The sequence below is a fragment of the Idiotropiscis lumnitzeri genome, chromosome 11 (assembly GCF_059441095.1).
Source record: "Idiotropiscis lumnitzeri isolate Australia: NSW breed Sydney's pygmy pipehorse chromosome 11, RoL_Ilum_1.0, whole genome shotgun sequence".
Classification (NCBI taxonomy): Eukaryota; Metazoa; Chordata; class Actinopteri; order Syngnathiformes; family Syngnathidae; genus Idiotropiscis; species Idiotropiscis lumnitzeri.
The window spans coordinates 11,134,195-11,379,112 of NC_142401.1; the positions used below are offsets into that span (position 1 = coordinate 11,134,195).

Here is a 244,918-nt window from a genome sequence, read left to right on the forward strand (position 1 = left end):
GGAGTTGTTTGGACAAGTAGCTGTAAACGTCTGCCCATAGGGAGGACTAGTCGAAATTAACGGCGCTGTTTAAAGTCAACAGCTCCCATTGCCTTTCTGCCTTTCTCCTTATATAGCCTCAAATTGTGCGTTTTGTTTGGCCGCAGCATCACATTTCCTGTCGGGGTGGTGGACAGTGGTTGAACCCCTCCGAGAGGACATCTCTGGAGGCACATGAGGGTCAGCGGCTGCAGGCACCTTTTAGCACTAATGGATCCCTTTGTCTTGTGAGAGGGCCTTTGTTTTTCACTCCCCATATTGTCACACTCCTCTCTGAAATTTTTTAGCAGCTCAAGCCCCTGACGGTCACATTATAGGCGACAGAGGAGCGGTCTGTCACCGGTGACCCTTATTGATCTTATGCCAACTACCGTGACATCTGCTCAGTACTAATTGAGAAGTTTCATGTACAAATGTCGGCCGTCATTGTGCGAGGCTGTTGTAAAACTAATTCTTTCACTGGTGTTAACAAGGCTGCTTTGTTTAATGGCAGGCTTTGGGCGAGCACATGTTACCATAAACACCGTGAATGTTCCACGGCATTCGCTGTTTGGCAAATATGGCAGCTGTATTGTTTAATTCAGTTTACAATGGCGATTATAGTTTGCAGTGCAACGTTCTGAGTGACGTGTTATGTTTTCCAACTCAAGAGAAAAATGGGCCAAGCAAATTATTAGGAACAGCTCTCCACTGCAAACTACAACTACAACAAACAACATTTGAAGTCGAAACATTAATGGCATTGCTCATCAAGTAGTTTTTTTCTTGCAAAAAAAAAAAAAAAACACTTTACACAATCATGACCCATCTCATTATTACAAACTTGCAGTCATTTAAAGTTAATTGATAACCTTGGCTAATAAGCCACATGCTGCTTCACCATTTCTAAAGTCAGACAAAAATGATCTGAAAACATGTATAGGAAATGCCTGTTCTGTAAATTGCCTTTGCACTTCAAGAGATATTTTTCACAATGAAAAATGCATCGTTTGTTTACATAATAGGTATGTAAACATTTTCAGAGTGGAGTGTGTCAATTTATAATATTTACGTTATAATTTTTCAGGAACGCGTCACCAAAACTGTTCTGGCGTTCTTAATTCAGTATTTGTTGTTTTTAGGGTACGTGTGAACAAGAATCATTTTCACAATGTTGTCTTCCGAATGGAAATGAAATAAATTTTGTTTTTTGTTTTTACGAGGTAATTGGCATCCATCCGGTTTTCTGTTGCACGTGGGTGTCACACCGTGTGAGCGGAGGGCGCAATTCGCCCAGGGGTCTAAAGGGTCAAGAGGAGCCACGCTTCCTGTGCCGCGGCTGTGGGAAACCCTGCCGAGTTTTTTACTGGTTCTCTCCTTGTTCAGATTTATCATCTCTGCCACTGATGTGGCCTCTCGCAGAGACCATTAAAGACCAAAGAGTATCACCCCAAACCAGATGTTTCACCTAACCAAGTGCAGAGTGGCAGCCAAGCATACAAAGTGCATGACAGACTGATGAGCTGATCATAAAGCACTCTACCTCTGAGACGGCTGCTTTTAATTTGAACAAGTCAAACATCGCACGGGATACTGTACATTAGAAACTGAAATATGATGAGTGATTTAAGGCCTCTACATCTCCATTCCACTTTTGTGCATGATGGAATGCACCCAAAAGACTTAGAAATTCACAATTGATAATAAAAATACATTGAAACATCTAAAGTCCAACAGTTCACCTGTCAAACGACATGGCATTGACACACTGTTTTTTTTTTTTTTTTTTTCAGAAAATACGGCCCAAAAATCAATAAATAAATCATGCACTCTAACCACTGTTACGAATTACATCTTGCAAAACTTCATCTCAAGTGGCATCACAGAACAATGCCATTTCTGGCAAGCCAATGAGGAAAAGCACATCTAACCACATCCATCACATGTCAACCAAGTCAAAGGTTTATTGTTTTTTTTTTACATATTTTTATTTGTCTTACGCACAGTGAAAAAAAATGATAGCACTGAGCTATGAAAGTCTCACTACGTGGTGGCGGTTGAGGAGGACCGAAACACAGGGACGCAAGGCGGGGGTAACTTAAATGCTATTTAATTAATGAAAACAAAAGACAAACAAGGAGCTTGGAAAAACTAAAATATCAAAAGATGCAAAACAACAGCGACGAACAAAACACAACGACTTGACTTAACTAAACTTGACTGGATTGTGCGAGACAGGTATGAAGACGTGAACATGAACAGCTGACACGGACGGTGACGATGTACCAACAAGAACTGAAACAACCAGGGAACTAAATACAAACAAAGTAACGAGACAACGAGGAACACCTGGACAAGACACAAAGGGTTTGAGGGAGCTGATCGGTTCACACGAGGGAGTGAGACAACAAGCACAGGTGAACACAATCAGATAGAGCACAAGACACACACTAAATAAGGAAAAACATGAAACTAAATACTAAATCAGAAACAACAAACACAGACTATCACACAAAAAAGTATTCAAAAGATTTTTTAAAAGACCAATTTTAAATCATAAAAGATGAAGGAAAACTGGGTGATAGCCAATGTACATAAGAATAATTTCAAAACTATGACAAGTTTAAAAGGGACACTTTATGCAAGTTCGGTAATAGTAATAGTCTAGCTAAAGTAAAACACAAATATGTATATAATGTCGAAAGATACAGGCATTTAAGTATTGCATGTTGCGGAGGTATTGCACAGTGTGAACATTCAAGTGAGGAGGATTACAAAATAAAAGAAAAATATTGCCCTTTTAGTCATGACAGTTAACTTTTTCTTACACTTGTATGCAAGTAATGTAGGAAACATCACGTTATGACATGATAAGCTTCATTCTTTTTACATAACATGTGATACATACCTTGGAGGATCTTTCCATGACAGTCCATCTGGCTCCTTCTCCTTACTGGGCGTGTGTTGCCTGCGGCATTCACTTAGCAGGTTGTCCTGAGGGGGGGCATCTTGGTGATTTTCCTCCTTGATAGTCCCTGTGACACTCTGTAATATATTTTTAAAATGCAATTTTGTGTTGTAGCCATTATTATGTGTAGTTGCAGGTTTGCATTGCTGGATAAACATTCAGCTATAAATGTATTCAATGTGTTTGGATTTCTTTTGTGTGAATGCATCGTAAAGGCACTCTACAACCATCAGCATCCCTGCCAAAATTCATTTTAAATCTCAAATATATCATCCATAGGCCACTGCCAGGCATTTGAGGACAATGGCAGCGTAAATCATATAGTTCATACGGAATGTAATTTACTGTCGCTGTCAGAGGACAGAATGCATAGGCCATTTAGAGTTATTTTAAGGCCTAGTGAGATTTTCTTGCAGGCAGCTTTGTGTGTGTTGTGGGTGTGATGGTCCCTAGAGGAAATGCAAGCTAAGTGTGGCGTCTGCTGCGGCCAGATGGAGCTACTGCACGACCTGGATGAAGAATGTTGGGGTGTAGACGTGATCGCTTAAGCTTACTGAAAAAACATGTGATGGCAAGTTTCTGTTACTGATCTGATTCGGAAAATAACTACAATTTAGTTCCAAATCAAATTTTACATCAGTGTCAAGGGAGGAAATATTTTCATGACTCAACATTAAGAGAAAAAATATAGCAATACTGTGATGATAAGCAATATTACATTAGAGCTGGAAAGTGAATGCAACGTGTGAATGTTTCCTCGGAATGGAATCGTAAGATTTCAGACAAAGTGACTTCATGATTTCAACTCACGTCAAACATCCCAGAGGTCCAAGGGGAAAAAAATATCTTGGGGAAAAAAAAACTCTTCTAATGTTGCACAAATACTTGAAAGTAATGTCTGATGCCACACGAGATGTCAGCATATTGCACACATTTTTAATTCAACGAGTATCAACAAGTATTAACGTGCGCGTTTTACTCACCCCTGCAAGCTAGCAAGCTAGCAAGCATACATTATTGTGGGACATAATAAGCCCCCTTCTGTCTTAATACTCGCTAAAAGCAGACATAACGCCAGTTACTGAAAGCTTCTGAAGGCAGACAAGGCGAATTACTATCATATGATTTCTCTCTTAATGTCTTCATTGAGCTATAGCCATAGCTTGACTAAAGTGCGCACGTAATCATATTTAGCATAGCACAGTGCGTCATCACGGTTAGGTTGGAATAACCAGCTATCTTTTCTCTCCTTTTAAAAAGGACTCGTCCCTCTTTGATGTGGCATCTGTCAACCACATTGGTTTAACTTGAGGTTTTCCTGTTTGCATCTCTGCGCTGTTCCCACCAGTAGATCCATCCAGACACCATAAATCAATTATATATAGCCGCGTGCAAATTGTAAATCTCAAGTATGGCGTTCGTGGGGGTTAATTTCTAGTCCGTTTGAATGCGCCAAAAGTTTAATTTTATCATGTTAAAGTATGCACTGCTTTGCCATGTTCGGCGTTCTCTATATTATGTTGAGCTTCATTAAATCCAACCTTAGATCGAACTTTTAGTCTAACATATTTGTTGATTTGATAAGTATAACATCCAGAAGCTTCTATCATTCTACTTTCAATGGCTTTAACCGATCGGATAAATTCATACCGATAAATACCCAGCCGCAATATTAAGTACCGATACGTGGGACTTCAAACAATTTTTCCAAAAAATGCAGTGTCGTTCGGTTTGTCAGAGAGACTTGGGCCTCATGCTCTCTCACAACTCAGTGTCACCAATCCAGCAGAACCATTCACAAGGTTTGACTCCATCCGACCAATCGTATGGAGCCGGGCAGTTATATGATCACGCACCAAGTTCCTCCAAACCCACACAGACCAGACGCAAAGATTTGTAAGTGACACAAAATGCAGTCAGAAGTGGCAGAACACTCTTGGACTCAAATTCAATCTCTGTTTACTGTATTTTATACACTATGAAAAAACAGCTATGGCATGCGCCGTCATCTGCGTCTACCTAAAAATAAAGACATTTGACAATCATCCATCAGTATGTTTAGTATTGCTTGTCATTCGACAGCAAGTGTAGCTAATGCTGCAGTCTGTAACTTGTACCATATAATTTGTCTATGTTAAGACATCTGCTTGACACCAGCGGCGCTATTGTGTTCGGGGGGAGGGCAGACGGGTGAATGCTGACTCGTCACAAGGGTCCAACGGGGTGACAGAACTCCACAACAAAGTAACTACACACAGCATGGGGAGCTTGTGATATAACATGTAAAAGTTGCGGTGACAATATGGCAACACAAGCAGGTCACCACAGCAACCACACTAATTTACATCCCGAGCATACATCAGTGTTATGTAAAATGCAATAAGGCATGGACTTGTTTGGTGGCTTTATCCCGTTGGATTACAATGCATGTAAAATTACGACCAATCACTGTTATAATTAATCGACAAATAATGTTGAGAGTCGCTGTAAAGTGAAACTGTAAAGCACTACCGTAATTTACAAACAAAAAACTCATTGCAACCTTAAAGGTGTATTGTATACTATAATGTCGTCTACAGCAGGACCAGATTTGATTTTTTCTTTTTTTTTTTATTACTACAAGATGCCGTCTCCAACTTGTCATGGGACAGGCATAGTCATGTCAGGCGCCATTAAATTAAGCGGCAACTTAGATCAGTTAATTTAGTCAGTTGAGACCAATCAGGAGACAAAAGTCACTTTGTGCTTCTTCCCATTGACTTCAGCCCTGACAGCCAAGCATATAACCGGAGACGGAACATGCCCGCTCTTTGCAAGTAGCTGCCGATCCAAACAATGTGCAAAATCAGACTGTTTGTTCGCTCACTTTTAATACCACCATCACAACTGAAAGTGTGTCAGAGCAGATTCAGAGGGCAGATACGTAAGAATATAACATCCATAGATCATTTCATTATGAAAAATAATGTACATGCATATCTACAGAGCATATAAAAAAAAAAGTCTACACATGACCAAGATAAATCCGTTCTAAATTTGTTCCGGCATTAATGTTATATAACCTGTAAATTTTTTTTATTATTTTTTATTTTATTTTTTTTTTTGTGTTGAGGCGATAAAAAACTAAGCAACCAAAGTGGTGATGCACAAATGTGAACACGCCCTGGCTGTGTTTTGAACCGTACCAAAATGTTCCAAACACGTGAGAAAATGTGTTATGGTCCAAAGAAGCCAAGGTTGACCTGTTAGGTCATTTCTCTTACAAACTCCACATTGGCGGGGCTGCAGCAATATTTGAAAGTCAGCCGTGTCACCTACTCAAATTGACTTCAACTTCAGTATTCAAAACTATCCGAAATGGTGATCAACTTAACCTCTTCAGATCACCGTAATCCAACCTTCAACCTTGGGTAAAGTTTTTTTTTTTTTTTGTTCTATCCTTTGTCTGGTCCCATAAACTAAAAATGAGGTCTGGTAGCACTCGAGACGAGACAAAGTGCAGACTGTTCTGTGCGTTGAGGTCGGGTGCGACACTCAACATTTAATATTTGACCCAATCAGCGGTGGTCAACCAGTCATGCATGCAACATTTAGGACATCACATCTGTGCTTAAAATCAATAGTTGTCCAGGTGTTGGAGAGCAGACCATCTGCTGCTTGCTCGCCCACCTCCACTGGGCCTTGTTGACACAGGAGCAGGATGCACCTCGCTAAATCCAGAAGCTTTCACCTCCCCTAAAGTCACATGCTTTGGTTGCTGATGGTGATCTTTTCGGACGTCCGATAGCGTCACTCAGCATTGGAAAGATGAATATATATTTTTTAAGCAATATTGGTGAGACAAATTTTGCTTGATGTGATCAGGAAGTTGAACCTAATGTTGACTATTCATTTTTATTTTTTTTCATTTTTAATTATGACTACGGTATGATATTTTTAGCTCTGTGGAGTAGTTTCTTCCTCAGATCATCGTCCAATGTTGGTCACATGACATAAAAAAATAATCTGTTTAGACAATTGTATTTTGTCAACGTTATCACTTTGAAGTTATGAACGCGTTGCCACACAATGGCGGAAGCATTTCAGAAGAAGCTTAATCACTCTGACTCATGAACATCTGCTTTTAATATCTGGACTGAGACGACATGGGTGAAACTGATCCAAGATCCTTTAAACAAGGTTAACAGTGGGGTTAATTTTTTAGAATCACACCACACGCTGTTCATTTCTGTCTTTTTTTGCAGATGAATCTCAGGGAGGGCACACACACGATCTGTGGGGTATCATGAGATGGATTCGAACGTGCGTGACCCTCACTCTTTTTTAGCATTTTTGTATTTACACTCAGCCGGCTCTGGCATTCATCACGTCGGTCAAACATGCTTACAAATGATCCATGGACACACACAGCGTGAGAACATCGCATCAAGCAGACGAACCAATAGTGTGCTCGTCTTCACTGACAAATATCCGTGGGGGTGAGGGACACACTTCATTAATAGCGTGTGATCGAGAGGAAAAGACGGGGGGATGGGTACAGGAAGTGAGGCTGAGAAAAAAAAAGGGAGGATGCAGGAGACAGAGATCTTTGAGAGCGTCTTCCAGAGGAGAAGGACTCCATTGTCCCCGGGGTCTCGTGTGTGGCGTTGCGACGTTGCGACGGGGACGGCATGCTGAGGAGCCCCCCACAGGAAGTGGGCTTATCAAGGTCGCCTCAGTGACCTCGCGCTTCCTGCCTGACAGAATGAGCGACTGTGCGAGCTCACCAGCGATGCCGTGAGGCGTGAGGCGCTCTCACGTCCCCAAATTCCTGCTTGGTCACTCGCATGTGCGTCCAATATCCGTCCTCTCCTCCATTGCATCATCTCATCCACAACAGATGTTTTCCTAACTTCTCGCCTTCTCCTCACTCACGCTGCTAACGACAATATACGTCAGCGGCCATCGTTTTAGCTCAACACTTGGGTAGAAACTACACAACCACATCCTGACATTTTGCATAATTCTCCATGAAGCAGCCTGCAAATATTTTTTTCCGCTTTTGATTACAGGAATTTTTTTTACTTTCTGAGTAATGATGCTAATTCCTCCCTGCCCAAAAGTTTTGTCCTTTCGGTTTTCCACACAACATTCTCCAGCTCACACCAACTGTAACTTTCCGAAACTGATTATCATGAGCATAACCCAGAAATTTCTTATCTGATTTCCCTTTTTTTTTTTTTTTCTTTTAAGCCTCCTACTTGCCCGCTTGGCCATGCACAATGGATGATCTGTATGTTTTTTTATGCCAGAAGAGTTTTTTTTCCGTGCAGTAGGGGAGTATGATCTTCTCCCACTGATTGTAGTTATTTTTCTCGTGATGGATATTCATTGGAAATGCAGTCAAGCATAACAAGATTTGAAAGGGGAAGGACACATTTCCAGCAATTAGAATTTGGGATGCAGATCCGGGAAATATTTATTACCTCTGTACACTTCAATTTAATTAACATTTGGATAAAATTGATTTACGATTATTCTTACAATAAAAAAGGGCTATTTACATACCGGTAATTTATCATTTGGATGTTTATGTTTACAGGAAGTAATATGTTGATCGTTCCTCTGTGTGTGGCGAATGAAAAATTAAGGCAAAAGGATCCGTGAGGCCACTTTTGAGTGATGCGGTCCGGCAATGTGGCGTGGAGCCAGCCGCACATTTTTTTTTTTTACCTTTCTTTATCTCTCAATTTCATTCGCTATCACTTGTTTGGTTTCTACACACCTCATTCTTCATTTTTACCATTTTGGACTTATTTCGGACCATCACTGTAGAATCCTATCATCATAATTCAGCACACACACGCTGGTTGCACCTTCTCGTAAGTGTTTTTAGCATGAGTGTTACTCTGGAACTATTTTTAACAGATTTCTTTTAAGGTTTGTGGAGGAGTGCGGGCAAGGAAGAAGCCATTACATTTTGGGATGCGGATCCAGGAAATGTACCTTATCTCTGACAACGAGGGCAAAATGTAGAATGGGAGAGTCCAAGTTCATTCATATTACATCATTCCCAAAGAACCTTCAAGCAGCTTTCTACCTCACAAACAGCAATTTTTTTTTTTTTTACCTCGGAATTATTCCAGCCATAAATGCAGTTTGCTACCAAGCGTAACAGAATAGGTGACACATTCATTAAATTTATTTACCTTAAAAAAAAGAAATACATGAATTAAAAAGTATGAGGGGCCGACGAGTGAGAATAGAAGCATTTGGCTGAAAACGAGGAGATAATATAGCCTGATAAACTTCAGAATTCATCCTGTCATCTTTGTTAGCAGTCACACAATCAATAAATACAAACTAACTACAAATTGTACTTTCCGGACTATAAGGTGCACATGTGTAGAAGCCGCAGCAACTCTTTTTGTTAAAAAAAAAAAAAAACGATATACAAGCCGCATCAGGCTACTAGCCGCAGTTTTCTATGTTGAAAAACATGAGTTGTTTGCTGCATGTACAGAACGATTTTGTGCTGCGAATGCACATAAAGGTACATGAACAGATTGTTAAAACAGCGCCTTTTAACACTGCAACAACTTTTCTAATTAAAACGGAACAGACCCAAGAGAAAAAAAAAAAAAGATTTATTTAGCGTATTTTCTGAACTATAGAGCGCCCCTACCCGTGAAAGAAAAACCCCCAGAAAAGCTGCACCAATGTATTAGCCGCATGGTTCAAAATCTAGGAAAAAAGAAGCGTCTTATAGTCCGGAAAATACGGTTGTTCCACTGGCAGCCATATATGCGCACCTGCCGCTGGAACAGAACTAGTCCATCATTTTTGGTCCCATAAAAAGTGGGAGGCACGTCATAAAAGCTGTTGTATTTCCTGTTCACCAGATTTAAAGTAAATATTGTAAAACTAAAGCTGAAAGTCTGAAATAAATGTTTATTTCATTTCAAATCCATTTTGGAAGTGTTTGAACCAAAAATTGTGCCAATGTCCCAATATGCATGGACCTGAGCGTATGAGGAAGGACGAGAATGAAGTTTTGCCAGAAAGACAAAAGTCGATACTGTTCGGTTGCTCAGAACGAGGCACGACTTACATTACTGCCACCTATAGGACTGGAGTGGAACATCAACTGTAACGTTCAACTGTTTAACGTCACAACTGGAATTTTTTTCTTTAAATGAAGAACAGTGCAAGCGATTTGCTTCCCCATTGTTTCCTGTTCCAGTATTCCACCAGGGGAAAACCTCCCTCTATCTGCCGCGCTTGTGTTCGGCCTTGGTGGAGGTCTCTGGTTTATCTCTGGCACACGAGCCAAGCGAGCACTCGCTCCCACACTTACAGAGTGCGTGATGCATCCTCCGAGTGCAGCATTTGCACAGGAAAAAGCTTACGTAGCTCTAGCTCGGAGGTGCAGTGAAGGTCAGCATTGTGAGCGAAGCCGCAGAGTGGAGAGCAACTTTTTATGAGGACACTTGGGAGAAAGTTGCGACCGCTTGTGTCTATTTGAGTCAATGTAAACTAGGTGACTATGTTTACGTGCATGAGGCGGTGAATATTTGCGCTTGCTAAAGAGAGTGTGTGTTTGACTTAGCTGGGCTGCTGGCTGGGCTCCTCCGACTGCAGAAGCACGAAGGAATGTGTTTTGTCTCCACATGTGGCTTTGGCTCCTTGCGTTGTTTGGGAACTTCTCTTCGTGGTTGTTTGTTGTAAACATCGCCATGTTCCGCATTGCCTTTTTTAAATTTTAACTGGAGCCTTGTTATGATAAAGCACAGACCTTGAATACAATACCTGCGGAGACACAACATCTTATTTTTAGACAGCAAAAGAAAATTGGCATTTTTATGGAAAAATCTCATTCGTGAAACTGGGAGGAAAATAGCCTGAGGACAACAATAGTTTTGTTTTTCCATCCTCTTTTCTGTGGTTTTTCTTCACTGTTAGCCAACAGAGAGGCGGAGCCGTGTCAGTGATGAGGCTGTGCGCAGGCCTGCGACACAGAGTGACCCCCATGTGGGTGCATTGTGCTCACAGAATAAACAGATGACAAATAATGGGATCACATTCCACAGATGGATGTTTTCAGATCTGTAACTGATACAATATGACTGAACTTGCTTAAGAAACTCATGCAGAAATGGAAATCTACAGAGTGATGGAGAAGGGGCGATAAGGTAGATCTATATAAGTTGCACGTGTACAAACTACATGACAAACAGTAAATACTATGACTCGGTTATAGAGCATCTGAAGTTGTACAATTTGACCAAAATTAGCTGATAACGGCCATCTTACCTGACTGCACGTGAGACCTCAACTCAGGAAGCAGCAAATGATAAATTCTGGATGTGAAAGCTCGAAAGCTGAGTGACTGTTTGATGGAGCTGCACGTATGGTGTTGCTCTTCCGGGTCCTTTATCAGGTGTGCTTGAAGCTATTTTCACGCCAATGTATGATGACATCATCAACAAACATTATTGCGACTGGTCAATAGAAATCTACACTCTAGGCCAAATTTATATCGCATTTACTACATTTACCGCATGTATCTGCGCAATAACTCAGTTCAGAGCATGTCAGCAGTTTAATTTGGCCCACGTTTACGGCATGTTTTGGCCACACATATGCTATAAAACAAGAAGCAGCCTGAACAAGATTTGTTAAGACACAAAGAACTAAATAAAGAAAACACTTCGAAACCACTGCCAACCACAGCCACGGTAATTAACATAATTTAATCAAAACTGAGCATCGACTCCACAATTTGACATGTACTTCAAGTTTAGTCATCCATCCTTTTATTATCTCCAAAATGTTTACACGGCCAAACCATAAAGAGGAAGTGTGTTGTGACCCCGAAGCCTCCGTTTGACCATGAGAACCAAAGCAAAGAAAAATGTCCTGGGATGTTTGTGGTGTGTCATGCGCCGCTGTTATCCTTCCCATGAAGCCTGAGCTCCGCTTTATAGTTGGGAGCAGCTGCTTTGTTTATATCTCAGGCAGTCACAAGAACCATAAAACACAAACAAATTAATAATCACAAGAAACGCTTCATTAGTTGTGTTTGTTTCAGTGAAATTTTAACATGCATTCACACGAATTGGGTATACTTTGTGCTTATGCCATCGACTTGTTTTGCTTCCAAGTTCTGGTATTGAGCTCACAGGAAAAAAAAGGTAAATACAAAATCTTTGTGTCAGCCAGCAGGTCTTAACAACCCCGGCAGTTCACTTCCTGTCTCAGCTTCTGCTAGCTGCTAGGCTAATAGCTGCTAAGCTAATGTTTGGATGTTTTTGTGCCTTCATCATAATGCGTTCCTGTGGTCATATAAATATATTTAACATATTTTTTTTGGTTTAACGAGCACCTGTATATTCAAAATACCATTCACAAGCACCTTTTGCTCCGTACATTTGCTAGAATGGACACTCAAATCTTTAGCCTCACTTCCGCTCAAAAGCTGCGATCGATTACACAATTCATTGATTAACCTCAAGGGTGCGCTGTGGCAGTTAGGAATTTCAAACACTTTGGTTTAGAACAATTCAGTCAATCCCACCACGTTGATGTTTGTTAAGAACAAGTCTTATGTCACGAGTCTTGTTGGATAATACATCTCATGATTCTCCTTCATCGTGATGTCATTTGAAATATCATTCCGCAATTCATTCAATATGGTTGGAAGATAATTATCATCCCTTTCTCACCAACACTGTTGTGTAATGTTTATGCAGAGTTGAACTCACAGAACTTTTTTTGTGGTCAACAAGTAATAGTACTTCTAAGGACATTCACCCTTCTTAAACTGCGACGTTGTGTTTGTTAAGGCCAAAGAGGGAGTGACATAATCGTGAACATGACTGTGTGGCATGGTTGCTGTTGTAATGAGTTTGAAGAAACAGCGAGCATTGCTTACAGCAAATACCCTGAAAGCTCTCAATTAACAGATTTGCCTAAATAAATTTGCCATTTTGGGAAAAAAAAATTGTTGGCATTTGTTCGCGTCTGCAGTTATTCAGCGCAATTGCGGCCCGCAGTTAGCTAGCTAAAATACATCTTCCCTACGGCTAATCCAACAGCGTGGCAGCTTTAAAGCGTCTCGTTGTCAACCATAAGTGCGTGCGCGTTCTGCAGAGAACGGTGAAAGAGTGAGAAAGGGACAGCCAGCATTGAATGTGCGTGTGAGTGCGATTGTGGAAAATAATGTTACGAAATCTGACAATCTCAGAAATAAGCAGCTCAAAAAGTTTACTTGGTTGTTTAATTTCACGCGTGATGGACGTGCGGGAACTCCAGAAACTTGATTATTCTATAATATGTCCCGTTTAATGAAATGAGCTTTCTGAATAATTATACTCGAGATTAAAAGTGTCCTGATAAGATCTTGTTATATTCCTCTGTGACATTCCAGACCGTAACAAGAGACTATCATCCCTCCTCTTTGTTTTCATGTGATGAAATGATGAGATGATGTGTGAGGTCGGGAGCGTGGGAATAATCTCCCTTTATCCCCATCTTGTCTACTGTGATTTCTCCCGTGGATTAATGTGAATACGGCAAAGGCAAAGTGATCATTAGCTTATCTCGCCGTGTATATAAGTCACCCCCTTGTCTCAGCGCCTCGTCACGCGCCGCTCCCATTAGGCCATGTGTGTGTGCATGTACGACACGAAGCCACCAAGTCAAATAAAGCGCGAATTAAATGAGGCGGAGTGACATCCATAAAGTGAGCGTGATGCATGCCTTTCTTGGCCGTTCACCTCCCGGAGCATACACACAAGGGAGATGACCTCAGCCAGCCTGGAGAACTCTGTAAATAGACTCATTGTCAGCGGAGAGAAAAAAAAGTTGCGCTAAATGATTTGGTTGAATAAAAACTGAAATTCCCAATGCATACAAGAAATGAGGCACACCCCTAATTGTATTACATCACCAATTAGGTCGTCTCAGACCATTAAAAGTTGTACTCACGTAAGAGTACTATTACTTTGGAATAATATGACTCAAGTAAGAGAAAAAAAATGCTTAATAGCAACAGTAAGAACATATTCCGCTGAAAAGATTACTTACGTGCTGAGAAAATGGTGAGTAACTCCTGATTTATTTACTTTATTTATCAAATAGCACACGAACGTCAAATATTTGAAATCAGAATATGCCAATTCAAAGTAGAGTGCTGTAATTTTAGAATAATATGACTCAAGTATAAGTAGTCCTCTGAGAAATACTTGAGTTTAAATAAGTATTCAAAAAACTACTCAAGTATTGAGTAACTGCGCATTGCAGAAAAAAAATATGTTTAGTTGGGCAATTCGACTAAACTTTTGCCGTTTTGGAAATTGGCTTTCTTGCCTTCAAACGCAGGTTTTGGGAATGTGGGAGGCAATAGAATGTGGAAACTCCACAGACTCCAAACCAAAACCTTAGAAGTGCAGTGCGGACGAGCTAACCACTCCACCGCAAAAAGTGCCCTGTGGAAAATGCCATAATTGAAAAATTGTGATAAAGTTAGAAAATAACTGAAAAGTTATGGAATAACAACTTTGCACGATTGATGCTTAAGATCAGTTTCTTTTTATTTGCAGTGTAACAATACAGTGCGTTCCTTCAACTCCCCTTACACACCCTTGACTTACAATCCTTCACATTCGAATATTCAATGTCGATATGACCGAGCATTTAAATAGGTCTTCACTTTTTTAAAGTCAAGTATATAAACGTAAGAAACATGAAAACAAATAGAAATAAAGTGACTGTGTGTGTCAGATGTAGCCAATGATGTCCTTGCATATGATGGGCTGCCTGCTCCCCGACTTCATGAGAGCGGCAAAGTGGTAAAAGTCTGTGTCCAGCTCGTGAATGGCCGAGTGAGACTGGTGGAAAAAGGGGACCTTCGGCTCAGATGACACGACGGGACACGAGAGACGCTTGGGGGCGTTGGCGGTTCTGCTGAGGTGAGCGTCGGCGGACCTCATCCTCACTCTCTCCTCCATGCTCTTTGACAAGCCGGCTAGTTTCCTCCGCATGTTGCCCAAGAGGCTTCGTCCCAGTCTGCGTCGGGGTTTGGGGATGGGCGCGGGGGGCTCGGGACAATCGGGTAGGTCCATCCAGTTCTGTATGAGGTCCGCAAAGCTGTTGTCTCCCAGAACCAGAGGTTGGCGGCTGCGCCCTCTGGTCAGCAAAGCGTTGGCCCAGTCCTCCGGGTCGCCTGCCTCGAAGGACGTCCAACTCTCCAGACAAGCGTCTGACGTCGATTTAGGCCGAACGCGTCCGCTCGCCGCCCTGTTGGTGCGGAGGCAGGCCGAGGATGACACGCGCACGTTCCTTGTCCTCCTGAGGACGACCCCCTCGTCCTGCCACGACGCCTCAGAGTACCCGGAGTCAAAGTCCAAACTCTTGTGGCTGCTAGGTGAGTTGAGGCCAAGACGACTGCTGCGGCCGTCATCCTCGTCGTCATCCTCCTCCTCCTCCTCCAGAGGGGTAGCCAGGCAGCAGGCCGAGTCGTAGGTGCTTGCCGTGCTTGCGCTGGATATCCTGAGACGGGCGCGCTGATCTCGAGGCCGGCAGGTCAGAGGCACTGCAGACGGGCCGCTGGCGGCAAAGGTGGGGAGCACGGTGTTGCTGGGGGAGCGAGCGTGTCTGCAGGCTGCAGGACACGTCCTCCTCAGATGCTTCAGGTCCTGAAGGGATCTCATCATGTAGTGCATGTGCTCCCTCAAACACTCGCCGGACTCTCGGAGGCACAGCTAAAGAGTCGGAAAAAGCATGGTTAGGCAGTGCTCACAATGACATTATGCATTTTTTATTTGGGTCACGGGGAACTAAAGTGAGCCAAATCAATTTTTGTCATGTTCTAGTAAGATTACCAACCGATTACTCTGTCAGTTTTTCCACATTAAACTGATAAAGTGCTACCTGCATGAAAGAAATAGGCGCAAAGTGCAGTAAATAATATATGCAACGTTTTTTCAAAATTATAATGGACTCTTTGGTTATTTTAGCAGTAATTACTTTTGCACTGAAAATGTGAATTGGTGACAGTCTGCCTCTGCAACAGATTATTTTTATTAAAACCACATGAGACCGAGACAGTACTTTACCAAGTTCTGAGTGCCCCACGATTTTTAGTTCTACATATGGTCAATAGCATTGAGGCTTAAATTGACCTATTGAAGCAGTCTGGAAGGTTTTAACATTTTCAACTGAAAGGCTGCACAGGGTAACACAGTCTGTCGTCTGCAAATAATTGCTCATCTTCTCTACTTATGTGAAGGTCAGTATCATTCAAGGCAAAGCCAACGTCCGTTCATTGACTTTGAAACTGGAATGATTCAAGGGGAAATCCAGACACATATACAAGCTTTTCTAACCAGTGTGCATGTCTCCAAAGTAAAAACATCTGCAGCGTATCAAACGTGACTCTAGTGGATCTTAATTTAGCTCCCCCCCAAAAAAAGGGCTGCTGTCTCTTTAAGAAAGTCGCCAGCGACAAACTAGGGCAATTTAATACCAAAGTTTTCTCTCTGGGACACATCACTGATTGGTTGGAATGTTTTGGGTGCCTCATACTTGAAATGTGTGAGGTATCATGTGATGCTGTGTGTGTGAGGGAGAATTGGAGGCTGACTGGGGGATGCAGTACTGTGCCAAAAAAGTTTGGAAGACTATTTGGCAGTGTGTGATGATGTCATGAAAATGAGATATGAAACTTACAGAGGAAAAAAAACGTTACAAATGGAACAATATATATAAACAACCGATAAAGCACATTAGTGATAGCATTGCATTTGCACAACTCAGCATTTTGATGTAAAGTGATGAGGAAAACTTACCATATCGTTTCTTAGGAGAAAAAAACCGACGCAGCAGTTTAAAACGAGAGCACCTCCTTCCGCTGGAGTCCAAGTGGAGCAAAAAATATTGCCATGTAGCAATGGAGAGGAAGAGTACCGAATGCCGGTGTCGCCTCCAGCTGCTCGGCCGAGTGCAGATGTGCTGATCTGTGGTAAGTTTTCACGCACTGTTTTGGGTCTTTGCGTCTCGGCGCGACAAGCAGCCAATCGGAAGCTACCAAAGTCCGAGCAGCCAATCAGCGAAACCCGCTTGCATTACAGCCAATCAGTGAGCAGCGGGCGCGAAGCTCTTCGTATTGTCGGACCAAACATTCTGAAACGGATTCAGCAAGAATTCAAAATATCAGATTTAACCGGAAAACTGTAAATCCATGACAGATATGAAGCAGGGAAACAATTGGATTTGATTTTCGCCCCTAGTGGCGCGAGTGGACGCTGTGCAACACCACTTATGTTTTTCATCGTGACACAATTCACCAACCATAAAGTTATAAGTGACCATATTTTTTTCAAGTTGGCCTCATTGGCAATTTATAAATAAGTATGATTAACAATGGTATACTGCATATTCTGTTTATATTTTTAAATAGTGAAACTGTATGCCTCCAATGTGGTCCAACCTGTTCTTACTGTGTATACTTTGTACTTTGATATTGATATAGCACATGTAACTTGGAGTCAATCGTATAAAATCCTTTAATATTATATATATATATATATATATATATATATATATATATAATATATATATATAAGTCAATTCAGACAAGACGTATGGTACACTCGGGACTGGTCACTGACCAATCACAGGACATATCATTCACACTCACATTCACACCTATGTGCAATTTTAAGTCTTAAATGAATCTAAAAGAACAGAATGTGGGATGTGTACCATGAGAAAAACACACAAGAACACAGGAAGCAAGAGATGAACTCCACTGTGGGTTGTCTAATGCAAAACTTTCCAACCTTAATTGAGCAAAAATATTTTTTAAATATTTTGGAAAGTCTCAGAGTGGCTGTCTATTCTCTTGTATGAATGGCACCAGGAGGATGCACGGTTTAATTGGAATTCCAGCTATCTAGTGGAAAAGCATTTAATCACCTTTTTTAATTGATTGTTGTATTTCCAACTCATTGTGGTGGCATCTAACGGCAACATAACACTTGTGTACCTAAGTATTGCTGCAGACTGCAATTTTATCGATGTTTCCATTAGATTGCAATAAAATGTGCATAATCTGCCCCCATTTTTTTTTTTTTTTCAAAATGCTTCCTAAATGAAGTGCTGGTGACGGTTCATTGTCATTCAAGTGTAAATAAATACTTCAATCTGCATCTTAATGGTCTGTTGTTCCCTAACTGTGGTCCACATGCTATTCAGCGCTTTTCTGTTTATGCTGATGTGATGGGAGCACTCCGGCCGCAGTTCGAGTGCAGCATTAGCATGAAGCCGGAGATAATGGCCACATATCCTAACCTGTAACACTACATCTACATCACCTTTGCCCCTCACTAAATGAACATAATCACGTAGGCAGCGAGTCCCTTTGTGTTGCATTTGCCTGCAAATTGTACCATTTCACCTCCATAACAGCCGACATTTACATTGCAAGGACTGTCCCCAAATTGAAGCCATCGGCATTCTTACCTTCACAAGGCCTCCGTTTTTCAACAGACCACAACTTGGACACTTTATGCGATAATCACCTCCTAAAGCAACGGTCTATTCATTTTTGTAAAACATAATTTGATGCATTCAATCCATGTAAACAAATAATTATTCATACCAAATTAAAAGAAAAACTCTTTTGCATCATATAAAATATCTTTTCACATAATCTCATTCAGGGGTATCCTGATTTTTCCACCGAGATGGGAAACTTGGATGTTCTTGACGCCTAAAAGCGATCCAATGTAGGTCAAGCTAGAATAAGCAGTTTAAGATATTTTAAAAGAGAAAACAGACAACTTCTCAGTTTTGTGTCACAGCATGTGACAAAGCAAATACCAGGAGGATAAGTGTGATTGCTTATCACATTTCAACTGTTCATAATCTTTTAGGTTTTTACTTTTCAAAACTAAACAAGCAATGGTCTGGACTTTGGACACCTGTAATTGAGAGCATTCTTCCGTCCCTGTGATCTTGTTAAATGTCATCAGTTGCAGCCCCAGTCCCGTTCCGCATGAAAGTACATACGCATAAACCAAGATCACGCAGATTAAATAGATGCTGTTCTTTTCTGCTATTTTAAATCGAGGATGCATTGTTGGTTAATTGTACAGAACTGGCTGTGAAACTATCCCAAGATGCACTTTGTGCTGCTATCAAAATGGCCGAGGAGAGGGCTCACATTTGTATTATGTTTTCCTTTGCATCATTTTACTGAAATATGTTTGGGGAACTTTACAAGTACACAGTCGTTCCAATTACAAAGAGACAAGCATTTTTTGCAAGTGCATTCTTAAGTATTTTCTTAGGAAGCTCGTACTCTGTATTCTTGATATTGAGAAACGACTATTGCCTTTGACCCAAAAAATAAATAAACTTAAAAAAAAAGATTAAAAAAAAACATCGCCACTTCCACATTGCTGCAAAACATTCACGCTTTATCCTGCTTTAGTCTACTACAAATCTGTTTATCTATGACTCGAGCACGTGACCAGTGTCTGTTGATGACAACACAGCGCCGTTTAATGGTGAATTGTGGCCAATTGTGGAACTAACAAACTTAAGATGCTACTTTAGTGTACACTTGACACTAGTTGAAGATGAAAACTCTGCCATAATTACGGAAATCTTTATTAACATGTAGTCTCACTGATATATAAATAAAGTTGCTGTCCGTTGAGTCAAGGTCAGTTAAATTGCGGTTTCACTGTATACGTTTGGCTTTTCAACTTATAACAATGTTGTCATTTCAAAATAAAAGAGATACAAAATGAAAATGAAAAAGTCTACTGAAGAATTTCGGTCAGCATGGCGGAATAGTAGCACATTCTAAAAACATGAGGATCAATCGTTCAGAAAATGAATGGATGGATGAATACATTGGGATTTAACTGTACATCCTGAACTCGCAGTGCGAGGTTGAGCCAATAACAACTAAACTCACCTCATCGGACGTTTCAGCGACATATTCTACTAAATCATATTGTACCAGTAAACTCACTACTTGCTTCGCCGGAAAGGTTTAAATTTACGATAGGAAGCCTGTTTCGGTCCAAGTTAAAGATGATCAATGTTAACTGTTGAGCTGTAGCGCCCTCTGTAGACAATACAAGCTCACTGCAATTCATAGAATTTAACGCGATCAAGGATATGGGGATAATTACATTGTTTTTGTGCGTAGAGTGTTTTAACAAATTAGTTTTTTTTTAAATCCCCTTATTAAGACGAATTTCTTCGATTATTAAACCTCGGAAATAAATTCTCAATCATGATTTTTCAAACCTAAAAAATATATATTTCTTCTTGCAAAGATTACAACTTGGGGGAGGGACCTTAACACACATTGATTTGTTCGTAAAACTTTAAATTCTCAGTATAGTTAATGTTTTAATTGCAATGATGTTTAGGAATTCACATCTAATTTAATGCTAGGTGGTATAATGATTTATTTGGACTCATTAAAAAAAATTCTACCTCTGGCGTCATAGCATTGACAGAGATAACTCGTCCTACTCATGTCCACAAGATGGCGCTCCAGGAAAGCTTTTGTAATGTCTACAAGAGGATTAGCGGTGTGTTCGTTTTCGTTCGGTGTTCCAGTCTATTAAACAAAATAGACAAACACTTAATTGAACACGTCACAATGAGGTGTATCGAGCACGCACAACTGCAAAACTGTGGGCGTGTTTGGTTTTTTTTGTACCCTAATTATGACATATGGGTGTGTCTCAAACTAGAATAGCATGGAAAATCCAACTCAAACAGTCGAACGTCTAGTAAGGGATCTTTCTGTAGTGGATACTGAATCAACACATTCCTGTTCTAATGACATTTCTCTGATAAAAAAAAAAACTTCGGAAAAATATTTGAGAGAGGACGTAAAAAAAAAAAGTGGTTGCAAAAGTTTGCACATCCTCGCACAACGGAGTCAATTGTTTAGTTGTCAACCAGTTAAACAGTCAGAGTTATAGTAACACTTGAGCAACCACATTATTTCATATGTTTATAATCACATCTACATTTTTAATCAATCGAGTTGCCACTTATTATAAGTCACATAAATGGAAAAGGTTTTGAAATGATTCATGATGGTCTATTTTTTTTTCACAGCACAAAAACCTGCATCTGAACTGGGATGTGTAAACTTTCTATGTCCTTATCAGCTCAACCCACTCTTCTCATAGAATTCCATATTCAATTCAAAATAGCCTGAAACGGCTAGAATATTTATTCTTAACTGTTATCCTCATCAATCTATCAATCCCTTTACACACACGCACGCACGGACACACACACAGTATAGACAGTACAACGGAGGGGCAAGAATACGTGAGGGTCAAGTGATCTCTACTTTTATTTAAATTAAACCATATTGACTTTAAAGCACTTAATAATAAGCAAAAGGGAAAAAAAACACTAACCTTTTTCCGGAATTAGATTTTTGTCTCTCATTAATAATCACTATATCTTCGTAGATGCAAGGCAGAAAAATGGGAGAGAATGGGGAAGAAAAAAAAGAAGTTGTAAACAAAAGGTCAAGGCAAACACACACAGCGACACACGATGGAGCGGCTACTACAGTATAAAAAAGTTATTTAGCTACACAAGTTTAAATATCAGTAAGAAAGTTGCTGTCACATCTGCCTTTTATTAATACTTTTTATTCAGAAGGAATGTTAGATCATTTGTGCAGATAACTAATAAGAGTTAATAGCCATCATGTTGAGTCATGCAGAACAATACAAGCTATGAATGATGATGATGAACCTATGTAAACGTTATCAACAACAAAAAAACAATTCCGATACAAATCATATCTGGAGTCCATGCGTGTGCTTCATCTCTTTTTAAAAATAAGCTCGATGTGATTAAAAACTGAATAACGGGACTCGCTAAAAGTAAAATGAAAGCAATTATATATATATATATAAAAAAAAAAAGTTGGAGAAAAAAAATAGAAGATAGACACGAGAATAAATGCAGATTTTTTTTGTGGTCATAGCCCAAAGATAGTTAACATCAAGTGGACGCGCTGCAAGGCTGCTGGGCTTGGCAGTCTCTTGCAGGAGGAAAGCGAGATGGTGGCTGGCCAGTGCAGTCGTTCAGGATGCGCGTTTAGTTGCACGGGAGATCCTCTGATAAGACACACAAACACCAAGTGGCGTCAATACGCAGACTCGGCACACGGCCACCTCTTCCTCCTGACGCTCACCTGCTCTTAGAAGAGGCCGCAGTCCTTCAGGTTGTTCTTGATGATGACGTCGGTGACGGCGTCGAACACAAACTGCACGTTCTTGGTGTCGGTGGCGCACGTGAAGTGGGGGTAGATCTCCTTGGTGTCCTTCTTCTTGTTCAGGTCCTCAAATTTAGTCTGGATGTACGCCTGCGCCTCCTCGTACTTGTTGGGGCCTGTAGGGGGCGACGATGAGACGGACGTTTAAACGTCACACAATTGGAGGACTTCGATCGTAAAAATATGTTGTGGTTGTACTTTGCAGTGGTGTACAGTTGCACTGCCTCACCCCGAAAGCGGCTTCTAATCATTTGTGCCTGTCATGTAGCTAACCCAAATATTAGGAACACCTCTATGCAGGCGCTCTTGTGTTGCCATACCAATGTACTCCGGGAAGCAGATGGTCAGCGGACTCTGGGTGATCTTCTCCTGAAACAGGTCCTTCTTGTTGAGGAAGAGGATGATGGACGTCTCGGTGAACCACTTGTTGTTGCAGATGGAGTCAAACAGCTTCATGCTCTCGTGCATGCGATTCTGGGAGGGAGGCACACATGTTACTGGAGAGCCAAGTTTCAAAGGCATCAGATCAAACTATTTTTTTTATATTATTATACATATTTTCGGGAAGAATATGCCTCAAGTTGCACAAAATCGGTGGGAATACTTTTATTAGATGGGAGCTTTGTCCTGAGCACAAAATCCAATAAGAGGTGAATTTGCGAGCAGCAAATCACACATATGCAGCGGGAAATTGTAACCTGAGCCCATTATTGGATCCTACCAAATAACATAATTTTCCGTATTATTGTTTTTATAACATCATTTGGACAGTTCCTACTGTTACACCTGTGCACTCGGAAAGTTGTTCTTTACCTAATAAACGCTGGATGCCGCACTTTCCTAACAATAAAGGATTTAAATGGCGGCTGTTTCATTTGAAATGTCATTCAATCTTTTTCTGTTTACACAAAACATAAGCAGTTTGTTTTGCATTTTGTTCCCTTACTGCACCATGAACTGAAAAACAAGATCTGTACTCAACCGTGAATTTTGGCATGCAGGTATTCCGCCAATGATCGCTACTTTTGATGCCAAAAATGTAAATTAATACAATGACATAACTGTTCAAAAGATCTTTACTAATTTTTGACACACATGATGATGAGCTAAGGTGTCAAAATTGCAGCGGTGAGCAGACTCGATACCGAAAAATAAGGCCGATGCCGGGCATGGATACTCGATCGTCCCTAAAAATATGCATTGTCTGACCTCTGAAGTTCCATTGGAATTGTATTTCCATGATTACCTTCAGGAAAGAAGTAAAACTCAAGTGTAGGAGCTTTCGTCGAGCATTACATCAAGGTGGGAATGATGGCAACTCACCATCTCTTCATCCTCAGCCAGGACCAGGTCATAAGCGCTCATGGCCACACAGAAGATGATGGCTGTCACGCCCTCAAAACAGTGGATCCACTTCTTTCTTTCGGAGCGCTGGCCTCCGACATCAAACATCCTGCAAACACACAATACAGGCGTGCAACCATGACATGTTTTGTCGGGGGAAACAGGATGTCAGGAGTGCAGGAGCCACACAGCACAGCTTCCGCGTTATCCCTCAGCAGACTTGTCAACATGTTCTGGTCCTCTCTGCGGCTTCTGTGAGCAGCTGCTTTGGAAAAACAAGCCGAAAACAGGCTGCGGCGGTACGTTTTTTTTTTTTTTTTTCAACCCATTTGACTTATTCATGGAGGTGTGTGCGTGCAGGCTTGCTCATGTGGAGCTTTTCCAGCTGCTAAAGGTGGAGTGAGGACAGCGATGGTCTTTGATGACACCACGCTGAAAGTAAGCAGTTTTCTCGGGCGCAATTGGGTTCGTTAGAGATGAGCTCCAGGCTGAGTAAGCGCACCACATTATAACACTGACACACTTTAGAAGGCTTTATAGTTGCTCGGCTTCTGCACGGCCGCGTGTTCTCGTGTGCTTGTGTACTCGCGGCACCTCAGCCAAGATAAACAGTATCATTTCGTGGAACTGCTTTATGTCCTCAGTCCAAAATGAGACATCCTGACAGAATTATGAGGTTTAATTATTACACACAGGCGCTCAGACTTAAAATATTCACTGGTGCTTTCCACCTTGCTCTGTGTGCTGCTGTTATGCACCCACCGGTCACAACATTAGGGACAGTAGCATATTCTTGTGAGATCTACTCCATCAAAAAGATTGCAGTTTTGATTGACAGTTTTAATTGAGCAATATTTCTTTTTTTTTTTTTAATTGCAGTTGGCAGCACTGAATCACACTGACAGGAGTTTATTGCAGTTCTAAATAAAGTTGTATTGTATTATTGCCTTATTTAGATCAGTTGGTTCTTATCCCTGAACTAATAGGGTCTGCGAGCCATATCTTGGGGCCTCATTTGAATACCCTTTCTAACGTTCCGGTAACTGCAACACCAGACGCACACCTATTCTTTGTTATATAAACCCTGTATGGGTGTGAGAAGAACCATTTCAAAATGAGTCTGGCCAAGTCCAACCTTTAGCATAGGGGAAATCTTTGCTGAAGGCAATACTGTATTGGAAGCAAGGTGACACGCCGTTGCATTTTGTTGCTGGGGTCATCCTCTTGAGTGACTGACTGACTCGGGAGCATTATGTAGATTAAAAGGTCTGAGCTTACTTGAAGTGCAGGTCTTTAAAGGTGAAATGGGTTTCCACGATGCCCGTGGTCTTGACTCGGGTTCGCAGCACATCTTGCTGTGTGGGGATGTAATCTGGTTTGGCTATCCTCTCCAAGTCGTTCAAATAGCTGTGGTAACAGAGTGCAAAAAAAAAATACATATATTAATAATAATAATTAAATCGCATAAAGCCGATTCAATATTCATCATACGGAGAGTGGGGTGCACTTCGTTGGATGGAAAGATTAAAGTTAAAATCCCCACACGCTCCCTAACACAGGCTCGAGACAGACAGAAAGTTGCTCAAACTGGCTGGGCAACAACATTGGCAGAACGCTGACGACCAGTCAGGTTCAAATTTATGACCCAATTGAGGGAGTGCATATTTATCTGTACCGATTACACAACAGAGAGCGAAATATGAAGCTGCGCTGGGCAAACATTAGACCTCAAGGGCCACATTTGATTTTGAGAACAGACAAGTGGGGAAGGAAGGAAGGAAGGTCGGGCGCACAGACAGACCTTTATCTATCTATCTATGTAATTAATTAATAAAGAATTAACTTTTAATTAAAAAAATCAACTAATAAAGTAAATGTGGATAAATAATTTTAATAAAAATAATTATTGCTTTTTGAAAAATTTATTTAACAATTAATGTCATTATGAATCAATAACCAGTTATTAAAAGATAATACAGCATATATTGTTGATTGTATGCAGTATTGTTATATACAGTTTAATGTTAAAATTATTTTTTACTTTATCATTTATAAGAAAACAAATTATACCGGTCAACAATTTTTTTAATGTATTTTTTTAAGCGACGATGCAAGTAAAACTTTCTAGATATTTTTTGCACTGATTCAGAATATGCACTGATTTTTTTTTTCCTCGAGCACATCAGGTTTTAATAATAATAATAATGAATGTTTTAAGCAACAAATATTTGAACTTAAACGTCGCAGCAGCATGTAGACTGACATTATACTTGTAGGCATATATTCGTTATCCTCTGCAAGAACGACTAATATTCCTGCAGCTAAGTCACTTAATAGTAAAACTCTTCTCCATTTGTGTCTGCATGGCTATTATACTGCCACCCGGTGGCCAAGGCGTGCACACCAGAAGGAGCACAGGTGCTGTAATGGATTAACAGCATTTCAAGCGTGACCACATGTCAGATCTCAGCTTTGGTCTAATGGTGCCATAATACTGTCACTGTCCTTGTGTATTAAACAGAGATGAGTGTACTAATCCCCGTTGAAGGGCAAGCAGACCAAGATGGCTTCCTTTTATTGCCGTTCTTTTTCCCCCTATTTCAGACAGCGGCGCATCCCTCATCAGCAGCAACCTCTCAGTTTTATTACCCTGGGTGCTCTCTTATTACGCTTCCACTAATGGAGTGCTAAGAGACGAGGGTCACGGAGGTAATTCAGATATGAGGATGGCCGTGTTGTTGAACATGATAGTGCAAGCAAAATATAAATGTTCTTAAAGCCTCGCAATCAATGTTCCCTCCACTCTTCCGTGCGTCTGAGCATTCACACAAACTAAACGAGCAACATCAGACATGCACACACGTCATCATATGTTGGTGTGGGTGTACTCCAGCTTCCTCCCAGATTCGACGCGAGGAACGGGTTATTTCATTATATGTGTCCTGCGACTGAACGGCGACCAATCCAGGGTGTACGCTGCCTCTCGCAAAGTTAACTGGGACTGCCACAGCTGACGAAACGGAACGGTCACTCACTAGGAAGCAGAGTCATTAAGCTGATACTCGCGAGCACGCGTGAAGCAGCTCTGGACGCCGCCGTCGGCCCACAGTCGCTGAATGACGTTTGACAGGTCGTCCGGCAAGATGCCCTGCTCCTCCGCGGCTGCAGACAGGGCAAAGAGTTGGCGGGCGTCGTCCTGACAAGACAAAACAAACACAGCGCGTTATCGCTGAGGACTTGCTGGATGAGGTTCGGTGGGATGACGAGAGGCTATATTAACCTTAATGAAGCAATACAAGCACACATTCAGAACTAATGACGGCACTAATTACTTTTCTTCCTCATGAATTCAAAAGGAAGCTTGAACAGCGAGCAGTCCTCAGACACTGGACCGGGCTGCAGAGTGTCAGGATAAAGTTTTATTTTCAAAAGTCGACGTATCTGCCTGTGCGTTTGTCGAGGTGCTCACCTCAATCTAAAACTGCTTCAGAACATGGAGTCCATGTATGCGGCTTTTAAAGGGAAGAGTTTGTAGATTTTTTGGAAAGAAGGGAAAGAAAGATGACACCAGATGGGAACGAAAAGAAAAAAGTGTAGGACTCACACTACATTCAGTGCAATGGTATGGATCATAATCAATATATTTTTTTTTTAATTGTTTCAACTGGTGAAAAAAAAACATCTTCAGGACTGCCGGACTAAGCACGTAAGTCATTGATTTATTTATTTTTTTTTTTTAACTAAACAGTTAAAAAAAAAAAAGAGGATGCTTCTAACTGATGCGATCAAGTGTTCATTTGAACAAAAAGAGAAGCACTGATAAAAATCTGAGGAAAGCTAATGTTTACTATGCATGCCTAACTTTTATCGTGTCTAAATATGTTATATCGTACAAAAAAAAATGTATTGAATGTATTAAATAAATTTGTGACTGGTGATCGATGAACATGAAGGATATTACGGTATTTTTAATTTCCTTTTAAAATCAATTTACTTGTCAAGTTGCATATTTGACACACTAACTTAAGTGAAGATTTAAATCCCATCGCGTTCTTAGTTCACCGACTTCCATCCTTAAGCGTTGACAAGCATCAACTATTAAAAACATTGAGCAACATTGTTTGTGATTTGTTGTGATGAAATTTGTCAAATCAGCCATGACCGCTATGTCGCTGGCAAATTTGTGAATAGTTTTTGTGAAAATGTCAATTCTGATCAATTAAGATGACAAGGTTGAATAAATGGAAGAAAGTCTTTTTTTTTTTCTCCCCCATTTACAAAGTTAAATTGTGACATCACAGCAGCATTCAATCACGTTCAAACTACTTTACTTCGCCTTTCTTTATCGTTGAGAGTCATTCACGTATTGCCCACATCCGTCTTCCATTTTGTCGCCTGTTAAAAAGTTGTTCTTTTCCTTTCGTCTCTCGAAGCGCTACAGGAACACGTGCAGTGACAGAACATGCGGCACTCGGCAGGACTCCGTCGAAAGAATGTACAGCTCACACTTGATTTCCTGGTGGGGACTGTCACGTTTCCCTTGAGAGACCCTCACTGCTGCGCAGCGCAAAATCCTCGACGCACGATACGGGTGGTCAAGATGAAGGCGAGAGAGCGGCTTTGATGGCGATTAGAAGAGATTATATTGCTGGATAGAAAAGATGAGTTACACTGCACTCGAGCATTCCCTGAAGATTTATTTAACGGATCAGGTCAGCGTCACATTGCTCCGGTCTCTGGTACTTACATTAGGTAGTCATATTCCAGATCGCAAATGATACTTTATAAGCATGCAAGGCGAAATCATGATTGGCCCTACCGCCCTTCCAGCATCCTCGTAGTCAATCTTGAGGTTGGCCATGGCTTTGATGATGGCCATGATGGACTGGATGGTGTTGCTGTACACAACTGCTCTGTACTGCTTGCACTCCTCTTCTGAGTAGCCATCCTCGTGGATAATCCTGGAAACAAACACCAGCAAAGAGATGACGAAACCAACGCGGCATTTCATCGAATGTTAAAATTAATACTGGAAATTCATTGCAAAACCACTTGACAATGATTTTAACATTAAACAATCAGAGTCACGGTAAAAGCAACAAGGCCAAAGCAATCAGTAACATCATGTTTTATAAATCTGTTTTGTCATGTTATCATAAATCATATCATGAGTTCATCAATGTTTTAATAGATCAAGCCAACAAACATATGGATTTTAAACCAAATGTTTGGAGGAGGATTGGGCGAGTACAGGAATTGGTATCGGGTACTCGTGGATGCTGCCGATGACAGCCACAAAAATTCTGACATCAAACAAGTCTGCCGAGGTCAGTGCTTCTGGGGTGGGCACGGGGCAACGCTGAGGGGGGCGCGTGTGACTGGAGGGAACATACTTTTCTTCCGCTGCATTGCAATAAAGTGTAATTGCACATCTACTCCAGTAGTTGGCAGTAGCACTCTCATTGCCTATTCTGCGCAGCGACCATTAACTACGCGAATTGTTTTCGTCTTGCTAGGGGTGGGGGGGGGCCTTAACAGAAAATAATCGAGAAGCAGAAAGTAGGTCTCGGCTCACAATTTTAGATTTCATAACATACTAAAAGGTATCGCTACTCAGTTTTGACGAGTACTCAAAGAGTGTGGCACTCGTATCAATCTGAACAAAAGGTGATGATGAACATTCCTAGTTTTGAGCGTGTTTGACGTTTGCAACACAGTCAAAGGACCATTAAAATATTACTTTTATGCTGAGGTCAATATGAAATGTGAATTCAAAACTGAGGATGTTGCGAGTTAGTGTTAGTGTCAGCGCTTTCTTTGTCTTAATTAGAAGTTGGAACATGAGCAAGAGATGTTTATGTTCCAACTAATCATTTGACATTGGGTATTTGAGCGCGACATTTCATTGAATGCCGATAACGTAACGTGCGGCAAAGTCTCGGGCTCAATCTTATGAATTACGGTTTATGTGCCAGTGTTGTGTTAAGCAAAACATATTCCTGCTTGGCAGAGTTCTCGCAACATCTCATCTGCTGGTTAAAGCCGAGTCACGCACTCCATTTTGCCTCAATAACCTGAAGATTCAACAATCCATTTAATGGAATCAACAGAATTCTTACGGGACAATTTAAAAAGTGACAGCGTCATACGAAGCTACAGAACAAAGCAAAATAAAAAGCCTCATGACAGACACGGAAAATGAAACTTGTTTTTGGAGTGTTAGCCTTGAAAAAAATAAATAAATAAATTAACGAACCACCTCACGGAATACAGCAGCAATCACAATGTGATTATCGTTTGCAAATGCACATTTTCAATTACAATGTCAAATGAACAAAATTAAAGATTTTTAAGATCCCACCCATAACTGTGTGATTTATTATTTTTTTTTTTTATAAAGTACACTACCATAGAGGCTGCAACAGATTAAGCGCGTCCTTCACTGGGGTGGCCATCGCACAAATCAAAGTCGTATCTCAAGCCACCATTGGATCGAAAAACAATAACTCAACACCATCATACGGTTGATATGCTGCAGGTGTCCCGACACGCCAGCCCGAAATAAACATGAAGCTGCTTTCCTAGCACAGGTGTGTCTCCTGACTGACGGGAAGAGGAGCTGCAGAGCTGCACACTAAAATAAGCATCCGCTCTGGTTTGTCATCGTCCAGAGACCCGTGGCACATCCAGAATGCTCAATAGTAAGCCGCGCACTAAATGAAACCTCATTAAAATGCAAGCGAGGTAGCTTAGAAGATTGAAAGCCCCCCGCTGTTTCCTCTTCAACAAAACGATACTTAGAAAACTGTAGCTTTGATTGGCTTGATTATGACACATGCTGCAAACCCAACGTCATGTCATTAACGCAAGCGGCACACCGAGGATTAAGTGTCACATGATTGCCATCGTCGGAATATATTACTTTGACATCCTCGTGGAGCGGCGGCAAACGCGCTTCGTTATTGATTGGCCGAAAAGTTGCAAGCCCAAAAGAAAATGAAGTGCTTTGTCAAAAATGTAAGGAGTTACAATTCATCACAAGTGCTTGATCAATAAACGCTGCAGCATATCTTTAGAAAAGCATATGGCAAAATTTTGGGGGTTAAAAGATCTGGATTTTATCACATTCACGCAAAAAGCAGTTGTATTTGTTCAGTTTGCCTTCACAATCGCCTTGATTTTAACTTATAAGAGCAAAACTTTTATTTACTGTATAACAAATCTGTAATGTAATACATCGTATTGCTTGTGTTTGTAAAAAAAAAAAAAAAAAAAAAAAAAACCTTGGGAAGGGGACCTTGATAATCGCTGAGTATATTGCAATAAGATTATTTTTCAAAATCATCCAGAGATCGTTTATAATCCACCAAAAATAAAGTCAGTCATCTCAGTTTTACTCTAAACCAATCGCAATCCTGAAAGATCAAGTTATCTCATAGAGAAGGTATTATTTGTTTTTATCAATTTATTCTGGTGTTGATCAAACTGGTTAAGTGTTTGAATCTGGACTTCGGCCTTACTGTGCAAAGTTTGCATTTTCTCCTCATGTTGTGAGTTGTTTTATGGCCAAACTAGTTTTGGATCAAGTTGAAAGCAAAAGGAGCACGGTAAACATTGGGCGATATATCTATTTTATTAAAGAATTAAAAAAAATAATTCTGTTGTGGACGAAATAAATAAATAAATAGATAAATAAATAGATAGATAAATAAATAAAAATAAAAGTTAAAGGCACTCACTTCATCTGCTTCACAATGGTGCTCTTTCCAGACTCCCCAGCACCTGCAAAGAGAACAAAAACAGGCAAAGATTAAAAATAAACTCCTGTTAAGACGCCATATGTAAACAGTCGACCCAAGAGGCCGTCTCACATCTGCAACATCTGTCCAGCTACCCTCCTTCTACCTCCCTGCTCTCAATGACATCCTGCTCACTGGATTCCACCCAATGGACACTGAAGAAGGAATTTAAAACACAATTTTTACCGCTTTTAAGTTCACAATGGAAAGTCCCCGGCCAGGCTGAGGGTCACAGAGTAGCAACAACGTCGTGCTCTTTTCATTCCGACAAGCCACTTCATCATTTTTATTTAATGGTGCCGTCTTAGACTGACGGGGGCTTTTCTTACCCTCTGCTATGTTTACTCTCACAGCTCGAGGCGACCGGAGAGAGCTCATCTGCCACAAGGAATCCAACACTACGCACGCACGCGCACACGCACGAGGGGTGCCTGTCTGTGCACTAGCCCAGGGTAAAGTCCCTCATTGTAACCTACTAGGCAGCAAGTAGCGAGCACATCCATAGCAAAGCCTCTGGGTAGGAATGGGCCAAGATGGTTTCCACATGCAGCTGTCATCTCTAACATATATATGGAAAAGGAGCTCACACTCCTCTAAAGGAAATACATTTTCTACCAACGTCACATGAAATTTATTGTAAATGTGTGTGTGTCAAACGGAATTATGTGACAGACTAAAGGGAATCAGAGATCCAGTAGAAGAGTAGTAACGCTATCAATGCATAAGTGAATGAGTTGAGTTAATACGATGTTCGATATTTTTCAATGTCGTGGTAATAGAACAACTTGAACAATTCATACAAAAAAAAAAAAAAAAAAACTGAATCAGAATGCCCTTTTTTGTCATTGTATTCAGTGGAACAACGAGATTGGAGAGCTCCCCTCTGCAGCACATTATAACAAATAATTTAATTAAATATATCAACTAAATAAATTAAAGATTAAATTAAAAAATAAATGTGAAATTAAATCAATTAAAAAAACATAATAAATATGAAATTAAATGAATAAAATATGCTACAGTTCTACAAACAAACAAACAAAAATAAATTAAATCATGTATCATTCCTGCTGATATCGTATCGGACATTACTCGAGGCTGCAATATCGGTATCAGGCCATCCCAAGTTGTGGTTGTTGTAGAATTGCACTGAATCATCTAGAAGTCAATATTTTGCCATTCAGACGACAACCAAATTACATGCAACACTACATCCGAAACAAATTTTGTAAAATTGTGCCAATCAAAATTGACCCCTTTCACCATTAATAGCATATTCATAATAATATATACAACAATAATTATAGATGTAATTCTCATGGTGCTCATTCGGTACATGTGCAGGTGTCGCAAATGTTGCGGCCACCAAATGTAGACATACGGTCCACATGCTGATATTTTTGCAAATGACAAGCAGAATGACGCACTCATGCATTTTCAGAACAAAGAGACGACCATATTGTTCAGCAGGTGAGGAAGAGACCAAAGAAACGTTCCATGCGAGTGGCAGCGTCGCTTCAGTGCCAATGGAAACTGTCAATTAATTCCTTAACGATGAAAATGAGTAATAAATACAATGCCGAGTGGGCGAATGGAAATATGAAGTTTATTATTTAGTCTGATGGGAGATGGACAAGAAGCCAAGCGTTTTGTGTTATTGTGTGCACAGGAAATGAGCTAGCTCGCTCGAGCGCAACCTTCTACAATTAGTTTTTTTTTTAATTAATTGATTAGTTTTTTTGAGGGGCGAATAGAAGAGTATTCTCCTAAATACGTCTGCATGCATGCGTGCCAAGAAATACTGAAAAATAAAAAGTTGGCAAAATATCAAAAGTCTAATGAGTGTCGAAATTTGGTGCGTCCGGTAACATTGTTTGAATGCATCACATTGGTAAAGAATTTTTTTTATTTTTATTTATTTTGAATCAGAAATGGCTTTACGTGTGCCTCGTCATTTTTTATGCTGATTTACAAAATGTCAACTTCTGTCATGTTTTTCTGTTATTTCCATGCGCATATAGATTTGACCATGTGTTGCAATTCAGCGCCCTGACATTTCAGAAAGAAGTTTTTTTATTTGCGGTACAATCTGAGACTCGGAATATTGAATAATTAATAAAAAGTAAAAATGATTGATAGCAATTTCCTAATCAGGTTTTGAAGTAATTGAAGCGCAAAAGAGAGCACAACTTGGCTGCATTGAGTAGACACACTGATGATTCAGCCTCAACCAGCTTCCTGATTGAAGAAGACCGCACGCACATCATGATTACTGTTGCATAACATTTCATGTGAAAAATGTTCAAAAAAAAAAAGAAGAAAATAGTATAGTAATATTTCTCCATAGCCGATTCAGGAAATGTAGTCTAATGCCCAATTCCAATAATGGACTTTAATTTGCGGTGACTTTTTCAGTAACTGTGTATTTATAGAGTACAAGTCCGTTGCTGATGTGTATGGTTTAAATATTTCCTTCCAACTAAAGGACTGGGCTCATTTATTAATGGAGCCATAACTGAAGGAAACAGACATTGGTAAGAGGGCTGGCACTTGATTTAAAAAAAAAAAAATAATAAAGAAAAAATGAGGAGCGTTTAATGTGATAAGACGTTGCAACTCCACTCAAGGATCAGGGCGATGAGCAGATGCTTGGGGATCTGTGCCAAAAGTCTGTGATGGGCCGTGTGACATCAGGACCAATAGCGTAGGCTTTGGATCACAGCTGCATGGATGAGGAAAAATGCTTCCAAAAAAAACGACATTAAGTTGCTTATTACTGGATGTGACCAACACAATTATTTTTGAAAACAGGCCAGTTGAAATTAAAAAAACAATTGTGGTAAAAAAATACCAGCTTTGGGGTTGTTTGAGTGACAAGAGTCAGATGGTTTGCATTATTCATTAGATTTAGCATTTGCTGTGGTGCGAATGGTAAAGTTGCACTTAACTTATTTAATATGCCACCGGAAAAATTGATGTGCTCAATTTTGATAAAAAATACACAAGTGGCTTAGATAATGGATGGATGGATAAAATAAAAAAAGCCAATTTGGATGCGGTTTTTTTTTTCTTACTTATTACATTGACAATACATCGGATCAAGACTCTATCGGCCGTTCAAAATCAGGTGACTCGGATTCAGACAAATATTGTTTATCGCACCAGATAGTGTTTGTCTATTTCTATAAATCGTACGTACCTGAAGAGTTGTTCTACAAAGCCAACCGGTTCCAATAATAAAGCAAGCGCAAATAAAATTAAAGCGTTAAGCAGCAATAAACAGGTCCTCGCACACTTTTTCGTGATGGACTCTCAAAATGATGTCAGAATCTGCACAGATTAAACTGCATATGTAAAAATTATTTTTTTATTTGTTTCTAACGTTCCAGGGGGGCGCCACTGCGTACGTTTTAGGGGGTAAGGGACTCTTTAAAAATGTACTTTTTCCACCAGGAGCTCTGGCATAAAAGAGTTTTGAGCAAAGCTGAAAATATATAATTAGCTGAGCCAAACTCTGAAAAGAGATGCACACCCCCCGTGGACTCCAAAACTACAGTAAGACATTTACCAGACACTCATTGCCAAATGAAAGAAACGAGGTCACCATTCCACTGGTGTGTGCCAAAGCCATTTGTCATTCGCTTTAAATAATCATTTTATTCTTTTATCTTTCAGCAATGCCCGCTAATTGCATCAGCGTCCTCCGACCCCAACTTCATGCGAAATTAGGGGCCGGGATGAAATAAGCGCGCAAGTTGTTTTGAGCAAGCTTCGCCCCATCCCGGTGGGGCTTGGGAGCCCGGAAACAAAGGCAGCAGTGTGGGCCCCTGCGAGCGGAGAACACAGGCCCGCTGTTGGTGTTGTGGCCTTCATCATTCCAGACGGCGCAACGGCTCACACGGGTTACTCACACTTTTCAAGATCATTCATTGGCTACTAGAAAAGCATTCAGATGACATGATGAGAAGTATAAGGAGACGCTGGAGTGGAGAAGATAAATGATTAAGTACTTGCTCGGACTAAAGCGAGGGTGGATTGTCAAGTTGGATGACAAGAAGAAAGAAATTGTAGAAAATATTCAGACGTATCTATTATAGGAAACTGTGACAAAACATCCCTATAGTGTGATGAGTGAAATTTCAATACATATTCTTGTTTAGATTTTTAGCAATGGAACAGTGGCAACTTGGTGCGTCATGCAAAAAAATAAAATAAAAAGTGAAATCAAGACCAGTAATTTCTTTCCTTGGAATAGAAAATTGAAAAAAATAACGATATCAATATACAAATTCATAAGGCAAACCTGATGTTGAGGTTGATCTGGGATTCATAAATAAATGGATACTAACGTTCTTAACTATTAGCGCGTATGAATAGGTTAACCTTGGGTTCATTGGAAAACAAATTGTAAAATATTTATCTTGCCTGTGATGAGTTGATGTCATTGATTTTATCAACACAATATGTAAAGTAGAAAAAAAGAATATATTGTAGCCTCAATGAAAATGAAGCAGAGACAAATGTTGCAATGTTAGCGCGTGTTGTGTCTCGCAACTTCTACGATGAATCAAGTTATTTTTAACACACGTTTTTTTTTTGTCTGTGAATTTTTAGACATAATTACGCAAACCACACAGAACTGCTCTGCTCTTCCACAAGCAGATTATTTTTGACGGCGACTGTCTGCCGATCTTGTTTAACATCATACATTACACCAGGCAAAACGCAGAATTTTTGCGCAACTTCACAGCTTGGTGAGTGTTACTGAGAGCTTCCACTCATCTCTTTCCAAAATACAAAGGCTCCAACAACGATGTGACAAAAATTCACTTCTCTTCCTCAAAACCTTCCGTCACTCATCGCTTCTGTTCCCGCATGAAAAGCGATGACTCAGCGAGTACGCATCGGCTTTTTGCATTGTGAAAGTTGCATGCGTCGACACGTCCTTAAATGAACAACTAATCGCCTGATAAGATAAGCCATCATGATGTGAACGCCAGTCTGAATGACGAGCAAGGCGGCCGCTTGACCTCTGCTTTGTCAAGTTCATATCTTTCCAGCGTGTTAATGTTCGGCAATTTGCAACATGTACGAATGAAGACGTGCTATCACTACACAGGACTTTAAATCACTGCTTTACAACCAATTAGCTTGAATCATCTCTAGAACAGCACTCTTAATTTCGCCAATGAGCTAGACAGACTTTATATCAGAAGCCCTCCAAAAGACAAAAGCGCCATCTGAAATCCTATCAAGGAAGAAATAGACCCAGCCGGCGCAGACGACTTATGAGCATATAGACAACATAACTGTGGTTTTGATAGACGGGCACCAAGAAATTCAGTCAACAGATGGCTCTGATGCCTGGGGCGAAAGAGCAAGTCTGGACATCTCACTGACAACTGCTGCCAAGGAGCCAAGATCATATCTACGGTACGCTGGATGACACAAAGGCAAACTTGATGAAGACTGGAAGATTAAATGAACGTTTGATGCTTTTCAGTGATGGCATTTCTGCTGTTCCGGATTTCACCAGAAACGATTTAAAAAAACAACAACAAAAAAAAAAAACAAGAGCCGTCAGTTGTGGACAGTAATGGCAAATTGTTGTTGAGAAACCAACACACACCAACACTGCACAAGCTATCCTAAATGAAAAGAATGCAAAACTGCACGGAAAAGATGGGGAAAAAAAAGACCTGTAAATCACTGAACTGAACTGAGTTGTATAAATATCATTTCTGAGAACTGCTTCATGACATCTGTATTGCACTGAGGCAGCAAATATCTGGCACCTGTGTGCTGCCCTCGACTCCATAATCCAAATATTGGTTTCTTTTTATCACTTCTATTTGTCAAATTCATTCATGTTTGGTTTCGGATTCGAATATGCAATGCGCACCCGATTCAGAAGGCAACTTGAATGGAGTTCATTAAAGAGAAACGGTCAAATGTGTGCAGTTGCTCTGCTGTTCATAATAGCTCGTCTTGGGTTCATAATGTTCCACTGCCGTTTTTTAAAAAGTTTCAGAAACGCTTACTTAGTAGGAATGTGACGACTAGGTAAAGACCCGATTCAATTAGATTTTTTTTTTTTATTTTCAGTTCCCTTTTTTGATTCGATTTTTTCCCCAGAATGAATAACTAATTCAACCAACCTGTGTTTTTTATTTTTAACGTAATAATCAATAATTTAGATTGTTTCACTACATTTCGTCTCCGTGTTTTGTTAGTTCCAGAATTAAACATAAAAATAAATAAATGTAAAATAGATTTGACTGTTATCATTACAAGTCCTTTTGTGATCCAAATTTCCATATCGCTTCTTTGATTTTTTTTTTTTTACATCAATGCATATTTTAAGCAACTTAAATAAATTTTTGATTAACTTACAATTAGTGCTGAAATGTACTTTTTGAAAACAAAGGTCATTAAATTGGGAAACCGGACACATTTTGTGCGGTTTAAAAAAAAAATCGTCCTCAAAACTTACCTCGTAAAAACTGCTATAAATTAGTGAGAGGAATTTGGAAGGAGTTGAAATGACATGCATCGTTATCTTCCCAACAAAGCATGAAAGCGAAGGTAGGACAGTGATGAATGTCGAGCAAATCGTCACGAGTAGCTTTTTCAGTCCTGGGAGAAGTTGGTGACGGGCTGTTGTGTTGAGTGAGGCTGCAAGCTATTAATCTTGGCAGACAGTGGTGAGAATGAGGAGGCTGAAAGGTGAAGGAGACAGAGAAAGGTACGGCCTTTGGAGACCCTGATGGGACACTTGAGTGAGCTCCCTCGCTGAAGCGGCCAAATCAATGGGCCGAGTTCCAGCCTTGGACGCCGGCGGATGAGAAAAAGTTTGAAAAGCACAGCACACTAGAGTTTAACACCGAAGGTGGTGTCAAACAATTGTTTAAGCACGGGTCTGTAAAGGGCTAATTTGATTATTGCTAAGTTCTGAATGTTCTCCGACAGCGCTGTCAACACGAATGTCTCGCGGGTCCCACCAGATGGAGCAAATCCATATTGAATGAAAGGCCATCAAACAGAAGGCTGCTGAAGGTCTGCCGCCATCTCAGCTAATATATTTAAACATCGAGAGCCGTAAATTGCCTGATTTTGAACAAAATCGGTTTTGACAAGTCGTGTTTTTATATGTGCAACAAAACAAGCAAAATCGCCTGCTTCAAGCCCAAGAAATGCTGTGCTCGTTTATGTTGGAGAGGCCCATGGCCTTGCGTCTCCATCGCCTTGACCTTGCTTCACTTTAACACCTTCGCCGTTATAATTGAATCAGGCCTTGGGCTTGCAAGCATCTGGCAGGGTCAGGGTTGTAATTTAGGGTGGATTATAAAGACGGAAAGAGTGTTAAAAGCAATAAGAAATATTTCAGAGACTTTGCATCTCTACGGAGAAAAACAGATGATCAGTAGTCTTGTACTAAAGATGACTAAAGAAATACAAGACCACCACCCGGTGTGTTTAATTCAAAATAAATCAAGTCACATTGCATTTGGAATTCATCCCCCCGTTCCTCCTCAATCATATTAGGAATTCATTAGGAGGAGGGAGATTTTAATGCCCCCCAGCCTGGCTATGGTTTTAAAGCTTTAGGTTCAATTTGAGATATTGTTCTCTGAAGAAGAATAAAGTTGGCAACAGGTTGTCTGATGATGTGGCTACACCGAAAAGATCAATAAAACATGATCCATCTTAAGAAGCAACTTCTATGTTGCGCTGTGTAGGGAGCAGGCGGATAGAGGTAATGGTTGTTCCTTGCTGCATCATGAACTATGGAAAACTGCAAATGTATTGCTGATGCATAATATATATAGCCATTTGCTGCCATATACGCCCCCCCCCCCCACCCCCCGATTCCCACCCCCCACCCACGACCCCGACACGCCTCCAACGCAGCCACCATTGTACTCAGGCGTGCACACTGACATGTTCAGGCATAAAGGATCAGGCAAATGCATCATGAATAATGGATAACGCTGTCAAAAAAAGAAGCAATGAGTCGTGGAGGAACCGTGGTGAAAATGTTTACTTAATAAGCAAACGCAAAAACTGTCAAGTTCATTCATATTTTAACCAGAGACAGTCAGTGAGTCGACCGCTCATCAGTCAGGAAGAATTGATGAGAGAATATGGACTCTTAAATTGAATTCTAATTTCTTTACTGAAATGAATGGAAATGCCATTATTAGGTTTTGGTGTGTGCCCTTTGGCCACTAGGGGGCAGTATAATTCAGAAACACAGATGCATACGAGGAGTTTCATAACTAAGTGCTATAAGATGCATAATAGCTGTTTTTAACAGAAAATACCCTCCCCCCCAAAAAATCTGAGTATATTTAAAGAAGTTGAATTTGATCGTATACTTCAAGAGCTGGCAGTCAAGAGCTAGACACGTCTTGAGGAATTGTTCGCTAGCTGCCAAACCTCTGCTTGTTGTGAAGTGAGTTGAGTTTTTCGTCATTCGTATTTCAAAAATTTTGCTCATGTCGAGACGAAAAGGAAAAAAAAAGAAAAGCAATGGCTTATACATTGAAAAGTCACGTGACTCGCAAGTCACTGTACCACTCTATTAGACAATGACTTTACAGGAAATGTAACTATGCTTTATTAAAAAAAATAAAATAAAATAATAGCATATATTGCATATGACGAAAAGTGAAAATGACAACGCACAGGCGAAAAAACATGCGTAGATTAAGAAAAATAATCAAATATTTAGCCCTGTCGTCTTCACAGACACACTGATTTAAGACACAACTTGAGACGTTTAAGGTCTATACACCTTTGCGGCAATCCACCTCGTCTCCAGCCTGCCAGTCCCGTCTGGTATAATTACTGAGAGTGAAAGGCCATCGATCAAAGGTGGGGCCGAGGCGACCAAGGCTGCTTGTGATGACTGGCCTTTTGACGGCGCCCCCCCCCAAAAAAAAGAAATTCAGATGCTGTTCTGGCCTTGAAGTCTACGGACATTAAAGGACCCGATAGCCCATTGCAAGGCCGAAGCAAACATCATTCAGCGCTTTTGCACATCTTTCTGTTGAAAGGATGGTGACTTTGAATTTAATATCACCTGAAACCTTTCAAATCTAATTTAAAGGCCTAAAGACATGACATTTAACGAACGTGCTTTGACTGGACTCTATGTTGAGTTGGTGGTGCGGTCCGCAGCAAATTGCAGCACGCATTTCTCCAAAAAATAAAACAATCATGATTGGACATCTTTCCATTGGTATCAACTGCAGTGCAGTCACTAAAGTGTGGTGGGTGAGGAAAAAAAAAGGGAGCGACATTTTGTTCTTTCCATCGTGCAATGGAACCATCACAAAAAAATTGTGTAAAAGTCAAATTAGGCATTGACGACGTATTGTAGATAATGAGTCATGAAGATGAATGAAGGGGAACATGTGGGGAAGACATTGAAGTGAGCGAGAAAAGAAGAATGAAGAAAGAAGCCACACTTAACCACAGGAAACCAGTTAAGTCTTCCTCTTTGTAACTATGGCAACTTTGACATGTACGCTAGCAAAAAAAAAAAAAAAAAAGGCACAGGAAATGAAAAAAAGGGGAGGAGTAAAATTGGAGGTTACTCAACACTTCACACTTTTTCCCCCTCAACGCTTACAAGCCAAAACTTGCATTCAGGAGTTCACATTTCTCTCTGTAATTTTCGCTTGCGCCACCATTTAGCGAGCACACAAACAATTAGAAAGCAGATTGCACATCACAAGTGTTTGTCAACGTTGAGTGGAGAGATGGCAAATGCTGACAGCGGGACGCAAATACAGTCATTGAATTACAGCCTCACATTAAAACGTCATTTAAGACCCTCGAACAAGAGAAACGACTTCATTCATCCCCAACAAAGTGATCGTTCATTCCTTTAATTAGATCAGCGGTTCTCAAATGGGGGTGCGCGTTCCCTTGGGGGTACTTGAAGGACCTCCAAGGGGTATGTGAGATTTGAAATAAAACAAACAAACATGCAAAAATCCTTTTAAAATAATTACGGAATTAATTCAATGTTTCAGGAAAACCTAAGCTCATAAAACTCCTGTTATATTCTGTAACTTATTCAATTTCATTATTTTAAAAACAGAGATTCCCCGCATGCTAGAACGGTTACCTGTCAATCAATTGAAGGCGCAAACAAGAGAGTTGTGGTTAAAGCGAAGCCTTCGGGAAAAAAAACTCAGGCACAAGTGCAAAAAAAGGCCAAACCAGAGTCAATAAAATTCCGGTTGTATGTTGAAGATTATGTTTTATCTGGATTTATGCCTACTAGTTGCAGATCTCATCTATTATCCAAAAGAGGACACTTTATGCTGATTATTACATTTTTTTTTTTTTTTGTGGACCGAGACAAATTAAGTTTAATAAATCACACAAGGATGGCATGTTTTAACTATGATTATTTATTTATTTATTTTTACACAAAAATGCTTCGCGCTGGTTAAGGGGGACTTGGCTAAAAAAAATAATTCACAGGGGGGTACATCGCTGAATAAAGGTTGCAAATCACTTATTTTGATAATGTCGTGCTGCGTAGCGCAAAGATATTTCTGCACGTGCACAAGCTAGGAGAACACCCTGACATGATCACACGATCAGACCAGTTATGTCAGATGACGAACACGAAGATAACGGCAGCGTGGTTTGCTTTGTGCCGACAAATTACAGTGACAGTTGTGGTTGTAGTTTGCTTGCGGGTAGAATGGACACAAAGACGGGTTTATAATATTCATGTCAAGTCGATGAACACATTTTGATGAAAAAGACCCGTCACATAAAAATAGAGCGTGGTCAGTGTTGCCGCTTCTGTAGATTAAAATAGAATAATTTTTCTTCTATGTTGTTTTCGGGGGAACTACCATGCAGCGTGAGCTCACTCTACGGAGCTCCTCGGAACTGTCCGTTCAATTCATGTCACGCTGACAAGACTTGCTACCTGAAGCAAAAGACAGATGGTTCCCTGAGGGAAAAGCCTCACAACACTGATAGCAGTCCAACGACAACCTTGGCTTGACCTCACAAGTCGGTGGAGACATTAACTGAGCGATGAAGTCCATCAAAATGACTGCATGACACCACAAAAGACCAGACCAAAAAACGGAGAGGCTTGCTTTTAGATTCTGTTGTGGTGTGAAAAGAATCACTTCTGGTGGCAAACTTGTTTGAATTGGTCATTAATTTAAACCAGGGGGGAGGGGCAATTCTTTTTGACTGGCAGGCCGCAATGGGTTCTAAAATTTGACAGAGGGGCCGGACCAGGAGCGGATGGACGGAGTGTTTTGGTAACCTCACCTCATCGGAGGAAAAAAAAAATACATTTAATTTTAAATGAAAGTGAACAAAAGCATGACAACAATATATACATCTTTGAAAAACCACAGTATTTAGAAAATAAAACATCAACAAGGTTCATTAATTTTATTTTTTTCAAGTTCGGCGGGCCGGATTAAAACGTTTAACGGGCCGCATGTGGCCCCCGGGCCGTAGTTTGCCAACAGCTGATCGAAACAGTTTTAAAGAATAAAAGCAGAGTATGTTAACAAGTCTCATTATGTTAAAAAGTGAACTCATCATAAAAATGATGCCTTGGTCAATGAAGCGTGGCTTTAACCGACTCCCCGATGCGTAATTATTTGGATTGGACGGCGTTTTTTTTTGGGGGGGGGGGGTAGAGCACTACCCCTGAAGACATTAGAGGCAGGTTGGCTTTATTTCGCTTTTGTGCCTGTCCCAAATCTCGCAACCATGCTTTGGGCGTGTGACTCGGTACGTACTCGACAGGAATACAGAGCATTAGCACTCTCACAGAGAGCTCTTTGTGGGAGCGCACTGCGACCAAACTCGTGGAGCTCGCAGAGGCCTGTTGCAGCTTTGTTTGGCTTGCTCTTCCTTTGTTTATTCCGCTTCCTTTTAGGCTGCTCCCCGCAGCTGACCACAGCGATGGTCAGGGGTGAGCAATCAAGTGAGGCTGGGCAGACAGACGGAAATAAAAGCAGTCGCTGTGTGTGACATGACTGACTCCCAAAAAGTGATTATAAACGCTGACGTCATTTATTTGTGTGCAACCGCCACTGTGTTGTAATAACTGGCAATAATCTTCGAGGAATGGCTCTTACTCATCTTGTCAGCAGGGCACGACATGTCACAAGGTTTGAGCGGCTTAGCCAAGTTTGATTTTTCACACCTTTTAGCATTTGGAAACCTGCCTTTTTTCATACACCTCAGCTGCCGGTTTGTGTCAAAAGAGCCCTGTTTGCTTTCCAAACATGCTCAGTCCCAGCGATAATCACTATAGAAACCACAAATCTGAAACCGTAAACTATCAGGGCCCTGAATGTCACAGTGAGCTGAAGCTGTCATAGTGATAACGGAGAACACTGCTATCGAACATGAGGGCAAAGATGACGCATTGACTTGTTACAAAGCCGGAGTGGCCAAAACTGTCATTTCCTCGGCGACAGACTTCATCCAGTTTACGGGCGAAAAGAAAAGATGTAGCTATGCTTTCAGTGCCCAGCGCGTTTTGTCTCTTGTTTGTCCAGGCTTGATTCACTCAGCATGAAGGCTCTCCACGCAAAAGCAGGAGCGATTCACCCCGTGCATGTGCAGCCACGCTCGGATCGATTGATCGCTTGGAAGCGCCGGCGGAGCACTAAAGGGATCGAGTATCTAGCTCAAGGACACCTCAGAAGATCGCTTGAATGCATGAGCAATTTTTCTTTTTTTTTATTGACCATATGTAGTGTAACCTTTCCATCGGGCATCTGCGGCTTTGCAAATATTGCAAATTTTGGACGCTTTGGGCAAAATCGGCTTCACAAATGGTTTGGAAATAATCGTGAGACAATTTCAAGATGGTGTCAGATGGCACGTATGGGTCCTTTTCTTTGTGACGGCGACGGCGCTGAAGCAGAAGAGCTAATAATAGGTCAATTTGCCTACTTTCAATCCAGAGTTAATAAGCAACGCTCCGAGGCAAAAACTGGGGCACAGTGAACCCAGCTGTCACAGTTTGAAGTCTTGATCTGAATATGTGGTTTGCCATTCACCGCTTTGCTGAACTCTCAGAAGATCAAGTGGTGAGGGGGGGGCGGGGTGGTTTGGGCCACTATGCTGTACTACTACTTTATGAATGTACATCATGTTAATGTTTAAATCTGTCACCATCAACACCGGCTTGTTTCAGTCAGTCAGAAATCGGCAGTATATTTAAAAATCAGCGTAATGCTTCCGCTTAGTCATTAACAAAAGTGTGAAGGATGTCGGTACACCGACAGCGCTTTCTTTGCTGATATAGTCGCCACCGACAAAATTACAGTTATTCTATCTGTCAAATGACACACATTTAGTATAGTTAACATTGCCTTTATAAAGTCAGAGCCATGTGGGTGCAAAAAAAAAAAAAAAAAAAAAAAAAATCACTAAATCCTCAAAAAATCCATTTTTAAATTAATAGAAAACTATTTTAATAGAGTTATTGCGTAAAGCCAATGTTTATCTTGAAATTGTCCAAATCAAAATAAGACATGCAAACATCTGCATTTTCTTTGGGAAACAATGATAATTGTTGTTATTAATAACTAAAAAAAAATCAAACTTATTGAACAAACCACTACACCAAATTGGTTAATAAATACTAACGGGAGAAAAAAAGGTTTGTTATTGACTTAAATGCAAAATAGAACAATCCGATAATTCAATTAATCAATAGTCGTATACTTCATATAATTACTTTTTCGGTTATGTAAAGGTCACAGTTTGATGCTCGAGTAAAGGTTGTCACCCTCCCCCATGCTGTACCAACACCTGTCTCTTTCCGTCTGGCAAAAAAACATGAGAAGGCGACCAGCAGGAAAGCTGGAAAAATCATATCCATCTAGTAAATGAATGTAATAGTCTAATCAGAGTCATGTTATGAAATCACACGGGGAAGTCAGGGTCCACTGAACTGTTTATTTTGGATTTTGGCAGCAGCACCAGCAGCTCAGAGCAATAACTCACACCGCTTCTGTAGAGTGAGCCGGTTCACTTCCTGCCTTACAGGAAACGCGCTGCATAGCCCCGAGCCCCGCCCTTCCTGTTCGCTACGCCGGTCTTCACATATGCGCTCACAGTATTGCCACCACTGCTTCAGAATTAAGAATTACCGTCCTGATCTTAATTTGGCATTCCGAAGGAAAATTGTTCTCAATCGCCTTCCTTGCCCGATTCATCGTGGAGTTACTCACTCCTTTGCAGCAACAAGCAGAGTTAATTGTGTCGAAACTCATTTGCTGTCTAAAGACTTGGATTGTGGTGGCAGCTGTGGAAAGTTTAGCAACATTCAACAAACAGCCATACTTAAGACTACAGTTTATCATTATTTTAGTTAGAGGTGCAACGATTAATCGACACCTAAACGAACAAAAGAGTTGACAATCGATAAATCATTTGGAATTTTTTTTTTAATTATTTCAAAATGCCCAAAGGCTCAAAATGTCATCTTATCAACAGTAAGTGTTATCCTCTTTCTAATGTCCTCCATGAAAGCGGACTTATCTTGGTGTTGAATCAAAATAAAATCATTGATTTTGCTTTGGAAAACAATGTTCAGCATTTTTGCCTATTTTCCGACATATTGCAAACCAAAATAGGAACTGAATCATAATTGATTTATGTCAGTGTGAAAGAATGTCATGTTTTCAAAGATTAAAAAAAAAGAGAACTTAAAAACATGCGCTTAACTGTTTAATTGATTAATTGACAAAATCTTCAACAGTTCAATTAAGTGTGAAAATAATTTTTAGTTGCAACCCTAATCGTAATATAAAAACGTGTCAATGCTGCAACTGAGGCATTAGGTAACCATTTTTGCGATAAAGACAACAAAACTACATTTAGGGAGAGCGATGCCAACTCTCACCATTTTCGTTAACACAAGACTTCCCCCAAGCTAGTTTAATGAGCAGAAATCAGAAATCAGAGTGGCTTGAAGAGTGACACACTATTTTAAGCGTGACTTAAAAGAAATGTGATCGCCATAACAAGAGCCGACATCTCCCAACCTGTGGATACGCTGAATGTTGCGCTCGTACATGTGTGCGGTGTTTCACCGGCGCATGGGGGGGGGGGAAACAAGAGGAAAAACAGGAAATCAAGCAGCTGCAACTGGCAGTCCATGTGGGCAGGTTTGAATCGATACGCAGTCCTCCGCATTTGGCTCGGCACGCTTTAAAGGGCAGACTAAGAGGGCTGATCAATAAGGGCGCACACAAGAGTGAGGACCAAAAAGCTTAAAATGGCGTTTTGTTCAAAACCGTCAGCTTTAGCAGACTCGATATTAAATCATGGGAAACTTCTTTGTCTCTTTTAGACGTAGTCTCTAACTATTAATGCCCGTAATTAAAGCGAGAGGCATGAGGGAGGAGAGGCTTTCGAAGAGTGCTCTCAGCTGGCGTCTCCAGTCAACTTAAGAGACACATCTCAGACACTAACTGATGGCAATCCATGAAAGATGGCAACAATCTATGCAACGCTCCAACGCTTTACCAACAGATCCATTTGTCACACCGATCGCGCACATTTTGAAACCAGTAAATAGATACATCCAAGAGAGCTATTGGTCCATTTCAGCTCCTGAAGTGGAGACTGACGGGAGAAACTTGCAGTAAGAGGCCGTAGTAGAGGCCTGGAAAATCATTTCAAAAGAAGAATGCATGAATGAATGTTGTTGCAAGTAATCTAATAATGTCACCATTTATTACGTATTTTAAGTTGATTTAATGATGGCTGTTCTGATACTTATGCTCACTTGAAATATGGGTAGGTTCAAACAAAAGATCCAAAACATCCTGAGTTGTTTGCCAACACATCTAGATGTAAATGCCATGAAATAAAAGCTGGTCTCATATTTATCTTTTGATCTCAAACCCAAATGTCCTCAGTACACACCAAAAACAAGAAATCTATCATTTCAGCTCAAACCCAAATGTCCTCATTACACACCAAAAACAAGATATTGACCTTGCCGTTCCAATACATACATAGAGGACTGTACATTGTCAAAACATTATACTACTTCTCGGCTGATATATTTAAGTGAAAAGTTGTCGTTGCTTCGGAGTGCAACAACTAATCGAATCAATCAAATAATTCAACTACAAAAAAGGTCAAAGCAAAATATCTGCCTCAGACCCATGCAGGAATAGCATGTAGCACTGTGTAAAAATAAGTTGAAGAAATGAAACAAAGACATAATTCCCAATGTTGGGGCGCATTCCACTTTGTCTTTCTGTGTGAAATGTGTAGCACAACAACACAGACGAATGGCAACACAAGATAAAGGATCGATGTTAGCCAAGTTATACTTAGTCGCTAATTATAACGTACTGTAAAGTCCCCACAAGAGGTCAATGATAGATATCCGCCGGTGGACTTTCAATCAGTGTCTTGAACAAATAAAAAGGCAACTCTAAACTCTCATTCATTGGCACCCATGTCACTCACCAGGCCAGGTCCTGTCTTTAACTCATTCACTGCCAATGACGGCTATAGACGTAAAAAAAAAATTTTTTTTTTTAAATTTGGCTGGCAGTGAATGAGTTAAAAGCAAACACTCAAATACTCAATTAGAAACATGCGTACGGTTACCAGTAATTGCCACAAGTACATTCAGAGTAACGTGAGTTGGGTTTTTAATCATTTGTTTGTTTTTGTGTCCATGCCAGTCCATCAAAATCTTGCTTTACATGTGTCGATCACGTTTTCTAGAAAAGTTAAGTACGACATTCAATTCTTTATGTTGGGCAGACTGGACGCTACTACCGAATGGTACAGCAATAAGACCGACTAACTTGGCAGCAAAGTAAAGTTAGAATTATCCCTCTTCCATTTCCTGCCCCTGCCATGCCCACTTCTTGCGGTCTAACTGAAATAGTTAACAGGGACCCTGGCTCCGCCCTCTCTCTGTTCTCCTACTCAGTACTCCCCAACTAAAAAGAGCCTCAGTGTGGGAGCGCACCAAGCTGAGGCCCCACGGCAAACCACATAATTACAAATCACAATAAAGCCCTCAGTGCTGAGTGGCTGCCAGAAACTCAGCTGCATCCAGACCTGGTTCAACTCCGTTGCTGTGCTGACTGCTACAAAGTACCCCCCCCCCCTCCTCGTGCTCCTCCTCACTCCCCCGCCCCTCCTTCCTTCACCACTTTCTTTCAGTCTGCTCACCCATGCCCTCTTTCACTTGTCCCTTCTGTACATCTATTCTCCTCACACGTTTGCTTTTGTTCATGTCTCCCACAGCTTGCCTTCAACTGCAAACAACGCGCCTCACAGGCAAAAACACCAATCAAGTGTGGACCCTGAGAGAAAAAGATAATGCTTTCAAGGGATGGTTGTTATAGATTAATTGATCGTCAAGCATTTGGTCCATTGGCATTGATTGTTCTTGTTGGGCCAGCGTGGTTGCATAAGGGTACAGAGTTTAAATCTTTGTTCTGGCCGTCTTGTGTGGAGTTTGCCACTTGTCCAAAATAAGCACGGAGAGGGTCCAGCTCACTTAAGACCCTAAGGCATGGTGCCCAAGAGATTTTTTGTTTTTAAATGTCATGAGATTTCTTTTTAACTGTTACAGACCCCACATGGAATGATTAAAATAAATAAAATTACAGTTTTGATCATACTGTGTATGGTGAGGACTTGACAGCACACACACACACACACACACACACACAAACAAACACAAAGAGTTTGACCGAAAATATTGAGTACATTTAAGATTGTCAGCCACGATCCGTTTGAGACGATTATCAAAATTCAGACTCAACACACATGAAAATCGTATGAAACAAAAAAAAAAAAACCTCCCGGGCAAATTTGTGACAAAAACAGCATAATTATATTTGTGTGTGTACCACTCCTAATGAGCATTAACTGTATTGAAAATTGATTAATTGACTTGTGCCCATTTTTTTAAGCAATTCAGGCAAAATGGAGTGCATTCTTTATTTGCTCTTAATTCCATTTCCTTTGACTCTTTCCACTCTCTTCTTACTGGTCAGCAATAAATGCAAGAATGTAAACAGGAAAAAGTTTTGCTGTCTCTGTGAGTGAGTGAATCAAGAATACGAAATAAAACAGGACAACTGGCGTGTACTGATTATCTGGAATACTTTATATTACAAGTACTTTTATCAGGCTGAAGTACCTGTTATTCTTGTCAAGTGCACCAATTGTAGTAAACGAATGCCTGTAAAATGATTTCTCAAGTGAGCGATGACGAGAAACACCTCAGTGCGCTTTTTATGGTTGGTGCTCAGGCACTACGGTCTAATACAGAGGTTAAGCTTTGAGCAAACTCGCATAAGCCACTGTTTAAGCTTCATTCAAGTTGAAGGGCTAAATCACTCGGGTATATTAAAGGATAATCAGAGCCAATTACTCCAGTGGTGTTCTGACTCCACGATAACCCGGGAAGAAAAGCCGCTTTTATCAACGGCAACGCTTCTTATGCAAGAGGAAGGCAAACGGAAATTCACTCACATTGAATATAGTTGATGTTAACGGACTACAATTGTGGTTGTTTGGTGCTAAATGTGTTGAATTTATTCACGTCAACAACATTCCGCTAATAGGACTGTTAACTGCATGCACGCCACGTTTGACTGACGCGTGACGTCTTGCAGCTGTAATATGGAGAAGGAATTTCCTGTTTTAGCACATTATAGTTCAGCAATAGAGTTCAACTGATAAAATGCACTTTAGATGCATGTTTTAAAATTTTCCCAACAGTTCAATTAAAGTGCTGCGTTTAAAAGCAGTCACAGCAGTTAGACTTTGTTTTATTTGGCATCATTGCATTTCAAGTTAATATTTGGATAGCTTTGTCAAGAACGGATGGTTGTTTTTAGTCCCCAAAGTGACCATTTTGGGAATGAATATTATTACATCCTTAATGAAGATAACATACAAAGCTATCTAAAGATATGTTCAACAGAATAACCATGATGTGAAAATATTCAAACAATATTTATATTTTCATTCTAAATATTTTCAGAATTTTAAACTGCTTAGTTAATATCACCATAAAGGTGCCTTTGAGATTACCCCAAAAATTGAGATTTTCTTATTCATGATATCTATTAAGAATGCATATTTATCAAGTGCTCACACTTAAGTTTTTTTTTTTATAAATTAACTCTTTCACCACCAGAGGTTTTCAACGCAGAGTTTCGCATATTACCAGCCATTTTAAGTCGTATTCATTATGCTGACATAAATTGTCAAAATGGCTTTATTTCAGATGAAAACAAGAAAATAACAGCTTAAAAAATGGTGGATGTATTGACATTTTCATCAGTTAATAAAAATGAGATGGGAGGCGGTGGAACATGCAAAGGTACTCAGATACATATCCAATATATATCGACAGGTTGGACTTTGAAAAAAAATCTGAATTGGACTGTTCACATGGTATACATGTCGCATAGTGGATCGAAATTAATTTCAGTCAAAACGCTGATGACAAAAACAAAAAAAAAGCTGTCAAAATTAATTATGCGTACAGTCAAAATACAGTATTGGCACCAAAACCACTGAAAGAAAGCGTTGACTAGCCTCTCTTCATCACACTTTGCCCCCAACGATGAGCCTGAGATGAGAGGGGGAATAAGTTGGCGCTGGAAAGCTCAGAGAAACTACAGAGATGACGGAATGGGATAAAAAAAAAAGTTGGAAAGATTTTTTTTTCTCTCCGCGTGTTACTCGCCAGTGGACAAACTTTGGCCGTTTGAAAACTGTCGTTGCATATTTGCTTTGAAACTCAGCTTGCAGCAAACGCGACTCACATCGTGCGCGCATGTGATTGCGACATCTTTGATCCTGGCGCCGTCCTACTGGTATAAAGGTGAGTTCAATCTTGCGCGTCTCATCTCAAAATGCTTTTAAACGTGTATCAAGAGGGAATAAAATTCTGCACTTTGTGTATGCGACGTGCCAATGTGAAGGGAGCTGAGATTTATTTTAAATCGGAGAGGAAGATTTTGTCCGGGTATTTGTGATTGTATTATGTTTTGTGTACAGTTTTTGGACATTTGGACTGGCTTTTATTTATTGGCCAGCTTGTATAAAAGGAGAAGAAAAACAAACTTACCATATTTTAACGCGCCAGCACATTTTTTTCCATAACCTTTGACCAGCATAAATAAATAAATAAATGAAATCACCCCCTCTCCCAGACATAAACTTTTACGACTGCCGCAAACATTGTGTAATTCAATGAAATTTAACTACGGTTAAAGGGAAAAAAAAACGTGCTTGATATTTCGCATCTTTTATGTTTTTTGCATATTGCATATTATTGGCAGAAACGTTTCACAGGACGGGTGTGTCGGTTTCCACCAACAGCCAAACAAAAGACTTGTATATACGTCTCTTTTACACGGAGGCCGCTTAAAAAAGAGGAAGTGACAGATGAGTGGCCAAAAAAAAAAAAGGAAATGAGGTCACAGATAAAGGCCAGCGATCAGAAGAAGCAAAGAACAACAACGGCAATTGTGTGGCCACATATATGAACTCATCTCTGGATGCAACAATTTTTTTTGCTCCAAGATTTCATCAACTGAAACTCAAAGACGTGAAACTAAGTACACAAATGGTCCATTTCCCCCAATATTGTTCATAAATATGTTTAAATCTGTTAATGAGCACTTCTCCTTTGCCGAGATAATCTGATCACCGCAAGATGCTACCTGGACTGCAAAATGATTGCACAGGTGTGCCTTAGGCAATCCTAAACCTTTCCTTTGAAAATGGACATTTTTAATCAAAGCCCAACGGCACAGACGCATGCTGACAGCAGGGATCTCCATTATCTCGGCAAAAGAAAAGTGCTCACTAGCACAGATTTTGTCACATTTGTGAGCAATATTAAAGAGAAACGGGCCTCTTGTGTACATGGAAAGTCTTAAATTGTTGAGTCCAGCACATGGAAAATGAAAACAAAAGCAGATGTGTTTAGATTCTGTTGAGTGTATATTGTGTGTGCGCACACACTGTGTACCGTCTAGTACATTTAAACGTTATGTGAAAAAAATGTTTCATGTGTGTGAAGCACAGCAGTACCTGATTGGTTAATTATTTTTATACAGTGATGGAATGGTCATTTAAAATGAGAAGAATCACTTGTGCTGAGACAGGAGGTACAACTATACTTTGTCTCCATTTCTCTCAAAATCTAAATTTTATGGAATTAATCGACTTCACACCACCATCTTAAATCCTTCGACGTCATTACTATTGCATCTGCCGCAACGGGAAAATCCGATTTGTAACATTGCTAAAGTTAATCGTCGCAGTGGTCCAGCAACCATAATATCGGCATTGTTCCGTGACAACCGAAGAATGATTGAGCATCAGAAATATACGTCTATGTTTAAATAGATTGTTGTATTGTGTGCGGGTGGATATGCTGAAGCTGAAAAAAAAAAATCTGCGTTATGCCTCTCTAAGAGAAGGGATTTTTTTTTTTTACGCTGTATTAACATCAGAATCAGAAGAATCGACATTTTAATCCAGCCACGCAATTTTGACATGCATACATCCAACAGACTCAGTGAATATAACTTTGTCCAACATATTCTCAAATTACTACCTGTAATCCTAGGTCAGTGTTTCCTAATCTCCACTGGACTCATTTAACATTAAATAAAAAAAAATAAAATTTAAAAAAAAATTAAATAAATCGGTAACACTATTTAATGTTTGTTCATAAGACTGGAAGAATCATGACATGACACCTGTCATGAACAAAATGAATTCTTTTGACAGATGTCATTAAGTGTCATTTGGTAAATTATGTCACTTTTGATGCAAAGTAGACATTGACCAATGTATCAAAAGTTTTTATACGATTTTGTTCATGACAGGAGTCATGTCATAATTATGACAGTATTATGACAGTCTTATAAACAAACTTCAAAAAGAGTGTTACAGAAGAATCTCACAGTTCACCCCCAAACAAAGCTTTTATAAAACAAATAAAATAAAATCAATTCCGATATAATGATGATTTTGCCTCAATTTACTGACAAATTTCAGTAGTGCGTTCAAAGCACCGTAATGACCTCTGACTGCATCTACGTCGCATGACCAATGAGACGTTGCACTGTTATGTTTTCAAGAACTCCATTGAAAGCCTGAAATAATTCAGCCGACAACAATGCTCATTCATTTACAAAATGTGTCCAAAAATGAAAAGCATAGAAGACCACAATCCCACCAAACACGAGTTGAAGTGCTTGAAAGCATTTTTTTGCTTGAGTCAGCCCCAAATGCAGGCAGCACTGTGAACAAAATGAAACGTCTGGCAAAAAAATGCGACAGATCAATTTGCCTCGCCTCGCTCAAAAATAGCAAATGGCTTCAATTCTGTCATTACCGCAATCCTCGCAGCACCAAAGCCTCAGCTGCAGTCATCGCACACAGCCATTGCGCGTCGCTATGACTATTTGTGGAATTCCCGCTTCCATTACTTCAGCAGGGTGAGTGCCATACTTTATTTGATGTTAAATTGCGAGACAGATCCAACAACGAGCCCTATTTTTGTTAAATACTAGAATTCAAAACATTGCCTGAACGGTGACGTATACATTTGAAGTCGGCAAAACCGTTAAACCCGGAACGGATTTCAATTTGTTATGCTGCTTATGGCAGGAATTGTTTCAACAAGAGTAAGGCCAGACCTTTCAGCAATGCACTTTTTGAGTTCATCAAAAGATGTTGGCAATGGCGTGCAAACATAGGACGCAATACATAAAACAAAGGTCGACATAGAAAAATAACAATAAATCATAATACGACATTGTGCGAAATTAATGCTGTCAACTTGTCAGTAGTAAGGAACTGAGGCCAGACAGTTTTACTGACGCATATCAACCATTAAGTTACAGTCTTGCCAAGTGCAGCTGTCACAACATAATCATCCTGAAGCCCCTGACGGAAAAAAACATACTTCACTCAGTGTGACATTTAAACTATTCTTCACCCCCTCATGGGCCAACTGCTGCTTCGGTTATGTTAGGCACCCCACTTGTCGCAGCTTGGCCGCAGCTCAGAATTCCCCTTCTTCTCTCTCCAGAGCCAACTGTCTCGGCGACCTTGCGTTGACGCAGTCGGGTCATTTTTTTATTATTTTTTTTTTCTTTTCTTTTTTTTAAGCTTCAAAGGGGTAACACTGGGGGCCGCAAAAATAAAAATAAAAATAAAAATAAAAGTACGTCAAATCCAAAGTATCAGTGGCATTGGCTTAAAGTATCTATCGAGCTAAAATGGCCCATTTTTTCACAAACAAGCTCGGTTTATATATTTTTTGATCAGGAAACAGAAATTAGTAGTCGTTTTCTTTTTTATACATTAATTTGGGAGAAATTAGGACATAAGCGACGACTTGGCCTGCTGGCCGCCATCTGCCTCCTGGGAGTTGACACGACGACTTTAGTGGCAAAATGTTCCCTAAATATAACATACACAAAAAAATAAGCCGAGATCCAAAAGGGGCGTGTCAATTTGTTGTAAATCATCACAAAAAAACAAAACGAAAATCATTACAGAGTCTTTTAGGGGGTAGCATTTTAGTCATGACGTCATTTTTACATGCAAACCTATTATATAAGTGCCAATGTCAACGTTAGTGAAGTGTCCCTTTAAGCATGCCTGCAACCCCAGCTGACCAATACCAGAAATATTACACTTTTTTGCCTGAATTATTTCATGTCATTTCAACTGGAAAAACGTTAATCTATAAATGATTGATATTTATAGCAAAAATGTTAGTTAGCGCAACAAAGCAAATAAGTTGTTTTTACTTATACCTTTTCTAGTTTCTTTGTTATGAAATGCAGGAAAGCCAATTTTCACAATGGCAAAACTTAAAACATTTATTACTTTTTTTTTTTGTACCTGGTTTTGCCAAGGGAAAAAGTATCATAATGCTACGTTCACACCAAATCCATTTGCAAGCGTTTCTGGCGGAGCGGTTGAATTAAAGTCGTTGGAATTCACGCGAGTGAGCGCAGTTGCGCGTTGTGACGCGGGGGCGAAGCGCCGAAAAATCGCCCGTTTTGCGACGCGGCAGCCAATCAGCTGACGAACTACGTCACACTCAAAACGAAACGCCAGCGAATTCAGCGCAGCGGAACGCTCAAACGGATTTGGTGAGAACGCAGCATCGGTCTGCCTTCTGAAAACAACTCCTGACTTCATTAGAAGGCTACAATGCTTCTTTGTTCAGTGTGTGTGTGTGTGTGTGTGTGTGTGTGTGTGTGTCCCTCGGTCATCACCACAAAGCAGGAATTTATTACTTCTTTAAATAAAAGAGGTCTAAAAGGTTGTTGACAAACAACAACTCACCGGGCAGATCCCTTTTGTCATTACACCGTTGTGGGGTACTGTACTTTATCTCAGCTGAATGTGAGAGTGCTTGCCCCAAGGGGAGTCCAGAAGTGCCAGAACTTCCCACTCAGAAAAATGACAGGATAAAGTGATGAGGATGAGGAGGAGGGCGGGGGAAGTGAACTGAGCTCATTTCCTATAATGGCAACGAGGAGGAAATGGACTGTGGGAGGGGTGAGTCGGGATAATGGTTTACAGTACGCGTTCAGTGATATGATCGCACAAAGAAAGGCCCGATCCTAAACTCCCCAAAGGAACTGGAACATGTAAGCACGACTGGGAGGCGGGGAAGGAGGTCTCGACATTGTGTGTGGCGATGCGATGGAGGACACAAATTTGACGGCTGAACTGTGTTTTTGCAAAGCCCTGGTAAAATAAACAGCGGCGCGGGGAGTACTGCATGAACTGCACATCCAAATGTCCATCAAGTCCCGAGCGGAAACTGAAAAGCAAAATAGTTTATCAGGCCCGGAGGCAAAATAGGGAGGACGAGGGAAAAGGTACGTACAGATTGGTTTCAAGCGTCAATTCATCCAAATCACTAAAAATAAAAAATTATGTAGTTGTGGAGACTGGGGGATTTCGATTTATCAAAAATTGCTGAGTGCTTTTAAAATACACATCATTTGAGGGTAACCAGGAAGTAATCCGGAGTGACAATCCAACAACCAGACCATCGACAAACAAACATATTGAAAAATAAAATATAAAAATGATCAATCACAACACATCAATGAAATAAATGAATAATTTGATGCAACATAATTTGGACTGCAAGGTATTAATCCTCGTCCCAAAAACAATTTACTGAACTGGCCACTCCCAAGAGAGAATGCATTTGAAAGCAAATGTGACTTGGGGCGGCTAAGCAGCTTGTCCGTCTTGCAACAGTTCCTTTTCCCGTTTTGCGTGCATACTGTCTGCAAGCTTACATGCTTAAGTATCCACTTCCTCTTCCTTCACTTATTTTCAGACGTAAAGGCCACGCGCCCCAAATAAGGCTCGAGAGTCAGTCATAACATCTTATGAATTCCTTCATACTTTTATATGCTTAATACTACCACTAAAAATAAGAAATATGAAAGCATTAAAAAAAAGGAATAAAAGGAAAATGTTGGGGTGGGGTGTGGAGGTTGGTGGGGGCTTATTCAGGTCTGTCAGTATTTGCAGAGCATATTCGGCGCTGGTTGCTAAGCGCCCAAATAGGAAGTGGGAGATGTGCCACAAGTGAAGCGCGTGTGTGTGTGGCTGATTTATTCTAATAATTTTTTCTTATTAAAAATGCTAAAAAATCACACATTTCTACCACTTTCAACAAACTTTTCTGCTTCATCACGCCACAAAACGACACCGTCTAAATCTCTTGCCATTTGGATGACATCACATGGCGCTGTCGCCATTATTGATTGTTTTTCCAATTCAGGGCCACATCATGCGCTGCCAGCACAAACACAACGAGCAGGTTAGTCGCCGACGCACTGCTCAGCGTTAAATGCAATGAGGTAAAATGTCCCATTCGGCAAGGGCGGCCTTTATCTGTAAGGCTCGCTCGCTATGTAATTGCACCTTATCCGAGCCTGGCACATTCACACTCGCTGATCTGCCATCCTGTGCGTCACACAACTAATTGTGCAGCACAGTTTGTTGAGTAAACAAGCCTGAAAACATGCGGCATCAGCTCACTTGATAAAGCCGGACGACTGAAAATGGATCTCAAAATAGCTGATATGGAAATGAAATCGAGTTGGCGTACGCCACAAGTTAGCCTGACTTTTTTTTTTTTTTTTTTTTACAGATGAAATGTTAGTCACGGAACCAGCCGGCTGTTATTGTGCCTGACAACCATTAAGACTGTTGCTCACTTCAAGAACAGGGAGAAAGTCGGAGTCAACGCAACGCTGAGCATGTGACAGCCAACAAACTGGAAAAAGGGTCTCTACTGAAAGCTAAATTTGATCTGTTATTTTTCACTCGATGCACAATGAAAACCGAGCAGCTCCCGGTTTAATAAAAAGGCTCGTCGTCGATCCCATCAACACAAAAATGACAACAACAATGCTCCCACATAACGTCTAATCCAGCCATCCATTTCCATCTCAGAATTTAGCAATGGCCTTTTGTTGCAGGCCGTTTTGTTAAATGTGACTCATGTTTCTATTGTTTAAAAACAAAAGGAGGATATTGAATTCAATCAGACTTACTTGAGATCAGTCAGTGTGATGCCATAATAGGTCATGAGTCAAAGGAACAGGAAACAGGAAGTGAGAGGGATTTTGCAGAAGATGTTTTGTTTTGGGGGGTTTTAAACTAGGAAAAAAAAAATACATAAATATAAAGCCATCTGTCTCCAGAATTTAAAAAAAAGGCAATGAAGTGAAACACCTGAGGTTGAAGTGGTCATTTGCCCAACATTTCCAAGCAAAACACACACACGGCAAAAAGCACAAATTGGTCGTCATTATGAGTATCGTAATGAATTATCTGATTGTTAGGAATTCTGCTAATTGTGTGGGATTGATTAATCGTGTCTGAGGGCAAAAATCAATTACGACTGAAAGTGAGTCACTTCCTAATTTAAAGCATGGCTAATTACAAACCGACTATTGAAGTCGTAGAGGATAATACGGATTTTAATGTTACATGACTGATGGCCCCCTTTTACTAGTTATGCAGACGGTGCACGACTACTTTTTTTTTTGTTAAATAATGAGCAAATATGCCTCCCCCCCACTCCCATGCCTAATGCGTCACTTAAGCGCCACAAAAGCGGTGGACCAGCACAACAGCAAGTGAGCTACAAGCAGCGGAAGCCAGCTGGCAGAATCGATGTGTGTGGTTTTTTTTTTTTTTTTGGAATGGGCGTGTTGGCGCTCCTTTCACTGACAATGTAAGAATCTTTGGTCAGTAATTGAGAGTTATTTTTTAAAAATATATGTATTTTGGGACTGACTGTGGTCACTCTCGGCAGATTTGCACGCCGCTAATTAGCACACAGGCTGAGTCAACACTGTTGACCAGGCGTGGGCAAACTACGGCCCGGGGGCCACATGCAGCCCGTTCAACGTTTTAATCCGGCCCGCCGAATTTGAAAAAAATTTAATGAATAAACCTTGTTAATGTTTTATTTTCTTAATACTGTGGTTTTTCAAAGACATATATATTTTTGTAATGCTATTGTTCACTTTCATTTAAAATTAAATGTATTTTTTTTCTCCAATGAGGTGAGGTGACCAAAACACTCCATCCATCTGCTCCTGGTCCGGACCCGCTGTCAGATTTTAGAATCCATTGTGGCCGGCCAATCAAAAACTTTGCCCACCCCTGCTGTAGACTGAACCTTGGAGGATAATACGGTCAATGTCCGGAAAAGAACAACTTTCTATTTTCATGTCATCAAGTAGATTGATGTGCAGTTGTAGTCCTCCGCACTACTTCTTTAAAACATTACATTTATTTTTAGTTTGTCTCTATCAGTGCTACAATCACTCACTGCCGAGCCTGCAGGCAACATGTGCGCCAAAATATTTGCATAACAGTGCATGTCAAATCTCTGCTACGATGTGTTCTTCGACAATGACTGCTCGGTTGCGTGTGCGCGCGCGAGCGTGCGTGTGCGTGCAATTGTGTACTGTGTATTATGCAGAAACACTCTCCAATTGCACGCTGGTGTTCTCACAATGCAACATCGTGCCAAGGAACTTTGTATTTATGCAAAACTGGAAATGTGAGCCAAAAAAAAAAGTCATGGGAAAATCTCCACGGGTCCGTTGCAGAATTGGGAGGAGATTAAATGTCAATCACGGACCTGGCAGGGCGGGCGGGGGGGCTGCTGGGGAGCAGTACCTGTTTAATGAGGGGTTTAAGATCGAATGTATTAAATTGTCCATGTCACATTAGCTAATGACTTTGACTGGAAACAACAATCACAGCCTTTCTCGAGCAATTACAGGAAAACGCTTAATTACATTTGTTTGTTTGCACACAGTGTCGACGCAACGTGGTCATAATCCAGGTAATGCATCGCGATGGTGTAAACATTTAAAGCAACAATACTCAGCAGCTTTACCATTAATTTTAAAAAAATGCCATAGATTATTTATTTTAAATAGGTGCACCCACAATAATACAAAGTAGTTTGGCATAACTGTGACATTTACAAATGATTTCAGAGACTCCAAGAAAAATAAGTTGTCACGAGGTCATTTCAATGCTGATCGGCATTTACAGAAAGCCTTGGCATTTTAGAAAAATGTCCACGTTGCAGTTTTTTTTTTTTTTTTTTTTTTTTAAATCTGCTCTTTGGTGCCAAAACAAATGCAGCGGCAAGTTTAGTTTCATCGTGGTTCTGGCTGTAAATGAACAATGAAGAAATTCCATTAACTCGAGTGGAATTCACAACATGTATGCCAGCTAATGTCAGTGCCACGCGATTTACAATTACATCCAAAGGGTGAGAGCGATTAAAAAAAAAAAAAAAGAAAAAAAAAAATCACGCAAAGATTTTTATACACCTGACCTTCACATGTGAAGGAAGGTAAACATCCCAGGCCTCATATGTATTATATGCTGCCTAAAATTCAACATTTTAACATATGATTCAATTTGAAGAGGTTGTCTACGTGACAATTTTGGACTGAAAACTGATAACAATTGTGCTGTTTTAGTAGTTTGTTTACATAACAGGTTTGTGGAACCTGCAAACAGCGGCACAGCAATAGTATAATTAGTCTAAAATGCTATTTTGTTTTAAATTCAAAATGTTATCATAAATGATCCCAATACTGTGTTCATAGTTTGTATAAAAGTTTGAATCACTTTAGAATTCACTCCAACAGTATTTGATGTTTAAAAGCAAATACATTATAACGTCTTCCAGGAATCACAAGAGACGTAAGTCGGTAAACTCACGTTTATTTACATCACACAACTACTGTATGGCCATCGGGATGCCGAAACACGAACAGCGCACATGCTCATTCTCACAGGATTCCTAACACGTGAACAGAGCGATGATGCATTCACGCAAGTTGGGGCACTCAAGGTAACAACATGACGTGTTTGCCGCAACTCCTCAATGGCACACATAACAATAAAAGCCACATCATCCACTTCATTACAATAAACTACATTACAGTGTTAAAATATTAAAAAAAAAAAATTCTCCTAGTTTTTAAGAGTTCTTTTTGCGTTTCGGGTGCATACCTCATTTAGATTTTGTTCATTTAATGCATTTAAATAACATATACTAGTGAAGCAAAGCCAAATACTTTGGATTTAAAAAAAGGTTACCTAAAAATATAAAATAAAAAACAATAAGTGTCCATTTTTGTTTTCCTAATTTTACTCATCTGATTTCACTGTCTTCTACGTTAAAAAAAAAATGCTTGATGCCTGAGAAGACTGAAAAATGATTACGAGCGTTTCTTTTTGGATTATTAAAAAGTTTAACAGTAACCACAGTGCATAGTTTTTGGTTCCAATTTGAGAAAATACTAAATTGACAGCCCAAAATGTCACGGCCACAGTATTGCCTTTAAGTTGCACCATAAATATGTCAGAAATGCTGGTACAAGCTTGAAAATTTAATAAAAGTTGAATGTACTATCATCTTAATTGTTTTTATCTTTAATTTGCATCTAATTTAAATAAGTCAAGCTGTAAACTAATGATGGTTGAGTACAAACAGCTGCTTGCTAGTGCAATATGCTGCGATTTATCTATGATGCCATTAGTCGACTAATCAGGGCTACTATTGGCGACTAGGAAATTTTTTTTGAGAATTATTATTGCATAGCCTACAAGTTTCGCTGCAGTATTATTCGTGTAACAGGCATGAAACTTGGCAGGGAATGCAGAAAGTGAAACCGCCACCGCCACTCCTTTGCCACCCCAGGTAAAACTGCCTTGAGCCTGTCGAAATGATACCGCATCAGCTAAGCCACCATTTACTGTGACGTGCGACTCCCATATACTCAATTTCAGCGCTCAAAAATACAAGTTAAAAATGTTCTTTGTTGGGAATATTAAGATCTTTTTAGCCAAGTCTGAGGTAAAAAAAACCCAAAAAAAAACATGCAGAATATGGTGTTCCCCCGGGGCAATGTAGCTGAACTACCAAACAAGACGTTTCCATGCATGTTTTTTTTTTTTTTTGGAATGGGCGTGTTGGCGCTCCTTTCACTGACAATGTAAGAAGCTTTGGTCAGTAATTGAGAGTTGTTTTTAATACATATATATATTTCAGGACTGACTGTGGTCACTCTAGGCAGATTTGCACGCCGCTAATTAGCACACAGGCTGAGTCAACACTGTAGACCAGGCGTGGGCAAACTATGGCCCGGGGGCCACATGTGGCCCGTTAAACGTTTTAATGCGGTCCACCGCACTTGAAAAAAAATGAAATGAATAAACCATGTTAATGTTTTATTTTCTAAATTCTGTGGTTTTTCAAAGACAAATATATTGTTGTAATGCTTTTGATCACTTTCATTTTAAATTAAATGTATTTTTTTCTCCAATGAGGTGAGGTTACCAAAACACTCCATCCATCTGCCCATTTGTCAAATTTTAGAACCCATCGTGGCCCGCCAATCAAAAGGTTTGCCCACCCCTGATCTAGATCCTAGTCTGAATGAATTCACAATGGAGAAATGATTCATGACATGGACTGATGAACAAAATGATTAAGATCAACATTTCTTAGAAGTCCAACATCAACGTCTGGCTCAGCGGCCCAGTTCCAGTCAGGAGGCCAAAGAAAGGAAGAAGTGAGAGTTTTTTCAGCTGCTGCAAAAGACGCTAAATGGCGACTGAAAAGAATAGTCGGAGGTGTGCTGTAGCACCCTTGAAGGGTGTCACACCGCTCTCACGCTCAGTGCTACGTACGATATATGACTGCCAACTGAAATAATGTAAGCTTTGCCCAAAAGGGAGCGTGACCATCCATAGAGTTGAAAAATACAGCTGAAACAACGGTAACATGAGCTTCACAATGCTGCACAACTCATTCACCATCTTTTCTTTATCTGGAAACCGAGCGTCTTTAAGCTAAAATTCATGAACAAAGCTTGAATTAAGCGCTCCGGTGTAATCCTTCTCAAGTTCTCACACACTCCGCTGGATAGTAATTACTGATATGAAACCAGCAGTACATGGCAGAGTGTATCATTAGCTTTCTAACCCGGGGGCACAACTTAACAACTAGCCGTGTCTTCAAACAACCCAGGAGAGGAAAAACATGGCCTTTCTATTCCACCCTCTCTTTGTTATGTTCCGTTCGGGCGACGAGACGACAAATCAACTTGGGGAAGCTGTGATCACGAAGCTGCTAAAATTGCAACGTAGAGGATATAACGGCCCGCTGAATGAAGTGCTTGATTCAGAATTTAAGAAGTCGGCACCAGCAGTGGTTGAGTATCAAGACTTACAAACATTAACATATTACAAGAGGAACAATAATTGTCAAACTCATCCCTTATAAGGACGCAGGGCAAACTGCACTTTAATCTATTTGTTACCAGAGGGAATGTTGCTGTCATGAACGTTTATTAATTATACAGGACATGTTTTAACAAGTCCCATTTTAATAAAGTCGCGAGTGTGAAAATGTACTCGTTATATTACAATATGTTGACTTGAAAGATAATCGAAGAGATCATAGTCAAAGTCAAATGGCCAGCCGTCAAATAAGTGGCAGGAAGCTAGCGTTAGCAGTCGACGACAATGCCTCGACTTTATTCAGGATTTTATGTTTTGAACATAGGTTTTCAATCATATTTCAAGTTCTATAAGCTGACCTTCAGTGATATCTTTTTTCTATCCTCTGATTGGTGGGTCATAGCAAAACTTATTTCACCTCATTTCAACTAGCAAAACTAGTCTGTAGCGATCTGAACACTGTTTTATTCAAAATGTTAAACTTCTTGTCATATTCAGAGATTTTGATTCTGAGCTTCCCCAGATGATGTAAGCCGCACAGCTGTGTGCTATTTTCGTTCAGTATTGATAGTTTCAAAAAGTACGTGTTAGTGTTCATCAAAGTGATTATTGAGGTCAAACAGCTCATTTAACATTTGAATCATTGAGCATGAGATTTGATAAAACACAGGACGTTAACTTTAAGCAAGCATTTCAGTGCATGATTTCCATTCCCCATATTTCAACTGTGAGAAAAATATGAAGACATTAATATGATTGGATAGAATGTGACTGCATGGAAATGAGGCGTTCACATTCCCCTACTTGGACCCAAAAAAAGAATTCCGCAAGCGTTGGAAGTACTTCACTCTCTTCCTGACTTGTTTTGACTAGAGGTGAGCATGCTCCAGTCTGAACATTTCTGGGAAAAGTCAGGGCTGTTCACCCTCTGACCAAACAGGAGCTCACTCATTATCTGCAGATAAGTCAGATGTAGTCTGACCCGGCAAACAATTTACCGATCTGTCCAAAGAGACACGAAAGAAACTGCTGTCCATCCAACATGTCTGGAGAGGGACATACGGTCTTGCTTGGACTCCAAACTTTGACCAATTTCTCAACTGGGCTTTTGTGAGTGAGCCAGTGAGATGATGCAAGGCCACACAGGGTGTCTGCAATGTCAATTGCAGGTCATAAAGTGCAAGTGTCAGAGGCCATCTTATTGTTAAGCACACAAAAAGCTCTGCTGTCCACTGGTGAGACGTTTAAGGGTATGAATGAAGGTAGTAAATCCAGCTATTAGCAGTCACTGGCATGCACAATTCAACTTTCTGTTGCACAATTGCTGGGCTTTTAAGGGTTAAGGGGGTCAGGGGGGAGTACTCACCCAGTAGCAGCAGTTTCACTTCTCTGGCCGCTTTCTCTCCATCTTCTCGCAGGCTCTTATCGATCATTTTGGATTTCTCAGCCGCGGCTTTATCCTCCTGGCTCACGGTGCAACCCATGGTTCCTAGTGCTCGCTTCAGGGCTGCTGCTTTTGTAATAAAATTACCTGGGGGAAAAAATACGAGGCTCGAAGCCTTTGTTCGGAGCGGTGGTGGGGGGAATTTAAAGTTGAGTAAAGCGACTTCCCTTTTTTGGTGAGGGACGTTTCACCGAACCCCCTTTAAGCCGTCAAATCGAGCGACTTGTTCGGTCACAAAAGCAGCATGAGTGCCTCTTTTTTTTTTTTTTGGAAGGCTGCACAAAAAAACTTTTGTTGTTCCGGAGAGCAGGAAACTTTGTTTAGTTTGAACAAATTCGAAACTTCCTTCAACGCATGATAAACTCACGAAAAAAAGACTCCGGAAGTTCCGTGGAAAGAAAAAAAAAGTATTCCAGCTGTATCAAAAAAAAGCGATTAATCAAGGAGAGTCGGCAAGCACGCTCACGCTGAACGGTTGTTGTTGTTTTTATCTTTTTTAGAGTAATCTTCGTCCTACTTCATTTGGAACTGAACGCATTCTTTCTACGCAGCGGAGAGTTGTCACGTTTGAAGCCACACCCGGGGCTGCGGTCAAGTTCCCCTCCAGCCACCACAGGCTCAAGCGGCGTGTAGTCACCGTCCGACAAGTAATGTGTCGATCGCCAACCAAACGGCTCAAAGTGCCGGCTCTTGGAAATGAACGAAGAGAGACGGCTCCTAATTGGGAGCCAAGAAGAGGGGGGAGGGGCGACAGTTTCATTCTGCACACAGGAGGGAGGGACCACGAGCACACCAGGAATGCTTTATCTTGAGCAAATAAATAAAAGCAAATGACTGTTATAAACCCCAAAAATGTGCGTCTTTTAACATAATTGTTTTGGGGTAATAAAGTAAACCATATAAATAAAGTTGTATTGTATTGTATTGTATTGTAAACTACAAAAATCTGAAGGGAATTTTGGAGCTGAAAGAGCCGGCTCATTTGGCTCAATTGAGCCAAAAGAGCCGGTTCTCTGAAAAGAATCGGAAATTCCCATCAGTATCTCCAACTCCGCCAAACAGCAACAGCCGTCACTACACCCTCCCCCCTCCCCCCAAAAAAGACAAATCGAGCGCCCGCCCCCTCGGTCTGTGCAGTGCTTTATTGGAAATATAGTCATCTGTCCCAAATTATTACTGTTCATACAGCCTTTCTATTTGTAGTAAGTGTTATTATTATTTGTATTTATTTTATTTATATATATTATTATCTTTTTTTTTGGTTTAGGTTCATGTCAAGTTTTTGTGTTCAAGAGCCACATTCGATTTTTAAAACAACCTGAGGGGAAGGTCATTCATTGACGAGGTAAAAAAAAAAGGTTAGTGTATGTAAAATATTTCATAGTAAAATAATAATTCACATTTAAAATTAAGTAATTTGGATTAAAGCACACAACTATTGTCGTTGTTTTGTTTTTTGTTAGTTTTTTTTTAGTTGAAATGACCGGTATTCATACATCCATTTTCTGTACTGCTTATCCTTACAATGGTCGCGAGTCTACGAGAACCTAAACCCAGGGTTAATTGGACACAAACATGAGGTCACAACAGTGAACGTTTTTTTCATCTTCGAAATTCTTGTTTCGGTGCAATTGCGACAATTTTATTTAGAACCATATGTATTATATAATTATAGATATAATTAATACGCAACATATTAAGGGCCTCTCCAGCAGGGCTACGGCGACACCTGGTGGATGATATTATAATCCTTAAATTAATGTCACTGCAACAAATGCATACTGTATATGAATGCGACTCTACTGTGAATGAAAAGGTTAAAAAAGGTGTGTTGTTATTTTTTTCTGCAGCAAAACAGGTGTGTTTACAGTTGAAATGTTCATTTAACGGTATAATCATTACAAAACACAAATCAGTAACAGTCATCATCGACACAAATAGGGACGTTTATTATCTTTATTGCAACATTGTTTACAGTACAATACTGCCAGCGACATATTAAAATATAGACATAAAAGAAAATAGACACCAAATGAAGGACAAGAGGTTTAAAAGCACTTTGAAAATTATTATATATTTTTGTATTTGACTATAACTGTAACAGCTATTTACATTATACAAACTAGATATGCATATCGAATATAAAGGGTCTACATGTATTTACATTTATTTATAAATGCTGGCCAATGTCACCGTTTAATACTTTTTATTAATACATCTCAAAGTGGGTCACTGAGAGCTGACAAAGGGTTCAATTAGGTCTTCCTGCATCAGCTCCCAAACAGATGATCACATAGTTATTAATATCATTTTTGTTGCTTTTTCTCTTGTGCATGGATAACCAAACTATTTTTGAGACACATTTTAATGACGACAGAAACAGTGACTGAATCCCACTGTACAGGAATAGAAAAACCTCATAAGCAAACACACAGTAAATGACAAAATGGGGGACGGAAAAGGTTTGTTATGGAACAAATTGAAAGAACGACAACACACTCTCACAGCACTGACCGCTTTGACAATGTGAACAAATGTTAAAATACAGGAAGGTTGACGAGATCACTGATGATTTTGAGCAGCATGAGCCAACAGTTACCACTGGCGACATCATAAACACATTTGCACTATAGATTAGATTTAACACTTGAGTTGCACTTCTGACTTGAGAGTATATGTTCAAATTTAACACCACTGCATAACTTTCTTTCATAAATATGACAAACTTGTAATGAGACATCACTGAAATCGGTTGCCTTTGCTCTATTACACAGCTCAGGAGAAAGACAATTAGAAATGTTCATGTTATTTCAAGTAATATTTGATATAACACTCATTGACACTTTGCTACTTTTGTGTAATTTACATTGGGTCGATTAATACAGCATAATATAGTGTTATACAAAAGGGACACACCCACACATGTTCCACACGATGTCAGTAAGAACCGCTACGAGATGTTGTGCTTTTTAGTCAAAGAAAGTGCTAATGCTAAACAGCAACATTGCAAACAGTATTGCGTGTCTGTCATTTCCATTGCTGGATGCGAACATTAAAGTGGAAGCCACCGCACACCTGTTTTCTGCGTTTGGTCACGTGACATTGGCATTTTGACATGACTGCTTGTCGACAGCAGAGAGCAGCATAATGTCAAAATAGCTGTGTCCTTAGATGGCTGAAAACGGGTGAATTCATCTTTATTCTTATTCCACAGACAGTATTAATCAGAATATCGTGTTCAGACTAGTAGGGGCACATAGAACATATTATTGCAAAGATTTGTTTCACTTGACTTCCACTTTAGTGAAGACACAACTGTTGCTAGTCACTGCTTAAATGGACCCTGTTATCTAGGTTATCTCCGAAACAACGTACGCGTCATTTTTTCTAAATCATCAAGGAAGAGGAACACTGAGAGGTAACTTTCTTGAGGTCTTCAGTATAGGCAGTCATTCAAAACAAAAAACGGTGGTGCCTTGAGATAAGTGTGACCTAAGTTTTTCACGATATGATACATCGTTGGGATGATTTTTTTTTTTTTTGGCAATGACTTTAGAGCAGAAGTTTGACTTAAACAAGCATAATTACATTAATTCATGCGGTTCCACCAGCTCGGAAATAGACCCAAAATTTCAAATGGCCAGTATGCCACTGGAAGCGCACTACTTTTCCAAGTGCGGTGTGGGCAATCTTGACAACACTACATTTTTTTTCCTCTCTGGACATTTAGACATCCCTACAAATGGTGTGACCTCAGACACAATCAGAATGTAGAGTAAATTACACCACCCCCTGGTGGCTAAACCGTGCACAGCAGAAGAAGCAGCACCATGTCCATTAAAATGTCAATATTCAATTCAGTCAATTCTATATTCAATATTATTGAGAGTGATTATTTTTATTAAAAACTCACTGCAAATAAAATGTTTTGGGGAGGGCGAGTGGAACAGATGAATGTTGTTTGAATTAATTTCAATTGAGAAAGAAGACAATTTAAACTCATATCTCAAAGCACCACTTGTATTAGTGTTGACTTTAAATCATTTTAGGACAACCAGGAGCTAAATCTGAAATGATTAGGTGCACATTTATATATGAAACTATTAAAATCATCCAGTTTATTCGCAGAGGAAGGAATGTTGTTAAAAATGTGCTCTGCCCGTGCTACACAACGGCTTGGACGGAAGCTGAAAGTTGGGGATATACTGTAGAAGATTTTTTTTTTTCAATTCAGTACATTTTTGATGTTCAAATGCTCTGAAAGGAATGTGTGTATATCAATATCTGACGCACTGATAGCAAGATTAGGATAATGTGACATGCCAAGGACTCACAGTCAGTACAGTGGCAGATGAATGTGGAAAGAAATAAGCTTCCTACATTGTTGCTATTCCATCTTATATACAGTACATCTCCCCAAACAAGGCACACCCTCTCAACTTTCAAAAAAAAAAAAAAAAAACAAGATCTCTGTTTGCCCGGTTGTATTTTGTGGCAGGATGTACAGTACAAAGTTTGTTTTGTGCAGAGAAATAGCGTCCTCGCAAACCCGTCACTCCTCCAAAATTCTCTATGGAAGATCCAAAGTGAAACCATGAAGAATAACAACACATCAACTAAATTAACCAAAAGGAAAGTTCAATTCCCGGACTCAGCTGAAGGCCATTTAGTGGCCTGTGCTGGCTTTGCTGCTGCCTGAAGTCCAGTCAATAATGATAAAGCTGAGACTCATTATCATGAACAAGAAGCCGAGCCCAGCAAAGCAGGCCGCCTAGAAGAGAGACAGAAAAGGATTACATTCAGATTCAGACGGAAATTGATAGCTTCTTTGTATATTTTTACTGAACAGTAATTGGGAATATGTCAAAATGAATGTCAAGATGACTGCAGCATGTTAGCAGAAAATATTGGAGGACCGGTTGCATCCATTGAGCGCACTTAGACGACCAAAACACAAGGCCAAGTTGACATTTTACTTCAGAAAATGAAGCGGTCATCACACCTTCCTAAGCTTCATGTTCTATGTTCTTCTTGTAGAAGTTGACTTCTCACCAGGATTTTGGGGGTTGAGCGCAGTGGCTCCTCTTCTTTGGGTACAATACGAATGTAGAAGACAGCAGGGAAGATGAAGATAAGACAAGGTGCAGATGTGGCACCTGGAAACACACACACACACACACACACACGCAAATTAGGAAATGAATTTAAAGGTTGAGAATATGGCGTTTTTTGTTGTTTTTTTTCCCATGGTTTGTGTGCTTACCTATGATCCCAAAGATGCCCAAGATGTTTGGGGCAAATATGACCAGCAGGTTAATGAACGCGAGCAGGGTGAATGCGATGGCGATGTGGCGTGGCCAATTGAAGGTCTTGTTTGGAAACATCATCTGCTGGATGGCCCTTCGTACCTGATGACAGGAGACGTGACATACCGTATAGAAAAGTAGCAACTACAGTGAACCCCCACGCGTTTGCAAATTCACTTTTTTTTCATGTGTGATTGAAAGTGTCATGCAAAGGACAAAGTAATAAATGACGACATCTGGTGGAATATTAGTATTGTTGTCCGGCCTTCCTTCTGCACCTTAAAGGTAAATCAGAAAGCAAGTTTCTGCTTCTTTTCATATATAGATAGCTACTAATTATCCGAACAAGTCTATGTTACCATTACAGTTTGCCTATACTGCCTAACATTTCTTAACGTAAATAAATGCCTTAAAGTAAATCTAATAACTTACTGTGATATCGTTTGTGTAACGCGTGAGTGTGCATCGCCGTTTTGTCACTTAAGTTTGTGTTAGCATGTTATTTTGGCCAGTGCGCTAACCGGACAGTGATGAACACTATCTTTGTTGAATAAATTAACGACCATATTTTTCGGACGATAAGTCGTACTTAAAAATGTTCTCAAAAACCGACGGTGAGCCTTATAATTTGGTGCGTCCTATGTCCAGATGTCGAATGGAAGTGGAATGTTTGACTGTTTTATTTTACTGGTTTATTCCCCTTAATGTGCAGCAATGCTCCTTATAACCCAGTGTGCCCTAATATATGGAAATTTCCCAAAATAGACCAATTCAAAGAGACTCTGCCTTATAATCCGAAAAATCCGAAAATAAATATAAGAAGGGTGTCAATTATAGTTGGGGTTTACCGTATCCGCTATTCTGACACAGCCAGTATGTTGTTTATTGATTGTACTTACGGGAAAGAGCACAATGGGTACAGTGAGTGTGACAGCGGTGAGCACAGCGACGCGCACACACAAAATCAGCGTGTCGTACGGGTCAATGCGACTGTAGGTGTGAAGCAGCTCGGCCTCCACTTCACCTGCATGGTAAAAGGTGCAAGAATGACACTGCTCATGCACATCTTCAAAATAACTGACAGGTGATCATTTATAGCAGATGTGGGCAAACATTTGCACTTCAACGGTAACATTTGATTTTTAATTTGATAGATGGGCCAGGTTATTCATGGATCATGAGAAAAAATAAATGATTGTGGATTTAAAAGATACAAAATTTAAAAAAAAAACATTGCAGTACTTTGTAATATTTGTAGTATAATTTGAATTGTAAGTAATTAACATAGTACTTCTTCCTTAACATTTTTTTTTAAATAGCTAAATTCACATGACAAATATTATAAGGACTCCCATGCTTGGTAGGCCGATAAAAGTGCCAAGCTGCGGGCCTTCCTTTTCAAATGTATTCCTTGCTTTGTAAAGATATGATACATCTGACTTGGTTGAATTAATTGGCATGTTCTTAATGTATGTCCACTAGGTGGCAACATGCATGCCTGAAATGTTACAGTCCAGTACTTTTTTGCTAATAAGGCAGTTATTGGTGGTCCTTGGTTCCATTCATACAACGCCAACATGGCAGTAAATGAGCATGCATATTCTTACGCCATGTGCCGTTTGTAATCTCAAAATGCCATAGGTCGGGTAAAATAAAAATAAACTGACACCTCAAGTATGAGCACCAAATCAATTCAAAACACGCAAGTGGTAAAGAATCATTCAAGAATCGTTAAATAGTGCAAACGAGGAGGTAACATTCCTCACCATAGAAGGTCAAGTATCCAAAGAGAGCAGCCAGGAAATACATGACGTACATGACTGCAATGGACATGTTGGCCACATGCTGCATCTTTTTCTTGTTGGGGCTGAAATATGAAAATATAGCCATTTGATATCACGCACATACACAAACACACATGTTATTGAAACGCATAATAAAGTAGTTATTACATTAGCTTTAGCGGCATGAACGTTTTCACAGCCTTTGGAATCACACAGTGGAACCTCCTAAGTTAATGGACAACTATCACAATGATTGACTTGCAATTTGAAAACAAAATATTCCCACAGTAAATAATATAAAGTGAATGATTTTGTGTTAGTGACTGTGTTGGACGACACTATCCTGTCACAAAGCCAGCTGGGAAAGAGTTCAGATGAGCACTTTGTTCCAGCTGTCAAACTGTCACGTCATAAAACCGTAATTAACTGTTCGCGCAATGTTGACAATATAAATATAAAGGGAAGTAAACCACCATTAAATTATTCACTGGCAGCCCCGGTAAAATGAATGGACCTTTTGACATCTATACTCGTCAATGGCAGTGAATGAGTTAAATAAAAATTAAAAATAAATAATTAAATAAATTAAAGCACAATGTGATTGTTTGAAATTGGGTTTTGCTTAAATTCTGATCAATATTTTCCACCGAAATCCAAATGTACATCACACTTTTTGTAGCATTCAACTTTGGAGGTCCCACTTCAACTCAGTAATTGTAGGAAGCAACAGTGTTTTGAAGCGAACATTAACACAAACAACATGCTCGGTCATTCAAGGACTGCCAAAACATTAACAAAAAACAACAAAGTGCGAGGAGATCAGCCAAACACAAAGTTGACATTGTAGCCCTCTTGTTTGCTAGGCACCAGATTATTAGTCCAAAAAGGAAGCAGAAGCTTTCTTTCCATCATGAGCACATACTTGCGTAGCTCTGTGTAGATGGGCAGCACCTCAGGGTGGCACACAAAGGCAAACGCCAGGATGGGGATGGTGTAGGCAGTCTGAAAATGAACCCCAAAAGGTCACCAGAGATACCACAGCGCCATCCCAGACGTCTTACCATCAATTTTGGCGCTTTACTGGCCGTTACTCGGCAAAACACATGACAGAGAGCGAATTGTTTCCTTCTGATTAACCCCCTGAGTTAGAATGCCTTGTATGTCGAAGGGGGGGATGCTTTTGCTAACCTCACAATTTAGTTCAATATGTAAATTAAATTCTTTAACATTACTTAAAAAAAAAAATCTGGAACGTTAAATAGAAATGCCTGTGAATGTTGAGAGAGCTGAAATGTAAAAAAAAAAAAATCCTGTCAAACTCTTGTCTATATTAGTTGAACAGATTAGTTGAATAGTCAGCAAGTCGACTTTGCTTTGCTGCATCGACGTTGAAATTTGAAATAAGCAGTCAGTGGATGAGAATAACATTTAACTTCACAATCTTCAGGGAATCTGATCGCCAACAAGTCTCAAAATATTCTGAAGAGCGGAACCACAGGAAAATAAGTATACCGGCATGAAGTGACGAACCAAAATGTTACGTCCAAAGATGCAGCTGTGTAATAACGACAATTTAGATCTCGACATTAGTGTCGCTTTATAAACCGTTGTCAGATTTGTACGGCAAACATACAATACAAACGTGCTGGATATATTTTACCACAATGAGACCGGAAGCAGAACCACTTGCAAAATACGCAAGTCTATCGTCAAATGCAATTAATAAAAAATAAAAAAATATTTTGTAACCTGGCTATGATGTCTATATAGAACTTTTAATCCTTTTATTTTATTTTTTTGCTTAGGGGAATTGTTGTTCGTCTTTGGCAAGCAATTTAGTGTACTGCCCATAGATAGCTGGGATAGGCTCCAGCACGCCCGCGACTCTTGTGAGGTGAAGCGGCTCAGATAATGGCCGGATGCTTTTATTTGTTTCCCTGTGGTCCAAATGTGGTCATCAATTAATTGTCTTTGACTCAACTTTGATTACATAACAGTGGACTGCAAAAACAAAATCTTAAGTCATTCAAACCCTTGTCTTAAACTCTTTGGTCACTCGTCTGTGCTTATTAAGCACACTGCTAAAAGTGTTCGGTTGAGAGGTCACTGACCAACTTTGATGTCTGAACCTGCCTGCCTATCATGACCATCTCGGTAAATGCCTCAATCTCACGTCGGGCGTGATAGAGTGCTTCAAGCTAAGCGTGACCATGCTTGGACTGTGATCTGTCGCTGGCAGCATGCTGGAGATGACACAAGTGCGGTGGCTCTTAGTGGCAGTGAGGAGGAGCGGCATGCCTGAACCTTACTTGAGAGTTGAGGTTGGCCATTTTGGGAACGCAGGCGAGGTCGTCCGCCCCGCCGGGATCCGTGATGTTAAGGAGGCCGCCGGCAGTGCCGTTGATGGCAAAGTCCACGAACGGGCAAGGGACGTTGAATTTCTTGTAAATGACCTGCAGAGGCGCAAAAGAGACTTGAACGTGAACTCTAAAGATGCAGTTAGCATACGGAGAAGGGGCTCAAAGGAAAAGTGAGAGAGAGAGAGAGAGAGAGAGAGAGAGCGAGAGAGAAATGGATTATAGCTCGCACAGCCAAAAGTAGGTCAGTGAAAGTCAGACAATCAGCATAGCCTGGAACAGCAGCACGCAAAGAGAACGCGAAAGCTGGTGGAAAGGTGAAAGTAGTAATCTCATTACAAGGTGATCACCGTGCCTCAGCATGTGCTCATCCGTTATGACTCTGTTTACGTTCATCCTAAAGACACCAAATGTCTGACTAGACTTACCGCGATGAGGAAGAACACCATGCAGCTCAAGGAGAAGCCACTGGTGTAGCCCAAATACCCTGAAACAAAACAGTTCATTAGCCTTCCTCCGAGTAGAAAGTGCAGTGGAACTGCCAAAGTTGAGCGTCGGAAAAATTGTTCAATTGTCGTCAGTGTCACGGGTCATGCCTGAGTCGATCCAATCTGACAAAAGGCGAGAGGCAGGATCTACTATTTACTGACAGTGAAGATAATCTAACGTAAGATTCCCTACTGATTTGATTTGCCGGGAGAGGGAGCTCATTATTGACTCAAACTGCACCACTTGGCGCTCTTTTATAGTCAGGTTTTTCGCCACTTTACGTAAATGAATCAAGTCGCAGTGAGGCAACCCTTCTCAGGGCGTTGAATCGATCATGAAGATGTTTCACCTCTCATCCGAGTAGGTTTGATTAGTCCTTGCCAAAAGGTTTGGTTTGGACTGCACCAGCCTGAGTTAGTGTGGAAAAACCCGACTATTTATGTTCCAAATTGGGCAACTCGGATGAGAGGCGTAACGTCTTCTAAGACAAACAGAAGTCCAGCTGCCGATTTCAGCGCCCTGAGAATGAAATGACGTGAATGAATGAGAATATCCACAAGCAAGTGAAGACACAAATATTTTAACAATCATATTGATGCTACTGTAAGGCTCCGATACTTATCCCTATTATCTACGCCATCCCACCTTTTTCGTATTTGCGATTCATAAACTCACCAAGCTGCTTCATGAGCGCCAGCGGCAAAATCACAGCGATGGATACGAAGATCACGAGGTAGTTGCCGTTCAAGTACCATTCACTGCAGAGAGGCAGAAGAAAAATAAATCTGGGAACGAATACATTCGTAGAAGACAATAATGTATGACATTTATTAAGTGGGGGCCAGATTTAGGGAGTGCAGGAAATATGGATTCAATATTGTTACGTATTTATTTTATCAGCTATGGTAAAAGGTCACTGAATGCATCCATTAATTAAAAAAAAAAAAAAATTTTAAAATGGCATTTTCAAAGGATGGGAAGTGTTGTATCTCTTATATGTTGCGCTTTAGAACATCTTTTATTTTATTGGGATTTTACATTGCAAAAATCTTACGGCACGACACCAAACGAGAAAATCACAAAGTACTGTAAATAAATAAATAAATGACAACAATTAACTAACTCACTGAATTCCTAACACCGGTAAAACAAAAATAAATCAGGTGTCCGGGTGATTTTTGTCCATCTATGGTCTATGAATGTGTCATACTAAGAAAGAAGATTTTGACTCAGCTCTTACAAAGCATGACCGTGACACAATGCGCCACGCTACTGCCAAAAACAAGGAGCTATTTTTAGTCAGGGTGATTCACTTCTTCTCTTCTATCAAGTGGGAAAATTGCAGAGATACACACTCCCTCTTTGTAGCTGTCTAGCACAAAAAAAAATGAAGAGGCTCATCCATCCTGTTGTCACCTTGCCCTCGGGACATCTGGTCCAGGGACACAATCTTTCCCTGATTACTGCAGATACACACACACACACACACACACAAACCCTGCCGTCTTTTCTAAAGGCACAGATGCTTAAGCAAAAACACATCTGCCAATCCAGGAGCACTGACAAACCAAGTAGTTTAGCAGCTTCGCATAAATAAACATGCCCAAGGTTGACTGTGTTGGATAAAACAAACGTGAGCGTCGCGCTCAGAAATGATTTTAATTATGAACCACAAAATCTTAAAGATCTTAAATGTTTTGTTTTTATTTGACAACAAAGAAGCGGTAAAGAGTGGATTTAGTTTGCAGGTCTAATCAAATAATGAGTGACACACACAGAAAATAATGTGGACATCACGTCACAGTCGATGATTTTTTTATTTTTGTGATCTCCGGTTTCTTTGCCGTTGTGGTATGATGCAAAAAAAAAAAAAAAAAAATGCCGCTTGAAGGGAGTTGCGCCATTAATTAGAGAAGATAATGAATTGCAAATAGACCACAGCAAGTACCGTTCTATTCAAAACAATACCACTTGCGACACAAAATTCCAAAATGGCGATCGGAATAGCCAAGAAAATATGTTTTTTCGTTTACAACTGGAAGTGCGTTGATTTCGAGCTGCAGACTGAAGTTGGAATATTATGTTGGGTATTGCTGTTATTTAGATACAGCTCGGACTACAGCTAACAATAATTTGGTAATTAATCTGTTGATTATTTTACAATTAATTGATTAATTAATTTGATTTTTTCCGCATTTATAACTCTATATTGAAAAACTGGCCATTATTTCAAATTGACAGCACAATAAATGATTCAGTTGCTGGTTTGGTCCAATAACATGACAGAAAAATAGCAAAACCTTTGATCAGAAATTATCCAAACTAAAAGCAGACACGTCCAATTTGGTTTGTGCGGAATCACGCTATTGGAGATTTACCTTGCTTTACATGCACATTTTCTTGCTATTTTTCCTTCCTTCTAAGTCATACCAGCCAAAAACAAAAAAAACATTTTTTATTTTTAGGAGAAAATTGTTGTCTTACAAAAAATTACACCATTCAAATTAGACAGCTTGTTGCCTAAAATCAGCAACTCTGTATTTATACTACAATTTACATTTTAAAAGTTTTTTTTTTATTACGTGTAGATAAAATTTGGAGGGGTGGGAACCGTGTAGGTGGTTAGTAATGGTGTATAATAAAGGTGTGATAAATAAAGAAAGAAAAAGAAAAAAATAAATGAATAATATAGTTAATTCTTCTCGGAGCTATGAAATGCCAAATGAACTTTGTTTGAGTCCGAAAATTGAGTTGAGTTAGAGTTTAAGCCATATTTATATTCAGGTTACAAAGAACAATCCAATTTTTTGGGCAAACGGTCAATTAAACCACGCCGATGCCTACTAAGAAACACTTTACATCTCCTTTAAGTGGGTTAAGAGTGAAGAGGTGAGGGGCTAACATCACACTCCAACTCCCAAGGAAGCGAGTGTTGTTTGTCCTTTGCGGCCACCTGCACACCAGAGATATCCCACGGTTTACATTCGCACTCGTGGAGAGTTGCCGTGTTTTTGTGTGAGACTTTCCCGGTTTGGCCATGCTGCTCTCCTCCTCCGGGGTTACTATGACAGCTGTTTGCACGCCAGCTGCGCCGCATGTTCTACTGGCATGACAGTGAGATGGCTCCGGATCTTAACCCAACACATGAGATGACACAATAAGTCACTGAACTGAACTGGTGCCATTGGGTATTTTCTGCCATTGTGGATTCAAGCAAATAATTAGCTGTTCCAAAATAATGAATTCCATAGTCGCTGTAGGATTTTCTTTGCACTGTGTGGCATTTTTCCCCATTGTGGGACTAATAAAGGACATCTTTATCTTTAAGGAACCTGCTGAAAGAGAAGCCAACACCTCTGAAAAAGTTCCGGTTGCAAATTTTGCAAAACTCCACATGACTCTACCTAATGCTGAAAAATCTATAGCGCCGATATTGGGTTCTGTATGTATCACATAAATATGTTAAATTGCTTTTAATCATCTTTATAATGTATATGATTTCTATTTTATTCAAGTGTGTATTTTATGTAATTTACTTAAAGAGTTGATTGCCTCATTTTGTTGCACTTTACATTTAAATATGTGTCAAATGACTCATTGATGGTGTAGTGCAGAGCTTCTCAATTATTTTCCATTACGCCCCTCCTAGCAAGAAGAAAACTATTCAGCCAACAACCACCATCACCCACTCTCGGCACTATAAATAATAGCATTTTCGTTTAAAAACAAACCGACACCGTAGAGTTTATACTCGCCGCGCACAATGGGCAAGGAGAGCGGCACTGCCAACTACTGGAGTGGCTGTGCAATTACACGTCATTGTTGTGCGGCGGGAAAAAAAACATGTTCCCCAGGTTCCTCAGGTTCGCACACGCCCCAATCAGCATCGCACGAGCGCCACCCCCCAGGGGGACCCGCCCCACTATTTGAGAAGCAATACTGTAGTGGTACATTTTACGCAAGCAGTGCGGATTCACTTCCTACTCAGTGAAAGTGTGAGTGTGGATCGTTGTCCATCTCCTCATGCGCCCTGCAACTGACTAGTGAGCAGTTGAGGGTGTAGTTAGCTTTTCTCCCAAAGTCAGCTGGCATGCAAGAAAGATGGCTCCAATGCCAGCAGTTTCTCAAAGGGCAGGTTTAAATGAAAACAAATGAGGCGTTTAGTGCTTCCCACCTGATATATGCAAGTCACTGTCCGGGCCGTTTATCTACTACTACAAAAATGGGAATTAACGATTTTAAGTCATGGACCGATTACTCACCCTGCTGGCTTATCCACCTTGAGGAAGGCCTGAATGACCAGAGGAAACTCATACTTGACTATGTAGAGATAACTGGACATTGCTGTGAAAGGGAGAAACTCATCGTTAGATTTCAGAGAGAGGGGGCGGGGGTTGTAGGATACACGAGCAAAAGAAATCTCTGCATACCGTGCAAAAAATGTCACTGTTATTAGAAGATGTGGATGTGAGAGGACAGATGTGAGGCGTGCGTTCTCACCTCCAATGTTTTGCAGCGTGATGGCGATACCTGCCGCCATCTTCCCCGGGGTGCCAAAAGCCCTGTAGCCGAGCTGCTCGTAAGCACGGATACCTTAAAGCATGAAGAAAAGTACTTCATTCATTTGATCTCGTGCAATATACATGGGAGTGATCCTTAAAATTGATGGCTGGATTTGTAGCATTGTGCTGTTACCCATTTTTATTATTATTATACATTTTCAACGAGGGCTGCAGCTATCAAATATTTTTAAAATTAAGTACTCTACAGCTTATCCCCTCGATTAATCAAATAATTTGATGAAAAATAATTTTGCATTGTTTTATTTTTTTTCACTTGGGGTCACCATCCTCAAGTTAAATTGTTGTATTGTTTACTTTAAGTGTGCATGGCTTTAAATGGTGAGGCCTGCCTGGTGAGTGACGTGGGTGTCAGTAAATATGAGTGGAGAGTTGACTGGCTGTTAACACGTGTTGAGTGATTTGCAGTGAGTTGTGGCCATCGGATGTTAGTTCCTACTTAAGGACATTTTTTGTATTATTAGCAAATACAAATGGAGTTTATGTTCTGCTTGTTCACTAAACATCTCTATCCTTGACCACTCGCATCGCATTAAGTCCTAACTACCAATGGTAGGCCTTATTCTATATTTAACGTCAACGTTAGCTTGTGCTAGCAAATGTAGACGTCCTTTTGCGGTACAATATTGTTCTTGACCTTCCTTGTTAAGTGAGAAAATATCATTTGGACTTTGTGTGCATACCTACAATACCAGAAGACTTGAGCAGCAAATGAATGGAATATGATGAAAGAGCGGCCACCACTGTTAGGAGAACCCTGAAAAAGAAAAGTACATTGAAAAAAAAAGTTGAATGACTGTCAGCATTTAACTCTTTAGCCATACCAACTGTGACAAAATAGAAATTGACATTCTCACATCCATTTTTTTCTTTTCACCCTGCACTGCATATAAAACATGTACTGCAGGCTATTTATACAGCTGTGGTATAGAAACACGCTGGTGAGTCCCTGTGGCTCGCCTTTATCTTGGATTGTTGCTGCAGCTGATCAAGTTGGCTGCCCTCTGCCCTCTACCACACTAAGCAACCACACAGCAGATGGACTCTTTCACAAGAAACGACGCAATGTTGGAATTGACTGATTGAGGGGGAATCCAGAGTTTACAATAATCTCCCTCCTGCGCTCTGTTCTATTTTAGCCGCAATCATGTTTCATTCCCTGACTTGGACTTAAACATATAGTACGTATATTGAACTGGTTTGAAATTGTGGGACCGTGAACCTCACTTCATGGAACGTTAAACAACTTGGACCTCCCCTATAATCCTTCATAAATAGGTTGTTAGTGTTCAGTTCCGAGCATGGGGAAGTCTATCTGGTATTTTTGTCGATTGACTTCATCAATAGGCTGAAATATGAAAAGAGTAAATTGTGGGTATGTCCCATGTGGTCTAGTGCTTAGGATCCCAGGTTTTCACCCAGGTGTCCCGGGTTCAACTCCCGGTGTGGGAAAGGTTACCCTCTTCTTCGATTCGCTGATAAGTTGTGTGAAGGACTTGTTGGTTCACTAACTCGTCTCATCGTATGTTTCTCTCCTGAACTATACCTCCCAATTTTGTCTAGTGCTTTGGTAGTCAGTGTCCAGCTTCTTGCATGTGCGAGTCTGTCATTTTGCAGCAGGATTGGCTTTAACAACAGGCTGAAAAATGAATCAGGCCCATGTCGACCACGGCCCATATGGTCTAGCGGTTAGGATCCCTGGTTTTCTCCCAGGTGGCGTGGGTTCGACTCCCGGTATGGGAAAGGTGGTCCGGTAGAGTTCCTGGATTCCCAATTCTGGTGTTTGCTGATCAAATACTTCATGATGAGTTTATCTCGTGAACCGGATGTGGCTCTCCTAAAGTCTGTATCATATTTGGACTATCGCTTAGGTTGTAATGGTTTTGCTTCTAGTATGAAGAAAATTTTCTTGTATGATTTAATGATTGGCTTCAAACACAGGCCAAAATATGAAACGAGTGCTTGGAATATACATCCCGTATGGTCTAGCGGTTAGGATCCCTGGTTTTCACCCAGGTTGCCCGGGTTCAACTCCCGGTATGGGAATGGTGGTCCCGTTCGATTCCTTGATTGACAAGAACTCGTCGCTTAAAACATAAGTCTCTCTTAAACCATATTCCCCATCTGGTCAAGCGCATATGTTGTCAGGTTTTAGCTTCTAGCATGGTAAAGTCTTTGTTACGATTTTACTGTTTCCATGATTGGATTCAATTACTGGCCAAAAAATAAATCGAGCGCACCAATACCAAGTCCCATATGGTCTAGCGGTTAGGATACCTGGTTTTCACCCAGGTGGCCCGGGTTCAACTCCCGGTATGGGAACGGTTTTCTGGTACTTACCCTGGATTCGCTAATGACTGGCCTCAAGATCCTGCTGGTTGATGAACTCATCTTGCAAACCCTAGGTCTCTCTCTTAAACTACGTACCAAATTCTGTCTTGTGCTTAGGTTGTCAGAGTTCAGCTTCTAGCATGGGCAATTCTTTCTGGTATTCATGATGTGATGGTGTGATTGGCTTCAAAAACAGGCTGAAAAACGATATGTCCAATTTGGTCTCGCACTTAGGTCGTTAGGGTTTAGCTTCTAACATGGGGAAATCTTTCCGGTACGATATTACGAAGTGCATGAGTGGCTTCAACAACAGGCTGAAATCTGAAACGAATGCTTTGAATATACATCCCATATGGTCTAGCGGTTAGGATCCCTGGTTTTCTCCCAGTTGGCCCGGGTTCAACTCCCCGTATGCGAATGGTGGTCCCGTTCGATTCCTTGATTGACATCAAGAACTCGTCGCTTAAAACATAAGTCTCTCTTAAACCATATTCCCCATCTGGTCAAGCGCATATGTTGTCAGGGTTTACCTTCTAACATGGTAACGTCTTTGTTACGATTTTACTTTCCATGATTGGCTTCAATTACTGGCCAAAAAATAAATCGAGCACACCAAGACCAAGTCCCATATGGTCTAGCGGTTAGGATACCTGGTTTTCACCCAGGTGGCCCGGGTTCAACTCCCGGTATGGGAACGGTTTTCTAGTACTTTTCCTGGATTCGCTGTTGATTGGCTCGAAAAACCTACTAGTTTATGTACTCATCTTAATTGTATACCTCTCTCTTGAACTGTTCTGTCCAGTGCTAAAGTTGTCAGTGTTTAGCCTGTTGTGTGGGCAGGTCTTTTTGATTTTCATTTTGTATGATTGGCTTCAACGAGAGCCCGAAAATTGTATCAAGCATGTTCAGACCGTGTCCCATATGGTCTAGCGGTTAGGATCCCTGGTTTTCACCCAGGTGGCCTGGGTTCAACTCCCGGTATGGGAAAGGCGCTCCTGTGCAGTACCGAGGTTTGTTTATTGTCTTCAAAGACTTGTTGGTTTACAAACTCATCTTGTAAACCGTACATCTCTCTTAAACCATGTACCCCATCCGGTATGGCACTTATGTTGTCAGTGTTTCAGCTTCTTGCATGGGAAAGTCTTTGTTACGATTGTATTCCGTAATTGGCTTAAACAACAGACCAAAAAATGAAACAAGCACCCAAGGACTTTGTCCCATATGGTCTAGCGGTTAGGATCCCTGGTTTTCACCCAGGTGGCCCGGGTTCAACTCCCGGTATGGGAAAGGTGGTCCGGTAGAGTTCCTGGATTCCCTGATGATTGGTTCGAAAACCATGCTAGTTTATGAACTCATCTTAACCGTATCGCGCTCTCTTGAACTGTTCTGTCCAGTGCTAAAGTTGTTCGTGTTTAGCTTGTTTTGTGGGCAGGTCTTTTTGATTTTCATTTTGTATGATTGGCTTCAAAGTGAGCCCGAAAATTGTATCAAGCATGGTCTGATCATGTCCCATATGGTCTAGCGGTTAGGATCCCTGGTTTTCACCCAGGTGGCCTGGGTTCAACTCCCGGTATGGGAAAGGCGCTCCTGTGCAGTACCGAGGTTTGTTTATTGTCTTCAAAGACTTGTTGGTTTACAAACTCATCTTGTAAACCGTACATCTCTCTTAAACCATGTACCCCATCCGGTATGGCACTTATGTTGTCAGTGTTTCAGCTTCTTGCATGGGAAAGTCTTTGTTACGATTGTATTCCGTAATTGGCTTAAACAACAGACCAAAAAATGAAACAAGCACCCAAGGACTTTGTCCCATATGGTCTAGCGGTTAGGATCCCTGGTTTTCACCCAGGTGGCCCGGGTTCAACTCCCGGTATGGGAAAGGTGGTCCGGTAGAGTTCCTGGATTCCCTGATGATTGGTTCGAAAACCATGCTAGTTTATGAACTCATCTTAACCGTATCGCGCTCTCTTGAACTGTTCTGTCCAGTGCTAAAGTTGTTCGTGTTTAGCTTGTTTTGTGGGCAGGTCTTTTTGATTTTCATTTTGTATGATTGGCTTCAAAGTGAGCCCGAAAATTGTATCAAGCATGGTCTGATCATGTCCCATATGGTCTAGCGGTTAGGATCCCTGGTTTTCACCCAGGTGGCCTGGGTTCAACTCCCGGTATGGGAATGGCGGTCCTCTACAGTACCTAGGTTTGTTTATTGTCTTCAAGGACTTGTTGCTTTACAAACTCATCTTGTAAATCGTACTTCTCTCTTAAACCCTGTACTCCATTCGGTCAGCCACCTATGTTGTCAGTATATATCTTCTAGCAACAGGAAATTTTGGTTACGATTTTACATATTAAGGGATTGGCATAAACAAGAGGCCTAAAAAAGGAATTAAGCACCCTGAGACTTTGTCCCATATGGTCTAGCGGTTAGGATCCCTGGTTTTCACCCAGGTGGCCCGGGTTCAACTCCCGGTATGGGAAAGGTGGTCCGGTAGAGTTCCTGGATTCCCTGATGATTGGTTCGAAAACCTTGCTAGTTCATGAACTCATCTTAACTGTATCCCTCTCTCTTGAACTGTTCTGTCCAGTGCTAAAGTTGTCAGTGTTTTGTGGGCAGGTCTTTTTGATTTTTATTTTGTGTGATTGGCTTCAACGAGAGCCCGAAAATTGTATCAAGCATGGGCAGATCATGTCCCATATGGTCTAGCGGTTAGGATCCCTGGTTTTCACCCAGGTGGCCCGGGTTCAACTCCCGGTATGGGAATGGCGGTCCTCTACAGTACCTAGGTTTGTTTATTGTCTTCAAGGACTTGTTGGTTTACAAACTCATCCTGTAAACCGTACTTCTCTCTGAAACCATGTACCCCATCCGGTCTGGCACTTATGTTGTCAGTGTTTCAGCTTCTTGCATGGGAAAGTCTTTGTTACCATTGTATTCCGTAATTGGCTTAAACAACAGACCAAAAAATGAAACAAGCACCCAAGGACTTTGTCCCGTATGGTCTAGCGGTTAGGATCCTTGGTTTTCACCCAGGTGGCCCGGGTTCAACTCCCGGTATGGGAAAGGTGATCCTGTACAGTTCCTGGATTTGCAAATGATTGGCCTCAAGATCCTGCTGGTTGATGAACTCATCTTGCAAACCGTAGGTCTCTCTCTTAAACTATGTACCAAATTCTGTTTTGTGCTTAGGTTGTCAGAGTTCAGCTTCTAGCATGGGCAATTCTTTCTGGTATTCATTTTGTGATGGTGTGATTGGCTTCAACAACAGGCTGAAAAACGATATGTCCAATTTGGTCTCGCACTTAGGTTGTTAGGGTTTAGCTTCTAACATGGGGAAATCTTTCCGGTACGATATTAGAAAGTGCATGAGTGGCTTCAACAACAGGCTGAAATATGAAACGGGCGTATCAGCTATTTGACCCATATAGTCTACCGGTTTGGGATCCCTGGTTTTCACTTAGGTAGAAAGGCTTCAATGGATTTCCTGAGAAACGCCCAAATCAATTTCTTAAACAAAGTGTGAGGAAACGCTCAATGATGCTCGGACAATTAACAATTTGTTATTCCAGCGTGCAGAAGAATGCCGGGCAGGCTTGAGGTGGAGGATTTAGTCAGTGGAGTGGCAGTGGGAGGACAGCTCTGCTGACAATCACACACAGTGACACACTTGGTTCACTTTCCACCAAGCTGCATTTCAAGCTTGGACTGAGCCATGGACGTGCTGAATACTCAGAAGCAGCCAATATTTTGCTGCCATCCATCCTTCTCGACACATTTCAACCTGTGCAAAGTTGTACGGAGGCTGGAGCCTTTCCCAGTTGACTAAAGGCAGAAAGCATAATATATCCTGCACTGGTCTCCAGTCAATGGTAGGGCGCATGTGAATGGAGCATTGCCCAGAAAGCGAGACCATGCCAGCAGCGTAAAAGTGAGCTATGTGAACCACAGGCCAAGATTCAAAAGATACACACTGGGTTCATTTAGTGAAAAACTTGGGGGAAAAACACAACTCAGCTCAATATAAGAAGCTTACGCTGCTAAATCCTCCAGACATGACCGTCGTGGAAAACACCGCAAATTATTTCACGTGAAAATCAGAGGAGGAGACAAATTTGATGGGATTAAAACTAAAATGTCATATTGCGCTAAAAAATTATAGCACCCTTACTCTAATTTTGGATTAAAAAAAAATACTTGAGAGCCACTGTGCATTTCTTTACAACTGCCATATTTGATGAATCACATCCTTCCTAAAATAATGACCTTAATATGCAGTTATTATTTTGGAATCCTAATGGAAAAAAAGAAAAGGCTGGCGGAACGGAAATGTCACAACTGCAGTTACTTTATCTTTCAAACCGAAGGGGGTAAAATCAACTGCTTTTTAGTACCTGGAAGCTGCGGACAATAATACTCTGACAGACAGTGATGCTGCAGAGGCTTAGTGATGCTAAGCCACATCAAATATGGGACACATAGGCACACTGTAGAAAGTAGAGACTTAACTAAAAAAATGTCTCTGTTCAGGTAAGAAAAAAAAACATGAAACTGTGGAATATACTTAGAATAGCTGATACCAGCCTTAAATTGGCCTTTAAAGAGGTGGCAATGTATTTTCTCCCCAGCGTGCCATTTCATTTTGCATGATGAGTCCGTGTTCATTTAATGATTTTGCCCTACATCAGCTGCCTGCTTAATAGGAAGCTGTTAAAATAAAATTAGGACAAAGATGTATTAGGAAAAAAACTTTGCATTAAGAAAATGAGTCAGATGACACCAATTGGTCATGAGTCAAAATAAAAACATTCAAACCTCAAATGCCTGATTAGGAGTTTGAATATTTACAAATGAAAGTAGCAGGAAAACAGAGCTTGGATGTCTTTTTTGTTGTTGCGATGTCACCACCGAAACAAGCAGGTAATGGGAGAGAGGGAAAACGGGACGAGAAATTAAAACGAATTGCAATGTAGGAAAAGCTATTCACATGATAAAAATCTTGGTCACATGGTACAATATGACAAATGTGGCAATAAGTCTAAAATAATAATAAAAACAAGAAAAAGGGTTGTTTTTTTTCTTTTTTTACCGAAAGTAAGCTGCGTGAAAGGTTTCAAGTGACACTAATATTTCTCTCCTTTTGTTTTTGCTTGCATCACAAATTAAATGACAGGAACGCACTCTACGGAATTGTTTTCACGTTTTAATTATAACGGCAACAGCATGGTAGGCTAATTGTTAGAACGTACTATATGCTCTCAAGGGGAGATTTGACATATTCTCCCCGTACGTGCATTATTTTTTTCTGGGGTTCTGGACATCCACTCCAAAAACACTTTTCATTTGGAAACAACTTACAAAAAGAGAACAACTCCCGTGTTGGCCATTGCGTAGGCCAGTCCAAGGATTCCACTTCCCATGATTGCGTTGCCCAAGTTGAAGACGGACATCCCAAATGATGTTTTTCCCTCAAACTATAACCAAAATAGAAAGGAACAATATGTTACGACTTCAAAGCATGTATTGTATCTTGCACTTGAGAGTCACATGATCTTACATCAGTAAATCGCGTTGTTTTGCTGGTGTCGCCACCTGATGAGAACTCCTGTCCTGGCTGGTTGGCCTCAGTATTCTCAGTTCTGTTAGGACTTCAGTGGACAAATACAGTAAATGAAGAGCACAAATAGAAGCCAAGAGATGTCAAATGTGAAAACCTGTTGCTTGATTAATACCACTATAAAGTGCCTTTGGTGTCCTCGTTAGAATCAATCATCATGAATATGTAAGGATGGCCGAGTGGTCTAAGGCGCCGCGTTCCGGTCCCAGTCTCCCCAGGAGGCCTGGGTTCGAACCTCGAATTTCCCCATTGTGGGACTAATAAAGGGAATTTTTTAGAGCCACCGTGGTCGAGTGGTTAACGATGCAGAGCGCGACACCATCGGACCCTGGTACGAATCCCCGTCTAGGCAATGCCAGTTGTCAAGGGGGTGAAACTAAAAATGCGTCCGCATATAATTTGGCTGCCAGGATGGCCGAGTGGTCTAAGGCGCCGCGTTCAGGACCCAGTCTCCCCAGGAGGCCTGGGTTCGAATCTCGAATTTCCCCATTGTGGGACTAATAAAGGGCAAATTATTATTATTATTATTATTATTTATAAAAAAATTAACTCTTGTCTTCTTATAAGTGGCCACACATTTGTATGCATGTTAGTACAATGAAAAGTCTCTTAAAATGCCTTTCCTTCATTATATACTTTTTTTTTCATTAGATTTTGGCATGTCCCACACACTGCTCTGCAAACTACAGAGATACTAAATCACTTTTTGATACATAGTCTTATTGTCCACACGCTGTTTAGTAAAAGTCAATCACTAGTGCAAATCATAATGAACATTTTGCATATGTCCCTTAAAACGATCATAATAGGGTGACTGCCCCTTTAAGAAATTTTCTGTTTTCAGCGACATTATTATCAGTATTTTCTTTGTTCAATGGAGGCTGAAACAGTGGAAAGTTGCTGAATAAATATACACACTTATGTTTTGTAATCTTCAACTAATTAGGTGCGTTGTGGGATATTGTCAATCTTAACACTCTGTCAAGGTGGGTTAAAACCATTTTAGGTATTCAAATATATTTCCTAAAAGGGCAAGTCAACCCCAAAAATAATTTGCAATAAAATCTTCGATGTGCCTTCACTAGTCTAAACATGGCATTCTGATTCATTTTATGATATGAGTCAAACAGCTAAATCCATCAGTGTTTAGCCATCTCGGGAGCGGCAATTTTGTCAGTTCTGTCGACTGAAAATGACATCACAGTTGCGCAGGCTCAGATAATGACTAATCATGGCTCAATTTCTGACAAAAGCTGAGCCTTGATTGGTCATAATCTGAGCCCCGAGCTACTGTGATGTCATTCTCAGTTGACAGAAGAAACAAAATGGCCGCCCCTGAAATGTGCAAAGACTGATAGATTTTACTGTTTAATTCATATTCCAGATTCCACAATATTAATCAGAATGCCACGTTTTGTCTCGTGGGCCTGCACTGAACATTTTCTTTAGGGTCGACGTCCCCTTTAAACAATACGCAGCTTGCCACACTACCATTGAAATTCAATGTAAAATCCCAACTTTTGAGAGATGAAATGTGGACGTCTCCAATGCACTTTATGGTGATACTCCCTCTGCTATCACAGACAGAAAACACAAATGAACTCTTTAACGGGGACATACCTAACATTCTGGGCACTGTTGGGTACCGTTTCCCTACAAGCATTGTTGAGAGGCCATCCATCACCCAGCGAGTGCACAATTAGAAAATGATACCCAGTCATAATACAATAACAACAACGACATGATGACAGGATTGTCTATGACTGAAGGAGGGACAGCTATTACATGCTGGAAAATGACTGCCAGACAACAGGGACAGGATCATTAGGCTTTTAGCTCAGGCAATTAGGCCGCACTGTTTTTCAATGGGCGCGTAAGGAGGAAGTCGGTGTCTTGATTAAAGCCACTTACACCGAGTGGTTACATCACATTCACTGTTCGAAGGATTGTGCCCTAAACCCTGCAGTTATGGGACAGTTACTATAGTGACTAGGCCGTGGGCATGATGACATCATTAGCCAACTAACCAGTGAGGCCTCATTATCTAGATAGTGATGAATGACTTGTAAGAAATGTTTCCTCTTGAAAATTAGACAAATATTAAAAAGTGTTTGGACACTCACGTTGGCCCATCATCCACAGGTGAGGTTTTGGACGCAGTGGTGTCATCGACCGCATCGTGACCTTTCCCGTTAGGAATTGCATTCATCTCAGCGGGCGCCGTCTCCACAGTCTCTGCAGGCTTCTCCTCACTCATGTCGTCTCTGCTGTCTTGGTGGAGGGAAAACCGGCTTCAGTCGCAGCCTCGTGCAAGGAGAATAAGCTTCTTACTTTGGACCAGAGATCTGCAGAAGGGAAAAGATGAACGTTATGAATCACGTGACGTTAGCGATGTTGAAAAATAATTCATGGTAATTATGAAATTAAACAATAAAGTAATTCCAAAACAGCGCAGCTCAGAGTCCTGATTGCATTGTGTGACAAAACAAAACTGCTAGGTGGGAAAGAAACCCAGCAAACTGAGATCCATGATCCTCTTTCATCTGTCGTGGGGCATAGAAATCCATCGATGAACATTTTTACAGGTGTATGAACGGGAGCGCTGGCTAAAAAACTTCTAGCACTACAACTAAAAAAAGTGAAAGAATTATCCAATGAGGACTGGAAAAATATTAGCAACCACCTCAAGTTCTGATCTGTTGAGCGAATTGACGTGGAAAATAATACATAATAAAAATGCTCAACGTGGTAAATCAGTAAGACACTTACACATTTTTGCAAAAGATTTCACTCTACTGGGCTAATGTGATTGAAACACTTCATCAGAATCTTGGGTAACTGCTTGAAGGGGATTTTTGTCCATTTCACTCTAGCAACTTTTCAACTGGACTGAGGAAGCGAGACAAGCACGCTACGGCAAGCAAAAAGGCCATAACAGGAAAATGGTTGAAGGAGGAACCGGCAACTGTTTCCCGGAGGCATTCACTGAAATGTGAACATTATTGAAAGAAATAAAACTTTTTTCTTGGTGTGCCATCACTATAAAAGTGAAGAAGTTCTTTGAGTTGTATTTAACTTTCCTGCTAGATGGCTTCCTTTCATATGTCAGCCCCTTTTTTCTTTCTGTCCTTTGTTGCAGAAGACTCATAATGCTGAATAAAAACTAAGTTTAAAAAAATACAAATTTCAATGGCATTCTAATACATTGCAATGTCAATTTGTATTTGATTAATTGTTCAGCTGGAGCACACTCAAAGGAAGCTGTATTATTTATTTATTTCTCATAATGAAGGTTTATCTATGACAATAGGATACAGTGGGAAAATTCATCATTTGTCCAAATCAGTGTGCAAGGTACATCATGCAAATTCCAATCATAATTGACATATCAACTGACAGGTGGCATCCCAGCAAAAAGAGGGACTTGAATTGAAGGGTGACACACTTGGCTATTTCCTGCGAGTCGTGCGCTGCTGTCTTAGATGACCGGCTGGCTCAGAAAGTCGCCTGTGACATGTTTCTCCTGGACGCTGCAGACCAAAACCCACCCCCAGCTGGCTGGCACTGAATGATCCCTTTTGCTGTGCTGCAAAAGCACCCCTGAAGGCTCGCAGGGAGAGCACGCTGGGTGCCACACACACACACACAAATGCCACGCAGATATAAAGAAGAGAACCAGCTCGGACCAGCTAACAACCGGTTTCAGCTGTCTGCTTTTTTTCCGTTTTGCTTGACACTTCTCCTTTGGTCCCCTTGTTTATTGAGGAGCGTTCAACATAGCAACAATGCAGGGGTTTTCTGTCGCACCATTCCTGGCAACCACTCAGCTGTCTTTGCTATCCCCCGCCCCAGGAGTCTTCCGCTCCACAGCTTTTGCGCTAATGTCGCTTTTTTTGTAATATTATCACATCAAGCGCAGTGAGAGGTGAATACACCTAGACTTCATCTATCATTCCTGAGAAGCTGTCTTTCCAACCGCGTTGCCGTGAGCTTCGCAGCACAGCCAGGCCTCTCCGTGTCTCTGGCTAAACCCGGGCAACGTGGTTGGGCAGCAAAGCACAGTGCACAATGGCGCATGTTGTGCCGTTTCCTGGGAACAGGTTGGGTAACACTGGTACTATTGTGCCAGGGCATCATTATACTGCCGGGGCCCCTTTGGCTGTAGTTTGCTCGGCCACTCGAGAGGATGACAACACACACAAAAAAAAAAAGAAGCTCTAATTGAAAAGATGCCACCTTGGATTCAGCAAATGCCACGGTCCTTTATTCGTGTGCAGCTGTAGCAGAATTGCTGACGGCAGCGATGGCCCCTCACATTGGACAAATCACTGCACAGAACCGCGCTGCCACTCACAGGGTCGACAAATCTCAAGAAGAGTAAGGGGAAGCCATTCAAGGGCAATGGACGATGGGCTGGCGGGCTACTAGAGGGCCACCTCAATGGCCTCAAGCAGCGCGGCTACAAACAGCGGAGCTGATTGGTGGGAGTCATCGCTCCTACGATCATTGTGTTCGATTGCGACCAAAGGCAACAGAGGGTTTGCAATCCTATCACTTACCCGCAAGGACATGCCCACTTAGTCGGAATGAGTGGCAGCCAAAGTAAGTCTTGAGAAATGTAGCAGAATAAATACCGTAAGTATCTTACTGATATTTGAGAGCTACAGATAATTATTTGAAGGGGTCAAATTCAGGGCACACCTTTATTTGTGGAAATACTGTACCTGTGTGTGGGGGGTGGAGCCAGACTAGACATGCTTATTGATTGGTCGTCAAAGAAAGGTTACGTCTGTGTTACAATGGGGAAGGAATGGGAAAAAATTTTAAGTTTGGGCAGCAAATTCTAATTTTGTGTCCTGGCATTATCAGTCCTGTCAAAAATGAGATCACAGAGAACGAATAATTCCCGACTTATACTACATACTAGACTGAAAGTGGGTGTTTGCAATTCATCATATTTGTAAAAACTGGCAGTATGACCGGGCAGAAGTACATGAAAGAAATCTCTTGCTCCATCTGCCTGTACTTCTAATTTTATTTTTTAAGAAACCACCATGCTTGATGAAAAACAGCCAATCAGAGACAAGAGTTGAGATTGATGAGGGGTCAATTGTTGATAGCCCATCACTTGTGGGTTTACTCACAGGTGGAACACCAACGTGGCCTTGCACCAACCTGTTACATTGGACTTCTGGAGCTTTGCTTTGCTATTTTTTTTTTTAAATGCCCAGCCCTTGTTTGCCAACAAGGAAGCTAAAGACTAGCGAATAGAAGCTAAGTGAAGAAGCAACAAAGGAAGGAATTCAATTCACACTCAAGTGTGGTAAGGATTAGAGAGGTGAGGCTATTCCCCCTTTAAGGCATTCAATTTACATTTGAAAAATCTCACGGGTTGGCATACCAAAAAACAAAAATATATCAAATGGATCCACTAGTTCATTTTGTACCTTCTGCTACATAGTGGGAGGATTTAATTAATTGTTGTGTCTGTCGCTATATGCCACTTGCATACAGTGGATAGATGAATAAAGACAATATTTGTGATTTAAAAAAAATCATAATTTTCTGACCAGTTAAGTGAAACTGATGCACCCTCAGTGCACTGGTGGTTGGGAATCCGTGGCCTGAAGAATAAAGCCCTGTTTTATTTCTAGACCTCAGGTTTTGACAACGCTACAGAAACAACAACGTCTTGTTCTAAACTCTGTGGGAGGGGAATTTAAAGATGTTTGGTCAGACAGTTCACGATATGTCATGTTTTTCCTTTTGATTGAAATCACTGGTGTCTATCCTGGTGCTATGATGTCATGCTATTTGAGGAGCTCAAGCAGCTATCAGCATCCCATCCGGTCACCTGTGGTGGAAACACTAAACACATCAGGGTGTCGTGTACTCAACCGAACGGTATCGCTTGATGGAGCATGGCTATAGTAACAATAATTAGAGCCACTCTATAATGGCACCCTATATCTTTTATTTTGACCTCGCAAAATGACGACACCTTGTGATTGTTAGAGCGAAGGACACAATTTGAGAACACGGCGGTGCCCTCAAAGTTGAATTTGTTACTTGACCACACTTGGAATAACAAAATTGAATTGAATCTAAAGAATTAAAGAGTTTTTATATTACAATTTAATGCTTCAATTCAAGTTTCTGTGTTGCTCCTAGTGCTGTACCCTCCTTGGCCACAGGGGGCAGTAACTCAGTAATCCGCAATAATAGTTGTCACTTTTGCAGAGGACAACACATACATGCAGACAGTATTGTGATCTTGTCTGTCTACTGTACATGTGTTGCTGCACTTTTTTCTGTTCAAATGTCCATAACACCATGACTATTGATGCTAATCATTAGCCATTTTCTAGCAATAAACAAGTGGGGGCATTCTTAAGGCAAAATTGCATGACTACGTGTTTTATGTTTCGACTGACAGTAAATATCAACTGAGAATATTACTAAATAGCTTGAAGTCTCTTTTGGGAAGAATCCTTCACCACCTGCCAAACTGTAAGTTGTCAATTTACGGTGCTTGCATCTCAAGTTAGTGCTCGCAAGTTAGAGCAAATAAAAAAAAAAATGGCTGAGTGATGGCTTGTATCTCAATAGCCGCGCAAATCAAGGTATCATTTGAACGTTTATCCCCTAATTCTAAAAATATACTCAAGCATAAGAAAAAAGTCATTACTTTGCAGTCATACTATATGTACCTGATTAAAATTCAAATCTGTCATGCAGCAAATTTTGACAATCCAGAACATGTGCACATCTGCAGAAACTTGTTGCCAAGATAATTAATTCCCTAGCAAAAAGAAAAGGCGCTCTCTCGCTCTCTCTTGCTCTTTCTTACGCTCTGCTGTTTTTCTTATCCTTATGCGTCATCGTGCTCTGCAGAGCACAGATAGACTGACGAGGATGAGGATAAATCTTTGTCAGCTGTCGGATTGCGCCGCACAGGTCTTTAGCAGACATAACATATAACTGTTGAAAAACTCTCCCAAAAACAAGACAATGAGTAATAATTAATTCCAACACATCTGATAATGCAGAGTTGTTTTATCCTTGCAATCCAAGGGTGAGTAAATGACACATTGTGGTGGTCTTTGTGGGAGTAGTAAATGTGTCTTTTCATGGCAAAAGCCGAGGCTATGTTTACTTGAGCCCTCCTCCAAATCGACACCTCACTTTGCCAGCGCAAGTTGAGATTTCGAAAGCCTGCTCTGACGCAGGCCTCTGTCCTGAGAGACGTCAGCTCCGGAGCGGTTTTGTTGATTGTTATTCCTAAAGTGATACCTGAACAGTCTGACTGTGCACTCTGATTCATCCTCCGTCATTCATATGCATGTGCGCATTTGTTATTTTCCTCAGAGACAGATCAAATGTGCAACTTGGTACCGTAAGTCACAAGTGCGTCCAATTTGATGACGTTCTCACCGGATCTTGTCGTCACGGAAGCTTACTTAATTGGGTCCCTAGTGGAGTTCTGAAAATCTTAATCCGTTGAAATGCATCGTTGGCACTCAGTGATTTGTGAAGAGAAAGGATGGAGGAAACACAACACAAATATTCCTCACGTTAGATTTCTGAATGGTACAACTAATGCAAATTCCTCATCCTCCCTTCCATCCTATGGTCAGGAAGAGATTTTCAGTAGATTAAGAGATTAAGCATGCTCACCATTTTACTGATGGGCAGCTAATAGATCTATCAGGTAATATTTTATTACTAAATACTGGGTTAAACCAGAAGACCTCAGATGGTGTGTCTGATCGGATACGGAAGCATCTCGCGGGATATTCGGATGAAACCGCTCAGGCTGTTCTATACGTCCTTGCCTGTGTATAAAAATAGCGACAGAGGGGTGAATAACCTCACTCCCACCCCACGACATGTCACAAAGCAGCATTTGAGTGCTGCTGCATGTGCCAATGAACACAGCAGCTGCCTGAAATAAAAGTAGTAAACAGACTGTGATGGTGTCTGACCATCACAGTCTGTTTTGGTGATTCTTCACGCCGGGGTGATCATGCACATTGATGTACATGATGGCATACCTTTTCATATGCAGGGTGATTGAATAGAAAACATTCAGGATGGATGAATGTGGAGGTTTCATTCAAAGATTACTTTGAGGCAAACCCGCCGGACCATCGGCCAGAGATTCAAACCCAGGGTATTGTCGTCTTCTTTTCGAGTCCAATGTGAATTTCTTATAAGGCTGTCGTTGTTTTTATTAAATAGTTTTGACAGGATTAGCTACATCTTTGATAAGATCAGTACAAACAAGCACACTCCGTGGACGTTTATCACAGAGTTTGCTTCAAAGCTTGCTGACCATGTTGGACCAAACCCAGGGCGCAGTCCTCCACTTCTCTGGTCCAATATTAATTTATTATGGGTATTTATCAGCAGTTTTCAAAGAAATATTTAAGTTAATTTTACAAATCATAAAAAACATGAGGTAAGAATTCAAGAAAATCAATTGGCTTGCTTAGCTGTCTAACGACCACTGCGATAGGCCGGAATAAATAAGACTTAAATTGTGATGGTGATTTTATGCAGGCCCTTGTATTATGAATACCGGTGTGTTGCTGCTGGCCAATGACTACACCCTGTGGAAGTCCAGTGCAGTGGTTCTTTTAACACTCACTCCACTTCTAGCAGGAGCTTGAATTCCAGGTTGATGTCTGTCACTTTTCTGCTTTATCCATCCAGCCATCCATCCATTATCCGTACCACTTCTCCTCACGAGGGCCGTAGTGGGTGCTGGAGCCTATCCCAGCTGTTTTCGGGCAGTAGTACACCCTGAATTGGGTGCCAGCCAATCACAGGGCACACAGAGACGAACAACCATCCGCGCTCACACTCATACCTAGGGGCAATTTCGAGTGTCCAATCAACCTGCCATGCATGTCTTTGGAATGTTGGAGGAAACCAGAGTAGTCTGAGAAAACCCACACAGGCACGGGGAGAACATGCAAACTCCACACAGGAAGGCCTGTGTCGGAATTGACCCCATGACCGCTGAACTATGAGGCCATCGTGCTAACCGGTCGGACACCGTGCCGCCCAATTGGCCTTTTAATTCAAATGAAAATATTTTAAATGGCAGCGTTTGTTGCTCCTCTTTGGGATTACCATGAGATACTCACCTCACAGAATATGGTGAGCGTGCACGTTTGTCAAGTAATGACGACGGAAGTGGAAGATGTACTGTACATTTTTTATGTTGTTCATCAGAAAGCCTACTCGAACATTTGTCCAACAAATGTGACTTCCACCAAGAAATAAAATGGGCATGCATATGACAAACACCAACTCAACACCACTGTCTCAGATTACATGACTTCTACTTCTTCTAAGAGCCATCAAGCAAACAAAAAGTCTTTGTTTCCCCCAGATCGTCATCCGAGTGAGGTTAGTTTTGCGCTGCGGAGACAAAGGCGGCATGTCCAGCGAGCGAATACAAAGGAGAGCAGTGACAGAACCACAGAGGAAGGCGTACGCCCATATATTGGTCAGAACAATAAGAAAGCTTGAAACCTGCCAACTGTTGGATAATACCAGAGCTCTCCTCGTTCAGTCATGTGCCCCAAACAAAGTGCCACCCTCTGTTGGCATCTGCCACTTGTCTTTCTTTTGCCTTTCCGTCATCGCACGGGATGTGAGCAAAAGAAAGGGCGCATGGGGGCAAATGGATTCATCCAGCTGGAAGTACAACTTGCACAGTGTGTGAGCGCAGTGTTACACTGCTGATTGTCACATGGAAGTCCCAAAGAATGATGACGAGTCACACTATGGTTAATTGCTGGCCACCGTGTCTGATGCGTGTTTAATGATGGTCATCCACGGTATTGCCATGTCTGTGATTGTTAGGCTGATAGTATATTGACTCAATCGGGAACTAAACGTCTTATCTCCACCTGAATCTTAAACCTACATCATACCAAGACATTTTGGACAGCTGTATTTTTCCAACTTTGAGGGAACAGTTTGGGAAGTTCCTTTTGTGTTGGATAAAGCAAGCTTGGATTTTTATGAGATGCACTCTACATTTTTTCCTGAAATATTTAATCTGTTAAAATTGTAAAGTGGGGGCCACATTTTTCACTGCCTACATTGCTAATGTTAGGTGACCTAATTCTTCTGTCCATGTATAGTGGAACATCCCTAATGACACACGGTCGATTAATTTTGTTCTAAAATGCCTGTCATCTTATTTGTTTGAAAAAAAAAAAACTAGCATAGAAAATAGCAATTCTAACAATGTGATTCATAACATTATACTGTAGCGAGCATCAATCACAACTTTAGTTTCTTTAATTCAATCAAGAAAGTTACAAATGTATGAAATAGTAAAAGTGTATTTTACACAGAGATTCTGCAGAATTGGAGCATCAGGAGCAGGTGTGATTTACTGTGATCAAATAATTGCAATTCTCCTGAAACAAAACCGTTTTGCAACGAGTGTATGCACTTTTACATAGCAAAACGGCATTACACAATGAAGAAAAATTAGATGCCAATATTTAACTTGTGGCTTTTAAAATACTTGTTAGACAGCAACAATTGCTATCAACACAGCAGGTGCTTTCAGGACTCTATTCAACCTTTCCGGCATCGTCTTATCACTCAGGTACTTTGGCACTACCATTAAAAGTCTAAAATCGTATTGCTCGGTCAACGTCATCCCTCCAGTCTGTGACAGTGCCATTTACACAGAATGAAAAGAATTTAGGGCTGGGCGATAAACCGAAAATTTTAGAAGATTTATCGTGCATTTATCGTTATTGGGGTAAAATTGCTCAATTTCTCGCGATATTGATTTGAGGTCATATCGCCCAGCCCTAAAAGAATTACAATGAAATCACTTATTTCAGATGTAATGCAATAAAATTTGTATTTCTGGGTGCAAATCAACATCCAGTACAATACATATTATATATTTTGTGTTTTACAATAATTGACAATCCATCCATCTCTGAACCGCTTATCCTCACAAGGACCACAAGCATGCTGGAGCCTATCCCAGCTGTCTTGGGCAAGAGGCGGTGTACACCCTGAACTGCTGGCTAAGAAGCAAAGCATGGAGAGTCTCTGTCATGGAACTGCACAAGAACCGTCAATACATGAAGCCATCAGCCTCTCAAATATCAAGTCTGTCGATTAAAACTGAGCGAGTTGTGCCATATGGTGGAGGATTGCTCAGGTGGTAGGGTGGTGGTCTCCCAATACAAAGGTTGCGGGTTTGATGCCGAGCCCTGACCCCATGTCAAAGCAGCCAAGATAATGAACCTTTGGTTGTTATTGGTGCTGCTGTGTCATTGATATTAAAGTGATTTAAAAACCCCAAAGACACACATGTGCTATTCAAGTGAATTTTACCATGAATCAAAACAACACAAAATTGTGACTTAAAGGGGACATGGCCTGGAAGACCAACATCGAGGATGTTGATGATTTGATGCCAGCTGAAACTTGATCAGCGTGTTCTCACTGCAAAGTCACTGAGGGAAATTTGCATTGTGACGGTGGAACGAACGAGAGCTCTGGCTCGGCGTGTCACCTCCAGCAGCCACCTGCTGCCCTCAAACCCTTCATCTGACTCATCATGCACGGGTAGAGGACTTTGTCTGCTGCAGGTGCGCCTAGTCACCCACAACGGTGCGGTCAACCATTCGAAAAGATTCGATGACCTTGCAGGGCAAACAAATATAATCTACTCCAGTGTTAGGCCTAAAAGAGGTTTTTTGCTACGGAATATCCAGGTAAATCAAAAACAGTCAACTACATATCATTTTTATATCTTATAGTTGGACTGGACATGATTCATTGATTGGTCGTTAAAAATTCGGATGCAACCAGAAGAGGCGCTGTTTCCTTGCATGAGGGGTGGATGGATGTGCTTTCCGCACAACAACCATGCAAATACATGTGTGACAACAGCATGTTTGAAATACTCAGAATTATTTCATTTTCCCTCTTGAAAGGTCAAAAAACATTTATTGATTTTTTTTAAAATACATTTTTTAATTGGTCTAATTTTTGGGGTCTCCCAAAAATCTGCAATTTGAACAAAGCATGCAGATGTTTTATATCCGCTGTATGCATTAAACTTTCATTTACAACTCTTAGCCTCGCAGGCCTTGCAAGCTACTGAATTATAATGTTGGTATTTTACTGGTACTTGAGGGGAAAATGTTTTCTGAAGTGGTACTTGGTGTAAAAAAATTGAGAGTCATCGCTTTACTCAGCAGTGAAAATTGGCAACCCACGGGCTAATTTGGTCTTCCCAAAAAAAAAAAAAACCAGGATAACCTCTTGACATTAGGTATGAAGGTCGACTTTGTCCCGCCATTTCTGTTAGAAGTGGTGTTAAAAGAGGCAAAATTGTCCCCTGAGCACGAAACGCTGACCTAACACTGTGAGACAGCTTTTGCTGGTGGCAGAAAAATAAGCTTTACTACTTCAGAACAAAGTACATATTGCACCTTTGAAGGTATAATGGCTAGTCACTAATTATTTTTGTAACTATCAAACTTGACGAATGCAAGAGCCTTTGCTAAATGCACAATCACTCGCGGTCCAATTATTTACCCTCAATGGGAAACATTAGTGTAGCAAGCTATGCCTTGAGGGAATTGACCCCTTCACAGTGTACGTGTAATACCACATGTATAAGTATAAAGCATCAGTAATTCCCAGTCGCTGTGTTGCGGAAAATTATCACCCAGTTGGTCTGAAAATAATCAGTTCTTTAGTACAAAAAATGTAACTTATATTTACAACTGGTCTTCTACTATAATTATAGTTCAATTAAACTGTGCATTCACCTGTTGCCATTCATACAATAGAATGTCTTTAAGCTCAACAAAGTAATTTATTTGTAAATTAAGATGAGAAAATCATTATTTCACTATATACTGTATACTTTTTGTGACATTTTTGTTTGTGTGACGTGAGATTTTTCAGGTGGGAAAAAAAATGTGCCTTAATTCTGTAAAGGCTTGGAAACACGCCAAAAATGCAGTGATAATCAGTATTGAGGTTCTTGATAGACTCATCCCTTCGGGCCAAATTCATCCTCGTGTTGAAAACAAGTAATAACCAAATCACTGTGACACAGCACATTAGTGTACTTTGAGGGATCATCAAGTGATCAGGTGATTATTTATTTGCCGCAAAAATGTTGTTTATCCGTCTTCATCTTTAATGTCACTGATTTAAAATAACAGGAAGAAAATTTAAATGCTAGGCCACTCGATGGCAGAGGATATAATAAACATATAATAATGACATACTTCATAAAATAATACAGTTGTAACAATCAAATGGAATGTAAAGAATTAAAAGGTTTCATGCACCATGATTAATTCATTGAGACTGTGAAGCTGCTTCTGGTGTGCGTGCCTTTGCCATTTGGGGTTAATAGAACAAAAGGCATAAGAATATATATGGAGACGGACACAGCTCCTCAGTCACCTCCAGTAATATTGGTCTTTTTTGGCAGATGCTATAATATAACCTGTCTGTCTACATGTGCTACCTCACTTTGTGTTCATATTTCCATTGAGGGTTATCACACTATGACACCAATTTGTTACTCCATCTATGGCGTTTTGGATTTTTGGGTAACATTAAGCTAAGCATTTCTTCCGAAAACAAATCTATATGGTTGTTTTAAATATAAAACTTGTAATCATCGATTTTTGATTAGTTTGACAGTAAATATCAAATGGTAGTGGCATTACAGTTCAGAGTTTTAGCCTATTTGTTGAAGAATTGATCACAATCGGCCAAACTGGTGCTTGTTAAGAAGTGAGTCAGTCAACTCAAATTGTTATCTTGAAAACCTGTAGATCAGGTCACTCGGATCTCAAGGCACATCTGTATACTTCTAGTGGTGTGTGACACAATTTCCCCCATGTAAAACCGTGGCTCAATAAAAGAGGAGAAAAACACTGCTATTACACAATCATAATCAGTATTAACATTCTTGATGTAATTTTTCCTTATGTTGAAACAACAGGACATTGCAACAGAGGAAACTCAAACACTATTTAGAAATACTGTAAATTATTTTCTTAAGATATATTTTTCCAATGTCACGTGGTCGTTTTCAGCTCAAAACTGACATACTGGAGCAAATCATCAACAGCCTTACCGGAGAAGTCCAAGTGTGGAATATCTCCCCTCGAGATGGACCGCTACAGTCGCGTGTCGTCCAGCGTGCCTTCAGCCCTGTCCGCCGCCGTCCCCCCGCGCGAATGTCATGCGTTTTGCCTCCCCCCTTGGCTCTATTGTGGTCGCTAATCTCCTCCGAGGTGGGATGTGAAGAGCGCTCTTTTTTTATTATTTGGGTCCGCCTATCGCACGCACGGCGGCGACTCCAATCAAAATGATTGTTGGGAATGTTGATGGAATCCCCCCCCACCACCATCACCACCCCCTCCTCTCCCCGAGCCTCCCTCCCACCTCCGTTTCTTCTCCTTTCAAATCATGAGGCGAAATGAAATACTGTCTGATTAATGTTGTGGGGCGGAAAGGTCAAAGTAAGCATTAAGCAAAATAATAAATCACACGCCCGTTGGCGGTGATGATAGAAACGTGTTTGGGAATTTATCGTGGTGGATTTACCGACTGTTTACTTGCGCATGCGCAGTGAGGCGGCGAAGCTGTGAATGAGTGCGAGGACGTCACACACATACACTTCTTTTTTTCTATATTTTAACACCCGCGGATGTCTCCTTTAATAGCATCCAAAAATATAACTCACGTGAACCTGCCGGATGAACCTATCCAATTATTATGTCTTTACGTCACTTGGTACGCGTTCAACAACGTATACGGCAGATGGAAGTCACGTGTACGCATTCTGTGTGGGAGGGTACTCAATTTCTAGGTCATCTGCACAAGTTGCTCTAAGAGGCTGATTTTTCCCCATCCTTTCTCTCAGCTCACTAAGGAAGGCATGCACCTGCAGCATAAAACAGAAAATCAAGCTCTTCCTCCACACACTCATTAATGTACAGTATGTTCTGCCTTCATTCAATAATTCATCATTCATCTTCATTTTCTCCCATGACTAAACGCTGTTTTGCCATTACTGAAATAAGAAAACTACGAGAACAGGTATGACTTGCAAGCCGAAAATCTTGCAGATTTGTAATTCACTTTTGCATCGTGTCCTCAATATGCATTATTTCAACCCGGCCAGTTGCAAGTGGGCAACCTGCTCTGACAACTGATCCAAAGCCACCCAGAAAAACCAACATGGTGTTGCCCTGCTGGTAACTGGTGAAACCAGCAAGACACCAGCTGGTTACCAGCCATCACCAGCTCCTGGCAGGTGCTTGAGCAACAGGCTGGTCCTGCTGGGTAGCTCTGGTTCAGTTCATTGAGCGGGATGCCCGGTGCAGTGACCAAAGGTTCAGCTGCTTGAACCTTGGCTTGACAACAAAACCATGCTTGTCCATGCTTTTTTTAAATAGGGCATTTTCAGATCTAGATCATCTATAGTTCCCCTCAGATCAAGACATCGCCATGTCATTTTTTAGTTATCTGAATAGTAATATGAAACCCCATTCCGAAGTGATCGACTGCATTGAGTTTTCTTGGACGTGCTCATTACCGTTTGCAAACAGCGCAAGCTTCTGATAAGCGGCACATACTTGGTTGCCTGGTGATGTCATGAAGTGCTGCCTCCAGGTATAAAAAAATGTTTCTAGTACCTTTTTGGGCGCTCGATCTGGGCTCTGCTTCCACCATTTTTTGTCACATCCCAAACCCCTTTGCTCCCTCCATTGTCATCATGGTGATGGAAGTTGTAATCACAAGTGGCCAAAAGTGTAATATACTTTATGATCTGTGATAAAAAAAATATCAAAGACAGTTGTTTAAGAGTTAGCGTTAAAACTAATGGCAGCCTCACCTCACTAATAATCATTCACCTTCAAGTCTTTGATTAATATGTTCCTCTCATTTGTTAGAGAGACATGGTGATTCATCATTACAAACAAAGTAAATGCAGGTAAGAAAGCACGGTCAGGATAAAAAGTCCCAGAAAACACTTGTATAGCTTCAACCAAATAGCAATTCAGTAATACGTACTAAGCTAGCATTAGCACTGTAAACAAGCTGACATTAGCCACAGCTGCTAAGTTAGGAGCATTATTTATTTGTAATGAGTGTTACTTTAATACTACAGTATATGTTATCATTTTTTTAATTGTACAAGCAATTGAAATAAAAAAGAGGTAACACATACCAGTCTAGCAGAGACTTTGCTAATTCCACGTCACTTCTGAATCGTTTCTGCCGCCTACTCTTGAACATACCCAATTGTGAGCAAACAAGTGTTTTTTAAAAAATATTTTCCCGAAGTGGATGTTCTGCCACAGTTTCAGTTGTGTGGGGAAGAAATATGCCTACAATGACATTTCAGTTGTCAAAATAAATAAACACTGATTTTATGTGTGATTGACGCAATGACGTTTGAAGTAGTTCAGCTGACACCCTTGCAGTAAGCACACATGACCACAAAAGCAGAAAAAGACTGTGTTGGAAACAAATAGTGCTTGTAACTTCTGGGAGGTGAGTCAACTCAGCGCAAAATTAAGCATAAGTGGATTAATACGCTTCAAAGGCAGGTTTAAAAAGTGGAATTACACTGTCTGTGGGAGCATAAAGCGTCCGTCAGTTGTGTTATGTTTTTAAGGCGTCTTAACGTTGGTATATGGCCTTCAGACAATTCAACATAAAGGAAGAAAAGATCTCATCACAGACCAATTCACCCATTGAGTTCATTTTTGCTGAGCCAGGCTCGAAGGTGCTGCCATCACACTCAATTAAGGTCACTGGCCCTGCACATTCATCATGTGGCAGAGACGAGCCAGTTGTCGCCATTGTCCAGCGCAACAAGTGAAGCAGCATGGTGCGGTTATGTAATTTTCCAGAGAGTCGGCAAAGAAAGCACTCCATGAATTGGTGAATCATCTTTATATGCCTTAGGTAGGAGCATGACTCACCTTGGTGGATTTGACTCGCAAAAAAAAAAAAAAAAGATAATAATATGAGCCAATAGATACACATTTCAGCTTTTATTTACATAAGAATCGGATGAAGGACTTAGAATATTTTTTTTCCATTTTTCATGTGATTCACAAGTGCGTTTTGATGCTCTTGGGCGTCATATATTGAATATTCGACGCTCATTTGCACATGTGGGTCTTTGCCTGTGACGAGTACTTTTATACTGGTTAGAGAAAAAACTGAGCTTTCTGTGGTGCAAAAGCGATTCATTTTAAACACAAAAGAAAACAGAAGAGTAATCAGAACCATAGCACAAACATTCAGCATAATTTAGATCGAATGGGTAGATCAAAGAAAAACACAGCCTGTATTTTTAAAATAACTAAATAAAATAGAAAATTAAAAAAAAAAAAAGAATTCTAGCTTATTGCTAACAATTAATGGAAAACACCTTTGACGTGCTAATACTTTATCACCGAAAGTTCGGCTGTTGTAACATTCTTTGTCCATGCCACAGAAGATTTCAACATTCATCAGTTCGTAAGGACTTAAAAAAAAGCAAGACGACATGTTGTCAGTGTCATTATTACATAATACAAAAGAGCGAGAGTAATCAGTGTGTTTGTGAGGCGTCTATCAAGAGAAGACATCTGTCAGAGCAGAGGGTGCAGGGAGTTTGTTATTCTCGTCACACTTCAATCATCTGGGAGATTTTCTTTTTTTTTTTACTCAATTTCACTCAGTGTGGCCTCCTGCCCAGGATTCTCTTTAACTACTATCGTTCAATATATCACTTCTGCTACGCAACAATATAGCAGTTCACAGCCAGTTTATTAATATAAAAACAGTAAATAAAATACTACGAAGGCCTATCTTCCGGAGATGCTAATGGACAGACATGAGGTCTCCTTTTGCCTGGAATCAATCTTTGTGAGCATATTAAGATCAACCAATCATAGGGATGAAATGAATACAGCAGAATCTTTAGCTGAACCAATCAGAGGACGGAAAATGCCGACATCACTCAGAGCCTCGAAGGGTGGTGATTCTAAAATCTGATTAGCTAAACAAAGAAATAGCTATTTCATCTGTGTGTATGTTTGATATTAGCACTCGGGATCATTAAAAGGCTTGCGGCAGATAACATTTGCATGGAAACAGATATGAAGCTCAAATCTGATTGGACAAAAAAAAAAAAGACACAAATGACTGGAAGCTAAACTGCCAAGACACAAAATAAAATCAAACCATTCTAACAGGGGTGTCTGTTTTTTTCTGCCCAAACTGTTTCAATAAAAAAAAGGAAAATAAATACAAACAAAAATCAATACACCAGAAAAACGAGGCAATATTGCCATATTTTTTTTGACTGTTTTTGCCTCTTATCTGCAAAACAATAAATACTTGAATCTTTGATTTTTACTTTAATCCCATTAAGAACTGCAAAGGCAACTCTTATTTTGATCTACTTCTCTTCTTCTTGGGACATGATTGTACACTAATAAGTATCCCTTGTACAGAACAAGTTTGTGCGCCGACTGTATTATGCAAACGGGGCTTAGTCAACTGGCACAGATTCTGTTAAGCTGAGCATTGCGGTGCCATGCTGAAAACTGAGCGGGCATTCACGAGTGTCCCTTTGAGACGCAGCGGCACGGCTCAGTTTGTGCTTGAGCCATAATCAACAGGGAAGGGATTAGAGGTGGTTGGAGGTCTCCAACCACCCCAGTGTTCCAATGAGCAAGGAAAAACATTTGCCTTGACACAATGTTGATGCTCGTTCCCCATCATCACCCATGTCACGGTGGGAGAGGTAAAAAGATCACGGTTGCGGCAGAAGCAAAAATCTTCAAGGGGAAATCACCCCAAATATATTCTTTACAATATGTTCTATGCAACTCTACCAGTCTAAACGTGACATTCTGATTATTATTGCTTTTGTGGAATATGAATAAAGCAGCAAAATCTACATTTCAAGCTTCACTATTATACATGTGAAATTATGTGAAAATCATCGGTAGCTACAAAGTGTGAAAGAATATACCAATTAAGTTACATTTTATATCTGTTTAAAATCAGGGAGTGTTTTTGTGCACAACCTATGTTTAAACACCGGATGAGAGAAATTAAAACACAATAGCGACCCAATTTTCTTTTTTTTTTTAATTATCATGTTGCTAAGGAATCTTACAATCTTCTTTACAAACCCATGTACATGTTTGTGCAACTGAAAAAAAAAAAACATGTAGTAGAAAATGCCATTACAAATATAGAATGTGAATTCAGCTGTACATTGTCACATAGGACCGATAACCGCTCAGTGATTAAGGATGCACATCTGAGTATGAATGGTTGTCTATATTGTATAATGACTAATCGGCCCTTTACCCCCCTGCAGGGATAAGTGTAACCGTGAACATGATAAACCGATAGGAATTGTTTACATAAACAGGTTAAGGTTGCGTTGGTCAGTCCATGTCAGCGAAGCGCGCAAACATGGCTTTACGGACGGAATCCTTGTAGTTGCCCGATGCCGGCATTTCCACGGTGCTTCCTTTAATTCCCAAGCCGGTGCCCTTGGTCCTTAAGGAAGCCTGCGAGCAGACATGAAGACAATCATTCGAGGAGACACAGTGCACACGTCCCTCAGGTAACGGCACTAATTGCTTTGTGAGGGAAAGGGAAGATGTGGAGAACATCTGTGCAAAGAGGTGTTAGGAAAGCACGCACTGAGATAGGCACAGTGATGCCCTGCTGATGGCGTCCCAAGCCTTTGCCTTCCTGCCAGCCCATGGCTTGCAGCATCTTGTTCCCGATATTATCGCTCGTCAGGCCATCTTTGGTGGGCTGCTCATAATGTCCGCTGGAGATGGACGCAATAGGGAAAGACTTCAGTACAACAGCACTTAAAATTTGTCATTTGAAAATTGTATAGCTACAATTTGAATGATTTTTTTTTTTTAAATACATTTTTCCTTGAACTCAGATTTCATTTAAAATGGATACTTTTAATAGGATTTTTTTTTTCTTATTTTAATGGATTTACTTTACCTTAAAATGTAATTTAAAATAAGTAGAGTCCACTACACAACTTTAGTGCCATCTGGTGGAATCTTGCTGTTGTTAGGTGAGATTCAGTGATGTTTCTCTCCTGCAGCGACCTTGCCGATACGATTTGCCTTGTTCCCTAACATTAATAATTGTATGTGCAAGAATTGTGTAACATGCTAGCGCTCATACTTGTTTGCCCATTTTGTGAGGTCACGTTAGTTTGTCTGCTAGCTAATACTATTGATCGGCCTCATGTGAAGGTGGTTGGGTTATGTGAAATAACTTGGCTATCTATGTAACATGCGTTGATGATTGTGTGCACGCTAGAAGTATTGCGTTGATCCGTTCTGTTTTAAATTCTTGGCTGGGATGGCCCAATGCCTTTCTCCCATGGATAATGGGCTTCAACGTCATCTAATTTACCAGAATACTTCAAAATAAACGACTTCCACAGAAAAGGATTTGGCTAATCTCAACACTATTCAAAAACATGATTACCTGGCAATGCCTGGTGCGGGTCACACCAGTTCAATATTCGTAATAATGTAATTACTGGACAAGTAGTACTTTTACTAAGTACTTGAAGACATACAGTATTGTATTTTAATTCATCATAATTCTGTCTGTGATGTGGTGTACTAACATTGTTGGAGCTGTCCGCTTGAAGATTTTCTTAGGAGGGTCCGGAACGCCGTACTTCTCTCTCCTCTCTGCAGCCCGGTCTCTGTATTTCAACTGTGATATTGACAATGGACGCTTACTCACTCATCATTTTCGGACTGCAGAGCATGTAAATATTGTCTAAGGTATCCTTGAATGTTGATGGCATGGCATTAAAAAAAATAAATAAAAAAAAGATGAAGTCACACTAGATTTGCTCTTGTTTGACAATATTTTTGTTTCATATAAAATATTCGGATATGGAGTGTCAGTGTATCATAAATACTTAATGTTACTAACGATCAAAAAAAATAAATGAAATACCTCAGACTCTTTCCTCTCCAGGTCCTCTAGTTCGGCTTCAGAGAGCTGGGACCGTCTGTGGATTTCCAGGTTTTGCTAAAATAAACAGACAGAAAGTTAAAGTACCAAACATCAACACAGACACTCAGAAACCTCCTCATGATGTACACCTGCAAAAAACATGTTCTGCCTTTATATCAGACAATAATACTCAGAGAGCTATTAACTGAAAAAAATGTTTTTTAAGCATCCAACCTGGTCATTATTGCCGTAATAAAGGTAGAGGTTTTTAGTTATACACATTGATGCCGTTCAGCGGTTATACAGCTAACATTCATTTTCAATCCGGTCTTGCAGCATCGAGCGTTGAACAGATGGCGCCGCTCAGAATATTCATGACAACTTGCGGATCACCCGCTGTTCCTCTATCCTCACCTTGTGAAGGTCGGAGAGCTGCTGGTGACGCAGCAGAGCCTCTTTATTGGGGAACTGCCGGCGACACAGGAGGCAAACCAACTTGGCCCAATCGGTTATTATACCGCTGTCGTCTACTTTGCGATCCGATCCGCCCTCCTCGGGTTCGCTGTCCTTGTCGCAAGTGACGACTGGAGCACTCTAAGAAGGAGCAAATGGATAAAAGTTCAGGTCTTTGTGGTTAAAGTGAGTGAAAACGAGTAGGGGTGGTAGCAAACCTTAGCTGGAGTATCTTGCTCTGTAAGCTTGAACTGCTCAGTCAGAAGGGGCGGCATCTCAAAGGCCCCGGGCGGCTGAGAGTGTAAGCAAGTACCATTAAAATCTATTCAAAATATACACAGGTAATAATTCAGATCTACCCATGCCACGTGGCTTTTTGGATGCTACTACCTTCTTCTCAAAAATGGAGAAACACGCATCGGCAGCTTCTTTCTTGTCCTCATCTCTGGGCGTCCCCACTGCTTGAAAATTGCTTTTAAAACTTTCCTTTTGCTTATTTAAGGTCTTTGCCCAACGCTCCATGTCCTTTGCAATCTGGAATTCGGAAAATGTCAGAATTAGTTGATTGATCCCAAGGGAAAATAACCTGAAATTCAGTTTAGTACGTACCTGCTGTGCCGACTTGCTTTTGGGCTTTTCTTTCTTCTCTTTGTGCTCCTTGTTGCTGGTGCTGCTTGTTGAGGAGGAAGCGGCAGAGCTCTTTGAGTCCGATGCAGGCGGCGCAGGAACGTAGGCGTGTTTCTCGTTGTCCCAGTAGACGTACTGCTGCGTCTCAGCGTTGTAGTAGTACTAAAGTGCACAAGAAGCATAATAGGAGTGATTTTGTTTGTTGCCCGTGCCGATAAACCAGTATTTATTTTGGGGAAAGATTTTGTGTCTCATTAGAATGTGTAATTGGTGAGAAAATGTTTAATCTGGATTTGATCCAGATTGCATACTTTGAGATATATATATAAAAAAAAAAGTGTCTCTGGAGTGCTCAGAGTCACTTTCAAGAGGTGGCAGCAGTTCAGCCTACTGTGGCTCACTTTGCGGTGTGTACTAATAATTATTCTTGATCCTTGGTGTATTTTTATGGAAAGCATGTCACACAAATATTATTAACACCCTGGAACCATTTAAAAATATGAAAAAAGATATAAGCATAATACACCCCAGTGGACATGGAAAAACAAACCTAATAGGTCCATGTTTAGATTTGTTAAGATATATAAAGATCCTAGATTTACAAACACCCATGCCACGATGCCCATACCTGACTGTTAGGATCATAGTAGAGGCCGGTGTTTGGATCGTAGTAGTAACCAGAAGCCTCATCATACTGGTACGTGGATGTGTCTGGGGCAGCTGCAGGTGACACATAGAAAGTTTTAGTTATGTATGCAAAACACAAACGGATGACTTTTTCCCTCATATCTGACGTCTTACCAGTTCCAGTGTTGTGGATGGCGACGTTGGCTGCTGTCGGGACCAGTGACGGGGTTACAAAATTAGAAGCCAGTTGGGTTGCATCGAGTGGTCCTCCCAACTGATGTGACACACAGCACAAGTATTAAGCACACAAGAGCAGAATGTACGGTAACTAACTAAATAATTAAGAAATGTCTCACATGCATGGCAGGGTTGATAATGACAGGTTGGAAAACTTGAGGCAAGATTAAACCTGGAGGGAGTATATTCTTCATACCCGGAGCAGCTGCAGACAAATGGCAGAGGTGCATTTAGCGATCCCATTTTTTTTTTTTAAGTGATAAAAAACATTATTACCTCCCAGCAATCCATCACCAGTGGCAGGAGGCAATCCTTCATGTTGCTGCTGCCATGCTTGAAAATTCTGTCCCTATGGTGGGAATGAATTGATTTTGGTTAACAATCATGGGCAAATCTAGGGTGGAATTGCAGGGAATGGATGTTCACAACACCAAGCATTTCTTCATAAGTAAAATTTTCAAATGTAGTTTGAATACATGAGTTAAAGAGCATTTAAAAAAAAAAAACTTTGCCATTTTCAATTAGCTGAAAATGACAAAGTCCCAAAAGGCACCTAGTTACTCAGATGGTCAGTAATCACATGCATATATTTGTGGCATACTATAAAGAAATTACCATAACTTATTAGCCAGAACCGATCCTCACCTATAAACTGTAAAGGATTCACCTTTTAAATTTTTTTTCTGTAATGATTGCCATAACATCACAAAGTTTTTACTGCATGTGTATTTACATTTTGACAGTAATGCAAAAATGTGTTTAAAATTCTAAAACTGTTTCGGGTCACAGTTTGTGGTACAGTTTATTTACATTTGGGCTCAAAATGTCAATTACACATGCAATATAACAATGTCGAGCGAATTTGCACGTCTTTTTACAGGTATTAAAAAAGGGTCTAAACTGGTCTGGGGAGTAAATACTAGCAAACGGAAGTAGAAACTGACCTGTGCGTAGCTCTCCAGAGGGTTCATGACGTCACTGGCGGCACCTGAACCTTGCTTCACCTTCAGAGAGAAAGAATAGCCAATAACAGAGCAGGCAAGGTAGAATTGGTGCCTCTGTTTATTATGACGTATCCAAAACACCAATGTTTGTTTCGAGGTCCTGTACCTGGCTGGCTGACCACTGGGCTGCAGCTATGGCTGTGCTGGCAACTGAAAGCGCACTGGTCCTGATCGCATCCGCCTGCGACGATTCTCTGACAAAAGAAAAGACGTGACACTTGTTGGGTATTTTGGATTGCCTTGTTTCAATCGTCGTCATAATGTGCAGAAGAAGCATGTGCTTCTGCCTAACGCAATAAATTGAACATTCCATTCACTTTATACCAATGGACTTCTTTGAAATGTTTTTTGGAAATGTTGCACACCACCACAATATAGAAGTTGTTAAACTGACCTGTGAGGGGTTGGTTCATTCGGTACTTATGGCGCATAACCAGGTAACGATGCAGTTGACAGAATTTGCTTTCACTATTATCAGTTATAGTCCACTAGCATTGGGGCCAAGCGGGGCAGTCTGAACAACTCCTAAATATCATGATTTAATTTCTTCATTTTGTCAATTTGAAATAATGTCTAGTCTTGTTTTTTTTTTAATGAATTGGAGTATTATTTTTTATTTAAATACAATTAATTAATTAAATGACCAAATAATCAACTGATTAATCGATCATTAAAATAATTGTAAGCAGTCGCCCTAAATCAAAGTGATGTTGAAAATAGAAATTGGGCATTCATTTACCTTCTGACAATAATTTTCAACCGTGTCTGATGAATCCGCTTAATATGAGTTTCGCTTTTTGAATTTAACTACTGGAATAAATTAACTCCTCTGTAGTATTCTAATTCATTGAGTTACACCATCAAATTTAAATGTGTGTGTGTGATCCCTTACTTTCTTGCACTCTTAGCATAATCCACAGCAATGGTTTTATCATCAATCTTCAGAGGTGGCTGGAGGCTCTGGAGAATGGTGAGCAGCTGCGAAGCTTCCTAAGTGAGGACAAAGGTACAACATTGTCATACTTGTATGCGTGCTAACAAGCTAAAACATTAAGCAGACCTGCGTAGCTCTTATATAAAATCTCATTAGACTGTGCAGGTGCTTAATGTTTTAGCCTGTGAGTTGAAACTGTATGCAGGAATAACATAATTACTAAGATAACGCACCAAGGGAGAGGAGAGCTGAACAAAGCTAAAGCCTCGATTGTGTCCGGTCTGCTTGTCTTTGATTAAGCGGATGTTGCATGGAGACAAGTTGGCGAAGGGAGCCAAAGTCTTCAAAATCTCATCAACAGTGCACACAGGGGGAAGGTTCCTCAGAATTATTGCTGTCAACACAATAGGCAGTCAGGAAAACGTACGCTGGGTGAATGGATGAGAGATGTAAGGGAAAAGAAAATGGCACTCACTGTCCCCACTGTATTCCCACGACTGCTGAGACTCTGCATTTAAACCAGTTCCTGCATCTCCATCTACATGGACGAATAACAAATCGTTACTGTTCTTCTTCAGAGCCTGAACCACCGTTCTGCACGAGGTCACACTTGACGTCTCAAAAGATTTTAGCTCAGTAAGCAGCTAAAGATGGCGTTGAGTTTTGCGATGCCACCACCAGTTATAGCAAAATGAAATAGAATGTAATGTGACTGCAAATTGTGTTCCATATCCTTATTAAATGTTATTAATTCTATCAATATCTACAAAACACCACAAGGTGACAGTATGACACACCGCAAACGCCTTCGTGTTCCCTTCTCATTACACGTCTGTCAGATATCTTAAAAGGGAAAAGGAAAGTCGTTTTTAGAATTACTGCTTCCAGTACATGTTGATTCTATTTTTTTTTTGTCCAACTTTATGCTGCCATGTCAATGTAATCTTGCCAGGACCTTCACAATCAGTAGAGATGGTCGATGTAACGTAATACTCAATATTAGCAATGGAACTTTTTTTTTAATTAGATTCCAAATTCACGGAAAGCATTAGTTTTGTTGAAATGCTTTAGTTTCAGTTTAGTTTTTGTTAGCTTTAGTAATAGTTTTATTTTTAAAATACATGAAGAGCCAGGTGAGTGAAACATAAACAAAGGTCACTGTGTTATAAACGTAAACTTAATTCTCAAATGACTGTTTGACCTTCCTTCCTTCTTTATGGACTACAGCAATATCGAAATATGCACATTTAAAATCAACCCCAAAAGATCATGTATATTATTTATTTAACAAAGATGAAAACAAAGGACATTTTTGCAAAAATTCTAGTTTTAGTTTGTTTTATTAACATAAATTGTAATTTCAGTTAGTTTCCATTTTTTTTTTTAAAAAGCACTAATGAAAATGTTTTTGGATTTTTTGTTCTAGTTATTTCGTTAGCTTAGTGTCAACTCACCAATTTTGACTGTGCCACACCTAAAACACTTCAGCCTCTTCCGGAAATTGTAAAGACCGCACTGTGGGGAAAAAGAAAGGTCACCATTTAACAAATTATTTGTACGTGACAAATCGGAAACAAGGTGTGCATTAAAAGACACTCACAGTGCTGCAAAGCCAGTTGTCAAACCTCTGCTTCCTGTTGCTGTAGTGCACGGCGATGTTTCTCCCCTGGATCACCAGCTTATTCTGTGGAGTGAAGAGCTGCATGTTATTTCAGATTTCCCCGTGTTCACGCCATGGAGGCAGGTGAGGCACCTGCCTCCGACTCTCCACGCGAGTGAGCGCGGCGGGGAGAGGGAAAGAGTGGCTGGCCTAACGCTCGCTGTTTAGGCAGAGTGCCATCGGGAGGAAGGGAGCAGACATTAGCCTCTTTTACACAGAAACCCCACAAAATATCAGAGCCGCCACAGAAAAAAGCATTTATCCACCCCCAGTGAAGTGGGTTATTCTTACAACTTTGTGTGCTTTCTTACAGCAACACAGCATTCCACAGTCAGATTTAATTAATTCTGTGATTTCAATGCCAGTGTTAGGTGTGACAAATCTGTTTTAACCACTACAGAGAGGGGTGAAGTATGTGTGAGGTGTTAAAAGTTCACACCTCCTTCACTCAAGGTGGAAAATTGTCAGATCAGCTTTGTCCTCCCATTCCGTGTCAGCACTGCTTATAGAGAACAGCGACACAGGGAAAATTATGGCTTTTTCTAGACTGTGTAAAAGGGGCTACAGAGACAGACAAAAGAGGCAAGAAAGTGTGTGTGCGCGATTTTTCATTTCTTTCTTTTAACAGATGTGTTTGGGGCCGGACTGCTGCCAGCTCGCTCCTCTGTCACCAGTGTTTAATGAAGACGAGACTGAGCTGGAGCAGAATATGTGTTTTTCTTCGAGCAATATTATCAGCAGCGCACAACTGAATAATTCTCAATAGTATAAAAACAGTGTCGGCTTAATTTGAAAAGACAGCAAACTGAGCAGTTACGTCATTTTCGTTTTGGCTGATATCACAAAACATCCTCTGATATACATAAGATGGCATTAGCATCATGGTCTCGGGGCTCTAATCGCCAAGAGAATTCTAAACTTGGTGATTGTTGAGGCAACCTGATTGGTCTCCATCCACTTGGTAGAATCTTGCAAGTGATAAAAGTCCACGAAGGCGAAACCTCGGCTTATACCTAGAGACAGCATTCAAATATAGACGGGAGGCGTGTTAGTGAGATGGCTATGGTGCAATGTTCAAACTCACAAAGGGCGTCTCGTTGTATTCAATCTCGAGACGAGGGAGCGAGAGGGCTTAACAAAGTCAATTGGGGGGTTGTGGTGGAGTTGGCATATCATAAAAAATAAAATAAAAAAACCCTGGTAGGGTTTAGAAAGTGGAAGCTCCAAAGAACAAACCAGTTTAGGGATGCTAGATGTCTTCAAGGGTCCTCCAATTTCAATAAATTTCCCATTTGATAAAATGTAAAGTGAATGGAAAGGATCAGTTAAAAAAGATACAACCAATCCAAGTCAATGTTGTTTTCAGAAACATTACCACATTCTTATTTGTGAAAGTCAATACAACGAAAATATATTGTAAAAAAAAATTATAAAATAAAAAAACGCATACTCGAAGACAATTGATATTTTGTACAGTAAAATTTTGTGTTTCACTGGAAACTCTGTCAGTACAGTGTATATTAAAAAAAGTCAATACACTCCTGTTCAAATGCTTTTTTTTTTTTTTTTTAGACATTTTTATTTTGGGGCTCTGGACTCCGGGGCTACTAGAACATCTAAACTATAATTGGGGTTAATCAGAGTTTCTAAACGGGGGGAAATAATTGTGCTGACTCCCATTTGACATGAGTTTGACTGTGACAGTTTATTTAAAAGTTTCATATCCACTGTAATTAAGTGGCTAAGCCTACAGTTACATGATACTTAGAGTACAATAAATTAGAAATTAAATATTTTTTTTAACATTTAATCAGTTTTATTATTCATATGACATTGAATAGCCAAATGCTTTTCTATGCTGTACAGTAAAGTTCCATTTCCAGGTTTATGCGAATAATGACACTTTATCATCAATGATACACTAATGTGTTGGTATCACAAAAAGAAAAGGCAAAACACCTTGATGGGATTTTCACATTATACATATTCCCAACGTTCAATTTTGAGGAAATTTGACTTTGGAGGTTCCACTGCACGTATATACTGTTACCTTCATTCTTGGTCATATCAGCACAAACCAATCAAGGTTGGACGCAAAGGAGGAGCACGAGACCAGAGTTGTGAAGGTGAAAGCGCTACGCTCTACTGAGCACACACACGTAACTCACCGGTCCTTTTCTTCATCAAGCGCACATCCACCGGCTGGGGACCTGGCAGCTTCTCCAGGGCTGAGCGGATCTGCAACATGGCAACACGCAGGGAATAAAGTAGTTGCACTTTGTAGAGGAGGAGCAACTCAGCCTCCGTGCATGTTTTTCCTTGCAAAACCATGAGTGACACTTGAACATACATCTTCCTCCGTAACATGAAGAGTGAGACCCCTGAGCATGATTGTTTTGTTCTCCTCCTCCTCTTCCTCCTCATCCTGCTCTCCTCTGTAGTCGTGGTCTGCATAGTCGCCATCATATTCATCATCTGATCTGTCACTGTTGTGGCGTTTTCGACCCCTCTGCAGCAAACATATATCACGTAGATATAGGAAAAGGAAATCACACGAGTGTCCACAATATGCTCACCTCTCGACTGTCCCTGGAGTCGTCAAAGCGATCTCTAGCTCTGTCATCGCCCCACTGACGCTTGTAATCTCTGTCAGCATCACGACTATGCTTGTCGCGCCTATGCGGATCATCTCTCGGGCCATCTGAGCCATATCTTCCACTGCGTTCTCCGCGACTGGGCCTGAAATAAAACCAGAGGAATGGAGAGTCATGCCGCGGCTGCAAAGAATATACAGACACGGGTTTGTGATACTATTGGAGGATATTTACCTTTTATCAGCTCCCATGCTCTATTGGACAGGAAAATGTTTGACCTATAAACTGTAATGGGAAAAATATGTCTTTAACGGTGGTTTTCAGCTAAAAAACTAAAATAAACAAACATAAATCAAGCGGCCAAAACACAGCCACTAAAGTTCAATTGTTTCTAAGCTTGCATCTTTTTGCAAGTGTAAAATCAATAGTTTGCCTCCTTTTTAGAAAAAGAAGAGTTTTGATACTCTAAATGATCATATAAAAACACTAATGGCATATGTTACATTCAATTTATGATGCTGGACGGTGTGGAACTTTCTTTCAATCTGCACTGTTATTCAAGTCACTTTTCCATCGCGCCCAAAAGTACATCATAGCCTGGACACATCAGTAACCAGATGCTGAGCTGTTCTCTGTTTACGGATTTGGATCTAGAGCAAAATAAAAAACTTCTGGCCCCTTGCCTAATTTGTTCCATGCGTGAACTCTGTAATAGTACAAAGCAAATACAAATACCTGAAATCCCTATGGAATACAGGGAATGGGTTCTGATGTATTCCTGTCAAATAAAGTTCTTCCAAAGAAAAGCAGTCCAACTACTTCATTGTACATGGGATTTGTACAGGACTTGTGATAAAAAAAAAACAATTCTAAGCTAAAACAATAGAATGGAAAATTTGAAACACGGCAGCAAATGAGCGTGCCTCCTTGTGCAGTGTGATGACGTATACTTACGCCAATGATGTGACGTCGCAGCACGAACCGTTCGTAACTGCGACACGTCGTATGTCAGTACCGTAAGAAAACGAGGATCGCCCGATATCCTCAAACATTTGCGAATTCGTACAACGAATAAATACAGTAGAACAGCTCCAATGATTCGAAGCAACTACTTCATACAAAACAAATTAGGTCTAACACCGTCAGCATTGTGAAACATGTCTGATACAACATGCGTGCGTCATTAGCCGAAAAAAATAATCGAGAGTCCGGCATTTTTACGTTGTCGCACCATTAAAGAAAGAGCTCTGAATACTTAATTTTAAAATATGATAAATACATGTGACAGACACCATCACATACCATCTGCTAATGGACCTTTATGCCTGGGAGAGATCTTCAAGTACACTTCCGGTGCGAAGACGGAAAAAGCTCTTCTTCTTCTACTACCCGAAACTGCAACGCAAAGCACCACACGTTCGCTACAGCCATCTACAGCTAGGGAGGAAACACGACAACCTTGAGTGCTTATCTCCTCAACAACGCAATGGCATTAAACGGCTGTCAAATCTTTGACATGTTTTGACCCGTTAATTCGACTGCTTTACAGGTTGTGGATTCCACACCGGAGAAACATCACTCGTGGTGTGCGCCGCGTCAATAAAGCAATCGTGTCCGCTCACCAGAAAAGAAGGAAAGGTAGGCGGTTGGCTAATGTTAGCCGACCGTTAGCATCATATACGACACCGGTTTCTGTCTTGGTGCACCAGGCATCCCATTTTTTCATCAATAACCAAAGTACAAGCATATTTGATGTCTGCATGCATATGATCACACACGACGTCCGCTTTGTCTTTGCAGACTATTAGCAGGCTGAATGGCGGAGCCAGAGCTCCTGCTGGACTCCAACATCCGACTGTGGGTGGTGTTGCCCATTGTCTTCATCACCTTTCTCGTCGGCGTCATCCGTCACTATGTGTCCATTCTTCTTCAAAGTGACAAAAAGTTGACTTTAGAGCAGGTGTCTGACAGGTAAGCCATTTCAAGCACTTAAACACCTGCTCTTCATTTCAATTCAATAAACACGCACACTACAGTCTATTGACCGTCTGTTCATGTTCATTCCAGCCAGGTCCTCATTCGGAGCAGAATCCTCAGAGAAAATGGAAAATACATTCCTAAACAAGTACGTACAGTATCTTGGTTTGTGTTGTATATAAAGTATTAACACACATTTCATAAGTGAGGACATCAGAGGATGTTTTATATACATGTGCTGTGTGATTAAGATGCAATCGTATATACAATATAGTACAACTTTATATATAGATGCGACACGTAGCTAATTTTGAAACAGGATAACGATATGTTACCCGATATACTTTGGTACTTACATTAAATGAATGGCTATTTTCCTGGTGTCTTTTCTCCATTTATTTATAAAACACATTTTATATAGAAGTAGTTGATGTGAACGTTGCTGCAGTTACTTTAACCTTAATTCATTTTTCATACAATGTTACTATTGCCTCTGAGGAGTAGGATGTCCAAAATTGTTTGAATCGCTCAAAAACTCACAAAGTAATACTCTCTTGGAGTGCATGCAAACAGCACAGACGCTGTTTACTGAACTCCGCTCACGAGTGACCTGTGTAACATAAGAGCTGAAACAATATCTCGTAATCCTTGCACCCCACTCTCTAAGTATAACCAATCAACCTGCGCTTAATCCAATTGTTACATTAGAGTAACACGTTTGATTGAGCATATCATGGCTGGAGATCGAGGCACAAGGAGGACCTAATCAAAACGCGACCGTCTCAGACACTAACAACATCAGTGTAGCAACATTGTTCTATTGCACAGCTCTACTCTACACCGTTGTGGATTGAGCAACGGGGCTTTGAAAAATTCCCTGTAAAAGAAAGGTGAAAAATATCACTGCTAAGATTGTTCCAAATTGTAATTTTCAATTTATTACGTCTTTAAGTTATGACCACCAGTCATATCCGGCATTACATATTCAACTAGCAGATCAAAAGCTAAATATTTATTGTAAATATGACATTTTGGGTTTCCAAATGGAGCGCGATAAACTAGTTTGCACAACGATGAAAGAATGTTGACATCTTACAAGAAGGCATGCTCAGTTGCCATCGTACTTGCTGCTTTTCATTTGTGTGAGACTCATTGCAGTTTGTTTCCACTGCAAAATGCAATCACAATAATAAAAGTATTGTCAAATGAATCACTATGACATGTATATTCAAGGTATAACCCGCAAATATCAGTCAACACAAGTATATTTTTGGGGGGGTTACGATTCGTATTTTCATGGCATTGCACTAAAATTATATCATTGTACCGTTTTTTTTAGTCTTTCTTAATGAGGAAGTTCTACTTCAATAATCAAGAAGATGGATTCTTCAAGAAAACAAAAAGAAAGGTTGTTCCGCCATCGCCAATGACTGGTAATTAAAAAAAACAAACACTTCCATGGTCGCAGTTATTATGCTTTCGGCTACATGCTACTTATGTTAGCATCTTCTTGGTAAAATTAGTGTATGTAGTTGATGAAGATAAAAAAAAAAAAAGGATGTTTTTTTTTTTTTTTTTTTTATTGTTCCGAGCCGCCAAACCATTTCCTCTGTTGCAGTTAAGTTTCGGTTATTGTCACACTTTACCATGAATAGTAAGTGGATGGATTATGAAATCATTCACTACCAGCCAAGTAAAAAAAAAAAAAAGTTGACGTCTTTATCCGTCAATGGCAGTAAATGCGTTAATATGGTCATAACTACTATGTGAAAGATGGCACTTCTGATATTCAGACTTGATAGCTTATCACAGCTCATCTATTACTTCATACATAGAACTAAAAACACGTTTTCCTTTTAAAAGAGCAAACATAAGAATGTCTCGTCTCTTATCGCGCTGCTTATCTACACTTGCAGATCCCAGCATGCTGACAGACATGATGAAAGGAAATGTTACCAACGTGCTTCCCATGATCCTGATCGGAGGCTGGATCAACTGGACCTTTTCAGGATTTGTAACGAGTAATGATTTTTCAATTGTGCCTTGTTTGACACTCTCACTCATGACTGCGTGTGTGTATTTTACAACAAGATGCGACGTTGAGCGCTTTCTGTGCTTCATTCACTCAGCAAAGGTCCCCTTCCCACTCACGTTGCGCTTCAAGCCCATGCTGCAACAAGGAATAGAGTTGCTGTCACTGGATGCTTCCTGGTAAGGTCATACACCAGCTAGCAACACATTTATTGGGATTGTCATTTGGTATGCGTGTTCTTTGACAATTCAGGGTGAGCTCAGCATCGTGGTATTTCCTGAATGTCTTCGGACTGCGGAGCATGTACTCATTAATCCTTGGCCAAGATAATGGTAACACATCTACTTAGGTGTCAATACATTTGTGATTGGTGTTAAAATGTGACTTCAGTGGAGAAGGAGTTGTTGAAATGTGCTTCTATCTTAACAGGTGCAGATCAGTCAAGGATAATGCAGGAGCAGATGAGTGGGGCAGCCATGGCCATGCCTGCAGACACAAATAAAGCCTTCAAGGTATTTACTAAATTGGTTTATAATACCCAAGAATGTGTGAAATTGCATCAAGGTGTTGACAAATTGAAAATGATGTCACAGTTGATTATGTAATGACCAATCACAGCTCACCTGTTTTCTGATTTTGCTGATATCGCATTTAATAGTTGAGCCGTGATTGGTCGTTACCTGCGCCCTGATCCACTGCAATGTCATTTTCACTCACACACAGCAAGTGGCAAAATTTTGCTATAAAAACACAGTATGCGTTGTCAAGTATTGCCCGAATTTAGATGACACTCCTCCCCATGTCAGGTTTCATTTATGTCCTTCAAAAAGATATTATGGCGGCGATAGCTGGCAAATTCGGTCTCCTTCGCATCAGGTGGCTAGTCCTCTCTTCACTTCGTTGTTGAGGCTAGTCCTTCTTTTAAACAAAAGCCACAGAAAAAGAATAGTTGGATGTTTGCTAAACTGATGTGGCAGGTTAAGGTCTGGCATGATGACATCAGCTCAAACTCTAGATGGGCTTTGGTGGCGATCTAATGGGACATTTGTCCTTTATTCCAGGCGGAATGGGAGGCCCTGGAACTGACTGACCACCAGTGGGCACTGGAGAGTGTGGAGGACGATCTCATGAGTATGGAACTGGACTTTGATGGCATGTTTAGCAAGGAGCTGCCCACTGGTATCTTCTGAGGGCCCCCCACCCGCAAGCTTCTCCTGCTAATGGGGGCTTAAATGCAGGGAATTCTTTTTTTTCTGAACACCGAGATCGGACAAATCCTGCCCTATTATGCAATGTTTACATTCCTTTTCTTTGAGGTCCTTTTTCTTCAAGTTGAACTAACTAGTCATGACTGACTGAGAATATCTGGGAGAAAACTAGTCATGTTTTTGCATTATAATTAGCTTGCAAATTACACTACTCTCGAAAAGTTAGGCATATCCAGTTCCTGGGTGATATTTCAGGAGAAAACTAAAATGCACTATAAACTTTACAGCTTAGTTTAGACCATCTCTAAAGTTGGATCCAACACGTCAATTTTGCCCTGCAGCTACTTGTTAGAGAACAGCAAGTCATGCCGAAAGTACTGAAACACTGAACACTTGGACAAGGAGAAGGCTAAATACATTTCACCTGGAAAGGTTGTAGTGCAATTTAGGTTCTTCCTCAAATTCCACCCAAGAACCACACTTTACTGTCTTTTTGCGAGTAGTGTATGTCATAGTAGAGCCCGATAGGTAAAATAATGTGAACAACTTTCATTGTATTTCATGTGTAGCTAATGTTACTATTTCCATCTGCACCCCTGGGTGCAAAATACAATTTAAATGTCTGAATGGTGTTTAATTTAACTATTAAACCACTCCTCTGTTAGTCTGGGAGGGCCCTATTTTCGTGCTCAGTATTTTGGAATTTAGGCGCAGCTAGAAAGTGGGGAGGGAACACAGCCATGTTTGCCATCCGATGGAAACTGCTCCCTTAATTCCTTTGAAATTCCGCACACTCAACCCATAGTTTTGCTGCACTGGAGGAAAGGGGCTACTTTAAAAAATTTATTTTAGATGATGATAATTTGTTCAATGAATTGATTTCTACAATGATTGTGAGGGATTGATGCAAGCATGCATAGTCATATTTCTAAATTAAATCCGATGACATCCACCACCTGTGCCACAACTTAGACCTGCTCTGAGCTGGTCTAAATTTAAGTCGACTTTCTCTCACAAACATTTTCAGGTGCGTTGGGGGCACATAGTAGAAAACGGCCTCAGTCCGTCTGAACGCTGTCTGCCCAATTCCCAAACACGGTAAACTTGACTTGCCCCGGCACAGAAATTAAATGCATGTACGCCAACCTATGAAAATGGGGTCCTAAATCTTATGAACTGATTACTTATGGGCACAAGAACTGGTAAGTGTGACAGATTGTTGGGTTTTTTTCCCTCTTGGTGTAAAAGGTTTATTTTGTTTTAACCCCCCTGTGTCTGTTTTGTACAGTAAAACCCATTTTGACTAAATAACTGGTTTCATTTGTGACAATGAAAGGTGGTTAGTATAGAGCTCTGTTACTTAAGTAACTTTTTTTGTTGTACTGGTCAGAGTAGTGCCAACGCAACATACTTTTTACTTTACACTGAGTATGTTTGGAAACAAATGCAACTTTTATTTCAATACATTCTGTTTGCCACTTGCTACAGGTACATACCTTTGTTTATGCTATCTCTTTTGGTTCGGCAGACAGACTTTTCACAGGGCTTTTTGAATCATTTAAACTGCTCATAAAATTTGACTCCATTTGACCATTCAAAAAGCCAGACAGTCGCATCACCGCAAATGAACAAGGTGACTCATTCACGGGAAACATTGCTGAAATCTGAAAAAAAAACAAAACAGTACAGCTGCATATAGTCATGTAATGTGAATCAACCTAAAAATGTAAACATTTCAGGTACAAGAACTCCACTTTGAATTTGAGAATACCGTTGCAGTTTTCTGTCATCTCTGACTGCAGAGCCTCTTGAGTAAGTACAATCAGAATCAGAAAGCCCTTTATTGTCATTGTACTCGGTGTGCAACGAGATTGGAGAGCTCCCCTCTCCAGTGCAATACAACAATAATTTAATTAAATATATAAATTAGATTAATTAAAGATTAAATAATTAAATAGAAAATAAATATGAAATTGGATAAATAAAAACACATTATGTTGCTGTTCTACAAGATAGGGGTAATTGTGTGTGAGAGTTCAGCATGGAGATGGCTCTCGGGAAGAAACTGTTTTTCAGTCTGTTAGTCTTTGTATTGATGCACCTGTAGCGGCTGCCAGAGGGCAACGGGTCGAACAGGTGTGAGCTAGGGTGAGTATTGTCTTTGATTATATTGAGAGCTCTGCTGAGGCACCGGGTGGTGTAGATGTCCGACAGGGAGGGGAGAGGGCAGCCAATAATCCTCTGCACTGTTTTGACTGTCCTCTGGAGCCTCACTCTGTCTGCCTCAGTGCAGCTGCCGTACCAGGTAGAGACACAGTAAGTCAGCAGGCTCTCGATGGACGAGAGGTAGAAGGCCAGCAGCAGCTTCTTGTCCAGGTTGAATTTCCTGAGGACCCTCAGGAAGTGCAGATGCTGGTGGACCTTCTTTATCACTGCTGTGGTGTTGTGCCTAGGAGAGGTCATCGGAGATCTGTACTCGCAGGAACGTGAATGTGTGAACCCTCTCGACAAACACACCTTTTACGTAGAGGGGGGGTTGTACAGTCTTGTTCAGCTTTGTGGTTAAGACAATTTCCTGTGGCTGAATTTCCCTAAATTGTTATCATGTGCAATATATTGTTTTCCTTATAGTTGATTTTCCTGGATATTATAAAAATTAGCGCGTTCCTATTTTATATTTTTGTCTATTTGACAGTCATGCTATGATTTAAAAAAAAAGTTACTCACCAGTTATTCAGTACTTGAGTATTTCTTTTCCAGAATGTTTTTACTTTTACTTGAATCATGTTATTGCATAACAGTACTCTGACTTGAGTGCATTACATTCTTGTTCTCTCAATGTCTAGTCTGTGGCTTTTGCATTTTAAAAATAGCGTTTGCACCTACTTGAATAACAACACGTAGGCTCGTTCTTTATCGTGAGACTACTCACGGTTTAATTGATGTAAAAAGCGTGACGTGAGGTGCAACATGCTGGCACCGTGTGTCCGTGTGTGCTGTCGAGGAGGCGACGACACAACAGCTACGCCCGGGTCTGAATGCAGCAGCCCGTGAGTGCCTCGCAGCCACCGTAGAAGAAGAACGCCCTCCTCGCCCCAAACCGCTTCTTCTCGTCTTCCAGCCGGCACATTCGCCTACACGATGGCCGAGGGAGGCGGACCCGACTCGGGCGGCTCGGCGGACTCCGATTCGGAGGTGCCAGCCGCATCGACGGAAAACCAAAAACAGACTATCGGCTCGCTGTTGAAGACCACGTTGAAAAAGGACGACGAATGGTGAGAAGAAGCCACGGGCCGACTCAGGGCTAGCTTGCCAATTCTAGCCTTTAGCTAAGCTTCAGACCGGAAATGCTAACGTGCTACCACAAGGAAGCTAACAGCCCTGTTGTTTCGCTCTTTTTTTTTAAAATCACCAGTTTGGTCCCTCTTAATATTTGTCGCTTAATTCTGCTAGGTCGCCCATTTGTAATTTCTGTCATTGTTGCCCCGCGTTACTATATTAACGCTGGACAGTTAATAGATTTTGTCAGCAAATATCTCAGCAGCACGACGGCTGAGTAGCTATTTAAAATGTTTCTATTTGGATTCAACGCGTTTTGTCGTCTGATGATGCGTTGGATCACTGACTATTAATACGGGCCTTGGTTTCCGGATTGTGTGTTCAACCCCACTCTGTTGCTTGGCTAGCCGGGAAGAACCACAACCTTGGTAGCTAGCTGATAGGACTATCCAGCATTGTCATGTCATGTCGTGTTGTCATGTGTACTAGTAGTAGCAAAAGATACAGGACTGTTCTTAGCAACCGCTCTGGTATGGTTCAAACTGCCCCGCCCTAAGTGATGATAAAGAAATGTAATCTTATCTGTCAATTACTGGATGTGTCGTGATCGTTTTATTTTACATAAACTGAGTCAGGTGCTTATAAAATAACTCATGCGGTTATACATTAAGTAGTTGAGGCTTTATTTGTAAGGATGCACAAATACCACTTTTTTTTTTTCAAACTTTTTTTTACCTCCCCGTGATATCGTATCATGACGTTGGGATATCGTTCCATCCCATGTAGCAACGTGACAAGATTTCCCCAAATTAACAGTCCATCAAAATGCTAAAATGGTTGGGATGGCCATTTAAGAATGAGTACAATGCATCAAATATTTTGAAAACTGAATGATGGGCTCCAGAGTAATCTACATCCATTTTACATACATTTTGTGTGTGCGAAAGGTTTGTTGTAATTGTTTTTTCGCCTTTAAAAAAAAAATGAGTTAAAAAGTTTGCAAACTAGAAGAAAACAGTTTAGCGTCAATATTTTTTATCGTTGTCCATTGCATTTCACCTGCGACTGCTTGATGAGAATACTAGTGTTGTTTTTGACAGGCATTTTTGATTCAGTCTTAGTCTTTTGGATGAAAATGCTTATTAGTTTTCATCACATTTAGTCATTCCTATTCATGATAGTTTGTCTAGTTTTAATTGGCGAAAACTCAAAAAGGTTTTAATCTAGTTTTAGTTGACAGAAACTCCCCAAAATAGGTTTAGTCTGGTTTTTGTAAATTTATTCGACAAAAACTATAAAGGTTTTAGTCCGTTTTAGTTACAAAAATACATACAAGGTTTCCAACTCAATGGCAAAGACTTTATGATCGACTACTAAGGATTATGCATTACAAATAAATAAATGTGGTAACAGTGGGATCAATGCTCTGCTCCAAAATAAGCCGAGAACCGAAATATTTTATTTGGCAACTCTTGTGGTTTTATTTCACTTAAAGCAATATAAATAAATCGAATAAAAATGTGTGAACAAAATAGACTGGTAGTAGACTTGTTCTAATACTGTCCCACAAGGACAAACTATCAAACATATGCCTTCTTTACTTGGAACAGCTTGCAGTTATCAGAATGAAGTAGCCTAGCGAGTGTCACTGTCGCCATGGTCCGTCAAAGGAAAGCGTGTGCGAGCCGAGACGAATGACCGCAGACGTGTCCGTGTTTTGTTGTGCCGGTGTGTGCGACGCATGAGCCCTGCGTGCCGTCCCGGTGGTAGGCGTCCCCTAACACGGATAGTTTGCGCCAGCATTACAATTTTTTGAAAGACAGATTAGATTACAATACAAATTCATGTCAGCCACTGGAGCAGAGCATAATTCGTATCCGCCAAAGGTGTTGGCATCCGTGTCTTTAAAGTATTGGTGTGTAGTATCGGAACATTTTTACAGATACCAAGTACTGTACTGATAAGCATCGATACTGCTACCTCTTTGTTAACTACAAATGGAAGTGAGGATTGTTGTATATGGCTTCCATTTTAATTCTACATTCAATTCATGTGCTGCTTGCTATCTTTCCATGTGATTTCCCACAAGCAAGCTTCTTAAGTAAAGCAGATTGAGAGTGGGAAAGCGCTCCTCCGGTGATTCGGTGAGAGCTGTAGATAGCTTCATATGTCAAGACATGTCCCAGTTGCATAATATTCAAGCCATTTACTGCATTTCCTCATCTCTCACACCCTTTAGTTTTTGCTTGACATCTAAAATTATGTACTAGCGCGTCTTCAATGCAACTTTCCCCCCCACAGGTATCTAGTGGACAGCCGCTGGTTCAAACAGTGGAAGAAGTATGTTGGCTTCGACAACTGGGACATGTACAATGTTGGAGAGCGTAGCCTCTATCCAGGACCTATTGATAACTCTGGCCTGTTTTCAGGTAAAACTGACATTTGGTCACCGCCTCTGGAAGCCACTTGAACCGTTTTTAGAAAAGTTGCCACTATTGCATTTTCATTCTTGTAATCCCCCCCAAAGACCAGGACAAACAGGTCCTGAAAGACCACCTTATGGATGAGCTAGACTATTTCCTTGTTCCCACTGAAGCATGGGATAAGCTGGTCAGCTGGTACAGCTGCCTGGGTGTCCAAAGACCCATTGTCAGAAAGGTAATTTTTATTTATTTATTTTTTTTTTAACTTTGCTTTTGTTTTCAGTTTGACTATCTACTTACGTCTTCTCTTTCAGTTATTACTTTTGCTTTCACTTAAGCTACAGTTCTCTATTATTCAATACAAGTATTGTTTCTATTTCCCTCCCAGGTTGTGGAACATGGAATGTTCGTGAAACACTGCAAGGTGGAGGTGTACCTGCTGGAGCTGAACCTGTGTGAGAATGATAACATGGACATTGTGGTCACACGTCACTTCAGTAAAGCTGACACTATCGGTGAGAGACTTCCCCAGAGCCTTCTGTGAACCTTTTGGCATGACCCGTAGATGTCTCCCTTTCCATCATATTTTTTTTTCTTTTTGCAGATACCATAGAAAAAGAAATGAGGACACTGTTCAATATTCCACGGGAAAAGGAAACAAGGCTCTGGAACAAATACATGAGCAACACGTATGAGCAGCTCAACAAGCCTGACAGCACTGTACAGGACGCTGGCCTCTTCCAGGGGCAGGTAATTTAAACCCTTTGAATTCCGTCCGTCCATTCTCTGTGGCACAGTGTCTTGTGAGTTTAATTCTTTCTCTGTAGCTTCAAACCATTTAGCACTCATAACAAATCTTTGCAGCAAGACGAAAAAAATAGACGAGCTATAACCACTATATTAAAAAAAAAAAAAAAAAGCGAAGGCATTGGACTTAAAAAAAAAAAAGTGCTGGGGAGAGCGAGTTGGACACATTCAAGCCAAACAGTTGTCTGGGGATGGAGACGGATGTGAAACGACTGAGTCACCATTAAACAGACCAATACACTTGTTCAAGCACAATGACTGATGCACAGCACAAAAGTTGCTATTCATCGCGACAGCTCTATTGTTCAATCCCTTCTGGATGAAAGTCATAAATGGCCGCCTCATTTACTTGCATTTTATTGCGCTTTTTAAAGGTTTGAAACTCACAAAGGAGAATTAGGGGCCACTTTGAAAAGAAAAAAAATTTAGAAAATGATGAACGCCAAAGTTGACTATAATTGTATGATAATTGGATGAAGTGCTTTTAAAGTGCTCCAGATGATAAACGTAGTCAGTGAAAACTTCATGAAAAATATGAATGCCTGAATATATTTCCATGAATTCCCGTTATCAATGCACTAAGGTGCTGGACAAGATTGAGAACTGCTTGGAAATATGACCTGGCTGGTACATATGTTGTAACTCAAAAATTGTTTTATGCTAGTAATTTATCCCCCCCATCCATCCCCAGTAACATACTTTATCCACTTTTATCAATGCAGCATAAAAGTGTAACCATATATGTCAGTGATGCTATATTTAGTGTGAGGTGGAGGCCACTTGAGAGGAATAGATTGGTTTGCATTGGTTTTAATACAGCTTCTTTGTGCCCCTAAGGTACTTGTGATTGAACGCAGGAACGAAGATGGAACGTGGCCCAGACAAGCCTCTCATGCCAAGTAAATAATACGCGTGCGCGTGCTTACGAAACTGTATTGTCTTTGATCCTCAAATGCATTTTCTGATTCTTGTTCACCAGGTCAAGTACAACCCCATCTCGGACTTTCACCACTTCCCCAAAACTCTCCTCAAGCTCATCAGCCAGTATCTCCCCCTCCGTCATCAACGGAAACAGCAGCTGCGGTGCCGGTTATACGCTCAACAACAGCGCCACGACAGGCGGCAGGCACGTATCTGTAGCTGACGTCACACTCATTCCCCCAAAGTATTCACTTGTGGAATTTATTATCTAGTGTTATGGCAACATGGAGAGTAAGCAGTTTGCCTCACGGTAGCCTAACAGTCAAATAAGTGGCAGCAGTAGATTAAGGAAACAAATGTATGAACAAGAAAAAAAATACTTGGGGTGTCAGCAATGAAAACAGTTCTGATATTTGAATGTCTTATTTTTACGTTTACATGAAGTGTTGTTCTTGACAGTAATCGTAACTGCTCTTCCAACAGCCTGGGGGGTTATAATTCCTACAGCTCCTCTTACAACTATAGAGAGTCCCAGTCCCAGCCTGGTTTATGTGGTCTGAGTAATCTAGGCAATACGTGCTTCATGAACTCTGCTCTCCAGGTAAAAACTTCACTGAAACATGTAAGTGTATGTTTTTGTTCACATAATCCACTCTTGTGTTATTTTTTTGTTTTGTTCCCACAGTGCCTGAGCAACGCATCACCACTCACCGAATATTTCCTCAACGACCAGTACGAGGCCGAGATTAACCGAGGCAATCCGCTGGGAATGCGGGGCGAGATTGCCGAGGCCTACGCTGATCTTGTGAAGCAGATGTGGCTCAGCCGGAGCAGCTCTGTGGCCCCACGTACCTTCAAAGTATGTCTTCTAGGACGACCGTTATGTCTTCAGACAGAGGATCTAACGACTGCATTTTTATTTCCAGACCCAGGTGGGCCGCTTTGCTCCCCAGTTTTCAGGCTACCAGCAGCAGGATTCCCAAGAGCTGTTGGCCTTCTTGCTCGACGGACTCCACGAAGATCTGAACCGTGTAAAGAAGAAGCCTTATCTGGCCCAAACGGATGCTGAGGGCCGTCCCGATGAGGTAGAAAAATGAAGCCATGCAATGTGTTTTGCTCGTAAAATGTTCATGTGTAGTTTGGAAAAGTGAACATGTATGAAAAATGTCTTCGTATACAAATACTTTGGTCTCTGGAGTGCTCAATTAACATCACAAAAGCTCACTAGATATGTTTCTTTTTTTTGAGTAGTTGTTACCAAACGGGTCAGAAATGTTGCTAAATTGGCAACACTGAGTAGCCCACATGAGTCGATGTTGCAATGGCTTCCCGTCTCTCTCCGCTTGTGGTGGTAACAACTGCCACACTCTGCATTTGACAGAACCGCCTCCTTAAACTGATTAATTTCTACCACTGTTTCGTCACAGCAGACACCTGGAAACTGTTTTTTTCTGCAAATTGCATATTATCTCAACTTTTCCTGACGATACTTGACTTGACTGCCAATTTAAAATGATCCTTTTTTCCCCCTACTTTTTATCCCAGATAGTCGCAACGGAAGCCTGGAAAAACCATCGCTTACGCAACGACTCGGTCATCGTCGACATCTTTCACGGCCTTTTCAAATCCACCCTGGTGTGCCCGGAGTGCTCCAAGGTGTCCGTGACCTTTGACCCCTTCTGCTACCTCACTCTGCCTCTGCCCATGAAGATCGACCGAACCATGGAGGTCGTCCTTGTGCGTTCTGACCCGCAGTCCAGACCCACACAGGTGAGCTCCTTTACAGAACCTACGAATTCTGCATATAATACATTCACTACATAATCATAATATATTACTTTAAGAAAATCATTTTATTTGACCATGTAAAATGTAGATGTATTTTGTATTAGAGTGTGTAGTTCGGTGATTAATGTTGTATTTTCTTTTCTTGCGGCAGTATCGAATTGTGGTTCACAAACTGGGCACGGTGACGGATTTATGCAGCGCCTTGTCCAGACTCTGTGGAATTCCTCCAGAAAATGTTAGATGTTACACTTTACTCTGAAAATCAAGTGGGCTCGACACTATCAGATTCATCCTTTTTATTTTCAAGGTTAAACGGAAGCTCTGTCTGCTAACATTGTGTTGTATGTCTTACTTTTAGATGGTGGTGGCTGATGTTTATAATCATAGGTTCCATAAAATTTACCGAAGGGATGATGGCCTCAATCAAATTATGGATAAAGATGACATCTTTGTGTAAGATTATTTCTTTTTCTTGATCAATCCATTATTTGGCGTGTACTTTGTGCTTGACAGTATGTGTGTGACGCAGGTATGAGGTGCAGGAGGAGGACAGCGAGACGATGAACCTACCAGTCTATTTCAGGGAGCGACATTCGAAACACGCCGGAAGCTCCTCCAGCACTATGCTCTTTGGCCAGCCTTTAGTCATCACTGTGCCTCGGCAAAACCTCATTGCAGACGATCTTTATGAGAAGATCCTTGAGAGGATTGGGTGAGAATCCACTCATAACAAGAAAAGAGGGCCTGGGTGTGTCCGTTACTCAACTGATGTATTTTTATCTCCTTTTGCAGCCGCTACGTAAAACAGCCATTGAGCGTGGGGACTGAAAGCAGAGCCTCGGCTTCGGCCACCTTTGCCAGCTGCAGTCAAGTTCCTGATTATTCCTCCTCATCCAGTGGCAATGCCAGCCTGGGTGGCTGCGGCAGTCCATTGTCGGACGGGGCCACCTGCAGCGCCAGCTCCAGTAACGGCAGCAACCACTCGGGGACTTGCACTGAAACCAACGGCGTCTATGATGGTCAGTGACACCTCTCACTTTATTTTCTTAATGGGAATGGTTCACTATTTCCTTTCCTTGGTAGAAAATTAAGAAGGGATTAATTATGTGGTTGTTAACAGAAAAAAAAATCTTACTTTACTATGATTTATTTTAAGCAGAAAATACAAATACATGTGTGTTGTTAACACGTAATTATATTTATTGCTGAATTATGCATTTTTCACAATGTTTTAACACTTAAACGGTTTGTGGTAAAAGGAAAGGGAAGCTGTCTGCCTGTTGTTCCTTTTTTTTTTGTTTTTTTAACCGTTTTCCTGCAAAGCCTCATTGTAGATTCTCAGTCATCTCGCTTGTGGTCATCAGCCAAGGCTTAATCCAGGCAGCCGGACTCTCTTGTTTTTTTTTCGACTAACAATTTTGATTTATACAACGTAAAAAAGATTATGCTCACAATAAAATATTATATAGTGGTGCTAGACTGCCACACATCGAACAGATAACAGCTGGTTCTTGTTGTGAAATGTGAGCTTGTCACCTTGAACAGTGTGTAGGGTTCCAATTAAGGGATGGGGAAAGCACCTTTTGATGTTGGCAACTCATGTATCCAGGAGCAGATTAATTCCGCCGGTAGTTTTGTCATAATAAAGGATTGGTGTGTTTGTTTGATTTAGGTTGAGCTGTACTTCTTATTAGGGTGACAAAGTAGAATTAGTGCACATCAATTTGCCTCAGAGACACAATCAGCAGTATTTTCCACTCAATTTTCAATGGTTATTATTGATTGACAAATTGATTTTTATGCCTTCCTTAATTAGAGTTTTTTTTCCCCTTTCTCCCCCATGTTCTCAGGGGAAGAAGAGGCCATGGACCACCAAGTGAGTCCAGAGCCGCAAAACGGCCAGTCTGAGGAGGAGGAAGAGGAAACATCTGATTTGGAAAATGGGACGAAAGAGGATGAAGCCAAAACGGGCTCCCTACCTGCTAAGCTCTTCACCTTCAGCGTTGTCAACTCTTACGGAACAGCCAACATCAGCCCACTGCCTTGTGACGGAAACGTCCTCAAACTTAATCGTCAGTTTGTTTTATGATTGTGTCCCTACTTTTTTTTAATATATATATTAAATGGCATCTTTTTCTAATGTGTCTGTATTTGTACAGCACATTCCACTGTGGCTATCGACTGGGACCCTGACTCCAGGAAAATGTGTTACGATGAACAGGAAGCAGAGGTTAGTGTTTTTGCATATATATTTATTATTGTGTGGTGTTTTTTTTTTGTTTTTTTTTTGTCAACACGTTTTGTTCATCAGGCGTATGAGAAACATGATAGCATGCTCCAGGCCCAGAAAAAGAAAGCCACCGTGGCTCTGAGAGAATGCATCGAGCTCTTCACAACCATGGAGACACTTGGAGCTCATGATCCATGGTAGTGTTCCTCTGTAAATTCATGTATTTTTTTAATTTTTTTTGTATCTCCCACCTACTAACGTTGAATATTTACATTCATTTTGTTTTCCAGGTATTGTCCCACGTGCAAAAAACACCAGCGGGCCACGAAAAAGTTCGACCTGTGGTCATTGCCTCGTATTCTGGTCGTTCACCTGAAGCGTTTTTCTTACAATAGATGCTGGAGGGACAAACTGGACACAGTGGTGGATTTTCCCATCAGGTATGCTGGTGTCGTGTGTCAATGTGAAAATCCCTGCGAGTATTAATTTATTTTGTCCTGCCACTAGATGGCTCTGAAAACAAACAAACATGACAATCTGAATGAGGAAGCCTGGTTGCATTTTTCAGAAATGACACTCAACCCACCTGAACAAAAAGTACAATGGCACTCTTGTCAGCTTGGTGTGTCGAAATTTCAGCTGAAGCAATCTTTCTTTGTTTAACGTTTAAAAAAGAGAAGTAAAATCAAGAATTGCGGTGCACCCTATTTCCTCTTGTGACCTCATAGAGGAAGGACGACACAGAAAACATTCAAGTGCTTTTTCTAAAGTCTGACTCATGATTGCCACAGTTGCATTTCAGAGTCTCTGAATAACAATATGTTGTCATGTTTTTTTTTTTTTTTCAACCAGAGATCTGAACATGTCAGAGTTTTTATGCGACCCCAAGGCTGGGCCTCACACATATGATCTTGTCGCTGTGTCCAACCATTATGGAGGAATGGGAGGAGGCCACTGTAAGTCACATTGCCGTCTTGTTATTCCGCAACCAGTGTTCCACAGAATAGTACAGCCAACTCTTAAACCACTGCTGATTGCTCATTGGTCCAGCTGATTTTTCTTTGCTTTCAATCAACACGCACAGTATTTTCCACCACTGTCTCCACTTTGTTTAAAAAAATATCCCTTTTCTCTTAAATGCCCTAAGGATTTTAGGGCATTTCTTAGCATCTTAAAAAAAATAAAAATACAAGATTTAAAAAAAAAAATAAAGATTCAAACAATGGTTATCCAGCACAATTGCAACGTACAGTTAGCTAGCCATGCTTACGCTTGCTTTGGAGCACCTCATTGTCAATCCTGAATGTGCGTGCGCCATGAAGAGAAAGGCAGAAGAGGGCCCCATTACCATCAGCTAACACTTGCCTCTGTCTGACAGACACGGCGTATGGCAAGAATAAAGTGGACGGAAAGTGGTATTACTTTGACGACAGCAGCGTGTCGTCCTCCTCGGAGGACCAGATTGTGGTAAGCTTGAATTCCTCATGCAACGCATTGTCATTGTGAATAGCTTCCGCTTTCATCCGACGCTCACCAACCTCGGTGTCAAGTGTCCCCGTTTTTGTAACCTAACCCTTGCCGTCCTCTCGCAGACTAAAGCGGCCTACGTGCTGTTCTATCAGCGGCGGGAAGAGGAAGGTCAGCCCGCCGCCTCGCTGGGAGGAGCCGCCGACGCTGGTGACGATCACATGGACTTGAATTGAACACAAGACTGCAAACCGACCCGCAGACGCTGCTTTAGTGACAAAGACTATCAATGTTATCCCCACCATAACAATATCCTCTTCGATTTTCGTCTACTATGTTGACAGCTGACCCGAGAGAGTAATAAGTATAGCTAGTTAGTTACGAGGAGTAACATGGTCACTCTGGATGATCAAACGCAAAACAGTATGAATATCTTCTAAAAGCCAAATGCGAAGCTCGTCTCAACCAAAGTGTTCTGAGCTGCGTATGGAAGTTTGTTTGTCGATGAGCCTGCTGTGAGATATCAACTCCACTTTTTCTGGACATTACTTGGGCTATGCTGTTTCCAACCCCATAAGGAGCAGCTTGTCCTACACACACACACACACACCACTTCAGTTAGTTGTGATAAACTGCAAAAAGCGGCCTTTCGTCTGCTGCTTCCTTGGGGAATACAACATCTACCTGCTTCTGGTGTACAGCCTCGGCATTCAGGGTTGGGATCTGTCATACATCTCCAGACCTTTTTTTTTTTCCCAAACTGCTTGTGATAAATCATGTACATTATTGCACAGCTGCATTGAAATGGCTCTGTTGTTTGATATCTTACAAGCACATCCAGTTAGAGACATAAAGTAGAGCTTTATTGAAGGAGAGTGATCCTCCGGGTCAGTCTGCATATTATCAGAGGGAGGCAGGGCCAACAGCATCCAGTCAATGATCTTACTCCACTGTCCTAGACGGAATAGATTCCCGTGATTGCCGACTAGTCTATAATAAACAATCCCATTAAGCACGGTTTGTGAATGTTGGAATGTGCTGCTGATTCAAAGGCACTTAAAGTTTTAGGAGTGGCGATTTAAATGACTGGTCACCTTCATGTAGAGGTCTTGTACCGGGGAAACACCACTGCTTTTCAGATGCCACTGACTTGCCATACGTGTCATATGTAATTGTAATTCAGCAGCTAAAACCCAGTCAGTGATTTTGGTCTTGGGTCACCAAATCCAAAAGAATTCAACCTTACTGAAGAGATGTAAATAATCACACTATTTTAAATAGGTGTAAACATTCTTGTCCTCATATTTATCATGCTGATATCTACAGGATTTGTTTTTAAATGGAAAATATTTGAAGTCAAACTACAATTAAAGACTGGATGCCTCAACGAGAATGTGCTTTGTTTGGAGTCAATTTGCTCACCAGAGTTGGGCCTCCAAAAGTGGTAGCTCAGTGAGCATATGAAGGAATAACTACTAAAGCGTTTTGCTTTTTCTTTGGTATTTTTTTGTCCTGCCACCAATGAGGAAATGTGTGATAATGGATTGGAAGCACAAACTGTGATGTACAAAAGGCTGAGTAATATGAGCAATACAATTAGTATTATTTACATTTTACCAAGCTACGCATCTCAAATAACAATTGCTCCAAAAGCAACTTCCTTTTCCTGTTTGACACAAGGTGAGTTTTTTCTTTTTTTAAACAAAAAACTAATTTTGTTTATGCAATGGTTATTACATGTTTACATACCAAATTTGACGTAAATTTGAAAGTTGGGCCACGTTGAGTTCAAATGGTCAACTAAAATAATTCTGATTTTGTCATTTAAAATTAGGATTAATTACTTCAAAATATGTATCGAAAATTCAAATAGAATTGACTTACATTGGAAACTGTTGAATTGCCATTTCTTAAGGATTTTTTTTAATTAGACCTATGAAGTGAGCTGGTGTAAAAAAAAAAATGATTTTGTTTGACGTCTGTGGTGTGCAGTGTGGTTTGGTTCAGTGTTGCTTGTGAAATAATTTTGCAAAGGCAGTTTCATTTGAAGGGGAAGTCAACTCAAATCTTTTCTTGACAATATGTTCAATGAAGCCCCCACTACTCTATATACACGGTATTCTGATATTTTGGACTGTGAATTAAGCAGCAAAGTCCACCTGTTAAACCATTTTTTTGGGCATTTTGCCACTTACTGTTTACAAAAAATTACATCACAGTTGCTCAAGGATCAGCTTGTGAACGTCACATGAGGAAACGCCAAAACTAGGTGAGTCGTGATCATTCAACAACTTTGTCATTTTCAGCGACAGCAAAAGGCAATATTAATTACAATACTGTGTTTAGACTAGTGGTGCCGCAGAGAACTTATTGAATTTTTATTTTTTACATGACTGATTTCCTTAAAGTGATGCAATCTACAATTGTAGGTGTTGTGAAATGGACTGTAAATGATTGCACAGGTCGATCTCAATTTAACAAGAGGCCAGACACGGAAGAAAGACATTTATTTGTTCTTTTGAACCGCCACTGTGCTTTACATGTATTTAATGTAGCTGAAGTGTTCCATTTCTTTACAGTGCATCAGGTGACCACCTCACAAGTGGCGTGGTTACAGAGGTCACCTTCATTGAGTAAAATAACAGAAAACAGCACACGTCAACAAGAGAGCACAGTTGGTCCTGACAGGATGAGGAGCTTTTCCTTTGTTAGTTTGCTTGACTCAAGAGCTTCTTGATATCTCCCTCGATGTCACTCGTGAGGAACCTGCGGCTGTAGCGCTTGAAGGGCACGCCGGCCGGCCCGATGAGGAACTTCTCAAAGTTCCAGGACACGTCGTTCCTGCAGACGGGGCTCCAGATGATAAATTTGGGGTCGCCCATCAAGGACGAGGGGTCGTCGCTGGGGAACGGGAGGCTCTCGCGCAGGAATGTGAAAAGCGGGTGGGCGTCCTTCCCATTCACGTCTACCTTCTCGAGGAGCTGGAACTTTGGCTGGAAGCCATTCCCAGGTCGGATGTACTTCAGCGACTGGAGAATTTCATCATTCTTGCAGTTCTCCTGCACAATAACATCACACTGGTGTGTTAAGACAGCAATAATGGAATCATTAATAGTAGGGATGTAGGATTCCACTTTTCTTAAGACCAACATCAATACCAGTATTCACGATTGAGTACCAACCAGTACCATCAGTACATTCGATACATAAAATAAAAAAAAAAAAAAAGTAATTTCCTTTCTTTACAATGCCCATGTTGATTTGGCAAACCGTTGCAGTGTATGCTCGATACTGGTGAGGAAATAATCATCATCAGGTTCTTTTCGCCTGAAGTATCAGTGGGTGGTATCGACAGCCTTCGCAAGTACGCAATACCTTCAAAGAAGGCAAGTGTTGATCTGATACAGATACCTGGTATTGGTACTCAACAACCTAATAACACTAATAATACTAATACAAGTCTTTGTCCAGTGATTACTAACAACTACTGCGGCACATTCCATGTCTAAATCACTACAATCAAATGCCCTTCCACTAGTTGGTATGGACATTCGTCCGTCCATTTTCAAGACCACTTGAATGTATTTGGGATTACGTTATGATTAACAAACCATGAACCCAAATAAATATGCAAGAACAATAAAAAAACTAGTCGGGTCAATTTCTGGGAAGAATGAGTTGAGCTTCCTCGTGATTGATTTGCAGCTAATTATCCCACAATGGTAATCTTTCAGTGACTTGTAACGACTTGGCAACAGAATCTGGTCAGGTCAGGTTAAGCATTAACCACAATGGCAATGGCTCTTTTGTATTGAGTAGTAGTTAGTATTGTTAGCTGTTTGGTCATTTCGTCATTCCAACAGGTTGGGCTGAACCCAGAGTCGAAACACGAGCGTCAGGCTGTAAAACACATGCTGACCCTCAACAATTCTGAATCTGAATATTTATTTAGTTTCGGCGCAATTTTACAAACATTTTTTTTTAAACCTCAGGGGAATTATAGTAACACATAACATAAACAATAATTACATGTTCTGCACTCAGGAACATGCATGCAAATTAATGTTTATTTAAAAAAAAAAAAAAACCTCGTCATTCATGTGGGTTGTCACTGCATTTTTTGTGCACCACAGTAACCAAGCCTTTTATGACCTGACTAACCAGAAATTCTGCAAATTTCCAGTTAACTCAACCAACAAATTTACCAAATCGCAAATTACCCCTAAATATAAAAATGTAACAATCTATGTATTTTATATGCGTTACCTATAGCAACCCAAATGTGGGGGGAAAATACTAAATATCAAGAGGGTGATGAAAAAGTTTTGCTCACCTGATGGCCAAACTGGTTGCAGGGCACACCCAGGATAACGAGCCCCTTGCTGGCATAGCGCTCGTGGAGCTCGTTCATCTGGGTGTAATCCCTGGTGGTCGTCCCTCAGAGAGACGCGACGTTCTCAATGAGGACCACTTTGCCCTGAAGCGAGGAGAAATTAAACGTTTCCCCCGTTAGCAGCTTGGTCGTGTGGTTGTAGAATCGTGTTGCCATTGCGCAGCTCGAGATGTCACTTGTGCCTAAAGTCTCAGTGTAAAACGACTGACCCACTTCCCGAAAGTCTGGAGGGAACCTTGAGGAGTGCCCAAAGAGTTTTCACCTGTGAAGATAGTTCACCGCCTACCTAAAACGACTAACCGACAAACGAGTGTATATATCCCCTTTATCGGGTAAAGGCTTAATTAAGTACAGGTAAAATTCAATATATATTCTTTGAAGCCTTCACAATACTTTTAATATATGTAACACAGAAATTTTATAATGTTTGATACTTTTAGATGCGCACGTGGAGGTACCTTGTTTAGTGATGTGTGTGTTTATATGCACAGCCTGTGCCGATGTGACTAATTGTTAGTTACAATTTTAGGCTACCGCTCAGCCAAGAGCTCAATGTACATAAATCAAGCTACTCGCTTCAACCAGAAACCGACTATAAATTCAATTATATATAAAACGTGTTTTACCAGAGAAAATACTATATTGCCTTAACATTGCGGGGCAATAATGAATGCAATGTCGATGAATATTTAATATTTAGTTTAATTTTAGAAAAGTACACATTTCGGTGCTTTTATATGCACCCCTCCAACGTATAATTGCAGACGGTCTCCTAGCCCGAACGGTGACGTATTAATCATTGGCGCGAATTATATTTTGTTAGTGGTATCTGTGACGCTGAAAAGTCGTCTGTGGGGGTCGTCCAGCTTCGTGCCAAACAGTGCTGATTAAGGTTATATTTTCCATCATTTATAAAATCAAAAGCGAACGTTGTTACAACCGTGACACCCTCGAACGATAGCGATGACACTTGTTGCTGCCGTTGACATGACATGCTAATGTTAGCGCTGGGACTTCTGCCGTAAAGTTGTTTGAAATAACACTGTTGTTAACTTGCTTTTGTATGTTGTAAAATGTGTCTCTTGTTTATCAGATGTTGCGAAAAAGACGGGACTCGTCTGTCGATAATGGCGAGAAACACGCCCCTTCCTCTACAAGTAAGTTAGTTCCCACGCAAAAAAACAAAAACAAACACTTTACATGTCACCAAACAAATCAGTCATAAAAAGAAGAAATGCTGAAATAATGCAAGAGCTTTTCTGCTTGTCACTATACGTCGCTGGCATAGATAAAGATATACGCCATTTTTAATTTACTTTAGTAATTATTACAAGTGACCAGCAAATTGACCGATTGCACACAAAGGCACAAGTATTCACTTTAGAGTTTTTAATGAAACTAACAAGATGTTAATTTTTTTTTTATTAACAACCACACATGTTTTGTTAGCATGGATAGATAGATTCAGATCTCCATCCTCAGAACTATGAGTCAGACTTGGCCATGAGCCCATAGTGCTATACACAAGAAAATAAATTAAAAAGAATAATCTCTCTATTTTTTTCTTCTTCAAGATAAGAAAGGGTGGAACTGTGGTTGACTGGTTAGCATGTCCGCCTCACGGTGGAGAGGTCCAGTTTTTGTCTCCGGCTCTGGCCTTCCTGTGTGGTGTTTGTATGGTCTCCCCATGCCTGCGTGGTTTTTCTGCAGGCACTCTGGTTTCCTCCCACATTCCCAAAACATGCATGGCAAGTTGATTGGACACTCTAAATTGTCCCTGAATGTGATTGTAATTGTCTTTGTGTGCCATGCAACTAGCTGGCAACCAATTCAGCATGTACATCGGCAAGCCACACTTCTGATTTTGGACCTCGACCACTTCCCTCATCTCTCGCTAGAAATTTCCAAAGGCAATCTTTTTATCCCCCTCTCCTCCACTTTGTTCCACATCATCAGTGTCGCTATCCAATGTTGTCGTATTCTGAGTCACAGATGCTGCAAGTCATGATGACGTCACTGGGCCTGCCCACATTAGCTTTTTCTACAATATTGTCCGTCGTCATGTGGACGGTGCCAAGATCCTTGCTGAGTCGCTCCAGCTGCTCTCGCTGCATTTGGCTTTCAGTTTCCTTCAGTTGTTTGCACAGCTGTTCGTATTCTGGTCGATAATCCCTGTCATAGTCGTCAACAGCATCTTGCACTTTTACAAGCAGCAAGGCCTGTCACGGAGGACACACCCACCACCTTCAGGTTGGAGTAGAACTTGTCCAGGACCAAACTCACTCAGGCCCTGTCCTTAACAGCCCAAATTCAGAGTTGCAGATGTTTGAATCCAGGCCCTTAGAACCGTGAGGCAGATTTGATAACCAAATTAAGAGACTGCATCCAATCCCTTCATTCATTCATGTCATCAGATGATTTGTTGTAGCAAAATCAGGTTCCTGTGTTAAAATCAGCATAACAAGCAATTTTACTGCTCATGTTCCCCTGCCATTACTTTTATAAAACATAGCACGCCTATTTTTTTATTTGTTTGCCAACAGAGGCAAAGAAGAGTCGCACTAGCAGTCGCCAGTCAAAAGTGTCTGCTCCGGAAGCGACGGCTGAAAATGTTTTCAGTATGTTTGTACGACAGGCGGGCGTCACGTTGACTGAAGGCAGCGCCTCCAACGAAATTGGTAAATTTCAAAGCACGTCCGGTTGCTTAATTGTAGCTTACCATTCAATTTTATGTTCCTTTATCACTTTCTCCAGCTGTTGACCAGGTGGTGTTTCAAAAAAGAATGAAGCACAAGCTACAGAAGAGTCCCAGGTACCCCGGTGTGAGTATACGATACATGTTTGAAATGAAAAGCTGAGATTTAAGTTAAAGTTAAGCAATTGTCTATTGTAAAATAATAACATTGTGTGGTTTGTCAACCAAACCTCATTTGAGAAAATCTGTCTTAGAATATCAAACAAAATGTACTCACACAATAAAGTATTGATCACGTCATTAAAGACTACTCACCATGTCATTGCGCAGATCGTGCAGGAATTCATCAGTGGGCTGGAGTCTCATATTGAGGACGCAGACCAGTTTAGGAATTGCCTCCTCCCTTGTGTTCCAAGGCTGCCCGATGGCGACTCCAGGTGACTTTCAATCAAATTTAACACGACAGCGTGTACGGTAGTAGCAACAATATGTTTGTGACACGCTCATGTGCTTGAGTTTCAGCTGTGCCAGCTCCTTCCAGGAAAGCCTGCTGCGTATGCTGCTTGGCATTGAGATGCTTCAGGTATGACTGCCCCCCTCCCCACCCAAAAAATGTGCTTCATACATGCACCACTGACGTCTGCTCCCCTCCTTGATATAGACTTTTATCATTAACTTGTTGCTTGAGAAACTACCAGAATATATGCTCAACAGGTAAGACTGTATGTTATTTAGCATGTTATTCATTTCTTTTGCTATAAGTACAAAAAGTGTGAAGGCACCTTGTTGTGTCTCGTAGTGCTGACGATGCCGGGCTCAGTATTCCACGCGTTATCATCAACCAGCTCAAGTGGCTTGACAGGGTGGTGCAAAGCAAGGTAGTCATTTGTTTAATGACACGCTCAATTGTTTCCTCTGTGGACATTCTAATTAGGCACTTGCAGATGTTGAATACTGATTGTGTGCCTCCGAGTTTTGTCATGTGGCTGTTTATTGTAGGAGCTGGCTGGCAAGCTCATGGAGCTGGTGGTAGCGGCACCTGTGGACATCCAGCGAGACATCATCACCAGCCTGCCAGAGATACTGGAGGACTCCCAGCATAATGACATAGCCAGGGAGCTGAAGTACGTGCCGTAGATTACCAGCTAGAATCATCACGAGTCACATGTTGCTGAAAATCGAATACGTTCCGTGCAGTTGTGTACTAAAGGAGAACACTCAGTTGACTGTGGCTATCTTGGATGCTCTCTCAAGCCTGAACCTCAGCTCCTCATTACTAACTGAGGTAATTGCAGTCTTTTTTGTTTTTGCTGTGGAATGGTTACAATATCTTGCAAATGTAAAGGTCATTTTGTATAGTATGTAAAACTGTAAATACCAGTCCTGTAAATACAAGTATTTGCTATGACATCAATATCATTCTGTTTTGAATGAGGCCTAAATTGGGGTCGAAAAAAAAGTGAGAGGACCAAATCATGACAAGGAAAAGAAATCAAAATGTGTGTGCTCACTGCTCTTATGTGTTGTATTGAAGGTGACCAACTCAGCGCTCCTGACCACACACGTAATGATTTCTCCACAGACATTGATAAATCCGCATCCCCCAAACCAGATTGGTGGCACACTCTAGTAGCAAGACTGATAGGTGTCACCAGACTTGGAGATGAGGGCTGTCATTTACTTGAATTGCACTCTTCTATCGTTTTTTTCATATTGCAATTATGAGAAAATAAAAATACTGCAACAGTAAATAATAATTGGGAAACAACATAATAAAAAAATTATTGTATTACGCGCACAAAAATTAAGAGAACCCTGTTGCAATAATATCGGCTTCCCCTCATTAATTAATTAATTATTTTTTTTAATTAGATTTTTTAAATTACATGATGCCTTGTGGCCTTCTTTGATGAATATCTTCTATGATGTCCTTGAATAATCTGTTCCAAAACTGTGTTGTTGATGATTATGATACTAACAGGACAGTTAAACATTCACGGGATACAGATGCAAAAAAGCCATCTCTTCTTCAGAGGGTGATGCCACAAGGGGGTGCAAATTCCTCATACAAATGGCCAATGGCAGTTCATGTATACAATTTTCTTTATTTATTTTGGGGCACATGGCTACTTGCCATGCCCCCCACCAACAACCGTTTTATTTTGACAATCGTTAATTTTTAGGGGCATTTCAAATTACTGTAAATATTTTCTTAATTTCAATTACATTTTTCTTTTAAGTACGTCCTGGCAAAAATGAACATTTTGTTATTGTAATTGTCCTTTTGTTACTGTTCAAATTCTTCCAAACCTAACTGTGGCTCCAACATGCTCCTTGTAACTGCTCAAATAACAAGATGTCCATGTTAATATTGTCTCAGGTTCGTGCTGCTGTTATGACCACCTTGGCTGCCGTGCAACTGGAAGATCTGCCTGTGGTGGTCAAATTTATTCTGCATTCCATCTCGGCGTCTGATGCATATGAGGTCAGGGCACTGGAATCAACCGGCATGTTTTTATTTATTTATGTATTATTATTATTATTATTGTTATTATTTATTATTCATTTATTATAATTATTAATTTATTATTATCATTATTATTAGGGTGAAAAAACAAAAGTTAACTTATCCTATATGGACCCCATGGCCAACCAAAAGTATAATCTAATAACAACATGGTAACAAAACCTCATTTTTTGGGGGGGGAGAATAATTCTCAGTTTTGTACACCATTCCACACTACAACCATAATAAAAAAATATTAAAGTAATATCTTTCTGACCATGAATAAAAACTGAGCATTTAAAGGCATTTTTTATAGCTGCTGCATTAGATCTGATTAGAATGCGCGGTTCGTGTGTATCCTCATTTGACATTAATACATTGCACATTTTTTGTTGGCAGGTGGTGCGTGGGCTCCGCAAGAAACTGGAACTGGAGCAGTGTGTTCTCCCCCCTGTGCTTCAAGCGTCCCAGAGCCGCCTTAAAAGCAAAGGAGCAGCAGCGTAAGACTCAGCACATAATACATGAATGCGTGATGCTGCTAAACCCTCATTATAATCTAAGTCTTTTGTGGATCAGGTCCAACTCGACTACAGTAACCACTGGCAGCCAGGACGTCATTACTCTGATCGTGGATGCCATTAAGTCGGCAGTGCGCTTTCAGAAGATCATATCTGAAGCCTGGCTGAAGGTGCATATCTGTTATGTTCCTTCTTTTGGGTTGATGCAAAAAACACAATTTCAATACCACTGCTTGTATACTGTATTTCCACAGGCAATTGAGTCTGTGGAAGAGGTGGAGGACCACAAGGTGAATATGTATGAATTTTAAGTCCACTTCTTACTTTATGGAAGTAAGAACAATGAATGGGATACGTTAAAAACAGTATATATTGAAGCTTATCAATTTTTGATATTCCACCAGAAATGCGTTCTAGAATTTTGTGCGTGCTTTATTCTAAAATCCTTTGACCGCTTGTTCAGGTGATAGATCTGCTGGTGCTGTTCATCCTGCACTCCACTAACGCCAACCAGAGTCGCCGAGGCGCCGAGAGGGTGCTGAAGATGAAAGTGCGAACTGGCCTGATCCCCGAGGCGCTACTGCAGAAGACCTTTAAGGATAACAAGCAGGCAAGTGCATTCACTGATGCCTGACTGGACTGATTTGTTATTATTTGACATGCGTTCCATCCTGGGTTTAGGTCCTGCGGGGATATTTTGCCTCCATCTTAGCACTGGCTCAGAGTTTGCTGCGTTCGCCAGACCCCTGCGTGGTCCCGTTTGCCGGTCACATGTATCGGCATTCCTTCACTGCTTTTGATACTTACTGCCAGCAGGTTAGCACACCATTCTTGTTGAAGTACACAAATGTGTCATCATTTTGAAAACCTATAATATGCCTCTCGTCGTCTGTTGAAGGAGGTTGTGGGCTCATTGGTTACCCACGTCTGTAGTGGCGTCTGCGGCGAGGTGGACATGGCCCTGGAGCTACTCTGTGGTTTGGTGACTGAAAAACCGACAGAAATGGGGCCGTATGCTGTATTTGTCAAGGTTAGTCGAAGGTCGTTTTAGCTGCTGCTGCGAATAGAGAAATATTTTGGGAATTATTATGTGCCTCGTCAAATGCAAGTAAAACGTATTATTGATTGGTTGAACAAGTATGTGTGTTTAGGTGGTGGCAGTGAGTGTGTGTGTGTATGAGAGCAATATTTTGGTTACTATTTTGGTAATAAGAAATTATATCAAACAACCTCAACATTAGAAAGAGCTATCAGTGTGTTGCACTTAAGTTCTACACAACTGCAAACCACAATGACGACATTAAATATCAAACGCAAATTATTACCATGACAAGTCTCATATAATAGTTATGGCAGTTGATTTTTACGTCAGATTTTTATCTATAAACATTTCTGTGGTTTATTCTTTCCTAATAATAGGTGCTAAAATGTGAGAAAATACCCTTGTGGTAAATAAAAGCGGACCTCTTCTTCTTTACACCAAATGTAATGAGATTCATCCCTGTCATCCTGTGGACGTGTAGACAGATTAGTCAGTCTACTAATCCACAATATTTTTGGCAGGGAATTCTGGACTACCTGGACAATTTGACACCTCAACAAATTCGCAGACTTTTCCATCTGTTGAGCAGGCTGGCATTTGGATCACAACAAGGCTCCCACATTCAGGTGTGTTCCTTCAATTCATTCATCATCTACCGTATTTGGGACATTAGTAATTAGGGCTGAACGATTAATTGACATCGATCCGACATTGCAATGTACTACTATAGAATGCAAATTTTAAATCACAAAGGTTGCCATTCAGGGGAAACGAGGGGAGGGATGAAAAAAAAGAGAAAATGGTCGCACCTTTCTCTCGCTTTCTTTCTTCTGCACACAAACACTTCTCCCCTCTAGTAGATTGAATGGCGAAGCCACTGGTCAGTTAAGGCCAAATCCTGTATTAGAGTAGCAACATACCCGATTTACAGTATGTTCGCATGCGAGCAAAAACGCACATATGTGTGCTTACATGTGGGGACAAGTATGAGCTCGCATATATATGCGTATGCGCTAACACGCACGTGCTTGCGAGCGCACAAATTTGTATCCCATGTTTATCTACTTCAAGAATACTTTTTATTGAAGGAATGTGTTTTGCCAATGAATAACACCATCGTCGACCACAAAAAAACACAGCACGAACAAAAATGTACAGGTTTCATTATATTTTTAAAAAGAAAAAAATAAACTATCGTGTATTTCTAATTGAATGAACCGGTTAAACATTGGCATGAAAATCTCATGCGCAAAATGTATCAGAAGATCTTGAAAAAGAGGCAGTTTACAAGACTCCGCTACATTAACTAGCAGCTGAAAATAGACGGGTTAAACCAAAATAGAAAAAAATAATCTCAATATTGAAGGGGAAAAAAAATCACAATCAAATAATTTTCCCAAATCGTTCAGCCCTATTTGTAATGACTCTGTTGTCTTGATCTGCGTCTGACATTGCTCCCTCCAGGACGACATGCACATTGTCATCCGCAAACAACTCTCCAGCACCGCACCCAAGTACAAGCGCATCGGGATCATTGGCGGCGTCATGATCATAGGCAGCATGGGGGCACTCGTGTAAGAGCTTTTCCTGACTCATTGCGTCTTTCCATTTCACTTCCTCACTATACTATCTTTGCACAACCAGACCGAAAGCCAAAGATACTCAGAACAACTCGTTACCGCCAGAGACATTCAGACAGGTGCGCATAAAGACAATTTATACTTAAATTCATTCAATTAGTTTTAATTGGGGTTTGTTAAAATTTTTTGAACAAACTGTCTGGCTTTCTATTTATATTGTTGCAGTTGTCAGCCCTGTTGGAGTTGGTGCAGTCCAGTAGTGAGACTTCACCTGAGGCTGCAGCTTTGTACTGCGACGAGCTGGCCAATCTGATTCAAACGTCCACTCTGGACCCACAAGTACAGGTAAATAGAATTACTCATTTTTACCAACAAGGAATTGTGTGTTGTGTGCTGCAGGTTCAGCAGCGCACGGCATATTGTAGTCATCACAATATAACATGCAAATACTGCCTTGTGATGACATCAGAGCAATCGGTTGGATGCTTTGTTAGTGCTGAGGCATGACATCTTTATTTTTTTGTTAATTATATCATGTTTCATCTGAAATTTTTTTAGAAAGAATTAATGAGTTTAACATGTGTGCACAAGTGCATTGATTGGTGGTACTTTGTGCTTAAAAGAAGCGGTGTCTCAATTACATTTGATTATTCAATATGGTCTGTTGTGTGCTATTCTTTTTCTTCATGCGCAGGAAAAGATCATCAACAGAGTCTTAGATGACTTCCAGGCTGACTTTGTGGTGGATCTGGGTCCAGAAATATCGGGGTCAGTGTTCAAGAGCTGCAATTCATCTTCATCTGCGCTTTTGAATAATTACGCCTTCTTCATTAATGCTTTGTGGTCTTGGCCGCAGGCCTTTCCCCTTCCCAGCCCGCGTCATGTACAACCTAGACGAAGATGAGAGTCAAGGAGGCATTGCCATCAACTTGATGCCCCTGCTGGCCGAAGACATGCAGAACAGGGCGGAGCAGAAAGGTCGAGACAAGAAGGATAGCAAGTTAGTTACTTGAGCGTCATTTGTGTGGATTCCAGATTTAACTGACAGCAGGTGAATTTAACAGTTCTTTTGTCAGCAGGAGCGCTCTCTGTTTGTCCCCATCGTTTCGCCTGCTGCGGTTTTGTGAGGAGAAACAGAACCAAGGGGACTTAGAGGAGATAGATGCCTTACTAGGTGAGAAAATAATTACACGTCATTCACAAGCCAGTTTTTAACAGTGTTCCTGTTAAAAATCTTGCATTCATGTGTGCATTTGTGGGATTCCAGGCTGCGCTCTCATCTTAACAGACATGGATGTTGTAGAGAAAATCGACAGCCTGTCCAAAGCGGAGAAGGAGTTCATCTGCACGCTGCTATTTCACACCATCAACTGGTTCAGAGAGGTAATTGTACATGCCAAGTTGTCCAGGGATCATTATTTATAATTTGAATTTGTGTCACGGATGAGCTGGAGTCTCTCTCTATCTCAGCTGACTTTGGACAGGAAGTGGGGTTTACCCTGGGCCGGTCACCAGCCAATTGCGGGGCGTATAAAGACAAACAACCATACACACCTTTGGACGATTCATAGTCTTCATGTTTTTGTAAGCTGGAGTACCTGAAAAAAAAGCTTTGTGGGAACATGCAAACTCTGTACAGAAAGGCCAGCACTGTGATTTGAATCCCAAACCAGGGCTGTGAGGCAAACAGGGCATCCTAGTGCATAACAAATATTATAACAGAATTCCTGAACAAAATGTTTGCATTAGAATGAGCCCATATCACCCACTCCTGTGGTTTTATTGAGTGAAAACATTTAATAAAAATGGCTTTTAAAAAAAGTCTTAAAGGCCCTGTATAGTGAAGTCAAAGATTTGTTTCTAAATACATCATACATGTATCTTTATAAAAATCTACAACTATTTTGCACCATATAAGTTATTTCGAGGCTTGGCAAAAATTGGACCGCGTGATGTGCTTTGTAGTTGCATTGCCTTCGTTCGTAACAGCATTTTTCCAGCCCAATTGCAATGTTGAGTTAGCTGGCTAGCTATGCGTATCCCCCAAAAACGCATTTCCCATCGGCTAGTCTGCTGGCACGTCTGTGTTAGAGCACGTTTTTGTCAGCTGAAAACAAGACAAGACACAAGTGGAGGATGAAAAAAGAAATAGTTCACACACACAGCCTGTGTGAAGTGTGACTTTGTGGTTGCTTTATTGAGCGCAACGTAGCCACGGCACGGTAGAAGAAAAACAGTATTGCAGATGCATTTTTATGGCTCAAACATGTAGTTATGTTTCACTATTCAAATATAGCATGCTTGTTAATAACGTGAAACATTTCTGAGTGGGGACTTTAATTTTAACTTCCTTAAACCAGAAAATATCCTGGCATGGCTGCCGAATGTGTCCACTTGTACAGCTGTCGCCATAATGGCTGGTGTGTGTTGGCAGGTGGTAAACGCCTTCTGTAAGATCAAGGACCAAGAAATGAAGATGAAAGTGATGACCCGTCTGCAGAACATCACCTACTTTCACGCTCTGTTGGAGAGAGCTTTAGCCAGTGGGCATCACGTGCACAGTATCGGCTCTCATTGCAGTCCTCAGTGAGTTTTAAAATGACACCCTTTGTTTTAGGTACTCCTGGCTATGTTCCACCTGTTGCAAACTTTGATGGAGAGAGCACAGACACGATTGTACCCAGCTCCACTGCTCCTATGAATAAGCCAAAGAAAGGTAAACTCACAAAACTGGTGACATTTTATAGTGAGTGTCCATTATTTAGTTAAAAAAAAAAAAAAGATCTGAAGAAGTGAACAGGCACTGAGAGGATGTCTTTTCAAACTTGCTTTCAAGATGGCTCCGGAAAGAAGAGGAAGGCGCCTGGGAAGAATTCCTCTGAAGGCAGCTCTCCGGTGGAGGACAAGGGGGAAGAAGATGAAACGCAACAGGTGATCAAATAATTCAAATTGTGCTGAAGTATTGCCGTTCGGTGTTTTGGAGTCCTGCTCCAGAAGTTAGAAACATCCCCAAAAATCTCCCAAATTTGAAGTGACTGCATTTCTACTTTTTTTAAGATGGTCAGAGTAGACAAAGTAACTTTTCTAGTGACCACACTACTAAAGAAAACTCAGAATCAATTTTGTCTTTTTCTTCCCCACTTGACTTGAGGTCCGTTCGTTGTAAGTAATGAGCCTGTACTTGTTCTAAAAGGAGGCGGACAAGGAGAAAGAGAAGGAAAAAGACAAGGAGTCCCGACAAGGAGTCAACCTGGCATCCTACCGGCCATTTTTCAGGGAGCTCGACTTGGACATTTTCAGTGTTCTGCATTGTGGCTTGCGAGCCCGCTCAACGCTGGACTCCGATCTCGGCACCAAGGTGAGATCAGGAGTCCTTTCCAGTGGAGACCCCACTCACAGTGTGTTTTGAATCTCCCTTAGCGGCAGGAGGTTCTGTTGGGTCCGGCAGAGCTGCTTTTCCTGCTGGAAGATATGCTTCGCAAACTGGAGTTTCGACTGACAGCCGCCCCGGCCATGAGAGTGCCTTTCCTCAAGGTGCACGGCATTACAACAACATTACAATGGAATATAGAAATCTACATTAATACATTTTTTTACTCATACTTACACACTAGAGAGAAATGTGTTTTTTATTGCATGTATAGTATGTTGAGAGAATCCCTCTCAATTCTAAATGACTTAACTCCCACGAGAAGTGTGGAACATTCTGGACTGGTCACCAGCCATTTGCAGGTCAACTACAACCAAATCCAAATCACATTATTACTTACCTATGGACAATTTAGAGTATTCGGTGAACCTTACAAGAATGTTTTGGGAATGTGGGAGGAAGCCGCAGTACTCGTGCAAGCATGTGGGTAACAATAAATTACAGCCGTAATTGTAATTATTTTAAAGGGGAACTCAAGTGTTTTTTTTTTGTTGTTTTTTTTTTGCAATAATATATATATATAATAAATATATGCTAGTCACAGCTCACTTTATTTCTGGGTTTGGGCACATGACGTCCGCAATTTGATGTCAGTTTTGGCTGACAGTGGTGCTGCATAAAATGTCAGCCTTCTGAGATGGCTGAAATTAATCTGCTTGAATTTTTTTCCCACAAATGCGATATTAATCAGAGTGGTGCGATTAGACTACTGGTGCACATAGAACATGTTATTGTAACGAAAGTTTTTATTGATTATTATTAGAGTTGTGTAGGTAGCAGTTGTTTGAAAAAAAAAAAAATACAATGCAGTGTAGAGCTTGGCTAGTTATATCTGCATATAGATTCCACTTTCAAACAGAGCCATTCTTTATTGATCGTCATGTATTTGGCGACAGGCGAGGGCCGACAAGAGCATGGGCTTCTCCCACCTCCAACAAAAGAGCCCCACGGACGTCGCTTCCTTCTGTGTCCAGATGCTGCCTGCCCTCTGCTCCCACTTGGAGAACTGTCACAACCATTTTCAGGTAGATGAGAAGAGGCTGGGGTTAGAAAGGGACCGTCTTTATTTCAACTCTTGTCTGCCCCGTTGTGTCTTTAGACATTGCTCTCTGACAACGACGGTATCGTGGACGGGCCCAGCACAGACGCTCAGGAGCACCAGTTAATATCTTCTTGCTGCCAGCTTCTCCTGCAAGTGTTCAACACCATCTTTAGCTGGTGCGCAGGGGAACACTTGTTCACATCAGGCAACAATCTTATTTGTACCCAGAGGCTTCTTAGATTAGTCAGTTCTACGTGTGTTTGGGTGGTCATTGAAATGACAGGTCTGGATTCAGCCAGCCAGGCCATCGGAGCTTGCTGAAGAAAGCTTTGGGAGTTTTGGCTGGTCGACTGAAAGATGGAATCGCTGAGCTGAACCTGGAGCTGCTTGTAAAGTGAGGAAGAAGGCTTGAAAATAAATGTTCTGTTACCAACATCCATTTGTAATTATCAGGGTGCATCATTCTGAAGAACAAATTAGCTCTCAAGTCCCACTTACAACAATGCGTCATTGACCAGTGAAGAACACTTCATATAATAACAGACACATTTTAAGTGTGTCATGATTCAGCAAAATAATAGTTTCTTGTGATTTTCTGCCATTCTACAGTTACATTGTAACACAAGATTAAAAATACAACTGTAATGTGGCAAGCAGTGCTGTCTAGGCACAGGAATTTAGATTCTAACAAAAGTAAGGCAGCAGAAATGATGGCCTTGCTTTATGGACCCCATTATATAAATATTAAAACGCAAAATGTTTGCATTTTTTGGTTTCAGACACAGCTTTGAATACCTGCTGAACATCCGCAGTTCCATCCCGACTCTCAGTTCCGCTCTATGCCTCACTCAGCTGTTATCCACCGTTTCCGAGAAAGGAGGCAACGCTATAGCTTATAGGGAGCAGACCGGTTAGTCGAACATCTTTCAAGTAATTACATCTCCTCCTTTACTATCAAGCGGACTACCATGATGCTTGGTTGCGTCTTTTTGTCCAATTAAGCTTCTCTTGCACGGAGCTTCCTGTGCCAGGCGTGGGTGACGGTCAGTGGTGAAAAGCAACGAGGGACCAAATTCAATGAAGCACTTCATACTCTTCTGAGGTATGTCAACTTGACATTATCAAAGCACGTCACATTAGAGTGAACTGCATTCATGCGCTACTGGAAATGACATGATGGAGTAAATTATTAAGACCTAGAACTGGGTCTTGAAGTTTTGAATGCACAAGCAAGATTTGAAAATGGTCTCGCGTCAATAATCGTCCTTAAGTCCAACTTAATAGGTCAGCGCGAGGCTTTCGAGTGTTGGTTTTGAGTGTGCCCGCGAGTGATTTGGCAACTTTTTTATTATTATTGAAAGGAAGCAACTGCAGAAAAAATGTTCTGGACATCATTTAATATACACAAGCTATGGTTTTAGTTATCTTAGCTTCTGAATTCATACATAAAAATGTGGAATTTACGTTGTTTCTTCTGTTCACAGCATCTACCTGGAGCATGTGGATGACGTTCTGAAAGCGGTGGAGGAAATAGCTAACGAAGGCTTCCCTCAGATTATCGACGCATCGAAAGACGAGAACTCTGCTTCCTGGCCGACGCTCAGCAAGTAAATAAATCGTCATCATAATCACTCCTCTGCGATCAATGTGAGGTTGCATTTTCAACTCTCTTCTTAAAGGCAGACATTCCTGGTCTTCTATAAAGTTCTGATGGCGGAGCTGGAAAAATGGGTCCGGAAGATTCCATCAAGCAAAATCAGTGACAGCAGCGAGGTCTGCCACCAGATGTCACACGAAACAACATTATCCAGCTGCATTAAATAGACTGCATTGAGCTGTGGCTAACGTTCTGCTTTTACAAAAATAGTCCATCACTGATTGCAATGACCCTGCTGGTTAACTCATTCAATACCATTGACGGCTAAATACGTCTTTTTTTTTTTTTTACTCAGTTGGTAGTGAATGAGTTAAATAATACTGCTCTAACAGTTTCCATCAAATGAGTATTGTTGTACAGCATTTGTAAAGGCACGAATGTTGATACAGCTCTTGTATTGAATCTTATTCAACTGCAAAGGTCCAAAATTAATTCATGTGAATGAAGCATCATTATCCATACATATCCATTCCCTCTTCAGGCCCAGAGTGAGAAGCTGTTGACATGGAACCTGGCAGTCCGGGACTTTCATATCCTGGTCAGCCTAGTAAAGGTGTGTCATCTGTTTGTCTTCTGTCGGCTGAAGTCCAGTTACAAGATTACTTTAATTAGACGTCCTTTTGTCAGTTCATCCATTCACCTTAGTTGGCCTCTAAAACTTTCTCGCAGGTGTTTGACTCAAGGCCTGTCCTTAATGTGTGCCTCAAGGTGAGTTTGATCGTAAATCGAAACTTGTATTTGAATGCTCTAAAAGAGAATTTGAATGAATAAACCTTGTTTTGTTTTTTTTTCTTGTTTTTTTTCATGACTAGTACGGACGTCTTTTCTTGGAGTCGTTCCTGAAGTTGGGGATGCCACTCCTTGACTATAGTTTCAAAAGGCACAAGGTGTGTGTGTGTGAGACGTCTCAGTAACCGGCAATGAAGCTAAAGTAGAAGATTAAAAAAAGAAGGGGGAAAGTGCTAACTGAAGTATTCGCAGTGCTGTGACTTAGTCAAGTATTGTCTTTTTTTTCTTCTTTTTTTTTTTCTTAGGAGGATGTGCAGAACCTGTTGAAGACCTTCCAGCTCAGCACCAGACAGCTCCATCACATTTGTGGACACTCCAAGGTTGCTGCCTTACAGTATATTATTACACTGCCTCGTTCCAAAAAAATTTGGTCATATCGTACGTTTCAATATTGAACTTGAGCCTGCATTTACCGTTCACTGTAGCCATTCACGTTATTTATTTACGTCCATGTGTTCGGTAGTCCAGGGGTTCGTTGCTATTATCTGCTCTGACACCTCAGTGGGGTTAATGTGTGCACTCCAGCGGTCGGTGCATGTGTGAAGAGGATGCCTCATGCTCTCTGAACCACTCTTTTGCTGTTTGAGCTCAATGAATCGTGACATTGTCCCCTTAGCATATGACTGTGCCATCAGGGAAGAAAACAGCTTAATTGGTGACCACATCGTAATGCTGCGCTCACAGACTCACTTCATCAATCTCTCCTCTTATTCTGATGTGTCATGACACTCTTACTTTCATAATCAAAGTCTCTGAAACTAAATGATAATCATGACACAATTCTTTAAGATGTTTTTTTTTCTCCCCAAACCACATTTCTTCCTGAAAGATGATTATACAACTGTAATCCTTCTTGAGCCATTGGCCCACTTTTAGTTGTTAAGGCAATCTCACTAAGTTAAAGTAAAACTTTGAATTCCTCAATTGGAGGAACAGCTTTACTAGTTAAATGAGAATATGCAAACTTAATTTCTCGGTTCGCTTGCTTCATTTATCCTCCCCAATCGACACTTTGGGCTAAACAGTCTAGTATTGAAAGAAATAATGACCTTTGCATATTCTACGATACTCAGATTCAACAGGACACAAGTTTGACCAACCGTGTCCCAGCCCTCAAGAAGAATCTTGAGGTGTTTGTCTACAGAGTGAAGGCCATGCTCACACTCAACAACTGTCAGGGCGCCTTTTGGATGGGCAATCTGAAGAATCGCAACCTGAAGGTTTAACATCATCTGACTTGTATTTAATTCGGCGGACTGATGTAATAATGTGCATCTGATAATGTGACGCTGCACCTTCATGCGGCAGGGTGAAGAGATTCTTTCTCAGAGGTCACAAGAAAGTGAGGAGGAAGAGGATGAAGAACTGGCTCCACAAGGCCAGTCAGAGGAAGAGGTATTTACTACTTTCAATTTAGCGAGATGGATAGATGAATCATAGACGAGACAATTCTTTAGTTTAAGTGCATTTGTATTTGATGTTTGGGTGTCTTAGTTAGAAATGACACTTGTGTTTGAGATGTTGTTTTTGATTATGGTAGTTTTTACATTCCTCCCTATAATATTAATAGTATAGTAAACCGTTGTTTACTTTTTTAGAGGGGGGCGGCTTATGGTTTTATCCAATTGCAATTTGAAATGTTAAGATGTGTGGTGGAATACTCGATAGTAATTTGCAACCATGCATTTATAATTTACATGCAATACTGGCACAAATTAAACCAATCCAATTGTGCTTAGTTATGCTCTGTCTGTGCTATCTTGACTGGACTTGTGTACAACTGAAGGCATTAGGTAATGTTTTCAATGTGGTAATTAGGGAACATTATGGTGCGTTTCACAAGAACAATCTGATGTTATTAAGAATTCAAGGCACAGGTGGACAGTTGGTTGAATGGGCCACTTTAAAAAGCAAGGGCATTATGCAAACACGGAGGTGCAGAGTAAGCAGCATGTAGCTTAAAACTTTGGCAGGAGAGAAGACGCACGATATAATAGAGCCAGCCACGGTTGTGAAAGTCTTGCCAAAGCAGGCTGTTGATTGTAAAAGAGGCTACTGTGCCTGATAAGATAACACAGTTATTATGCGGTCTCCTAGTACGTGGATGGTATTTTTGTAGTTCCCAAAACATGTCTTCTGCCGTTCATAAATGCCGTTTATAACGATGTACATGAACGTTGCATTATGCAGAGACCTTCCGAATGTCAATTGTGTGTTTTCCATTAGGAGCAGGAGAGCGATGGAGAGACGGAAAGGAAGAGCAACACAGAGAATGAACATCAGGATCAAACAGATGACTCTGAAACATGCTGATGCTTCGAAAAAATGTATTCTGCAATTTTCATGACAGACATCTGCATCGTGGTCTCGGTTGACAGCTTCCCACTCAAAATTCACCCTGATACTGTTCACGATGTCAACTTTTTTTGTGTTGTATCTAAAAAAATATTTACGTTTTTTTTCCCAAAAAGAGAATTAAAACGTTCTTTGTTTCTGTTGTGATTCATTATACTGTGTCCTAATCCACACATACCGTTATCATATGATAAATTAATAAAGGTAATAAGACAGTGTTTTTAAGAAAAAAAGTTAAGATTGTAGACTACATAACATCGCACAGATTGATTGATTGTAATACTGAGATCTGTTTTCTTGTAAATTCAATGAGTGAAGGTGATGGATTCATTTTGTATTGTGACATTTTTGTGAAAGAAAAATGCAAATTAACACTAATAAAGTAGACATGAGTAAAAACGCAGCAACTCATCTGAATAATGCAAAACTAACTATAATCATTTAGTTTTTCAAGACGATTGCGTCACATCATAAAACTTTGATCGTTTGAAACGTAAACTTCAATGAAATTCCATAGTTTCCCTCTACGGAGCTTTTTAAAGGCATACGTTTGAATCTGTCATTAATTAAACTGCATGAAACACTCGCATCATCCAACCAGCACCACAACGCGAATTAAAGCGTGGAGAAGAAAGTGCAGATGACAGTTTCCTGCTGATGAGCTGGAGCGTCTGTCATCGTTGGACTGAACCACTACACACTATTGCAGGGGACCTTGTGGTAAATAAGTAAACATTGCTCACCAAATACAATTTCCACCTTACTACTAACTAATCGTAGCTTGTTCTTTAGTGCTAAAATATCAACGACCTTAGCTTTTGATTCTTATTATTGCCGTCCTTAAAAGGAAACGGTCTTACTCACACCCCTCTAAATTGAGGTGGGTGGTCTATCCAGGAAGCTCATCCAATTGTTCGTGGAAACCACCGTAAACAAAAGTGTATTTTTCAGAGTGCCTTGACGATTTTTCCAACGGGCTACCAAGTTTAACCTATTCTCTGTCTCGGTCCTCGCCCTTGTAGCTGACGTATGAACCTGTTGGGCGACAGTCGCCGCGTCGAAACCGGAAAAGGACATTTGAGTCTCGACTGATTCCCCCAAGCAAACAACCTGCAGTCAGCGGTGCTCCTTTACCAAAAACATGTCTGAGTTCCTTCTGCTGCTCCTCATCGTCGTCCTGCTTCTGTGTTTGCTGGCGACCGTGGGGGGCTACCTGATCTACTCGGGCCTCCTGGTGGACGTGGACGTGAAGACGGGACCACCCCCGATTAGAAATGTCACCTTTGCTTATAAATTCAAAGAGGGATCCTACAAAGACTGCGGAGCAGCCTTCACAGAGACGTGCAGCATTGGACCCAAGCAGAGGACCATCGGCGTCTTCTATGACGACCCTAAGCAGGTCTGTATGTGTGTGAGTGACAACGCGTGTCTCGTGATACGATAGCACTGTATATTTAGATTATTCTAACAATTATCCCATCGATTCATCGAGTAATCTGATCACGAATCAAAACTTTTATTTAACCAGAAAATAATCTTAAACATTTATATAAAACAATTGAAATAATGTAGATATGCTGATATTGTTACACCATTGCCCAAACCAGGTAGTTTAACATTATTTGTAAAGTGAAAATGTCAGATACAATTAGTCAATATTTGCATCGAAAACACTGTAGGTCATTCATATATCCAGTGCCATATGGCAACATATTCTTGGGCCGCTGCCCAGACTAGTTTGTCACCTCGAAATCGCATGTAAGAATGTCGTAAACCGAGCACCCCCCCCATATTCAAAACCTCATTTATAGTTGCCGAAAGTGGCTGTTTATTTTCATCTATTCCTCTCAATAAGTGAACCTTTGTAACTAATTAGCTAACGTTCTATGGTTTCATCACTTGCATGGTTTCATCACTTGCATGGTGATTTGATGATAACTTCTTCTTATTGGCTGCCAGGATGGCCGAGTGGTCTAAGGCGCCGCGTTCAGGACCCAGTCTCCCCAGGAGGCCTGGGTTCGAATCTCGAATTTCCCCATTGTGGGACTAATAAAGGGAATATTATTATTATTATTATTATTATTATTATTATTAAAAGAAAAGTCTGCCCTTTAGGGATTAAACATAAAGGCAATCTCCTTTGAGAAAAGGAGCCTGCATGATGAAACCGGTCAGCTGTTTAACGCCACGTTGCACTGTTGATATTTTCCACCCTCCATGCTGGCTGCGGGCTGCCTCACTTGACTCAAATGTTACAAAGATGTAAACAAGAGTCTTTCCACTGCAGAGAGCTGACAAGCAGGAAACGCACACTTGACTAGCAGTCCAAACAGTGGTAAATAACGCTCACCCCAGATGGGAAAAACTGTGACACATAAGAACTTTCTTTACTTGGCAAATTAGACCACCGTTGTAAACTGGCGATGAAAAGTTCACTTTGTGCTGCGGTTAGCCTCAAGTACATCTGCATTGAAGTGTCTTTTTCTTTTTTTAACATAAAGATAATTATTTTTATTTAAAAAAAAAAAATCATTTGATTGACTCCCACTCCCCTACATCTTCGTTAGTTCCGTTACAGGAGTGGTAGTTTTGATCACATGGGCTTTGCACGCTGCTGTACACAAGACATGAGTGGATAATAGAATCAACTGCTTGTCTGTAAGTGCTTATATTGGCAATTTTGGATGTTGACTGATAAAATCCGATATTGTTTTTTTGGGCTGCAATCCCTTACAAATATCGGCTCAGGACTCCAGTAGTTTTGAATATGTGTTGTGTTGGCCAACTGAGTGCCAAAATAAATGTTTTTTATATTCCCAGAAGCATTGTGACCTGGTCTATCTATCCATCCATCCTATTTCTCCAGTTGCAGCCTATCACAGCTGACTTTTAAGTGAGTGGCGGGGTACTTCCTGGAACATGTCGCCAGCCAATCGCAGGGCACATTTTGATAAACAACCAATGGATAAGTTAGTCTTTTTCTTGCTTCTATTAACCTAAGAAGCATACTTGTGAAATGTGGAAAGAAACTGCAGTCCCTAAAGAAAGCAAGAGAATTAAATTATTACAAAAAATTAATACAAAAAAGCATAAACACTGGGAGAGTAGAAGTTCAAAGTTTTAGTGTACTAAAGGAAAACCTCTTTCCCTCTGAGCCAATTCATATAAAAGTTGCTCACAAGAGGGAAACTTTGTGCTCTGCTTCCCAGTCAGTGTGTCAGTGGAAAGGTTGAGTCTGAGAGTCAAACTTCAGCAAAGCTGTGGCCGGAGGCTCAACGAGGAGCTTTTTTAGAACATTTCTGCTTGTGCCACTGTTGTTGGATAGACTGGAGGGATCACAAGGTTGCTGTTATGCGATTATATGTGCCGCCACGACCTTCTTCATGATACTAATTTGGGTTGTGGTGTTATATATTCAGCAGGACCCTCACTCCTGAATTTCACTGAAGCTGCATTCCTGACTATTTTCCCATGTTGGCTTTCTTCCAATGGGACTTTGTCGACCCTTTTACAGATTCTACTTACTATATTAGATTAGAAATCCCTTTATTGTCATTGTACTCAAGTGTGCAACGAGATTAGAGACTCAACACATGCAAAAGAGAAAAAATGTTTACTTTATGATAGGAAGTGTAAACTTTGTTTTCCTGCTTTCGTGGTCTCGCAACAAATTTCCATGACTTGCCGCAGATGTCGATTTGGGGTTTACAGATGAAGCATCTTAAGTCCTCAGTCGTGTGTGTACTGTATTTAATGTTGTGAAATCTAGTGACATTTCAGTACTGTAAATTTTCCATGGGGTATTATATATATATATATGCATAAAGTAGAAGTCTAATACTCTAATTTGTTGAGCCAGCTAAAGTTGCTGTTGGATGTATGCCCTGGTCACTAGTTAATAGAAGGGCACGTATAGACAGACTTATTATGTACAATTTTGTGAAATGCACTATATAATTTAAAGTTGTGTTGTATTTCTCCTCACATTCATACCCGTGGATTTTAAGTCTTCAAATAACCTTTGATGCAAGCTTTGGGAGTTTGGGAGGAACCTGGAGTAACTGGTGAAAACCCAAACTCAGGGAGAATATACAAACTTCACACAGGAAAGCTGGAGTTAGTATTTGAAATCCCCCATATCGGTTGATATAAAGCAAAAAAAAAAAAAAAAAACATCTTAGAAATCTTCCTTAATCTGGTTGTAGTTTTCCTCCTAAACATTTGATGTGTGGACATACGTGTTCCTTTTTTAAAAAAAAGTTTCTAAAAAGTTAAAACACCCTTTGCACCAAGCACTGGCTTCTAAGGAGTTGAATTGTCTTTCTGTGGGAGCTTAATATGCAATATCCGTTGCCTCATAGGAAAAAAACGCAATATATAATAAATAATTACCTTCCAGGTGACAGTATACAACTCAGTGTTTGAAACTAAATATTGATTTTATTAACTGAGTGTTTTCTCCAGTTTATGCCTGTGTAAGCGTTCTTATGACCACTAGATGGCAGTATTACCACAGGCCTTGAGTTATGCATTACTGTGCCTCCCAATTGCGGCAATGTGTTCAGCTCAATTTTTTATCATAATTCTCAAGGCAACTGTATTTATAAAGCACTTTAAGACAACCACCGCTGTGTAGAAAGTGCTGTACATGGAGCAAATGTAGGTCATACATCAACGAAGAGTAAAATAAATGAATAATGAAGACATTAAAAAGCACAAAAACAGTTTAAATAAATATTGGTATCCCTCAGTGGTCACAGAAATAAGTTGAATCTGACAAAAGTTCGAATACATGAAAATTTTTATTAAAAAATGTAATTAAAAATATATTGTTTTTTTGTTTTTGTTTTTTAATCTGGCGAGATGGCGTGCACCACAGTAAACATGGACCGTAGGAAGTGAAGGAGATGATTGTCTTAGAAAGAAAAATATAGACAAGCACATTAACGCAAAATGCTGCAAGGCCAATTTTTTTGCAAGCAGCTTGATAGCGCTAAGGTGTTCGTCTTGCCTTTTTATTTATTTATTTTTTGAGATAGTTTAAAAGTCTGAAAGATATAAACTTTTAACCTTTTATGTCCCTGTGGCCGCAATTGCTCATGCTATTAAAAAATGTAAGAGCTGCGGGTTTGCAGTATCGGATTTGTCCACGTGTTAATAGACTTTGCGATTGACTGGTCAACGGTCCAGAGTATACCCGAGTTATTTTATGCATTTTTTTTTTCAGAAAAAAACGAAAAAATCTACCACATTCTGATTATGTTATATCCATTGCAGGCATAGAATTGATCTGTTTTCAGTCAAAATAGGACTTTTTATGTTAAGAGGCTGACGATATGTGAAAATGCAATCTAAAGACGGCATTAATTGCTGTAAATTGTTCGATGTATAATTTTGCTGTATGGATCATAGCTATTCCGTTATCTAACTTTCATATTGACTTTCTGTATAGTTTCTGTTGTCCATTTGACAAGTGTGGCAACTTTGTGTGGTTTAAACTGTCTGCGGTGTAGCTGACCTTCTACTCTTGCATTGTTTAGGTCTTTGAGTCAACACTGGCCAATTAGCACAACATCCCGTTGCTCCCCCTCGAACTGTTTTGATTTGTTATGCGCATCCATGCTTGTGACTGTTTGCATATGTGCTTGTAATTGTAAATACAAGCCTGCGGGATTAGCCCAATAGCCTGGGCGCCGCTTGGCGCTCATTTGCTGGCCTTGTAGGTCCACCAAACGAACATAGATCAACCAAATTTGATCAAGACTATCCTGAGGGTAAGGCTTTCTTCCTGTTCTGTCTCGTGCTGCTGGAAGAGATTTCTGAGGTAAACAAGCTCTTGTTGTGTGGCAGGGCGTAAAAAGAGTAACCGCTCAGGCTGTCTGTCTGCGAGATTCATCAAGGAGAGTGGGCAGAAGCCCGTGGGGGTGTCATCGGGGTGCATGCAATGATTTAGCGGAGAGTGAGCAACTCATAGATAACCAACACAATCCGTTCTGTGGTCCTGATCCATTTGTTTGTACAATAATTCAAGCAATGGATATGTGAACTCAAACAGTGCAGCAACACATGTAGACGGTCAATACACTGTATCAGTGCAAGCAGGCATGTAATATTTATCTATGCCAAAAAACGATTAATACGACTGCAGCTTACTGAGACTTTGGACTGGGCCCGAATCACTCACAGGGCACAAATACACAATTGTTGACAAACAAGAATTTATAATCTCGTTCAAACCTAAGGATAATTTAGTGCTTGCTATAGTCCTCTTACATCAAATAAGTTGCGCTCCTCACTGCGCTCTTGTGTTCTAATGGTGCCTTCCATAACGTCATGCTCGGCACATGTTATGTGCAACATTTTATGCACGGCTTTATTGGACATTGGAATTGTTTTCCAAACTGTACATCATTTAAGCATTTACATCATCAGCAGTCCTATTTTCTAATATTTTTTATAATATATATTTTCCGTTTTTGTTTTCAATCATAGAATTAATTTGTTGATTGCAAATAACGAAATCCTAAAATATTTTTTTATGATTAAATATTCCAATTAATTGTTGTTCAGTTTGGATGAAACTACCACTTCTAACTATGGAAATTACCGGTGGCCACTGATGATTTTTTTATTTACCAACCGCCAAAACGTCAACAAGATTAGAGAACGAGAATTTTGGGTCTAATTTAGATACGAACAAGTCACACCTGAGTATAAATCGCATTACAAGCCGAACTATGACAAATAGTGCGATTTATAGTCAGAGGATTTGGAGTACCATTTTTTCATATGCTTTTTTTTAGTTTTTTTTTATATCAGCAACTTCTCGATATTTTGAAAATTAAAATGAGTGACAAAGTCTATCCCTGATTTGATATCATTTTCAGAGACAGGCCTTGCACGACTTCTGCCTTCTGCGACAAAATTTTCTCTGAAAATGAGTGTTGGTTTCCAAAATGTACAGTTTTAAATGCTTTGTATATACCCAGGTAGTTAAATTTGATCATATTGTGCTCAACATCCACGAGTGAGTTTCCGTTGTTCCTGAGGCTTCTTGTGGCAGGCGGAGGAGAAAACCATTTCACACGTTGACGTGTGTGGGAGCGGCACTGAGGGATGAGTCAAGGTGTGGCGCTGGCTGGCAAGAGGTGTATAAATTGGATATAGTCTGACTCACCTTGAGAGCATCGCAGGGCTCCAATTCATCAATAAGAATTTCTGATCAGGGCTCCCGGTGCCGCTGCACTCCCCGTCAAATTTATTAGCATTTTACCGTCGCCTGTTTGTCGACGGAAACAACATGAAAGGTGGAGGGCTCGTCGCAAGGGGCCGTCACTTTTAAATGCGGACTTAAAATGAGAAATAAATATGTTGATACTCTGTAGTGCGCTTCCACAGGTTCCAGAGTCAATTGGATTCAACACTGCCGGCGCGTTAGCTGTCCCTGTCGTGGAGCTCCCATTTTATGTTTATGGACGCCTCCATAGAGAGCAACTGCAAAATGAGCACACGGACTCTTGTGTGTGCTCAAGGATGCTCCATCCATCCATTTTTTTTTTGCAGCAGCAGACTAAGACATTTGTGCACATGCTGCTATTAGTCAGAGAAACAAGATTTTGAAGAATGTCTTTAAATCTCCCACACTATCAATTCTGTGGCCCGATTTTTTTTTCCGCCCCGTTGCTTAGAAAAATGGATGAAACGGTCTGGTATTAATCACAGTTGCGAAAGGGAGCTAAACATTAGTAGGCGATGCAGTCAGATAATGCCGATGAGGAAGCAATTTGTTCATCTCTGCTATTGGAGAAGACCATCTCCTTGCTCGGCGACATCTGGCGAATGGGAGGGCCAGCTGGACGACCAGCTCTGCAACGGCGGCCAAGGATAAGCGCGTCCCGCCTCCAGCCGGCCGCTCGCCATTGCCAGTAATTATACATGCCAGAACTCCCAGGATGCCGCGTGTAATTACCAGCTAGGACTAAGCATCACCTAAAGGGACCAGAGCTGTACTTGGTTCTGGATGGCTTGACGGGGGAAAAAAAAAAACCTTATAATTGCTGTAGATGTTAGAGATGGGTGGAATAAGAATTTGATTATGTGTTAGTCATTCATTGAGGTTATGTTATCTCTTGAAGCAATGAAGGCATATAGAGCATCCACCAGAGGTTACGATTGAATTTACTGCTGAACGAGCGGCAGGAATAGAGAATAAGAACGTTAACTGGGACAGAGAGAGTTCTTTTTGGTGCGGGGCCATTTTTTTTTTAATCTTAGTTACCAAATTGATTTTATAAATAAAAAATATCAGCGTGCTTGCGATAAATCTTTCTTGGTTTCCAAAATCATTCATATATGACTTTATGCCTTTTCACCCTGGATATAAATATAATAATAGAATGAATATTAATATTGGACTTTAATTTAATCCTACCTGAATTTAATTTTATAATGATAGTCGTAATTATCCCACACACATGGATCATGTTACATGTGGCAATGAGATGACGTCATGTTTAACTCATTCACTGCCATTGACGACTAAAGACGTCAAATATCCATTTTATTTTTACTTGGCTGGTAGTGAATATTTAAGAGACTTCCAAATGAAATGAGTTTTGTCTCATTTCCCCAAAATATTTCTCTATCATGTTGATTCCTCTGAAATTATTAGCAATCTAAAAATGAAAGTTAATTCAATGATCATCGCTAACTTGGAATCATTTACGATAGCTTGAGGAGAAGCTCGCATGCTTCCCTGCTATGCCTCATCCATTAACTTGACAGCAAACCGCCCATCAGAACAGCATGCAGTACCTGTGGTCCCTGTGCTGCACAGCCCTATTAGTCTCCATTTCTATCCGAGTTCTTCCTCATCTCATCCTCATGTGGGGTAGGGTGGGGAGGGATGGCATCCAATCGGCGAAGACAGGTTATCTCTCTGACACACCGAGTCAAGTGACGGCTCTTGTTGAGGCATTCATAAGCCTGTAATCCTCTGTGCTCCTTGCTCTCGGTGTGTCAGCCTCTCCGCTTGTGTACGCCAGTGTTCACCCACACTTATCTGCTTTAGTATTCCCGAAATAGGTGTGAAATCAGGCTCGGAATAACTGAACAGAATGAGATGGCGTAGGTGACAGTGAGGGGTCACATCAGTAAGATCATGTAGCGAAGCAGGAACTGGGAACATGACGTGATTTATTTTTATTTTCATTTTTTTTACTGTATGCTAAACCAAAAACAGACCAAGAGGGAGTTGCTGTAGAAAATGAAATAGCTCAGGATAGTCGTGGACATGTTCCATGGGTTTTTGGCGGGATATCTTCGCTAAAGGCTATTAGACTGAAACGGCTCATTAATGTGATGCTCAAAAATCAAATGGTGGTCACAGATGATTGCTAAATTTCTGAGGGAGGTTTTATTGTTTTGGTGAAGGGGACTAATAAACTGAGCTGAGTAATTAAAGTGACGTCAGGATTCTTGTTTTTATTTTGGGACATAGACTCTTCTTGCGAGTTGGAATGATTATATCTACACTGTCATACCATCTATCTTTTGTAGCACGTGCACTCACAAGGGTCAGGGTTGTTCTCAAGCCTATCTAAGCAAATTCAGGACAATAGGTGGGGTGCACCATGTACTGGTCAGCAGAAAATTGCAGCGCACATATCAGTAAACAACCATTCAGAAACACATGCACACATAAAATGACAATTTATAGGTTTGAATTGCCATTGCATTCAAACCTGACACAGGGAAGCCGGATCCTCGGTGCTAACCCTTTGGCCACCTTAGAGTGGTTTCACATTATTATTTTCTTTAGCAGCATGTTAGGCCAACAACTGTAAACAGCAAGGGTGCAAGTCTTGAACCCTGTGGTACTCCAAGCCCACAGTGAGCTAATGGGAAACAAATTTACATCAACATTCAGTGTAATTTATATTCAAAGTTGTAAGCAAAACATGAAAAAGTGAAATGTGATTTTTTTCCTCACAAAAAGATTAGCACTGCAAAAGCTGAGAGAGCTGCGATTTTTTTTTTTTTTTTTTTACGCACCTCAGAGTAATAGCAAAGGCCTCTTATGATGGAGCCCCAATATTAGCTACTACTAAGGGAAATAATTAGAGCAGATTATCAAGGAGTGGAGTCCTCATCCGATATGTTGCTTGAATGGTGTCTTCAGCCATGTAGCCAGAGTTGGCGAATGTCCTGGTTTGAACACTCCGCACAACCTGCTACCACGTTTAGCTTCGACCAATTGCAGGCAAGCACTCTAAACAATCCTCATCAAGTCCTGGTAGCCAGAAGGGAAGAGATGTAGAGCCAAGAGCGGGCAAGATGAAGAGAGTAAATCCCCATTATGTGTCTGCTAATAAAGAATTACCTCTGTCAGCTGTAGCTTTTTATTGTTTGAGAGCCCTCATCCATCAAAAACAGCCCCTTGTAGCCTCAGGCAAAGAATTGCTTTTGAAATGACTTTTTCTCCCAACAGACCCTCAGAGACATCGCTTAAGGGTATCAGGTAGAGATGAGAATGGCACCATTTGTGAGGGGAGGCCATCTTTAGAACCGTGTGGCTCACACAATCAACGAAGGTTAGCCATACATGTCCTCGGTTTGACATTCTCGGAAATACATGCAGGTTGATTCCTGCTTGAGTTCAGATATTAATCATCTACATAAATTTTTTTGCATGATGGAGAAACATGATGTCTATCCCAGAGTCTCATGCTCTGCTTCACCTGAGCTTATCAAAAGTTCCAGAAGCTTTTCCGACAGCTACCTCAGAGAAACAGAATCTTTTCGAAGCATCCTACTGTTGCTCTGCACGGACACTTGGGATTGACTTTCTTTGACGGCTATAACGAACAATAATCCATAAATCTTTTATGGCTGATAGTACTATTGTTACTTTTTTTTTCATTTTTTTACTTACAAGACATTTACAAGACTAGCTAGGCTAAAAGGTCATTTAAAAAGTTGCCTACTCTGTACTATTGAGTTTAATGATAAAAGTTGGTGTCTTGGAATGACTATTGATTAAAATCAATTAAAAATCTGCAAAATTAAATCAACAGAATGGTCAAACGGACCCCGGAAACTGAATACCGTATTTTCATGAACATAGGGCACGCCTAAAAATCCCCAATTTTCTCCAAAATGGCCTTCTAATGCGGAGCGCCGAGCTCCAAATCTGCAGATGTTGTTTGACTTAACTCATTCACTGCCATTGACGGATAAAGACGTCAAAAATCCTTTTTTTTTTTTTGACTGGAAGTGAATGAGTTAATTACATAAGCTCCGTGGGACTGACTGGGAGCATTACACGGTGTGCTTAGCACTCTCTATTGGTGAAAGTTTGAGACGACAGAGCACTCTGTTGACTGGGAACAATGAAACAGTTTGTTACGTTTTGATGTGAACCCGTGACCTTGTGACATGCCTACATCGAAATTGTGTGATTTCATGCTGTGAAGTTAATGTGTCTGCTTGCACTGCTGGTCGAGTTGTCACAAAAGCCGGTGTCCGTACTAAATGTGGTCAGGGTCCTTGGCTTACCTGCGCGCCTGCTGATGACATCACGCGTTATATTTTTCTAATATATTTCTTTGACTCCTTAGAGAGCGAAAGAGACCTCTTACATTCCTCTAACAACTATAGTGTTAAAAGTCAAGTTAATAGAGTTAAAAAGGGTTGTTGTAATACATGCCCTTAATTACCTTTTGTTTCTGAAATTGTCTGTCTTGTGGAAGCACAACTCCTCTTTGTTTGTGCAACTGTGTAGGATGAAAATGACAGCGGGAGTCCTACACGATATCATTAGCGAGCTCCAGCTTTGGCAAACACTCCCTCGTCTGATCATCAGAACAGAGCGTGAAAGATGGCAGCGTTGTGCCAAAAGTAGAAAAGTGGGAGGACAGCTATTGTGCCCTGAGTGTGAGGCTGCTTACATTGTTGTTGTATGCCATCACTGGGTGTCCGCGTTGAAAGTCAACGAACGCAGGAGGCTTGTTCATAGCCTTGATCCATTTGATATGACAAAGCAAAGAGGCTCGTGTCGACCAAATCTCTCTCACTCGTAAATCTTAACTGACGACAATAAGGTCAAAATGAACAAGCTCAGAATCACGGTAGAATCAGCAAAAGGCTTTGATTATTTTTCAATTTCTTCAGAAAACCACTGGATTTGATGAGATTTACTGAATATTTTTCCTGTTTTGAAATGTTTTGCAAAAATGTATTAACAAATCCCAATGAACTCAATGATCCACTTCCCACATTGGACGGTAGTTATTTTAATGAATATTAACAAATACGAATATTACAAATACAAATGTTTTTTAATGAGTTTTCATTTGGTATGTGATGGAAATTTAGTCTGTTTTCAATTTGATATAAAATACTCATTTCTATTTTAGTTGGACTGCTAAACTGATCGGTTTATTTTTTTTGTCTATGCAAATGGTTGTTCCCATAATTTTAATTCTCTAAGATTTCTATGGAAAGTTTCCAATTTTTAGAATATCAAGACCTGTGGAAGTTTACTATGATTGCTCCAGATGTTGTCATTTTGGTTAGTATAACAGGTTCTATTAAAGTTTGCCATCAATATGTGCACCACGTCGTCCTGAACTATAAAATATATCATGGCGTTCGTCATGTAGTCTGACAATGCCGACAGAGCTATCGACAGCCAGGATGTCCTGCCGCTCTTTCTTGGATGAATAATTCACTGTCTAAAGCAGCAGAAGACAGCTGTTAAACACGCCGCTGCGGCTCTCTGCCAGGTGACAGTGTAGACTCCGAGTGAGCCAATAGTATGTCTTGTTACCGTTGCCTTTAGGATGCAGACATTCACAGGCATCGTACAATACATTACAATACTTTAAGAGTGCTGGATTATATCCGACAAGGTGTGAAACAAGACGGGAAGAGGAGCGTTTTTGATGTGATAATTGTGTGGAGATGCTAGACACTTGTGGATGAGTGATTGTGGCTCCCATCTGTGCCCCCCCCCCTCCGCGCCAGCCTTCCACAGTCGGGTGCTGTCATTGGACAGCAAGTAGCCGCATGCCGATTGAAAAAAAGAAGCATACCGCTGTTTTTATATACGGCTAAAAATAAATTGTTGTCTTTGCGCAGCAGTTTTGGGAACCAATGTGACTTATTTTTTATTTTTATTTTTTGCAGGTTAACCCCTTGCACCCTTGTTTTATAAATAACTAATGAACAATATTATATATATATATATATATATATATATATATATATATATATATATATATATATATATATATATATATATATAAAATCAACACTTTTTATTTATTAAATTTATATTGTGTCTAGCAGAAAACGATTTCATTGGCAATGAAGCCAATCTAAATTGATTTAAAAAAGATGTCTGCAAAAAGCACATTATTCAGTTGTTAAATGCGGTAGGTGTGTCTTTTCTTAGGTTAGCTTAGCAGTTAGCATTTTTTGCCTTAACATGCTTTTTGAGATTGTCCATGAGATTGTCAGTTTTTTCCCTTTGATGTGTTTGTCGTACAATATTTTAGTTTAGTAGTAAAGAGAAGTCAAATCATCGCCTGCTTTGAGGTCTCCTCACTTTTCATTATGATGCCTGAGAGATAATCTTGCAAACTTGACGGTGAAACATATTTCAGTCACGTCTCCATCAGTGTGATGTTGATCTTAAATCCATGTTACCGCAGCTCGGTGCTGCTCGAGAGCTTCTTATTTACTGCTTGGCTTGGTTTTTTTATTTTTTATTTTTCTATTTCCAAACTCCTCTCATTTTCAACTTTCTTCAACGTTTGTACAAGTTACTCTGAGACTTAATGTTTCAGTTGATCAAAGAACATGTTCTGTGCTCTGGAATTGACTTAATAATAATTTTTCCCTTCAGCGGAACCTGAACATTTTTTTTCCCCTTTTTCTTAAATTCGGAATTGAATTGGCTTCAGGGAAATTTAACTTCAGAGGTTCCACTGTACTGTAAGTGCATATTCTATCCCCAGTTATCTGCTGAAAAAGTCTTCACAGTCCTTGTGCTCTTCTTGAACCGAACTAAGAGGCAAAGACAGCCCTCTCTAAAAAGAAATTGGTGTCAAGGTAGTTTGTTGAAGTGAAGTGAGGGATGAGACCAGGACTCTTTAAATGAGCACTTTTGGGGCATTTTTTCCCCCCAAATCAAATCATCTGCAATCCATTTCTTTCAAGTGGAATGTAAGTTTGAAAGTATACATATGTATCTTTCTTATTAGTTGGTGCGCTCACCTGTGTGTAGTTAGCGTTTTGGGTTTGATCTTGTGATGGGAGGGCGCATGGGGAAGAAACTTGTTGCTGACCGTGAAACTTGACGGGAAACATTACTGTGAGCCCACTTGCGAAATGGAATTGTGGGTAAAATAAACGGCAAAGGTCAACGTCCTCATGTTGTGGAAAGAGCTCATCAGTCCAAAAGAAATACCTTGAATGGCAAAATAAGTCATTTTCCTACGCTATTGATGCAACTCTTTAAACAGTCAAGATAGTGCAATAGTTGGTGTGCGCCTCATCATTGTTTCTACTCCCCACGTCTGAGCCTGCCATGGCGTATTTTAAGTTGGACGCCACAACAATTTGTCAGCAAAAAATAAATAAATAAAATTTCTCAAACTTTGCAGCAGGTATTGTTCCTTTTCTATTGTATTACATTATATTGTCCTGGAATTCATCACTAGAGTGTTCAAGCTATATGATGTTTGACTTTCGTTAACTCATTCAATACCATTGACGGCTAAATACGTCAAAATCCATTTTTTTTACTGGGCTGGTCGTGAATGAGTTAATAGTTAAAAAAATCAAATAAAAATAAAAAACAAGCCTTAGTCCTTCCGAGCAGCTTGCTTGGATGAATGATCCTCAACCAGATGCGAGTGGGTGATGTGCAGTCACAATTTCATGTGACTGACAGGTGGTTTTGTGTGCGTGTCATTCTGTCGCTGTCGCATCTGCATGCAGCGGTGTTGATGCACTGTGACTGAGATACGATGGAGGTAAAGAAGTGACGGTAAAGAAAAAGAAGCCCACATTCCCGATGAGATCATAGCCCTGGACACCGTTGATAACTGCATCATGCTCAGGCCAGAATTTCAGACCTATTTCCGTCGCTTATCCCCGGCCAGATGTTCAAAGCGTGCTGAAAACACTTCTGGTCAAAATATGTCATCGTTGAGTCTTTCTACCGTTGGACAATCCACGGTTTGATGGTTTTCACAGTTTCTCCCAACTCGTTAGACTCTTGGTAGATGAACACTTGGTAGGGCAGATGTTCTCCACAGCTGTCAGCTCTCTGGTCCTGCTCTCTCTTTAGCCGACAGTATGTGAATGTACAACATCTCCACCAGTTAACGTCAAGGCTTTCTATGTTTACCTCCACAGGGTTCAGCTTTGTGCTGACCGCTGCCATGCTTCATTTAATCTCGCCCTATAAAGTCAAGACAATTTCGGTTAGATCAGACTTTTTTTTTCTAGACGGACAAAATGTCATTGTAAAGGATGTCTGACATAAGTTGATTGAAGCACTGAAACCATTTTTCTTTGACGCTTATGCTGTTGGTGCAATGAGATTTGATCCTTTTCCGGCCGGACTAAAGTCAGCTATATGAACCACTCGACTACCTTTATCTCAAGGTCAAACCAGTAAATCCGTTATTTATAGAGGGTTATTTTACATATTCTTTTTCACCACACATTTCACCTCATCTTCTTGCAACGTTTTGCGAATGTCAGATCCAAAAAGAAGTCAATGGTTGAATCAGTACACGCTTATTTAAATTTTCAATTGATCTTCAAAGATGATCTTTGTCAGAGCGAGAGCCCTACCGATTTTAATGACTTATGGCACAAACCCAACCCCCCCCCCCCCCACCCCTCGCCTCCTCCGTCCACTCAGTTTTCTGACCTTTTTTTGTTCCCCCTTTCCAATTCTGTCTTTCAGAGGCCGACAGAAAAGTGCCGCTACGTTGTCGGCAGCGTTCTGTCTGAGGGGGAAGAGAAGCCAGATGAAGACCTGCAGAAGCTCTATGAGAAGTTCGGCTTCAAGATGTTTTCTCTGCCGGAAGTGAACCATGCCGTGACCACCAGCTTCCCCAGTACCACCTCGCTCTCCTACATCCTGGCACCTTTCAGGGTCTACCCTCGACTCAAATCCTACATTGAGGTACTGACACCAGTTATGTTGTTTTACATCAAACGCTATAATGAGTCATTTTAAAATAAACCATATAGAAATAACTAGTGGAGTATTCCAAACCAAAAGAAACAGTGTCTTCACTTTTGCGTTGGCAAAGTCACTATATGCTGCCATGTGTCTCTTTGGCGGTCACCAGCTGCTTCCTTTCAACTGCCCTGAGGCTCTTCCACTCAACACCCACACCTCTGCGCACACACCAGCGAAAACATGATTGCAGCCTGGCTGAGCTCGAAGCGTCACATCCTGCAATTGAGCTATTATTTACTCTAATCATAAGGTCAGAAGGCCAAGACTCTTGGATATAGACCAGTAATTTACAAGACATACTCCACAAAGGGCGAGGCGTACTTTTTTTTTTTTTTTTTTTGGATAATGAATCACTGTTAACGTTACCTGAGAATGAAATGTCTAATGCACAAGTAACCATTGTTATTCATAATCCATCACAGATTCCATAAATCTTATCATTTACCAGTAAGTCAAAACTTCATTTTGTTTTTATTGCACAAAGACGCATGTGGTGTGAGTTTTTAATCTAACAAAAATTCGACATACTCTCTGACCACTTTTGCTGCGGGTCTGCTTAGTTTCTGTATACATTCTTTATACGTCATTTATATGCTGCTTAGATTGAGGGACATGAATTGCACTATTTAGAGTCTTTGATTAACCCAGTGCTTCTCAAATAGTGGGGTGGTGGTCGCGGTGCGTTGCTAAGGGTGGCACGTGTGACCCTGGGGAACATGCTGTTTTTCCGACCGTGCTACAATAAAGTGTAATTGCACATCCGCTCCAGTAGTTGGCAGTGGCGCTCTTTGCTCAGTGTGCAGCAAGTATTAACTACGGTGTAGGTTTATTTTGCAACAAAATATTTAACACAAGATAATTGAATAGCACTGGATTAACCTAACATGTTTGAGAATAGAATGAGATTAAGACAGCATACCTAGAGGAGCATGGTGAGAACACGCAAACGCTACACAGAGAGGCCAAGGTTTGAACCGGGAGCCTCTCCACTCCGCACTGTGCTGCTGGCATGATAATACTAAATAACAGCTATCTTTCTAGTAATAATTATTGTTACATAATCTCCTCTATGGATCTTGTCAAGGCAGCTGAGGTCCGTTTGTAACGTACTCAATGTTCGTCTACTAAACCCAAGTGCATGTCACAGTCCGTCAAGTGACCCGAGTGCTGTGACAGGTCACTAAGGAGCAGCTGTTCGCGTACACTCCATGAGCTAATCACATCCAACTCCACCCCATCCGTTTTGTCTTGTGGACTGGCAAGTGCGCTATGCATATAGCAGCTCCATCGAGCCTCATGCATAATGGAGCAGGGTTTATGCAGGCTCGGTCTAGAGGGTGCTATGCGAATGTGCTAGAAATGCGTGCATATACAGCCTGGATGATTAATTGAGTAGGTTTAGCAGCGTGCGAGGAAATTTGAAAGGAGGGAGACACTCGTGACGTTGTTTTGTGTACATCTACTTACTCAAGCTTTAACTCTCTCCGGCAAATTCATGCCACACTGCAGTCTCATTTTCTGAAGTTGGTCAAAAGTAAAAATGATTTGAATTCAATCCATCTTCAGTTTTGTTAGCCGTTTGGTGCTGAGTAGTCTGCAAAGCCTCCAAAGGAATATTAAAATGACTTTTTCTCTTGACAGCATTTAGTGTTGCAACAATGTGAAAGCTTGGCACAAGTTTTGCAGAGAGAATGGTCAACGTGAGCATAGGAGAAATAAACAAAATATTTTTATTGTGCAGGAAGTTGCTGAGTAAAATCGTAAAGTTTTGACACACACAGCACTACTGGAACCTGTTTAATAACTCCAGCTGGCAGCTCAAAGGCCAAATGTTTGCCAGCACGATTGTTGGAATCCATCATGCAAAATAATGTATGAGTAAGACTCAGTATCAGGGGTGTCAAACTCATTTATGTGGACAGGCCACACCGTAGTTTTCGTTTCCCTCAGAGAGCCGTGACTGTGAATCCACCTTCCGTTAGCTCATACACACATTAAATTGATGGAAAGCCAGTTAGTAATTATTTGTTCAACAATTCTTTTATTTTAAAAGGGGAGGATTAGTAACAAATAAATGTCAATATCTCATATCTCAATGTTGGTAAAAATTATGATAATGAACTTGAAACAGGAAGTTGACGCTCATGATTTTCTCTTTGCGGGCCACATAAAATGAGTTTGCGGGCCAGATCTGGCTCCCAGGCCCTGAGTTTGACACTTGTGCTCTGATGAAGCAAGTCCTGTGTCTGGATATAAGCAGCATTTAAAAGATCCTCTGATTTTTCAGAGCTCTGAAATGCTTCACAGGTTAACTCCAATGCTGACACTCAATTTTCACTCCAGTCTCTCACTGTCTCCCAGCTAGTTTAGTGTGACCTCTCTCTTTTAATGCTAAGCATTATAGTTAAACTAAAATGCAGATTCCACATAATTTTCTAAATTGCATTCACTAATTATACAGGGGAATAGAAATGCTGTTTTTGTTTTTTTTTTAAAGGATTTTAGCAAAGCTTGTTTTAAATTAATATCTAATAGCAAGGCTCAAAATTACTCTTATTTTTTAGACGTCAGCTTTAGCTTAGCAGTTAGCATGGCTTCTCTGTCTTGACTTTGTAACATATTTAGCTGCGGCTAGCCAGCCACAGCCTGTTGCTAGCTAGCTGGTGTGGTGTAAGTAGCACCGAGCTTGCCTAATTTCATCATGGACGCACCATTTTACCATATTTATCAAATTTATAAAATTTGTACAAGCCCTGTTGGGCCAGCAACTGGCAATTTTTCCATTTCTTCTACTTACCGTGCGCATGTGATGTAAGCATGTTGCACCACGTTAACACGCTTACATCCAGCCCTGTGAACCTTATTGGGATTGTCTCCGTGGATTGGAAAATCTTACAAATCTTTCATTTCAATTTTGCTATTCAGTGTATTTTATTGAAGCGCAAAATGTAAATTTTGCCTTGAAGACTGAGATTATTTCAAGCCTTGAATATTAACGTAGAACTAAACAACTAGGTGTTATTTTGGTGTCTCACATAATCCTTCAAGTTCTTGTTTTGCATAAACAAGATGAGAGGCAGATACCTCTACGCCATTTAGTAATCCATGTAGCCAAATTGAGCCTCAAGCAACAAGAAACATTACTTCATGTGTACTCAGATTTCTTTCTGTATTTTATATTGTACCGATAATGCATTATTTATTCGACCAAATAGGATTAGACATACTTTTGACTTTTGAGTAATTGCTGCACCTTGCAATTATTGTTGAAAAACACAAACTTTTCACTCAAATCTAACACTTCTCCACTCATCGCAAAGCTTGTCGACTTTCCTGCAGCTGGTTGTCGTCTAGAGCAGTTGTAGTCTCTCCAAGCTGTTTAATCAAATTGATTGTGTTAAACATGTTATGCTTCACCACTCCTCTTAACGATTTTGCATAATCTGCAGTCTTGCCATCCACGTTTACATGAAAGCATCATCTAACGGCTCTGTAAGGTATATGTGGTCCTTCTGTTGTGTGTACTTTGGCCTCCAGTGGGCAGTGTGGTGCACACTTGAAGATAATATGTAGATTGACGAAGACACAAAAGACTGATGCGACGTATCTGCAGTAATATTACTTTTTTTTCACACAATAGAATTAATGTATCATGTCCTCTTTGAACACAGTATTTATGTTGTTGTGCTGTTTGTAAATGTTATTTAAAGGTCTATATCACAATATCAATATAAAGTCTTAACTTAAAAACTTAGACGTGTTGATTTGATTGAAGAGTTTGTCCGTAATGACTGGAGACATCAGGCCGTGAATTGGTGTCGACGGTGTTTGGCTTTTTGTCTTAGCATTAAGCAGGCTCTTTCATAAGAGGAAGGTATGTGTTTGATTCAATTTAGAAAATGAAGAAGAAAAAAATATAAATTTGAATGTACACCATGGACGTTTTTCATTGTTAATAAACTTCAAATAGGAGCGTCCATAAACAGATTTTAGACTCTCTGAATATATTTTCTCAATTTGCTAAACTTAACACCAGATGTTTAGGGAGAGCAATGTAAAGTGGCATCTGTGTCGACGTATCAGATTATTTTACGAGTATGACTACATTGAAACCAATATCTGTGTCGGTACATTGTAAGTATTCATTTTTTTTATTGACTTCTCGTGTGTTGAAATTGATTAATTGGCGTAAATTAACGGATCAGAACAGCTGAAGTTGAAATTTCTGCATCCTGTAGTGTACAGCATCCCACGTTAACAAGAGTGTAGACTTGCAGTTCCACAACCACCTTAATGATTGTATTAAGTTAATATATTTACAAAGCTGCACAGTGATGTAAGGCACATTCAAGGTGCAAACAGATGAAAATGGATTCTTCTGCTGGGTGCAAAGAAAACTCCTGAAGTGGTGACATCTTTGACGATCAGCATTACTTTCCCATAACTGATCAAACAAAGCAGAGACATTGGCGCTTCTCCAAACAGACGCGATGAACCCAAATGGAATTCTCTTGGCTGATCCATTCGCAGCTCTTTTTCTTCTCTGTATCAGTCGAGTGGCTCGGGCTTACCGCCATTCAGGGCTGACCCTCCCTGCTCTTTTGTCAGCCACTGAGGAGTCCGAAAGGAGATGGAGACGAGTAAAAGGCGTGGCAGGATTGCACCTGCTTTGATCCGTTTTTACATTTTTAATGTCTCACAGGCAGCCTCGGAGCTCCCACTCCTCACCCTAACCACGCCCTGCTCAACGCTGCCTGCGTGGGCTTGTGCAGCATGGCGGGCATACCTTCATGAACACACGGGGGTGAAATGAGAGTCAGTAGGAGAATGTGTCCCCAGGACAAATTTTGCTTGTGCACTTGGTAAAAATTTTAAGGAGCATACCAATATGTGTGAGAGAGGTTTGAGATGCAGCCTGGAGTGAGAACAAGCTTCGTCTCCTTCATTATTAATGCCACCATTCCACAGAACATTGTTTCTGCCGGTAAGTTTTCATGTCCTTGATTCTTGAGGGTCTTTCTGGCATTGCCATCTCAATATGATGAAAATTCCGCACTCGAGTGGTGTCTTAAGACCCCGAAAATGATTAGTTTACAATGAATCTACCTTGTTGTTGGCTTCTTATCTTCTTGTCAGCGGAGGAATCACCAGGCTGCGAATGCATGAGGCTATATTTAGACTGTGATGACACCTTGCTCACATTTTTTTATCTCCTCCCATCATGTCATTGAATTTGTGCATTCTTGGGGAATTTAATATTCAGCTTTCTTTTTAGTAACCCTGAAAAACACATTGCATGCTATGTGGTTTATATCATACGGTGCACCTGATTGACTGAGATCCCAATTAGCGGGCGCTAAATTTAAATATAACAGATTGCATGCGCTGGTGGCAACTGGGGTATAAATGGATGTAACAATAAACAGTCTAGGAAAGCATCATCGGGACAAAATAAAATTTTAAGTAATTATTTTTTTTTATTTTATAAATTTTGAAATATTTTTTTTATTTTAAGTAAAAGAAGAGGCACGCATATTTTACTATATTGATATATTGCTCTGATAATCTTTTGGGTTGTTGCAATTGGATGTGCATGTTTGTGCCAATTTTGTGTAAAATTGCATTTTAAACGTGGGACAGAACATCCAGAAAACTGCACTGGGAGAGTTGTCACCCTGTAGTGAAATCACCCTGACAAGGAGTATTTACATTAAATAAGGCATGACTCCTTCTTGTGACTGCCTCTAAGTCAGCAATTTGAAGAGTCAGCAGCTCCATGTTTGCATTGCTGAAAAGACGTTGTCGCATTACAAAATAAACACTATCAACTAAACATGATGAAATTTGACTAGAAGTCAATTCATCGATGATGCCATTGATATAGTTTTTTTCAGCACAGCAAATCTGTCTGCAACCTTATCATGGACCAGCTTAAAAACATAGTTAAAAATACAGCTCATACTGAATGGTTTTAATTTGTGGCGGCTGCTCTCATCTTGTATTATATTGCATCGGATTTTGTAAAACATCATAGCTCCATAAACATCAAAATTTCACCGACTCCATTTCACTTGTGTTATTGTATTAGAAGATGGACTTTTACATCTTATGGCTGAGCTACCAGTTTCACCGACACGTGTAGCGTAGTACAATCGTATGCTGCACTGCAACAACAACACGTCTTGGAATATGAAGAAAGATCTCATCACATAATTCTTATCTGTGCATTAATGAACGTCATTTTTTTTCTTCATTCTTGGAAAGATTTTTTTTTTTTCTGCTACTGCGCATCATGGGGTGGGATAAGCTGTCTTAAATTAGTTTGCAAAAAAAAAAAAGCAAGAAAACTGAGGACTGTGATACTGTGAGGCTTCCAAACATCTACAATGCTTACATGTGACATTGTTTGTCTGTTAGATTGAACTCTGAGAACCGAAACTAAAACTAAAATTGATACTCACATTTGTCTGAGCCTGTAATTTACTTTTTACGTTGAGAACATTTGCACCAAAACCACAATTGAATGAATTCTTGCCAATACCGATTGAAACAATATCTCTGATGTTATTGTGGTTATAGTTTTGATACAGAAGTGCATTGCATCATACTGAGAAGTCATATTAATTCCGTTACCTTAGAGTTTAGCGCACACTCAAGTTTGTAGATACGATTGGTTTCGCTCTTCTCACCATCCTAAAGAACATCTTTTCATCCCGGGATGCTTTATGAGGAGTCTACTCCTCGACCCTGATTGATTGCAAGTGCACGTGTTTGTGATGGTTGTATGAAAATCATCCAGTAGGACATCACACTTGGTACAGCTGTGTGTCTTCTAAACATATCTGCATAGGTGCTTTCCCTCGCTTTAAAATGAATACATTTGAGCCCTCCCTCTCCGTAATTTCCACTCAATAATCCACCCGTATTTTCCTTGCACGTTGAGCCTATTGATATGCAAATAAGACATCTATGGTAATATCAACCTATCAACTCATTAAGCCACGGGGGATTCATTTACATTTTGATGTCAAATGAAATTCTACATTTTGCATATCATTGCGCGTATCCTTGGAAATCAGTTTCCGTTTGAAACAGTGTTTCAAAGGTATGGTCGTTTTCTTTGGGAGGCTAAAAATGGCCAATTTCAGACACGTGGGTGAGACGGCATGCTAGGTGTCACTGAGGTGGCGGGAGTGTTAGAATCTTAACAAGTTGGACAGGAGGGTGGCAGCGCCAATTGTAGAACACCCCCCTGACACACACGCGCACGTGCACATGCACGTAGGCTAAATCCCGTTTGTGCATGCCATTACTTGATGTTTATTGACTTGGTTTCTGCTGATTAAATCCCGCTAAATCTGAAAATACGTTGCCCTTTAAACAGAAGTTCACCGCCTATTAGAAGCGTTGGCCTCACTTGCCTTTTAAAGTAGCAGAGGCCACTCACACAAGGCTGTACCACACCCAAGTACGCTTGACGCGAAAATTTCGGATTGCTTGACTAGTGTAAGCGCTCTGTACTGTAGATAGACTTTGTCTGGAATTTTCTTTTGGTTTGTGTTTATAGTTGCCACCTGCTTCTTTGGCATTGCGCTTGACAGCTTGCAAAACATGTTAGAGTGGACTAAGATTTCTTTTAGTGCGGGGGAAAAAAGTCGACCAAAACGCTTGTAAAAAATGGTCGATGCAAAATGTTTTGTCCCGAGGCATTGGCGGCACCGTTGTACGCCATCCACACAGCTATTTCCAGGCCATATAAACCCAATGTACTCTATCCAAACCCCCCATGACCTTTTCCTCGTCTTTTAGCGCCTTCTCTTGGTGTGAAGTTAATTCCACTATCAGGTACCGGTACCGGGTAACGCAGGCTTGGAATAATACCACGTTGCTCAGATTCAGGGTAACGCGTTTTTGATCTATCATCGCCAGTGAGAACGTTGGAATTACTGATAGACCGATATGCTTTTTTTCCAGGCTGATACCGATACGGTTATTAGTAGTCATGGAGGCCGATAACCAATATTTGAAGCCGATATTCATTTGTTGAAAAAAGTGGTAAAATTGTGTCAAAATTTTTTTAAAACAGTAACTCCAAAACTTGATTAAGTTTAATTGCCTTTAAGCACGTTTGTTCGACAACTTTAGTGATTTAAAACCTGTTAAAGCTTTTTTAGATCTTCGAAAATAGGCTGCATTTCTTATAGTTCAATAAAAAAGAGCATCTCTTTAAAGTTTACTACAGAAAATAGTTTTCTTTTAATTGTGAGTCGTAGTAGACTGACATTATTAAAATTTCGTCTGTTGCCTCCTGTAGTTCGTGTGACTTGAGGTGAAAAAGCAAACAGGCAGCTTACGGCTGATTGGCTGCGATCCACTGAACAAGGAACCAATCAGATTGTGTTGTGGGCGGGCCAATTTGCTTCTGCAGGCAGGACCACCAGCACAGCAAAGAGAGAAAGAGAAGTGTGCTGCAGCGAGCCAAAATAAACCAGCTTTTAATTTATCGGCCTTGATAGTTTAAAAAAAAGGCAGATGCCGATAATTGACCAAATGCCAAATATCGGCCCCGATGATCGGCCTGCCGATAATCGTTCTTATCACTAGTTGGAATGTACTGCATGGTGTTTGTTAAGTAGATATGTTTAAGGGGTGCGACACCTGGAAATGGAAACTCATTTATGTTAAACAGCAAGAATTCTAAACTTAGCGTAGCGTAGCTGCAGACACATCTGTTGTCAACACATCGCTAAGCAGAGACTCCGTGTGAGTGTAAGTGACGTGAATTATTGTAGGAAAATGTGTGCAATAAATAAAAAAAGAAGATAACTCGATGGTGGAGTCATCGTTAAGAATAATCCATTTGAAAATGATTCGATGGTGACAGTCCTGTCATTGTCGTGGTGATTTACTTTTCTTTGCCTTGGAGTTTTTCCTTTAATGTGAATCATTGTGTATCCTCACTGATCCAGCATCCAGCATCCTTCTTCCGGGGCACACCCTCTTCTTCAAACTGCTTTTTACCTTGCCACACGTCAGCTTGTCAAAGTCTCCTTAATCAAAGCGGTCTTATCTTTGCCCGCAGTTTCTGGCAAAACCTTGATCTCCATCTCGTGCGTAGCCTCGACCTCCAGGTCAATACTCATGTTGCCTTTCAGCGCACATCAATTCAATCCCCTCAATCAGAACGCCATTCGTCCTCTCCAACCAGTTTAGAACGCAAAGTCCACATTTCCTTGCTACTCGTGTATGCGCAAATATTAAACGCATGCCAGATTTGTCCTCCGCATGGACCCCATGATTATGGACAAAATAAGCAGATGTGTCGAAAGGCATGCTTTGCTGACATTTTCCATAATATATTTTGAATGCCGCTGTAGGGCGTCCAGATTTGATTCACAGTGTAGCGCTAGAGGCTTTTGTGTTTGAGAGTTTGTTTTCCATCCGATGCGCGCATGAGATATTGCTCTTATGTAATGTAGCGACGCTGTCATGCACCAGTCCTCAGGCACTTCCACACCCACAGCCAAGGAAAGGATGCATGTCGCGGAGGGCTCCATTTGCACATTGGTAATATTCGAATGCGTCTTACTGAGCATTAACACTGACAGAATTTTTTTTTATATTTGTATTATTTTCATACTGTTTGATTATACTCATATGCTGAATTTGATTACACATGACTGAAGTGAGACAAATGCAGAATTGGTTGATGAACCTTGAAAAGGGTTAGATAATGCATAATTAATACTTACTTATTGATTTATTTTAAGTGAACGTATGGAGGTTAACAACATACTGGGACCGATATTCGGTCCGGGAATATTCAACGTCGACGGTTCGAGGGGGGGTGCGGATGGCGGCTGGCATGCACCGAAATGTATTTGACCAGCAATAGACCAGCCAATCAGGAATCTCCCGAAACTCCCGATGGCCGCCACGCCCCCTGCCCATTACTTGCATTTTAATCACACCGTGATAATATGCAGCCTGAGCCATCAACTGGAGAGCAAAGCAACATGAGCGTCATGATGAGGTCTTGTTTATGACTGTCTGTCAGCCGTATGCTCTCTACACTTCCCAGTTTTATGGCTGCCTTGTAAATTATGTAGATTTACTGCTCTCACTATGTAGCATTTATCCTTTTTACACATGCTACTTTGCACAGCATTTAGAGGGAAGACCATGCAGTTGAATAGTGTTGATTATGATTGTATTTCTAGACATTTGATTAAATAATCCAGATCGTTATTTTGGTTACTGCAATCCATTGCTGTCATAAAACATCAAATCACACGCCGAAAATGACCTTCTTTAGCTCGAGACGCACTGTTGATTAATGGATAAGTGTAATGAATACAAACAAAAATCAAATAAGTCGGTTCATCTGTAGACTTCAGGATATTGTCCAATCAAAACACAGTTTATTGACAATGATGGATCTGAGGCAAATGTTGATTATAAGACAATATTATGCTCAATGGTGTCTGGGCCTCTAAAATCACTTTATGCTCTGGTGCATTGATAGATGACTTTAATTCATTCTGTGTCCACAATTCTAACTCAAAATGAATGATTGCTTGTATCTTGAAAAAAAAATCATGTTGGTCACTCGTATCTCAAGGCACCACTGTAAAAGAAACACCCTTTTGCGAGTCAATGTTCACATATTCAGTAATGCCCTAAACCACGGATTATAGAAAAGTAGTAATCGTCTCAAGCTCAAAGAGATCCATCTTGACTGAGACTAAAATATTTGCATTGTGGGGAAGAGCAAAGTTTAGCCTGTGTTGTTAGTGGAGAGTCTTGGCCACATGTTCGCGGGCCTGTATATCTTTTTCAAAATTAAATCAATTATTTTTATGGGTAATTATGTTACACTGTGTTGGATTAAATATTTGAAGATCGCAAATCTTCAAATAATATAACAAGTGGGTTGACTGCACAACTACACACACAATCACGCACACACCCTGTCAATTTCGAGGTCATCTTACGATTCACCTTCATTTCTTATCTTGAGAAATCAACTCCTCACAGAAAACAATTCGAGACTATTCTATTTATGTGCACCTAATAGTTTGAAACTAAATCCATGTTCATTGATGACTACTTTTATGTCAAGTTTCTGCTCCGACTGCAGTTGTCTACATTGAAAGCTTGTTTGGAGCGGAATGTAAAATGGAGGTAAAATGAAGAATAAAATCCAGCCAGATTGTGTGTACTTTCTTACAATTTAGCACTGTTGCACACTTTGGACAGTATCCGTCTAGTGTTTATATGAAAGTTATGTTTCGAAATAGAGTACACGATATTTTAAAAACATCGCTTTCCCTTTTTTTTTTCTCGCGAGTGGGGGGCGGGGGGCTTGTTTGTCACTGTGGACATGCGCTCTGAGTGCATGTCACAACAGCAACATCCGGTACCTGCAATGGGAACAATCTATGTGTTAAGGCACAGCCCTCATTAAATGAGATGAGCCATCAGTGGCTTGCGCTGTGCTGCCTGGAGAAATGGTGCATGGGTGCAAATATTGATTCTGTTTATTGTCTCCCTGTGGGATACATGTTGGAGAGCCACGTGGATAAATATTTGCGAAGATTAATGATCAAAGCAGGAAGTCAATATAAAATGGAAACACCATTATACTCATTCTTATCAAAGGGGGGGGGGGGCAGATGTAATAAATGTTGTGAAATGGGGCGTTTACAGTATTACTTGCATTTCTTGACCTAGGTGAATAATTAACAGTTGAAACATTGTTTTCCAATCGGAAATAATTCCAGGCCATCTTATAAGTAAGATTGTAACATTCTTTGTATAATCGAAATGTAACATTTGTTTTGTTGCTACAGTGGCAATGTAAACCAACATTTTATTTTGCAAGTTACATTTTCAACACTGCAAGCACGTGTTAGAATAGCCAAACGTGAAATTAAAGTTTAACATTCCTCGGCCTGTACTCGATATGGTAACAACCAGATATTACTCTTCATGCCTAAGAGTCAAGTCTTAATTACGACTTTTTATTTTTGTAGACGCTGAATCATTGTTAAAATAATGTTTTCCCAATAAAATTATTACAATTTATAACGTGATAAGTCTGTTCCAGGTTGAAAATTACACCATCATAACATTTCTACTATACTAACTCATTCTCTGTAAGACTATGGAATTTTGACGTCTTCAGCCGTCAATGGCAGTGTAACATTTTAAAATGATTAACTGTCACATTCTTCCATTTATTTTAAAAGGGGACGATTGGTACTAAATAAATGGCAAATAAATGGCAATCTCAATGTTGTTAAAAGTGAAGAAAATGTGCTAGAAACAGGAAGTCGATGCACGTGGTTTACCCTTCGCGGGCCACATAAAATAAGGTCCAGATCTGGCCCCCAGGCTTTGAGTTTGCCACCTGTGCACTAGAGGAATACAACTGACGCTAACATTCAAAGTTAATGAGGGATTCCTATTCCTGCATTAGGGACATAAGCCGAGTTTGTACACATTTGAACAAGTCTATTAATTGCGCTAACATGAGGAGGTTTGCTTCCTTCTCCTAAAATGAATACATGAGGTGTGTTCTCACCACCAAACTGAACGTGTTTGACAGACTTCAACTGTAGGCAGGTGTCTCTCACACTAAGGCAATGTGTTTTCCTTTCTCCTCACATTTAAATCAAATTGAGACAAGAGGGAGGTCTGAGATGAATAAGAATGAGATGGATGATTTGGAATGTTGACTTTCTGTCAGCACAGCTCGCTTCCGTGTCTTGTGCTACCATGGGTGTCCACTCATTTAGTGGCAGGTTCCTGGCCCATTTGCTGCTCTGGAATCTGTTGTATTGAATGATAAGTTATTTGTACTGTCTCGCTCAAAAATGAACTGATAGCATTTTCTGCGCCTTCCATAGAAAGCATTATTTATTTTATCTTGCGCTGTTATTAGCGGTTATATTTCTTCCAAGACTAAAACGGTTGTAGTTTTTTTGAGGCAATGCTTTGATCAGAGCCGGGAAGCCATCAACATTTATTATGGCTTTCGCTTTAAAGGTTGCGCTAAGAAATGAAAACACTTTAGAAAACAGGTATACTAATTAGTGATACCAGCTGCAAGGGAATTTTCAATTAAGAATAAAAGGAATAATTTACATGGAAGTTTATATTTTTAAAAAAGTATTTAGGGACTAGTCTATTAGGGGACTTTAATTTAGTTTTAAATAAAACCCATTATACTTAATTTATTTATTAAGAATTTAGTCACACGATTTAAGTTCCTACAAGGCTATTCAAGGCCACACACCTTGCACGCACTCTGCATTTTCTTCTTTTTTTTTTTTCTTTGTTCAAAGAACAAAATGTCTTACGATAAGTTGAATTGTAAATTGTAGCCGTTGTCCACTTTGAGTCGCTGACTGTGACACTCAGAGTGTATTCAATCAGCCGGCCTATTTCAAGGGTGACAAGTAGTCACTGTGCTGTCTAGTTGAAAAACAAAATTATAGACAAGCAGGTTGGAGGTGAAGATTATACTTTTGTGAGATTCAAGTTATTTCTGTGACCACTGTGGGTTTTTCTTCCAACATTTTTTACTGAAAAAAAGAATTTGTCAATGTCCAGACGGATAGGAGGTGGATGTGTCAAATATTGCTGTGAATTTGGTCCCGGTCCGAGTGTGATCTCCCCTTTTGCCTCGCTGTGACGCAAGTCTCACGTCTCACCTGTTCGTGAAGCTGCTAAAGTCATAGTGGAGCGAGAACGGGTGTTGATTAAAAGACTGCGGGACTGAAGTGTCATGTCTTTGCACATTCTGTGCCGCCTTGTGGCAATTGCATTTTAGGATGGAATGAAGCATGCTATCGTCGTGGGCGTGTGTGAACACAAATGCATGTGAATGAGGTTCCAAGATGTGTGACCAGTTTGTGTGTCAGTATTGTCAATGATTTTATTTGTCATATTATCTATGTGTAAGAAATTTAACAAGGCACCGGAATGCTTGTGAGCTACTCCATTAGATTAGACGGGCAAATTGATTGAAAGCGTGTAGTCGTCTCCATCGGAAAGTGGCACTGATTGCGGAGGTGAGTGAAACGCGCTGCGTCTTAATTTGATCACGCTGGAGCTAATGCTGTGTGCATTTACGGCAGACACTGCAGGTTGGGATTAATGCGGCCATCGGATGAGCAGGAATGGCGCAGTGGATTGCATTTAGAAGGATGATCAATAAAAGTTAAAGAATGACAGAGGCACTAGCCGCTCCTCGACACCTCTTGTGGTGAAATTCTGTCATGTTTATTTTTCCTTTTTTTTTTTCTTTTACAGCTTTAAAGCAGGTTAAACAAAAACATACGTTGAGTCGTACTAAACACTCATTATGTGGTAACAATTTTTGCAGTACTTGATGGAGCTAAATTGGACCCCTTCTTCAGCCATCCATTTTCTCTTGTGCTTATCCTTCAAAAGGCGTCCAGAGGAGCTGGTGCTACCCCAGCTGACTTTGAGTGTGCACTTTGGTCTGCTTGCCAACCAATTGCAGATTTTTTTTTTCATTTTTTTTTAAAAAATTAATTATTGGAGTGAAACGTCTGATGTTAAACAACTTTTATTTATTTTTTTGCCATTAGACACATATGCTCATAAAATAATTTTTGCTGCCCTCTTTTTAAATCAGAGCTAAACAGCAAACTTTGTTCTATTATTACCTCCCATTTTTTATTGTAGCTTTATTCCACGCAGCCGGGCCGGTGACAAGTATACCTGTCTTGCAATAAGTTAATCACCTTTCAGCCTTCCATTGACGGTTATAGAAGCAAAAAAGTGTATTCATTTTACCTGGGCTGGCAGTGAATGAGTTAATAATCCTTTTGATCGTCACAGAGCTGAAGTTTTATGAGGTGCGCCGAAGAAGCATTTGCGCAACCTTCCGAGTCCTATTTTATCAGGAAAATTCTGGTTGAACTTCAAACTCTACAACCTCATATCCGCTTTCATTGAAACTGACCACAAATGCAACGGCTGAGCAAAAGGAAGCACCAAGTGAATACCGTCCGGTTTGCACCCCATGTCCTTTTCCACCTCGCCTTGTCACACTCAGTTCGGAAGCCAAATGTCACATTAGCATGTCTGAGACCGAGGCCTGCGGCTGCATCACGTTGATGCTTCTATATGTCCTATTGAGAGCTTCCACTTCCGTCATCTAATAATCTGGGCCATTACATTACGACTGTAAGAATGGGCCATTGGAAATGTGTTTTGGTTGAGGAGACAATTCAAATCTTGAGGTCATCCCATCTTTGCGTTGTGGGCTGCAGGATTCATCAGGGGAGAGATCAAGACAATGGTTTTTGTTTTATTAAATATCATGAAGGCGTTCTTACTGCAACCTTGAAAGGGCAATTCACATTAGCCAATGTCTTGTAAAATGGATTTCATAATTTCAATAGAGAAGTTAGATACTCGGTTGGGTTTAAAAAAAATCGATATCGATTTGAATTGATTTTCCTTTTCTGTCGACTCAGAAAACCATATAGCGATACTTTTAATGTCCTTTCCTCCATGAATTTGCATGACTTCACGCGAGATCTTGCCACTCCTAATTTTACTGATGCACCTAGTTGCAACAAGAAGTTTGTTCTAATTGAAGCATCGATTCTTCTGAGAATGCCTCCCATACGAAAGTAAAATTGGTACTGCGTGAAATCGTTGATTGAATCAAAAATCAATCCAAGTCAATCAAAAATCAAATCGATTCAGCCCCTTGTATCGAATCTAATTGATTTTGGACATTTTAATCGATACCCAGGGCGACTAGCATCAATTGAGTTCACACCACAGATAAGAACAATTTTCCAGAACAGTCATTTTGATACCTTTTATAACATTTTAGAATGAAAAGGAAAATGTTCTTTCGTTTGATCAAACTTAACTGAATTCTGCTGTCTTGGATTCCATTCATTTATATTCATAGTTTTCTTAAACATTCTGCACCAGTAGCCCAGCCTCGGGCTTGCATTGATCAGTCAATAGAAAGCCCACAGCCATCACATCTGCATTTGATCGTGTAGCTATGGGAAGATAAATGTGATATCTTTCTTCATACTTTGACACCCCCGATGGTCTCCACGCTCCTCATAGGTCTGCGTAATGCTTAACAATCACAAATGACTCTTAAAAAGTGACGTGCTTGGCATTGGGATCACGCAGGCGTGACTAACAGATGCTACATGTGTGCATACAAAGCAATTATGACATCTTTATTGGTGTTTTAATCAGAAAAGAAAAAAAAAGACAAAATAGTTGCTTTCCCAATGTTAATGACAAAAAAAAAAAAGGTCCCAGAAATAACTTGAGTGACTATTAATACAAAGCATGAATTATGTAACTGAACCAAGAAATAGCGAACTTTGATTGGATTGTGGCTCTACAAAATTATTTTAAAAAATTATTAAACAAGCCTGGACAAAAAAAAATAATATTATTGGAAATAATTTGACAATTAAGACATGTTCAACTAAGGAGGTGTCGGCCTGTTTAAGGGGTGCTGTTTGGTGACCTGGTGTGTACCTAAACATGGACCATAGGTGGCGACGGAGAGTTTTGAGCGCCAAGGATGGCAATCTGTCTGTCATTGTCCAGGACCGTCTTGTTTAGCCGTTGTCAATCGATCTCCAGCGCGTTTTTGGTTTACATGGTGTGTCATTGCAAAAATGTTATCAGAATTTTCCGATTTCCTTAGTGTGGTCCGTTGTTGCTAGGCGGAATTAGTGGGTCAAACCTAACTGTCTTTAAGGATAAAAAAAAAAAACTTCATGCACCACTCAGAGTGGACTGCCTTTGTCTTTAACATGTCCTTCCCGAGCCTCCTCATAAATGACAACTAACAGGAGACGGGCAAGCGGTGCGTTTGCGTATATTAATGGCATTCACGGAGCCGTCGCTCAGAGGAGCAAGGCAGCGCAAGGCCCAGTGTGAGAATCCCACAAACATCTTCTCGCGGCTGAGCGCTGTGGCGAGTAGGACGTGATGGGAAGCACCCGAGTGCAATGAAGAGGAGCGAATGCTCATGGGGAGTGAAGAGTTCATGTTGCCATGTGGACCACTGGACAGCCTCCTCCTCTTTTCTGCCTGCCTCTTCTGAGTCCAACTAATTGGATGAAACGGTGCTGTTCTATTCATTCAGTGTATTTGTTGAATGACGTAGAATCAGTACATTTTATCATGTCCACTGTAAAATCACATGAGACAGTTTTGCAAAATGCTATTAGGGAGCAATGTCAACTTTTAGCTACCTGATACATATTTGAGGAGCCGATTTATTATTATGGTTTGGAAACATCTGCTTTTGGAAATGGCAGCAAAGTATTACATATTTTTGGGTCGCAGGCTTCTGCCAACCTTTATCTATAAACTGGAGAATCACCTGCAACGATAATCTCCTATATTATGCAGGACTGCTGAGATTAGCTCTTTTTCTTGGGAATCATAGACCAGTGGTGTCAAACATACGGCCCGCGGGCTGAATCTGGCCCATGAACACGTTTAATCTGGCCCGCGGGAAGATCTGGTGAAGTATAAAGCTAAGTACGGCCCAACTGAATAAACAGCCACCAAATTTGCCAAATGGCCAATGTTAGTTGTACACAAGTAAGTTACATCTATAAACTTAATTCAATGGACTCATACCATAACCTCAGATCTTTTAATATGTCTAGGAAAATTCAATGTGGCGTTCAGTTCATAAGTATTTGTTTCAAAGTGTTATTCTTGATTTTTACAAGCAATGCTCAAATGAGTAGAGAAATTTGATCATGAAATTGACCTGGATGTCACTATTTAAAACAAAACCAAGCCATGGTTTTATATGAAAAAAAAAACATATTTCTATATAAATCAAACATAAATGTTTTAAATGACATATTTAACTGCTGGTAACACCAGGAGTGCATGCAAATTGCAATAAGCTGCATAATATTGACACCAATTGTTTTATGTTATAGATCTTTTTGCCGGTCCGTTCCACTTGATGATTATATTTCTATTAGCAACTCCTGTTTAACCCCCGACAGGAGATTTTATGAAGAAAATAGGGTCCGTGGCTAATTCTCCTTTAGTGGTTTGACTCTTATCACTTTGTTTTGACCATTAGCGACAGGATTAGAGTGGAACTGTCCAAATGGTAACAACAGAACACATTTGAAATTGGCCATTAAACTAGGTGGGCGGATTTTCCCGTTATCGGGTCCATTATCAGGTAATGTTCTGCCTTAGTGGAAATTCTTACTCTTGTTATCTCTGTTAAACCATTCTATGTAGAACTCTTGTATTGGATCTTATTGATTGTACATAAGTACCTCATGAAGTTTCTGATAAAAGTATGTCAGCGATTAGACCAAAACATTGCTTGTGTTGCTTCCGCACACTACTTTTCATTGAAGCAAATGTGCTATAAATACTTTTTTTTTTTTTCTTGGCATCTCCACTGGTGCAGTTGAAATTTGCAATTGGCTTTGAGAAGGGCCCGTCGCTTTTTGAGGCAAACGTTCGCGCAGGTACGTACGGGCCTGTGATGTGGCTCGTCGCTGCAACTTGACTTTTAATCAAGCGGCGAGGAGCGCTGCAGTATGCTTGCGTCTTTGAACACGCAGCAATCTGCTGCGCTTTCATTCACGGGCCTCCTCTCACCAGCACAAGATCAGCAATGAGGAATGCTTTCATATGGAGCCCCATTCCCCCCCGAGATTCGTTGGCAGCTGATTTTTCTCCATATCTTCACGTCTGGGGGAACTTTTTCAAATTGGGCTGAAAATGAAGATAAATAGTTGCGCTAGTTTTCATGTGCCAAACGAGGGACAAATTAACATTTCCTTCCGCAGCTCATTTATTTGCATATGCTGTATATGTTGCCTCTGCCCATGAGCGGCTGAGCTGTCAGTTCGTTTGGAAATGACAGCATTCAAATGAGCGCGTTTGTATTTTGTAAATGTTCCCAGTCTCAAGTCACGCCTTGTGATTTAGTATCTTCCGGTGAAATGTAGCTACCAAAAGATTGTTTATAATATCACGTTAGTGATTCAGTGACTTTCAGTCGACTCTGCGGCAGTGTAACAATGCGTTAGCAATCAACACCAATTCAATTCTTTCTAAGCGTTTGTCCGTTGCAGTGATGGCGAATTAGTAAATTAAAAATGTATATTTGTTTTGTTTTCAAACGCCTCTACTCGAGGGTATTTTTTTTTTTTTGTCCACAGCTTAGATGCGCTTAGCATTCAATGATGCCTGTGAATCATCTCAACAAGATATTTATGTTTCTGTCACAAATCCAATTAACGGATGATGTTAACCTGGGGGCAATTTTTTTTCTTTCTTTTTTTTTTAAGGAGACTTGCATTTTGAAAGACCAATCATCTCCTTGTAAGTTGGTTGAACAGATGGAATTATGGTCGCTGATACTTATAGAAACAATACACACATTCTTTTTGCCTAAGGCAGTACCAAGAAGCAACAATGAAGTGAAAACTTGATGAACTCACAAAAGCACGCAGAAACAAACTCCGTTTTACTGATTGCTCGTCACATCTGCCGTAATTTATTTGCCTCGGCCGTCCCTGTGGCTAAGAGGGAAATTGCGCTTTTAAATGAGATTATTATGACACTAGTTTATGCTAATAAAATACTTTAAATGTGTCTTACATACTTACCTACATTTCTAGGATTTGTCAGGTGTGTTGTTGAGGCCGAGTGAAACACTGACATGTACAAATGTCTTTGCGCTCACGTCAACATTTGCTTCTTTTATTCTTCATCCAATGCGATGACCTTAAACATGAATAGAAAAAAAACAAACAAAAAAACAAAACAAAAAAAAATTGGTTTTCCCAGTCCCTATCCCCACGAATAATGAAAATACACAAAATAATTGAGGGCCTTCGTTGAGCCCAACCAATATGACGTTTTTGTGCACGATGCTGATATTCAGCAGAAATAAAATAATGATTACTGATTGGCTGATTAATTTAAAAAATATATTTAATGCATAAAATACACCCCCTCCGATTTTATTTTTCAAACAAGCAAGTCAATTGCTTGAATTTCTCACATAAGCTGCGCCTGTAAAAACATTATTTGCTCACTTTTGAATGACAGGTCTATAAAATCACCTTTTAAACAATTTTCTTTTTATATTTTGTTGAGAATAAAAGCAACTGAGAGTGGAGCGTATAATAAAATATGACTGACGTGATGGACATAATATATGAAGGCAAACAAAAAGAGGAAATTATTGCAAAAAGTAAGCAAAGCGCCACTCCTGTTTTATTGAACTATTTTATAACCTCATGTCAAAACTAAAATGAAAATATATTCTAGTTTATATTTTTGCTGTTTTGAATTTTACAATATGTGGACTGACTGCCCCCTCTAAGTGGATCTTTGACTTGTCCCAAAAAAATTATTTTAATATTTTAGTAACCCCGGTGATGAAAAACCCCGTTTAGAACTTAACGTAGCAAACCTCATTGGCATCTGAGCTCACAAATGGACCGATACGCTATATATAGTGCTTAAAAGTACTTTCTACTGTAAATAATGCCTTAAAGAGGTAGTGCCACACGACTCTCGGACTTTAACGTTCATCTGTTAAATGATTCCTTGGGAATCCGGCGGAACACATTGCTTTGTCTCGCCTTATTATTCATTTTCATCGCTCATTACTTCTTTTCTCTCCTTTGTCAGTCTTTTTAATCCCAATTCTTTGCTTCAACCATGTGTCTGTCATCTCATTCTTTGACTCCGTCTACCCAAACACACAGTTTGACTTAAGTGTCACGGCCACATTAATCACAGATTTTTACACGTTTAAAGCTTGATTGATTGGCACGGTAAAGATCCACAGGGGGGTGCGCTCACAAGTCTGCTAATAATGATCGGGGCTTCGTTATGCCAATGCAATTTCGCCAAATTTAAATGCTCCTCGCCTGACAGATGAGCAATGATTCACGGCCAGTTCCTCGCTACCACACGGCTCCTCCGGGTTTGCCGCTGTGGTGCATTGAGACTCATTATGACTTGCGTTTGAATGGGCCAACCATTAGAGGCCTGCATGAGGAGGAAGAAAGTCAACTTTCTCCATCTCCCAGCCACTGTCCACTTCTCCTCCTAATTGTATCTCATTTAGAGTAACCACGTGAATACCTCACACATTAGACTCTCAGATTAACATCTCAATTAAAGTAGGCAATCTGTCCGCCTGTTTAAAATGAAACTCTACTCATATTCATGCATATGATCAATAGTCTTCTCTTCTCCACACCGCTTTTTGAGCAATTTTTAAGCACTAATTGGCTGCAAACTACTCCACTGGTTTTCGTCACAGTCAACATTGTCATGGACAGTATGAGAAGTAGAAGCTACAAAAAAAACAAACAAACACAAGTATGCTGTTTAATAAGCAGGCCAGGTTCGGTCCACGGGTCGGCAGTCAGTGATGGCAACAGTATTCAAAAAAGGCGAGTCAAAAAGACAAGATCGTTAATCAAACGGGGGTCGAAGCTCACTCTGAGTCAACAGCGAGAACGAGAAACACTGAAACGTGCCGACAACAACAATATGAGATAGGAGGTTAAATACTGAGCAAAACGAGGCACAGGTGAGCACGAGACAGGGCACACACACAAACTCGCATGCACACACACGATAAGTTGGCTGCTCCTGTCAAGTTTTTCTTCTCTTAGTTTGAAGGGAATGTTTACCAAAGACTCTTTGTGTGGGGGCACTGCAATAAACTTCATATTTCAACATGTGCAGGGAAAACGTGAGCTAGAAAAAAAAAAAACAATCCTATAAATCTTGGTTAGAATACGGGCCAAGTCCCTGTCAAATCATTATAAAAGATACTGGACGATAAGTGCCAGAACGTAAAATTCGAACTGCTGGTAGTTCGATTTGAAACGCACAAAGCTGCCAAAATTCAAGGTGCTTTATTTTTTATTTATTTGTTTATTTTTTTTAAGTTTTTGGAGAATAAACTTTCATTTGACCTCACCCAGGAAGTCGAACAACCGCTCTCTAAACATGCTCCAGAAGATGTCAGGTATACGGTATATTGCGCCCAACCACGACTTCAATAACCCCCGAGAGATGCATGTGACGGGTTTTTCAGGCTACAAGCCGTCATTCAGCTATTTTTATTGAATTTTTTGCTTTGATTTGCGAGTGCAAACTTGAATACGAGTGCTGTTTGGTGGCAGTACACGTCAACTCCACAATAAGTAGCAATAATATTTCCAAAAAGTGGTTTCAAGCCACTTTTAATGTTGCTCTTAGTTGGATTTTACTGTTAAAACTAAATCTAAAACAAAGAGAATAACACTTTTTAAACAAACAAAACACGACATTCCCTTCCCTTCCCTGCTAGCTTAATGCTAACACCCTTCCCTTCACTGCTAGCTTAATGCTAACACACATGTACATTGACATGCTAACAGTAGCATTAACATTTGAGGTATTTGAATGGTAAATGGTGGAACAACACAAGTAGTGGGGGGGTTTGACTCGAACCTATTAATGGCCTTACCATTCATTTCAATAGGAAAAGATGATTCAGGATACGAGGTTGTGCAACAACAACAACAAAAAATCTATATCCGCTGTATTCAGCTCCATTTTTTGGGGTGGTATTGTAAGCTGTTGACCAGTTTGGAATAATCAAGACCTGTGACTATTAGCTCTTGAATATTCTATAATGGAGGTGGCTGTATCAAGTAATCTCTTGGTTACAATCGGCACCTGCAGCCAGCATTCCATCTCAGCTCCCAGTGGTCACAAATGATCGCTCATATTCCAGAGGCAGATTGGCAGGCAGGTTAAAGATCACCACGGCATATCAATGAGATATTTGTCACTTTCCATCTTAATAGACCCATTTCTGCATGTCAAAACGCTCCCAGGTGAAGCTCTATCAGCCCCTCACCTGCTGCCAGCTCGCCGGATCGATGGTAGAGGACCTCTGGAGGCCTCATCCTCTGCTGACACAGACGATACACTCGCACAAGCAGCTAATCAAGTCTGCATGTATTGATTGCATAGGTGCATGGAAAGGCTGCAACAGCACCCCTACCACCGCAAAATGCCTCCTTTCTTTTTTTTCCCACTCTTCCAGCTCCACCGCGTTCATATAACAAAGCAATTCTCAGCCCTTAGCCCACTGTTATTCCCACCTAGAGCCGTCGTTTTCCACAAAGGGGATGGACTTAGCCCGGGCTTGTTGAGGACGGATGTGGAAAAAATAGCTCGATTGCACGCGGAATGAAAATACTCTGTTCCGGGAAAGTGTGTGACCACAAGGGAGAGTCCAAATTGGACACCTCTGCAAGGTGTGTGAAGCAGTGTTTTGTCTTTTTCCACGAATATGAAAAGGGGGTGACAGGCGGTTCTGGGGTGCGAGCAGAGTGGAGTCTGTGGCTAGGATGGCATGCTGGGAGTAAACAGACTCGGGTATTGGTGGGGGGTTGGCTGAACTCAGGGGGGCCGTCACCAATTGTCACCACCAGCTTGAGTAATAATTTTCTTCGTTACATGCAAGGGGGCTTTAAAATAGCTTTTTGTTTGTGTTTAGTTTGTGTTAGCATGGACCCTCTAAAGCAGGCGTGGGAAAACTGTGGCCCAGGGGCCACATGTGGCCCATTAAACGTTTAAAGAATCGATGCAGAATTGAAGGTTGAAGACATTCTGCAAATCTGCTTTCTTTAGTGTGTCAGTGGAGTGCGAAGATGAAAAAACCCGAAAGTAGCTGCCCACGACGCGTTGTGTTGAAGTCAATTGTTAGTGTCATTCTCAAATGGACATGCATCTACTAAGCCCAATGCAAGGAAATATATCGGCTGTGTGAACAATGTCCTGCTTCAGTGGGTCTTGTCTGAAAGAAACAGGCGACTAAATCCTGGCTCTGCTTTTACAAACTTCTGAGTCACCAATTTACAGAGAAAGCCAGTGTGAAAGGGAGTGTTCTGTACGTAACGTTCCTGATCGAGGAGGCCTGCATCCATCGCCGAGAGCCTCGACGTCTCCATCTTACTGTGAGTCACATGCTGGAGGTTGTAAGTGTGACGTTGAGGCTGAATGAACACTCGCTCATTTTTTTACAAAGCCTCCTCAGCCAAATTTCAATCTCCGTCTTCACCCCCTAGAGGCCAAGAGGGGCTGTTGCACGTTTGTGTAAGAGTGACATTTTGAAAGAATTTTTGACATGTTGTCTGAAGGAGATTGTTGAACATTTCCCAAAACTCTCTCTTCTTCCTAGAACATCAACGTTTTATCGCCCTATATAGACAATTATAATCATGGTTTGTTTGTTGGTTCGCTAGTTACGAGGATTACTCATATGTTTTAATGTCTTATGTCATGCTCCATGAACCAAGAAATCGTCTGCTAACGAACAGATGGAAACCCGAGAACTGGCATTGTGGTTATTTGCCCTTTCCAGAAATGACTCTCTTCTGGCTTGTGATTGGCTCAAACGGCCTTACACGGATGGTTTGCACAGTTCCATCTCATTCTTCTACATGGAACATAATTTTGTTTCAATTTTAATGCCAAGAAATGTAGTTTAATTTCCTCTTTCCATGTCAATTGAATTGACGATAATTTGCACTTGGGCACCAGACAAATTGAACACCAAGTTTATATACTTGACAGTTTCTTGAGAACATTTCAGAGCAAGGTCATGTTTGCAATCAAAGAAGCTCAATGGGGTGAAAGGTCATAAGGGTATAGAACTTTCCACCATGATGCAACATGTTTTGACTGGCTTCTGATTCACCGCTTGTAGGCAAATTTAATTTCATTTGACCAAGAAAGATGGCGAGAACATGAAAAATTTCAATTCAAGTCAGCGGTGGTCAATCAATCTCTGCCGCCTTCGAAGTAACCTGCCTGATGTTCATGAAGGGGGAATGTAAAGCAAGTATATAGTTCCAATGCTAGAATCCTGCAATGTCAGGTGTAAAGATGAATTCAATGCATTCAATTTCTTAACTACCGTGTGTCATGACAAGCAAGTCGCCAATTAGTTATACACAACCATGTATAAATGACTAGTTGACCTGCCTGGAAAAAAAAAATCTAGTCAAGACAAGCAAAGGATTTAATAGTATTGACAAAAACACATTCACCATTCTATTTAAATCAGATTTGCTGCAGTAAAATACCGTTTTCCCCTCAATGTTTGATGTCTGATGTTGTTATTGTTTTTATAAGGACTCTTTGGGCAACTCCGGCCCATTTGCTTGTGCGATCCTCGCATGTCTCCGAGCGCTAATCTCTTGGCCGCGAGCCAAAACAAGCAACGTAGCGCAGATGCCGATACCAGGAGGATACCTGTGAAAATGCTTCCTGACGTCTTTTGTCAAGATGGTAGTCAGTGAAGACACCCCTCTCATGCGATAGAACCTGCTTTTTATTTAATGATGATGCAGTAAATCAAAGATCCAGTGTTGTTCCGAGAGCACCTACTCTTTGTTTTTGTTCTCCTGTTGGTCATAATATTGGAAGCTGGGATGCTGCATACTCACTGAGCAGCTGCTAGAGGTCAAAGACACTACAAAGCCCCACGAGACCTCCCTCCTATACAGTATTGGCGTGTGTGTGTGTGTGTGTGTGTGTGTGTGTCTCTCCACACATCCTCCATCACACACATGTCCTGTTCTGTATCTATACTCTTGAGTTGTAAAGAACAAGAAACGTGATTTGACCGCATCACTGCAACACGCGTTAATGCAGCGTGCATTCTCTCACCTGAGAACACCAACAATTATTTGATTGTAACAGTTTCACTTGCCGAGAGGGCGCGCCATGAGTCGTAATACTTTTATTGATTCAATGGGAAATGAGGTTCATCGGGTCAAACGCACGATAGAGGCACAAGAGTCCAGTTCGCTTTTGACAGGACCGAAGCGAGACGACACGCCTCCCCGTCCATTAAATTATCTCACACTCATGCTTTTCCCGCCCATTCCCTCGCTTATCTCCACATTACGTCGATACTTGCTTTTTGATGGCCGCTACCTGTCAGCCTCCTGTTGTGTGTTCTTTTTTTAATATACAAGGTGTCAATAGATAGGATTCACAAAGCCTAAATTATTTGGGGCAAAAATGCGCTTTCACGTGGTTTGCTTGGTTCATTTAACATTCATTCGACCGCTTAAAGTAGAAAAGGGAACACTCATCAGATTTCTACGATGCACTATACTTACTACACTTGAGATATCAAATTTTAATACAATTTACTCCCATTCTGATGTGATGTGTGAATAGCCTTAAGAACAGGACACATTTTTCATTCGCTGGCACACAGAAAAAAAGTCAAAGTTCCCTCAAAGTATGTCTGTGGATGTGCGGCCTCTATACTAACAATGGACAGAATTGTGAATTCAATAAATTGAGATTTGGCCCAGCTGCACAAAAACAAAGTCTAAAATCTTTAAACTTTTTATTGTATTTTTTTTATCCTCTTAAAGTTTTCTTCTTTTAAAGTGCTATGTATCAGCGAGGAGGTTGAGTCTCATTGTCCCGCAAGGGAATCGTTAACACTCTCAGCAGCACCCACATGGAAACACAGGTTAAGTGGACACATGCTGACTTAATGTCTGGCTCTCGGAAAGTAAATGACACCCAATCAGAGAGTCCGCATGCCGGCGGAAACCAGAAAAGAGCGCTGGGAAGAAACGGAACATCTCACTTGTCGTATAATTAAAACATTTACGCTGGAGGCGGGCTTTGATTGCGGCAGGACAGTTAATCTATCTCCTTGCTCCCTGGTGAGACAAAATATAGATTACTGGTCAGTGAAATATGTATGTGTGCAAATGAAGTATGGTTCTTTTGTTCTGCTGCTGCAGAAAATAAGATTGTAGTTGGAGTGAAAGGCTTCTGTGCTAACTTTTAAGCCTCACTGGACTGAAAAGGAGTCGATAAAGCAAAAGGCAATAATATATTTAAACCTTTTGACTGGACAATGGATATTCCATTGGTGGGCTGCCTACACATTCCAAACCTAGTTATCAAAAAAATAAATGCATACCCTGTCAGCAAAACCACAATCACAGCACTGATTGCATTGTGGATATAGTTTTTATTTTCCCGATGTACAATCACAAGATTCAATCAACCTGAGCTTTGAAATCTCCACTTTGACTTCGCTCTCGTTTTGTGAGTTGCTCAAGGTCTGATTTGCCTACATAGTGGAGGAGCAAAGTTAAGCGCAATCATATCCAAATTGTCAGCCTACAATATTTTTTTTTCTCCAAATAATATGGCAAGGATCCCACATGCTGTGGAGCAAACAGGGTTGTTGCTATTTAAAACGCAACTGAATACTTATACAACCTTCTAATAATGGCTGCATGTTGTTTGTGTTCCACAGGATTTTTCCTGTTGCTGCGCTGTCTTGGTATGAAAAGTCTTTGTGCCCTAAGGTGTCACGACATGTGAAATGAGTGACATGCAGCGAAGTAACTTATGAAAGCATTTCACTTTAATGTCAGGGCAAAGCGGAAATTATTTTGTGGAATATGTTGAAGTGGAGCAGTTCTTATACATAATTGCCGGAAAATAGTTACTCCAAGAACTTCGACTTCAGATCAACACAATCCATAACAAGGATTTATAATATTTGATTACTGTTTGGTAATATAGATAGTTTTGTATCATTTTTGTAGTCGCATTACTAGTTAAAATAAGAAGGGAATATGTAGTGTATGCAAATGTTATGAAATAATTAGCAACATTGTGGATGTGAGAAACTGTCGACGGGGTGTTCATTTTGAGGCTGATCTAACCTTGTATTCATATTTTTTTCCACTGTGTACTAGAAATTAATGCAATGTCCGGAAAGTGTCAATGAGGAGGAGGAGCAGTCATAGTTTAAGAATTTAGTCCAAACTAAATGAATACAATTCTGTGCTGTTGCAATTGTAAAATGTTTTTTACTGCGGTGCTCAAATTGCGGTGAGAAACTGTAATTTATCGATGACGGGAAGCACGGTTTGAAATAACGATGACGGTGCGACAGACTGATGACTGACGGACTGGTGAAATTTAGTCACGTGCCCATCAATGATAGTAATTGCATCAAGTGACAATCTCAACTCTTCATCGTATGTCACGGACCAGCTAAATTTAGCCTGGGTCGTTAACAAAGGTTAACATGTACGTTTTGTTCTGCTGAGTAGCGGCTAAAAAGCTCAAGCTAACAAAAAAACGGGTCTTATTGCTTGTCAACTGGAGTGCATTTTTTTTTCCAAATCAAGTATATAATATATTTTTAAAGATAATGTCATAAGGTGAGATGGAAATTATAGAGTTGTATTGCAATTATAATTAGTGGCGTATTTAAATTTGTTTTTGGGGGGGGGAGGGCATTACTTGCTTGGTGGTCTTTCGCTATTCACGGCGGGGCTCTTTGCTTTTCCCCTGCGAATAGTGAGAGTTTACCGTAGTAATAAGTAAGCTATCGGACATTTAATGTTGTATTCGTCTTGTATGCTGCACAAATATTCCTGACACAAACCCAACTAGTATTGAAAGAATGACACGATTTACAATTAAAGCAAAACTTAATCAGCAATGTAACGATGCAGGAAGCTGCTTCTCTCATGCCTAAATCCGATGGAACTCTTATTAATAGCATCACTAACACCTTTCTATCTTTTTTTTTTTTTTTATCCCACTTGAAATGCTGCTAAAACGGCTTCAGACTTTCGCCCATGCAGTGCGTCCCAAACACTATGCCGTGAGAGCTCAGGTGAATCTGCGGGAAATAATCTAATTCCACATAATTGGTCAGAACATTTTTATTTAACACAAATAATGTATCGCTGTTCATCTGCCTATGCCAGCGGCATACTGAACGGTTAAATGCTCTTCCACCAGATGGCAGAGGGTACAATTAACCTGAATATCCACCTGTTGCTATTTATACAACAGAATGAAATCTTTGTATTTATTTTCTTATGTGACTCATTCATTATTTGGAAACACTGCACTGCTGTAAATCTGACAAATGCGTGTTTGTGAGTTGCATACATTCATCCGTATGCTGTTGTCGCCGGTAAGACGGAATACCTGATCCAGGGTTGCCTTCTTCTCCAACGTGAGGAATTCATAATGCACATGTTCGTGCTTTTACAGGCCAAATGTTCCTGGCTGTGATGCACCTTTACACATCCGGTGCGCATCTTTGCCTTTTCTGGTGTTTGTGTTCATGTTCCATATATTCAACTGTCTTTGTCTTGATTTTTTTTTCCCTAGCTCATTATGGAGGCAGGTTCAAGGAGATGCGATCTCATTTGCATAGTGAGCCGCAGGGCTGTTGTGTGAGTGTGAGGGAAGCCAGGTGATTCATTCCAGCTCCTCCAGTCTTATTTTCTAGGAGATTAGATTAAAACCAATCAGTCAGCCCAAATCACACTGACCTCAGTGGAAAGTGCGTCGTGGGACTGTGGCTTAAAGCGTCCAGCGTGCCTCTCTCGCTGGCCACCGTGAATAGACCAGGCGCTGTTTTTCTGCTGCTCAGCCATGGCAACGCCAGACCTCGGAACATTTTGCCTAAAAACAGAGAACATTCACACAGTGAGGGGCAGGCCAGCCTGAACATAAACAGTGTTATTTTGCACAATCCAAAGGGCGTAATCAATGCGATGCATGTGGGCCAGAGTGCAGACACAACCCACACGAGGGATGAGTTGGAGTGCTTTGGAAACTGCCCTTATGAAAGCATGGAGATTAAAAATAAATAAATGCTACACGTGTTGATGCGTTTGTCGCCCTTTTGTAATTGTTTAATTCTTAGATGTGTAATCTACAATTTTTCTCAGTCCAACACCTCCGGTTACAAAATAATAAAACATCATCATGGACATAACAGCAGTAATATATGCATGTATGTTGGTATCTGGTGCTATGCTGTGATTATTTTTATATAATTTCCTTAGTTGGGATTCAAGTAAATTGTCAAAGGCAAATTGATCAATTTAAATAAGACAATTTGTTGACTTGTAATTATTGTTTTGCTAACATGATTGTTGTTATGCTCATATTTAGCAGCGTGCGCTAACTGCTATTAAGGGTTTAACATGATGAAAATTAAACTTTTCAGCCAAAGTTTACATTAATTTACAATATTCAATACTGTGCAAACTATTAACTAAATGTAAATCTGTAGTTAGCAAACAAATGTTTGTTTGTGCGCTGCTGCTAGCATGGATAGCAAAAGCAAGCACGAAATAATGTGGAACTCATTGCTCACTATATAGGGTTTATAATTTTGCCTGGCTTGTCATTTTACACGCGTCTCCTACTAAACCATTCCGCCACCACTCTGCCAACCAAGCAGGAACATATTTCCATCCAGGAGAACTCTCACTTCTCAGCAGAGATTATGAGAACTAACAGTACCAGGACGAAGTATGCACGGCTAATGTCCCCCTATAGATAAAAATATGGTCTAATATTTATAAACATCCCACATTCTACATCCATACCACTGGAAAGTACAAATGTAGACACATAGATGTGTCTCATACATACAACTTTAATGAACTCACATGGGAGGACATATATTCCAGTAACTGTGTCAAAGACATAAAGTTAATAATGTTAGCAAAGTGGGTGCATGTATCGCAACGTGATATTCCCACCTTGTCAAAAATACTTTACCATCTGTCAAAGGCATTCAGTCAAGTGTTACGTTGGATGTGTGAAATGTACTTTTGAGGTATAAGGCCCCAATCAGAAAACTGTCTTTTCCACACACGTTGATGGCATGTTTATGACAAGCATCAGGGTGACAGCCTTGGCTTTGATTGGTTTTAGTGAGTCGGTTAATTTGTGAATTACTCAGTTATATAGTTAGTCAGCCACTCAGTTACTTGGTCAGCCAGTTAGTTTCATAGACAATTAAATAATTATTTAGTCAATTAGTTTGGCATTCTTGTTAACTCATTCACTGCCAGCCTTGGAAAAATTAATGCACCTTTTGGCTTCTATACCCGTCAATGGCAGTGAATGAGTTTTCATTTGCTAGTTAGCAGTTTGGTAGTCTGTCAGTTTGTTTAGTTGTCAGAGAGTCTGTTAGTGAGTGAGCCAGATTGAAATCCAATTAGCTAGTAGGTGGAACGTTTTTTAGTAGTCAGCCAGCTCATAGTTGTTTATCCAGTTAGCCAGTCAGTCAGTTAGTTAGTTAAATAGGTTACTCAGTGAGTCGACTAGTTAGTCATTGAGTCACGTCATTTCGTTAGGCAGCCAGTCAGCTAGGTAGGCAGTTGTATGGTTAATTAAATGACTTTAGCCACCCAGGCAGATAGTTAGTTATAGAAGTTACTCAATGAGTCAGCTACTTGTCCAGTTAGCTAGTAGTCCAGTTGCTTCATAGTCATTGAGTCGCTGAGTTAGGCAGCCAGTAAGCTAGGAAGTCAGTTATATGGTTAATGAAATGACTTAGCGTATTAGCCAGTTAGTCAGTCCATTTGTTAGTCAGCCAGTTAGTTAGTTAAATAGCTTACTCAGTGAGTCGACTTGTTAGTCATTGAGTCACGTCACTTCGTTAGGCAGCCAGTCAGCTAGGTTGGCAGTTGTATGGTTAATTAAATGACTTTAGCCACCCAGGCAGATAGTTAGTTATAGAAGTTACTCAATGAGTCAGCTACTTGTCCAGTTAGCTAATAGTCCAGTTGCTTCATAGTCATTGAGTCGCTGAGTTAGGCAGCCAGTAAGCTAGGAAGTCAGTTATATGGTTAATGAAATGACTTAGCGTATTAGCCAGTTAGTCAGTCCATTTGTTAGTCAGCCAGTTAGTTAGTTAAATAGCTTACTCAGTGAGTCGACTAGTTAGTCATTGAGTCACGTCACTTCGTTAGGCAGCCAGTAAGCTAGGTTGGCAGTTGTATGGTTAATTAAATGACTTTAGCCACCCAGGCAGATAGTTAGTTATAGAAGTTACTCAATGAGTCAGCTACTTGTCCAGTTAGCTAGTAGTCCAGTTGCTTCATAGTCATGGTGTCGCTTAGTTAGGCAGCCAGTAAGCTAGGTAGTCAGTTATATGGTTAATGAAATGACTTAGCGTATTAGCCAGTGAGTCAGTCCATTTGTTAGTCAGTCAGTTAGTTGTATTCTGAAATAGGCAATCGACACGTCAGTTATATAGTTTGTTTGCAAGTAAGTTAGTCTGTCAGTTAGCTGGCTAGCTAGCTATGTAAATGTCCAGTTTCTCATTCACTCAGTCAATTTTATTAATAACATAATTTCATGTCATCCTCTATTAAATGCTGTGATTTGTGTGTGTTGTGTGTGAACAATTTTTATTGGTTGTTCATTCATTGTGTCTATCTTTAACGAATGCGCCACTAATTTCAGAAAATGCTTCAATCAGAATGGAAACAAACATACAGCATACAAGGCTTCACTGATTTTGTTTAATTCTCACCTACATATTTATTTTGTACTTTCCTCAATAGTTTCCCCTTGGTGGAACTGAGCTCAACTTAATGCTCATCTGGTTGTAATGGTATTCCTAACCGTTATGTGACAGTTTGCCACCTTAGCATCTAATCTTCCACTTCTCCTTTTTGTCTTGTGTGTCTTGCATGTTGACAGGAGAGGAAGCTGTCGGCCTTCCCATACATCGAGATTTGTCACTCACTTGTCACCAATTATATGGTGCCACTGTCCCGCCAGACTGATTTCTTTGTCCCCGAGATGAGGGATGAGGCCAAAGTTGTTGTGAAAGAGGAAGAGTCTGATGAAGACAGAGGAACGGACATCACAGGTAATATTTTACACATAGGCGACAAGTCAAACGTATAATGATCGACGACATTCCGTATCGAGAGAAGTGTTCATTTACTGTACTTCATTGAGAGCTCATCTGATTGCTTGCGTCACGTTGCAACACCACATGAAACTCGTTTGACACCATGATCGCAGAGGACACGGAGATAAATGAGAGTTTGTAATTGTTCTGCCATGCCAAGTACGTGTGATGGAGCGAAATGTGATATTAGCGACTATCACGCGTCCACGCCTGGATGAACTGTCAACGAGTACAAATGACTAAATGAAGGACTGATGGACTAAGCTGCTCTCTGGCCTTGTGAATTCTGGAAATAACTCGGGTTTCCAAATGACTGCACAGATGATGGCAGGTTTACGTTCTTTATTTGTTTGGTCTATTGAACAAATTAGAAAGTTTGTCGCAGCAGGGAAGCAAATGAGGTAATAGTGCTCAAATGATCAGTTCTTTTGTCTAAAATGCAAATGCACATGACTACTCATGTCCACTTCTACCGGTGAAAGTTTGAAAGCGTTCTGCACAAACGATAGGATTCATTGACATCAAATGTGAGCTCACGTGCTCACCTCCACAAAATTAAAACTACCGTGCCGATCGCTTCTCCACTTAACCAGGCTGAAGCGGCCAAGAGCAAGAATGTGCACCCAAAATCCGACTGGTTATATTTTGGACATTTAATATTCAACATTGATTAAAACCAAAACAGTTAATTTAGTAGAACAAGAAAAAGACCATTCAGCCCCCCTTGGGTTATTTAATAATTCCATTTAGTCCAATCATGTCCATGATCCATGTCTGTTAACTTAAGCGCAACTGAATTTGCGAAGGCTTTATATTTGTCTGAAGACACAACTTAAATGGACATTTCAATGACATTCCTGTTTTTTTTTTCTTCTTCAGAGCTGAGCAATTCCATCCACTTAGTGTTGAAGATGGTCAGTTTGTGAAAACAAAATCATAGTCAGCTCGTAATACAGTGGTCCCTTTACTTCATGTCAATTGCATTTTTTTTTTCTGTAGGCCAAAGCTAATACTAATATGCAGAATAACTGGCCGAGTTCCTGACATCACTCATGAGGCCACACCCCTAAATGGTTTACATACAACACTCCAGCTGTTGTTGTAACGTTTGGCTCATCGCAACAGTATTGAAACCGACTGGCTACCCAACTGTGAACCAGCTCATGAATGGTCAATTGGCGGTGCTGGCCCACACCCACCCTCAGAGTGGATCTTGATTTTTGAAAATTAAAAATGTTTCCTGTAGCAGAGAAGTTTTAAGTTGTAATAACAGTGTTGAGCACTAGATGGCAGACACTTCTTAAGAACGCCTCCAATCGCATGACTGCTTCTCCACCTGGGAAGCAGAGAGCAGGTCTGGGCAAGAACCAAATCAGGTGAAAATGTTGTATTTTGGGTAAAATACAAAACGGATTACATGCTCTCCAAATTTAATCACAACTCTATGTGCCTTGTATGCTTAGAGATGCTATCAGCCATGAAAGATTTCAAAGTACAATACCGATCTCAGAAGCACACAAGCAGCAATGTTTCTTTTTTCCCCAAAAGAACCGTTGACAGTTCATTTGAAATGCTATTCTGTCCTCCGAAAACATGGGTAGATAGAATAGTGTAACAAATGCATATTTTGGGTGGCTTAATTGGAGCAGCTGTTGTGATGGACTATAGGGTTTATGATTTTGCCTGGCTTGTCATTTTAAACGCACTATGCGCATGAATTTGATTTTTAGACCTATTGGCTGGATGTAGTGTGTGTGTGTATCTTTTTTCTGGTATTCCTCAATGCCATGAAGCTTTCTTAGCAAGGTCCAGCGCAATCAGTGAGGCTAAGCTTTTGTCTGACAGCTGTGGAAATCCCTCTCGGGCACCTGGGCGATAATCTGCCTGCTCGCGCTTTATCGTACTTGACCGCAAGCACGGCGACAAAATGATGTGTTAAGAGAAGCTTGTTCATCTTTGGAGGACACCTCCTTGTAAAGCAGACTAGTGGGCTTCATTTTTAGATTTTGTTAATAGTTTGGATGAAGAAGCACTCACTCCAGGAACGTTAGGAACTGAACAAGCTTTTTAGTTAAGTGCAAAGTAGACAAAGTGAACCATGAGAAAAATTACAAAGCAAAAAAAAACAAACAAAAAACTAAATTTCTTTATTGAGTATATAATGAAATTGCATAATTGTAAAACTGGAGAGCTGTATCAATTGATTATTTTTGTTAAATCTTCAAATCATGTCTTTTAAAACATTCATCTTGAAGTATCCATTTGCACATGATCTCACTTTGTGTCTGTCAAGAAATGAGAAACTATCAAAATAACGTCAATTTCTTGCTCACAAAAGTCTCCAAATAAGAAACAAAGCATGCTTGCTTCAAGGTATTTCTTTTTTCTTCCAGGTGTTGTCAACTGTAAAACTCACTAAACAAAAACTATAATAGGACAATTAAAGTAAAATGTAACCAAAAAGTGTCATTTCATCTGCCCGCTTGATGAAATCATATAAAACCTTCAAACAACTCTACTTTAACACATGTCGCATCAACGCCAACAAACAGCGCATACAACAACCCCAACAGACATATGTATATTCTTTCTGCTCTTTTGGAACAACGGATCTATCTTCAGCTGAGTTAGGGACGCTCATTGCCTCTTCTTGCTTTTAACACTTTAAATGCCATTGACGTGATATGTCGTCAACAGGAATCCGAATCAGGATTGCCAACAATTTTTCTATGTTAAAAGAAATAGCCAAAATGGCACCCTTAAAAATTGTGAGAGACTTGCTATTTATTGTGTGCCGAGTATTAGATCCCACACAGTACCCGGGGGCCGGGGGTGCTTTCCTAATATGCCCAGCCAATTATCCTTAAACAGAGCTATTATTTCCCATCAATGTCCTTGTGTTGTAGAGGAGTTCCCATGTGCAAAGATCATCTGCATTCATCATAAATCCCATTCACACCTCAGCAAAGAGCATCCGCTTCTATCGCCTCCTGTTGGGACTTGCCAGCCAATCAACGGAACATTTCTCAGCCCCTAGTTAAATAACACAAATGGTCTTCTCATATAGAGCCCCCCATGTGATAATTATATTGTGATGGCACACAGTCTGGACATGACTTGTTTTTGTACTGCTTACCCTGGTCGTGACATTTGTGTGGAGTGTGAATGTATTAAGTTTAAAGAAGATTTCATTTAGTAGTCTGATATCATTTGAAATGATTTGAAATTTCAGAGAAATGTATGGAAACCAAGTTTAATGGTAAATATATATATATATATTTTTTTTCATATATCTTTGTTTGAAAATGATATTTACTAGCCATTGAAAAGGCATTTTGAGTGTGAGAATGTGTGCTCCAGTGTGCATTTATTTTTTTGTTAAGAAATTCTATAGAAATACACAAACCAGGAAGCAAATTCGGCTGGGGAACCAAAAATTCACAGAGAAGGCAAAAAATAAAATACTGTATTTGTCCCATCACAGTACATATTTATCATAAAAATATGTTTTTCCAACATTTCCCTTGGACTTGTTGCTCCTCAGATAATATATAAAAATATTTCCTTTTAGTATACCTTGTAACATTACTGTCATTATCTTTTGGTCATCTTACTCAAACATTTGACTAATGTGAGTTCCTTCAGTCAATCAACAGCAACAATAATTAATGTTAAGAACATTTAAAAAAAAACAATTTTAAAAGCTACTGAAGTAAAAACAAATAATTGAATATCACCCATTGAGCATGTTTGGAATGCTCTGGATCAGCGAGTATGCTAGCATGTTTGCTGTCCTGCTAATACCAGCAACTTCACACAGCAAGTGAAGAGGAGTGGACAAAATCCCATCGGCCGCAATCAAACCTGATCAACTCCATGAAAAGTGCAGAATTCATGTTTTCTGACAATCACAGCAAGTAGTCCAGTTCCTGAATTAGCAAAGCAGCCCCCAGATCCACCCCTGCGTTTGACTGTTCTGTTCTTTTTCTGAAATGCTCTGTGTAAAGAGACACGCACCTTCCCTGGTCAGTCCATAGAATATTCCCCCCATCATTCAGATGTGTTTTGCGGAATAAGATGAGCCTTTGTGTTCTTTTAGGTCAGCAGTTGTTTTCACCCTGCAATGGGTGTCATTTTTGTCCAGTCTCTTCCTCGATCTTGAGTCATGAAGACTGACTTTAACTGAAGCGAGAGAGGCCAACAGTTCTTGAGTTGATGTCCTGGATTCCTTTGTATTGTGCTCTTGGAGTGAAATTTGTAGGCTGGCCACTCCTGGGAAGATTCACCACTGTTCCATGCTTTGTCAATTTGTGGAAAATGGCTCTCACCGTAGTTTAGCTGCAGTCTGGAACTTTTCCAGCCTGATAAGATGCGAATTATTTTATTTCTCATCTGGTCTTGAATTTCTTTGGCTCATGTTATTAGATAGCAGCTTTTTGAGATCTTCTGGATGACTTAATTTTTTTCAGACAGGTTCTGTTTCGGTGGTTTCTTGATTGAACAGGTCTGGAGCCACAGTAAATTCATGATTTAACAAGATTTTTTTTCCCACACATGGCTAAATACAGGAGCTTTGAATATTTAGTTCCAGTAATAAATCAAATCAGCATTTAAAAGCGGCATTTTGTTTTCTTAGGTTATCTGATTTTCCATTTGTTTTATGTTCTTAAAATGGGGAAGCTGAGCAATGAAAATAAGAATTTTCGAAGAGGGTGAATGTTTTTTCACGGCACTACAAATCCATATATGCAGGCTGTAAAGAAGGTGCGCACAGGGGAGCAGCTGGAAGTAGCGACATGGTCAAATGATGGCTGTCATAATCCTCTGAAATATATTGCCACTTGAATGTTGGACTTGCCTGGCTTGCTTTACTATGACAACACCAAATGGCAGTGCTGTACCAGCAAGCATGCTCATGTCACTGGGACATTTTGATCAGCCTGAAAAGCTTTCAGACTCCACCTGTTTCTGATCTGTGACTCCAGATGAGCGGCGGCAGGCCAAGTTATGAGAAGCGCAGCGAAATGTTTTATGGCATCGAAACTCAAAGACGAATGAGGGAAGTTAAGCTGTTGTAAGATTAAAAAAAAAAAAAATTAAATGTTAAAACTGGTCTGTGGGAATTTTAAGTGTATCGCAAGTAAACTCCAATGCACTGTTTTTTTTCATACAAGTAAACCATACTCAAATTTATACATTTGCATACTTTTTAGAGGTTTTGGGGGATAAGATCCATTTCATTGTTTACAATTGATTTTTTTTTTATTTATTTTTTTGCGTACCAAAAAAATGGAATAATTGTTTTGATAATGGCGGTTTCAATTCAAAAATTTAATTTATGTTTAGTCGTAATAGAGCAGCTCCAATTCAAATCCAAAACATCCACATTTCTAAATGTAAATGATGAATAAATTCCACTACAAAACACAAATAAATTTTGAGCAAGGGTTTTTTTTTTAATTAATTAAAATTGAAAATTATTATTGCCACTCTACTTTGTTATTTTAATGATCGGTGTTTCATATTTACGTGTATTTATTTATGAGTCTGTACATTTTTGAGAGCTTGTGTTAACTGTTGAGTACCCCGATCTGGTGGTTTATTTATTTTATATTTGAATCAGCAAACTTTAGTGTACTGTCATCACTGTGGAACAATATTTTCCTTCTTTGTAATCAGTTGGTCACTCCTGCCTTCCTCCCGTGTCGCCGCAGGTGCCGACTCTCACAGCGACGCCAGCTCAGGAAGCGGTGGCGTTCCCTGGGACAGCCGAGAGACGTCCCTGGCCGCATCCACGGCCGCCTCCTTGGCCTCGTCCCTCCCTCTGAGGGACGTGGGGGAGGCGCAAGGAGACGGCAAGCACAGCGAGCGAGGCTCAGACGGCTCGCAGGCCAGCGGCTCATCCTTCGAGGAGCTCGACATGGATCAGGAGGAGCAGGCGGCAAAGGCGGAGAAGGTGGACGAGGACGAAATCCCTGAGGGTGGCGATGGGAAATCTGGTGAATTTATGAAGGAAGAGGCGGAGAAGACGCAGCCTTTAGGCGAGGAGTGATGTTGAGAGAGAAGGGATGTTGGCCACGGAACGGTGGCGTGCCAGAGAGAGTCTCACTTGTTGTTGTTCTTGCTGCTTATTCTCAGTCACCCTGTTAACAGGTCGCTGGATCCAAAACCCATTCATGCCGTATTTGAGTACTTTTTATGACTCTCTTTAACTCTAATTAAAACTACATCCTCATATCTAAGCCATGTTGTCACACGTGCCACATACCCGGAGGTCTCACTGGAAAAACACATGATACACATGCAGAATCTAATGACAGTGATGTATTCAAGATCATTTATTTTGAAAAGTAGTCGTGCTCGCTTTTTATTGGCTCTGTCAGGGAAGCATGAATTATTTTGGTTTGCTGTGGTGTAGAAGTATGCTAAAAAAAAAAACGAGCAGGCACAGTCAAATCTCTGTTCATGAACTTTATTTGTTTTGAGCCTTAAGTCATTTCCATCAATTATCCAATCCGTTTCTCCTCACGGGTGCTGCTGGAGCCTACCCCAGCTGTCTTCGGGCAGTGGGCGGGGTCGCCCCTGAACTGGTTCCCAGCCAATCGCAGGGCACACAACGACAAACAACCATCCGCGCTCACACTCATACTTCGGCGCAATTAAGAGCATCCAATCAACCGACCATGCATGTTTTTGGAATGTGGGAGGAAACCGGAGTACCCGCAGGAAAGCCACGCAGGCACGGGGAGAACTTGCAAACTCCACACAGGAAGGCCGCTGCCGGATCAATGTGGTCCAGCTGCAGCCACAAATGGGCGTTTGCGTTTTTTAACAGGAATGCCCCGTTCTGACGACGGGAACGCCCCCTCACACCTGGGGCGCGATGTCCGATGTCGGCTGTTCTCTATGGCGTTAGATTTATGCCACAATTACGGAAGCGTAATGTCCAATACCGCAAACACGGTCACATTCTAACACGTTGTTCTTATTGTTTTAGTAATGATTCAAAAAAGGTTGACAGGAACGCCCCAGCTGCAGCCGGACCCTTCTCAGATTCGAATTCTGCGCCTTTGAACTGTGAGGTGGACGTCCTAATCAGTCAGTACATTTTCCCATTTAAATAAATGGAATTAGAATTAATCGGTTTCAGCCCCAGAACCAACTTAACTTTTTTTTTTATCTGTATGGGTTTGGTTAAAAAGAAATATAGAAATAAATGAAGCATTCATTCCATCTTTGTTGTTAAAAATAGTACCGATGGTAGATTAATTAAGATTCCTTAAATCAAAGCAAGCTTGTGTCTCAAGCTATTTGTTCGTGTCCAGGGGCAATCGTGAACCCAGGTTGGACTGTATAATGTCGTGCAATTCTACACTACTGTGTGTGTTTCCTCCATTTTCATTCAATACAAAAATCAGTAGCAATAACGTGAGACTATCATACACAACTACCACGCGACTTCAACTGCTTTGCACTCTGTCACTATTGCGACGTAACATTCAGTACTTACCCAATAGAAACAATTATCAGTATGATGAATTGGAGCACTGCAAACCACAAAAATCGACATTGTGGGAAAATGCCACACTGGAAAATGAGCACTATTAGCTTTACACTGGCAGAATTTCTGGTAAAGCTTTTGTCAGTAGATCCATGTTTTGAATCACTGCATTAGATTGTGCAGGTGTATCTAATGAAGAGTCCAGCGAAGAGGAGCACACTCAATCAAATCAGTATTCATTTGTTGAATGATTTTATTTTGAACATTGTAGTCGATCAGCATCATAGGCTGCCGTGACACATCGGAAATGCAAATGGTTGCGTGTGCGTGTCTAATAATAAAAACATCTAAAATGCGCTAACCTGAATGAAGTCACGCATATTACTTGTCTCTTGTCTGTCCAAGAGTTATCTTGTTAGCCACATGTGCTGAAGAACTTTTTTTATTTTGTATTCGTGCGGTGTTCTATGGGCAGGGGTCGCGTGCGTTGTTGCTTTGATGAAGCCGTGACTGCCGTTTATGAGCCTCTTAACAAATTTGGCTCGCGTAAAGCCATTTATAGGTAAGACAGCAATTCTCAGCTTGATAACTTGGGGAAATGGGCGGGGCTTAAAATAGTGGGGGCGGGGTTTACTGTATTCATCATAGTTAACTATTAGTAAGACAAGTAAGATGGTCCAAATAAATTGAACTATTTTCCTGCATTGCTTCTTTTAATAGGAGTGCAACGAATATCCAAACTGCTCATATTTAGTCACCTTGGTCGTGTTGCATTCACCTGCTCACAATTTGAATGAAGGCTTCGCCATTTGTGTGACAATGCATCATGTCGGCAATGCAGCGGTCTGACCTGCTTTCTTATTAGACAGACATCTGCCTCCTTGTGCTCCCTAATGAGCGCAGTGACCTACACTTCAAATACTTCTCTCACTCTTTTTGAAATTTGAAATGAACGGGAATGGAAAGCAGCTAAGAAGAGGCGACAATACATATTTTACTACTTTTTTCCTTGCAGGTACAGCCAAGTCTGGTTAATAATCCTCTGCTGTTTAGTTGAGAAAGTCACTTGAAATGAAACGTGTCACTGGTTGTTCCTGTGGGCTTTCATGGGCATCAATGTTAGCTATTAAAGCTTTTTAACTAACTTTTATGTTTATGTGACCAAGTGACCACGGCGCTACTGACCAATGAGGTGAGGAAGACAGACACATAGTCAACGCTATATCCGCTGCTGCTCTGTAACATTCTCCACACTGCATGTCCTCATTACACACTGTGGATATTGAAAGTCTACACACCCCTAGTCAAATGCAAGGGTTTTGTGATATTAAAAAAATAAATGGATGCGGTTTTAATCAAACAGATGGGAAGATGAGACAAAGGCTGAAGTTGTTGGCAATAATTCCAACAAGTAAGTTTTGCTCAAAGGTAACACTGCTCTAAACAAATAGCAGTCAGCATTCACCCAAAACCTTCAGGCTTCTCCTAGTATGCAAATGCAAATGTGAGGAAAAGCCTCTGAGCTTGAAATGATATATGATGTGTGTTCACTCCCTTTTTACGTGTCTGAATGTGATTGTTGAATTATGAACACATTTACATCCACAGTTACTAGAAGGTGTGCACACTTGTGCAACCACATCTCAGTTCCTCCCTTGAATATGTGTTATTTTCAAGTTCAGTTCTACATGTCATTAATGGCGGGAAAACGTTTTTTAATTAGCTTGGTGTCATTTTTTTATGAAAATCGGGCAATTGAATGGGGGTGTGTAGACTTTTTATATCAACTCTATCCTTCCGTATCTCCCCCCCCCCCATATGTTTTCCACACAGCAAGTCCTTTTACTGTGTTGTTTTCATCACATTTTAAACACTACCAATCCTCACAGCATGCCCTCCACACTTCATATTCTCACGCCGCACGTCCACTGCAATATGTCCACACCGCATTTCCCTCGACTGTCCTGTATATCCTCCACTCACATGTTCTGTGTATGTCCTTCTCTACGTGTTCACTTCACACGGCATTTTCTTTGCACTACCGTGGTGCTTTAAGATGTGACCACGCCCATCAGTCCAAACACTCCTGTCTTGAATCATCTTTCACCATTGAAATTAATGGAAGTGGCCGAGAAGTAATAGTATCATAACATCCACAGTCAGGGTTTTGCGTGAAGCTCTGACTGTGGGTGTGATAAATATGAGCACCACATAATCACATTTTTAAGAATTGTCTTTTAGATGTGGAGGTGGGCGGTGCTCCGACCAGAGTGGAAACAAACATGAGGCCTATTTGAAGAATTGTGAGTGAGTCAAGTTGTGTTCGCTGCCACCATACATCGCTCTTATCTCAAAGTTTTACTCTCAAGTCAAAACATTGTCAGAAATCTCGAAAAGCTAGTAAGTCGGGTCACTTGTATCTCGAGGCACCACTCTGTACGTCCTCAACATGTAATCCACACCACATGCCCTTCAACTACAGGTTGTCACAAAAAACGTCTTCCCTACTTATCCTCCAGACATGTCCTCACTATATGTCCTCATCTTCCATGCGAAGTATCCTCACTGCGTGTCCTCCTCGCTGCATGTCCTCCACACTTGAGTCCACGCAGTCCAGCCTGAGGCTAAACATGAAAGTCAGTCTGGGAAAAAGGCGCTGATGACATAGTGGGCCAACAAGTGATTTAATTTATCGTGAAACCCACTGGGCTGTCTTCGAACTTCCAGGGCACAAAGATGATTGCCTCCCTGCGATGTTAAATATTAATCTCATTAGATCTCTAGTGGAGAATGCGAAGGAAGCCGGCGTGGGCATTTCAGACTTTGTGTATGAAGCCACATTTTTTTTAGGAGGGGGGGGCAGGAGTGGGAGACGTGTGACCTCTGCGCGCACCGGGACCAATCGGGACTGACCTCACGCACACACGGACGTGTCACAACGCGTTTGTGAAGTCCAAATTAAAAATGAGCAGTCTCCAAAGAGACCTTATTTGCACTAATAGGAGGGGGGGGGCGAGTCCCAGAGCTTCTCGACTTTGCAAGTCAACATCTCGATGGTGTGTTCTGTGCTTTAAATGTTACACCACAATCTACTTCGCACATGGAATGATGATATCTCCACTGCATCAACCTTACTGGGTGCGCTCGTCCGCAGTCCGGCTCGCAATTGTCTAAAAGATCCTTCTCAGCAGCTGGCGGAGTAACAGGTGCAATTTTCCACTTTGCGCAGTAAAACAGGTCCATTCCCAACTCGTGCGTTATTTATTTAAAAGGTTGTTTTCCCTCCCGTCGCTGTCGGATCAATGAAGTGGGCGTCGATTGCGGGTGAAATGTGACTTCGGAGGCTGCAGGAGCTTGGGCGGCTCTCGTTGTGCAGCACCACGGACAGCGGCGCAAGCAGACGCGCCTCTTTTTCTCTTTCTCTTTCTCTTTCTCTTGCTCTCAACTTGGCCCGCCTTCCTTCTTTCCACCTTTTCATTCGCTCCGCACGTCCGAGAGCGCTCCGGAGGATGTGCGCCGCCTCAGCGCTGCTCGTCCAGCCCGCTGGAAGCTGAGGAAAGCCCGCACAGGTAAGAAGAAGTCGATGGATGCATGCCAATGCTAGCTTTTTCTTTTTTTTTTTTTTTTAAAGCAAGTTCTGCTGGTCACTCAACTAGACATTTATTGGTTGTTGGTGAAGCTGTTATGACGCACACAATGCATAGCTTCTGTATTTAGGACTGCGGGGGTTGTGTTTTTATTTACGGCGTTCAACCACCCCCCCCCAAAAAAAAAAAAATCAAATTCTTTAAATATAAACTCTAGAGATTTTTTTACTTGTTTTTAAGACACTTTTTTAATAGCATTGTTTGCGTTGCAGAAGGAAAATACTTACTATAGAATTATACCTGAGCAATTAAACTAATAAAATCATTACTGTTTCCCCCCCCAACTAATAAAATGGAGCACAGGCATAGAAAAACGGTTGATAAGGTTTAAAATGAACATAGAGCAAGCCCGCAAACGCCGTGCAAATAATTGAGTTTGAACCATCAGTAACAAAATACTTAAAGGAACGAACCCCCAGAGGATATGTGTGGAATGATGACGAGCTGCGTGGAGAAAATGTTGATTATGAATTATTTAAACGTGTCAAGAAGAGTGTGCGCTCCATGTAAAGCCCCCAACAGTGCACACCTTATCACCTGTTACATTTGAAATGACTACAGAGAGTTTGCCTTGAAGGATCACTCCTCTCCTCACCTGTATTCTTTCTTTTAATTCACTTAAATGGCAGCAGTTTTTCTTCCTAGCAGTTTATTTGCACTGCATGTATTTCTGCGGGTTGATTTTATGTTGTGAGTGGCTTTCTGTTCAATCATATCCAAGTATAGTCACTGAGCTCCACTTGAATGCATGTGTGCGTTTATTGCTCTGTTGTGCACCTGATACCCACGCAACATCTGCTATGTAGTCAATGTCACATCCTCACATTGATGTTCAAGCTTGTTCATGCTCTAATGCGGATTCTGTAAAAACAAATGAACTAAAAAAAAAATGTGTGTACAATAACTGGGGTCCATACTTCTCGTGAGAACATGAAGCCTGATAAGAAAAGTGAACAAACACTTAGGTGAGGTGTGAAGGTGACAAAAGCTTCCGATGAATGACTGTGTCTGCTGGATTCAAACGCGTGTGCTGAGAGTGAATAACATCTCATCATGCGTGCGAGGTTTTCTTCTTATGCGTTTCCGTGACTGTCAATTTAACAGGGTATAAACCACATCTTTTTTTTTCCGAATCTCGCCACCTCATGACCAACAGTGAAATTTAATTCCTATCAAATGCATTTTAATATCATTATATGCCACTCTGCGCTTAAATATTGGGGGTAAAACAAACTTACTTAAAGATGCAACTCAAAATGTATTGCACAGTTAAAAAAAAATTGTAGACCTAAAAGTGGTTGAAAAACACAATAAAATTATTAAATTATGCGTATTGTGTATGAATTCAAATTCAATTCAATTATTCTTTCATGTACTGCTGGAGGGAGGCCGGGCACTACTCATGGCACGCGAACCGCACTTTGAGAATCGCGGATAGACGATTGCGATGATTGGTGATAGGTGATCATCGATTCATTCAGTTTCATACAAATGCAATATGTTCGGAAGTTACTCGGTACAAGACATGCTGTAGGTTATGCATACAACTCTTTTGACCTAAATTGACCATATGGAGTCGTATAATTTTACTTATTTATTTATTTTTTTATAATAGCCCTGCCAACAAATCGACATCAAACAAACTGAAGCGTTTCATGTCATTTTCTAGAAACGTCGTTATGATTGTGACTCAAGCACAGCAAGCAACATTGGCCCCATATTCCATCCTTGCTTTTTGAAGTCCTTTTATTTTCCAATTGTATTATTTGGCTCTTGCCTAAACCTTCATTTGCTTTAAAATCATGACAAATATTGCATGATAGTGTACAAACATACCAATCTAATATGAGCCCACGCAGGAGCTGTTTCCAAAACTAGAAAAGGTCAAACTTTTAATTGACGCTTTCAGAAAGGTGTAATGACAGCATTCAATCATCGAACGAAATGAGATATAGTAGAAAGATCAATCCCTTCCTACCTGTCAGATGGTATTGTATTTAATTTAATTGGCTAGATTATGTAGAATGCTGCTGCCTGCTTATTTTTGCTGCAGCATGCCTGCCATGTTTTGGAGTCGAGGAGCAAATAGTGCTGCCATGAACACAAGAAAGTGTTGAAGGATTCGTCTAATTTCCTCTTAAAAATCCATCTATCAATCATAGGACTCTTATGGAAAAATAACTATTCACACTCACATTTGCGCCGATAGACAATCAAGAGTCTTCAATGAAGATGACGTATGCCCTGGAGAAATTGAAGGAACCCACACAGGAGGGCTTGAGCTGAGGTTCAAGATCAGAATTTCTCATGAAGCAGATGTGTCAATCTCTTCTCCACTATATTTCCAGTGACAAAATAATCGAACATAAAATATGTTTTTTTTTTCTTTCCACAAACGTCAAAAAGGAAAACACGGCATGCGAAATTATGAAAATTCCCAAAATAACCAAGCTCCCACCCCCCAAAAAAAAAGCAAGGGTCAAAGTAACAACAAAACTGTGACGGGTCCATTTCAGTACCGGTTTAATCATCCAATTAATTAGATTTGTAGACACAAGGAGAGCAGGTGGGGGGAAAAAAAAAAATGTAATGAATAGACGTGACGTGATTAAAGTAACGTGGGAAAACATGAAAGTCAATGGAATCAACACAATGATAACAAAAAAAGTGATTATATTTTTGTTACAAATGTCTTTGTATGGTTAAAATACTTTTAAGTTTGTGTTTGAAAAAAAAAAAAAGCAAAGCAAATATGTAAGATGTACACTTTTAACCCCACACTCCCAATGGAGGGTAATAATATACACCAAAACTTGGGCTAGCTCAGACCTCCTCCAAGGCTGATCTGTTAGCCCACTGAAAAATTCACACTGATCCAATAAATCCTTGATAACCCAAAGATAAAAATGTGTTCTTGCTGGAATTCCAAACGATATCACAAGATAATGTACCTTACAGTAACGCCCAAGAACATAATTTCTATTGATTAAAAAAAAAACAAAGCTCACTCAAAGAGTGCAGCGGAGGAATGAGGAATTACTGTATGCAAAAAAATAAATAAATAAAGCCCAAGACAATAAAAAGTGTTCATCCATCACACAGTTGAGGCCAGTGCCGCTTCTTACAGTAAGACACAGCCAGAGGATGAACGTTTGATGAGGGAGGCGGAATGGGGCTCCTGGGAGGGGGAGGAGTAAGTTTGCAAGGGGTTTCCCCTCTTATTCCAGGTGGGGAAGGCTGGGGGCGGGGCACATGAAAGCAAGGACGGGAGTGAGGAATTGCTGAAGTTGACTCGGAATACTGCGGCTGCCGTGGCGACCAGGAGAAGACGTATGATGATGACGCAGTTTCACGTCAAGGTCCTCGTCACTAATTGTATCCTTGGCCTTATTAAAAAAGGTCAGATGCTTTATTTTCGGGAGCCACTTCCTGGTTTTGATGATCAGTGGCTGCTGGCGACATGGAATGAACTTGGCGTCTCAAAGGGGATTCATGCAGTTCACATTTTCTTGAGACGAGTCGAGGAGTCATCTTGAAAAGTTCAAAATGTGAACTTTTTTCGTGCAAAGTGTCGCAATGAGTTGCTTTTGATGTTGTGTGCTATTTGAGGGGACGTTAAGGTTGTTCTGTGCAACATTTGAATGACAATATTTGCATTATTCAGGATTCTGACCTGCTCAGGTGTTCTTATTTGATTTTGAGGATGAATGTAAAAAAATTCTGCCGAGAAATTACTGTTGCACTAAACATATAATAATTTAAAATAAAATTCAAACAACCACATAGCTTAGCCTAGTGCTTCTCAATTATTTTCTCTTATGCCCCCTCCCCAGCAAGAAGAAAACAATTTGCACCCCCACCCCACCACTCACCCTCCGCCGCAACTATAAATAATATCCTACACCCTAGACTTAAAACTCGCTGCTCACAATGGACATGAGAGCGCCACTGCCAACTACTGGAGTAGATGTGCAATTACACTTTATTGTAGTACGACGGGGGGAAAAAAAGCATCTTCCCTTTTCAATGATTACAGCGTTTCAGCTTTATGTCTTGCGTGTGACATTTCATTTGTGCGCAATGTCGGCAACAGCAGCAGGTCTCTCCAGCCGCTCTTCCTCTAACCCACCCGCCCACTCCAGACCAGACTTTCTGTTTGCATGCACACAATGTAATTTTAGGGACGTCTTACTTTTTTTTTTTTTTTTATCATCGTCTGAGTCGTTCCACTGAGGAAGCATCGCACGTCGTCAATGACCTCCACCTGCTTCACATTTGCGACAACTTGAGGTCACGTTAATATGAACTCTCCAAAGTAAGAATTGACCCTGAATGACATCGTTCTTAAATACTTCCCTCAATTTCCTTCATCTCATTTTTTCCACCCACTTGAATCTACTTCTTTGTTTCTGCGCTCATTTTCTTGTGCCTCCCCCCCACTAGTAGCTTTTGCCATTCCAGCACACACTCTGGCTTGAAGTGTAGAAGAGGCTGCTGGGATTTATGCTCCTGAATTAAAAAAGGCCATCTGCTGATGAAAGTAGAGACGGTCACACAGGAGGAGAAAGAGGAGGGGGGAAAAAAAGGGGGCGGTGGTGTGGCAATAATCCTTGGTAGGATATTGCGTCTTTAAACGTATACGTGCACCAGCATCTTGTGTTTTATTGGATTTATATAAACCTGTAAAACAATGAACAGATGGCTTATTGTCGGTAACTGAGTGGGGCTTAGAAGAAAGCGTAGAAATTCATGGCAGATGCAAAAATATCGTGGGTTTGTGAAGGCAAACAGTCGAAGCAATAAATGAAAACAGCAAGGCTGTTTTGTGGGGTTGCAGCACGGCTTTTGTTTTATTGGAATAAAGTGGTGCTGGAAAACTGTGGAGTTCAGCTGGCGTTAAAAATGTCAGCCGTGCTTTGGGGCCAGCGCACTAGCTCTATATAAAAAAAAAAAAAATTCTTAAGAATGACGATGTCGTGATTTGTCTTTGTTGTTTTTGGTTTAGTATTCAATTTCATGTTTCATTAATGTGCCATAATTGGAGCGCACGTTGCACGTGCACATAAGCGATGGGGTGTACCGGCAGTGGGTTTTCGGATTGGGGCCCTTTGGTGTAGTCGGGGGTCCTAAGCGACTGTGTAATTGGCGCTAAAGTGGAGGAGGTCGGGGAGGTATGCTGGGGCGAGGCCATTTAAAGATTTGAAGACAAATGAAAATGAACTTTAAAGTGAACTGGAAGTCAGTGGAGAGAGGTTAAGATTTGGGGTTTCGTGATCCGTCTTCCGAGCGCCAGTTAAGACGAGCAGCGGCATGTAGGCGTTTGAGTCAGGACTGGCTGACTCCAAAGCAATCTAGCCAATGGATTACTCTTTCTAAGTGCTGCTGAGAAAGAAAGGGGCTTCACTTTTAGCGAGCTAAGACGAAAGATCCTGGATCGAACAACAGCACTAATTTGCCGATCTATTTTAAAATCACGGTCCAATTTAAAACCCAAACTAAATCCACTGAGGAAAATGTGTGAATATGGGGAATTTGGGCAACCATTTTTTTTTTTTTAATTAGCAAGAACAGTGCGCTAAAACGGGAAATCTTCCCAAAGTGTTACTGCGGCAAAGAGACGTTTCCTAACACTAAGAGAAAAAAAAAAAATCAGAACAGCACAGGAGCGAACAAAGACAGCAAAGAGAAAAAGAATCCACTGGTGAGCTTGGAGGTCTCCTGTGGTGTGGACTGCAAGTGTGATAGCCACGAATCGTTTTGTCACCATTGTTTTCGACCGACACACAACATCACATTTGTTATCTTGTGATGTACAGTTAACAAAAAAAAAAAAAAAAACGAGCATTTTAAGTCAACATTTTTGTTCAAGTTTTCGTCTGCCCGCCCGTGTGTCTAATGAGGCAACGCTTCATACTTTGGCGAGCTGCAGTGCGCATTCTGCTCTCCAAACTTGAAAAATGTTCTTGTGTAACAACGCTCGCACTGGCGTCTGCTGGTGCTTTTGTATTCGAGGGAAGTAGAAGTGACTTGACCCATTTACGCCGTGAACTTCCACTTGTTGACAAGCTGCTGAGGGAGCAAATCAAAAAGTCTTGACATCCGCACTCGTTTGTCTAATGCAACACGCCACCTCTCATTTCTCATTAAAAGTATCGCGTGTGCCGCCAGCCAGGAAGTACTTCGCCCGTCTTGACTGTCGGTTGACTTTTGCCATTCAACTCAATTGGTTGGAGTAGCGAGAGGACAATGACATTTTTTTTTTTTTTTTTTTCGTGATATCGTAACCAAGCAACCACGCCTCGGACTTGTCGAGGTGATGGCGACAGGAAGATTTAAATCAGTGCTTTTCAAATGAACGATTCAAACTAAAAAGCACAAGCAAATGTTTTAGGCATTCGATTAACGCCAGAAGCCGCGACTGGAGTCGGTCCAGTTGACACGACGAACGCTTGCCAGTTTCCCCCCAGAGGAGCGAGCAGCATGCTTGGCCAGACACACCAACTTGTCTTGGTCTGCATTCCAGTTTGCGCTTCAGCCTCTCCATCTACTGGCAAGTTTCCATGGAAACAACGAGCAGAGGGAGGAGAGGGATGGAGGAAGACGGGAAAAACAGAGGGAACCCCAAAAGATTCTTGTCTGCCGTCTTGACTGCTGTTGAGAGTTTTTATTTTGTTTTTTTTTTCTCGATGATTCCTTCACATCTCCCTTTTTAGCAGTCATGATTCGACTTGAGTGCGCTTAATTATTTTTCATGTCTGTCGAGTTGATTTGCTGAGACCCTGGATATGTTACAAATCCTTTTGGCTCAACGATTTACTCTGATAAAAACTTTACCCCCAGTCAACCGACTGCTTAATTAAGCCTCGGGGAATGCGGGCAACCAACACAAAAAAAGCGGAGACAAAGAACAATAACCCTTTGCCTCGGCAGTGTATTAACAAGATCGGCTTTAGCTGCGCATATCACATTGACGCATTAAACCTTGAAATAGTTGATGCGGTTCTGCTCAGTTCGTGGCGATGTCTTTAAAAACCTTTAGTCAGCCACATTCCACCGCTCTGATTTTTATAATGAGCTGCTAAAAAGTGACTGCGCTGTTGAAACATTTTCAACTTGTTGCGCATTGACTTTTTTTTTTTTTTTTGCATTGCAGGTAAAATAAATATTGGAATTCATTTGAGGGTTATCGTGTTGTCCTTAGTGGACCAGAGGGACAGCTTTGTTGGTTGTTAAGAATCTTTAGTGCTCATTAATGTCTCCACTAAGGCACTACTGTTTTTTTTTGGGGGGGGGGTGTTGGCTCATCTCCATAAAAACTTTTATTGCAATATCAATAACAGTTTGTGGCCTGAGAGGTAGCGCCCCAAAATTAAACTGTAATTATAGAATAAATCATTCTAATGAATAGTAATTGTAATGCCGATTTCAGGTCACTGATGGTATTCGTGGTGATTTTTCCTCTCTTTCAAACGCATCAATAACCTTCAATGCGCCAACGGAGCACCATGCAGGTCACTCCAGCCGCAATCAAACAAAGGAATTGTTGTGTTGCATCTGAGACTAGGAGTGACTTTCTCTCCGTTTGATCTGCAGGCTGTAATCCCCAAAAGCACAGAAGCGGAGGCCGAGCAAGAGGATCACACTTGATGCTTTCAATGGCTTCTGTCAGAATAAAAACACCGTTGCTGTGAGATCTGGTGCCGCTGTTCCTCGCTGTGCTTTTCCTCAGAGGCGACAACATCCAAAGCTGATCAGACGCTGACCAAAAAAAAAAAGCACAGTCAGGACCTTGCTCTGCCCAGGGATATGTCATTGGGGAACTCCCCAGTGTTGGGGGTGCGCCCTGTGCCCCGACCCCTCTGGCTGTCCCACATCCTCCTCCTGGGCGTAAGCGTGACTCTCTTCGCCCAGGCTCCCCAGGGTTTGCCTGTGGTCGGTTACAACACGGACTCCAAAAAGGAGATCACGCTGGAAGGAGATCTGATGATCGGCGGTCTCTTCCCCGTGCACCAGAAAGGTGAGGCCACAGAGGACTGCGGGAAGATCAACGCCCAGCGAGGAATCCAGCGACTGGAGGCCATGCTGCTCGCTCTGGATGAAATCAACAGGGATCAGCGCATCTTGCCCGGGATTCGGTTAGGAGCTCATATACTGGACACGTGCTCCAAGGACACGTATGCTCTGGAGCAGTCGCTGGAGTTTGTCAGGGCGTCACTCACCAAAGTGGACGACAGTGAGTACACGTGCCCCGATGGATCCTATGCCATCCACGATGAAGTCCCCTTGGCCATCTCTGGAGTTATCGGAGGATCTTACAGCGATGTTTCCATTCAGGTATGTACTGAGGAACATGGTCATCAAGGGAGCTTGAGCTCCTGCCCTTTTTTTTTTTTTTAATATATCATCTTGAAACTTAATTCTATTGAAGTGTTAAAAGAAATTTATCAATACCTGATACAGCCCTCCTTCAAATTTGAAAGTCAGTTCACGTCACCATCAATGACTCTATCCACAGGTGTGCTTCGAGAACTGAAGTGATCATAATGAGAGCAATAAAATAATGATTATTTAAATAATGGATGATTAACATATTCATTTATGTCAGTCTTAATCATTTATGTGTGAAGCTTAGGTTTAATTTGAAGTACCATTTATTTCAATAATGCCAATAACTACCTTTTGAAAATGACTGTTGTGTGACATTAAGCACATTTTAATGCAATATTTGCAAATTCTTATTTCACCATTTACCTTTGCCTACTGCAGTACTGAAATAATGTAAGTAAATCTGAGATGATCTATTAGAAGCACCGTTTTTGAGCCATTGCATCGCAAAATCGCATCACGGTGGTTTAATCTCGAGTGTGAAGTTGGGATTGGCTCTCTCCAGATATTTCATTTTACTTTTGCCGTTTAAAAGAATGCATCTTTAAAAGATTTTAACCAATTTTTCAAAGCTGACTGACTCTACTCATGATTGGTTTAAGTTCACACATGTCAAAAAAACGGGTGAAAAGCTGTTTGCTCTCACAAACAGATGTGGGACCTCACCAGCCTAACCGGGCACAGCCAGGATTGCGTCTGTCTGCCGAATGCACTAAATTGCCGCATAGTTAATTTTGTGTCGTATATGCAAATAGTCATTTAGCATGTTCGATGTGATTTATCAAACCTGAGGCGAACAGCGATGGCTTTTGCATCTTTAAGCAGCGTATCTGTACTCCATCTTAAATCTTTTTGTTCCAGCTGCTTGTTGCTGTAACACTAGTGTGGCTCAAACTACCAAAGACAAATTCCCAGTGTTTTTACAACCGGCCAATAAAGATGATTCCGATGCTGAAAAATGCAGCCGCAGTTGGTGCAATTCTCAAAAGGCTGAGTAGAGATGCACCAAGGGAAAGAGACCATGATGGATGATCCTAACAGAGCCGATTTGGACTCAAGTACCATGTGCAATTACACCAAGCGAGATGTTAACACGGGTTGGTAATGACTATCGCTTTCACTGGGAGGATCTGTTTACCTGCTTTAGCTGATCTGATTTGGAGTTTGCCTTTTTCTTTCCTGGTAATTCACGCTTGAGCAGAAGCGCTGTCAGAAACTGACATGCTGCAGATGTTGTGCGCAGATTTGGCTGACAGGATGACTAGTGACGGCAGATTCACTCTCAGAGGCGGCAGCGGCTCCCTCGCGCCGATGTGATGAAAGCTCCGCTAATTGGGTTTTGCGTCTTCAGCGCTAACTTGTATGTAATCTCAACTCATTGTGAGAAGGGGCGGCGTGTCACGTGGAAGCTCGCTGTGTAAATAGCCACAAATATAGCCGCCTCGGAGTATTAACTTCAAGCGATCGGCTTGGCGAACAGACGACCACGTCCGCTGCCTCAGCTGATGGTGTCGGCTTCATTTTACGTGAAATCGTATCGGATGCAAATTGCGTCGGAATTATAGGCTTTGTTCGACAGAAACATTGAAATCAGGATATTGTTCGAGGCTCCATCCTACGGCAATATAGTAATCGCTCGCCAGTTGCACTTCACTTTTCGCAGCTTCTGTGTTTTGCGAATTTTCCCCAAATATTCGTATATAATAATATAATATCGGCGGCCATACTGCGGAAAGACGCCTTGTTTCAAATGGATGAGTTGACTCTGACGCTTTGTACGCAAACGCGGGCGCTCATACAAGGACCGTGATTGGTTCCCAGCCGCGACATCCACCAATCAGAGCACGAGTGGATTTATCCCGTAAACTGAGTACGGCTCGCTCAGCTCAATAATGCAAATAGCGACAAATAAAATTCCAAAGTGTTTATTAAAGTTTGTCTTAAAACAGCTTCCCTTAACTAGAATCCCGCGTTGGTGGGGGTGGGGTCACAAAATAAAAATGTAAAATAAATGATAAGTCTAAATAAATAAATGAAGTCAACCTCTGGTTTGCAGTTTTTCACTTTTTGCGAAAAACGAGGGATTACTATATTGGATTCCCCGTTGCCCTATGAGGGTTATGTTCTCAAATCTCTATAATTTTTCATCCTTTATTTGTAGGAGGTTTTCATTTGTACAAATGCTTGCATCTTGGTGGTGACAACTAATCTGTCACCTGTTTCATCCACTTCTGGAATGAACTGCTTCACTTTTTGTGTGTCCTCTAATTCTTTCTCCCTGTCAAATGAAATGCAATTCAAATCGAGGCAGAATCTTCATGATTCAATTCCTCAATGTCGCATATGATATTATAGACACACCTGTTTCAGGCACTTTAGCAAGGTATAAACTCGACGCTGTCCAGCGCTGCACAGCTGTAGGAATACTGATCGGTAGTTTGTTTTTATTTTATTTAAGCATCAAGAAACAAAAAATATGCATTTTCAACCGAACCCTTTTTCTGTAGGTTTCTAGTTTTTTTTTCTCCATTAGATTCAGTGGTGAGTTGATCCTGTTGCTATGATTTTATACAATTGCAAGAGCTCTGTGTCAGATGTGAGCAAACTATGGCCCGGGGGCCAAAAGCGGCCCATTAAATGTTTTAATCCGGCCCGCCAAACTTGGAAAAAAAAAATGAATAAACCTTGTTAATGTTTTATTTTCTAAATACTCTGGTGTGTCAAACACAGATATTTTGTTGTCATGCTTTTGTCCACGTTAACTTAAAATTAAATGTATTTTTTTTCCACTGATGATGTGATGTTACCAAAACACTCCTTCCATCTGCTCCTGGTCCAGCCCCTCTGTCAAATTTTAGAATGGCCCATCAATCAAAAAGTTTGCCCACCCCTGTTCTGTATTGATCTAAATGCTAATTAAATGTGGGCGTGGCATAATAAACCAAACTGAAGTATACCATTCGGTTGAAAGGGAAGGCAACGGCTGTTAATGGGTTTTGGCATTAATTTGTTCGAACCAACAATGTATCCTGTGACTGATTGAGACCCTGTGTCATTTAGAGCGTACACGGTATGTTATCCATGCGTGACATTCTCTTAGCTGATGGACCTGACTTCAGTGGTCAAAGGTCAGGAAATTGCAGTTAGTTCTGGTTTATTGACAACAGAGCCTAGTAGAATAACTCAGATGTATAACGGCGCCATATTTATCACCGTGTAGCTCCATCTTTACACCAGCCATCAATTGTTTCCTCAAATAGCCACGTAAGTTGAGTTATCCTTTGACTAAAGGACTGTTATTTGTCTTTTAGTATTTTTTTTTTACACAGCTGTGGAACCAATATTTCGACTCACAAAACAAATGGATACCCTACAGTGGACCGCAGTGATACATTCTACAGAGAGCAAGCACCTGGGAAATGATGTAGGAAGCGAATCCAGAACACCTAGAAATGAATTCCTGATGTAAACGACAGTTTGGAAATACAGGATTTGATGAACGAGGTGTAATTTTAGTGAGACCCTGTATCTGGGGGTCCTTAGAGAATGCCCGTGTCTTGTTGTAATTTATGGATGTACTATTACAAGCCTGAGCTTCCCAGTGAAGTGTCCTGATGTGCACAGGAGCACCACAGGACATTGTTCCCTTTTGTTATTTTAGCCAAGTTCATTCAGAATGACTCCTTTTTTTCTTTTCTTCCCTGGCCAGGAAACTTAATTTGTTTTGTTCAGCTTATATAATAGCCGAGCACATTCATTAATGAAATGTGGCCTTTGAAAAAGAGATGCAGCGGAGGGGCATTCCAAAAAATAATGTTCGTTCTAACTAGTGCGTGATATTAGGATTAGCTGATCCATATCTTCACAAGAGAAAAACAATGAAAGTAAGTTACTTTTACATGCAATGATTCGAGCGAGAGCACGGGGAGCATGTCAGCAGGGAAAACAAGCAAATATTTTCAGAAGTGGCAGCTAAAAACTATCCATCCATTTTTTATACGGCTCTACCTGTTGAGGTTTCCTGGGTACAGCGCCAAATGTATGCCGCAGGCAGCGCTGCAGAGTGGATTATCAGCGCCTGGGGTGTTCACAGAGGATTTGTGCCCTCTCACCGTTGGAACTGTAGTGCCCCGTGTCCAACATTTTTTTTAACTTTGAAAATCCCGTCAAATGAACTTGGAAATATCTTTCTACATTCAACTGTTGATAATGTGCAAAGATTGAGAACTTTGTCGCACTTACTTTACACTACTAAGTTATAATCATGTGCCAATACAAAAGGCAGTGGTTAGCTAGCTAGCTAGCTATGTCGAGATGCCCAAAATGAATCTTCCCTTGATTTTTTTATTTTATTTACATAACAGCTCGGTGTTGTTATTTAAAGTTCCTAGTTGTAATCTAGTTTGGCCGCGATCTCTGTACCGTGCCGGCCTCGACCCTCCGGCCTTATTCATAAAAATTGTATGTTCTCGTGAACTCGCCTAGTACGGTCTCCCTAATATTGCTCGCCTCTTTGTAAATTGGAAGGGCTGTGTACTTCTTAACTACGACAGTGGAGATATACGGCTTGATTTTTCAAACTTTTGAAGCCTTTTTTTTTTTTTAACGATTATAATTTTTTTCTAGTCTTTTTTTATCCTTTTATCGCGAGATAATTTGGGCTTTAAATGACAACAACCGGAATGCCCTTTTTCAAACTATTTTCATTGTTCAAAATGGTCTCATTCTAAATGGAATATTTTCTGTACTCACTGGAAGCCGGTTGCCTCACCGGATGTGTTTTTGCTTTCTCCGTGCCACACGTACTGTTGATAAGGGGATTCTTCCCTGAATAGATACTAACACCATTTCTTTTTTGTTAATAAATAGTGGGTGTGCGTAAGCGCAAAACTGCGTGAGTGTGGATAATATGTGGCTAATGCTACGGTTAGCTTGGTACAATGTAAATGGTAAACTATAACTGACCGCGTAATTTATATATTCACTTTACACAGCCACGGTAGTTCTAACATACATTTGCGAATGTGGTAGTGAGTCAAGGCATGCCCCCAAGGAGGCGCTCACCAACTCACTACAGCTTTGGTTGAAGGGAAGATGACTCACTTCTCAACAGATTTAGGCCGTCCTGAATTTATTACCTGTTTATCACTGGGCAACTGTGAATGGGCCATTGGGTTGGAATTGGGGCCATACCGGATGAAAGGCAGCTACACCGACATTAATGAGCACCAAGTACTCAATATGTCAACATAAAACGCTACCAGCAATAGTCGGTCTGCCTGGTGATGTTGGAATGTGGATAGAGAAACACATTTGAGCGTACAGTACATACGACAGACCTGGATTGGTAATTTGGATTTTCTGGCAATTTCCTGGTGGGCCACCGCTCGGCGCTATCTGCCCATTTCAACTATTTATGCTCTCCTACTTGTTAAAATAAACACGGATCATGAGCTGGTAAGAATATTCACTTGTGATCGATTTTTTTTTATCAAATACAGTATAAAAATCATTGGAGGGCAAAGTTGAGGGTAAAGTTATCATCTTAATTGAAAAATTGTGAACAAAAGTGGCCTGGTCTGAGCCATGAAACTCCAGGGCTGATATATGACGATATATTATATTCTGACAATAAAATAAAATTCAGATGCATTCATGATTTGTGCATTAATCCCCAATTAGACCGTCCAGTGAGTGAAGAATTTGCCTTTGTCAAAATCTACTGCTCTGCAGTTTAAGTGAGTATATTTGCACCCAAGAATCAGCTCCTCCTCAATTTGACTATTATTTAAAAGAGCTTGATCACCATGGAGACATGGTGGGAGCGCGCGGAACTGACAGGTGGCGCTGGCCGCGGGCCTCGCCACACCGCTGTTACATGCGCACAGACGGAGTTACGTGTGGAGCCGAAGTTGTGCGACACTCTCGCAGGCAACTTGCCGTCTTCCCCATCTGTGGTTGCAGCCGGGCTGTCTGGTGCTTTGGCGGAGATGCGCCATCGTATTTCACAGGAACACTGCGACGGCCAGACGTGGAGGCGATGAGATGGAGGGAGAGTCACTCGGCGTCACGTGGCATCAAGCCATTCGACAATCGAAGCATGTATCTTATGCTTTTTTTTTAAGAGGTCTGTGAGGCCATCTGGGCGCTTCTAATGACTCTCCAATGAAAATCCCTTTCGTTTAAAGAGCAGGTGTGAAAGTCAAAGTATTCAGCCGGTTGTTTGCATGCTGATATTGATTGCGTGCAAAAAAAAAGAAAAAAAGGCTTTCAACTCTCAAGATGTCCAACAGTGTCAGTATTTCATCAGCATTTTCCTCATTTAGGGCTCAGCGTCCAAAAGGCGTGGGCTAATCAGATGTTTTTCATATTTCAGTCCAGGAACATTAGCCTCAAGCCCGTCTTTTGATTTCTATACGCTGAAGCAAATCCACTCTCCATTTTTCTTTACCCCCATAGTGATGAAGTATGATTCACTGGTAAAAGAGTGACCCTGGGGAAAAATAAAATTATATATATATAATCACCAGGGTAAATTAGAAGAACACTGCTTCAATGCTAAACACCTAAATATTCATTAATAATGAATTTTTATTTCCTGCTAAAGGTCAGTTTAACTGAAATTTAAAAAAAAGGTTGTTCATTTGCAGCGACAGCTAAGTTCATAATTGTATTTTTTTTTAATTTATTTTTTTAGCATGAGACAATGTGTCCTTTTGGTTTTTGCCTGATCAGACTGTCAAAGAACTCACAGAGCATCTGAGCTCGGGCGAAATCGGGCGTTCTCCCAATTCACAGCTGTAAGCAAAGACAAAGCTCCCGACACCAACGCACTTCTTGACATTTTCTGCCCAAACTCTCGGCATTGAATAATCAACGACATTTATGAGCTTAGGATTGTTTTTTTTTTTTTTTTAATTCATGCACAAACAGCCATTTTTCTAAAGTCGTCTTCATATGCAGTTTGACATGAACGCCAATCTCATGGCGTATGTAAGTCATGCAAGGTATTTAAACATGGATACACACATGACAGAATTCAGGCCAAGACAAAAACAACAATAATGAAACGTATCAGTAAAGCCACACCGTGAAAATTCATTATTCATGGAGAAAAGTAAAGAATGTGCTGGTGAAATCATAAATAATTGAAATATGATTGGATTATTCAGTGGCTTGGCAGAATTATCTATTTGTGCAGTTGCGATGCATAAGTTCCTTTTATTGAATGTCCCCTTATATCATGTGAAGGACTATCAAAAACCGAGCGAGCACGCGTCGGACTTTAGTGTAATAATGTGACCAAGTTTTCGCGCGACGCCTCCGACGAGCTGACCTTGTCAATTGAATGGAAGCGCTCAAAGTGCGTTGCAGTGTGAATGGCTGCTACATTCTCTGAGCGACGTGAAAGACGACTGCGGCGCACAGTCGACGAGGATGAGGGGGCAGGATGTGATCAAAGAACAACCTCGTTTCTGTGAACCTCACAGTTCGTAGTTACCAGGCAACGGCTACAAAAAAATATAAACAAATGACAACTGACGTGTTCTCCTCATTGGAATGTGTGTGTTTCCGAATGCACCATATAGTGTAAACGACACAGTGTATGGTTTACAGGAGTTGTGTGCGGCTAAGTGAAGCTGTTCTGTTCCATCTTGCGCTCGGGTCTTCTGGGAGGAGCAGATGGATTTTTCATGTTGAAAAGATCATCGCATCCCTATTGGAAATTTTCTCTGTTTTCTGCTTCTTTTGTACTGCAAAGCCTCGAAAAGGGTTGTATTGATGTGAGAACAGAATGCATTAACTCGTAATTGTCAAAGGGCAAGTCAACCCAAACATTTTCTTTGCAACACTTTCTCTGCATTCTTGTTAATGTTGCGTTTGCGGGATATGAGCTAAGCAGTCAAATCCACCCGTTTTTAGCCTTGTCAGCGGGCGGCCATTTTGTCACTTCTGTCGACTGAAAATGGATGGATGAAAAACAAATGAGTTTTGCTGCTTAACACATATTCCACAAAGGCAATATTCATCAGAATGCCGTGTTTAGACTCATGAAGGCGCACAGGACATTTTATTGCAAAGAATTATTTGGGTCGACTCCCTCTTACTTATGGGCTTTGATATGATTATTTTAGCGTTGATTGTGTTTTATGTGCCATTTAAGCGCATTGGGTATAAATGCTCATAAACAAATATAAAATTTAACATACCACAGAGATGAGTGTTGTTAACACCGCTGGTAAATTTGATTGATCGCCAAGTATATAAAATGAGTCTGAAAAAAAAAAAAAAATCATGCGGTTCTCACCGTTCTCAAACACTGCCCTGAAAAAAAATCACAACTTAGGGTAAATGCAACCCATTCTGTTCAAAATGCACAGCCATGCCGCACATTTTAGTGGGCACCAAGATGGAGGTAGGCTACTCCTTGGATTGGCCGCCAGTCAAGCACATAAAAAGACAGACCGCCATTCTTTCTTTCCTTTTTTGATGCGAAAACGACACCTGATAAGAGCTACAAAAAGCTTAGAAAAAGAAATTAAATAAACAAAAACAAAATATCCCCCGAAGAAAAAGAGGGAAAAAAAGCCCCTCCCAATGACTACAAGTTAATTATGTTCTTCCTACCGTGGATTCAAATCCAACTCGAACTTTCCGTTAACTTCCCTGCAGGAGCCCTCCCAGTCTTCCGACACACCAACCAAAGCCTCAACGTGTCCGCACACTACGCAGGAAGTGGGGGGGGGTGAGTCCATCACAGCAAATTACGAACACTTATTAATTTATTTAAATTCTCTCACAGTTCAGTCAGCATCTAGTTAATGAAACATCCTAGATGGAAGAAATGAAAAGACTGTAAATTATCTATAAAGTCAACCTACAAGGCAACTCCATCCTTTTCTACACCACAATTTGGTTAATCTTTGCTGCAACCCAATTGTAATTTTTCATCACTTTAATAAGCGCAAAAGATTTGCGTGAGTGCGTGCACGTGTGTGGCTTGCCGCTCCAGATAAGAGTCTGTAGAGAACAGGCGCACTGCTGCCAGCTGCTTTTGCCACATGTTGCGAAATACTGCCAAGGCTGTTTAAAGAAAAATACCATTTTCTGCGGAAATGTCCTTATGAGGCCGTACGCATTCCTCGGCTGGCCAGGCTTCCTCACCTCTGAACCGATATGAAATGTGCACTCGTGCGTTTCCTCAATCTATATTTTCATTTCAGTTGAAAGAGCTCAGATGAGACGGAAATAGCCATAAATTGCTTATGATAATGATGGGCGGGCTGACTCCAGGAGTTCACGGCATTTTTGTGTGTTTGCAGAGCCTCCAAATAAATGTTGAGGCCTGGAAATTTCTGCAAGATTGACTCATTTGATATTCATCCCTCTCATCCCGCATGAACACAAAGTTCTTGAGCCTACTGATGCATCTCGTGTTCAAGGATGTCCACTTGTGCAATGGGGACTTCTGTTCCTTCTGCCTCAAGTTATAATTTCATCACAAAATGTGTCTTTTAATTCCTCCGATTCTCCTCATTTCCTTTCAATGTTTGTTGAGATATCTAAAATCCTGTCCGAAATAAACCACTGCGTGCAACGCAAGCAGATTTTCTTTTGCTTTAAATCAGCCTAGCTGCCCGTAGGCGTTCAGAGTTGCCTCAAGCAAAATCTAGCCTGTCACTTTTTCCGCACACTATCCTCACTGTCACAGCCCTGACAAAACTTTGAAGCCAGAAAATGCTAACTTTTGTTTTCCTTCATCGCCAAACCTTTCTGCCCTCATCCTGTTCTGCCTACACATCTCTTCTTTCCAAATTGTGGCGGCATCTTTCTGCCAAGGCTTGCAGTTTTACATCATATTGGATTGACTCCTGGCCCGTGGTTGCAGAAAAAAACGGTTGATTGCAACCAACCAGCACGTGAAGAACCTGGTCATTGCCTACCAGGATGGCCGAGCGGTTAAGGCGTTGGCCTTAAGATCCAATGGACGTCATGTCCTCGTGGGTTCAAATCCCACTCCTGGTATCCCTTTTTCGATGCCAATAGGTCAAATTTTGAAAGAATGGTTCGATTTACAAAGGCCGGAGGTGGATTTTAGTCTGGCCCATAAATCGGCCCTCGTGTGTGTGATGAACCTCCTCACGAAACAAAAATGGCCTCGTAACACGTCGAAAGTGCCACTAGCACCTGTTTGTGTGTGAAGAGACGTGAGACGGCAGTGTGCGTTCAAGCGTGCCTGTATTTCCTTATTCTGATGTCACGTAACCTGTTCCTGCCGCCTTCTACTGGGGCATACCATTACAAGAGGTGGCAATACCACAGACAGCGAGAACAGAGCCAAAGCCAAACCCATAATAAAGTACACGGAGGCCGGGCCAGGGTCAGGGGGGCTGACAATTTTTATGAATAAGGCCGGAGGGTGGAGGGTCAAGTGCCCAGTTCTCGACATTTCAATATTCCCATGAAGTTGGAGTTAAAAAAAATGTCTGATAAATACGTTGAGCGTATTATCCTCTCTTTTTGCAGGTGGCCAACTTGCTGCGACTGTTTCAGATCCCTCAGATCAGCTACGCCTCCACCAGTGCCAAACTCAGTGACAAGACTCGCTACGACTACTTCGCCCGCACGGTGCCCCCTGATTTCTTCCAGGCCAAGGCGATGGCCGAAATCCTACGTTACTTCAACTGGACGTACGTATCGACAGTGGCATCGGAAGGCGACTACGGCGAGACGGGCATCGATGCCTTTCAGCAGGAGGCTCGAGCCCGCCACATCTGCATCGCCACCTCAGCCAAGGTGAGCCGTTCCATGAGCCGCTGGAGCTATGAGAACGTGATCCGCTCCCTGCAGCAGAAGTCCAATGCCAAAGTGGTCATCCTGTTTACTCGCAGCGAAGATGCCCGCGAGCTTCTGGTGGCGGCCAACCGCATGAACGTCACTTTCACCTGGGTGGCCAGCGACGGCTGGGGAGCGCAGGAGAGCGTGGTGAGGGGCAGTGAAGCTGTTGCAGATGGAGCGTTCACCATTGAGCTGGCCTCCTATCAGATCCCTCGCTTTAACGACTACTTCACGGCTCTCCATCCGTACAACAACACCAGGAATCCTTGGTTCCGAGAGTTCTGGGAGAACCAATTCCAGTGCAGCCTTCATGAGTTGAGCTGTGGGAAGCATTCTCTGCGAGAAGTTCCGTTTCAACCCGAGTCCAAGATTATGTTTGTGGTGAATGCCGTTTATGCGATGGCCACCGCGTTGCACAACATGAGGCAAGCCTTGTGCCCGAACTCCACCAAGGTCTGTGATGCACTTAAACCCGGCAATGGCAGGAAGTTTTACAGGGATTATATTCTCAAGACCAAGTTTGAGGGTGAGCAAAATTTTTCAAGTTTGGTTATGCATCCATCCATTCGATGACGAGTGAATTTTATTTTCCTCACTTACAGTGCTGTGAAAAATAAATGTTTTTTGCATGTTTGTCACACTTATGTTTCTCATCATCAAACAAATTTAAGTCAAACACAACACAAGTAAACAAAAAAATTTTGTTTTTAAATGAAATTTTTGGCCCGGTGTGGAAAAAGTCTCTTAATCTAAAAACTGGTTGGGCCAACCTCAGCAGCAAAAAACAAAATCAAGCATTTTCTAACTGACAAAGAATTTTCGAAAATGAATGGCCTATTAAAGGTGATGCCACAGCAATTCAATCATATTTAAATCTGGAATTACGACCAGGCCACTCATTTTTTAAATTTTTTTTTAACGCATTCAGAAGTTGACTTGATTTATTTTGGATTGTTGTTGCAATTTCGAACTCGTGTGCTTGAGCTTGAGCTCACAAACCGATGGGCAAACAGCCCCTTTCGGGATGTTCCAGGAACGAGCAGAATTCGTTGTCCCATCACTCACAGCATGTCGTCCAGAGCCTGAATTAGCAAAGTTGCCCCAAACCATCGCACCATCACCACCATATTTAAATGTTGGAATGCTATGACACTAGCAGCTAATGTAAAGAGACACATACCTTCTAAAAAGTTACAATTTCAGTTTGTTAGTCCATCGAATATTTTCCCCCTCAAAGCATTTACAAATATTGAACGACGTGTTTGGCCAACATAAGACAAGCCTTTAAATTCTTTAAGGCCAGCAGTGTTTTTCACTTTGGAACTCATGGATGTCATTTTTTGCCATCTCTTCCTCATTGTTGACTAAGTCGAGTGAGGCCAGCAGTTCCTTAGATTTCTCGGTTTGAGTCGTCGCTGTGCTCTTTGGGGTATTTTTTGTAGGCTGGCCACTGCAGGGGAGGTGCTTTCCTTGCATTCCCAATTGGTGGATTACGGCTCTCACCATGGTTCACCGGAGTCCTAAAGCTTTTGGAATGGCCTTGTTTTATGTCTTATCTGTTCTTGAATTTCTTTGGATGGTGGCATTTTCTTTTTTAGATCTTTTGGCCGACTTCATTTTATCAGACAGGTTCGATTTCGATTTCGATTTCTTGACGGAACCGGTAATCGTTCTTGGGTGTGGTCAGAGAACATGAATTGAAAAATGTGAGTTTACCCACATTAAATTGATGATTTGACAAGGGGCGAAGTACTTTTTCCACACACTGGGTCGGGTCGCTTTGAATATTTTCACCACTCATCAATAAATCAAATCACCTATTAAAAACGGCGTCTTATGTCTACTGCGGTTAATCTTTGTCGCATCTTTACATTCATTTGATGATCTTGAACAATAAAGTGTGAAACTATGCAAAAGATTAAAAATTTTGGAAAGGGGTAAATGTTTGGTCATCACATTGTAATTGGGTTATTATCATACTTAAGGTTCAATTGCATGCAGCTTCAATTAAATTGGCAGAGCTAATGAGACCCCCACCACCATTTTCAAGCAGCCTAATTGCAATTTTAACATCACTTCCTCAGTTTATACAAGAAAAAAAACATTCTGCCTGTCTAGAGTGGGCTGCACCATCGATTGTGTAACACTGAAGCAACACAGCAAAGGACGGGCTATTAAAAAGCTGTTGTTGCCATTCTCCACTGCTTTCTATTTTATTGTGTATCTTAACATTCTCTCCTTTCATTCCGAACAGCACCATTTCGTCCACCAGATACAGATAATGTCGTCCGCTTTGACTCCTTCGGAGACAGCTTCGGCCGCTACAACATTTTCCACTATCACAAGGCCGGAGGACGCTACAGCTATCGCAAGGTCGGATACTGGGCTCAGAGCCTGAGCCTGAACACCAGCCTCATCCCGTGGGCCGGCGCGCCCACCTCCCAGTGTAGCGACCCCTGCAGGAAGAACGAGGTGAAGAGCATGCAGCCTGGAGACGTGTGCTGCTGGATCTGCATCCCGTGTCAGGCTTACCAATACTTGCAGGATGAGTTCACGTGCGCCGACTGCAGCTTTGGACAGTGGCCTCTGGCGAATCTGACAGGTTGCTATGACCTACCTGAGGAGTACATCCGCTGGGAAGATGCCTGGGCCATTGGACCTGTCAGCATTTCCTGTCTGGGGATGATGTGCACTCTATTCGTCATTGGCCTCTTCCTCAAACACAACGAGACACCCGTGGTGAAAGCCAGCGGACGGGAGCTCTCTTATATTCTCTTGCTGGGCGTGCTCATGTGCTATACAATGACTTTCATCTACATCGCCAAACCGTCCACGGCAGTTTGTACGCTGCGCCGTCTGGGCTTAGGAACCTCCTTTGCCGTGTGCTACTCAGCCCTCCTGACCAAGACCAATCGCATCGCTCGGATCTTCAACGGGGTTAAGGGCGGTGCCCAGCGACCTCGATTTATCAGCCCAGCTTCACAGGTTGCCATCTGTGGAGGTCTGATCTCCTGCCAGCTTGTCGTGGTGGTGGTCTGGCTGCTCATAGAAGCTCCAGGAGTGAGGAAGGAAGTGAGCCCGGAGAAGAGAGATGTAGTCACCCTCAAGTGCAACAGCAAAGACTCCAGCATGCTCATGTCTCTCACCTACAACTGCATCCTCATCATCCTCTGCACGGTTTACGCCTTCAAGACCCGCAAGTGCCCCGAAAACTTCAACGAAGCCAAGTTCATTGGGTTCACCATGTATACCACCTGCATCATCTGGCTAGCTTTTCAGCCTATTTTCTACGTCACCGCCAGTGACTACAGGGTGAGTTAACACAACGTCCACATCTTGAATTTGAGTCATTTCCTGTCACATCATTAATGAAGAAGTGATATTGAAAGGTTAAAAAAAAAATAATAATTTCAGCATTAATGTGACAGAGATAAAGCGGTTGCAAAAGTCAGCACACCCTCTTATAAGTGGCGCTCTGGCTATGTTCAGAATGAATCAATCACATTTAAACGCACGTTAAATGCGATTTAACGCACACCTGCTACCATTTAAAGTTCCACCGATTAACGCCAAATAAAGTTCAGCTGGTCTAGTAGGCTTTCCCTCATATTTTTTTTCATCACATATAAAAAAAAAAAAGTCATGATCTGCAGAGAGTTTCCACAGCATCAAAGAGAGCTCCTATTCTAAGTATCAGTCAGGCAAAGGGTACAAAAGAATTCGTAAGACATTAAATATGCCATGGAACGCAGTGAAGAAGTCATGATCAAGCTGAGAAAAAATGACATTAAGAAGAACTTGCCGCCACTCGAAAATGATGAAAAGAAAAGAGGACAACTCATAAGGGAGGCTGCCAAACTTTGACATTGAAGGAGCTGTAGAAATTTCTGGTGTAATTGGCAGAAATTGCAAAGTTTATGTGACAACAATCTTGCATCTTGTATGGGGTCGGCCTTCACTAAATGCACTCATCGCCCAAACGAGGGGAAATTTCTTATGATCCGGTGAATCCGAAGTTGAACCTTTTGACAACAAGGAGGAGAGAATTATGAACAGTTTCAAACACAAATGTCTTTGGACAACCGCTAGGCTTTTTTTTTTTTTTTTTAAATCATCTGGAGTTTTCTGAGGCACTTTTAATGGTGGCAGGTGTGTGCTGACTCCATTGAATACAAATGTGATTGTATCCATTTCCCCAGGTGCAAGAGTGTGTGCGCATTTATGCAGTTTAATTTTACTTGCCTTAAAAATGATATTGGTCACAATAATGGTTTAATATGTTTGGAAGTAATTTTGAATTTTGTTTACAAATCAGGGTTATGTACACCGTTTTATATCAATAGTACAGCGGGGTTTTTTTCCCCAAAAATATCACTTGTCACACTCGTTGCGTGATATTATCGTTATTGTTTTCATGGCTACCTTTGGAATGTCAACACATCACCCACCAAACATCGTCTAAGCAAGTCATTTTAACAAAGCACCATATAAACCAAATTGATAGACTGTCAGAAAAATTTGTGACCAAAGTTGTTGGGATATTTGCCCCTGGGATCCGAACACATCGCGACAGGCAGGAGGGAGATGTAGACAATGGACTCCCCTGACACAAAATGCCACTGCCGAAACGAAGAGAAGACAAGCAGGACCGCGAGGGCAGGAAGGGAACTGGATGTCCCAGTGTGTCTCTGCACATTGCTGTGTGGAATGGAGTGTGAAAGACAAGAATGCTGAGTCCCAGCTGTGCCCTCTGTCCTGGGACTAGAGAGATGCTCAGATGACGCCTCGACACTGCCCCTGCTGGCCATGTGGGGAACTTGCAGGCAAAATGAGCTCATCAGACACACGCAGAACTCTCCTTTGACCAATAAATAAGTGAAGCAAGCAGTCAGATGCATTCACGTTACTAGTGTTTAATACCGCTTCTCAAATTGTTGTCACACCCTGATGCAAATCGCCAGCGAGGGGAAAAATTCGACTGTGATCTGTCATGAAATGTTAACATAAATTAAATACAATCCACCGAGCCATGAATAGCTCATCTGATTATCATATGAAATATTGAAGCTGTTCTCGGCGCCCTGAGGGAGAAAGGTCTCTCCTCGTATGCCAGGCTTGGTCATCTCATCTTGGCAGCAAACACAACTGATTAAACACCCACAGTCACAGACAGCGCCTCCGTGAACACGCTGAGTGCTGACGGGAAGGGCAGAAGTACAACCTCTGACGCATCACAGAACCTTGCGCTCAGAATTGGAGCTTCGAACAGGCTCAACCCGTTTAAGTATTTTCAATACAGGAAGACATCCTGCATAACATTATGGAGCGCTAACGTTGCATCAATGTATCGCTAAAAATATAACTAAAGAAGTTAAAAATCAAAGACTACTGATGAAAGCTCAAGACATTGTATAAGTATTGTGTTGTAAGTACATAGCCGATTTATTTTGACCTCCACTCTGAGAAAGCAAAACCCACGACACATTGATCAATGTAAATCAAAGTTGACGCCAGTACTTTCGACAGGCTCGCTGGTTCATCTAAAAAGCTTTTGAATAACCACACAGCAAAAAGCGCAGTGGAAAAAAAGCGATACTTCCTAAAGACCTGATTTATACTTGGTACCTCAGCGCTGCTTTTGTAAAATAAAATCCGACTTTCAAAGGTGTGAAATGGCATAGACTCGCTTTACGTGTCGTTCTTTATCCTCCAGCGGGAGACAGCTCTAAAAGAACGTTGCTGCAAAAAAGCTGATTCCTTGGCCTCTCTCCGCTTCCTACGCAACATTTGTGAATTATTAAAGTCATGGAAAAGTCGTTCCAATGTAGTTCAGTATGTGGGAATATTCAAAGTATAGTTTTCTGAAATAAGCCGTTGCCCTCTCTATTGTGCACATTTTTATAAAGAAATAAAATTAGCCAAATATTCCACAAAAGAGTGAAAGAAGTCTTTTGTAACAGAATATAAATTATACTAATTCAATCTTAATCAGAGTCTCAAAATGAATGACTGCAGACTAGTAGGGCTGGGTTTGAAAAAAAAAAATCAACATATCGATTTTAATCGATTTTCCTTTTCATAGCATGATATCAATTCATAAAACCATATATCAATACTTTTAATAATAACTTTTTCCCCATTAATTTACTTCACGCGTCATGTAACATCTTGTCACGACGAAAAAGTAGCTTCTCAAAACAAAATGGCCGAAGCAGTGAAGTCAGCGCCAACAAGCATGAAGGCAGATGTATTTATTGTTTTGATCAGGTCATGTTAAATAAAACGTCCACGATTAAGTTAACTGCATCGGCTTCAATTCTTTGCATTGGTTCTCCCGAGAATGCCTTCCATACGAAAGCAAAATTGCTGCTGCATGAAATCCCTGATTGAAGCGAAAATCAATCAAAGTGAATCGTGAATCGAAAATCGATTAGAATTGTGCCTTGTGTATCGAACCGAATCGATTTTGGAAATTCGATACCCAGCTCTACAGACTATGTGTATTTTATGCTCGTGTTAGCCAGACTTGATCGCGTGGATTTGACCGTGTGTTTCAGGTGCAGACCACTACCATGTGCATCTCGGTCAGTCTGAGCGGCTCGGTTGTCCTGGGCTGCCTCTTTGCTCCAAAAGTCCACATCATCCTGTTCCAGCCACAGAAGAATGTCAGCACTCTCAGGGTGGCCACCACCCGCTTCAGCGTCACCACTGGACCGGGTTCCAGTTTCTCTCAAGGTACGTGGCACGCGCGTTGGCAAGCGAGGACAGTCGATGTTTATTTCTATGCTTCGGCGTCTTTGTTTCGCAGCATCGGCGTCCAACGTTGTTCCAACGGTATGTAACGGACGAGAGGTGGTGGACTCCACGACGTCTTCTTTGTAAAGATCAGCGGAGTGTCTCTGCCAAGCGTTGTAAACACAATTATATAACCACTAGTCCTCAAACAGGTGTCTCAGATTTTAAAGAGGACCATTGTCCTGACTTTGTTGTCCTCAAAGTGCTGTGAGTACAATGTCCCAATTATTTTTTTTTCAGTTTTTCAATTCAAATAAATGACCAAGTGAAATAATGCCAATAAAGGTAACATAGAGTATTGCCCTCGTTTTTACTGCAACAATGATAGTGAATCTGTTAAATGTATTATATTCAGGATGTTTTTCATGTAGATTTTGGTGAACAGTTTGTGCTTTCTTGTAATTTATGTAAATAAAATGTGTTTTTATTAATACGAGAATTCACTTGTCATCTATTTGGATGAATCATGACCAGAGATTTTTTTTTTTTATTTCTTTTTTTTTTGTAGAACATTTTAATGTAATACCCTTTGCATATGTGTGTGGATATGCGTGGGGGTGTGTGTGTGTGTGTGTGTGTGCTGGTAAATTCTGAATACAGTCACATCCCAGTTATAAGAGGGCATGCATACCTGAGAAAACACATTATTCATGTCAGTTATTTTTTTTCTTCCCCTTCCAATTTTTTTTTTTAGAAATTTGCACTTGAGTTATACAGTTTATGGGTCACATTATTGGTGGAATGAGTTTTGAAATTATTTAAAAATCAGTATTACATACTACGAAAAACTGGCATTTGCAGAGGGGTGTGTAGACTTTTTATATACAACCCGCTGTAAAAATCTGATCGTAATTACTTACTGTAATTACTATGAGAGGACCTTGACTTATGCTGCAAGCAATTTCACATATAAACCCAACATTAATCTTCTGCCAAAGCATTTGAATCAAATGGACGAACGCTTCGGCATCATAATAATTCTGATTGTAAATCAACCACCACGGGATGCTATGACAAAACTTAGTTTCATTAGTGCACCTTCATTCTACAACCACTCAATATCATCCTGGACTGTGCCATTTTAAAACACAGTAGCCTGATTCATCCATCCATCCATTATCTGAACCGCTTCTCCACACAAGGGTCGTGGGCATACTGGAGCCTATCCCAGTTGTCTCTGGGCACTAGGCAGGGTACAGCCTGAACTGGCTGCCAGGCAATCACAGGGCACACAAAGACAAACAACCATCTGCGCTCACACTCACACCAAAAGACAATTTGGAGTGTCCAATCAACCTGCAATGCATGTTTTTGGAATGTGGGAGGAAACCGCAGCACCCGGAGAAAACCCACGCAGGCATGCAGAGAAGACGCAAACTCCACACAGGAAGGCCAGAGCCAGAATCGAAACCTGCACCTCTGTACTGTAATTCTAGCGTGCTAACCAGTCGTCCACCTTGCCGCCCCAGCCCGATCCAGCCCTGGGTGAAATAAGGCCGGCAGAAGTAATTTAACACTGCCATCTTGTGTTTGAATTTTTTAATATGCTGGTACTCATTTTAGTGTGAAATTAAAACTAGCCTTGTAAAGAGTAATTTTGTTATCTTAAAAAAAAAAAAGAAATATGGTTGTTATAGAACATGCATATCAAACTGCATGCATGAAAGTGTCCCTTCTGGACTGGAGTCTTACACCTGCGTTATTGAAACTTTTAGGTGAGGAAAGTCAATTCATGTTGAAAAATACAAACATCTTAGACAATTGAAAAAAAAAGTAGCAAAACATTGGGTCCATATTTGTATAGAGTTTAAATCATGGAATGAAAATGTATCAAACTGAAAAGATAAATTATTCATTGCAACCCCTACTTTCATGTTGTGTTTAAATTAGGGCTGTCAAAATTAAAGCATTAACGCTGGAGATTAATTTAAAATTTTTTAATGCAGGTAAATATTTTAACTCAGTTAACTCTGTTTTATTAACATTTAGCATATCATCTTGGAACAAAACACCTTGCTCAAGTTAACACTGGACCTTGCAAACCAACATTGC

At 40.8% G+C, this 244,918-nt stretch overlaps 10 protein-coding genes and 12 non-coding genes across 28 annotated transcripts; 17 read left to right on the forward strand and 5 right to left on the reverse strand.

The window, feature by feature from the left end:
• Positions 1-14,534: 14,534 nt before the first annotated feature.
• On the reverse strand, positions 14,535-20,079 carry LOC148327378 (PAK4-inhibitor inka2-like). The gene is made up of 3 exons (XM_088309347.1): positions 19,956-20,079; positions 16,816-17,149; positions 14,535-15,729 (listed from the first exon to the last, which is right to left on the reverse strand). The coding sequence occupies exons 2-3, from the start codon at positions 16,816-16,818 to the stop codon at positions 14,746-14,748; spliced, it is 987 nt and encodes a 328-aa protein (XP_088165473.1). The 5' UTR covers positions 16,819-17,149; positions 19,956-20,079; the 3' UTR covers positions 14,535-14,745.
• Positions 20,080-21,347: 1,268 nt separating this feature from the next.
• Positions 21,348-65,482, reverse strand: LOC148327379 (guanine nucleotide-binding protein G(i) subunit alpha-2-like). The gene is made up of 9 exons (XM_088308091.1): positions 64,701-65,482; positions 31,388-31,430; positions 28,468-28,609; positions 26,684-26,844; positions 24,927-25,055; positions 23,628-23,757; positions 22,625-22,778; positions 22,224-22,420; positions 21,348-22,146 (listed from the first exon to the last, which is right to left on the reverse strand). Exons 1-8 carry the CDS (start codon positions 64,816-64,818, stop codon positions 22,230-22,232), a joined length of 1,068 nt encoding a protein of 355 aa, XP_088164217.1. The 5' UTR covers positions 64,819-65,482; the 3' UTR covers positions 21,348-22,146; positions 22,224-22,229.
• A 3,176-nt stretch (positions 65,483-68,658) lies between these two features.
• On the reverse strand, positions 68,659-101,657 carry LOC148327380 (sodium-coupled neutral amino acid transporter 3-like). 2 transcript variants are annotated; one of them, XM_088308328.1, is made up of 17 exons: positions 101,399-101,657; positions 89,358-89,579; positions 88,855-88,887; positions 87,175-87,265; positions 86,976-87,091; positions 79,978-80,051; positions 79,215-79,307; positions 78,977-79,058; positions 75,390-75,472; positions 74,654-74,712; positions 74,178-74,321; positions 72,791-72,870; positions 71,851-71,951; positions 70,984-71,108; positions 70,042-70,186; positions 69,831-69,934; positions 68,659-69,549 (listed from the first exon to the last, which is right to left on the reverse strand). In XM_088308328.1, exons 2-17 carry the CDS (start codon positions 89,489-89,491, stop codon positions 69,445-69,447), a joined length of 1,569 nt encoding a protein of 522 aa, XP_088164454.1. In that variant the 5' UTR covers positions 89,492-89,579; positions 101,399-101,657; the 3' UTR covers positions 68,659-69,444. The 2 variants fall into 2 exon arrangements, with proteins under 2 accessions (XP_088164454.1, XP_088164455.1); XM_088308329.1 differs by lacking the exon at positions 88,855-88,887 and having other exon boundaries at positions 101,399-101,656.
• Positions 81,269-81,340, forward strand: trnae-uuc (transfer RNA glutamic acid (anticodon UUC)). Its single transcript has one exon. It is a non-coding gene; the product is annotated as a tRNA-Glu (tRNA).
• On the forward strand, positions 81,545-81,616 carry trnae-uuc (transfer RNA glutamic acid (anticodon UUC)). Its single transcript has one exon. It is a non-coding gene; the product is annotated as a tRNA-Glu (tRNA).
• On the forward strand, positions 82,249-82,320 carry trnae-uuc (transfer RNA glutamic acid (anticodon UUC)). Its single transcript has one exon. It is a non-coding gene; the product is annotated as a tRNA-Glu (tRNA).
• trnae-uuc (transfer RNA glutamic acid (anticodon UUC)) lies at positions 82,541-82,612 on the forward strand. Its single transcript has one exon. It is a non-coding gene; the product is annotated as a tRNA-Glu (tRNA).
• Positions 82,841-82,912, forward strand: trnae-uuc (transfer RNA glutamic acid (anticodon UUC)). The gene has a single exon. It is a non-coding gene; the product is annotated as a tRNA-Glu (tRNA).
• On the forward strand, positions 83,133-83,204 carry trnae-uuc (transfer RNA glutamic acid (anticodon UUC)). The gene has a single exon. It is a non-coding gene; the product is annotated as a tRNA-Glu (tRNA).
• On the forward strand, positions 83,433-83,504 carry trnae-uuc (transfer RNA glutamic acid (anticodon UUC)). The gene has a single exon. It is a non-coding gene; the product is annotated as a tRNA-Glu (tRNA).
• trnae-uuc (transfer RNA glutamic acid (anticodon UUC)) lies at positions 83,725-83,796 on the forward strand. Its single transcript has one exon. It is a non-coding gene; the product is annotated as a tRNA-Glu (tRNA).
• Positions 84,029-84,100, forward strand: trnae-uuc (transfer RNA glutamic acid (anticodon UUC)). Its single transcript has one exon. It is a non-coding gene; the product is annotated as a tRNA-Glu (tRNA).
• trnae-uuc (transfer RNA glutamic acid (anticodon UUC)) lies at positions 84,312-84,383 on the forward strand. The gene has a single exon. It is a non-coding gene; the product is annotated as a tRNA-Glu (tRNA).
• trnae-uuc (transfer RNA glutamic acid (anticodon UUC)) lies at positions 84,612-84,683 on the forward strand. Its single transcript has one exon. It is a non-coding gene; the product is annotated as a tRNA-Glu (tRNA).
• A 4,756-nt stretch (positions 101,658-106,413) lies between the features above and the next one.
• On the reverse strand, positions 106,414-117,847 carry LOC148327392 (RNA-binding protein 5-like). Of its 3 annotated transcripts, none has more exons than XM_088308623.1 (25): positions 117,739-117,847; positions 116,671-116,721; positions 116,419-116,581; positions 116,193-116,351; positions 116,011-116,080; positions 114,782-114,855; positions 113,783-113,866; positions 113,637-113,697; positions 112,658-112,720; positions 112,416-112,576; positions 112,141-112,238; positions 111,355-111,442; positions 111,189-111,248; positions 110,521-110,593; positions 110,364-110,449; positions 110,182-110,281; positions 110,009-110,100; positions 109,363-109,542; positions 109,144-109,287; positions 108,972-109,046; positions 108,715-108,894; positions 108,301-108,375; positions 107,960-108,051; positions 106,996-107,128; positions 106,414-106,859 (listed from the first exon to the last, which is right to left on the reverse strand). In XM_088308623.1, exons 2-25 carry the CDS (start codon positions 116,685-116,687, stop codon positions 106,734-106,736), a joined length of 2,454 nt encoding a protein of 817 aa, XP_088164749.1. In that variant the 5' UTR covers positions 116,688-116,721; positions 117,739-117,847; the 3' UTR covers positions 106,414-106,733. The 3 variants fall into 3 exon arrangements, with proteins under 3 accessions (XP_088164749.1, XP_088164750.1, XP_088164751.1); XM_088308624.1 differs by lacking the exon at positions 117,739-117,847 and adding an exon at positions 117,391-117,728; XM_088308625.1 differs by lacking the exon at positions 117,739-117,847 and adding an exon at positions 117,172-117,274.
• On the forward strand, positions 117,831-122,974 carry emc3 (ER membrane protein complex subunit 3). The gene is made up of 9 exons (XM_088308626.1): positions 117,831-118,074; positions 118,237-118,407; positions 118,504-118,561; positions 119,753-119,846; positions 120,330-120,434; positions 120,543-120,624; positions 120,698-120,777; positions 120,875-120,957; positions 121,507-122,974. The coding sequence occupies exons 2-9, from the start codon at positions 118,253-118,255 to the stop codon at positions 121,633-121,635; spliced, it is 786 nt and encodes a 261-aa protein (XP_088164752.1). The 5' UTR covers positions 117,831-118,074; positions 118,237-118,252; the 3' UTR covers positions 121,636-122,974.
• Positions 122,975-124,644: 1,670 nt separating this feature from the next.
• Positions 124,645-135,961, forward strand: usp4 (ubiquitin specific peptidase 4). The gene is made up of 22 exons (XM_088309563.1): positions 124,645-124,928; positions 127,234-127,361; positions 127,460-127,590; positions 127,744-127,870; positions 127,960-128,105; positions 129,000-129,061; positions 129,142-129,288; positions 129,567-129,684; positions 129,769-129,942; positions 130,010-130,168; positions 130,629-130,853; positions 131,023-131,106; positions 131,230-131,324; positions 131,401-131,583; positions 131,664-131,890; positions 132,722-132,943; positions 133,031-133,101; positions 133,183-133,298; positions 133,392-133,541; positions 133,954-134,057; positions 134,480-134,568; positions 134,694-135,961. Exons 1-22 carry the CDS (start codon positions 124,795-124,797, stop codon positions 134,802-134,804), a joined length of 3,003 nt encoding a protein of 1,000 aa, XP_088165689.1. The 5' UTR covers positions 124,645-124,794; the 3' UTR covers positions 134,805-135,961.
• A 1,097-nt stretch (positions 135,962-137,058) lies between these two features.
• Positions 137,059-139,262, reverse strand: gpx1b (glutathione peroxidase 1b). The gene is made up of 2 exons (XM_088308473.1): positions 138,902-139,262; positions 137,059-137,627 (listed from the first exon to the last, which is right to left on the reverse strand). Exons 1-2 carry the CDS (start codon positions 139,115-139,117, stop codon positions 137,277-137,279), a joined length of 567 nt encoding a protein of 188 aa, XP_088164599.1. The 5' UTR covers positions 139,118-139,262; the 3' UTR covers positions 137,059-137,276.
• A 322-nt stretch (positions 139,263-139,584) lies between these two features.
• On the forward strand, positions 139,585-156,850 carry fancd2 (FA complementation group D2). Of its 3 annotated transcripts, none has more exons than XM_088308469.1 (44): positions 139,585-139,853; positions 140,055-140,118; positions 141,505-141,639; positions 141,716-141,783; positions 141,987-142,093; positions 142,179-142,239; positions 142,318-142,370; positions 142,456-142,534; positions 142,656-142,780; positions 142,854-142,941; positions 144,037-144,141; positions 144,562-144,662; positions 144,739-144,850; positions 144,935-144,970; positions 145,144-145,290; positions 145,362-145,496; positions 145,579-145,710; positions 146,244-146,348; positions 147,187-147,296; positions 147,367-147,421; positions 147,528-147,647; positions 147,997-148,070; positions 148,159-148,302; positions 148,379-148,476; positions 148,570-148,685; positions 149,737-149,845; positions 149,920-150,018; positions 150,139-150,233; positions 150,496-150,660; positions 150,723-150,836; positions 151,629-151,757; positions 151,832-151,950; positions 152,058-152,168; positions 152,554-152,684; positions 152,777-152,876; positions 153,259-153,381; positions 153,454-153,547; positions 153,913-153,984; positions 154,101-154,139; positions 154,244-154,318; positions 154,466-154,540; positions 155,294-155,440; positions 155,529-155,615; positions 156,447-156,850. In XM_088308469.1, exons 2-44 carry the CDS (start codon positions 140,055-140,057, stop codon positions 156,531-156,533), a joined length of 4,341 nt encoding a protein of 1,446 aa, XP_088164595.1. In that variant the 5' UTR covers positions 139,585-139,853; the 3' UTR covers positions 156,534-156,850. The 3 variants fall into 3 exon arrangements, with proteins under 3 accessions (XP_088164595.1, XP_088164597.1, XP_088164596.1); XM_088308471.1 differs by having other exon boundaries at positions 150,729-150,836; XM_088308470.1 differs by having other exon boundaries at positions 148,382-148,476.
• A 617-nt stretch (positions 156,851-157,467) lies between these two features.
• tex264a (testis expressed 264, ER-phagy receptor a) lies at positions 157,468-213,567 on the forward strand. Its single transcript, XM_088308219.1, has 4 exons — positions 157,468-157,974; positions 172,561-172,782; positions 205,483-205,654; positions 211,414-213,567. Exons 1-4 carry the CDS (start codon positions 157,717-157,719, stop codon positions 211,749-211,751), a joined length of 990 nt encoding a protein of 329 aa, XP_088164345.1. The 5' UTR covers positions 157,468-157,716; the 3' UTR covers positions 211,752-213,567.
• Positions 213,568-216,085: 2,518 nt separating this feature from the next.
• Positions 216,086-243,330, forward strand: grm2a (glutamate receptor, metabotropic 2a). 2 transcript variants are annotated; one of them, XM_088308216.1, is made up of 7 exons: positions 216,086-216,406; positions 216,473-216,769; positions 224,441-225,181; positions 235,760-236,597; positions 238,326-239,383; positions 242,629-242,806; positions 242,880-243,330. In XM_088308216.1, the coding sequence occupies exons 3-7, from the start codon at positions 224,654-224,656 to the stop codon at positions 242,951-242,953; spliced, it is 2,676 nt and encodes an 891-aa protein (XP_088164342.1). In that variant the 5' UTR covers positions 216,086-216,406; positions 216,473-216,769; positions 224,441-224,653; the 3' UTR covers positions 242,954-243,330. The 2 variants fall into 2 exon arrangements, with proteins under 2 accessions (XP_088164342.1, XP_088164344.1); XM_088308218.1 differs by having other exon boundaries at positions 216,509-216,769.
• trnal-uaa (transfer RNA leucine (anticodon UAA)) lies at positions 235,175-235,258 on the forward strand. The gene has a single exon. It is a non-coding gene; the product is annotated as a tRNA-Leu (tRNA).
• Positions 243,331-244,918: the final 1,588 nt, after the last annotated feature.

Bases quoted from the DNA above. Each gene is read 5' to 3' on its own strand.
- LOC148327379 (XM_088308091.1), bottom strand. From the start codon at position 64,818: ATGGGTTGCACCGTGAGCCAGGAGGATAAAGCCGCGGCTGAGAAATCC. The intron at 23,758-24,926 runs GTAAGCTCAGAC...GTGTGTTTGCAG, and splicing joins TTTAAAGACCTGCACTTCAA to GATGTTTGATGTCGGAGGCC. The intron at 22,421-22,624 runs GTATGGCAACAC...CGCCCCCTACAG, and splicing joins CTGCTTCCCGGAGTACATTG to GCCCCAACAAGTACGAGGAG.
- LOC148327380 (XM_088308328.1), bottom strand. From the start codon at position 89,491: ATGAGTGAGGAGAAGCCTGCAGAGACTGTGGAGACGGCGCCCGCTGAG. The intron at 75,473-78,976 runs GTGAGTAATCGG...GCCTCTCTGCAG, and splicing joins AAGGTGGATAAGCCAGCAGG to TGAATGGTACTTGAACGGCA. The intron at 69,935-70,041 runs GTAAGCACACAA...GTGTGTTTCCAG, and splicing joins GGGCATCTTTGGGATCATAG to GTGCCACATCTGCACCTTGT.
- LOC148327392 (XM_088308623.1), bottom strand. The intron at 113,867-114,781 runs GTTGCCTCAACA...TTCACTCCACAG, and splicing joins AGTGGATGGAGACCAATCAG to AATAAGCTGGTGATCCAGGG. The intron at 108,376-108,714 runs GTGAGGATAGAG...TGTTTATTTTAG, and splicing joins AGCTCTCCGACCTTCACAAG to CAAAACCTGGAAATCCACAG.
- emc3 (XM_088308626.1), top strand. From the start codon at position 118,253: ATGGCGGAGCCAGAGCTCCTGCTGGACTCCAACATCCGACTGTGGGTG. The intron at 118,408-118,503 runs GTAAGCCATTTC...TGTTCATTCCAG, and splicing joins TTAGAGCAGGTGTCTGACAG to CCAGGTCCTCATTCGGAGCA. The intron at 120,958-121,506 runs GTATTTACTAAA...CCTTTATTCCAG, and splicing joins ACACAAATAAAGCCTTCAAG to GCGGAATGGGAGGCCCTGGA.
- usp4 (XM_088309563.1), top strand. From the start codon at position 124,795: ATGGCCGAGGGAGGCGGACCCGACTCGGGCGGCTCGGCGGACTCCGAT. The intron at 129,289-129,566 runs GCACGTATCTGT...CTCTTCCAACAG, and splicing joins AGCGCCACGACAGGCGGCAG to CCTGGGGGGTTATAATTCCT. The intron at 134,569-134,693 runs GTAAGCTTGAAT...GTCCTCTCGCAG, and splicing joins CCTCGGAGGACCAGATTGTG to ACTAAAGCGGCCTACGTGCT.
- fancd2 (XM_088308469.1), top strand. From the start codon at position 140,055: ATGTTGCGAAAAAGACGGGACTCGTCTGTCGATAATGGCGAGAAACAC. The intron at 148,686-149,736 runs GTAATTGTACAT...GTGTGTTGGCAG, and splicing joins CCATCAACTGGTTCAGAGAG to GTGGTAAACGCCTTCTGTAA. The intron at 152,877-153,258 runs GTATGTCAACTT...TTCTGTTCACAG, and splicing joins GCACTTCATACTCTTCTGAG to CATCTACCTGGAGCATGTGG.
- tex264a (XM_088308219.1), top strand. From the start codon at position 157,717: ATGTCTGAGTTCCTTCTGCTGCTCCTCATCGTCGTCCTGCTTCTGTGT. The intron at 157,975-172,560 runs GTCTGTATGTGT...TCTGTCTTTCAG, and splicing joins TCTATGACGACCCTAAGCAG to AGGCCGACAGAAAAGTGCCG. The intron at 205,655-211,413 runs GTAATATTTTAC...GTGTCGCCGCAG, and splicing joins CAGAGGAACGGACATCACAG to GTGCCGACTCTCACAGCGAC.
- grm2a (XM_088308216.1), top strand. From the start codon at position 224,654: ATGTCATTGGGGAACTCCCCAGTGTTGGGGGTGCGCCCTGTGCCCCGA. The intron at 225,182-235,759 runs GTATGTACTGAG...CTCTTTTTGCAG, and splicing joins ACAGCGATGTTTCCATTCAG to GTGGCCAACTTGCTGCGACT. The intron at 239,384-242,628 runs GTGAGTTAACAC...CGTGTGTTTCAG, and splicing joins TCACCGCCAGTGACTACAGG to GTGCAGACCACTACCATGTG.